The 226,732-nt window shown below is 31.4% G+C and overlaps 2 protein-coding genes across 3 annotated transcripts; one reads left to right on the forward strand and one right to left on the reverse strand.

Annotated features, from left to right (window-relative positions):
• The first annotated feature begins 73,397 nt into the window (after positions 1-73,397).
• On the forward strand, positions 73,398-75,059 carry LOC134694141 (uncharacterized). The gene has a single exon (XM_063555137.1). It carries the CDS (start codon positions 73,398-73,400, stop codon positions 75,057-75,059), a length of 1,662 nt encoding a protein of 553 aa, XP_063411207.1.
• Positions 75,060-79,624: 4,565 nt separating this feature from the next.
• On the reverse strand, positions 79,625-201,651 carry LOC134695435 (kalirin-like). 2 transcript variants are annotated; one of them, XM_063556683.1, is made up of 40 exons: positions 201,533-201,651; positions 200,712-200,894; positions 198,674-198,795; positions 198,264-198,330; positions 197,385-197,488; positions 196,838-196,907; positions 196,120-196,209; positions 190,789-190,923; positions 189,302-189,562; positions 188,559-188,660; positions 187,752-187,930; positions 185,612-185,738; positions 167,143-167,380; positions 165,745-165,811; positions 165,153-165,261; positions 120,736-120,927; positions 112,115-112,192; positions 111,131-111,252; positions 107,937-108,003; positions 107,096-107,199; positions 106,287-106,356; positions 105,309-105,488; positions 104,638-104,766; positions 103,682-103,879; positions 102,949-103,126; positions 101,947-101,992; positions 98,826-99,330; positions 90,726-90,946; positions 89,642-89,789; positions 89,206-89,421; positions 88,351-88,447; positions 87,328-87,453; positions 86,846-87,013; positions 86,265-86,349; positions 85,385-85,585; positions 83,941-84,079; positions 82,591-82,766; positions 81,594-81,773; positions 80,052-80,187; positions 79,625-79,847 (listed from the first exon to the last, which is right to left on the reverse strand). In XM_063556683.1, the coding sequence occupies exons 2-40, from the start codon at positions 200,844-200,846 to the stop codon at positions 79,827-79,829; spliced, it is 5,589 nt and encodes a 1,862-aa protein (XP_063412753.1). In that variant the 5' UTR covers positions 200,847-200,894; positions 201,533-201,651; the 3' UTR covers positions 79,625-79,826. The 2 variants fall into 2 exon arrangements, with proteins under 2 accessions (XP_063412753.1, XP_063412752.1); XM_063556682.1 differs by having other exon boundaries at positions 79,626-79,847; positions 120,733-120,927.
• Between the last annotated feature and the right edge of the window lie 25,081 nt (positions 201,652-226,732).

Genomic DNA, 226,732 nt, shown 5'->3' on the forward strand with positions numbered 1-226,732 from the left:
ATTTATGAGTTTGGCTGTCCCTCTGGTATCTTTCTTCCCTCTTTTAATGCATTCATAAAACAAGTTGAAAGCAAAGGAACTTTAAATAGCTTTATTGAATATTTACATAAATAATAAACTTAAATGAAGCCAGTCGTACAAACTTTAAAATAACTTTTACTCATAATGCATACCAGAACTTTATATTATATACAATATCATATTGTGTATATATATGTTGTGTACAAGTTGTAATGTTGTACAAATTATAATTAACTGAGCATTGATACAAAAAACATTATAAGACCACAAAAAACTTTTTATAGATATGAATATGGTATCATGAGAAAAATAAAATTTGAATTTAAACCATTCAGGTATCCTCATGTCCAGTTGGATGACATGTAGAATAGCACCAAATGTTAGGTTGAAATATATAAATTTGAATTTAAAACATTAAACTAGTACATTTTAGAAGATAAAACTGTATAACCAGTTATATGAAAGTATGTGTCAAAAAACTTATAACTTGTACAAAAACTCTGTACAAATTATAATTTGTACAAACTTACATCTTGTACACAACATATACAATGCAAAATATTCTAAAATCAAACCACATCACTTTTTGTTCTCTTTTAAACTCATACTTATTGAACTTTACAAGTACAATATCATTCAACCATTTAATTGGGTTTTGAAGAAAACGAACTCAGTACAATCACTGTTGCCGAACCCTTCAACTCATCAGTTAAAAATGTGCATCTTTAAAATCATATACATATTTATAAACAGTTCGTTTATGTGTCTGTGTGTGTTACATTTTAGTGTTGCGTATCTGTTCTGTCGTAGTTCTTCTTATATTTGATGCGTTTCCCTCAGTTTTATTTTGTAACCCGTATTTTTTTCTCAATTGATTTATGAATTGTGAATTTCTAATAAGTAGTTTTTGAGTAATGAAATTTTCAAATTTTGTTACTAATCAAGTCAGTCTTTTTTAGTGAAATTTTGAGAAAAATGGGTGAGGGGTACAAAAAAGGATTTTAACAGAAACATAAACATCCCATATTACTTTTTCTTTTCAAATTTCACAAATATTTATTTTGTTCAATCATAGGAAGTTGAAAAAGTATGTATTTTGTTCTTTAAACAGAGAAAAATCACAAATTTACAAAATTGACAAAATGGTAAATTTGACACGAAAAAGCATCAAAATATGATAAAACTTTCTTATATTAACACCTACCTATAGTTTTTTTAATTGGTTTTTGTTTCAGATTGGTCCCTTTCAACTTTATTGAGAGTATGATAAAAAGTTTAATTGTGGACTGTGATTTTGTTTCCGGTAATAGCCCAAAAATGGGTAAAAATTGATGAAAAATGGAAAAATCATCCAAATTGGGTACTTTCAGAAGGCCGTAGCAAAAAAAGAAGCGCACCACAATATGATTTTTTCTTCACCAATTATTTTGTTACAGTCATATAAACCCAAAAATCAGGTTTAGAAAAAAAGTTTAATTCAAGAAATGTGTTGGCTCCTCAGAGGTGTACATCCTTAAATGAATAACGAGTTGTCTCAATATTTTCTAGAGTAAAACATAGATTTGCGTTGTTTTGTTTCGAAATAAATAAATAAAGAAATAAATAATCTTTATTTCAAGAGGATGATCCCATTAGTTAAAACTAATCTTCCTGAGAGTCCTCAAAATAATAATAACATAGTTATAAGTACAAACAGTATAATAAAGTTATATTATACACAATATACAATTGTATTGAAATAATAATGAAAATGCATATTAATTTGCACAATTGATGAAAAATTTGTAACATTTTGTTTTAAAAGATACAAGTGTATCACTCATTTTGATTTCATTTGGTAAACTGTTCCATATTTGAGAACCTGAATATGTAAATGTTTTCTTTAAAAAATTTGTTTTTGGTTTTGGAAGATTCAATAGTTTTTCATCAGCTGAACGTAAGTTATAGTTTTGATTATTAGTAAAATGAAAATTTTCTTCTAAATAGTTAGGAACCATGCCATTAACTGATTTAAATACAAGTATTGCCTTTTGGTATTGAATTCGTTTTTCCACATTTAACCAGTGTAAACTTTTAACAATAAACTGGATGATGTCATTATGTCAGCTTCTACTATAACCCTAGAAGATTTCTTTAATAATTTATTAAGTTTATTTATTCCACTTTCACAACAACTTCCCCATATATTGCAACAATAATCAAATAATGGCAGAATATAAGCATTAAAATAGATAATACGTATATGCATAGGTAAATATTTTCTTATCTTTTGTAATAAGTTGATTCTATTTGATATAGTAATTGACATTTTATCTATTTGCTGATTCCAATTTAAGTTTTTGTCAATATATAAACCAAGTAGTTTTTCACAATCTACATTTTCTATTTGTTCATTTGAAATATTTATATCTAAACTGTTTCCAGTTAAACAAAGCCTTTGTTTTGAACCAATAATCATTGATTTACACTTTTTGGCATTTAATTTCATACAATTTTGCAAACACCAGTTTTCAATAACACGAATATCATTTTGAAGGTTAGAAGCTATCTGAATTACATCATTACCTCTACAATGTAATGTAGAATCATCTGCATATAAATCTATTAATGAATGTTCTATATTAAGTGGTAAATCATTGATATATAAAATAAATAACAGAGGGCCCAGGATAGAACCTTGTGGTACACCAGTTTTTATGCATTTAGTATTAGACATGACGTTATTGACCTTAACTTGTTGACTTCGTTCAAACAAGTATGACTTAAACCAGTCTAGTGTACTATTTGAAACATTAAAATATTCAAGTTTTTTCAATAAAATTATATGATTAACCAGATCAAAAGCTTTCTTTAAATCTAAAAATATAACTCCGTTTATCTCTCCATTATCTATATTTGCTAACCATTCATCTACTAATTTAGTAAGTGCAGTAGTACACGAATGCTTAGGTCTGAAACCTGACTGTGTAGTATTAAGAAGGTCATTGCTATTTAAAAATATATACAAACTATTAGCTATATGTCGTTCTATGATTTTAGAGAGACAAGGCAAAACTGCTATTGGTCTATAATTATCAGGATTACAGGCATCGCCACTTTTAAAAATTTAACAAATACTCCTTTTCATCTCATTGAATCGATTGGAGATGTTGATGAAGCAGCTATTTATTGGTACAATCTATTTCTAAGCACTCTAGAGAAACATGCTCCTAAGAAAATTAAAAGGGTAAAAAATATCCAACAACCAGAGTGGTGGACTTCTGATATAAATAGCGCTAGACACCAAAGAGTTCTTGAGAATAAATCAATTGAGAAAAAAATACGGGTTACAAAATAAAACTGAGGGGTTTTTGTTTCAGATTGGTCCCTTTCAACTTTATTGAGAGTATGATAAAAAGTTTAATTGTGGACTGTGATTTTGTTTCCGGTAATAGCCCAAAAATGGGTAAAAATTGATGAAAAATGGAAAAATCATCCAAATTGGGTACTTTCAGAAGGCCGTAGCAAAAAAAGAAGCGCACCACAATATGATTTTTTCTTCACCAATTATTTTGTTACAGTCATATAAACCCAAAAATCAGGTTTAGAAAAAAAGTTTAATTCAAGAAATGTGTTGGCTCCTCAGAGGTGTACATCCTTAAATGAATAACGAGTTGTCTCAATATTTTCTAGAGTAAAACATAGATTTGCGTTGTTTTGTTTCGAAATAAATAAATAAAGAAATAAATAATCTTTATTTCAAGAGGATGATCCCATTAGTTAAAACTAATCTTCCTGAGAGTCCTCAAAATAATAATAACATAGTTATAAGTACAAACAGTATAATAAAGTTATATTATACACAATATACAATTGTATTGAAATAATAATGAAAATGCATATTAATTTGCACAATTGATGAAAAATTTGTAACATTTTGTTTTAAAAGATACAAGTGTATCACTCATTTTGATTTCATTTGGTAAACTGTTCCATATTTGAGAACCTGAATATGTAAATGTTTTCTTTAAAAAATTTGTTTTTGGTTTTGGAAGATTCAATAGTTTTTCATCAGCTGAACGTAAGTTATAGTTTTGATTATTAGTAAAATGAAAATTTTCTTCTAAATAGTTAGGAACCATGCCATTAACTGATTTAAATACAAGTATTGCCTTTTGGTATTGAATTCGTTTTTCCACATTTAACCAGTGTAAACTTTTAACAATAAACTGGATGATGTCATTATGTCAGCTTCTACTATAACCCTAGAAGATTTCTTTAATAATTTATTAAGTTTATTTATTCCACTTTCACAACAACTTCCCCATATATTGCAACAATAATCAAATAATGGCAGAATATAAGCATTAAAATAGATAATACGTATATGCATAGGTAAATATTTTCTTATCTTTTGTAATAAGTTGATTCTATTTGATATAGTAATTGACATTTTATCTATTTGCTGATTCCAATTTAAGTTTTTGTCAATATATAAACCAAGTAGTTTTTCACAATCTACATTTTCTATTTGTTCATTTGAAATATTTATATCTAAACTGTTTCCAGTTAAACAAAGCCTTTGTTTTGAACCAATAATCATTGATTTACACTTTTTGGCATTTAATTTCATACAATTTTGCAAACACCAGTTTTCAATAACATGAATATCATTTTGAAGGTTAGAAGCTATCTGAATTACATCATTACCTCTACAATGTAATGTAGAATCATCTGCATATAAATCTATTAATGAATGTTCTATATTAAGTGGTAAATCATTGATATATAAAATAAATAACAGAGGGCCCAGGATAGAACCTTGTGGTACACCAGTTTTTATGCATTTAGTATTAGACATGACGTTATTGACCTTAACTTGTTGACTTCGTTCAAACAAGTATGACTTAAACCAGTCTAGTGTACTATTTGAAACATTAAAATATTCAAGTTTTTTCAATAAAATTATATGATTAACCAGATCAAAAGCTTTCTTTAAATCTAAAAATATAACTCCGTTTATCTCTCCATTATCTATATTTGCTAACCATTCATCTACTAATTTAGTAAGTGCAGTAGTACACGAATGCTTAGGTCTGAAACCTGACTGTGTAGTATTAAGAAGGTCATTGCTATTTAAAAATATATACAAACTATTAGCTATATGTCGTTCTATGATTTTAGAGAGACAAGGCAAAACTGCTATTGGTCTATAATTATCAGGATTACAGGCATCGCCACTTTTAAAAATTGGGCATACTCTTGCAGTTTTAAAAATACTTGGAAATTTACCACATTTGATACTTAGATTAAATATATATGTCAAAGCTGGTGCTATGACATCGCTGCACATACTCAAAATATTTGGTCCGACATCATCTAAACCAGTTGCTTTCGACTTGTCAAGTTTTTTTAAATACATATTTACATCTAAAATACTCATTTCTGGTATAATGAATTTTTCACTACCCCTTTGTAACTTTGATTTTACAAATTTATTGAGTGCATCAAAATTGGCACCATCATCACTATTACATAATTTGTTATCAACTAAACCTTCAGCAATATTTGTGAAATGCAAATTAAATGTATTTGCTATATCAACATCATTTTGAATTACATTATTTTTATATTCTAAATGCGTGATATTATTATGTATTTTTTTAGGATTAAGACTTTTGACATACTTCCAAATAGTTTTACTATCTTTACAATTTGAAATAGCATTTTGAAAATATTTTTTCTTTGCCTGTTCTACTAAAAATGTAACCTTATTACGGCAAATCTTATAATTATATATATCATTAATTCTGTGAAAATGATCTCTTTGGTGTCTAGCGCTATTTATATCAGAAGTCCACCACTCTGGTTGTTGGATATTTTTTACCCTTTTAATTTTCTTAGGAGCATGTTTCTCTAGAGTGCTTAGAAATAGATTGTACCAATAAATAGCTGCTTCATCAACATCTCCAATCGATTCAATGAGATGAAAAGGAGTATTTGTTAAATTTTCAATAAATTTATTTTTATCAAATTGTTTAAATGATCTATATTCTATGGACAAGTGCTCCATTTTTGATATTTTTGGGTTAAGTTTTCTTGTTACCCCAAAAATATCAAAAATATGAAGCGTGAAATCGAAAGTATGAATTGAAAAGAATTTTTAATATGGTAGATGTTTTCATGTGTAAATAGTAAGGGGAAAAAACCATCGAGTACGATCACTCACTAGAAAAGTCAGTAAGTTAAATGACTAGACATATAGTTGCACATTTTTATCAGGCAGAGGTAGAGGTTGATTTAGAGGGGGTCGGGCCCCCTTTCTGTGGAAACAAAATTGGTTGATTATGTAGAGAATAACTTGCATAAAATTGATGGACCCGCCACTGGTCTGAGGAGCAAAGTATGTGCTTATACTGGGAACCAGTACACGGATGTAGCCAACAACCATCGGACTCGAACATAGGAAGCTAATGTATTGACTTTCAACAGCCTTGGAAGTGTCATTTGGTTGATACTCGAGGGTTGATATCTCAATATCACTTTAAGGGGATCGGAATGTGACCGAAAACAAGTAAACGAATATATAAACAAACCTAAATAAGTAAAAGTAGTTCGATCCATCATAGGTATTACATTTTAAACTTTTAATCAACATTTCCTTTATATAAATTTTCTCAAACATTTGAAACAGTTGAGTTATGACAGTTTAAACAATTGATAAACGTGTGACTAGCTTCCGATAAGGAATTTTAAGGGGTTTAAAGCATTAAGAAGATTACAATTGGACAAAATAAAAATTTATCCACTAGACAATACAAAATATACATAAATATTTATTTAAAGAATTAAGAAAATTCAGTTTTTATAAACGATGTAGTTGATCAGCTGTGGGGCCTGTAAAAATAAAGTAAAATCTTATCGAAGCGTGAAATTTAATCAAAATGTATTTATTTGCCGACTGTATGCTTTGTGTATCAATTTTATAGAATTTTAATTCAATTATAGTTCATTTAATGCCCCTCCCTTGTCGGTTGGGTAATCTAAAGGGAAAAATCAGTAGGAGCAAAGCAAATGATGAACAAATACATTACAAATAAATTTAAAAAAAATATAGGTGAAGGTTAACTTCTGTGGTAAACGGAGGACGAAAAACTAATTATGTCCTCGTTTATCTTGTGTTCATTGATCTGACCCATACAAGAGAAGTTTGCTCATTATTTATTTTGACAACTCAAAGTTATTTGTCAGTATTCATACTCTTTTATTTTAGCAATAAAAAAGACATTCTTTTCTCTTCAAAAGAATTTAAAGAAGACCTGTTATCTAATTCATCGTGTAACACAACCTTTTGTTTAGAGACTAAATATAAACTTTTGTTTAAAGACTATCAGAACAATAACATGGTATAGTGTTTTCTTTTCTTTTGACAAACAAGATCACAATTGAAAGACGACAAATGATCACAAACGAAGGAGAAAGTTTGAAAATAAACGATCTTTGCCACCAAGTCAAATTCCTTTCATATGTGTTAGTCTAATCAAAGTTTTTGTATGTAATATCTTTAAAAATCAACCTAAGTCACGCTAATTTCACTGAAGGTGGTCAATAACAATACAAATTAGGAACGCAATAGATTTGATGAAATTGAAGATAAAAGTTGAACAATACATCTGGGTATAGTATTGTTCTTTTTAAAAAAAGGCAAAGGTTATTTACTTTCAATAAACAAGGTCCAAATCTTTTGTTTTCGGATCTTCAAAAAGCAATATCTTAACCGTATTTCATTTAAAAGTAAATTTGTTTTAACATGTATAAGCAACTATAAATACAACTTAAAACAAAGGGATCTGACGTCGGACAAGTTACTCATCTTAAAAATATTCTTTTTAAAAATGTATATTAAAAGGCCATAGGGGACATTACAATATTAAATTTACTTTTCCTCTTTTACAAAGCATGAAGAACCACGTAAATACATGATGTGAATCTAGTGAAAAGTAGGACAGGTTATGAATATTATGGAATAGCTTTAGGCTACTTCAGATCTATGACAGTCAAGTCTATCTGACAACAGCCCTAGGGCCTTAATATTTCATTTACATCATAAATCACCATACCAAGTCATGTATATGTCTTTATTGCTAGACTTAACTTGTTTTTGTCTTTATACAACACAAAACATAAAGTTGCTTATGTAGTTCATTTCCAAAATCGTAGAAATTTCATTCCAGTGTCGAAGACACCTGTGAATGATACAAGAAGCGGTTGTAGGCAGCTCAAACAAAAATTCTAGATAAAAAAAAACAGTACAGGAATATTTTAAGCTTTACATATATAGAAAGAAAAATAAACGCAGGTCTTGATATTTTGCTGTTGCTGAGTTTGTTTTAACTTTCTGCTTGTTTTTTTGTCGTTCGCTTTAACAAAATTTACTACTAGTCAGTTTTTACTTGATGATACAAACATGCTGCAAATCATACCAACTGTCTTCTTACTAATTTGTACACAACTGTCTTCTTACTAATTTGTACACAACTAATTCTTTTTGGAATAGAATAGAGAATGGAAACGGAGAATCTATAAAATAGACAACAACCTTGTTAAAGAGCAGGAAACAAACATACGAATACAACAATGGGTATTTAGTGAAGCCTGATCATCCCACGACTGAATGCAGGCTTTAGCTTGCTCATCTTCAATAATGTATACTTGTTCAGCCAAAATTAATGTCACACTAAATTTCGACTAGATTTAATGACTGGCGGCTAATATTAACCTCAAGTTTTCGAATTTGAAAGCATTATACATATGACGTGGCTCTGTACTTATAAATCCCGTCATTGTGTCATTGTGCTGTTGTAAATTTTCTATTGTTGCCTTTCATTTTTGCTAATGTGATTTGTCACATGTCTTTTTGTGATTCTTTGTTACATATTTGTTTATCTTTAAAGTGATACAATGTTGACTGCCGTTCCCCTATTTCTTTATATTTTGACATAATAGGTCTGTATGTTTTGTTCACACATCGTTCTCAATTTAATATAATTAGAACTTACATGTTTATTTAATTGTTTTGGTAAGATAATACACAATTGACTGCTTTACCTGTATTTTTAACATTTTTACCTATTATGTCTGTTTGTTTTGTTCACACATCGCTGTCAGTATAACATTTGACTATCATACAAGTGAGAGGTTTAGCTAGCTACATTTATAAAACCAGATTAAACCCACCATTTCTACCTAAAAAAATGATGTACCAAGTCAGAAATATGACAGTTGTTATCATTTCGTTTGATGTTTTTGAGCTTTTGGTTTTGAAATTTTATTAGTGACTTTTCTGATTTGAATTTTCATCTGAGTTGATTAGTTTTGTGATTTTACTTTTTACAACACGTATGATCTGGGATTGACTTTAAACTGATGAAAAATTCTAACTTTTCTGTAATCTATCATTTATTCGGGATTCATTGATATGGCTTAAGTAAAATGAAATACTTGACTGTACATAAAGTTATGGAGAAACATGCGTATAATATAAGATGAATTCATGTTTTTTCATGAATAAGTCACATCAGTGGTCTCGAGGTCAATAAACGACATACCCTAACAATCAGTTCTCAATTTGACGCAATAACATAACTATTGTGACATAAGAAATGTACTGGATAGATCACGAAAGTCGTTTAAAGATTGATAATAGTGTCATATACATTTTTGTATAAATGTATCCATATCTTATCAAAATAAACAGTAAATATTTGCATTTGAAACAAATATAGTTAATTTTCATCAATAATGAAAGTACAAAGATTGTAAATGTTATTGATAGTCTCAACTGTAGAAAGGTTCAACAACGAAAACGTAAGTATATAAATTCAAGTTTTTCAATGGAAACTAAAGGGATGCAATATATATGAAAGATCCATTTCCTCACAGAGTGGAATGTAACTTTTGTTTAATCTATATATATATTAATGGAAATTAAGTTATATAATTTTATTGTAACTGCATATGGGTATTATTTTCTTTCACTGTAATTTAAAAAGAGTTTTAAAAAATAGTTAACATTGTGTAGTTTCTGACAATTCATTCCACAAGAACAAATGATACATGGTGCACCGGACAGCAACTGAATATAGATTATCGTTTGGTATCTCAACGAGATTGATTTTCTCGCTTGAGCTGGTACGGCGAAAGTGAGAAAGCTATTGAGTTGAAATGACCAATGATAATCTGTCATTTTACCTATGAAGACGTTGTTTATTTTCTTGACAACGGCACGTGTTCACTTAGTTTCAAGCGATAATTTTCATATCACTCAACTCCGTTTTCATATGACTCGACTCCGCTGAGACAGGAAATTATCACTCAGCAAGATCAAAGGAAACATTCGTAAAATAGCGATAATATCAGATACACGCATTGTTATGTCAATGTTGTTTACATCTTTGTCTTTTAGACGCCACTTATATATATTTAGTTATACACATACTAAATGGCATAGAGATTTTCCTTCCCATGTACCTTTTCAATTTATAAATCCTCACTTTTCATATGGGCTGTACTGGACAAAGTTATCAATTGACTTTTAAGTTAAAATGGTTAATTGAAATTACGATTATACATTTAGGCAGTATCAATTTCATGTCAAAATGGCAGAGAATAAAATTTATACTGTTAATCCAACGGAATGTGCCAATATCTTAGAATGATATAAAAAGATGCTTAGTTAAAATATGGTTGCTTATTGGGAAAAGATATTCTTTTATTACAACATATTACAGTGATGTTTATTTGTTCCAGATAATAAAAGATCTTGACGCTAAAACTCACTTGCAAGAACTGAAAATCCATCAAATTAAGCCAATAAATTTTGACAGAATTGAAATTCTCGCGTGACAAAACAGCCTAACCTGCATACGTTTTTTCCATCATTAGTTACGATAATGGAAGAAAAAACATCAGCATTAGAATCCGCTGCATTTGATCGTTTACAATATGGTCAGGATATCGTTAGATCGCAGGTTGACCAGAATAAAATGCCCCTCGTTTCTTCTTTTTTGACAGATATATTTGGGAAGAATGTTTTAATATATAAAGGGTGTTTCATTCCAATTGGAAGACTTCTTCTGTCCCCCTTGATTGGGAACAAGCTTTGCATTTGCAATCTGGACGGAACAAAGAGAGAGACAGTTCAATTAGATTACGTTCCGCATAGTATGGCCCTTTACGACAACAATCTAGCTCTTGTTACATCTTTTAATGGACGTTTTATACAAACTGTAAATTTAGCAACATTAAAACCGGGAACGAATGTATATTTCGATACAAGTTGTGGAGCCATCACCAGTTCAAACGGGCGGATATGCTTATCGACGTCTCAAAACAGTTTTATAATAACTAATCTCTATGGTGACGTTTTAAAAAAGACAACAACAAAACTGGACCTATTTGATATTTCTATCAATAGAGCTGGTGACTGTTATTTCACAGGAGACGTCAACAATGTGTACATTTTACCATTAGATAGTGAAAGGCCAATTCTATATAGCGAGATGAGTGGTGCACGTAGAATTACAACAGGTGATCACAATTGTATAAACGTGTCACGAAGAGATTCAAATGAAATCATTAGAATATCTAATTCCAATGACGAATATAAAATTGATAATCTGTTGAATGCGGATGACGGAATCGAGTTGCCGACTGCACTTTCTTACAACCATGAAACAAAGCAGCTGATGATAATAAACAATGCATGGACATCTGTTCATATATATAATACTTGAGAAAAGACCTTATCGTTTTCCTATTTGTATGTTGGTTTTTTTTTGGCAGTTCAATAATCCAAAATGATCGACTTTCATCATTTTCCATCTGTTGCCGTCGTAGTTTCGATGAAGCACATTTCTATTTGAAACATTTATCTAATCTAGAGGGGAAAACCTTTCATCAATTGATATGTGTATATATTTCAATAGTCAAAACTGGATCCGCCCGCTCTGATTTTCAACCGAGAAGGATAGCTGCATATGTTAGTTACGCCTTTGCTCTCTTTTTGCGTATATGATGACATGCACATACTTAAAGATATGCATTGGTAAAAATATACCACAGTATAATTTAAGACAATGAAGACAACGAAAAGCGAACGTGTGCTTTGAGATTTGTCTCATTGGCATTTATACCACATACTCATATATCTAATTAATAGAATTTTACGTAATGTACTGATTTCAAGTTCTATAATAGTTGATATTGTATCTATCCCGTGTTTGTAATTTTGAAATAAATAAATGCGAACGTTGAACTTTGGCAGAAGTTTTATGTATTGATCCAGTATCGGGAGTTCGTTTGTTTGTAATATATCTAAAAAAATACTTTAAAACATGAATATCTAATGAATAGTGTTTGCTTAATATTTGACTTGGTAGAATAAAATACTCGACAGAAAACTCGTGGCCCAAGTTAGCTTATTTGATGTTCAGGCTAATTGAATAATGAATCGATTTATTAGGAAAAGTAGCAATCCAAACTGATTTGGATCTGAGTTGAACGCACCTTGCCGAATTCAGTAAGAACTTACTAAAACAGTGTTGAGAACTAAGTTTTTTCTGCAAAACAATAAATATTCGGTCACCTAAACTCCCATTTAGTAGTTGATGTATAGACATCCAGTCTATTGGTTCATTTAAAGCACTTATTCTTCTAACTCTTGGCTCAATTCCAATCACAGGATAGCTTATTCCGACATCACGATATGAAATATAACTAAAGGAAAAATGCAGTATTCCATTATCTATTCCCTCAATTTCCCCTGCAATTTAAATTTGGTTCCACTTGCTCATATGGGAGTAAATTTATCCTGGCCTGGATCAAATATTGATTGTGGAATCAAGGCAATCGACCCCAAAAAATCACTCTGTCAGATTTGCGGTAAATAGTATTTTCTGTATTTGTAAGGAAACCATGAATCTTAATTTATCAAGACCGGTTTAGTGAAAATCCTATATAATAGTCTTGACCTCATGAGATAAGTGATAGGCATGATTAGTTATTACATAAACTAAAGTTATTCGAAGTTGTCTATAGTTTACGAATCAGCAGTTCGTTATAATATTAATAAACCCACCCTCCCTTTTTGAGTTTTATTATATATTCATCTAACGTTATCAGGATATGGGTAATTAGTCGAATCTTAACATGAAATTGTGGTAGAATAAAAATAATAATTAAAATAATAACAAATGTCAAAATGTTAGAGCGTTGATAAAAATCTTTATTTGGGTTAGTTGATACAAATATATGATCTGTATTGTGTCTGTTGTTAAGCCATAATCTGATATCAGGTATCCAGCTGTTCGAATATAGGCGAGGTACTGGCCAATACTCGTCCCGGGAGGTGTCGTCACTGACCCCCTCCGTTACATAATTAATTACTTCGATGTGTCATTTGTATGACAGAGATACATCTCTTTGCACTATTTTTCAATTCAAAAAGGTCAATCGAATTAATGCGTTAAGTGTCTACTTGAAACGGTTCATAATTTTATCTTTACGTATAGCTACTAGTATTTGATTTAATTTCAGATCACATTTTTTAATTTGATAGATTTTACTATTTATTTTTGGTTTCTTAACATTAATCAATATCTATGTTTGGTCATTGCTTTAAAACATTCAAAATTGTTATATTTCTATAAAAAAAACTTTCATGACTAAGAAAAAAATAGTAACATTTAGTTGCTAGGGTTGATGAAGCAGTTCACTATAAGAATGCTGATAGTGCGTTGCCTTATACTAATTCCGGAATAGTTTACTCTTAATGTCACATCGTGCAATGCAATAGAATATGTTAATAGTAGTATGTACACTTATAGATTGAGGTCAATTTAACACCAGTAGTCATTTAGCTGTCAAAAATACAATTTCTAGCCTACAACAGCAGTGATCCTATTACTTGTAACAACACGTATAACGACCTTAATCATCTTTCATTTATTATTTTATATTGTGTATACATGTCAGAATTCAAAATAAGCAGATATTAGTTCATTCTCTGTAGACAAATACTTTTATGCTGTGAAACACACTCTTAACACAAACACTCACAAGATACACAAATGCTCAAACACAAAAAATATAAACAGTAAACGATAAACCCCGTTCTATAACAGTAACTTCGAAATTATGTCAAATGCTTTAGTGCAAAATAATGATAGGAACCTATATAAAACATTTAATTTTTTTTTTAAAACGGACCATATATGAAAACCCAATTTTATATTATTTCCCCTTAATGATAAAATGTTGAGGAATTAACCAGAGTTATCTGATATTTATTAAGAAGGGGTTAGCAAACAATTTTTGATTAAAGATCAATTAACGTTAAAATAATTTCCCCCCAATGATTTATGTTACTTTATTCAATCATAATGACCAAATTACCAAAATCTACTAATTTTATTTGATATCATGAATTCTAAAAAATAGATAAACATGCTAGTTTAGATTTAATATGTATATGTCCTCTTTTATAGATATATTTTAATTGTAAATACTTTTGTATAATTTGATTGGTAGTGCGTGTCTGTATATATATAAAATAATTAATATTCGTTTGAGCTTGGCGAATTAGAACAAAGGATAGAAGCTCCTATTTCAACATGTTCAAATAATGTGAGATCAATTTTGGAGTTAACAGTGAACTTTAACGTATAACTACCTTAATTATCTACTTTTTTGTTAAATAGAAAACTTTAAATTTAAATTTCAATCGATTGAATAAAGTGGCGTGTTTATAATTAAAATTATACATTTTTCCCTCACAGTCGCCGTTTATAATACATTATATAGACGTTGTGGATTTATCTCTAAAACACACTAGGAGTTTAACATACATAAAGTGATACCAGGTAACAGTTAAAATTATTTGAAAGTTTAATACACTTAGAAAATTCTAGAACATGAGCATAAAATCATACAAAATTAGCAAACCTTTGAAAAAGGGGAAGGTTTGAGAGCAAGACACAACATTTTGGTAAAATAAAACACCCTTGTTTGTAAAAGAGAGGCGAAAGACAACAGAAAGACATTCAAACTTAAAAGTAAAGAATAAACTGACAACGCCATGTCATAAAACGTAAGAGACTAATGTAAACATGATAAAGATTTTAAACCGATAATGATTTTACCTAAGATTTTACTTATTTAATGAATGGCTATTATCTATTTTGAATTTATTGAACCATAAAACTAATTTTTTACTCTTCACATTTAATAATCCGCGAAGCGGATTATGTAAAATGTGAAGAGTCAAAAATTAGTTTTTATGGTTCAATAAAATCAAAATAGATTATTGCCATTCATTATAAATAAATTTCTATCAAAAATACGGCTCAAAGAACTTTTTATATTGTTTATATTAACAATAACAACGTACACACATGTTGGCGTATGAATACACAACGTTAGAGTGGGCGTGTCGCCATCAAAATTTACAACATTGAAATTAAAACTAATAATTTTAACCAATCAGAAGACATTAAAAACACCAAATTTATTTATTAGAATGTGTTAATGCTTTTATCGATTAAATGTTAAGTTTTGCCATATACTTGGAATTTTGATCGTTATAGTTACCTGAGATATGCTATAAAAATGATTAAATTTGTTCTGCCATTTTTCTCCGATGGACCACTTTTATTTCGTGTTGTATTCATAGGGTTCTGCAAATGTATGTTGATTTTCTGTACAGAGTGCATATTTTGATTTTACGGCAAATCTAATTGATACAGCTTGAATAGAGTGCATTTCTTTCTAACACAAACGATAAAAAGGTTTGGCGAGCACTCATTTCGATCATTTGTTTTTAACACACGTTTGCAAAGTTTGCATTAACTTTGACAAACCATACACTCGGTGATAATGCGTCTACCGTTTGTCGTTCGTCGTTTGTAAGTCCAAACTCTGCATTTATTTCTAAAATGATCATTGAATTAATTATCTACACACATGTTTCCCACAAAAAAGATCTATTCTGACAAAAGAAAATTGGTATGTTCCTGATTGCCAAAACTCAAAACAATGTCACAAATAATAAAATGTAGGTATTGTCCTCCTTTTTCATTGCTGCTATTTTCAATAAAAAGGCTTTATAAATCACTATCTTCATACATTCATCTAATGAAGACGATGAACTAAAAAAATTTATATAAACATAGAAGAGCGATTACCTATCTGTCTTAAACCTCTTTTACATAAGTCATTTTCCTGCGCAATAATTTTGATACGCAACGACATGTGAATGCATTTCGACAGTTCAAACAAGGTCAGTCAACACTGATTAAACGATGCATTTTTTCTACTTTTGTAACGTCAGAAAAGTGCTTCGGACGCATTGAAACGTGTTGTTTTCATTTTTTTCTTATAAACTATTACAAACGGCATACAACGTTTGCAAAACTTTGGTTAAAAAGAATTGCACTCGAAGTTTACAAGTGAGGTTTGTGATAATAAGTTTAAGATGAACTACTAATGAAGTGTCAAGGATGTTAAGGATGTTGCATTATCAAAGTTGTCCTCAACATGCATGACATATTTGAATATAAAACTTTGAATTTAAGTTCAATTTAATGGGACATGTGATGTTTGGTATACATTTGTATTGGCATTGGTACATCTCATTTCCAAGGATCTGATAATTCATCCATTATTCTTTCTGTGTAATTGACAGAATCGTATGATTTAAGGTACTAAAACGCACCATCGCAAAAGCAGATGCAGATATTTCGTTGGTTGATAAAATAGTTTAGCTGAAAAGAAAGTTAAATCGAGCTTTGTCAGATTCCTGTTAGCAAGACTTGGAAATTTCGTCTTTATCTTAATCAAATTGCCAACATAACATCTAAAGTTAATTTAATATGAGGGTCTGAATGGACTTTACATCAGTCGACGAACTATAGGAGTGAATGCCCTTGACTTGAAGGACAATGTATACTCTTTTTATATGTTTTGCGGATATTTGAGTGGATACAGACTGAAACTGTTAACACCTAATGGTCATTACCAAATACCAAATTAGAAAAATGTGTTCAACTAATAATTCAACATTCCTTATAGGATATTTTTTAATCACTTTTGTTTTTGGTTTTTCATATTTGAGACCACCAGTTGGTACCTTTTAAGGGTAACTTTCCCTTTAGTGTTAACTATTAAACTGTATCTATTATACTATGAATATCAAGAACTGCGGAAGCTTTAATAGATTTAGGGCATACGATACAGTCAGAGGGATGATAAGGTTAAAAGTTATTTTCGCGACGCCAAACTGTGATATGAATCGAAAAAAAATGCATTTTCCGACTGTTTTTTTTTTTTTTTAATTCAAACTAATTTAGCTTTAAAACAAGTACATACACACCTAATTTTAAAAATGGCATTAGGTTTGTTTCCTTACGAAAATTATTGCTTACAATTTTAAAGAAAAAAGTCAATGATGATTTTTCCTTCAAATTGATATGTATAGCGCATTAATTGCGTTTTTATTTCCTAAATTACTGAATTTTTGTTAAAAAATAATTATTCCAAAAGAATTGTTATACATTTTTATGGCCAATATCTACGAGATATACAAAAAATATGAAGTATGATTTGTTTGTTCAATCATTGATCAAAGTGAAATATTAATATAATTATTCGGTTTTAGCAGTCAGAATGTTTCAGTTTTGTCGAAATAAGCGAAGAAACATTGATGATGAATTAGTCACTTGCAAGTGAATAATTCGACCTCATTGAATCTGTATTCATGTGAACTTCAATTTAACCCCTTAGCTAGAAATGGATAACGCATTAATTGTCCGGGCAAAGTTATTTAAAGGAAAAGAATGTCAACCTGGAAAGTGAAACATAGGTAAATTATTTGAGTGACTGATTCAATCCACACAAAAATCATTCTTATACAGGTAAAAACTATGAAAAACATATATTTTCAATTTTCAAAATTAAATTAAACAGTCAATTAAAAAAACTAATTGCACGAGTTGCCTGATCTATTTATATCTATATTCATGTTTATATCGCTCAAATAGTCATCGGCGGTGTTCGCGGGTTAGCTCAATAGTTAATTAGATGGCGCCTAGACTAACATACACATGAAACGAAGCTATATATTATCGAGCTCACGACCTGTAAACTGTTTATTTAAGACTTTCAATAGTTTTAATACATGTTTCACATTGGTATAAATCAAATATGATAATTTAAGTGAAATCGGTAAACGTGAATTTGACAGCTAGTTTCCTTTAAGGTCATATATTTATGGAAGGGAGATTTTCATAATTTTGTTCTTTAAAAATCGACTATTATAAAAAAAAAAAATAAAAAAAAAGCGAAATTTTTAGTAAATGTCTAAAATTTCTACCCTTTTTTCTTTTAATGTAGCACATGAAGGTATCTTTTTTACAAATGTTTTATTTCATATTTAAATTGTTAAGTGAAAAATAGCCTGTGTGCAAATTTTTGTATAAAATCATCTTTTTTGGATCAAAAATGTATCGTATGCCCTTTTAAAAGAGAAACAGTTAATAGCAAAATTGACCAGCAAAAATAAGACGTATTATGACTAAAATCAGTTGACAGCGGAAAGTAATAAATGTCCTTTTTCACCGATTTAGTGTTATTTCCATTATATTTTTAAAAAAAAAAGTGACAGATAGAAATTTAATACTTTAAACTTAGAACAAAATGTTTCTGTGTAGAAAGTAACTAACTGGCTTAAACTCTAAACCAATCAATATGAACGAGATCATTTATCTATTAATAACATAAAAGTCAGATGGTTTTTTTCATGTGAATCCATCAACTAACCGATACATAATATTCAACATCCCTTATTGTAACAATTCCAACAATAGCTAAAAGGCATTAAAATCAAATATCTTAAATAGAAAGCACATATAAATATATATGGCATTTGAACTAATTTTGCAGAGATCTAACATTTAAATCTTACTGACAAAGTGTCCAGTTCAAATTTTTTTAATTTAGCCAGTGCTCTGGGGTCATCCTAAATGGAATCCATCTTGAAGGTATGATTGCAATTGATGTGTTGGGATTCTCTAAACTTAGGACCATGAGAAATCACCTTTCGGAGATTTTCATGTTGAATTATGTTAATATGACCAGAAGTAACATGGCCAGATGTAATTATAAGGCGAGTTGGAACTGACACATCTCAGAGGTTTTTTAATGTCTTTTTCTAAACCAATCTCCTGTAATGCTTGTTGTCGATGCAACTGCTGGTGGACGCTTCGTTCCAGAGTATATCACCAGCCATGAAGTTAGTACTTCGGTGTTGACATAAATATCAATTATATGGTCATTTTAGTAAATTGCCTGTTGACAAAACTTTGAAGTTTTCGTAACACTAAGAATTTTCTTATCCAAGGAATATTAATAGTTAACTTAAGCCGTATTTGGCAAAACTGTTTTCGAATTTTGGGTCCTGAATGCTTTTCAACTTTATACTTGTTTGGCTTTATAACTATTTAGATCTGAGCGTCACTTGTGAGTCTTATGAAGATGAAAAGCGCGTCTGACCTATTTAGTTATAATTCTGGTACCGTTGATAACTATTTAGATCACTGGGTAAATGCCACTGCTGGTGGACGTTTTGTCACCAACCCGGTAGTCAGCACTTAGTTGTTGATATGAATATCAATAATATGGTCATTTTAGAAGATTTCCTGTTAACAAAACTTTTAAAAAATTTGTAAAACTAATGATTTTCTTATCCAATGAATATATTACCTAAATCGTATTTGGCACAAATCTTTGGAATTTTGGGTCCTCAATGCTTTTCAACTTTGTTCTTGTTTAACTTTATGACTATATAGATCTAAGCGTCACTGGCGAGTCTTACGCCGACATCACACATTGGCGTATAGACCGACGTGCACCAGACGTATATAGAAAATTGACCTAGTCCGTAAACGTTGGGTGCACGCAAGAGGAACGCTAAACAATCGTTAAACCCGCGTTGCATGAGTTTAAAGTACGTCGAAATGCAAAGGTATACGCTTGGTGAACGCTATAACTCAAGGAAATTCTTACAGGTATGCCACAGAAAAAAAATCATCTAGCTCTAGCGTTTTCCATGCGTATATTTGCTCGCTACACGCACGTAATACAAGCTACAAGCGCCTTGGCAAACGCTACAGATACGTTTAAGGCACGGTGTATACGACTGTTACTTTGATTTTTACTTATGCGGGGCGTGTTTGTAACAGACACCGGGCGTAGTTTCAGCGCACCGTGAACGTATAAAACGCATCCATGGCGTTTCGAAAGCATGATTTGACATTCAACGAAACTTGCTCTGGCATTCATATTGGCATATAATTCCGTGAATTTACAAGAATATGTCCATCCAGAAGAAGTACAAGGCACAACAAAGTAGCACTCCACAGTTACAAAATAAAGTTAAAATTGAACCACCAAATGTTTAATCATCTTCTCTTCCTAGCTTTCTAATACATAAGCTTATCTGTTCGTGTCAAACATGTGCACTTGTATGTAATCAATATCTTCCATAGATTTTCAAAAGTAAAGACGGGAAAAATAATTTCTTGTTTGTGTAAATACACATTCTGCATTTATTTATCATAAAATATTGCAAAAAGGGCATTGAAATATCAGAGATTCACCAAAATTAAGTTTAAACGAGAAGTGTAACGCCCTTGAGTGATACCTTTTCTGAAACTGTAAACATTTATCTACCAAATGATCAAATAAAAATTAGATGACTTTCGTCTCATTTTTTCGTACAATTTAATCTCAAAGTTCGTGTGACAAAAAGTTGAAAAGAAATTTTACAATAATTACCGGACCGACGTCTTGTATGGATTAAAAAAAAACGGACTGTCATACTGAAACAGCGCGTTATACATAAAGAACACAATCTTGGTAAAGTCTTCCTGTAAACGCACTATGAAGGCGATATAAATCCTCAGCTATCCAAAAATCGATTTTATTGTACATTAGCTCTCATACATACGCCCAAAACACGCTCAAAGCTCGTTATGCACACGATACAGATGTGATTGACAAGTTGGGTGCGTCCAAAATTACTAGCGTTTTGGCAGCGTACATGGTTTTTGACCAAGTCCGGCGTACGTCGGTGCTATACGCTGATGTGTGAGGCCGGTATAATGAAGACGAAACGCGCGTCTTGCGTATTAAGTTAAAATCCTGTACCTTTGATAACTGTTGACACCACTTGGTCGATGCAACTGATGAGCTGGTGGACGTTTTGTCCCCGAGTTATCACCAGCCAAGTAGTCAGCACTTCGGTAGTGACATGCATATCAATTATATAGTCATTTTAATAAATTTCATGTTGACAAAACTTTAAAGTTTTCGTAAAACTAAGAATGTTCTTATCCAAGGAATACTGATAGATTACCGTAGACGTATTTGGCCCAACTTTTTGGAATTTTTTGTCTTCAATGCTCTTCAACATTATACTTTATTTAGCTTTTTTAACATTTGTTTATACGAGCGACACTGGTAAGTCTTTTGTGGACGAAACGTGCGTCTGGCGTTAATATAAAATTTCAATCCTGGTATCTATGATGAATTTATTTGCCCTGTTGTTCAGATCAGAAGTACCTGCTCCTGCGTTACAAAACCAGTGTTTGCCAAAAAGTAAACATGTTATGAGGGAACAGACATAGAAACCAGAAGTCATGATACTAATTGTGCAAAAACCAAAGAAATTTAATTTAGTTTTATATTTCTTTCTCTGCGATAAGTGTTTTATTTCAGAACAACCATACAATGCAATAGAAAATTTGAAAATGTTATTCTGGTGTTTAAAGAAATTTGAAAATGTTATTCTGGTGTTTCAAGAAATTTTGCATGTCTGTATATGTACAAATTAATCGTGCATGTATAATTGACTTTAAAACATATGAGGTAACAAGTCAAAATGTAGAACAAAAATGTGTTAATTGAAATTTTAAGCAATCCAAACATGTCCTAAAGCTAACTCTGGTCATTGGTTTTGGAAATCATACCCCTGAATTAGTAACAGAAGGAGTAAAGAAACAAATTCTAAACGTTTGAGGCAAATTAGTGACTGTTTTTTCATACTCCCCCCCCCCTTTTCCTCTACAGAAAAAGACAATAACTTTTGTATAGGAGTATGGATCTCAATGAAATTGTACCACAAGATTCCATACTTTATAACAAAGGATGGGAATGATTTTTTGGAGTTATGGCTCAAAAGGGACAAAGCACAATGGTGTCCAGACAGTTTCCAGACAATAACTTAAGTTAGAGATAGAAGATAGAGATTTATTTTAGGTTTTATAACCCTAACCGTTTAAGAATAAGGGGCTGAAAAGGAGTAAAAAAACCTTTATTAATACTTTAAAGAATTTAAGAATTGGCAAATTCAATCAGGTTTGATTCAAAGTCTAAAGTGTTTTTAAATATGAATTTAATCTTATCATTTGTATGGTTAGTAGTTCGGTGTGACGTCCATTCGCAGTAACATACTACATTATTGTTGAGATGTCAGCTGACGCCTACCTCCGAATGCGTTATTGTTGAGGCGTCAGCTGAAGCCTCAGTCCGAATGCAGGATTTGTTCGCTGTGTTGATATTGGCCTGGTTTTGGTTTCTTTGACACTTTCCTCTTTCCCTTCTTTATTCTATTGTATCATTTTTTTAATCAAATAAAAAATTCAAGTTACTCCTTCGACGAAAAAGGGAAGATATTATCAATGTTGTCCATTCGTTTGATGTGTTTTATCATGGTATTTGGCCATTTGGTTAGGGATTTTACGTTTTGAATTTTCCTCGGAGTTCAGTATTTTTGTGATTTGACTTTATGATTGTTTGCGCTTTAAATATTAAAAACAAAATTTAAACAATTGAGGCAAAACATCATTTTGTCACCGCGCCCTGGTGGGTTAAACGCTGTAAAATTGCTAGCTTAGCGTTCAACCTGTATGGCGGTAAAAGTATGTAGTTCTGTATATTGATTAAATTGTGCGAGCAATCAGACATAACTGGCTGACAACAAATAAAATCAAGCAGCAAAATTTGGACAAAGAGGAGCGAGGGGACATTAATAGATAAATAATAATAATAATAAAAAAGGACAAACAACAGCTTACAAGGACATTACAACACAGAAAACTGAAGATTGATTACACGAACCCGAAAGGTTCTACCAATCAAGGTTTAATCCATCATTTACTACATGAGAAAATGCTTGTTCAAAGACAGGAATATGACAGTTGATATCCATTCTTTTAATGTTGATTTACTAATCGGACTTGAACCAGATCTTTGTCGTTTACAAGAGCGACTGTAAGTAATTGCTGGGGTCATCATTATGCATCTGCACCTTCCATTCGGATGTCCCCTCTGCAGATCATTTATATAACTTTGTATTGTAATTTCGATTTTTCTCTGCTAATGGATAGTTTGTCCCGTATCAATGACACCTGATTACCTTCTCGGTTTGCCTGTTTCATCGCAGGATAAAACCCATAAGGCTCACCTGATATTTAACTGTGAAAAATTCAGTATCAGAAAAAAAGTCCTTTATTCTGTATATATATTATATATTATATTATATTCATATGCATTTTCCTCTATTGAAGATTGATTTTGATTGCATATACTATTATTTGATTGGATTGGGAGTGCCTGCATTTATAATAACAGACTTTAGTTAGAAGAATATTGAATTTTATATATTTATATATGATATGTCAATATATAAATATTGAAGGCTACCACACCTGAACATACCTATCCTTAGTATGTGTTGTTTTATCAATCAAATAATCTACATTCGTCTGAGCTTGACGAAAAAGAATATAACGGGTATAAACTATTATTTCAAATACTGTGAGATTTTTTTAACCGTGTACTGTGTGCACAATGAACTTTACCTTTAACTACCTTGACTATCATATTCTTTTGTTAAATGCAAAATTAAAAATCTAAATTTCCATCAAAAGAATATAAATAGCGTTGGTATAACTATAGTTGGAACATTTCCCTCTTATAGTAGCCATTTCAAATACATTACATTATAGACGATGTGAATTTATCTCTATAACAGACTAGGAGTTAAACATAAAGTGTAACAGACAGAATTATTTATTGGAAACATGATATAAAGAAACATAGGCATATAATCCAGTATTGAAAAGCTATGGAAAAAGGGAGAAGCGTTGTGGAGAAAGACAAAATACTTTGATAACATTAAAACGCACTTGTGAATAAGAGGCGTAGGACAACAAAGGAACATTCAAACTCAAAAGTCGACAATAAACTGAAAACATCATGGCAAAAAAAAAAACATAGTTGTTTTAAACAAAGAACCAATTTTTCATTTTCTCAATATTTTGTTATAACTTATTTGTTAATGCTTTTTTTCGAATGATTTTTCGACATTATTTGACATTGGAAAAATTCTTTACTTCCAATATGTACTGAAAATTTGTTAATCATGTTTATTTTTCTTTGGGAGAAAATAATTAGATTAATATTGAAAATATAAACGAAATCCGATTAAAAACCTACTCTTGAGTCTGCTAACAAGGATCTGACAGTTCCCGCAATATACTTTCTTTTTTATTTTAGAAATGATCTACTAAATCTTCGCAATGTTTCATCATGAAACGAACCTTCACAAATTCGGATGTCAATATTTCATTACAGGATTTTTGGGTAGGCTGAAAAGAAAATTAAATGAAGCTTTGTAAGATTGTAAACGAAGCATGAATACTGCTTTTTTATTTAACCAGATTGTCAAAATATTTTCTGAAGTTAATTCAATGTGAGAGTCTAGATAGGGTAAACAGAATTTTGGCCGAAAAAAAAAGAAAAAAAAAAGTAAAAAATTCAATTAAGAAAAGTGAATATTTTGAGATATCATATTTTTGTGTTTATAATGATTAACTCATAGGTCTTTGCACCGGACAAACATTTATTCTAAGCCCATGTTGGGATGACACCGATTATGTTCGTCTCAAATATTTCATAATGGTATGATACTTAACTCCTAACTGGAGGGATTGTGCTTGATTTTCATATAACGAAAACATAATATTTCAATCAGTTTGATTGAGGGGTGGGACTGGCATGTCAGTAACTTTGGTAATTTGTTTGTCATTGTCATTTTGATTTGTTTATTTTTTTACCCATTCTTACGTCGGATTAAGACTTCTTTTAAACCAAAATTTTAGTGTCGAATTGATACATGTTTTTTTTCTCCATAAGCTACAGGAACAGGGAGAGGGTTGCGATCTTACTAAACCCCGTCGCATTTTTGCACCTGTTTCATGTCAGGATCCTCTAACTTAGTTTAACTGGGCTTTTTTAATTTTAGTTAACATTCATATTTTGGAATTTAGAATGGCCTCCATTTTCATTGAGCTAGTAACTAGTACACATTTTTGTTACGGAGACAACTGATGTCCGCCTCTGGTTGCAGGATACTCTTGTTGTGTTTAAGACCTATTGGTGGCCTTCGGCTGTTTTTTCACTATTTGGTCGGGTTGCATTCCCAAATTCAATCGCAAATTTAATTTTTGGTCGAAAAGAAAAAAAATATATATGTGAGGAAGAATACTCAACTATCAGTATGCTTGATTTTTTCATTGATTATATATATGTTTTCAATTTTGAGGTAGAATTTTCTAGTAGATTGTCGTCATTCCAATGGGAACCAACTGTGAACCTCTTCTGGCCGAATTTTCTTTTATATTCATAAAAGTAGGCGTTCCTGCAGGTATAGAAACACTTATTTTGGCCCGACAAAGAGAAACATGCACGAAAGTAATACATACTTAGTATTTTAAACAAATTAGTTTCTACTCATTGCTGTAGCTTTGTCAATAAGTATAATATTTTCATAAAATTGGTTTGAAATAACTTGTGATTACTATAAAACCCTTGTTAAAAATCATCTTGTAAACAGTGAAAACAATATAGGAAATTGAATAAGGAGAGCTTGTTTGCCCTGTTGTTCAGATCAGAAGCACTTGTTCTTGACATACCAAACTTTTGGTAACTAGCGAGCTCTTATAATATGCAATTCAAATTATGTCGAAATTTTAAACATAAGTCAGGATAACGTTCAGTTTTGACATGAAAACACTGTCAATTTATTTGAACATTGGACAGCATAATAATGAATGCTTGAAATTGGTGAATTTAACATAGGATGCCATTGGGCTATAGATAGGTTTTTTTAAAATCTAAATTAAGAGCATACCTTTTGCAGAAAAAATTCTTAATTATGATGACGGGTAAAATTTACTAGCACTAAACATAAAAAAGTGGGTATGTGATAACTGTCTAAAATGTTGTAATTAATAGATTTCAACTTAGCATTTAAATGGTCTGCTTGCAGATATTTCAAGGATATACCTCAAGAATGTCGGTAACACTGTCTCAAACATTCCAAGCGCCTCAATTGTAAGTATTATTTTACTTAATTTGTTAAGTTTTGAAAACTTAAAGCCACTGTAATCATACCGATCGATGGATGCTTGCGTCGTAAGGGGTAAATATTTATATATATATATATAGAATTACCGTCCGAAGTCTCATTTTGATCGACTTAATTAAGGACTGTATTTCTTAGTGAACTATTTATAAAATTGAGAATGGAAATGAGGAATGTGTCAACAACCCGACCATAGAACAGACAGCAACAGAAAATCACCAACAGGTTTTCAATGCAGCGAGAAATTCCCGCATCCGGAGGTGAACTTCAGCTGGCCCCTAAACAAATATATATACTAGTTCAGTGATAATGAACGCCATACTAAACTCCAAATTATACACAAGAAACTTAAATTAAAAATAATACAAAATTAACAAAGGCCAGAGGCTCCTGACTTGGGACATGAGTCCAAGTCTGATGTCAGGAGATGTAACAAAAAGAAACTAAACAAAATGACCATTATACATAAATAACAACAAACTACTATACATAGCTAGCAGTTAACTGACATGGCAGCTCCATACTTCAATTAAACTGATTGAAAGATTACATCTTCATCATATGAATTTCAGGTACCATTCCTCCCGTAAGCGGTTTAGTATCATAACATCATAACATATATGAGAAGAACATAACCCGTGTCACGCATACAACTGGTTTTTAAATAGCTGCGTTTAGTTCCTATGCAAAGACCCTATAAGTGAATCAATATTAAAGTCAAAATATGCAATCTTTAATGACCTGACAACAATATCGTAACTATTTCCCTTCTTAATATGTCTATTTAAAGGTTTTGTTGGCTTATGAGGTGAATACTAACATTGTTGTGCTTTATGAAGAATATTTCCATAAAAGAATAATTTATCTTATTAATTATCATGGGTTTTGTTGTATTATCAAACCAGTGATAAATGGCAAAATAAATATAGGGTAGGGGCATTAAGGGTCATTTTTGGCCCATTATAGAATCATGTTAATATTTACATATGTGTATCATGGTAACATGTACTGATGATATATACCCCAGTTTAAAAGGTGGTTGCCATGGTAACGGAGGTAGATACGATTTTAAGGATAGGCCTAAAAAACGTTGAAATACCTTGAAATCATCATAATCATAATTCATGTGATCAGTAAAGTAGGTTTGCATGCTGTGCACTTATTGTAAAATAATATTCTATCTATTAACATGAAACTATTTATTTTGATTTGGTTGCTATGGTAACCGCAAATGTAATTTTTTGCAATTTTAATTTTTTCATACGGCCATTTTGAATGAATTTTCAATTTTTATATAAATATTTGATATTGATGCATAAAATAATTTTTATGTATTCAAATTAAAGAAGACAATAAAGGTAATTTGTTTATCAGAAATATCACCATGACAACCAAATTCTATTCAAGTATTCTTAAAACAAGTTTAATATGTCTTCATCATGTACAATAAAGTCATTCATTTTTTTCTATTACTTTGGCGAGATGTTTTGTTAGCTCAAGGGCTTCATTGATGTGGACAAATTTCAAAGTCATATAATGTGTAATGCAAAAGTAAGACTACAACAATGCAATGAAATACGATGACCTATAGTTGCATAAAATGTCTCTATCATTTGTTGAACTCTGGTGGATAACTATCTTATTGACAACCATACCACATCTCACTATTCTGAAGAAAAAAAATCACAGAACTTATCAATCTTTTTATTTCAGCCTATATACATTTAAAACAAACTTAGCTGAGCTTAATAACATTTGAACTATATTTCTGAAGAAGTTGGAAATATATGTTGTTATACTGGTGGAATTAATGTCACTGCTTCTTCACAGGAAAGATTTTTATGAATTGTGTACCATTATGTTTAGTTAAAAAAAAAAACAGATTTTTTTTATCATGACAAATATTTGTATACAGTCGTTTAAAAAAATACTGTTCACATGTTAATGTCCCTTAAGTTCGCGGAAGTTGAAAAAAAAGAATTAACAAATCTTTCTGTGACTTTACTAATACAAAAGAAAAGGACAAGTATATCGCATATACATGTAGTTGAGTCAATCTACTATTGTTCAAATTAATTATCTAAATAAACATTTGGTTATTTCTAAGTCAAGTTAACTCCAATTAGATAAGTCTTAAAATGTGTTTTTTTGTTGTATTTCTTTTCCACAACACAATCTGCATTTATTACACGTGACACCTTCAATTACTTCTTGCGGACGGATAAATAATTTATTTACAAGATATTTCCTGATTTCTTTATTTTTTTCACCACTTAAATTTCTCCTTTCAGCCGTTTTTGTACGTTTACAACAGACAACACATGGATAACACTTAAGAGGAGGCATGCTGAAAGTAGAAATTAAAAAAGACTTTTTTACAAGTGCAGTGCACGGGGGGAGAAAAATATAGTCATACGTTCGTTTTTATTGAGGCATAATTTATGTATATATATATATATATATATATAAGGACGTCTGAGTCAGTGACAACCCTACAACAGATGTATCCATCGGATCGCCATCAATGATGGTGATACATGGCTGTGTACATAATATATATATAATCTATTTAGGATTATCGGGGAAATTATTTTGATTTGCTATTTTTTTATGCTTCGTCCTATATCTTTTGTATGTCCATTAATACGTTGGTGTACCTGGTTGCTGGTTGGTGTATATATGTATGGTCACCAAAAAGTCTACCGTGAATTCCGATCTGTCATTTTTTGTAAGATATTTTTTGCAACGGGGCACCCGAATACTTGTGCGGGATGTTTAAATACGCAACCACGTCCGGACGAAATCGGGACGACGCCTCGTTTTATCACATGCTAAAGAGACCCGGTATCGTACTCTCAACGTTAGATTTTAGTCAAACATAATTCTGAGACAACAATCCCGCATTGTGCTATTTCGCTATTAAAAAGCCTTCCGTTTATTCCATCTTCCCTCCATCGACCGTGACTAATTGAAGAACCTATTTTGAATTCCTGCGGCCTACTTTGAACAACCTTTAATATACCTGCCGTGGTGTTTTTTTTTATTGGAATATACATGAAATATTTCCTGCGGGACATGAAGCAGGCAGCAATCATTCATTTACTTTTTGCTAAATCATCAAACTTCTCTATCTTTTAACTTAATAAATATAAAAAGTTTTAGCCTTAATTTAAGACATTTTTGTGCATGGAACCGACCTCGAGTTGCCCTTTGAACATGAAGGGTTCCATTTCTTTTTTTATCTTAATCTCAGATTTGTTTTGAATTGTAAAATAACGCTATTTTGAGAAAGTCTCTATTTTGATATTTAAATATATATATAAGGCTCTTAAGGCCTACTATAAACTTAGAAAGGATTTTATCAATTTGTCTCCTGGAATAAAATCTTGTGTTCATATTTTTGATCATACCCTTAAACCCATTCTGTTATATAATTCAGAGGTATGGGGAGGTTATAATGTTTCTTGTAATAAATTACAGTCTTCCTTATTTAATCTTGAAAGTATTTTTAAAAATCTTAAGTGTGAGAATCTCCATCTTAAATTTTCTAAGTTTATACTTGGTGTACACAAAAGGAGTGTCAATTTTGCTGTATTATCAGAACTGGGGCGTTTCCCCTTACATTATGATATTGTAAAGTCAATTGTAAAATACTGGTATAGATTTGAAAATCTTACAACTGAATTCAGTCTATTGAAAGATGCTTATAAATGCAGCCAAGAGCTTCACAAATCTAACATAACTTCTTGGTACTCATTTGCTAAGAAAGTATTAGAAGTTTTTGAAATTAAACAAGAAGTAAAACATTTCGGACAATAAAAATTTTTGAACATATCTAGCAAATTAATTCACACTAAATATATTAGCAATTGGTATGCTAGCCAAAATAAAGCTTCTGATGGAAAACTGTTTAATTATGTGAAATTTAAGCAGAATTTTGGTTATGAAAATTATCTTTCTTTAATTAAGGACTTTGATTTAAGAAGATCTATATGCAAATTACGTATTTCTGCTCATACGCTTCAAATTGAAGTTGAACGTTTTTCAAATATTCCACGAAATGAAAGAATTTGCAAAAAATGCTCCTCTGGCTGTGTTGAAGATGAAATCCATTTTTTAACTTACTGTGAAAATTTTAAATCAGATAGAGATGCTCTCTTTGACTTTGTTTGCCAAAGAATTCCAAATTTTTCTATACTGGATAATCAGCATAAATTTATTTATTTATTAAACTGTGAAGACAATCAGGTCATTAATGCTGTTGGTAAATTTATCAAAGTGAATATGAGTTAGTAATTGTATTGTTACTGTATGTAAAATAATGTTTGTATCTATGTATCTATCAAATTAATATTCTTTTTCCTTATTCATGTATGCTCTGTATGCCCCTTGTGGGCCCTTAATTGGAAATAAAATATGTTCTGTTCTATATTGATCAATTAGTCCTGCTTCATTTTGAAAGGGAAACAATATTTGCATATATTCTTTTTGGTGATTGCAATTATGTTTTAATTTGTATAATTTTTAAACATACTATATTGTCAAAATATACAAACAAATACCAAGATAAGTTATATATAGATTGTAATTTTTGAAAATAATAAAATAATAATATTTTTTATAATATTCTTTTCGTTAAGATCGATAGGGGAGATAATCGTCATTTGTTTACCGTCTATTTAAAGAACAAAAACAGGACGGTTTTTATGGCAATAAATAAAACCAAAGTATATTTTATATAATACTTGTTTTGTTACTTTGCATACACAAGTGACAGAATGGATCTTTTGGGGGTATAAATGAAAATGTAAGTCGTGGAATCTCATTCACACTGGAGTTGATGTGTTCTGAACTTGTGTACTCGGATCTGTTCTAAAGCTTTGAACATGTTGAACACATATTGATCGTGGTTTCCTTTTTAATTTGAAAGAAATAATTTAAAAACATAGATAATCGACCGTGAATTGTCTCCATAGCAAAATAATTGAAACAGTAAAACGGTATAACTTGTAAAACTTTCGAGGCACCAGTTCTATAAAAGATCTATAAAATTTAACGTGAGATAAATATAGAAAGGGGGATTCCGCGATTTTAACTTTTATTTCAATGTAAAAAAAAACAAGTTTTTATGACTGTGCTTACCTGATTATGTGGTTTGTACTTCATTTTTTAAACAATATACTCATTGTTAATGAAAGAAATATTTTCTCAACACAATCTGACTGCTATCGTCTGCTCTCATGGAACTTTTCAAAAACTCTATGGAGTACGTATTCCGATCCCGCATTCGATCTCGTTTACCACCGACATGCGGACGCAGTGACATAATTATGCAGCAATGCATGTGATTATATTCTTACTACAAATATTTTCAGACTAATTTCCGGGTCATTTTTATTAAATTCATACTGTTTCTATGTTAAGAAATAGGTTAACCTGTTCGTGAATTGACGACAACGTTTAACAAGTGCAATTGTCCTTGCATGCGCACATAGTTTATTAAATGTAAATTTGACAAATTTTCATAAATTTTGCGGGAAAACGTCTTAAATAGGCACGAAAACGTAGTTATTGTGACGTCATTGACGCAAAATTTTGAAAAAATAATATCAAAACTTAATTTCCGAAAAAAAATAGGCCAAAAAGGGGTCCTAATGCCCCTACTCCGGGTGATTGTCTGAAGTTATTTTATTATTTATGTACTTGGAATGCCGGGTTTGAAAAGACAAATTTTTGTCCTAATTTGCATGAACTATTACTCGACATTCTCCAAAAGTACGACTTATGTCTTAATTTTTCTTGCAAATTCTGATTTATATTAAATTTGTATGAAATTTCCTCGACATTGTTAATATGGTCTCAACATTTTTTATCAAATTCTTGACATTGAATCTATTTTGAAATTTCTCGACAGATTCTCGACATTCTTGATTTTTTTCAGTATGGCTTGACATATTCTGAACATTTTGAACTGTGTTTTAAATTTACTTTACAATTCTGAGTTTTACAAATAACGACCAATATACCTAAAATGAGTTTATCTTTATTTCTCTTCATATAATATAAAGTTGTTTTAAGTTACACGTATTATAACAAAAACCAAAAACGATAGTTGGGCATGTAAATATAAAATAATTAAAAATTTGGGAATATAAATATTTTTATAAATACAAATATATACAAATATGGTTATGAAATGTAAAGTGTTAACAAGATAACTCAGGTATTCCAAATAAGTCATACACACCCAAGGGTTCACACGATTGTCATATGGAAAATAACAGCTTTACCGGTATTCAGCCATGCACCTTATCAATTGACTGACCATGCCACAAAAATTAAAAAAGTTTGTCGTTAGATCAAAATGAAAATCTTCATTTAAGGTAGCACAATACGAAGATTCCAATCTCCAGCCTTTAAAATGTTGTTTATTTTTTAAGACTGCATAAAACTTAATAAAAGCGGTAAATTCAGATAAATAAAAGATTAATCATTTAAATGAATGAAATATTTTTGTTATGTAATCAAGTATTATGCAATTAATGGCAAAATCTTGCTCAGCTCACTTGAATGAATTTATCTCTTTCATCTCTATAACTATACAGGAAATTTTAACGAAATAGTAATCACCATATAAAAGAAGACAATGTGTGATTGGGTGTAAAATTTGATCTTTACATTCTATCCAAAATCAGAGACTTTTTTTAGTATATTATGGCTCTATAGAAACAACATATGATAAAATCAACTCTCCCGGGGTATCCATGAAGAAGCTAATTTCAATTGAAAGTATTATTTCTTGTAATTTGTTTTAGACACAGTTAAAAAGGCACTAGCTGTAAAATCTCATATTTCATCTATAACAATGTAAAAAATTTATCCAAACTATTAAAAGTCTAAAATAAATAATAAACACGACACGAGCGTGAAAATACGTAGCTTCATTTCGTGTGTATTTTAGTCCAGACGCCATCTAATCAATAATCGAGTTGACATTTCAAATGATGCGATGACCATATAAGTGATGTAAACATAAATATAGATATAAATAGATGAAGCAAACTCGCGCTGTTGGGTTATTCTTGGTCTATTTAATTTCATTTATAGATGAAAATTAAATGTTTATCATCGTTTTTACCTGTATAAGAATGATTTTTTGTGGATGGAATCAGTCAAACTAACGATTTACCTTTGTTTCACTTTCAATGTTGACATTCTTTTTCTTCAGATAACGTTACACATACAATTCACGTGTTATCCATCTCAAGCTAACGGGTTAAATTGAAGCCCACATGAATAAGTATTCAATGAGGTCGAAGTATTCACTTGCAAGTGAATAATTCAAAATCAATGTTTTTTTAGCTTATTTTCACAAAATTGAACCAAAGGCTAAATATTATTTCACTATTTGCATTTCATTATTGATTGAGCAAATAAAAAAAAAAGATATTAGATGTTTTTATATCTCCGTAGCTAGTGCCCCTGTAAAAATCATAACTGATTACATAATTGTCTTATAATACTTATATTGCATTTTTTTGAAAGAGTTATCTGTTAGCTATCCATAAATATCACTTTTATAAATTTTCAAGCATTAAAAGAAAGTTATAGCATTTTAAAACTGGGGAATTGGAGGTATAAAATCTTTGTATTGTGCTACCTCAACTAAAATGTTTAGAATTAAAAGTAGATGTTTTTCGTCAAAATAATTTAATATTAAAACGAATTGAATAATTTTCCAAAGTTAAAAAGAACATTATTATCCACTCAAGAAATAATAGAAAACTTTATTCATGAAAGGTCCCATCAATGATTTCTATGAAATGGATCTTACGAAGACATGCATAATTAAGATCTAAACATGTCTGTGTCCTATGTTTTCTTGAGAAACAATCAAGAGGAAAGTATAATAAATATTTAGTTTTGATATAAAATTATGAAGAAAAAATTGTTTGGTTGTTCTAAAAAGGTTATTAAGTTTATGAATCGAAATGGGAACAAATTCTTAGTGTCAAAAGAAAAAAATCAAGGTCCCCCAATTTTGCCACACACACGAACAAGAGAAATGGTGGGTTTAAAAGAGGCACACATTCACATTTTAAAAGGTAAACGGACAGAAAGCCACAGGACATAAAGTCACAAATATGATAGGACAGAAAGTCACAGGACAAAAAGTCAAAAATGATTTTTGGACAATTGTTTAAATATATTCTGAAATATTTTCTTTTTATTTCATATATTCATTTTTAAGTGAACGAAATTGCTCATAAACTAAATGAATTTGTATTAAATATTAATCATGCAAAGGATATATTTTTGGCAACATGAAGCCATTTAAGTACAAAGACACTTTGACACTTTGTTTTCATAACAATTATGTGATCATTATTTATTTTTATTAAATACATTGTAATAACAAAGTTGCTTTATGTATAAAACCTCAAGAAAAAATCCAAAATAAATATTTTAAAAATGAAAGTTTTCTTGTTCAAAGAAAAATAACCTCAAAAATGAATTGTGACTTTTTGTCTATGACTAAAGCTGCCTCAGCTCACCAAATTTTGTTAAGAAAATTTGACAGTCAATTTGACGACCTGGGAAAATCTCAAATGCCGTGTGTCAGTATCAACGACATATATTCTAAGTGAAAAGCATTTGATAAAACGTTTAATAAAAAAAAAATCAAAATTACTACATTGGGATCATTTGGGATACTCCTACTAAGGGCACTTTAAGGGTAGTTTAATTTACAAATCATTGATTCTTCTAAGTTTAGTTTAGCGATAATAAACAAGCAACAAAAGTAAGTGTTCAAACAGTGAGGTATGTGTCTATACACAATCCAGGCGAAAGTTATACTGTTGAGATAGTGTCAAGACATCTTTTAGACCGCCAAGAATGTGTCGAGATATATTCACACAGCTTTCAGACTGTCAAGAATGTGTAAAGACATATTCAGACTTAATATGTCAAGAACATGTCATCCTGATTGAGATAAATTTAAGACAATCAAGAATTGGTTGAGACTTATCAAGACTACATGTACATGTATTATCAGATGATACAGAAAGGTTTGAGAAATTTTCTGTAATACTGTTAAGACACTTGTCAAGAAAAATCAAGAACATTTTATGAAAAATTTATACTATGTTAATAATTTTTATAAACAATTCAGTCAAAAAAAGAATGCCGAGTAAAAATTCATGCAAATTCAGACAAAAACTGGTGTTATCAGACTATTTGACTTTCGTAGTGCGGGGATTAAAAAACAGATACTCATATAATGAATTTTATTTCAAGTACATAAAATTTTATAAAACATCACGCTTGAATCACGCTTGAAATCTTATTAATGAAAACGACTGTTATTGCGAGATTGTCTGTTTGTGAACATTACTAACTTGTATGTATTAATATTTAGCAATAACAGTATGCATTCAAAATTTCAAGATTTTGTTTGTTGCACTTTGGTGTGCCTATTAATCCTTTGTTTTCCTCTTATAGTTGATGTGTTTCCATCTGTTTTGTTTTGTAACCCGGATTTTTGTTTTTTTTTCTCAATCGATTAATGACTTTGAACACCAGTATCCAACTGAAGTCTTTCGTCAGTTCGTACATTTTACTTTAAACATTGTTTAACACGTCAAAAAAAGTGAAAAAAATTAAAACAAAAACAAAGTTTTGTTCTAATTTATTCTCATAAAATGTTTTAACATTAAAATTTATCACACATTATGGCCCTTTCAAACAGTGATCAACTTAAACAATATACAAAAAAACTTTCGAAATGGAATAGAGTGTGAACAAATTTACGCTCTTATTGAAGAGATAGAAAAAGGTGAAGCAATTATGAACAAAAATAAAACGAACCTGATGGTTGATAGCATGTGTGACTATTTTTATTATTCTGCTACGGCAACTTTTTGGGTAATTAAAACTAGCAGTTTAAAGAAATGTTAAAACAAGCCTGTAAAATTGGAGTAAGGTTGGTTTGATTTTGATTTTAAACTAGCTCTCCAAAAGTATCACAAACTCAAAATGAAATTTAAGAACAACAGCTCAGAAGAAAACCGCTAAATTATGAATACTTCGGAAAAAAATTACTGTAAATTCAGAAATTATTGCGTGCATTTATTATTGCCATTTTGTCATTTTACAAATGCGATTTTAATTTTTACGATTTTGAGTCATGCTTAATTCAGTTAAAATATTACAAAATGCGAGTTTTAAATATTGCGTTTACAACTCAGTCGCATTATTCGCAATAATAAAAACCTCGCAATAATTTCTGAATTTACAGTACACAAAAACTTTAGATAAAGCAATTATTGCACATAGAAAGAAAATGGCAAACACATAACAGATTGATATTTAACTCAAAAGTACGGAAGCCGAAAGGGGACATACAAAAAATTAAAAAAAATTTTTTTTTAAGGTAACACGATACCAAATGGCATATCTCTCGATTTCCAAACTTTTTGGCACACGTGTTCTTTGAATCAAGTTACATCGGAATATGTAATAAAAAATGGGGGTCACCATTTTCGTTTTCTTGGTATTTTCATAAGAAAACGTCAATTTTGGCGACAAATTTACTTAGGTATATAGGGGAAATGCCTATTTTTCGGCTAACTTTTTTTAGATTTTCCAATGGATGGCTATGTTCTGATATACGGAGAAAAACAAAAAACTAACATAACATCCAGGCTTGCATACTGAATATATACACGTATAGAAACTTATATGTCACCATCCTTGTTTTTGAGATAAATGGCTTCAAAGTTGATTGATACCCTTAGAATTTGGCCGAAAACGTGTGACGTTATTGAATACAGAATGTAACGTTATTCTTACTCAGGGAAATGGAAAACAAAATATGTGTCGGAATCTGAATGGTGTTTATTTTATTTTCATTTCCCCTGTCGGGTGTCGTAAATTTCCTAGTATTGCAATATGAAATATTTCGTCCCGCTCATAGAAATTTCACTCAAATGAATTAACATTAATTTTGTCTGATTTTCACACCAAACGAACATATTGTAATTCAGTGGTTATGGTTTGTTTATGTGTAGCCGTTTCCCCGCCGTTATTGAAATTCTTGGTTAATATTTGTATATTCCGAAGGCATACTGAATGTTTTACAGAGGGGACCAAACTAGTTTATGTGTTACATATTTGTTTTTCGTTCATTGTTTTATATAAATAAGGCCGTTAGTTTTTTCGTTTGAATTGTTTTACATTGTCATTTTGGGGCCTGTTATAGCTGACTATGCGGTATAGGCTTTTTTCATTATTAAAGGCCGTACGATGACCTATAGTTGTTAACTTCTGTGTCATTTAGGTCTCTTGTGGAGTGTTGTCTCATTTGCAGTCATACCACATCTTCTTTTTTTATTTATATATACTTGAAACTTGCTTGAACTGGTTGGTTCCACGTGAATCTTATAATAGAATAGTTCATGAATAGATCACCGGAAGTAGGTACACGTTAAATTCACGTAATTTTTTTTAAATTAGATTAATCAAATAATATCTTAATTCTAAAATTTAATTAAAATCATGAAAAATACCTTTATATTATTGTAAAGCTCACGTGGAAATAACATGAACAATATGACGCTTGATTCATTTGAATAACTGAGTTTTTAACTCCATCCTTTAAGACACTGATGGTGGTATCATCGCTTGGCATCCATGTAGAAAAAGAGTTCTTTAAAAATTTGATCCAGTTAACAGTTTTATAATTGCTCGGGGTTTTTTTTATGGTTGTTTAACGTTCAGTGGCAAATAGTTCATGCATGTTCGGGACGATACAATACAATTTTGAAAACAGTTGTTTATAAAAGACACATGTGATGCATCATTCAAAAAAAGGTTGAACATTCTGTTAGTTGTGAAAATTATTACTCGATCATATTCTTAATTTGCTACATACATAAGTATAGCGTACACTGACTCACTGTGTGGTGTAAATGTGTCAGTTGGTGGATCAGCAAGCAAGACAAACATTGCAAACTGTACGCAACATTTCACAAAATGTCTGTCATTTGTGGAAAATTATTTACAAAACAAATCTTGAGATCAGATATGCATTCTTTATAAGTAAAACAAACTGCGAAATATAAAGGTTCCAGCTTGAAATTCAACATTTGTGAGATGGAACCTGGAGTCTGAACTCTACGTGCCTTTTATATTTTATCAAAATGACTAAATAAGCAAACTGTCATGAACAAAAAATAAAGAAAATCTAGAAGATATGCCCAGCTTTAATATAAGTTGTAACACCATGTACATAAGTATAACCCGAAGCAAAAAAACTGTAGTGCTAAATAATTAGCCGTATACACCCTAACGTGACGGTACCCAAATTGCACCTATTTTGACAGTTTTTTCACCTACGTTTTTTTATGATCAGGAAAAAAATGTCCATACTGTGTTTATTATGTAGCCCTATCCTTCTTTGTCATATAGGTACACCAACTTAATTTTTAGTCCATATTGAGTCATTAAAAAATGGGTTTGAATCAACCTCCAAACTATCCATGATTCTGTAATGAGGAGTACCCAAATTGCATCCATGCTTAAATTTACATCATCAAAAGTCTAATAACCGAGCTTTTGTTTAATTTCTTCAAATATTTTGAACAATTGGATATTTGTCCATGCTAACTATACATATTTTACGAAATGGATACTTATAATATATTGTATTTGCCAATTTTAAAAAGATGACGTTTTGATGACGTCGCATGGTGACGTTTTCGTACATTTTGTTTTTTTCAGTAAATAGTCCATCTGTTGATAAATACTGTGAACGTTTTGTGTATAACTAAATATGTTTACCTATGTTGAAAGACGGGCATAGTATCAAATCATAAAAATACAACTTGTTTAGTCTCTAGGAAATCTTGTAAGATTTTTATTGCTATTTTTTTTCTAAATAGGTGCAATTTGGGTACTCGGTGCAATTTGGGTACCCTTACGTTATATATACCAAGTGCGGGATTGACGATTGAACGGACACAAGTGACACAATATGATGATACGTGCCTGTTAGGATTTTGGTGACAAAACATCATTTTTGAATATCTAGTTCAAATAAAGGAATAGTTATTTGGAAATCTAAAATGTAGTAGCAATGTAAGCTAACTAACATTTCCGTAATTTTATCTTTGGTGGAAAGTTGATAAATTGGCAATTTTACCGCATCACCTTATTTCATTATGGTTTGAATTTTCTACCGAAGAATAAAAGTTTTAAGACTTGAACAAATATGTACTAGAGACTGAAATGTTAGTGTGATACTTATACTACAAATACTTTGATGTTTTGATGTCGTTAAGTAGATATAGGAAGATGTGGTGTTAGTGCCAATGAGACAACTCTCCATTCAAATAACAGTTTAAAAAAGTAAACCATAGGTCAATGTTCGGTCTTCAACACTGAGCCTTGACTCCAGATGTTGCTTTCTAAAACGCAAGTGGATACACGGAGCTGTCTTTAATCAGATTTTAACTGGACCTGAATTGATTTTAATTTCATTTATGCCGAATCAAGTTCTCATGTATTTCTCAGTCTACGTTAACTTTCTCAGGATTCATTCCGAATTTTCTGTCTGTCCCGTGTATATTTCGTCTATAGGATTACAAAGCTAGCACTTTATTTTATGAATGTTTCAGAAACTATATCGGATTCACTCTCTACAGACCAATGAATATCAGAGACTGTTTATACTTGGAACACAGGAAAAGTTTTTCGGCAAAATAATAAAGTTCAACAACTTTTTTACATTCCATACTAACAAACTATTTTCTGTATAGGTTTCAAAGTCTGATTGTACAATGTATTGTTTTTTTTCGCCTAAGAATTCTCATCCAGATGATAACCTTTTTCTATTTTGCCCAAGCAGTGTATTTGACGACCATTTTAACACGAATTAATAGTTGCACAATTCCTGTTTTTACACATCATCCCACTGCATCATCCTAAGTTTCTATAGATTAGAATTCTACGTTCAAAAGAAAATTTCATGGGGATACGGCGTGCATCATGAATAAGTATTTATTGCAAAAATAAACCAAGAATAAAATAAAGATAAATCGTGCAGATGCTTAAATTGATATTCAAGAAACATAATATTTAAAAGTAAACGGTAATACATTGTTAAAGGTTAACAATGAGCAGAAGAATTGCAGGAAAACGATAAAGCAATCTATGTTAAATAGGTTAACTATTACGTATTGCATCAAAACTCTTGGCACTCTGCATCTAGAAAAGTTTCCGTTAAAAATGTCACATAGTTATCAATTTTTTTTCTTTATTATTTAAGATCACTTTGTAATTGCAGAACGTGCTGCATTGGCTTGTATACATGTGTGAACGTTATTCGATAACGTCAGGAACGATAACTCGTGGCGTAACGTCATTCGGTATCGTGTTACCTTAATTCGAGATCACGATAAAACATTACCGTTTTACCGAGATCTCGATAAAAAATATATCGTTATCTCGATAAAACGAAATTGTTATATCGAGATCTGGGATAATTATACCTTTATCTCGATTAATTAAATCGTTATCTCGATTTATTATATCGTGATCTCGATTATAATATCGTTATCTCTATTAATTTTATCGACATCTCGGATTATTATATCGTAAACTCGATTTATTATATCGAGATCTCGGATAATTATATCGTAAATTCGATTTATTACATCGTTATCTCGGATTTTTAAATCGATATCTCTGTTAAATATATCAAAATCTCGATAAAAATATAGCTTTATCTTGATAAAACGAAACCTCTATTTCTAAACTCGTCATTTTGAGGTAACTAACAAATATTCAAATAAATACCAGAAAAAAATTAAAAGATATCTTAAAAATGTTTAAATTACTTCATTCATTTATTTAGTTTCGGAGAATAAACTAGTAGATTTCCAAAACTATTTTAATCAGAAATTCCTTGGTTCAATATATAAACGACCTGGACCCAGTTGTTCATCTCTCGGTTAAATTTTAACCAAGGGTTAAATTTCATAACCCTGGGTTAAATTTTAACCCTTGGTTATTTTCTGTTTTTCATCCTGTGGTTATATTAAACCTTCTGTTAAATCCTTGGTTAAAGCAGATATATTTAACCCACCTTTAGGGGTTGGGTTAAATATTTAACCAAGGGTTAAAATTTTCTAAAAAGAAGCACACCAACTTATTTTCAAAATTCAAAGTCCTATATTTAGAAAACCGTGAGAATTTCGGGATGAAAGAAATCTCACCAACTTAACAGACTCTCAGTGTATACTAATATATTCTTTATGCAACTTTTCTCTCTCAGTTTAATCATTTATCTTTAACTTCTTTGGGAGTTCATGATCAGCATTGAGGTTTTTTTTAGGATTATTTCTATTGCTCAGAGTGGATAAATTTTTCTATCCGCTGGATAAATTAAGTCGGTACTTTTAGGCTGGTAAAAAGTTTCAGATAATTTATTGTTTATAACTTGTCCACCTAAATATATTTCATAAATGATATTGTGAACCCCATGATAATTTGTTCTCAGTGTAAATTTTCAACCCCTCCCCCCACCCCCGTAAACAAATCTTCACTTTACTTCAATCGTAACTATGTAGAATACAGTAAACACCCACTTGTACCAAGTTGTGTTTTTTTTATTTTCTAATTATGAAGTCAACAACTCATACCTATAATGAGATACAGTGTCAATGTAAAAATCTGTGTCATTGTTGAGGGGGGGGGGGGGCAGAACCTTTAACGGGACTCCGGGATCAGGTGTTTTTAAGCTCGGGATTTCGGGATTGACCCTTCGGGATCCGCGAATTCTTTTTATCTAATTTCGGGATGTCGAGATTGATTTTATTTAAATTCGGTACCTCGGGATTTCGTGTTTTTAAACCCGTGATTTCGAGATCAGGAGTCAGGACCCCTCCTACCCTCCCTCATTTTTATTGACATTGAAAGCAGTGTCCGGCTTCCAAGTACGCTGTTCTTAATTCGCACATTGAGATTATCAGTCGAGAAATAAGAAAACAATACTTTATCAACATATAGTGGTAGTTGTCCATTACAATTAAAATACAGGTACCAGTGATGGTGATAGATCTAGAGTTGTACATGTATATTATTTATATGAATCCATAGTTTCAATGTAATTACACGTTGCCATGCGTTCTATCAGGTTCGCGTTATTGTGAGGTATAAAATAAGTGCTTCAACTCTGTACCCAATACCTGTTTTGTTCTAAGGTTAAGATTTAAAACAAATCTATAAGTATAGATTCTAAAAAAACTATGATATTTCACTTTGCCAATGTTGATTTTGACCAAATTATAACACTTATTTTAAATTTAGTACGTGTTTTGATACGAAATATGTAGATAGTAGTAGCAGATCCAACTAATATTAATTTCGCTCTTGCTCTAAGTATGTTCCCCTTTTAAAACAGTTATACTGAGACCTTCTTTTTTTTTTTTAAATTATAGCTATAATTTACTTTTAGTTGGATGAAATGGAGCCAATGAATATTTCCCATATAAATATACTAGTTTCTTGTGTATAATTCGGAGTTTAGTATGACGTCCATTATCACTGTACTAGTATACATATTTTTTAAGGGGCCAGCTGAAGGACGATTACGGGTGCGGGAATTTCTCGCTACATTGAAGACCGTTGGTGGCCTTTGGCTGTTGTCTGCTCTCGGTTTGTCGCTTTGACACATTCCCCATTCCCTTTCTCAATTTTAGTATAAGTGAATATAAAAAGACGATGAGGTATACAACTTTCCACTAGAGACCAAATGACACATAAAATTACAGCTTTATGTCATCATACGCTCTTCAACAATGAGCAAAGTCCATATTACATAGTCAGCTATAAATCGCTCCGAAATATCAAATGTAAAATGAATTTAACAGCGTTGTTGACCCAGACGCCCGAAACAGCATACCTACAAGGCCGTAAGTAGGCTTTTTATTTTAGTGAGGCAGAATAATTGAGGCGAGCGAAGCGAGGTGATTTTTTTTCCAGGGTATGGAATGAATGGTGAAAAATTCTGCATTCTGAGAATTTCTAGAGAGCTTGACAATGTTCAAGATTTGAACACTTTTTATATAAACTTTTCATGTTTTAAGACATTTACTAACACTGGATCAACACTAAATTTTTAACAACTTTATTTGAATTTATGTGTCAGATAAACATCCAAATAAAAATTTGAGTCTGCCGCCAGAACAAAGAACAAACATCTACTCAGTAAAAATTGTTATTCAAATTGGACATTGCCAGTTTTTCTATGGCCGGTTTCGTGAAATCTTTTCAGAATATTTGGTCTGCTGACATCCTTATCGCGATGAACATGGAGCATTGCAAGACCGACCGCAAAATACATCGTCTCTCATGCATACCCTTTCCTTAGTTTTAACAGTCTTCCCAGGACAGAAAAAAGAATGCTCATAGCAGAGGCTTGTCAATAAAAGCAAAAGAACACGTCGTACATTTGTGTAAAATTCCCGAAAAGAGGAATTAAGCTTTCCCATATTCATCATCATACATTCGCTGTTACGAAATATTAAAGCTTGCTTTCATGCTGACAAAGAGTAAACACACTAGGGATAGAATAAGAGGTCCGTGTTTTCAAATTATTTCTGTTATTAGTCAGTGGTAACATATTTAAGATCCAGAATCATAAAATTAGGGGTGGTGGTCCGATCCCGAATATAAAGTCTTGAAATTCTGTAGTCCCGAATTAGAAAAGACAAAATCCTGTTTTAAAGGTTCTTCCGTTCCTTAATAATGTCAAATTGGAATACAGGATTTTCAATTTTTGAGTTTGAAAAAACATGGACAAAAACTAATCCATGCAGGTTTCATATGATTTTTATTTTGTTTTTTTGTTTGTTAAGAGAACAAAAGAAAGTTGGTAAATCAGAGAAATAAATTGGTAGAAAGGGCTGCTCCTGTGCGATGCCCTAGTATACTTCTCAGTCTATTTATAGTTTTTGGATTAGTTCCAAAGGTTATTTAATACTAAAACTCTTTACCTCTGTCAAGTTGTAATCACAAGCAACATTAGTAGAGTTAACTAGAAATATCCCTTACTCACGTTCAGTATCGCTTTTCCTTTTTCTGCAAGAGCCTGTTTTTAACCAAAGACCCATGATGAGTAATTACCGTTACTAGGTTAATTTAATTGAGACTAATCACCCATTTACCAGGAAGAATAGTTAAAAAGGAATAGAAAGGTTGAGGGAGAACAACAGAAGGCTATGTTTCATATTTAATTACCAAAAAAAAAAACAAATAAAAAAAAAATAAATAGTGTCGATATTTTAGTGAGGCAATAGCTTCACTTGCCTAAATGGTAGTTGCGGCCTTGACCTATGTCTCACTTTTTGACTTTGTCAAGGCGAGACAATAAAAAAAATCATGCATCTAAGACTAAATAAATGTTTTTTTAACAGACATGCTGCTGGTCATAATTACTTTATGCTGAAAATACGATTGCAAAAAATGATTCCTGTTGAATACATACGGAAGCCGGTTAGTGTCAGGGTGGAGTTTTATATTTAAGCCGTTATAACGACTTAGCTAAGTTTTTATAACGAATAAGCTAAGTTTTTATAACGAATTAGCTAACTTGTTTAAACAACTTACTAGCTTACTTGTTTAAACGACTTGGCTAACTTGCTCGTATACTTACAGCACATAATAAACATGTAAAGTCATAGAAAGATTAAAATGAAACTTGCGAAAGGTAAAGAGAAGTTCCCGTTACTTTTGACCGAAAGTATTCTTTCAAATATTTAATTGTTCAATTTTTGGTAAGCATTCAATTATAAACAGGATTTCTTACATAAAAGTGTTCTGTTTTTGCTGATTATTGACTTAGTATAATAATCCGTACTTTTTTGTAGCCAACCCCACGGTATTGGTTTTTCACGCTTTTCAAGGTCGACCGATGCCTATAATTGCTTACATCCACTTCATTTGAACTTAAGGTGTACAGTTGTCTCTTTGTCAATCATTCCCTTGTCTCTTTATTTTTGTAGGAATAAGGGGCATTGATTTTTAGGATTATGGTCCTTACCATGAGGAATATTGAATAGACCAAAACGGGACAACAGCTACTTATATTTTGTATGAATTTCTCATTTCATGACTTTTTTCAACAGAGTCTTGAAGTCTTTTTTATTTTTAATATGCTAAACTGTAAATTCAAATGTTGGTGTTTGGGCTCGTTTTTCAAGCACCTGTCCACACTGAGGACCGATCGATCCAAAATTAAACTTCATTTGGTTTCATAAAAAAAATGAATTACCGGGGTTCTTTAACATGTTTGATATGCCAAATCTAGCCGTGTATTTAAATTATCAATCCCCCAAATACTTGTGATTTCACCTTTTAACGACAGATGAACCAAGATCAAGACGATTTCAGTCATTAAGGGAGATCAGTTATTAAACTGTACACTTTTTTGCTCGGACAACTAGAACATTGTGTTCCTGAGAAGAACATTCGAATTTATTTCATAATATCTATTTTGTCTAATTCCTCATATATTCAGACAGTTAATAATCAAACGAATATGTTCCCTGTGTTCATAGTACCAATGCATATTATCCAGAACATAACCACATTTATAAAATACCTTTAATTATGTGGGCCAATATCACGTCCAACTAGGAATTAACGTTTTATTTCCGGTAGTCCCCCTTTTAACATAACGGTTAGTCTAAATGGTTATGTCGTCTTGAAGGAAGGCGTCACAATTTTGTTAAATAAAATAGCCTTTCAAGATATCAAAATTATTTGCAGAATACATTACTTTCAATGAATGTCGTTTCATTTTTATAAATTTCCTGTATACAAAACTTTGAAATTTTTGAAAAACTAAGGATTTTCTTATCCCATAGATTACCTTAACCGTATTTGGCACAACTTTTTGGAATTTTGGATCCTCAATGCTCTTCAACTTTGTACTTGTTTGGGTTTATAAATATTTTTGATTTGAGCGTCACTGATGAGTCTTATGTAGACGAAACGCGCGTCTGGCGTACTAAATTATAATCCTGGTACCTTTGATAACTATTTTTAAAATGATTTCTTTATTCTTAAACAATATTCAAAAGAGACCAAGTTTTTTTCCTAAATCCCCCCCCCCCTTTTTCCCCGCTAAAAAATATAAAATTAAAAATTGCAGTCCCCTCCCCTGAAAACTAATTTTAAGCAAATAAAGATATGTACATCTATTCATCATACATTTATTTACCAAACCAAAAAATGAATGATGATCAACATACGAAATAATGCTGAGCTGAACTTAATCTGTGATGATAATTTTCTTCCGGGTTTAGAGTTTCTATTATAAGACATACACGCGGTCGTGTTAGAGAGCACCATTTTTTCTTCTTTGTAAGATTACGTCACATGTACGACTAAAGCCAAAGGTACAAGATGATGTTATGTGTATTCTTTGTGTATGCTATGGGATTATTTACTTGGGATGAGTAAAAAGTAGCTGTTTACCCAAATATCAATTTTGTCTGAGGTGACTGATTCTGCCATATTGATTTATTGCTGCCAGGAAATAATACATAGGAAAAATGCATTATGGGAACATAAATCCTCAGTTAAAATTTAACCCTTGGTTATATTTTTTTTAACCGACGGTTAGATAACCAAGGGTTAAAATCATGTTGAACAACAGAATTTTAACCCTTGGTTATGTAACCATCGGTTAAATGATTTAACCCTGGGTTATATTTAACAGAGGGTTAAATGTAACCAAGTGATGAACAACCGGCTCCTGAATACCAAAATATATATATAAATCTTTTTTTATTTTCACGTTACGTTTGCTGTTCTTCATCCCATATTTATAGATATAACATGTCCATTGTGCCGCAATGACCATTAGAGGTGTTACGGATGATCTAATTGCCAAAATACGCGTGAAAATAAGAAAATGAGAACAAGCCAATTTTTAATAATGAATTGGACTGCTATGACCTCTTTAGTCCCTAATTTCATACAAACCTTTAACCTCATTCGAAAGCTTATTTAAGAGTACAAAAAACATATGGTCAATATGTTCCGCAACGCCTATTAGAGAAGTAACACAGACCATTCGGTCCCTTTATACACTACATGTACTTCAACGCTTATAGAAAGTGGAATAAAATGATATATTAATAAGCTTTTGAATAAAGTATAATGTATATTTGGAATTAGGGGCTGAAAGGTCGCAACAGTCTATTCGAATATTCAAAATATCTATTCCATTATTCAAAATTGGCTATAATTTCTTAATTTTCAAGCGTATTTTGGCATTTATGTACTCGGTAACCCCTCTAATGGTCATTTCGGCACATATTATTTATAACTATTCTGTTCCTTTATCATTAAGCATCAAATGGTGTATAAAGTGTTCCTTAATGTGTGGCTGACGAAGAAGTTCATTCCATTATTCAAAATAAACTATTTCATAATTTTCACCCGTATTTTTATTTTTAGGTCCTTTGTTACTCCTCCAATATGCGTTGCGGAAATATTGACGCTATACCTTTTGTTCCTCTAATAATATGCATTTGAAAGAGGTATAATGTATATCTGTAATTAAGGGCTGAAGGGTCGCAGCAGTCCATTCCTTTATTCAAAATATCCATTCAATTATTCAAAATTAGTATTTTGGCATTTAAGTCCTCCGTAACCGCTCTAATGGTCATTGCGACACAAATATTCAAACTAAAATCAGAAAAAAAATATAGAAGCACTCTTCAAAGGGGCACTAGCTGTCAATTTCATGGTCACCGATTTGACTCAAATTCTCATATTTGATTTATAACAATGTAAAACATTTATCCACACTATCAAAAGTCTAAAATAAACAGTTTACAGAGCATTGGGTAGATAAAATATAGTTTTGTTTCGTGTGTATTTTAGTTCAGACGCCATCTGATTTACTATCGATTTGACCTAAGATGACCATATAAGCGATGTAAACATAAATAAAGATATGAATAGATTAAACCAACACGTGCAATTTGATTTTTATAGGTCTGTTTGATTTTATTTTATAGAGTAAACATATATGTTTCTCATTGCTTTTAACCGTATAAGAATGATTTTATGTGCATCGCATTGGTAATCAAATGATTTACCGTAGTTTCACTTTCATTGTTGACATTCTTTTTCTTTAAACAACCAGTACACGTACAATGCATGCGTTGTCAATCTCTAGCTAGGAGTTAAATTGAAGTTCACATGAATACGAATTTAAAGAGGTCGACTCATTTACTTGCACAAACGTCAAAATCATTGAATCGCGTAGTGGAATTAACTATTTTTAGATTCTCATAAATTCTACCTATAACTTTTGGACTAGTTTAAATCTCGGTCTATTTCTGTAATTTGTTCTTACATACTTTTGATTTTTTTACTCTGTATGCTTACATTGCCTATGTAAATTTTAAAACTGTTTGTATGCACATTGAACGACAAATGTATGTGACGTATACAAATTTTATGACGTCAGACACTCAAGTCAATCCATGTGTTCGTAGATAGATGTTTTTGTGTTCTGTTAAATTGTCCCTTTTAAAATTGTTATGCGATGATGACTGATGTACCCATATTCTGACTATTTTATTAATTGTGACTGTTTATTTAACGCATCATGTAAATATAACGGAATTTGATGAGACTGTTATTAAAGAGAAAGGGTTAGCGCTATAGAACCAGGTTTAATCCAACATTTTCTACATTTGAAAATGCCTGTACCAAGTCAGGAATATGACAGTTCTTGTCTATTCGTTTTTGATGCGTTTTGTTATTTGATTTTGCCATGTGATTATGGACTTTCCGTATTGATTTTCCTCTGAGTTCCGTATTTTTGTGATTTTACTTTTTGCAAGTGAAAACCTAATTATCAATGTTTATTAGCGTAATATGACAAAATTGAACCTTTTTGGCTGCAAAAGCGAATTGTTATTTCACTATTTCACTTTCATTATTGATTGAACAAAAAACATCTAACTTTAGATTTTGTATATATCTCGTAGCTAGTGTCCCTTTTAATTTTTTAACTTAATTCATCCATTTATTTAGTTTCGGAGAATAAACTGGTGGATTTTCCTAACTATTTTTAACAGAAATTCCTTGGTTTAATGTATGGACGACCTGCATACCAAAACATATATATAAGTAGTTTAATACTCAACTCTATCTATTTTTATTTTCACGTTACATTTGCTGGTCTTCAACCCATATTTATAGTATAACATGTCCATTGTGCCGCAATGACCATTAGTGGGGTTACGGAGGACCTATAAATGCCAAAATACGTGTGAAAATTAAGAAATAGCTTGTTTTGAATAATGGAATGGATATTTTGAAACATGGAATAGACTGTTGCGACCCTTCAGCCCCGAATTCCAAATATACATTATACCTCATTCGAAGGCTTATTAATATACCATTTTATCTGACTTTCTATAAGCTTTCAAGTAGTGTATAAAGGGGCCGAAAGGTCTGTGTTACTCCTCTAATATGCGTTGCGGAACATTATTGACTATATATCTTTTGTTGTCTAAGCTTTTGAATGAGGTATAAGGTATTTATGTAATTAGGGGCTGAATGGTAGCACCAGTCTATTCCATTTTTCAAAATATCCATTCCATTTTTCAAAATTAGCTATTTCTTAATGTTCACGCGTATTTTGACATGTAGGTTCTCTGTTAATCCTCCAATATGCGTTGCGGAACATATTGCTTATATGACCTATAAAATGTCTTTTGATCTCTATAAATAAGCTTTCGAATGAGGTATAAGGTATGTATGTAACTAGGGGCTAAAGAGTGGCAGCAGTCCATTCCATTATTCAAAATATCCATTCCATTATTTAAAATTGGCTATTTCTAAATTTTCACGCAGATTTTGGCAGTTAGGTCCTCCGTAACCCCTATCATGGTCAATGCGGCACATATTATTTATAAACATTTTGTTCCTCTTTTAATAAGCTTTCAAATGGTGTTTAAAAATTTCCTTAATTAGGGTCTGACGGGTCGCAGAAGTTCATTCCATTATTCAAAATAAGCTGTTTCATAATGTTTACTCGTATTTCTGTTTTTAGTTCTTCGTTACTCCTCTAATATGCATAGCGTGACATATTGACTATATGTCTTTTGTTCTCTATAAATAAGCTTTCGAATGAGGTATAAAGTATGTATGTAATTAGGGGCTTAAGGGTCGCAGCAGTCCATTCCATTATTTAAAATTGGCTATTTTCATAGTTTTCACGCGTATTTTTTGCGTTTATGTCCTCCGTTACCCCATTATGGTCATTGCGGCACAATGGACATGTTATATCTATATATAGGGGATGACGAACAGCAAAGGTAACGTGAAAATAAAAAAAAATAACGTTGAGTATCTTTATATTTATATATATGTTTTGGTATTCATGTTGTCCATACATTGAACCAAGGAATTTCGGTTAATAATAGTTAGGGAAATCCACTAGTTTATTCTCCGAAACTAAATAAATGAAGGAATTAAGTTAAAATTTTTAAAGAGCGCTTTGAATTTTTTTTCTTCTGATATTTATTTGAATAATTGTTAGATAACATAAAAATTACTAATTCAGAAATACAGTTTCGTTTTATCGAGATAACAATATATTTAACCGAGATAGCGATTAAATAATCCGAGATCTCGTTTTAATAAATCGAGATAATGATATAATAATCCGAGATCTCGATATAACAATTTCGTTATACCGAGATAACGATATATTGTTTTTCGAGATCTCGGTAAAACGGTTATGTTTCATCGTGATCTCGAATTAAAAAAACATATTTTCTAATTTTTGTGTGTCCGTAATAGGGTTATTCAACAATCGAAAAATTTATTTGTGATTCATACATTATTTGAAATTGTAAAGTTAAAAATAAAAAAAACTATTTTGGGCAATTGTTGATTTCGAAAAGACATTTGTGAAATTGCAATTCTGAAAAACAATTCTTTAGTTTATAATTTGCAATATTTCAAAATAAATGTAAAAAAAGTCTTCGATAATTGATAATCTGAAAAAAAGCCGTAAGCGTATGAATATTCGAACGGAGTTTACAAGGTTTCGTAAATTCTCAATTAAGCCATTTAATACTAGTATATATTCATATTTTATTGATTTTTGTATGAAATGGATTTGTTTCCCAAAATATGCACATTTTTAAGTCATTTGTGCTATTATAAAACTCTTTGTGGTACATTGTATACAAAGGATGTCCTTTGCGGTGTTTTAGAGACCAGCATACAAGAAGCACTTTAATACGGTGTAATTACCTCAGTCCATGTGTTTCAAAGGTAAAAAGACAGCCTTATATTTCTCAAACTCATGTATTACTTTAGTGAATTGAAAAGGCCTTGCGATTTGAGTTAAACAGGATGTTGCATTTTTGAATGAATGTTATTTAGAATTTAATACTCTCTGACCAGGTTTAATCTTTTTAAATGAGTTGTCCCCCGAGCAGGAGGTATTACTTTATACTTCACCCCTTACCAGCAAACTTTTATTATTTTTTTTGATTTTTTATCCCTTTTTTATATACATTTTATATACTATATCCCAAATTATAGATATATTTTTAATTCAAGGATAAACAATTTATTGATTTTGTTTGATGTTGTTATTCATCAAAAAGATAATTATATAATTAGTGAATGTAACCACGAAATCTATGTAATTTTTATTAAGGAACTTAGGAAATTTAAGTATAAAAAAACATGCCAAACAAGAAACACCCTAATAAGGTTCGATTACCCTCGGTAAGGTGTGGGGTTTTTTGTAACAAAACTTTAAAAACTTTGAAAATTAATGTAATTGAATTATTAGTTCATTATAAAAGATAATTTAATTTGACTATCTCTATTTGATAAATCTAAGAAGCATGTATGGATAAAAAATCTTTTTTTTTTTTTTATATATATATATCTTAATTGTATTGTGGCAGTTAAGGTTCAGAATGGTCAAATATTGTTCATACCTTTGATCGAGTATGGTTTAGACTGAAAACATAGGTCAATAATGGATTTAGACTGGGTTTAGATTGTTCCAAACTGGTCGAGTAATAGTTCAGACTATTTTCAACGGAAAATATAAGGGTCAAGCAAAAATCAGTACAGTTGAGTACAGAAATAGGCAATTTCAGTCTTTTCTGATTCGTAGTGATGGAAGTATAGTGGAAGATAGTTTTGGATTAGATATCTCATAAGTAAATTTGATACTTTGATGTCTGTTGTTGTTGGTGTGAGTGAGTAATGAATCTAAATCCTCGCCAAATTATTCCATTTTATTTCCACACAATCTATAAATATAAATCAGGAAAGAGAATTTTCGATTGTATATTCAATGAGTTTTTTTCTAATTTGCCTATGAATATATCGGCATATGATGGAACCATTGTAGTTCCAATAGCAATTTCATAATCTCCATCAAAGACGAAGTTGTTGTTTTTTAGTACCAGCGTAAGCTTTTGTCACCACGCATTCAGTAGGTTGATATTTTACTGGTCGAGAATCAAAACTACTTTACATGCATCGATGTCATGTGCATGTGTTATATTCGTGTAGAGGGAGGTGACGTCCATGGAGACAATTGTCGTGTCGAAGGGTACAGATTTAAGTCATGCATTTTTCTAAAATAATCTTTTTTGACTTTGATGTGAGATTGTATGTCTTCAACATGTTGACAAGATAAGACAAGACAATTTATTTCAACTTAGGCACACGTATGGTGCAACAAGAGGAAAACAATTATACATTAACAATTACAAATATACTTATACATTTACAAGCAAGACATACAATGAATAAATAAGTGATATCATACAATAAAATTAAAATATACCATATTTGGTTGATTTGTTTGCAACGCAGATAAAAAGTTATTCTAACATGATATGAATTATGAAAATATTTTTGTAATATGTCTTAGCTTAAACAGTATTTATTAATGAAAAATGTCAAGATAAATATTACAATGTTACATAAAGTTCAAATATGGGATTCTTTTATAAATCCGTCTCCTTAAAAAAAAAACATCTATTTAACAACAATATTACGTTCCAACAGTATATTCAGTTTATGGTAGCATATGATAAAATTAATAAATACACACACACACACACACACGCCAAAAAAAAATACAACAAACAGAATAAATAAAAAAAATGTGGAAAAAAAAGGAAAAAAACACGAAAACAGTCAACTCTTATTTACTTTTCTAGACAGTCACTGGAACCAACACACACGTCCGACTATAGTCAATTACGCCGGGCAATCCACTCGATTTCACATCATATAAAAAAAGTCTATATATATAATATATATAAAGTGCCTAGAAAATCCACCTAACGATATTAGAGTAGATTTGATTCGTAACTTCCTCCCCGGAGCCGGGGCTGGAACCTGTACTTTTTTTCTAACTTCCACGACAACACCGCCTAGCATTGCGCAGAGACCTTATCCCCTCCTCTAACTCTAGCTTATATATACATATACTAGATTAACTTTCAAAAGTTTTGATATGTCTTAGAAACATACGAAAAGGGAAGTCAACGAATTCTGATTTTTTTGCGTCTGGGGAACGTTCGTTGAAACAATAGATCTCCTTAGGTTATTGGCCTCATGAATTTTTCGTAAAAAAGCAAATTTGCCCCGTTTTGGATTTTCTGGTTTCAAAGATTCAAGAGTGTTTTCATCGATGAAACCATCTGTGGACAATACTAGTACTTCAATTTTAACAAAGCTCTTAGCAAATTCATAAATTTCATATTTAATCTTATTTACTTTATTTCAGACCAATTTTTCTAGTGGTTGCGAAGTCATACTGGAATGGAAGATTCCGTATAATAGCATTCGATGGTCAACAACTTTTCGATATGAATGTATCACATGAGTATGTAACGCCTGGTAATGCTTATAGATTCCAACTTGTCAATTCTTGGGATCCTACCAATGTTGCAGCACAGTCTCTAGCTGTACAAGGAGCACCAATTAAGGTTGACATGGTATTAAACGACATGTTTGCTGCGTTGAAAAATATTGCTAGTTTATCATTCCTGAGTATTTATCCTAACATAGTCATTCAAGAATACAAGCCGTTTATGAATGTCGGAAATATATTTCAACCCCCAAGAGCCTTCCTTGTCCAAGGAAACATGATAAAGAAGCAGAGAATGAATGATTGTACAACAAGGTGCATTATCAATACAGATGCTGGGGAAATAGACATCCGATACACTGGAGACGGTCCAGACAGCTACATAGGACTACCCGAGTACTATGATGAAAACCTTGTTTTGCGCCACTATACACTCATACTAGTTGTTGCAGACCCACTCTCTAATCATTCGTGGAGTGGAACAAGAAATTATTTTCTTGTGGTTGCAATTTATTAAGATTTTCGTGTTACAACAGATTTAAAAAAAATTCAATACATACGTTTAGCTACAATACATTTGAAAAGTGTTTGAAATGTCTTTTACTAAATGATAATGCCTTTTTAACTACACAAAATTGTATATTAAGTAAACAATATTTGCCTTCATTAATTGAAAGAATATATACCTATTGATCCGTAATCTTCTTCATTTCTTGAAATCTGAACAATTAAAAGGAGAATATAATTTGATTTTGAACCTTTTGTATATTCTTGAAATAACCTATGAAAGAAGCTTTGCAGCCCAAGGTTAAATTTCTAAAATAGTATTTTTATACCTACTTTAAATAAAGTTAACAGAGAAAGGCGTTTGTCGATCTCTCAAAGTATGACTTCTCTATTCAAAAAGGTGGATCATGTATTATAATTGTAAAACTATCAACCTATTTCTTTATTTTAAAAATGTAGATTAAGAATTATTGCCTTTTCTACTTAAAAACATCCTACCAATAGTTATCAAAGGTACCAGGGTTATAATTTAGTACGCCAGACGCGCGTTTCGTCTACATAAGACTCATCAGTGACGCTCATATCAAAATATTTATAAAGCCAAACAAGTACATAGTTGAAGAGCATTGAGGATCAAAAATTCCAAAAAGTTGTGCCAAATACGGCGAAGGTAATCTATGCCTGGGATAAGAAAATCCTTAGTTTTTAAAAAACTCAAAGTTTGGTAAACAGGAAATTTATAAAAATGACCACATTATTGATATTCATGTCAACAACGAAGTGTTGACTACTGGGTTGGTGATACCCTCGGGGAGGAAACGTCCACCGGCAGTGGCTTCGACCCAGTGGTGTAAATAGTTATCAAAGGTACCAGGATTATAATTTAGTACGCCAGACGCGCGTTTCGTCAACATTTATCAATGAAGACTAAACAGGGTATATCAAACACAGAATTATCGGTATTAATTTGAGAGAGATTCAAGACATTATTGAAATTTCCGGAACATATTAGAATAAGAGGTAAACTTCATCTAAGCTTTTGTCCTTTTTTGGTCAGAAAGATCTTTAATTTATTTGATTCTTATACATTGTTGGCTTTCAAATATTCGGCTTTGAGCATACCTGGTGTAGCTCAGAATTGCGCATAATGTGTAATTTATAACGTATCGGTTTATTTTTTGTTTGTTAATTACAATGTATTTTTTGCTTACTTTTTGAAAAATCGAGTAATTTATAAACTGGATAAACTATGGCGGCAGTAGGTTACTAATGTTCAAAACTACGAACTTGGTAAGACAAACCATATGCATTGTAACAAACAGAAACTAAGAAAAGCGCTTAGAGAGCAAGAAAAAAACATCATACCTAGTTGTAAATGTGTGTTATTATTCATATATGCATATATTGACTTTTTATCAAAACGTCGGAGGAATGAGTCAACGATGAAAATATAGGAAAGTAGGGATTACATGGAAACCCCGTTTGAAGCATTTGGAATATATTTTGGTCATAAAAGAGGAAAATGTGAAAACGTAAACTAGGAGAAATTCAATTGATAAAGTGGATGATGCTTTCATCTGAGTGGGGTAGGAAATTTTTATTTTTTTTATTTGATCACATTTTGGTAATTGACTGTACAATTTGTGAGATATATAGAAAACAATAGACAAAGCAGATAAGTCTTACAAACACTATGATAAAGAAAAAGAAGCGGGGATTACAAGATTACAATGATGTATGACACAGTTATTTGGTTTCTCTTTAAAACATGTTAAAGCGTCTTATTAAACTAATTACTAATAGTTTATAATTTCTCCTATTCATTTCAAACAGGAAATTGGTTCCTTTTAAAATATTTCAATAATAAAAAGTAAATAAAAAATGAAGTGTAACTTTATATTTGTCAATGATACTACAGGTGACACGGGCGCTTTATCATCGCATTTAAGTTTGCAGACCTACATTAATATAAAAAAAAAGCCGAAAGAGTTGGCTTTAAATGTGGCTTCAAATGTTCAATTTTGATGAAAATTCAACAACAAGTATCTATCCTAGCCATAAATCAGTAAGATAATATGATCACATTGAGGATCAAATGATTAAACTGACCTGGTGGTACACCCTTCACTCTCGGATGATCTGCTAAGGTATCATGTTGACTTTGTTTAATTGTTAAATAATCAATGTAATCAATGTAATCACTTGTATGAAACTGAACTTAATTGTACTGCTCAAATTATTGGGCGTCATAATTGACAATAATAAAACTTTGTATTTGTATTGACTTTGTTTTTGTTAATTCTAATGCACCGGGTGAGCCATCCTCTTCACTGTTTTTCATACATTGTGAAGCAGCATTTTCTTTAAATTAGTTTGAAAAGTGAAACTGTACTGTCATTGGGTGATAGGAATTGGACGCGTTAAAATTTTCTAAATTAACGAAAATATTTACATTGTTTTTTATCATCTTTATTTTGTCAGAAAAGAGAGTCGAAAGATACTGATATCTAAAGCTCGTCATTCGCAAAAAAACGACACTGTCATGACAAACACGAATAAAGAGCTGCATCATCACCACATAATACGCCCGTCGCTTTTTCTAAGAATTAAGATCCATGGCGTGTCTGTATAAATGTATCAGAAAAATAAACGGATGTTATTTTAATAGTCACACAGACAGACGGTCGGATAGACAAGCGGACGGACGGGTGACAGACCGTCGGACAAACAGACAGAAGGGCGGACTATGATATACAATACTATATCTCGTAAAGACCATTAAAGAACGACCGATACACAAACAGTACAAAAAACTTAACTGAGAAAGCTGAAGACTGAGCAAAGTGAACATAGATGGATTTTGTTTAAGCTTCAGTAAACAAAACCCATTAAAGATACCAGCCATATAATAATATGTCAGTCGCGCGTTTCGTGTATAAAGCAAAGATTAAGATTATCAACAATTTTTAGCTCACCTGGGCCAAGTGAGCTTTTCTCATCAATTGGCGTCCGTCGTCCGTCGTCGTTAACTTTTACAAAAATCTTTTCCTCTGAAACTACAGGTTCAAATTTAACCAAACTTGGCCACAATCATCATTGTGAATCTACTTTAAACACTGTGTGAGGTGACCCGACCATCCAACCAATAACTCTGAAACCAAATCATTAAGAGCAAATCTGAAATGGGGGTTTAATTGTTTATCAAATCAATATATATCTGCCCTGAAATTTTCAGAGGAATTGGACAACTGGTTGTTGGGTTGCTGCCCCCAATTGGTAATTTGAATAAAAAATTGCCGTTTTTGGTTATTATCTTGAATACTATTATAGATAGAGATAAACTGTAAACAGCCAAAATGTTCAGCAAAGTAAAATCTACAAATAAGTTAACATTACAAAATGGTCAGTTGACCCCTTAAAAAGTCTCTTTATAGTCAATTTTTAACAATTTTTATTAATTTGTTAAATTTTTACAAAATGATTACCTCTTTCCTTTTAAAATTGTTATACGATGATGACTGATGTACCCATAGTTTGACTATTTTATTTATTGTGTCTGTTTAGTTAACACATCAATGTAAATACAACGGAATTCGATGAGACTGTCATCAAAGTTAGAGGGTTAGCGCTATAGAACCAGGTTTAATCCACCATTTTCTACAATTGAAAATGCCTGTTCCAAGTCAGGAATGTGACAGTTCTTGTCCATTCGTTTTTTATGCGTATTGTTATATAATTTTGCCATGTGATAATAGACTTTCCGAATTGATTTTCCTCTAAGTTCAGTATTTTTGTGATTTTACCTTTTTCTGTTACTAATGGACAAAGTTCATTATAGATTGATATAATTGTAAGTAGAAAGAACGTTCAGTAAAGTAAGAACTTCAAACACATCACCATCACCAAAATACAATTCTGTCATGAATCCGTCTGTGTTATTTGTTTAATATGCACATAGACCAAGGTGAGCCACGCAGACTCTTAAGCGCCTCTAGATTTAATTTTTGTTGCATTGTGGTCATATCCGTGTCAAGAAGGAAGGATACACAGAAATTTAAGGTACCATTAGTTCAATTGAATAGAGACAAATATAGGGTACACATAAGAATGTACAGAAATGCAAGAGATCAAACAAAAAATATTAGGAACAATTAACCTAACCTGACGAACTTGTCTACTTTCATAACAGAAGTCAGTAATATATATAACGTCTCTTACGAAAAAAGTGCAGCGAATTTTACGTTTTGTAGCAATGGCGTAGTTTGCTAATTTTCGTCATATGATTTTGAATGTACCTCTAGTATTTTTTTGCCCCTCTTTTGTGATGACAGAATTCCCTATTTGGTATGTGGTTTTTCATTTCAAGGTCTGGTTGATTAAAACACTACTTTTTTGAATTTTGGATCCTCAATGCTCTTCAACTTTGTAATTGTTTGGCTTTATAAATATTTTGATATGAGCGTCACTGATGAGTCTTCAGGCTAGAAGGCGTACGTATTAACAAGGGTACAATAGTTATCAAATGTACCAAGCTTATAATTTGACACACTTGACGCGCGTTTCGACTATATAATACTCATCACTGAAGTCCATTTCAAAATGGTTTGAAAGCTAAACAAATTTACAATTGAAGTGCAATGAGGACCAAATATTCCACAGATATGAGTCAATTACGGGTAAGGTTATCTATGCCTTGGATAAAACAATCCTTTGTGTTTTGAATAATTCATGAATACGTAGGCAAACAGTGAATTTATAAAATTGATCATACAATTGATATTCATGTCAACACCGATTTGCTACTGGGCTGGTGATACCATTGGAGACAAAATGTCCACATGTGACCAGCAGAAGAATCGACCATGTGGTGTAAATAGTTATCACATGTATCAGGCTTATATTTTGATAAACTCATCATAGATACCAGGATTAAAATGTTGTTTGCTCGAAATGCATTTCGCATAAGATGACTATTTATCATGTACAACATACACAAGGCCTAGTTATTGTTGATATGAATGCATCATTGGCTAGAGGTATAGGGAGGGTTGAGATCTCATAAACATGTTTCACCCCGCCGCATTTTTGCGCCTGTTCTATGTCAAGAGCCTCTGGCCTTTGTTTGTCTTGTATTATTTTAGTTTCTTGTGTACGATTTGGAAATTAGTATGGCGTTCAATATCACTGAACTAGTATATATTTGTTTAGAGGCCAGCTGAAGGACGCCTCCGGGTGCGGGAATTTCTCGCTACATTAAAGCACAGTTAGTGACCTTCTGCTGTTGTTTTTATCTATGATCGGGTTGTTGTCTTTTTGACACATTCCCCATTTCCATTCTCAATTTTATCAATACAAAATGAAAGATAAGATAACAGAAAATTAGAATAAGAAAATACCAAGGTCCAAGGAAAGTACCTTATCAAATGGCTAAGCCAAGAGCTCAAACACATCAAACGATTGGAAAACAACTTATTATTCCCGACTTGGGTTGAACCCTCACAAAAACATGTTTACTCTCGGCACATTTTGTATGTGCCTATCCAAAGTCAGGAGCCTGTAGTTCAGTGGTTGTCGATGTATCATGCGTAATCAATGCATCACTGGTAAATTGTTGTGTCAGGGATTTCGATACCATAAATTACTTAAAACTTTTACTAAATTCTTTCATAGATACAAAGATTTGATAAGTAAATTTGGCTATACCTGTAGAAAGCTTATTAAAAATGGTATTTCACATCCTAAATTTTATGGTAATATTGTACTTAAAGCGAGGAAATCACTATGTGATCCTGGTAAACTCATCGAACCTTTAAACAAACTTATAAGTAAGGGTTATCGTACCAATATTGTAATTAGATCTCTGAATGTAGTTCACATTGGCACTAATATTGATTTTGTCATTAGCAAATTAAAACATAACTAAATTTCATTATCTTTTGAGGCGAGATGTGTAGAGACACAGACCCCTTAACTTTTATTTCTATAGAAGTCGCTCTTCACTATACTACTACCTGTCGATACATTTATTTTTTGGCATTGCACAAATCATGTTTTCTTTGACTATTAATGACGTTAAAATACTGATCCCTGTGATGTGTTTTAGTCGATTTTAGTCTCTGATGCATGATTTTTTTACTATTAATTGGTTTTGGCTTTTAACTAGCTGTCAGTAACTGCGAGTACTCTCAAATCGTATTTTCTTGTTAATTCGACCTGTTGATACTGTTTATAATGCTTTTGTGTTATTTTTTATTTATATGGATCTTGTCTGTACACCAGCTTTGATTATTTGTAATATCTTCAATTTTTCACTTATTCTTACAACATTTGTATAAACTTCAAGATTATAAAAAAACGGGGTTTTTCTAAAGTGAACATTGATTGGTTAAATATTTCTCAGTGTGTTTGAATTTGTTTGTTAGTTTGTTGGTCATGAATGTTTGTCTCTAATATTTTATTAACTGTGCATTTGTATTCAGATATCGCAGATCAAATTTATTCGTTCATTGTGTAATCATACGTTTTTTGATTGAGTTAAGTCTGCCAATTGATATTTTATCGTATGTTTTTCTATGTTGTGATGTTATGCTATTGTTTCAGAAAAAGGGAGAAGGTTTGGATCCATTAAAACGTTTGATCCCGCTGCAAATGTTTGCACCTGTCCTAAGTGTTTCTCGTTTCTCGTTTTGTTTATATAGATTAGACCGTTGGTTTTCCCGTTTGAATGGTTTTACACTAGTAATTTTGGGGCCCTTTATAGCTTGTTGTTCGGTGTGAGCCAAGGCTCCGTGTCGTAGGCCGTACTTAAACCTATAATGGTTTACTTTTTAAATTGTTATTTGGATGGAGAGTTGTCTCATTGGCACTCACACCACATCTTCCTATATCTATTGTTATACTGGTATTTGCTTTCGTTAATTGTTTCTTTAATAAATGAAACCCTTAGTTTTCTATTGAGTTGTTTTATAGTTTTCATGTTGGGGCTTTATAGAGCCTACTATACTTTATTGGGTCTTCTCATTGCTGAAGGCCGTACTGTTACCTATAATTGCTAAGATTAACTGTATTTGAACTTTGGTGGATATTTATCTCATTGGTAATCATACCATATCTCCTTATTTCTTTATTGTACCATGGAATTTCCTTATGTAGAAAATGATGGATTAAACCTGGTTTTATAGATTACAGTATTCTTATTGATCAAACTATAATGTCACCTAAATAAGACGCAGAAGTAGTTTACAGATTTTTATACTTTATAGATCGATTTAGAAGATATTTTAAAGAAAACAGTCAACCATTGCCCTCCTTTTGAAATAATGTAATACATTTTGTATTCTTTACCATAATGAGTCAAAAGATGTTCTACAAGGATCTCCAGTCCCTCAACGATCATTTGATACCTAAATTACCAAAATGTATTTACACCTATATGTAAAACATATATGTGACCAGCCACGACATATCCAGGCTTATGGAGGTAGAACGTCATTGTGATAAAAACGCCGTAAACTATATGTGACTAGCCACTTCCAGGCTTAGGAGGGTACATTGTCAAAATTTGGCTTTTTGTATATTTATGTAGAATATTCAGAAACAAAACTCTCTGTCATGTTATTATGACATATTTGTTGTAATAGCAATGAAAAGAGTCATTTCGAATACCGGTATGAAAATGAGACTGTTCTATGACAACTTTTATTTATTGAATGCACTAATATATAAAATACAAATTATTGTATTTATTGGCTCTTAGTGATGTTCAATAGCGTATTTGAATGAAATTTCAAAGAATTAAATTTACTACAATACAAACAATTCTAAGTTCTATTTTAGAACATGTAATTTAATCTTGTTGAAAACAAGTTAGTTTAAAAGGAGTAGGTCCGGTATTAAAGGACTCATTTTGGCCTCAAATTTCAATTTCATCTGACGAAAGATTTTGACCACTTTTTAAACACTTAAGGTAGCACAATACAAAGATTCTATAACTCCAACTACCAAGTTTTAAAATGCTGTAACTTTCTTAATAATGCTTGAAAATTTATAAAAGTGGTAGTTTTGGATAGCTAACAGATTACTCTTTCAAATAAATGCAATGTTAGCATTATGCAACAATTATGTAACCAATTATAATGTTAACGGTGTCTAAAATATTTTTTACCAAATTTCCACTTTCAAATGAAATTAGCTTCTGCATAGGTATCGCTAGAGGCTTGATTTTATTATATGTTGTTCCTATGGCCATTATCTACAAAAGGGTGTCTCAGATTTCAGATAGAATGTATAGAACAAATTTTACACCTAATTAAACATTATCTTCTTTTATGCGGTTAGGATGTTTCACTAATTGGAGATTTTTGAGAGAATAGAATACCATAGAGACAATCTGAGACACCCTTTTGAAGCCCATGATGTGTTGATTAAGATTTCTTTAAAATTGTCTGTATAGTTAAAGAGATGAAAGAGCTAAATTCATTCAAGTGACCTTACCCAGATTTTGCCACTAATTCCATAATAATTGATTACATAATGATTGCATAATAAAAATATTACATTCATTTAAAAGATTAATCTTTTATCTATCTATATGTACCTCTTTTATTATTTTCTATGCATTCATAAGAAAGTTACAGCATTTCAAATGTTAGTGATTGGAAGTAAAAAAATCTTTGTATTGTGCTACCTTAAGTGTCTATTTCACTTGATTCAATTAGTTTATGTGAAAGATTTAAACTGAATCATTCATTAAAAACAATCCGATTCAAGCTCAAATATGAAAAATCTCTCAGATATGCCAAAAAACGTCCCTATTCAGTTGGTTTTTGTCAAAAATGAAAGCGGCCGCATCCGTGTTCATTCACAACCTTTATATATGGTATGTATTATCATAAAATACAACTTACATTTCAATATTAAGGATGAACACGAATGCGGCCACTTTCGTTTTGCACGGAACGGAAACCGTCTAAATTTAACTAAAATGATAGAATTTTGAAGATTTCAGTAATTTAGCATGACTTAATGGTGCTACAACCCGATATATGTGCATTGTATTGTCAAAAACAGCCCATATTATGTAGCAGAAGCATTCAACTGTCCAATAAATAACTAAAAGTTTACATTTTAACAATTTTGTAAAACTGTTATATTTTGGGGCCAAAAAAGGGTCTTACCGGACCTACTCCTTTGTCAAAGTAAGCTTTAAGAATTCCTTTTTTTAATTTCGATTTATTATGAATGTCTCTAAACATAGTATGCGACGCATAACAGGTTATAAGTAAGTGTTCTCATATATGCATTTAATACGGTGCATTTATTATGGATATTTTTCAGACTTCATTTATGAAAGAAAATCTTTAGAGAATTTTTGTTTTGTTTGTAGCTCAATTTAGAACATGTTATTTAAATTTGTTGGAATGAAGTTAGTTTGAAAGTTGTCAAAGTAAGCTTTAAGAATTCTTTTTTTTAATTTAGATTTATTATGTATGTCTCTTAACATAGTATGCGAAGCGTAACAATTAATAAGTAGGTGTTCCCTCATAAGCATTCGATACGGTGCATTTATCATGGATATATTTCAGACTTCATTTATGAAAAAAATCTATAGAGCAGAAATTTGATTTTTTTTTAATATCAATTGAAAATGTAACAAATTAAACTCCGTGTAGTGATGTTGTTAATTTTGAATATTATTTAATTTAAAATGTAGATTCAAATATTTTTCACTTAAAACGATAAAGTAAAAGTTCTTCAAAACTTATATATGATGTATAGTTCGGCGTCCACTAAAAAGATGCCAATGAATGTGTTTATCTCTTCTTCACAAATACGTTTTTGATTGAATCTCGATATTTATCATGTTTATAATTTTTCTAACAATGGCAACCAATATTTGTTGAATAGAATTATTATGTAGTTAAAAAAAGTTAACAATGACGTTCTACCTCCATATGCCTGAAAATGTCATGGCGGGTCACAAATAGTTTACCAGTATATTTTTGGGGACTGGGGCCGTTTTGTTGGTGTAACATTTAATAAAGTCTATTTTAATTATTTGGCAAAGAAAATTTAGAATGGAAATAGGGAATGTGTCAAAGCGACAACAACCCGACCATAGAGCTGACAACAGCCGAAGGACACCAAAGGGTCTTCAATGTAGCGTGAAACCCCCGGAGGCGTTCTTCAGCTTGCCCCTTAAAATTGCTGCTCCAATGCGATTCTACTTTACGACAAAAATCAATTGTGTGCAATATTAATGCATTCATAAAACAAGTTTTAGGCAAAGGAACTTGAAATAGCGTTATTGAATATTTACATAAATAATAAACTTAAATGAAGCTAGTCGTACAAACTTTCAAATAACTTTTACTCATAATGCATACTAGAATTTTATATTATATACAAATCCATGTTGTGTATATATACAATGCAAATCATTCAATAATGAAAACACATATTCTCCTATAAACCAATACTTATTGAACTCTGGAAGTACAATAACGGTCAACCATTTAATATGGTATTGAAGAAGATGAACTCAATACAATCACTATTACCGAATTATTCAACTAACAAGTTTAAAAATTAAGAAAAAATTGCATCTTTAAAATCAAATACATATATCTAACATTAAGAGATTGGGCCTCTGGCTTATAGTCGACAGACTCAGTCAATACTCTGTCAGAATTTATTCTTTAACATGCTACAACTATAAAAGTAATGAAAATTTTTTGACAGTAACATTGTTATCAAGCCACTTTGTTTTGGCTTTTAGAACTTGGAATTTCAGTTAGCGCGGTTTCGTCAAACAATATATGCTCATTAATGGCATTGCGTGGTTAGTTAGATATATAAGGGCGTCATATCTAAGGCATGTATTCACCAAAATCATTTTTTGGTTTGAGATTTTGTTCTCTGTTGGTAACCAATCAAAATCTTTAAACAGTAGTGCTGATGCTGAATATAGCATTCCTTTTCCACAGTTTTTTTTTTTATTATTAATACTTAATTAAAGCACACAATAGTATCTCAAATACTACAACTATAATCTATCTTTAGAAAATTACAATACTTATAAAACACTATCTGAAACCAATATATAAAAATCTCAAAAGGTAAATGAGTCTGAATAATTATGATTAATATATTGGATAATTATAATGGACTGTCCATATAAAAAAGAGTTCATTTTAACAAATTTAGATGTTTTATTTGATGAAATATAAAAAGAACGTTCACACAGGACTTAGTTTATTAAATCTGCATGCATTTGTTCAATCAATTCCTGAATATTTTCATATAACCAACAATTCCTGTTAAATGCAATTTAGAAGAAAATAGTTGAAAACATTTGAAACACCTCATAGTTCTGTTGAATGATTGATTACCTTCATTTGAATAATAATAAGACAGTTTGTTACGCTTGGTTGCGTGAAAAGGGGACATAAATCAGTATAGATAGTAAACCAATTGGTTTAGGGTTTTTAAATTACTTCGATAAGTTTTCTGCGAACATGTGTGGATATTTACATGTAAATATTCGTTCAAACATTTGCTAGTTTAAGTTTGGTTAAATACTGTATGTTTGATCGCCTGTACAATCCATTATCATTTAAAGATATTAATATTGTGTATGGATCACAAATTAAAGTAAGTATTGTTTTTATTTACTAATCATGAAGTTGATAAAAATATAAAAATAAGCACTACGAATTTCATCTAAAATTTGAATCCTGGTTGTATAATTGATTTATGCCAGAATGTTTTCATTGCAAGATGCTCTTGTTAGTTAAGATGTACACTACTTTTGGTGTCAATCTTGATGAACAGGAGATGCAGGCAATATTGCGGTGAAATAGAACCCCAAATACTAATACCTTAAAGTATCTGCAGGTAATGTTTCTATCTGCATTAACATGTCTGTCATCTGCCAAATTTTGTTCTAGTGTTCTAGTCATGACTGAAATTTACTGGACGAAGTCAAAAGTAATATGCTGAATAAGTACACTGTTAATACTTGGTGCGCACGGCTGTAGCTTAGTAAATGGAGAAATATGTATAACTTTAGTATTAAAACCAACTGTTACCACTTTAGATCCCTTGTTGAATTTCAATAAAATAGGATAGCATATTTGCCTTATTCTCAGCTCACAAGAGATCTAGCATGCAACCAATCTTCCGAAAACTAAAGGGCTCTAAAATGTATTTAATGTATGTTGACATTTTCCGCACAGGCTGTGATAAAATTAAGTGTTGAAATTAACTGATTGTTACTTAATGTTTCTTCAAGGCAACCAAGGTACAAATGCTTGAAAAAATAACACTGAAAGAAATGTGACTGGGTAGTACTTTATTTCGAATTTTGAATCAAATATTGAAAATGAATTTAATTTAATTTAAGAATGTGATTTGGGTTAAAACCGAATTACTCCTATTTCTTAAATAAAGTGATAATCATGTTGAGATCATATTACCCTGAACTATTAAATATATACTCGAGAAAATTTTCCAAATTCTTTAACTTATATTATTGTGTGTTACATTGTACTATCTATATATTTTTCTATAGCAATCGCCAATCCAGATAATTGTGTGGACATGTTGAATGTATTAATTGTTTCTATGACCCTGTATGGCTGATAGAATTTACTGATACGATTGTTAGAATTAGTTGTTTTTAAAGGTATTGATTTCATTGACGAATATAATAGTACGACTATGGAGCTTTAAATCAATCAGTGGGATATACGTCGTAATGTTTAAGATTAAAAACGCATCAATAATGGCCTTTTATTTATGAGAAAGAAAAATTAAAAACACTAAAATACTTCAATCTGTCATTCAATCAATCTATTGAATAATTTGATATAATGTTTTCCCTAACTACACACTATCGACAGTTTCTGATAAGGTATTAAACACGGTCTTTTCATTTTTATATTTCGTATGCGTTATAAAAAAAATATAACCTGCCGTCCTCCTTTCCAGAACATTTTATCACGTTCCAAACAAAAAAAATCCAATCGTCGTATTCATACACATTGAACACCAAATGTATGGACTCCTTGACACGATATACCTCATATGACGTTAACGTTTTCAAATTTAATGGATATATATTTGACGTGACTCTGTACGTATACCTCCCCTTATTGTGTTATTGTTCTATGGTGAAATGTTTGTCTTCCTGTCTTTCATTTTTACTAATGTGCTTTGTCTATATGCTTTTTAGTGTTTATTAATGATATATGACGTGTCTCTGTACTTATACATCCTGTAATTTTGTTATTATGCTATGGTCAATTTTTGTATTCTTGTCTTTCATTTTTGCTAATGTTTCCTACTTGCATGCCTTTTTGTGTTTCTTTGACACATATGTGTTTGTTTTTTGTAGTGATTAAGATTATAACACAATGTTGACTGCTATATCCTTAATTTTGACATTTTTAATTCACCTATTTTATTTTATGGTATGGTTTGTTCACACATCGTTTTCAATATAATCGAATTTCATGCGACTGTCATACAAGTGAGTGGTTTATAAAACTATAAAACCTTTACATAAGAAAATACCTGTACCAAGTCAGGAAAATGACAGTTGTTGTTCATTCGTTTTGAGTGTTTGAGCTTTTAATTTTGCAATTTAATTAGGTACTTTCCGTTTTAAATTTTCCTCGGAGTTCAGTATTTTTGTGACTTTACTTTAGTATGTTTCTACATTTCCGACTTTTGTTGCAACGGACTACATTTTGTTTTCATCGAGGTTTCCTATGCATTATCTTGAATAGACTTTTGTACTTGTAAAAAGACAAATGTAAGAAAGAAAGAAATGTGGAATGTTGAGAAGATTTTGATCAATATGGTTGGTGTATTTAATGATAGTTAAATAGTTACCAAAGGTACCAGGATTATAATTTAGTACGCCAGACGCGCGTTTCGTCTACATAAGACTCATCAGTGACGCTCATATAAAAAAATTTTAAAAAAAAGCCAAACAAGTACAAAGTTGAAGAGCATTGAGGATCCCAAATTCCAAAAAGTTGTGCCAAATACGGCTAAGGTAATCTATGCCTGGGATAAGAACATCCTTAGTTTTTCGAAAATTCAATGTTTTGTAAACAGGACATTAATAAAAATTACCACATTATTGATATTCATGTCAAAACCGAAGTGTTGACTACTGGGCTGGTGATACCCTCGGGGACGATACGTCCACCAGCAGTGGCAGCGACAAAGTGGTGTAAATAGTTATCAAAGGTACCAGGATTATAATTTAGTACGCCAGACGCGCGTTTCGTCTACATAAGACTCATCAGTGACGCTCATATCAAAATGTTTAAAAAAAAAAAAAAAACAAACAAGTACAAAGTTGAAAAGCATTGAGAATCCCAAATTCCAAAAAGTTGTGCCAAATACGGCTAAGGTAATCTATGCCTGGGATATGAAAATCCTTAGTTTTTCGAAAATTCAATGTTTTGTAAACAGGACATTAATAAAAATTACCACATTATTGATATTCATGTCAAAACCGAAGTGTTGACTACTGGGCTGGTGATACCCTCGGGGACGAAACGTCCACCAGCAGTGGCATCGACCAAGTGGTGTAAATAGTTATCAAAGGTACCAGGATTATAATTTAGTACGCCAGACGCGCGTTTCGTCTACATAAGACTCATCAGTGACGCTCATATCAAAATAATTATAAAAAAAAAGCCAAACAAGTACAAAGTTGAAGAGCATTGAGGATCCAAAATTCCAAAAAGTTGTGCCAAATACGGCTTAGGTAATTTATTCCTGGGATAAGAAAATCCTTAGTTTTTCGAAAAATTTAAAGTTTTGTAAACAGGAAATTTATTTAAAAAATGACCACATTATTGATATTCATGTCAACACCAAAGTGTTAACTACTGAGCTGGTGATACCTTTGGGGACGAAACGTCCACCAGCAGTGGCATCGACCCAGTGGTGTAAATAGTTATCAAAAGATATCTTCTTTCAGCCTTGTGTTAATATGAAAGAAAGATATAAAACAAACTGAACGAAGCTCTATATTGTACATATACACAGAAAGTTAGAAAACAAACCTTTAAAAGCGTTATCCAATATCAACATATTTTGATGTATTAAAAGAACTCCGAGTGTTTATATATTATTAAAAGAACAATGTATTGTCTCAACATATAGTTATATAAGCCGTTTTGGAGTACAAAATGAAAACAATTAGTATACTGTTATCTTGATTTCATTTGAAATAGAGGGTATTTTAATTTTGGAAAGAACATAGTTGTTGGATTTATACAAATTGATTTCTGCATATTGAAATTGCCTTATTTAACTTGTTTCCTGCGCTCACGCGACAAAAAGATTCATAGTGTGACTCGCAGCTGATATTTGGAATATAAATATGCAGACAACCTAATTATCGGTACAAATCGAGACAACGTTTTGTTTTATGTTTGTTAATCTTAAGATAAGTATTGTTCCATCTTCCAAAATCAAAATCATAAGTGATGATTCACCTTGTTTTTATATTATTTGCAAAGTTCCCAAATAAGGAAATATTCCTGCATTTTCCTTGACAAAGCAAACGACATGTTTTAACTGTTATAATGAATCCAGTATAGGAGCACCACAGCATTATACAAATTAGGGCAGATTAATTGTTTCTATCCACCATTTCGTACTGCTCAACGTATACGTATACTTTGTGAAGTCTTTGTTTCAGGTAATGTCAATAATTTTGAATGAACTTTCCAACTAGTTTTAGCACGCCGTCACACATGATTCTCATGAAGACGTAAAGCGAGTACGGTATATTAAAGCATAAGCCTAATTTGTTTTACAACTTTAACAAAACATTCTATATTTAATTCGTTGATCTGTACCAAGAAAAATAAAGTTATGAAACAATCGTTTCTGCTTCAGGTAATATAAATATGTATTTCAACTGATTGGGCGGAGCTTTCGTTTAAATTTTCATAAGTTCCGAGACCACAATGGTCTTCTCTTGATTTTCGTTGTCCACGAATAAAGTTCCTAGTGTGAACAGTGTGTTACATGCCATTCTTTTTTTTTGAAAAACCTTTCAAATGTATTTCTCCATGTTTAATGCCTCAGGTAGCAAGTCGGAGGATGAGATGACACTGTCAAAAAATTTGGGTCATGAATTTTAAAGTCAATAAGTGATTTGGTCCAGTTGAAAAAGGTTAAAAATTAGCACTTCGGAAGTTGTCAAAAGAATTCAAGAACAAGATACGGAAATTGTAACAAATCATTAGAATTATAAATGACAAACTGGATTCTCTCTGATGTTAACCTGCCGGCAATACTGATCATACCGTTGTAATATAACTCATATTTAATGCTTCCTCAACAAATGTACAATGCAATATAAAGTTAATGAATATGTTTTTCTGTATACCTTTGTTCAACTTAAGGTGATACAAGAATAAAATAATATACACTAAAAGACCCCCCCCCCCCTTTAACATAAAATTTTCCATATTTTGAGTTAGAGCTGATGAAGTTTTCTATAATTTTGATAATTTGTCAGAAAAGTTGTACAACACACTGTACAAATTTTATTGAGAAAGCGCAGGTGGACTTTTTTAATTTTCATTTATTGTCTAAAAGAAATGCACTACGAAATAATTGTGGTCTCGGTCTATAAGTACAGTCTATTTGAAGATGTGTGTGATAAGGATGATTGTCGTTTAAATTATCATTGATTTCAAATCACCCACCAGTGTCATCAAACGAATTAGTGTATGACCTGGACACTTCATTGATGAGCTTATCCCAAAACACCTATCTACAAAGGGACTGGTCTATGATGAGCGAACCGTTTAAACTCATCCCAGTCAAGTGAAATACATCAAGCAATACTTGAAAGTGTGAAATTCTTAGAATCTTCTTATCCAAGGCATAGATAACAATGGCCGTATTTAGCACAACATGTTTTGAATTTGGGATCCTTAATGCTCTTCAGCTTTGTACTTGTTTGGCTTTATAAATATTTTGCTCTGAGCGTCACTGATGTGTCTCATGTAGATGAAACGTGCTTCTCCGAAAAAAAACACGGACGCCTTCCTTTTCAAATAAAAGGTAGTATTTTCCACACGTTAACTCTGATTGTACATTATTATTTCATGGTGTGTTAATGACCTAATACAATATATATGGGGTCAGTAAATTCCATATGGGGTGAGAGCGAATTAAGCTCGAATCCCTATATGGAATTTACTGACCCCATATATATCGTATTAGGTCACTAGCAATCCGTGTAACGAATTTATCTTACCGACCAACTTCACATGTGTTACTTTGACTAGCGGCCTAGTATCAAAGTGATCAAGTCTTCAATACTTAGTATTAAGATCCTATTTTCATTTATCTAAATGCAAACAAAAAACAAAAAAAAACCTTTTTAGCTTTAAATTGAATTTAAGGAAGTTAGTTTAATCGTTCATTACATGTATCAATTTCTTCGTCTGTTGAATCCTTTTAGATTTCATTTTTTGTTTTGAAAGGGAGGTAACTCCGTTATGCCAAAAATAACAACTTGTAGGTTACAATACACCATTAGATTGTATGGCCGCAGCAATTTTATGAGCATAACATGGTATTCAGAATTAAGAGTATGGCTAATCCTGATTGGTTGATATGTGTGCCCGTTATTTTTTTATTATTAGATACTTCGTGCATTCTGCATTATATCATAGGCCAAACAAATTATTTTCCTTATATTTTTTGGACCGAAAAATAATGTCCGAATAATTTTTATGTAATTCTAGCAAGGTTTCGTTAAAAAAATCAACTTTCTAAAGTCTGTATCTCAAAAAAGGCTATCATTGTCTCCTACGGGGAAATTAATTGTTTATTTCAATCTGCAAGTTTTTGTTCTATTTTATGAATTTATTTCAACCATTCAACATCAGTTTCTTTGTCTGTGAATCCTTTCAGATTTTTCCTCACTGTGTTGTTTTTATTAAGGGTTGTGGTATATTTTTTGTTTTGAAAGGAAAGTAACTCCTTACTAACCCCATATGATAACTTACCATGTATGGTAACTAACCCTATATATTTTAAGGACACCCTATATCAAATATACATAGTCACCACCTGTAGTCCTTTGACCAATCATATCTTTATAAATCTATAGGAGGTAAGATAAATATAAATATATTGAGAGGGTAATGATTTCGTGAAATGTCGTGTTATGTATATATGTTTAAGACGATAACAAGTATAAAAGTTGTAAAATCTTAATCGCAGAAAAACTTCTACTATGTCAAAAAAAACTTACATACAAACTTATATCTATTTACATTGACAGATTGTTATAAAGGACATCATGATAAATGTAGATACTGTTGATTATCTTACAGCATGGCAGATAATAAAATGTGTGCAGGTTGCCTTAGAGATGCAGAAAACAACAGTGCAACATCATGGTGCAGCGATTGTAGTGAACCGGTCTGTTTGACATGCAGCAAATTCCATAAGAAATTAGCACCACCCCATCAAATTGTTCCAATCAAGAATGTCCAAAGCAAATGTTCGGAGATCCTCGATTTGTCACAAAATTGCAGCATTCATCATGATACGAGAGTTAGTCTATATTGCTGTCAGCACGATCAAATTATTTGCGAAACTTGTGCGTCTGTATCTCATCAAAGATGCAAGTCTATCATTTCAGTAGATAAGGCTTCGAAAGGTGTAAGAGAAGGCGCGGCCATTTTAGATCTCGAGAAAAGGCTTGGTAACTTGATGAAGGTATTAGAGAAGATACTGAGCATCCAGGTAAATAATGAAGACGATATGAAAAGAAGCAAGGACGAAATCGAAATCAATATATCTGAGGTAAAGACAGCAATAATAGAACACCTAAACTATTTAGAAGCTAAGCAAATTAAGGACTTAAATGAGAAATATTCAAAATGTCAAACATTAATAGCTTATAACACACAAGATGCTCAATCCACGTTAAAGTCCGCTACTACATGGAAAAAAGACTTAGGCTCCTTTCATCCTCATGCAAGTGAAACACAACTGTTTCAGGCAGTAAAATATCTTGATGCTAAAACTTACGAACTAGAAGGGAAAGTCCGTCAAATTCAGAGTACAAGTTTGTGTAAACTGCAATTTTGTGCACTACAAACTTTGACAAACATGAAAACAATTTTTCCATGTTTAGGTATAGTCTTGGTACAGAAAGCACCAGCACCCGAAACTACTGACTTATACATCGACCAGCAAGGGCAGGCTATTGCTAGGTCGGATGATAACAAGAAACAAATATCTCCCGTTTCCTCTTTTCAGACGGACATATTTGGCAAAGATGTAACGATATTCAAAGGGTGTTTTATTCCTGATGGGAGATTGCTTCTTTCGTCCATGAGTACAAACCAGCTTTTTATATGCAATCTAGACGGAACAGACGCTCAATCAATCGATTTAATTTATACCCCGCATAGTGTAGCCCTATATGACAACAGTCAAGCTCTTGTCACATCACGGGGAGGATGTTATATACAAACTATAAATTTGACAACATTAAAACCTGAAAAAAAGATATATATCGGGAGAAGTTGTGAAGCAGTCACTAGTTTAGATGGGAAGATATGCTTATCTACCTCTGGAAACAGTCTAACAATGATCAGTCTCAACGGTGTTGTCCTAAAAAAGACAGTGACAAAATTTAATCCATACAATATTTCTATTAATACAGCTGGTGATATTTATTGTACAGGACAATTCGGTCACGTGTATGTCTTACTAGCCAACAACGAAGAGCCAGTTATATATAACGAGATGAGCGGTGGAAATGGCATTGCTGTAGGTGATCACAATAGTATCTTTGTTGCCCAATACGATTTAAACCTAATCAACAAAATATCAAGTAACGGGGAGGTAAATAGCGTTGAAAATATCTTGAATGAAGATGATGGAATAATATTACCTACTGCTCTCTCTTATGACAATGAAACAAGGCATCTAATGGTTGTCAATGATAGCAGGAACTCTATTCTCGTTTTTAAAACATGGTGATGGAATCCTGGCAATTTTCGAAACTGCTCATATTAAGTCTTTCAATCAATTACTGTCAGTGGAACAGTATATTAAAATAAAAATATATTAAGAGTTACTGAAAACACCATATTTTCTCTGGTTTTCTTTTTTGGAGGTTAGACAATTAAAGGAAATAGTATTGAACCGATGATCAAATATCTGCTTACATTCATATTAATCGGTTGTCTTCGACATTTTATAAGATATTTACTATATTGTTTACAATATTTATATCTATATTTGACGTTCTTCTAAAGCTTTGAATACAAAGTCATGTTGTAATTCCAATAGACATGGGCTGCACGATTTACTTCACAAAAAAGTTGCATGTTCGAATGAATAACAAGAATGAACAAATTGGATTCAAAAGCACATAGTCCTTTCAATGTGATATGCTTAACATTATTAGCATATTAAAAAAAAAATATTCAAAAACTTTTGTCGTATGCAATTATTTAACACATAAACTATTAATAAACTCATCATAGATACCAGGAATACGATTTAATATTTACGCTAGAGGCAATATTAAGACCCTATTCGTTTGCATCATTAATTTTTGCAGTACCTAGTATGCGTTTATTCTCTACCTTTGTCTGAAATATTGGACGGTGAGCGAGACCAACAATTATGGTACGTCCCACCAGTGTTGTTATGCATAAGCTTATATTGCTGTCAGGACATTTTAAGGAAATGATGGTCGAATCTGGTTTGATAGCTATCCCAACTTCCCATTTAAATGATAATGTCTCCTTATAAAGACAAAAGAGTTGTTTGCCGATGTTTATTCTTAATGAATAGATTCAGAAGACACTATAACATTAACGGAAAGCTTAATACTAAACTTTATGATAAAAGAGATGATTTTCCATTTCCTATGATAGTTAATTATCGATTTTTAGATGGTGACGTTCCCTTGTCACCATCTTAAGGCGTTTATATATTTCAACTTGTACGATTCGCTCGTGTATGTAACAATGTTTTAGATTTTAACGTGAGAAATTTATGTATTACTGAAAAGTTATTACACCAGGGTTTTCGATATCACAAACTTGTCAAAACATTTACTAAATTTTATCATCGGTATAAGTACATCATTCGTACATATAGCTCTATATGCAGACTTCTTATACGTTCAGGTATTTCACATCCAATTTTTTTATAAAAATATTCTTTATAAAGCACAAAAATGTCAGTATTCACCGCAGAAACTAACAAAACCTTTAAATATACTTATTAAGAAGGGATATAGTTACGGTACTGTTGTCAGGTCTTTAAGATTGCATATGTTTGGCGTTAATATTGATTCACTTATAGGGTCTCTGCATCAAAACTAAACTCATTTATTCCAAAACCAGTTGTGTGCATGACACGGGTTATGTTCTTCTCATATATGTTATGATGGTATGATACTAAACCCCTAACGGGAAGGATTGTGCCTGATGTTCATATGATGAAATCATAATCTTTCAATCAATTTCATTGAAGTCTGGAGCTGGCATGTCAGTTAACTACTAGTTGTCTGTTGTTATTTGTGTATAATTGTCATTTTGTTTATTTTCTTTGGTTTGCATCTTCTGACATCAGACTCGACTTCTGTTGAATTGAATTTTAAATGTGCGTATTGTTATGCGTTTATTTTTCACATTGACTAGAGATATAGGGGGAGGATTGAGATCTCATCAACATGTTTAACCCCGCTGCATTTTGCGCCTGTCCGAAGTCAGGAGCCTCTGGCCTTTGTTAGTCTTGTATTATTTTAATTTTTGGTTCTTGTGTACAATTTGGAAATAAGTATGGCGTTCATTATCATTGAACTAGTATATATTTGTTTAGGGGCAAGCGTAAGGACGCCTCCGGGTGCGGGAATTTCTCGTTACATTGAAGAACTGTTGGTGACCTTCTGCTGTTGTGTTTTCTATGGTCGAGTTGTTGTCTCTTTGACACATTCCCCATTTCCTTTCTCAATTTTATATTATGAAAAACGAACAAAAGTTATGAAATGTCAAGAAGATGATGGAGGGTGCGTCCAAAGGGAAACGTCACCTGCTAGGTATGTTAAACCTTATATGAATCAGGTATTCAACGGAAGAACAAAACCACTGAGGTGCAACAACAAAAAATGCCAATGCAACATAAATGTACTGAGAAAAGAAATACTTGATACCAACTGCAATATGCCTGACTTGGTACAAGACATTTTAAGAAAAAAAAGGTGGTTGAACCTGGCTTTATAGCAAGCCATACTTCCCATTTAAATGACAATGTCTCCTAATGAAGACTAAAGAGTAGTTTGCCGTTGTGTATTCCTTATGAATAGATTCAGAAGATACATATTATGGAAAACGAAAAAAAGATGTGAAATGTCTAGAAGATGAGTGACCGGGTGAATCCACAGGAAAACTTCTCCTGCTGGGTATGTAAAACCTTATATAAATCAGATATTCAACCGGAAAATATATGATCTAAAAACGTAAATAATGTTTTCACAGTTTGTTCGAACACTAAAAATTATTCATGCCCCACCAATCTTATCCTAATTAATTGTACATGCCACAATTTTCTTTCTAACAAACACCACAAAAAGATATATATTTATCCTATTATTTTATACTACTAGCTTTCCCCAAATTTAATTTGATGTATTTTTGTCTGTCAAGTACTAGTGGTTCGTCAGATTCTCGAACTTAATCAAGATAAGGTGATATAATATTCATTAATGTACACTACCTTTAATATGTAATGCTTTTTACACATCAGCCTAGGCTGGTTACAGGAAATTTGGATATACCTCAAACAGTTATTTTATATCTTTGAAACAGTGAATAAATGCTCTCTTTTTAAGATTTATTCATACATTCTGTATTATTTGAAATTATCTAACAAAAGATATTCTACAAGGAGCTTTAGTGCCTCGCCGTTCATTTGATACAAACATAAACAAAATCTTTTCTTCATACAAGTAGTTTGTTATTAACACCTATGAGTAGGAGACATTTTATTTTAATATATACTACTTTCAAGTATGTTCACTTTAAATAGGGCCCGCTTCTGGGCTGTTACATCTACAAAGTCTTCATGAAACAAGTTGAAAGCAACTTTAAATAGCTTTATTAAATATTTACATAAATAATAAACTTAAATGAAGCCAGTCGTACCAACTTTCAAATAACTTTCACTCATAATGCATCCCCAAACTTTATATTATATACAATTACATGTTGTGTATATATACAATGAAAAACATTCTAAAATGAAAACACATGTTCTCCTTTCATTAGTTTTCAAAGAAGAATTCATCACAATCACTTGTGGCGAATCTTAACAAGTTACGAATTCAAAATTTGGAAAATAATGTGCATCCTATACATATATATTTATATAAAAACCATAGGGGTCAGGCCTCTGCATTCTAATCGACAGAATCAGTCAATACTATGTCTAATTGTTTTCTTTGTCGTGCTACAATTGTATTAGTAATGAAACTTATTTGACAGTATTGTCCAAATGAAATGAGGTTGTTGGATGATTATCCGATTGATATTCTTTATGATTTGTTTCATGTATTGGTTAAGAGAGATAATTTTGTTTAAATTACCAATGCATTAAAAACAGATTCATCAATTCTGATAAAAGCATCTCTGTGATACAGAATTCAATTAATCCATGTCCTTTATGTAATATTTTGTTTTCTGAAAATGGTTACCTCCTATAAACAATAGTTAAATGTATGAAATGATAATGCTGCTTATATTTTTAATTAGTTGATCTGCATCGGAGTCATGAAAACACTATATATGCAAAATTTATACCTTAAGAAATTCAATAAAAATTGCATGCAACAGGTCTATAAATGTACAGAAATTATGAAAAATAACCTCATCAACATACAAGGCTTACAAATGATATGTTACTGCTATGAATGAATAAAATTGAAACGGAAGTCATCGCAGTCAAATTTTAGAATGCAATTAGTCGAATTATATAAAATGGATTTTATTTGTAAATAGTTAAAAAGGCTAAATAAGCGTTACGTTGTGACGACGTCTCACTTCAATGGATATCACCCAGTACCTATGCAATATTTTCATATTATAAAAACAAAAATGTCACAACAGTAATGTGTCATTTTTAAACAAAGTATTATATTGTGGAATCGTGATGACACAAAACAAACAAATCTTATTTGGATCTTTCTGAGAGAAAAAAAAACAAGTATCAGGTTTATCCCTACTATCTAAAATTGAAACATAGAAACACATATGTTTACTTATCTTGAATGTATCGAAAGAACAATCATTACATGCTTTAAATGGAAACTAGTTGTATAAAAATCAGGCGTAGTTAACATATCAAATATTAATTTAGGACGTTTTCAAATTAAATAAAGCAACATTGCCAAGCAGCTTTTAACTGCAAATATTTCAGAACATAATTCATCTAGCTTAGAATACTTCATGATCAATGTATGAAAATGTTTGCATTTCTTAAATAAATATTAAAATCAACTTTTGTTTTTGATGACTAAAGTAGTAACTTTGTTGGTGTGTCCCAATTCATGTTATAATATACAGGCGATATACGTAATGTGAAGAGTGGTCTATTGGTATACCAACATCTGCTATGAACTGTTTACTCAATCTATCACTAGAGCAATATGAAGTATAATCAAACACAGTTCCACTTGTTCATCTACGAGGTATATATAAGTTTCTTCTGTAAGGAGGTAAAAGCAAGTCATTGCTGTCATGAATATAGTTCGGTGCTCTGAAATGAAAAAGGCAAAAGATATGACCAGTGTGCAATAAAACCATAATGCCAATAAAATTTAGTAAATGAGAATAATATTTGAAATACGACTTTTACATAAGAAAATATTAAAACATATGAAACATTGTGTCTGCTTAATAAGAAAAATCATTGATTTTGAAAAAGATTTTTTTTTTTTTTATTTCTACAAGTTCTTACTACCTGCAGTTTTTTCCTTTCTATAAAATCTTTCAATCTGTCTGTTGGAATGGATTTATGTCTAGGCTGAGATGAGGCATTGCTGCAGTACTTCTGTATCCATGAGGATTCGAGGCATTTGTGTGCCGTAGGACGATTACTAAATAAAACACAAGAATTAATGTATATTTAAAAGTATTTCAATTGAAAAATTTCGTCAATATAAAATGTGAATAATTCAAGGAATTACAAAATATAAGACATTGTTTTTTTCATTCAATGATGGCACTATTTATGAAAATGAGATGTGATAGTTTTTGGTAAGCATTCCCGTAATCTTATGTGTCATTGATCTTGTATACTGTTAATAAACTCGTATGTAAATTTCGCATAAGTGCCCACCAATTACGAGTAGAAAAAGAGCGACATAAGAACAAACCTATAGAAAGGTCACAGAGGACTTGTAATTTTTGTTTTCATAATGATATCGAAGATGAGTTTCATTTTTTAAATTAACTGTCCCTTGTATAATCAATGTCGGGAATCACTGTTTGCACAAGCTCATGAACACTGTCAAAATTTTAATAACTTAGACTGCAAATCAAAATGTTTATGATTAATGACCACTGAAGATCAACATATACTTAAAAAGTTAAGCATTTTTCTTATCCAGAGTTTTGAATTGAGATCCACAAATTATGTTAATGGCTAAATCTTTTTAGTTTATCCATATATATATTTTAAATTCAAAAATTAAATTTATGTGCACATTTCTCTATGTGTATGCATATTTCTTCTATTAATATGTAAATGCTTATATATGCATAAACAAACTGCAGTCAAACTCTAAGGTGCTTATCATATCCTTGCAATTGTCAAAAAATATAAATATATACATTAATATCTAGTAGTTGGTTGCTGTGTGTACATGGGATAAAAATACCCTAATAACTAATCAGTTGGGGCTGCATTTCATTTTTATGCAACTCAAAACACCATATCTGTTTAAAGGGGAATAATCCTTACAGAAATTGATTGTCTCCCATATTACTTTCTAATCCATGTGCATGCAATAACTGTTCAGTGTTCTATTGTCATGTATTTCATTTTATTATTTCATTGTTATAACAAATCATTGTAATCATTGTATGAAATTTAAAACCCGCAAGGGTCCATAATTGGATTAATTAAGTATTCTTATTCTTATTTTTATTCTTAAAGGCATATTTAAATTTCAACAGTGATATCCTTAACTTTACCACTTCGAACCCTTTGTTGAACTGCTTCCTTTTATAGAGCAGCAATCATCTTTCATGGTTGTAAAGCTTTGTTCGTAGCCCCACTTAAACTGTCAAAAGATTTTTAATTCAATGTATGATGAATTACCAGTGTTATCCTTAATTTTCAGTTTGATTTGAAAGATGATGTCATCAAAATCATCAAAATTTTAATTATCAAAATAGCGAAAGACAAAATAAAAAAATAAAAGAAGTTCCTTTTCATTCTTTCTGTGATTCTTCTGGAATACTTTAAGCCTTTGTACTCACTAAATCAAACTATACTCACTCAACATCTTCAACCAAAATGTCCAATATAAAAGTTTGTGCCTCCTTAGAAATAATTTCAAAAAATTCGTCTGGAAAGCTATAATCTACTCTGATGATGTTAGAACATGTTTCCTCTTGGCTATCGTCAAGAAAGGGGGATAATCCACTCAGGAGAGCATAAGTCACAACACCTATACTCCTAAAAATGAAAACACCAAAATATTTAATTTTACATTTTCCTTTTTTTGGAGGTTGAGAGGAATTATTTTCGTTACATGTGTTTAACCGTATTGTATAAACGAAGATCCTAGTAAACCACATGACATACGATTAGATTACGAGTGCTCACTATACGTGTTTTTCTAATACTGCAAAGGGGTAATAATTTTCAAAGGCTTTATATACTCTAATTTTGCGATTACGATAAAATTGCAAAGAATTCCATCAGATGAACGTTTGCTTTTAGAAAGAATAAGATTAAAAGACTAAAATACCGTGAAATAAAGACCACAAAATTTAAAGTTTTTTTTAAAACAAACAAAACATTAAAGTTATCTCCATCACGTATGCATGAAAAAATATAAACGTTAAAAAGCACAAAAACTACAACAATTTTGATTTTATATGTATAACATTATCCCTTTTAACACATCTATATTTTGCTGTCATAGTTGTCTTCGCGTATGTAAATCCCAAATTAAGTAATGAATGAAGCCAGAAGACCCACTCTTTTATATTTTTTTATGCAATATACACAAAAATATATTATGAATCATATAAGGGGTAGATATCTCTTGATCTTATAACATTAAAAACGTCTATTTATAATTTTATTAGGACAACAATTCTTTTTTCTTTGACTTTATCGCTCTTATTTAAGAAAAAAGTTGAGAAATGTATACTTTCAGACATAAAGTCCTCAGAATAGATAAATTATAAATAAAATATATGAAATTCAATAAAAAAATGTATGTAAAAAAATTCAATTTGATTCTTAACATAACAAAAGCTCTCACCATATATCCGTCAGCAAACCAACTGGAGTTCCTTTAATTACTTCTGGGGCTAGAAATTCCGGACATTCTCGAAACGGATGCACATAAAAATTATTGTATATGTGTCTAGCATCAGTAAAATCACAGAGTTTTAAACGAGTTTCTCCCATTACCATTTCAACCAAGAGGTTTTCAGGCTGAAAATAAAACAAAATCGTATATAGATATTGGAAGAAGTGTCAATGTGATAACTCTCAATCCAAGTCTAAATTCACAAAAAGATAAACCATTATAAGTCAAGGTATGGTCTGCAACACAGAGCCTTGGTTCACACTGAACAGCATCTATAAATGGTCCCCAAAACAAAACTAGTGTAAAACCATTCAAACAGGAAAACTAACGGTCTAAACTATATAAAAAATGAGAATAAGTAACACTTATGAACCACATAAACAAACGACAACTACTGAACATCAAATTCCTGACTTAGGACCGGTGCAAATAATTGCAGTGGGATTCAACTTGTTTATGGTACCAAACCTTCTCCCTCATCTGAAACATCGCAACATGCATTCAATTTTTTTGGAGTTATGTACAACCTAAAATAAAGACGCGGGAAATACAATGACATGATTTTTACGATATCCTCACTTCACCATAAAAAGTTAAAAAACAAACAGTTAAAGGAATTTTTAAAGAATTCAGGTAACAAACGCAGCTGTCTACTCTAATCATAGCTCTTCATCTTTTATATAAGCTTTGGATTTCAAATATTTTGGCCACGAGCATCACTGAAGAGACATGTATTGTCGAAATGCGCATCTGGTGCAAGAAAATTGGTACCGTTAATTTTATTCAACTAAAACTGTTCTGATGCAGATAATTTTTTTTTCAAAATTGTATGAGCCTAGTCAAGCTTTTTTTTTCATTGGGTAAACATTTTCATAGAATTCGTGATTATCATGTACTGAGATTTAAATTCTAACGATAGGCATAATTTTCACAAAATTTCTTAATTACAGAAAAAATAGTAAAATAACAAAATTACCGAACTCCATTGAAAATTTTAAACGGAAAGTCCATAAGCATATGGCAAACTCAAAAGCACCACTGATCATTGATTTGTTTTCAAAACTGCAAAAAATCAATTATATTGATATAAGAGGGGCGAAAGATACCAAAGGGACAGTCAAACTCATAGATTGAAAATAAACTGTCCAGGCCATGGTTAAAAAATAAAAAGACAAACAGACAAATAATAGGACACAAGACACAACATAGAAAACAAACGACCAAGCAACACAAACCGTACCAAAAAATTGGGGATTACCCAGGTGTTCTGGTAGGGTAAGCAGTCATAGTTGTAATTACCTTGATGTCCAGGTGAGCAATCCTACAATTGTGTAAGTACTGGGTTACTGTTAACAACTGTAATATAAATCCTGCTGCTTCATGTTCATCAAAACAAGGTCTTCTACATATAAAATCAAACAAACGACCTAATGGTAACCTGGAATATAAGATAAAATAGTTACAGGATGTGTAATAAGAAATCAAAGTAACGACACACTATTCACTCTTATTTTACAGAAAACGTAATTGGAAATCAAAGTAATGACACACTTTTCACTCATCACTTGTTTTCTTTTTTCTATTATTTACGTGTCTTTCGTTTCGATTTCGTATAACGTTATTGTTTAAAAAAATATTTATGTACATGTAGAGAAAATTGTTTTAGCGTACTTATTTCACTCAAAGTTTAATCAAACAAACTATAAGAATCTTTATACAAAGTCCATGGCTTTGTAGCGGGGTTGCTTCCCCTCCCTAGTGCAGGTAGAACATATAAAGCCAGTCTTAATCAACTGAGTTAAGGAATCGATTCTTTGGCTCAGTGGGTTAACGCACTGACTGTCACGCAGGCGACCGGGGTTCGAATCCCAGTGGTGACGGTATAAATTTGTAGAGTAGATACATGCTCTCCGGTTACATTTGGCACCCGACTAAAAAATCCACGATGATTATCTGGAGTATAGCCAGGGATTGTTTTATATATAAAGAAAGGATGATTCTTGTTGTGGGGGAATAGTGTAGCGGGGTTGCTTTCCCTCCTTAGTACAGGTAGAACATATAAAGCCAGTCTCAATCAACTGATCTAGGGAATCGATTCTTTGGCTCAGTGGGTTAACGCACTGACTGTCACGCAGGCGACCGTGGTTCGAATCCCGGTGATGACGATATAAATTTGTAGAGTAGAAACATGCGCTCCAGTTACAGCTTTATAGCTTTATTTTAGGTAAGACTTCGTTGTGGAAATTGGTAAACATTTGATCAAATTATAAATGATGTTCAGCTCAGTATTATTTGTTATCACATATGACATATGACAATGTTCATCCGTTTCTGTGTGTGTTGCGTTTCGGTGTGGTGTCGTTGTTCTCCTTTTATATTTTATGCGTTTCCCTCGGTTTTAGTTTGTAACCCTGATTTTGTTTGTTGTCCATGGATTTATGAGTTTTGAACAGCGGTATACTACTGTTGCCTTTATTCATACTTCAATTAAATCTGATTTATCTTAAGTTAACTATGAATAATATCATTTGGCGTCCACAGTTACCTTTAAACAAGAATTTATTTCAGCGTGTCACCAAAATAGTACAGTTTTTTTTATTTAATAGAGTATTCTGTTATAAATATCAAATAGTTTTGCTGTCGAAAACAATCTTAAAAGAAAAAGGTCAATGGTCAAATATATAATATTAAAATAACCCTTGAAACTTTGTATTTGTATTTTCCAATTATACTAACTACTTACAAAGGCATAATGATGATATATGAAGTTGGTGTTGTATAGACATCAAAAACCGAAATCAGGTTATCATGTTGTAATGCCTGCAGAGTGTTGTACTCTGTTTCTACATGATCAATGTCTGTAATGCGTTTGTGTATACATTTGGCAGCCATTTCCCTATTCGTGCAATTTTGTGAGACCTTTTTTACAGTTGAAAATCTTCCCCTGAAATCAATAAAAAAAAATAGAATATCGATTAGTAAGTCAGCGTAAAACATAAACAGATTCCATATAAAATGTAGTGCCAAAATCATATTCTTTAGAGAACAAAACATGCACAAAAAGTGAACTTTTTAAAATAAATCTACCAGTGTTAAAGTGGTTTTTTTTTTTATTATTAAAAACTCTTTCTTTAAACAGGTTATGCGTGCTTCAAGACAATTTTCGAAAAAAAAAATCTCTATAGTCTTTTCTCTTTGTTGACGGTCATACCGTAGTCTAACTAACTACATCTTTGTCTGTTTGTCTCTGTTTGTTGTCCTATTTTTAGGCGAATATAAAATTTGAATGTAATTTATCAAAGACAGCAAGTTTATAATTAAGTATACTAGGCGTACTCATCATCAAGAAAAGACTCACTAGTGACGCTCTAATTAAAAGGTGCAAGACCACATCTATTAAGTATTGGAAAAGTATTCAAAACGAAATAAAAAAAAACCTAAAATTTTGCAAAATCTGTATTCGCAATTAATTGTTCTCATTATGTCACATAATAAAGGCAACAGTAGTATACCGCTGTTTGAAATTCATCAATCGATATTAAAAAGCATGAACTACGTTCTTTCTGTTACTATAACCTTGAAATATCATGTCTTTATTAAACAGGAGAAACATATTTTCCTACCTAGCAATTTCTTCTATTTCTGTAAAATCTTTGTTGTATGTTGATTTCCATGGTGTATTTGTTTCACTTGCTCTTTCATTTAGTTCTGAAATTACAGCCCAATTTACAAATAGTTCAATGAAAATTAAAAAAACAAAAAAAACAAACAAACAACACTACCGTTTCGATTTCCTATTTGTTTTTCAAGATAAATAGATGAATTTCCTAATGTATCGTTTTTATCTGCTTTCGTACAGGATGGATGATCCTCACTAAACAATATCTCCATACATTTGTAAAAAAAAAATGATATAAATCATTTTTTAAATTTTGTATCTGTTACAGTTTGCTGAATTCCAAAGTTTGACAACACGAACACGAACCCCTAAAAGTACCTTTGGAAAAAAAATGAAAAAAAATATATTTATAAATTCGTCTTCCTAAATATAAGAAAAAATAAGATTGAATTTAGAATGAAATAATTATGTGTGTTATAATAAGTTGTAACAAGTGACTTTGTATTACAAAACAGTCTGAAGGAAAAACAAAATTGGATAAAAGCAAAAAAAAACATGAAGGGAAAATAAAAAGTCTGTTCTTACCCCCTTCTGACGGAATGGTAATAAATTGAGATGGCGGACTAGGCTCACTCATACTGATATTATTATTTGAGCTGACCCGGAACTGGTATGTCAACCCAGGACTCAAATCACTTATAAACTGAGATGTGTTAGGAACATAAGGAATTGCAGCCTGCCACACGTCAGTTCCTGAAAGACAAAATATTTATGTTTTCCATATTGTTATTGATTTTCTATTTGCTGATGTTATTTACAATAAATAATGTGTATGTGCTTTTTTTGTATCATGTTAACCAAGAATAGCATTTGATTTTCTAGTCTTTTACCACGTATAAAATATAAATCAAAAACTTTTACACTTTAGATATCAGTCCCGACTATAGAAATACAAATATTTTGGCATATTGAATGTTTTACATGCATGTTTCAACATTTGCATGTAAGTCTAAAAAGTATTGAGAGTGAAATAAGAAATAATTTCCTAACTAGATTGATTTACTTACCATTTTCTTTCAGTTCGATAGTGTATCCATGTATTTGAGAATTGCTGCTATGGCCTACCCATTCTAAATGTACAGACGTTCCCACTTGACTACGTATCACAGGTCTTGATGGAGGAAATGGACGGTCTACAATGACGAATAAATGTAATGATGAAATAGTTCTAAACAGCATTTACTTATGTATATGTTTGGTTGCATTGACAGAAATACTTCCTTTCTTTTATTCCAGCTTGAGATATTTTAACTGAATTCTTACCAATACGACAGGTGATGAAAGCATAACACGGTACGTATACCAAGTCAAGATAATAACAGTTGTCATCCATTCGTTTGATGTGTTTGAGCTTTTGATTTTACTATTTGAATACAGACACTCTGTTTAAAATTTTCCTCGGAATTCGGTATTTTTGTTATTCTACCTATAACCTTAACGTATCCGGTTTTGCTCATTTTGTAGTTCATGGAATATGTTTGGTTTTTAGATTTACATTGGTTATAAAAAAAAGAAGATGTGGTAGTATATTCCTGAACATAGGTGAACAACAGTACTGTTGACTGTGTCTGATGGTTTTGATTTTGGAGTATTTTGTCTTCAGAAACGAATCTATCAGTAAATGAAGTAACCATGAGTATTCAAAGCATAAACAAATGTCAAAGGCGACGTAAAATAGGAATTGTCTTAATAAAACAACCAAGTTTCTAATTACAATAACTGTTTTTTTTTTTAAATATATGCATTGCTATATCTCCTTGGATTAAAAATTGGAAAACAATCTCAATTCCAGATAAAAAGAATCTACAATGCAAAATTATTCTTCATATCGCCTGTAGTTTTCACAAGTTACATTGTTTGAAAAACAATGACTTGTATATTTAACACAAAAGAAGACGATTATACCGAGAAACCCAATAGTAGTTTGGTAAGTTTTCTCCTATCACTAGTTCATATACTCGCATTGGAATTGGTGGAAAAGCCTTAAAGATCCTTTGATATGTTTGAGTGTCTAAAAGTATATATTTTACCTAAGACCGTTAACGTTGCTTTAGTTATCACAGAACCTAGTTCACTTGTCGCTATACAAGCATATTCTCCACTGTCTGCAGGAGTAGCATTGTGTATCTAAAAAAATAATGTAGGTTATCTTAAACATTTAGAAAGAACATGGATAATATTATAATATTTTGTTTTTGTATATGTGTCGAGTTTTTTTCCATCATTTTTATATTAAAGAATTTGTCTGTTCTTGTTTATATGTGTTTTAGTTTAAGTAAGCCTAGACATTGACGATCATGTTCTGAGGACAAAATTCAATACTAGTACACACAATTAAAGAATTGAATGAATGGCATTCTGTGTAACACAAATTGAGTAGGGATCCCACAGTGTTCCTGCTTTACCAGATAGTTATGGAAGAGAATATTTTGGTTTAACATCTTTATAAGAGCAGGTTAGACAAGAACAACCACTGCTATTGACAATAATGTGATGTCGTCGCGTTCTGAAACAAGCCTTACGAGATTATAATCACAGTATATGTTGGTATTCGTTCGTTTCCAAAACACTAGAATAAGGTCACAAAGTAGTAACTTATGTTGTAAAATTTTTGAAACAGTCCATTTATTATAAGTTTATCAGGATTGTCATATTAATAAAGTCCTAAACATTATTTATTTGAAAGTTATGAACACGTTGGATATGTTTCCATAATGTTCATCATTACTACCCTTTAAAGCAATCAGCAACAGAGTGTTCGCACTTTTGTTCAGCATTGAAATATGAAAAAGGATGAAATTTTTCACTTATTCTTTCTATTCACAAAAAAATTCTTCAACCTAACGAAAACTACAATTTGACGCAAAATAAACAGTTATACACACCTTTAATGTCGCAAATCCATCTTCACCAAAAAATAAGTTGATGCGATTATTATTGGTGAGATTGAGACTATCATTCAGTCTCCATGATATATTTGGTCGTGGTCTTCCACATATTCTACAGGTGAGGACAGCTGTGTCCGTTGCTTTGACAACGGCACTGGCCAATGGTTGATGAACAGAAGGTGTCATTTCATATTGAAGGTCATGGTGTGAAATCTTAAATAAAAAACCTTATATTGCATATATCGTAAATAATGACAGATATCTAGAGGGGTCTAAGAACACAATATGTTCATTAAATAAAAATTCCCTTGTTGGGTAGTACTAAAAAAATCTAAATGTGTTTATATATACAAAAACCGTTCACATTTCAAACGTTTGACCTTCAAATTTATAACAAAATTTTGGCATTTCAGTATTGTATAGCAATGCTTACTTTTCTTCGATATTCATCGTGTGCTTCTTTCCATGGTAACGGAAGTGTTCTACTCCTCCTGTCTAGACTATAGAACTGAACCTCAGAATTTTTCCTTTCTGGTCTCAAACCTTGCATTCGGAGCTTGAATAACTGCCATGAACTTTTCCTATTAGTAAATGAAAGCATATACTACAATGAACACCAATTAACAAATTATTGATGCCCATAAATGTCATGAATTGTTTTTATGTTTGCAATATGTTGTTATACCAACTCGTTGTCCCTAATTTAAAATCAAAACAAGTTGAAGTGACAGTAGAATAGTTGGCGGTACTAGTATATGGCTTGTGTTTTAGCTGGTAGACACAATTTATATAACTTAATATTGGTTCGCAATGACGACATCTGAAAGAAAACCTTGCAGTCAATCCTGTTTTGTATTAAATGATGATAAACATGGAAGGATACATTTTAAGGGTGCCACATGTGGAGCAGGATCTGCTTACCCTTCCGGAGCACCTGAGATCACCGCTAGTTTTTGGTGTGGTTCGTGTTGTTTATTCATTAGTTTTCTATGTTGTGTCATGTGTACTATTGTTTTTCTGTTTGTCTTATTAATTTTTAGCCATGGCGTTGTCAGTTTGTTTTAGATTTATGAGTTTGACTGTCCCTTTGGTATCTTTCGTCCCTCTTTTAAGAATCTTATAAAATGTACTGTTATGATGAAACTATGCGTTACAAGAATGTGTCATCAGTACACGAATGCACCACTCGCACTTTCATTTTCTATGTTCAGTGGACCGTGACATTGGGATAAAAACTCTAATTTGGCATTAAAATTAGAAAGATCATATCATAGGGAACATGTGTACTACGTTTGAAGTTGATTGGACTTCAACTTCATCAAAAACTACCTTGACCAAAAACTTTAACCTGAATCGGGAGAGACGGACGAACGGACAAACGGACACACAGACCAGAAAACATAATGCCCTCTACTATCGTAGGTGGGACATAAAAACAATAATTCACCTATTGGTCTTTAAAAAAAAGTAAATAATAGACAAAATCAGTTAATGTAATGTTTTATTTATTTTCTTACCTTAAACTACCCTCACCGTCACGTGGTCCAATAACATATCCGGGCACCCAACCTTCTGCTGCTGGTGACGTAGCATTAGCGGGACGATGAACCAAAAACATGTTGTACTGGTTGGAATAGATGATTTGTATAATTTCACCTTTGGATACGGATATCTCGTCTTCCTTGAAAGCCATGTAATCACACACTACAGTTCCTACATGAATTGTACCGTCAGCAAGCTGAAAGATAATGATTAACAACTTCAATGTACAACATTCAATCATAGGGAATTCGACAAAATACATGAGCAGCGTTCTCATCTTCATCTAGAAGACTACTCAGACAAAAAACATGTTATAACACTTTTTAAACAAAATTTGAAAAACGTCAGAATAGCCGATTTAAAGAGATTAATTATCAGACAGAATAGAGTTTAAAATAAATCAAATATATATTCTAAAACTTCCCGTATTGCACGTATATGAAGAAAGCTTATTTCAGAAATGCGTACCGTGCGAAATAGAATCTGAATCCTCCGTGAACCAGTATAACTACGTATACTGTTTGGCTGATTGTCTACGAGGATACCTGCCAACAAGACAGTAACTTGAATGTGCTTTTTAAATTTGATATACGATATATTTGTGCTTGTTGTTAAATATTTGTTTGTTTTGTCCTAATTGCGATTGTGACACGGTGATAACTGCTGTACTCCTATTTTGAAAATTTAATATATTATGTCTGTTTTGATCACGAAGCGTTGTAAATATAATGAAATTGGATGTGACTGGCAAGTGAGAGGTTTAGCGCTATAAAACCAGGTTCATCACAATTTTCTACTTTTGAAAATGCCTGTACAAAGTCAGGAATATGACAGTTGTTGTCCATTCGTTTGATGTGTTTTATCATCTGATTTTGCTATTTGATTTGGGACTTTCCGTTTTGAACTCTTTTTTGTGATTTTATTTTGTGATCCTTTATTTAAAAGACAAAACATTTTGTCTGCAAATATTATACTGATGAACTAATCCTGGTATCTATAATGAGTGTAAATGTAACTGTGCTAAAGCTAAAAAAAAATTGCAGGGCAAAATTGACGGTTTATTGTTCTTCTGTTGCACTCAAAAGTTGTATATTTTTGGCCTTAAACTATATACATAGGAGGGCTTTCGTTATGTTTTTTTTAAGAGTGAATAAATTTGCAAAGTTTTTCTATCCAAAATCAGTTTCGAGGCACTCTCTGTAGTGAATTTACAACCAAAACATGATACTTTGATTAACTTTTCGTTAATTGTATATAAAAATTTGTCAGTTTGAATAGTTATCATTACATTTTATGTCTATTTTCCATCTCTCTTAGATAGTCGATATAAGGGTTTTGGAAAGTACTTGCATTATATATTGAGAAACAAGAACAAGAAACGACATATAGCCTTCCTCATTTTCAAGTACTCCTTCATCTTTTGTTTTCAGCATTGTTGTTGAAGGTTAATCAAGGAGCGCTACAAATGCACCAAATTGGTTTGCAAAGTGTAATTTTCATATCCAATTCCCTCATCATGTTCATACAAATTTATTACAAGAAATGTATGTGTTATTCTGTATAGGCGCTTGTGCTTTCGAACTTCTCTATTTTTGCTTATCTTTATATCCTCTTGTGCTTTGAATTTATCTGTCTATTTGTTTGGAAATTCTGTATAGGCTATATCTTTTGCTTTGAATATTTTACTTTTCTGTAAATATATCCTAAGATTCAAATTGTTCTGTGGCGCTTCTGTATAGGCTCTGTTTTTAAGTATATTTTTTTTATATGTGTGGCAATGTGTATAGGCTCTCGTGCTTCCAATTGTTATCAAATGTACCAGGATTATAATTCAATATCGTCTGTATATGCTCTTGTGATCGGAAACCTCGATTGTTTCATATAATGTGAATAGCACCGTATAGGTTTTTGTGCCTTTGACTTTTTACATTCATTGGTATTCTAAAGGGTCTTGTACATTAAAAAAAAAGCTATGCTTAAGTTTTTCTGCTTTCAAAGATTATTTTTATCGTTTCTTCTGTATAGGCTCTTGTTTTGTAATCTTTTTCTTTGTTTTGCTGTTCTGTTTATGCACTTGTGGTTTGCAAACTTTTTAATTTTTGGGACCTTCTGTATAGGCTGTTGTGCTTTCAAACATTTTCTTTTTGGCTCTACTAGTTATAGGCTCTTGTTTTGCTATTCTTTGTATGCTTTTGTGCTTTCAAACAATTTCTTTTTGGCTGGTCTATTTCAGCTCTTGAACTTATAATATATTTTAGTGTATAGGATATTTGGCTTTCAAACTTTGCTTTGTTTGGCTACTAGTATTCTATATAGGTATTTTTTTTTAATGTTTTCTTAGTTTTTCGCATGAACAATTCTTAAAATTGCATATAAAGCAATATTAATGAAATCATGGTATCTTATCATTTTGATATGTACATTTAAATTTATTGCAAACGAGTTATGTTGAAATCTGTCTCATGTTATGTTGAAATCTGTATCATGTTATGTTTAAATCATTACATACCTGCAAACATTTTAAAATCTCTATGTTTTTTTTAGGGTACATGCAAGGCGACAGTAGCTTACCAGTGTTCAAATCTTGTAAATCCGTAAAAAGACAAAGAAGACCAATCAAGGTAACAAAACAAAAAGTGAAGAAATCTCCAAACGGAATGAGATTAGGTGCATTAACAGGGTAGGTGTCTATTGCTATGCATGCCAAGAAACTAATGCATATTTGATAAATGTTGTAAGTGCATATAATTAAATACTAAAGTTAAGAATGATCAAATCACATTATAACTCCATTAAAAGCCAATTATGGTGTATCATGAAAAACTACAAGTGTCTAGAGGAGAGTTCAGATGACAAACTGTTGCAATAATTCAATTCAAAAAGTATAAGGTCAAATGGATATAACTGCAACAAAAGTTAACTGATAAATATTTCTTGTGGATGTGCACATCTAGATAGATTGTCCTAACTATATTCAAAGTTTCATGAAATTATGTTCTGTGGTTTTAGAAGAATTGTGATGACAAGAAGAGGACTAATGGAGCTGAATAGAAACATCTGCATTCAAGTTTTACTAACTTAGATTCAGTTGTACATTCTTTAATGTAAACACATGAAAAAAACTTAATATATAACCACGAGGACAATATGTTATACCTTGAAGATAGGGGATAGTGATATATGTATGTATTAAGAAATTATTTGCAATCCTGATTGTGACAGTTACATTATAAGTTTGATGTGAGTCTTTCTCCTGCTGATAAATGGCACCAATATTAGGCTAACATATATAGTCTGTGAGATCAGGCTTTTTTAATGGTTTTATATATCACAAGATTCAAGATTGAAACTTCCATTATCTGTACTGTCTTGCACTTCCATCTTTATTTTTCTATACTGAAGAATTCTGTAGCACTTACAGATATTTTTGGTTATTACAAGGCTAATATAAAAAAGAAGATGTGGTATGATTGCCAATGAGACAACTATCCACAAAAGACCAAAACGACACAAACATTAACAACTATAGGTCACCGTACTGCCTTCAACAATGAGCAAAGCACATACTGCATAGTCAGCTATAAAACTACAAGTAAGACAAAAACCTTCAATAGAAACACTTGTTTATTGTCTCGGTTTTTTGACAAGCTATAAATAGCAGTTTGTGAACACTACATATTTTTTACATATCAGATGAACACAGTTTTTAAACTCATACATAACATACCATATTTTTGTCAGTGGCATTGACTAGTTTCCTTATTTCTTCAGATTTTTTCAACCAAAAAGCCTGTTTTATATCTGACTCTAGGTGAAGAAAATCTTTTAATATAAAATTGAAGTTGGCAATCTAGCTGTGTTTTTGCTTTTTCTAAATTAAAATTCTTTTGATCAAAGTTATGAATTCTTTACACAAATTATGTAGATTGACATAATTGTATCTATTGTTTATTAAACAAGTTATCATATTTAAGACCAAAATATGAACAGAATGCAATCATAAAATGTCTAAAGTTTAACATACATCAATTTTGAGATGAACTCCTGGACCAGTTGTGAATGTGTATCATTTTTGACAGCAAATTATTTATCTAAGTCAGTAGTTAATGAACCAGTTGATAACTGAATAAAATTAATTCAAATAAAAAATTATGTAATGTTTGAGTAAAATTTGCTGAATATTAGATTTTATATCAATTATGTCTCAATGTATTTCTTCTGCATGATATGGCCTGAAACTACAGAATAATTTTTTTTCAGAAAAAAATAAAAAAATAAGTTATTCAGTATTAAAACATATGGTAAGATTTCTTATTTTGAAAAAATATCAAAGGAAAGATAACTCTAACTAACCATAATCATGACAACTCCACTGACAACAATATGGTAAGTTGAAATCTTACACACTGTTCTCCTGTTAACAGTTTATTTTTAACACACTCCTATACATAAAATACACATACATACACCTTGTACACACATACACACAAATAAATACACAATAATTTCTACATAACTTTCTAGATCACCTACAATGTCAGAGTCTTTATACAAAGTTTTAAATATCACATTTAGTTTTTTTAAAATGTTAAAATTATTGTAAAAAAGATTTTTCTAACAGTCTTTACAAACAAATGTACATAAACAAACAACCACATGATTATAGGAGGTCTGTACTCAGATAGTTATATACTCAGAAATGTCTGTTTCCTTATAACATCAACCCAAAATCTACTGTTTTGAAAGAAAAAATTGGGGTAACCAGTCATAAACTTAGAAAATGTCATGACAACATAATATACTCAGAAACCCCAAGTTTAAATTATTACATCACCCCAAAATAGAATAAAATAAAACATGTTTTGGGTTGAGAGCTAACCAGTCATAAATGCCATGAGAACGTTACATCATATTCTAATAAATCAACTGGCTTACTTTTTAAAACATTTCTGTTACAGAAATAAAGATTTCAACCTTGCTCCAAATCAATACCATAAAACATGTTATGAAATAATGTTTTTAAACAGCATTTTCATTTTTTTTTCTATAAATAGCCTCCATAAAAAAGAGAGTACTTTATCACTTTTTTGTTTTGCATTTCTTCAAAATCAAAACTGTTGCTTGAACTGACTGAGGGGTGATGAAATAAGATGCAAACATGGGTTTCTGAGTAAGATAATCCAATAAAATGGATTTTTTAAAACTATGTTTTGCTATAACTTCTTTTGTCATGGATTTTTAAAGAGATAATCTCTTAAATGTGATCATTATGAATGTGATCCAAGTGTTTTATAATATAGATATGCCAATGTTCAGTGTGGCAGAGAAATATTTAGAAAGAAAAAAATCAACTTCCAACTAGATTTTTAAGTTCAATCATTACCTTAAAACACTATACAAGTTTGAAATCACATTAATTTCTTACCTAAGATATTTGCTTAAGGGATGTGAGGAACAATTTAGACAAACATAGAAATCATAAAATATGAGAGTCTGAATGGGAAGTCCCAAAATTTTGCACTGTTTAATTTTTCTGATCTTTTTTATTTGATGGCTTTTTTTTTCTTGATTCTTGTTCGACATACTTTTAGGTAGTATTAATCCACAGTTCTCTATTCTGTAAACCCCATCCAGGCCCTCATTTTGTTCTACAGATTTTGTAAGCACATAAACATTGCTAGTTCACTTCAAAAGCAAAAAGAAAGAAAAAAAATACTGAAAACACAGAGGAATTTTTTGATTGAGCATTTTTAAAACAAAATATGAAAACTGATAAATTAATTATAAAATCATGAAAACTAGAAATAATACTACCCTGGGCTGAAACAGTTTATTGGTTTAATTCATTTATATTTCCTTAGTATACCAGAATATATTTGGAAAGATAACATTGAACAAGCTTTACAAAAAAGTGGATCTTTCTTTTCACATCCTGGAAATTTCAAATGGCCTGTTCAAATAAAAATTCTTATATCTATCCCTATATTCATTGTATTGCAACTTGTTAAATGTATTTAGATTTAAGTAAAATTACTTGCAAAAGTTGAACATGATGAAACCAAAATTGCCTATAAACTTATTTGTGAAATCATGTCTCACCTATTTTTAAAATCTGAACCATTTGCAAGAAAATATACATATAAAGTTGCAGATTATTACCATAAATAATTATTTATCTGAATAAATCTAGTTAATCTCTGAGTGAATATAAAATTTCAATTGTTACACCATTTTGTCTGTCCTAACTAAATCCTACCTATATTCTCATAAAGCATCATACCTTGTCATCATCAAATCTAATTTAAATAAATAAATGGAATGTACATTTATTACTGTATTGTGGATTCATTATAATTCGTTGGATACCAAATTTTGTGGATTTCGTGGTTACCTGGGAACCATAAATTTCAATGTTTTATGAATTACAAATGTTATTTAGAAATGTATGTTGACTTTGGCAAAACCAAGAAATTAAATATCCACGAAAACGAAAAGTTTACTCAATCCACGAAAATTGGTAACCACGAAAATAAATGAATCCACAGTAATTGTTGGCATATAGTCCCAATTTTAGGTGTTACCAGTTAACTTCTGTATGAATTATTATCTTGTAAATACATGTAAGATATGCCCTTCTTTATATTTTAAAGGGGTACCCAATACTTAGACTGAAATAGATTTGGCTTGTTTAATTTTCATAAATTTTAGACAAAATATTTACTTTGACCTGTTGACAAAAATATAAAAAAGTAAAGAAATTTGAACCACACAATTAATAGGAATAATTTCTTCAAAACTTTTTTTTCTATAGCCTCATTTATTTTTCAGGTACAAGGCAACCTTTGGAGGCTATGATGGTACACATGTCCCTGGTATTTTAACTGACAGCGAAAAATTCATGTAACATTCTATATCTCTCTTTGAATACTTCTTTTAAAAGCATTTTTGTCATGTTACCTAAAACACTGGTTGCCTTGGCAACAGCTCCAAATATGTGATATTTCTAAAGTTCTACATACATGCTACTATAATGAAGAGGATTTGGACAGTGGTACAATGAATCACCAGAATAATTCTATACAGTGTTAAATGGTAACAGGTTTGTTAAATATTGGTGTTGCTCTTGCAATCATGCCTTGTAATTTTATTTCCATTTACAAAATATAAAACGATCTATAAAATCGGAAGAGTTATTTTTTACAGCTTTTTCCCCCTTTTATCTTAGCAATAAAATGTTTTGTTGACTTAAAAAAGAAGTATTTCCCTAGCATTTCATGAATTTCTTCAGGGATTATTTAGACTGCACTGTATAACTGTTAAAATTTCTTTCATTTTCGTGGTTACATTTTGTGTACAAAATACATTTTTTTTCTCTTTCAGATGTTTCGTTATTCAGAAACTAATAACCAATCCCAAACAATGATAAAATCCATGATTGAAGTACATTCAACAGAAAACTGGAGGTTCACAAAAAAGAACATTAAAAGTATCCTACAACAAATTTCGTGACATGGTCTATGTTTGGATGCTTGGAATGTTTTAAAACAGACAATTTCTGAAAGATGAGTTGAAAAAAAATTCTATTGCACATAACTTGCACAAAGATTGAACAAAAAAGACTTGCCGGGAACATTTTACCTTCATGTTGATAAAACCAAAAATATTTTGCAAAAAAATAAAATTGCTTCTTATCACTCTGTATAATAATTTGAAAAAAAGGCAAAAAAAATAAAATTGGCAGTTAGTTATCCTTTCAGATTTCTGAAGGAAAAAAAAAATCAAAAAAATCAGTTCTCTTAAAAAATGGAAGTGGATATATGAGGTCAGATGTTCAATTTTATTTTATCAATTTACAAATAATTTCCACAGGAAATTTTTAACCATGTGACAAAAACTGAACATGCCTTGTTAAACATTGACAATAATATCATCTTGCATTGTTAAATTCCACGATGCAGAGTATAACTATATATATCCTGTGTCATAATCACTAAAATGTTTTAAGTCAGCACTGCATTTCCATCTACGCTTTAAACACACACTGACGATCATGATCACGATGCTGTCAGACTTACCGATTCATCTTCGTTATTGTCCGACGATGTGTTATGATTCGTGGCGCCATCTGCTGGGCCACCATTATTTATAGAAATCTGAATCTCATCATCATGTAATAAATCGGGAACTTTATTTGTCTCTGACTTTGATGTAGATGGCGCATCACTTTTTGATTTCTTCAGCGAAGTTTTAAATCCTTCAAAAATGTTTTTCTTTGGTTTTGGGGACACTTCACCCATAAAAGAGGGACTGTTACAAGACGACGTCATAGTCAATTTGGTTAATTTTTCCTGGTCAAATTCTTTGTCTGTTTCCGTAGGAGAATTTGGACATGACAATTTTGAACTATCATCATGCTCAACATTGGCTTTGCCTGGATAGGGCACAGATCTACATCGAGTATATTTTGAGTCCTGTAGTGAACCAGGTGGAGTCTGAGAACGATCTTTTTTAGGATGTGATTGTGACTGAGTTTTCCTGAGTAAACCTTCTCTTGGTGTATGACTTAATTCTGGTGTTGACCTACAAAGAAAACAGAAAATTTACTGCTAACTATTTTAATGGTAAATTTGTCAACATAAATATAATAAGAATTTATAGAACCATTAAAATTAATGAAAGTCTCTTCAAAACTTTTTAAAATCCCAAACCATCTCTCAGTTTGGGAAAATACACATTTCATTCACTGACTTTGTGTTTTGGGTAAAATCCTTGCCACATTTTTGCACCTGTCCCAAATCAGGAGCCTCTGGCCCTTGTTAGTCCTGTATAGTTTTTAATTTTAGTTCATTTTTGTTTACAGGTCAGCTGTGTTACTGGGTGTATTGCTGCATTGAAAACCCATTGGTGGCCTTTGGTTTTTTCTGCTCCTTGGTCAGGTTGTCTCTTTGACTTATTCCCCATAACCATTTTCAATTTTATTTTACAGTAGCAAGTCTCTGAAACATATATACTTCATGTACTACAAACCTGAGCACTCATGATTTAGAAAGGGTTTAAGTAAATATTAATGAAGTAAGTTTTCAGGAGGATTAAGTTACATATACATATATATTTAGAAGCTTTAAAAGTCAAATTGTCTATAGGAAGATATATAAATGAAGATATGTAAGCAAGTTGCTTGCGCTTCTGATCTGTACTTTTAAGCTTAAATATGCATATAATACATATTGTGATTTAATTTGGAACAAAAGAGATGAAGTCTAAGGAAAGATCATGATATAAATAACTCACAATAAATTAGAATATGTCGCACACTCACATGGGGGATGTGTCTGCTAACTTCCATAGATGTTTTGTGTGTGGGTTAGAGTGTGTTGCCTTTTGTATTTTTTGTATTTTTTTTATTCAACTTCCAAACATTACTGATGTCTTTTTAAGACAAAACCCCATGTCTTGCATATTTTTTTTTAATCCTGATGACTTTATTCTCTCTGACGTTTACCCAATATTTCCTTTTACAAATTTAAATAGTTACAATAAAATTGAGAAAGGAAATGGTGAATATGTCAAAGCGACAACCACCCGACCATAGAGCAAACAACAGCCGAAGGCAATGTATGGACAAGATTATTTTACTGTACACCACTGATTAAGAATGTATGAATATTATATATTTATAAGTTACTTATTAGTTATAAGTGTTACTTAATTTTACAATCTATGTATATAACCCCTTGCTATTAATAATAAAAAAATAATATTTATAATAATATTCTACAACCCAATATATACAGGTTAAGAGATAAGTATTTTTTTCATTCTTATTTCCAATCAATTTCTATAATTGAATTCAGATCTAGTAAATGTATGGCAAATACAGCATTTTCCCAGTTCATAAAGAGACAAACCTAAAATGGTGAAAGTGATGCCACCCAACTTCAAACTTGATCTGTGCTTGGTGTCATTAAGCATTATATATTAAAAGATTTTAAATCATTTGGTTAAGGCAAACTATAGTTAGAGTGGAGAAACAGTAAACTTAGCATGTTTTCCATTTAGAAATTACAGGGACACCATCAGGCATCCTAATTCAAACTAGATCTGTTTTTGGTAGAATTAAGCATAATGTATAAGTTTCATAACATTTAGTTAAGGTAAACTAAAGTTAGAGAATGGAAACTGATTTAGGGGCGTACAGACTAACAAGTGTAGAACTTAATGCTTTCAGCCATGATGTGAAGCATAAAAAAAATAAAATTTGAATTTTAAGCTGTTAATATAATTGTTAATAGCTCTATATCAGCTTTATCCTGATTATTTATTGACTCTATGTTTCATTAATTTTTGTTTCTACATAAAACATTTTTTATTTTTATTATTTTACCTCTTACATATTGATAAAATTAAAATAGAATTGATCAATTAGGAGATAATTGGTTAACACATCAATAGCTTCACATGTAAAAATGATCTCTTTGATACATAAATGATTTTACAATTGAAGACTTATTTGCATAAGCAAAAGAAGCATAATAGCAAGAATAAAGAATTTTCTTAGTGTATGTAATATAAGGGAGGTAATTCTAGCAAGATTTTAAGTTAGCGTATTATATAGCTGTAGTCATAGTGATAAGTATATATATATTTAATATAAACAAACCATATGTTAACTTTTACTGAAAATAAATAAGCAATAAAGAAAAATTAAAAATTAAAACATAGAAATGTTGATAAAAGCAAAACTTAAAATATTTCTTTCTTTTGAAATTGAATCAGAAACTTTCTTTTCAGAACAAATTTGTCATAAACCATCATTCTTGAAACCAAAACCTATGGTACCATCAATTATAATAATTTCACACTTAAGAAAGTAAAACTAAGAAATATGTATTTACCCAAAAAGATTAACTTAAAGGTAGATCTTGATATGTGTAACATCTGTTCTGAGATTTTGTTCTACTATCAATTCATTTATTTTCATAGCTATCAATTTTGTGTATATTTAATTTTGTGGTTTTGCCAATTTTAGCATGCAAAACCAATTGAAAATTTGTAATTAGTTGAACATTTGAATTCGTGGTTCAACTGTACCCACAAAACCCATGGAAATTGGTATCCAACAAATAATAATTAATCCACAGTAATTAACAGAAAACAACCTATAAAACTTGACAATTTTGATTGATGGATACTTACGTTTCTTTCCTGACTTTATTTTGGTATTCTATAGGTGATTGAAGTGCTACAAAAGAATTAGATATACTGTCAGAGAGAAAATTATACAATGACAATCTGATTGTTGTGTGTTACTCATGCTTTCTTCACTAAAATAGCTCAGAATGTAAGGATCTCATGTTTTCCTGAAATTTTCATGACTTTTCATGAAGCACTGTTAAGCATTAGAGTTTTAATTAAAACTGTTGAATGTTATATTTGTTATTCTCGTGGGATTTTGTCTGATGCTTGGTCCGTTTCTGTGTGTCTTACATTTTAGTGTTGTGTCGTTGTTCTCCTCTTATATTTAATGCCTTTCCCTCAGTTTTAGTTTGTTACCCCAATTTTGTTTTGGTCCATGGATTTATGAGTTTTGAACAGCGGTATACTACTGTTGTCTTTATTTAATTAAAACTGATCAATGTTTAAATTAATTTAACCATGGAAAATGAGTTGTATATTTTTGGTCATTGCAAGGTCCCTTACAGCTTTCTATACAGTATTCAGATTAATTCCATTGTTGAATGTGCCATAGTACCCTGAAATAGTGAACAACTGCATCCTTTGGTATCTGATGAATAGGTTTCTTATAGGCAATAATATCAGATTTCATCATTTTCATATAGGTATATTTATATTGTAAAACCACATATAAGTAGAAGATAAAAACTTTCCACATGTTCCTTGAATTGTCCCTTGATTTAGAGTCAGAACATCAAATATATTTTGGCCCATGGCTACACTATCTAATTTCATTTTTTGTCTATTTTAGGAAGAAGATATAAGGAAGCAGATATTAGAATGAAAATTGTCTTTTCAATTTTTAATTTTCATTGTTCTTATAAAAAAAATATATTATAGTGAATGTATCGACATTTCAGAAAAAAAATATAATCTTGTGTTAACATTTTTTTTTCACAAAGACTTAAGACAGATGAAGTCTGTAATCAATTCTGAAATGGTAATAGAAAATCCTAATCCTACCTCTGAGAAAATCCCCTTGCATATCTAGTAATGACGTAATCTGTTCTGTCCATGTGTGTTTGATGGCATCACTTGGTGCCTGTATCACAAATTTACAGTCTGAACCCGGAGTTTTGTTTATCAACATAAACCGTAACGGTTCACCTTCCACTTGTTTGGTTAACGCCATATTGTTTACCTGAAATGTACAAATATTTGAGTGATGACAAAATTAAAAAAAAAAAAAATAGAATTGAGATACTTATGTTTAATAAAAGGCAATTTTCAAATCTTGAAAAATTTACTTAATTTTTTATCTTAAAATATAAATTGATTCATTTCTATGATTGACCTTCGATCCATTAGTATATCACAAGAAGATTTATGATGCTCAGTATAATCAATTTCATACTGTCTTTTCAGCTTGACGCACTTGCTAGCAAATGATGTTAAAAAGGGGCATAACTTGAGTGATTAATAAATTGTCGCTACCCCAAATTCCAACTTGATTTGTGTTTTGTGGTAATAAGCATTGCAAACAAAAATTGGATTTCTGAACATACTTACAGACAAGGGTGTCTTTTTATTGTATATGTACGTTATAATTTCTGGTTTTAAACATAACTAGAATTTGAAGAGCCTATGTAGTTCACCTTAATCCATGTGCACATTAAACAAAGGACACTCTACAACCCTTTTGGGCCAGGTGAGCTAAAAATATAATAAATCTACAATTGCAACATTATAAGCTTACCTTAATACTATTTTTATACACATAATTTGCATTTGAAAGATCTCCTCGTTTTTTCTCTGACATTTCACTGAATAATATAATTTGTTCAAACAAAAAAACACGTCTTTCTTTAAATTTTGGTTGTGACTGTCCCTGTGATATTTCCGATACTAATAACGTATCCTGAAGTAACAGTTTTCCTTGAGCAGTTATCTTTCCCTGAAAGTAAAACAAATACAATAAGTTTCTACCCTTCATCTAGATGTTTCAGGGGAGAATAAATTGATAAATTATAGTCAGGAAGACAAGATATCCAGCACAATCAAACTATTATAAGGTTTTTGTGAAAATTTTAATTTCCAAATATCAAATTTTCTAGCAGGACATGCAACCCTTCCAGACAACCCATTGTCATCCAACAGCTAGGGAGATTTCAAGACAGTCTTTATAGCTCAAAGTCTTGGTTCTAAGTGCTCTTCTCTCAAATGTATTCTACATGTTTGTATGACAATTGTCCTTTTAATTAGTTTTTCATTCTTTGTGAATTGTCCTCTCTGATGTAAATACCATGTTTTCCCTAAATTCTGTTGTTTTCATTGTTGTTTGCTTTATGTCCAATGTCAAATATTTGATGCATATTTAGGGAGATATTTTTTACTGCTTTAAATTTTTTTTATGTATCTTCTATCAATGAACATTTGTCTTTACACTTTATCTTGACTTCCTAGTAAAATTACCAAAAACTACATTTATCTTATTTTCTACAATATTCTATGTTTAAGACAATTTCTTTGCATGTCTCTTTTGAAATATTATTCCATTTTGTCAGATCATGCATTCACTATGATATACAGCTATAATGGTTATAATTTTGACCAGAATTGTACTAGAAACGGCATATGTATTTATGTGTAAAAGCAGTCGACATGTATGAACTATAGTATTGTTGGCTATGTCTTAATGGTTCTTTTTCTTACATCAAATCCTTGCAGTCGTCCAACTTGCATCATGTCATTGGCCGCCTTAGGAACAACACACATGACAGCTAATGCCTTCTTCAAGCTCTTTGTGTCCTCTCCTGCACGATCAGTATATTTCTGTATATCCTACAAACATAAACAAATTTAAATAAGTAATTTACAGAAGTTGTACTGAAACTATAATTTTTTGAAGCAGTGTGAAGTGAAAAGCACTAATACATTTTTTAAATCAAGTTACAGAAATAAAACTCTATTTTGAGGAACATGTGTAAGATGTATTAGCTTGCTGAAAAGCTTAATATGCAAAAGATCTAAAACCATACCATAGCCTAGATTTTTTGTTGTTAATCCTTTATGTTGTTATGTTGCTGTCTAATTGAAATATGCCCTAAATTCCTTTTACTCATAATCTTCTGTGTCTTTTAATAATGGTTTTAATATTAATTCGTTAAAAATAAATGAATAGATAAAGCCATGATAATTTTTTTTTCTATTTTCCATTTTGGCATTTCTTACTATTCTTAATATGTCCTTCACTGATATAAATGTGGAAAAGAATACCCTACACTGGTTTAGTCAGAGAAGGAAATTAAGCACTTTTAGACAAGAAATAGAAAATTCAAGACCTCTTTCACTTGATCAAATAAACAGTTGTAAATTCTACGTACCCTGAGTAGAAGTTGATACTTCATAATCCTCTGCACTGGCTTAATCAGAAGGTCAGGTAACATTAACCTATGACCTAATTTCTGTCGAATGTCTTCAAACACTTCTATATATTCAGCGACAATGTACTCAGATTTTGGTTTATTTTCACAATATTTAACATACATGTGTAAACGACGTTCCTGAAAATATATAAAAAATCATTTTTTTATGTTAGATAAAATTTCCTGATCTATTATCAAGCTGTTTTGCAACAATTGTGCATTTATTTTATAGAAAATCAACAATTTATAAACAATCTATTTTGCTAAGATTGTGCATAGAGTATATAGAAATTTAGCTATTTTGCCTCCATAATGTGACAAGAAATTACTGAAGCTTGAAGCCTTACTTACAATTGCCTATATTTCACAATTTTATTATTTCGTGTTTTTAGAATTTCATATATATTCAAGGCCAATAACTGCATTCAGTTTTTTTCTCTTTCCTATCTGATATTTTCTTTCAAATTTATATAAACTTGATTATCTTTTTGAGCATCTAAAACTTTGTCATAGGAAAAACTATTTTGATTGTGTATTAAGCACATGAATGGCAATAGTAATTGAAATTCCAAGAACATATACCCATCAAAAGAAAATACAGAAACTATTTCCAAAATCATCACATTAAAAGGAACAATATTGTGTACTTGGGTATATTCAAAACATGCATTAATACAATATGTTTTGAAACTCATTTAAAGAATAAGTACAAGTTAATATTTTATGACAAACAATTCTTATAAAAAAAACAAAATTTCATCATGTTTTTCAGCTTTTTTTCTATATATCTGGTAAAAAATATCCTCTAAAACCTTTCATTACAATAACTTTCATTAATTACTTTCATTTCTGTTCAGTAACCTAAGCTTTACTTTCATTTCTGTTCAGTATCCTAAGCTTTACTTTCATTTTCTCAGTATCCTAAGCTTTACTTACATATCGTGTGAATAAACTGCCAAGCTGATCAACATCCCATACTGCCTTTTCTATCTCAGGTGAAAAGTTCCTACAACAAAACATTCAAGTGAATATAGGGATATCATAGAACTATTTTGTTCAACAGCTAACAAACAAACAAAACATAAAGTGACATGTAGTTGTTAATTTCAGTGTCATTCAGTCTCTGATGGAGTGTTGTGTCATTTCCAAATACCAAATAGCGGATTATTTTTCGCGGGTGTAAAATTTCGCAATTTTCATTGAATAAGGTACATGAAATATTTTGGTGGTTTATATTTTGCTGAATTCAAAACTTTTATCAATACCTTTGCATGCACACTTTAAAATTGGAGGAAATTCTTAATTGAGATTTTGTTCTATCTGCAAAAATTAGTGAAAATAACACGCTATTCGGTATACCACATCTTCTTATTTTCATAATAACCACTGAAAACTGATCAAAGTGTCACAAATTAATGGTGTGTTGTTGTTTTTTTTGGCAGTAATGATTTATTCCTACTGTTGATTCATTTATTTTTGTGTTTATCAATTTTGAAATTTTTCGTGGATTGAGGAAAAATTGCATTTTTCCTGCATATTTGATTTCATGTTTTTTGCCAATATCTACTTTCAAAGCCTATAGAAAATTTGTTATCCGTTGAATATTTGAATTTGTGGTTCACCAGTATCCACAAATCCATGAAAATTGGTATCCAATGAATAATAATGAATCCATCGATATGATTTCTGGAAAAGCAGGGTAACCTCCCTTAGCAATCAGCCCTCAATATACATAAATATCTTACTCTCGATGCCAGTCATATATCTGATGTATATTTCCAAATACTATTTTATCTTTTCCTTGTAAATCTTCCGGCATCCCATGCTCCTTCAGATATTCCATATAACCCTGGAATTACAGGATATAATTTAGAAATTGTGTTCTTAAACTTTAAATCTATATACATTGTATCAACTTTCTAAAAGTTAGCATGCACAGTATATTGAATATGTCTAAGGGACGACATCAAAAGTTCAATGAAGGATAAAAAACTTAATTCACATAGTATTTTCACTGACCCCCACAGCCCCCCTAAACTTAATTTTGGAAAAATTGATTGACCAATAGGGATATATGTAAAATTGATTTTAGAATAACAAAACTTGCAGCAATGTTGACCCCCACCACCAAACTATCTGATTTAAGTTTTTTTTATCCTACATCGATATTTTGATGTCGTCCCTAATAAATGTGGTGCATTCAACTTTTGCAGTTCTAACAATCTTTAAAAATGTGGATAATTGGGGTCAAAACGCTAAATTGGCATTTAAATTGGAAAGATGATATCATAGGGAACATATGTGTATTAAGTTTCAAGTTGATTGGCCCTCAACTTCATCATAAACTGTCTTTACCAAAAACTTTTACCTAAAGTGGGACAGACAGACTGATTGAAGAACCAATGAATGTATGGATGCACAAACTGGACAACAAAATGTGCCTCTGCTATTTTACATGGGGCATAAAAAATATAAATTCCTCTCTTGAAATTTTTTGGTAAATGAGACTGAGAATCTAAGAAGAAAGTTTATGTTGTCCAAGACTTCCTTGTACATTTGAGATTTATATTTCAATAATAAGTTTACCTCTACTATCAGTCCTAAATCTTTGACATAGTCTTTTTCTGTATCTAGTAATTCTTGCATCACATAACTGAAATGTACAAAATAAACTTTTAAAACAAGAAAAGCAAGGGATTTTAAAATAACTATTGCTGCTAAAATTTTGTAAGTGGATATAATTAAGGTCTTTCCCCTACGTGAGGAAAGACCTTATTGTTTTTCTAATGTTTTTTCTTTTTCTTTTTTTTCTTCCAACATTTGTTTGACAAGGCCTCCTCCCCTTTCTGTTGAAGTTATCAAGACCAAATATGGACCATCGATAGACCTCATCATGAACTTTTACAAGATGAACTTTTGTAGGATTTCATCATCCCCTTTAGAAGTTATCTCCCTTTTATTGATTTTTTTCAACATGGCCCCCCTTAAATGTTTTAAAAGATATCATGACCTTATTTGGACAATAGCTAGATCTTATCATGATATGTTACCATATGAGGCTGCTAAGGATTTCATCATCCCTTATGAGAGTTATGTCCCCTTGAAGCAATTTCTTTCTTTTACATTTTTAGCAAAAAGTATTCAAGACAGAATCGATTTGAAAATGGTAACATGTACAAGAACAGATGGCAATGTTATTGAACATATACAATCATTTTGTTATTAACCCTTATAAGGAGTTATTCCCCTTGAAAAATTGTGAACAGTTTTAGAATTTTTTTATTTTCAGAACCGGAAGTCGTAGAGACTTGGGACCTGCACCAATAATCTGTAATTCATGTGACCTTGAATATGCACCCAAGGTCAAAGGTCACTGAGTGCAAAAAAAAATTACGCTGCAATTTCAAGCTTACATATTAGGAAAACGATAAGACTTTGCTGCATACATACAGCGTATAAAATGTTCCTCTCGACGAGCTCTACATTTTATATTATTAACCGAAAAATGTCCGACCGTCTGTTCAAAAGTTACAACGGGATGATTCTTAAAAATCTAGTATTTTGTGTATATCTTTTTTAAGGTAACAGATATCAACCTACTATATACTGCAAAGATGATCAGTAATTCAAGACCTTCAATTTGAGGTCAATGTTACGTCATGATGCAATTTCACCTTGACCTTCACATTATACTATGACCTTGACATTGTGATCTCTGAAAGGTCAAGTGGTCCTGAGTTGAATGGTGATAGTCCCATGTCTCTATGACTTCCGGTTCTCAAGTTTGGTATTGCATCATATATTTGATGATTAATTGTGACCTTGGTGAACTTTGAAATTGTCCCAATTCTTTTTCTATAATGTTGTCCTTCAACTGTAGATCATTTATCATTTAACAGATTTGAGATATCTATTGTCGTTATAGAGATACTGCAGTTTAAAGTTTTGCGAGCGGAGGCATGTATTTCTGAATCAACAAGAGCTTACCACTTAAAATGTTTAAGAAATTGAAGAGGTTGACATAGTTATATGTTTGACCAAATACCAAAAACATTCCATGGAAAAATACACCAAAAAATCATTTTGAAATTTTCAAGTTTTGCATTGACTTTGTAAGTTTCATAACTTCTATTTATATAGTTGATATTGCATCATTATTTGTACTTTGTCAAATGGGGTCATCTGATATATCAAATTGAAGGTCTAAATAAACTCTACCTAAAAATGAAAATTTTGAACCCCCTTTTCATCCCAGTGGGCAGGGTGGGTTCATTTAGTGCAAACATTCAAATTTCTCAGATGGTAAGGTTGTCGCATATCAAATGAAAGAACATAAAGCGTACATTTCAAATTTCAAATTGACGTCTCCCAAAAATGGGTTGGATGGGGTCATTGAGTGCAAAATATAAATTTTCTTTAAAGATAGGGTTGTTGTATATCAAATGAAAGGTCATGATGTGTACATTTAAAATATCAAATTCCCGACCTCAAAAAATTAGTTGGATAGGGTTATTAAGTGCAAAAATCAAACTTTCTAGAAAATGGCGTTGTCGCATATCAAATGAAAGCTCATCTACTCTGTATTACATATATCATACTTCCGATCTCAAAACTGTAGGCGGATGAGGTCATTAAGTGTTAAAAGCGAAAAGTTTGAAAAGGTATGCTTGTCGTATATCAAACGAAAGGTCGTACAAAGTACATAACGAAAACATCACTTTTACAGGAAAGACCTTTCAATTGTTTTACAAACAATTGAGATACTAGTTCTTACTGAAATTATTTCTACAATTTTTTTTTTTTAATTGATAATTTTTCTACTTGATGAGTTGTAAATAATAACAAATATGACTAAACAATTTGAATCTAACGGCTCTAGTAAATTAATATGAATTTTTTTTAACATTCTAAATTTTTAGTTTTTGGTAAGAATTTAGTTTGTATTATGTTAAATCATTTTTTTCTCTCAATTATCATACAGTATTGTGTATTCATATCAATTTTAATCAGATAATATTAAAAGATGACATTACCAAGACCAGAAGATAACAATATATGTCTTCAATATCACGTTTCTTAAAATGCATTAAAAATGACTTAATGCATTTTCAACCATCAATATATAATTTTATCGTAGCAATTTAGTCTACTTACACAGGGTATATTACAATGTAAAACAAAATATGAACTATCATGTTAATTATTCTAATCCCAGGATTATACAACCTGGCCCCTGTGAGTGACAGAGAGGTCAAAGTAGTGGGTCTTTAAAGTAGATCAAGCTCATCAGCACTGCAGTAGGTCTGATATAGATATGTCATAAATTACACAAATTTTCACATTAGGGGGAAAACGGGCATATTTATACATGTACTATTTGACTCCATGTCTAATAAGTTCCATAAATGGTTAACTACATGCAATACTAAAGAATGTTACTTGTCAAGGCTTGCAGCTTCCTTTATGATCTCAAAATTTCTTCTAGCAGTAAACAGGGGTGGAGGGGGGATATCTAATATTTACTTTCATATCCTATGCCAATCTCCCACTTTCCTCCCACGAACTCTCAGACATTAATATATTCAGTTTTTTTCTTCTAAAATATTTCTATTGTTACTCCCCTCTTTCCCCAGTTCCTGCCCCTTCATTTCCATTTTCCTTAATCCCTGTCCATCCCCTCAGTAAAACTGATAAAAAAGATGGTAAACATATCAAAATTTTTTCCATTGAATTTTTCTTTTTAAATGGAAAGTTTCATTTATTATATGCTTCTTTCTTACCTTCTTTTCTCTCTATACATTTCCTTTTTCTCTTCTGTCAGCTCGGATACCGGATCATCAGCAGTTTCACCTCCTGATTCTGAGGATAGTTGATGGTCAAATGGATTGTCATGGTTAGGGTCCTATAAAACGGAAAACAAAATCATCTATACTGTAATCAAAAAGAATTCCTGTATTTTATTGTGTGTCATTTTATGTTGCAAAGTAATACTGTTTCATGTTAGGGTGAAGGATGGCACCTGTTTAAACGTTTAAACCTGCTGTATTTAAATGCACCAATCTTAAGGATGTACTTAGGTGAGGTTTTGGAATTTGTGTCAAATGATCGGACTCCTTGGTGTTTTTCCATACAATACAATGTAAACTATTTTGCCCCATAACACCCATTTATTTTTTTCATATCAGACTTAATAGCTGAGCTCATGAAATGTCATTTACCAAAATTTTAGAAGATTATTAATTTTCTTTCTTTTGTTTTGAGACCTAATAATATCAATGGAAATATAAGGTAAAAGTCAGAGTCAGCCTTTTCCCGCCATTTTTTAAATCTCATATATCTCGAAAAGGCCATGACCTATCAATATTTTTAGCTTATTTTTATCCTTAACTGATGCTTCACCAGCTTATAGTATTGATTTTAACTTCTTAATTTTTTAATTTTCACCTAACCTCACCTAAGTATATCCTTAAGTCGCATGTTGTTCAGTGGTTGCTGTTTGTTGGTTTGGTTCATTAGTGTTTCTTGTTTCCTCATTTTTTTATATAGATTATACACCGTTGGTTTTCCTGTTATTCATTAATAATTTTGGGGCCATAAATAGCCTACTGTTCAGTGTGAGCCAAGGCTCTGTGTTGAAGACATACTTTGACCTATATTTTTTTAAAACTTTTTACACATTATGACTTTATAGCTTTCATTGGCACTCATACAACATCTCTTTATTACAAAATCAGATAGCTGGTCCCCTTATAATGATAACCTACCCCAACTCTTTGGTTGACCATATCTTCAAGATCTTTCACAGCATTCTCTGTATCTGGTTGTATTGTCAATGTTGATGCCTGTAAAAAGAGAAAAGAAGGATAAATATTACAATTTCCAAACTCCTGAGGATTATAGGAGAAAGTTCAAAAATACTTACAACATTAAGGTACGAAACAGGATCCATAGTCCATACACATTTAAATTAAACAAATGAAGCCACAATAAGCTTTCTTCAAACTGGAGGGCAACTTAGATATTTGAAAGGGTCAAAGAATAGTTATTCCTGGTTGCACCAGGAGTAATACTTGAAATATTTATATTACATAACTGATAAATATTAATTTTCCTGCCAGAACTTGCATGGTTAAATTAAGATGTAACATTGTATTAAATCAGTTATGTAGCTTAGAAACTGTCAGTTGAATATTACTGACACAAATTTCATAAAATGGCACTGCATGATGGGTGTTATAAATTTGAAATTCCAAGAATCTTTCAAGTAAAATTTTAAAAAGTGTGGAAATCAAATCTATTTTGAAGTGTTTCTAGACATCAGGAAGAACATATACTTCTCAGTAAGATATACCAAAATAATTTAAAGGATGGAATAAAATCTTGCAATTTGTTGGCTTTACAATGTTTATTTCAGAAGAGTATTGTACTCAATATGTTCTCTTTATGATAAACCAGAGTGCTCAATTATTCTTGTCTTTCTTAAATTGCGATACAACATATCATTTCTAGAAGTACAAATGTACCACAATGTATTTCAGTAGTATAAATGTACAATACCTCCTAATTGTGAAACCCCTGTTCAATTATTCAAATAAAAATCATGCCTTTATTCAATATCAATGGTAAAACAATATTTTTAAGATCTGCAATACAACTTGTAATTTCTAGCAGTACCAAAATGTATCTCAGAAGTATAAATGTACTCAATATCTCCTCTTTGTGAAACCCCTGTTCAATTATTTGAATAAAAATCATGCCTTTATTCAATCTCAATGTAAAAACAGTATTTTTAAGAACTGGCAGATCCAAATGTATATCAGTAGTATAAATGTACTCAATACTTCCTCTTTATGAAACCCCTGTTCAATTATTCAAATGAAAATCATTCCTTTATTCAATCACAAATGGAGAAGCAGACGGCACATTGATCTACAGAACCCCTACAAATAAGCTGCTGTTATATATTTTTGATGTACATGGTGTAAAAAATCTAACATAACTAATGTGTAAAAATCAATACGATATCTACAGAACTTTGTCCTGTTGTAATCAATATCAACTGTGTCTATTGTTACAGAAGTCAACATTTCTTTCTCAAAAATATCAGATCTAACTGTTTGGTGCAAGATGGAAGAATTCAAATGGGGGATTTGGTGTAAAATGGAAGAATTTAAATGGGGGATGCTTTCTCCAAAATATCAGATCCAACTGTTTTGGTGTAAGATGAAAGAATTCAAATGGGGGATTTGGTGTAAGATGGAAGAATTTAAATGGGGGATGCTTTCTCCAAAATATCAGATCCAACTGTTTTGGTGTAAGATGGAAGAATTTAAATGGAGGATGCTTTCACCAAAAAATCAGATTCAACTGTTTTGGTGTAAGATGGAAGAATTTAAATAGGGGATGCTTTCTCAAAAATTTCAGATCTAACTGTTTTGGTGTAAGATGGAAGAATTTAAATGGGGGATGCTTTCGCAAAAATATCAGATTCAACTGTTTTGGTGTAAGATGGAAGAATTTAAATGGGGGATGCCTTCTCAAAAATATCAGATCTAACTGTTTTGGTGTAAGATGGAAGAATTTAAATGGGGGATGCTTTCGCAAAAAAATCAGATTCAACTGTTTTGGTGTTAGATGGAAGAATTTAAATGGGGGATGCTTTCAAAAAAATATCAGATCCAACTGTTTTGGTGTAAGATGGAAGAATTTAAATGGGGGATGCTTTCTAAAAATATCAGATCTAACTGTTTTAGTGTTAGATGGAAGAATTTAAATGGGGGATGCTTTCCCAAAAAAATCAGATTAGATGGAAGAATTTAAATGGGGATGCTTTCTTAAAAATATCAGATCTAACTATTTTGGTGACTAAGATGGAAGAATTTAAATGGGGATGCTTTCTAAAAAAATATCAGATCTAACTATTTTGGTGTGATATGGAAGAATTTAAATGGGGGATGCTTTCTAAAAAATATCAGATCTAACTATTTTGGTGTGATATGGAAGAATTTAAATGGGGATGCTTTCTCAAAAATATCAGATCCAACTGTTTTGGTGCAAGATGGAAGAATTCAAATGGGAGTACGGTTGATTGTATGTTCTAAAAGTTGATCTTTTTTTATCCTTGATATCAATGTAATACCTAACAATACAACCTGGTATATGTTACAGAAGACAAAATATTTGATGTCCAGTGAAACAGAGAAAGTCTAGAGGGTCACCTAACATGATACTAAGTCACAAAATGTAATCAAATGTGCATCTACTATCTAAGGTAAAAGGAGTCAATAATTCTTTATCAACAATACCACAATCTGGTTATGGAGAAAAGGGAGATTTAGCCTACTAAATTTTATGAAGTTTCTTACTCAAAATCTACATTAATTGTGTCATGACTCAGGCTCATCCCTACTTATAGATTAAGTCAAATACTGATTTTAAAGGAGATAGACCATAATAAGGTGAAGATCCTCCCCCTGAATTTACTTTTAAAACTGACTTGTCAAAGGCTAACAGAACTGGTGTCTCTTGTTGAATTTGATATACATTTAGAAAAAAAAAATTAATTCATAAAGCTTTAAAGTTACAAACTTTGACCTCAGAGTTAAAAAAAAAATCAGTATATAACATGTAACATTATCTTTAAATTCTGATTACTACATGCTTGTACATATTATGACAACCAAGTTTAGGTTAGCTCTAGTATATAAGTATTTTAATTTATGTTACTACGTTTTTTGATTGAGCTGAGCCTTCCAATTTATATTTTATAGAGTGTCTTTCTATATATATGTTGTGATATCATACTATTGTTTCCCAAAAAGGAGAAGGTGTTTGGTACCATTAAAATATTTAATTCCGCTGCAATTATTTGCACCTGACCTAAGTCAGCAATTTGATGTTCAGTGGTTTATAAGTGTTCCTTGTTTTTATTTAGAATAGACCGTTGGTTTTCCCATTTGAATGGTTTTACACTAGTAATTTTTTGGGCCCTTTATATATCAATTATGAACTTGAAAAGCATCAATATAAAGACACTGTAAACAATTCAGTTTTGTTGAGCTTTTAGAATATAAAATAAGAAAATGTGATATGATTGCCAATGAGACAAGCTCTCAAAAAATACCATATGCCACAGAAATGACATATATGTAAAGTCACTGTTGACTGACTGTAAAATCTTCACTAAATTGAAAGTGGATGCTGATGGGTGTACAATCCAAGGCTTCCAAAACGGTCATATATGCCGGTCATTTGTATAATGTCCGGTAAAAGACCGGCTGGGCAAAGCATGAAACGGTCATCTACATTTTAGTTTCAAAGGCTTTTTCGGTCATTTTAACATATAAATTCAGGATCTTTTTGACCCAACATTTTGCCTTTAACAGCCATACATTTCCGGTCATAAAAGTGACATGATGATTAATTACTATCAAAACAACCCCTACTTCAATACTTTCTCATTTTAATCAAGGCTAATTAGTTGTTGGACAGCTGAAAACTACCTGTTCAGGTGACAGGTAAACTATTTGTAGTACCGGACATCGTATAAATTAATCGGTCCATTCCCAATTATTTTCGTACATTTCAGCAGCTTGTATCTAATTGATTTAAAATATATAATAAATACATTTATAAACATGATTTGATAAATCATTTAAAAAGGTTTTAAATGAAAAATCGTCGGCACTACGTTGTATGAACAAGAACACGTGTGCGCATGTGCACAGGTAGGAAATTCAATTTTGCATCCTACATTTCTTCAAAAATGCTAAAAGTATCATTGATACCTGCTAGGATACCTGTATCTAACGTTCATTTCAAGTATTTTGTTGAAGAAATAACTTGGAAAGAGCTTCTTCGCTCAATAGTTCTATGTTAACGTACACGGATTTTACGTATCCGTTTCTGGTCCATGTTTTACCATTGTCAAGTCAACATCCGGTTTTGAAAAATGTGACTTTAAAAACGAAAATAAAGTTCTAGACAACTTCATTTTGCACAAATAAAGAGTCTAATGCAGATTTGAGCACGTTGATGTGCACACTGTGAATGATGCAATGCCAATTTTAACAGTTTATGTCAGAACATCAAATTCATATCAAAGTAAAGTTTAATTTCGATTTTAATTTAATGTCAATAATTGGGATGGCCATCTGATTACCATAATTGCCTTTTGTGACTTTGTCCTAGGAATTAAAATTCGGATCAGATATAAAATGTCCGGCTGGCTCAGAAAAATTTTGGAAGCCCTGGTACAATCTTCAATAAATTGTAAAGTCGATGTTGACGGGGTGTAAAATCTTCAGTAAATTGTAAGGTCAATGTTGACAGGGTGTATCAATAATTAGAATGTGACATGAAAACAGTTACCACAAGTAATAAACAATGATATACATTGATAGATAAAAGTAGTTTTACAGAATAATAGCTGGATGTTATCCAGGAAGGTTTATAAACAATGGCATTCTATCAAAGTTATGAGGTGATGCTACATTAAGAAATTCAATTAGAAAATAGAAAGCAACCAGAGGCTGACTGGTCTTACAATGTACTATACTTGAATTGTTAGACAAGTCTGGGTTATGAGTTTTTTTCACATTTGAGTTAATGAAAATTTGAATATGGACACATTAAAATAGCAGGAAAGGTTGTTAAATATTTTGCGACTTTTTGGTTCATTTGGAAACTATTGTACAATGAACAGATATACAAATAATGTTTTGCTTTATTTGTACTTGTACAAATAAAGTCTCCTGTTATTCCACTTCCATGTTTAGCAAGCAGTAAATATGAATATTTCTGTTTCCTAACCAGTTCATTTTGGGTCCTCTTTGATTTATTTGAGAAATTAGAGACAATGATTTAGATTTTAATACCTAAATTCAAGTTTTGGGAGTTATTTCAGAATAACCAAATATATGCACATTGTCAGAAAATATAAAATTTATTTGTACTTGCTACAAAACAGGAGAAACTGTTTCTTAAGCTCATACAAAATTTTTTCATATTTTCCAACAACAAACATATATTGTATTAATTTATTGTGTCATAATAAAGAAAAAGTGTTTTATGTTGATGAATAGACATGAAGTGAAAAAGAATTAATTTTGACAAGCTTTTCTTAAGGTGGTACTTAACACTACAGGGAGATAACTCTGTAAAATCTGCAGAACGTTTTAATGATGTTGTGTTCTTAAAGCAATAATAAGCTTCTCAATGATCAAAATATGTGTGTGACAAACTGCTATATAACCAGTGTAATTTTTCTGATAAAACGGTTGGTTCAAATTTTTTGAAATTTTTATATTTTTGTTAAAGGGTCAAAGTAAATACTTTGCCAAAGTTTTAGGAAAATTAAACAAGCCAAATTAATTTTAGTGAAAGTGTTGGGTACCACCTTAAGCATTGATATTTACACAAAAAAATATTTGACATCAATACAGATTTTGGAGGTAATTGATATATGAATTTTAACCAGATTTCTGTATAGGAAACAAAGAGTTCAGTGTTCAAAACACTCAATGACCAAGTAAGATTTGTATACATTTACTGGTTAATGTGGAATCATCTTTTTTGTAGACATATTCCCTGTATTTTTTTTTTTAAATTTAATTTTTGTGAATTAAAAAAAATACCAAATGTTTTCAGAAGACTTGTGCATCAATTTGTATTAAGCCTATACACAATCTTTTAAAGATCAACAACCTAATTTAAATATGTGACAATTTAAGGACAAATTCTTATTTTCCCCTCAAAAAGAGTGAGTTTTAAAGTTCATATCATAATGTATTTCCTACTTCTTCATAAAAACCTACAACTTCCTACTTTCAAATTTGTTACTTGTCTAAACAGTATATATAAAGTCAAACAATTTAAACAATTTCGGTAACTTGCATAAAGCAATTAAAATAGCAGTTTTTAAATATTTTCAAAAACCAATTAAAAATGTCTTTAAAAAATATATAATCATACTGTTTGAGAACCCAATACAAGTCTAAATTGTTAATTAAATAATACAATCTGTTTTTATGTAACGAATAAAAAATTAAAGGAAAATGATTTACCTGAAATCGTTTAATTAATTCGGCTACCACTGACATACTTGTTATTATTTATCAACAATATAATATTCTGTAGAATATCATAACCTATATATTATGTCCACGGTATGAGGTCTATAAATAAGTCATAACTTTATCTTCAAAGGGGCCCATAAAGGGGAAAGAAAAACCATACACAATTTTGAAATTTATAAAGTATTTCTTTTTAGAATCTTATTTTTTTGCTTTATATTTTCTTAACTAATATTTATCAATCTTTATACAAAAAAAGAGGTTATACTTTTAATATATTTTGAGCAACTACTCTGAACCCTGTGGGTAACCTCACTGAGTTAATAATGATAACCTATGTGTAATTTCCTGATAAAAGATCCTGATTATTTGCATCAAAACAGTAACTTCTTTATAACTTGGTCAAACAATACCTATTGAGTGATAGTGACAACCATTTACTAAGCTCTTATCTACAGGAAGTCAGACTAAACAATAAGAAAAAAGGGGGAGGTTTTCCTTTAAGGAAGGAAGGAAGGCAATCAAAAACCTAACAGACAAAACTAGGGGAATGTTTCCTTTTTAACAATGAGAAACAATGTGAAAAAAATGCTGATTTGCTGGAGGGTAAAACCTTTAGAAAAAACAAAGGCCATGGAAGTATAAGATACAAAAGGCTGATTCAAAGGGGGGGCCGTCTCCTTTTCTGGGAAAAATTTGGTGGACTTAACAGGAAATCACTGAAGCATGATCAGAGCAGGTTGCCTCTTAAGCAGTCATTCGGTCCCCAATAATGAAAATTTCTGGATCCTCCACTGGATACATTAAATTTGCACCAATGATAGTTTTCAATGGTTTAGGAGGGAGGAGGGGATCTTTCTGCAATTTGACCATATGTTATGATAGGCATGATAAATGCAGGGTATCTTATGTTTTTTGACAACATCTTGCTGTAAGTATCTATATGGATGTAAGAGAAATGGTAATCCTTTGATGGATGAGATTATATAAATGTTTTAACACAAAAGTATAGACAAACCAGTAACAGAAGTTGGTACACAATAATTATGAAAAATCTTAGTTTATCCTGTTTCCATTAATCTTAGCTTTGTTTTGACATAATTAAGAGTAATGTTGATATATTTTGGCACCCTGTACATGTCTTATCATAATAAGTTTCAAGATAGAAAACCCTACAAATTTGCTAGTCTAAACTTTTTTTTCTAAAAGTCTATAAAATTAAAATTCAATTATTATGGCCTAATAATATGTCATGGGCCTCTTCATTCATAAACTATACTATACTAATGATACAATCTCCTTCTGATCTGACACACGCTGGTGTCTAATTTGACACTTAACTATTTTTTCTCCTTTTATGAACTTGAAATGGATCTCATTAAAATTTAAGTTCAACAATATGACAATATTAAAATACAGATAATTCTGTCTTTTAAATTGTTTTCTTTTTTATGAATTTTTCAGAGTGTCATAATTTTATTAATCAACCAGAAATTTATCTTTTTTTTTTTTGTTAAAAGAGACTGTAATCTATCTGCAATTATCTGTTAATCATCTTTCAAGTTCAAATTATGGGTTAGACTTTAGAAATGTGACTAATTTTATCTTAAAAGGCTTGTATACAAAGTCTAGAGAAAAAGTCAACAAATACCGGATAAAACTTACTAATTTAACATAATGATCAAGAGATAGGTGGTAGAAGATATTTTATTAGGGGTTAAAAAAGGGGGGTTGGTAGTTCAGACCAATTTTTTTACTTTTTTAAGCCCTTTGCCATAATGGAATTAATATCTATAAACATTTTATTTCCAATCCTGAAAATCAGCACTCGTTCACAAGAAGAAATCTGGTATAATTTAATTTCAGAAACGTAGAAGCATGCATTTAAAGACCTAAAATACAAGGTACTGTCTTTTTATCAGAGAGATGAATTAAGTTACATGTTTTAACAAAGCTCAAGCAGTCATTATGTTTTTTAAATTTTTTTTAAATGGATCTTAGATCCCATATTTCAGTACATCACATGTAGCATTTGAAGACTGTTCATTATTTTTTTTTTTTTTTTTTGCCATGATTTGTTGATCTGTGTTTGACAGAGTTCGTTGATATCTTTCACCTCTATTTTAATGCAATACATGAGCTAACATTAACACTTACCACTTTTTTAATGCAATACATGAGCTAACAACACTTACCACTTTTTTAATGCAATACATGAGCTAACAACACTTACCACTTTTTTAATGCAATACATGAGCTAACAACACTTACCACTTTTTTAATGCAATACATGAGCTAACAACACTTACCACTTTTTTAGATAAATCTTCAGAGGAGTCTTCTTTGGAAGCAGCTTTGAATATGTGGTCCTGGATTTTCATTGGTGGGGGGACTGTTGGCAAGTCTATGTCATCTGCATCATCCTCTGCCACTTCTAATGGCTTCTTTTGTGCTACCACGGTAACTTGATTGTGTTGGGGCTGTGCATGAGCTTCCTGTTGATCCTGAAAAAAAAATAAAATATTTAAGTTCTGATACTCTAATGAAGCTTTGATTTTCTAACTAAGTTTTATCAAAAATAGAAAATAGATCAAAATGCAAGCACTCTTTGTTTCACAATCACAAGCTCTAAATAAAATCACTAAAATATATAATGGTAATTCATTCTAAATATGACATGCTGCCCTCATCTTTTTTTTTCTAGACAAAGCCTCTGTTTAGGCAATAAATAATAAAGTCTAGGTTAAAATACTTCATTAGTTTTATATACAATTCATTGATTTCTGCAATATTTGATAATTTAGGAACATATGTGGTTGTTTTCTGAGTCTTGACCTCATGGATTTAAAAGCATACATTTCTTCTTTGTAATATATGCTCAGTCCCTTTGTTCATTTAAAGAAAGCATCAAACTTTATGTATGAAACAAAATGCAAAAGGATTTTTTCAGACAAATAATTTATGAATGTATTGCAAATACATATGAAAGAACATCATTTCCCAACAAGCAGCAAAACACCCTTATTTACTATGTAAAACCCCAGAAACAACAATGAATTAAATATAGAATCACAGCGGTTCCTTACATTCAGCAATATTAGGTTATGATATAGTTAATAATCACCCTATATGGATTTAATGATCACCCATTAGGGATTTAAATTCACTCTCAACACTTAAAAGCCCTGTACTGATATGGAAAACTATTAAAATTTAATATCAAACTTGATATTGCTTCATTCAGCTGTCAGAAAGAATAGAACATTTGTTGGTTAGGTTCCAGTAAGTATGGAAAGATCATTAGCCTATATAAATGCTATACTATGTGAAACAGTAGATATATTAAGAACTGGAAACCCCTGGAACTACAAAAATAGGTGAATTTCAGTTTGTTGGGTAAAAGAATGTAGAACTCTGTTTAAAATCATCAGCTGTAGGAAAATAGGGGTTAGAAATGTAGGACATAAATTGCTATCTCTGAATAAATGCACTCAATTTGCAAACAAATAGACATCACAAAATCAGTTTAAAGGGCAGTGCTCCTACCTCTTTTGTAACCAGATATTTGTCCTTTTTATGCCAGCACGGACAAACTATACCAAGTAAATGTAGCATCTCAGGATCAATGTTATTCAGATGTTTAGAAACATTATCCTTTTAACTGTCATGACAACAAAGAGGTCTTCATAATGTTAAAAATCACCTTCAATTTCTTTTTGGAAAAAAGTTTCAATATTTTCAAGAAAATTTCTTAGATATAATAAACACTTTTAACGATTTAAACAGAGCTACAATTCTTATATTCAAATGTCATCTATTTCAATGCAAATGAATTTGAAAGTTAATTTCAAACTTCAAGTCCATTTTCTAGTACTGGCATAGGTATATTCATCCCAGACCAGGATATAATTCATTACTCCAAAGTCTATGCAAAAACTAAACAAGATTTTCAAATTCTAATAAAGAATTCCACACAATCTCTCTACATCCATGAAAATAACATATATCCATTATCTATGGAGTAACTATATCTCCATATCATGGACAAATTTTGGAACTTTAAATAAAAATCCAGCGATTCAAACCAAATTCTGGTAAATTACACTACATATTCCTGGTAAAGGCATTAACACCACATTTTAAATATATGCATATACAATGAAATTATTGTTTTCTATTAGAAAATTCTTTGCGATTATCAATTTCACTTTTTGACTTTGAGCAATTGAAAACTTATAATCCTTTCAAGAGCACTTTTCATAAAACATTCCCTAGTTTAAATTTCCAACAGCAAATTTCTATGTTGGCCATTTATGTCAACCTCAATTTTAACAACACACTACATTACAATGACCGTTACACATACATGTACTACAAGTAGTTATAAGTCAATTTAGGTCATATCCTTCTGTGTCGACAGTATCTACTCCTAATAATTGCATTCCTGCTTTATCAGTGTACAACCAACTTAAAGTGTTAGGCTAGATATGTTTATTGAAAGTACTCCATCCTCAATTAAAGATGTTAAAACATATACATCACTTGAAGCTACTTCCCTTGTAACAAAATAAAATGTGAAGTTTAAAATCTTAGTTGAAGATTTGTAGGTATCAAGTATAAATATTTTTTCCTTACAAACACTTTCTTCACATCTATGATATGTCAAATAAAATCAAAACACTTTTGAAACGTAAAAAAAAAAAAATTTCATTGAGGAATTATCAATCACATTTTTAATAAAAGTTTTATTCCATAGATCCATTGTATAATACAAATACTATATATATGCAAACAATTCTTTAAATCACAAAGCATGGTATTGTTTATATCCAAAATATCTGTCCAATATTAAATACTCCTATGTGTTCCATGAACCCTATTTCACACACAATTAATTTTAATAAGATCTTAATATAATTATAGTAATGCATATAAAGTCACTGCAGTTTGGATTTCTGCCACTCAATCATATTTCAGATTAAAATGTACATTTAAACCCTTGTTTAAATAGGTTATTTTCAATATTCATAAATCAAAGATTTCGTAGTATGACAATGGCTAGTCTCCAAAATGAATATTAGAAACAAAGTCCATTAGTTACATGGACCTATGGACATCTAGTCCAAAAACATTGTATAAGTTGAACACATGAATGTTTTTTACCACCAGAGTGCAAAGTACAAGCTATAGTTAATTATGCTTGCTATGATTTGTCACAGAAATATGTCAAATATCTGGGTTGATATTAATTATGAGTAATTATTAGTCTATTAAGTGACGGATGACTGGCATGAAACATAAACAACTTCTTGTTAGAAACTGTTTACTCTTTTGTCTTTAATTCTTTCATAGAATTATCTTCCCTTGTATTAATAATTTTCAATTTTTCATTTATGTCATAATTATTTTTTTATACAATTCTCATAATATTTGTTTTAAACTAATTGCAGTGGGTCTTGAAAATATATTTTTGGGACATTTCTGGAATAAAAATAGAACATTCATAAAAGAAGCTCTAATGTAATGGCAACCAATCTTGAGACAGATACGAAAATATAGGAACATTTTATTTTGTGAGGTTAGAAATTTAAATTTTCAAGAGATCTTTTTTTTTTTACCTAATTATCCATTCTAATTTGATTTGCAGCCTCCAAATAATAAGATTTTTACTATTGAGTTCAAAATTTGTAATTTGTTTATTTCTATCCAAATTCAATATTTTTCTGTTTATAATTTTGAAACAGAAATTATTTTTGTAGCATACAATTTTACAACATTTCTATATAAATCTAGTTAACACTAGACAAATATGTAGTTATTTAAGTCAAGCTTTTGAAGCTCGTAATAATAATCTAATGTCAGTTGGTCTACCATAAGTATAATACTATGTAATACTGTGATATTATATATATAATTGGTACTTCAAATGTTTTCTTTATGTTGTATTTGCATAAATTGTCATGTTTAATGTGTTTATATCTTGGAATACGCATTGTATCATATGTGCTTTGTCCAATAAAATATTTGAAAAAAAATATAATTATAAAACATATTACTATTTATTTATAAAATGTATGTCTATTTAATTATAAAATATATTTCTATTTAATTATAAAATAACCACACCCCTAACCCTAATTACATTTCTCCTTTAATTTTTTTAATTTTTTTTTGCATCTGGTGAATTTGCATACAAGCAAAATAAAAAAAATAGTTGATTCAAATAGAAAACAACAAGTAATTAGTTGTATTATTTTCTCCTTAAAGAGCAATAAGAGAAGATATTTATGGAAATGAAATAAATGATATTGAAAATCTAAATGATATATTGATTTTTTATATGGATGTGATTTCAGATTCTTCTATGTATCAGCTAATGGTAAATTATAAACTAGATGGATATAAGCTCAACCAATTCATCAAAGGGATACCATATATTGGAATTACAGGGGACAATGAGGAACAAATAAAATTAAGAGTTACTGGACAGGAATCTTACGAGTTCCAGACTACAATTAGAAATTACAAGAACTTTGAGAACATTTCTTAGTAAAAAGGTTTTTTCACTAGAACCCTATTTTTTCCCTTCCGATCTGGTGATTTTATATCACACTGAGAGTACAGGAACAAATGCACTTTAAATTATCAAAGCAGTCTTAATTTTCATGACTGAATGACCATTTCATAAATATATAGCAAAAGACCTGTTTTTGAGAACAAATGTAAATTATTGAGATCTTTTTAAGCCAAATATATAAATTTTAAAATAAATCAAGTTTGTTAACTGATATTCTGTAAAAAAAAAAAACATACCTGCAGACTCCAAACAAAACTCCATTGTGAGCAGAATTTTTTCATCCTCCCCAAAAAATAAATCCAAAACTAAAGACCATAGATACTAATTATTACATTTGTGTAATCCTTCGTTTTTGTCCTTGACGACAATGACGAGAATATATAAATATATATATATGTCTTGTATAAATATATATGTCTCAAAAATCCAATAATCTGTCACTGGTTATTATTTCTATCAAAGGATTTATCTGTAATTCTGTGATTCTGAATCAATTTGATGTACAGAAAACTTGGAATCTGGTGAAAGGAGATATTTAACAGATGTCTGAGGCAAATGAAAGGATAATTATCATATTACATGTACAACAGGAACAAATGATCGGAGGGGAAGTTGGCTTATCTATATGTAACTACATGTAGGAATTTCCGGAAAATCATCAACAATGAAATTTCATGACAATTTATGATAAAAATTTTCCCCTTCACTGTATAACTTTGCTTTAATAATTGTTATAAAAACAAACTTTGCTTATCGTGTGTACTACATGTATGAGTATATCTGAATAAATCATTCACTATGATATTTCTTGACAAAATGTTCAATTTATAGTAATTTATGTTTTTCCTTTCTATTACTTTGCTTATGGTTAAAATAAAAACAACCATTGCATTTCTATTTGTACTTCATGTATGAATATCTGGATAACTCACTCACATGTAATTTCTTGATAAAATTTTTATAATAATATTTATGCAAAAGACATCAGAAATGAGTTTAAAGGTTCCATTATGGCTTATATATAGTATACAGGTAAAGCCCAACTCGGGGTAATGGATTTTCTCGCTGCATTGACTCGTAACCTATTGGGAATCGAACCAGTAACACAAAGGTTCCTGGTTCGATTCCAGTTCAGGATGAAAATTTCAGGAACTCAATTTTCGGCTCTCCCTTGACACCATTTGCGAGTATGGTCTTGAGGAAACAATGATAGTCCGTTGGAAGGGGACGATAAATGGCTGGCCCGTGTTAAGAGAGAGCCATATCTCTTGCATGTTAAAGACACCCTTGTAGATTTCGAAAAAGAGTAGGCTAGTGCCGCTACAAGGCAGCACTCGCACCCGCAAAGTGGAGAGGGATTAATATAAGTTGTAAAACTTGTTTCCCAATCCACTACAAATAATTATGTTTAAATTAAATTAAAAAAATAACCTATTGGTTGCTATTTGCTCATTGGTTGGGTTGTTGTCTATTTGACATATTGCCTAATTCCATTCTCAGTTTTATTTCACAATTCACTAGTAAATATAATGGTTTACTTTTATAAATTGTTATTTGGATGGAGAGTTGTCTCATTGGCACTCACACCACATTTTCCTATATCTATCTAGGTCAAATAGTCCTTCCAATTTGAAGAACCACACATAATTATCAGTACTTTAAGATGAACTACTTGAACTGGACAATTAACTTCCTGGTTCATCTTCAATACAAAACACTTTTTCATCTGATAGAATAACAAAATAGTCATTGACAGGAATTGAAATAAATTACTACAATATACGGCTCTAAGTGAACATATTTCATATAGTCCTCAGAGAGCTGCTAGGGGGAAACTGGGGAAGGGGGTTAATCTTGACCCTAGAGCTTAAGCAGTTTTAATATATTTTCAAAAAACAGAAATTAAAATCTTGAACAAGCAGTCTCAATTGTTTATGTTGTTTTAACAAGTTGTTTTTTCTGCAGCTGTCTTATTTTCTCTACTTGCCCGATTGAGTCTGGCTTTAATAGAGTGCACCTGATTCCAACACTAAATAATACAATCCCAGCACAATGCACTGATAATATTCCTGGTTCATTGATCAAAACAGTCAGATTATACTGATAAAATGGGTTAGATGAAATATTAATAAACTTCCTATCAAAATGGATCAGCAACTATGCAACAGGGGGCAGTAAGAAATGTGTTTGAACTGGTTCCAGAAACAATTTGTTTTGTCTTTCCGATTCACCTGGATCAAATTCTGATAATAGGATTATTGAATAATGCCCATAACAGATAACAATAGAACAATTATAGATATATATTGTTTTCATATTAAAGATGGAAAACTTCAAGTCGACTTGCTGTCTACAACATTAAGATCTGTTTAAGAGTTAATATACAGAACTGTAATTGCACTTAATGTTAGGCGGCACACACTTCCTAAGGTCAGATTAACCTTAATATTACTTAATAGTTCTTTGTATATCATAGGCCCTTTAGGATTTTTTTCTCTCTATATGTTTTAACTATTTCCAAGGAATAACAGTCCACAAGAAACAAAAATGACACAGAAATTAACAACTATAGGTCACCGTATGGCCTTCAACAATAAGTAAAGCCCATACTGCAAAGTCAGCTATAAAAAGCCCTGAAATGACAATGTAAAACAATTCAAACGAGAAAACTAACAGCCTTATTTATATAAAAAATAAACGAAAAACAAATATGTAACACATAAACAAACGACAACCACTGAATTACCGACTCCTGACTTGGGACAGGCACATAATGTGGCAGATTTAAACATGTTAGTGGGATCCCAACCCTCTCTCTAACATTGGACAGTGGTATAACAGTACAACATAAGAACGAATCTGTACAACCTCACAACACCCTAGATTGTTTAATTGATTATATTTTTAAAGTAGTCAGTTGTTATTGGTTGAGAAAGCCAGAGTGTTCAGAGAGAATTTATAATGGACCTTTTGCAGGGAATACCAACAATCCTAGTCAATCCTGATTTCAGTCAATCACATGAGTCTGATGTGTGGTTCTAACTCACAACTTCACTGCTAACCAGCTTAATCGACATTATATGTAGATGAACTACCAAAAGAAATTTCAATCTTCCATTAAGCCCCCCTTCTTAAGTAAGTTGATAAGACACACCATGCGCTTCTTCAGCAGAGCAAAACTGTTCTATCTCTGATAACAATGTTTCACCAAATGTAATGACCATTTAAAAAGATTTTTAAACTTGAAGAAAATCTGTCACAAAATTGAGAATGACAACAACCCAACCAAGGAGTAGAAATTAACAGCCGAAAGCCACCAACATGTCTGTTTAGTCTTGGAGGCTTTTATGCTATCGTGTGACACACATGTGATAAATGGCTACCACCATAATTAAGTTTCTCACAGCAAGATGTTTATGAATTGACCCTTAGAGGTGTTCTTTCAACTTTCCTAACAGGTACTAACCTAACAATCTAATTAATGAAATTGAAACCAATCAGTCAGTTGCTATCAGTAATACCAAGACATGTGAAAACAGACACCTGTTGGTTAGACTTAAAGATAGTAAACACATGTTCATGTTTACAAACATGCACTTTTGATCAAGGTCAAAAAGCATGTTTCATTCACAAAGAAGTGTTTCATATGTTTCTCATTTAAGCAAATTGTATTTTTGAAGATTGATAACATCTAAAAATGTAACATTTTATGATTTTTTAGTTTTGGAGGCTTAATCAAACCTCAATGTAGGCCAATTTAAAAACAGGGCCCAAGATTCAGAGCTCTTTGGATTGTATTGGTGTCCCTAGGAATTTCTGCACAGTCATGGAAGAATGTTAAATATATAAATGTCATTTTATAAATTTACAAAATCTTGAATATGTCTTAACTAATACATTTGTATTCAAAATAAGCTATATTATTGAACAGATACTTTGAGCTTTCTTTAAGACATGAACATTTCATATTCATTCAACAGAAGCAGCACTTTTTGCATACTGTTATTCTTTCAATAGCTTGTGGAACAATCTAAGTATTTACTCTTGTGTTTTCTACACCACGACAAAACCGTCCCTGGTAGGGAAAGACTTGGGTAAAGGGAAGGTAACTCTTTCACTCAGTTATGTGTTTGTTACTTAGTAAACTCAGGTGATGTTTTCTAAAGTAATAGTAAAATAGTACTTTGGGACTGAGAAGCTTACAAATAACATGTATTTATCTGCCATAATATTGTTAAGGGTACTTAAAGTGGCATTAAAACACTATCAATCAATCAATCAATAAAATTATTGACTCAAACCAGTATTTTTTTTTAGAGTTGTGTCCCTTTACTCCAAATCTATCACATCTTTAATACTCTTACTCATAAAATATCACCTCTCTTGACTTACAGCAGACTTTTTAAAAAGCCATCATATTTCCTAGCCAGTCTGCAAAGGATTTAACCCACAATATGTAACATTTATGGGCATTTTATTATTTAAAATTTGGCATTCAGAAAACTTAATGAAGGTTATTCAAAAACATGTGTTATGCGCATTAAATTGATTTACTTATATAAAGTTATGTAACTTTTAAATCTTAAGATGATTGTTAGCATGTTTTAGACAATTCATGTTTATATAGCAGAAATAAAGTCATTACTTTTGACATAAGCCCATTGTAATAAGTTATAAAAAATACATGTTATATTGCACATGTCAAAAGAAACATATTATGTCAATGTGTTATAGCAATTATAGTGTTTGATACATGTAATTCTCCTAAATAATAATGCAAAGGAATCCAACTGCACATTCACCAAAAATAACATTCGTTTTCAAGGGCATAAACTTCCTTCTGGGGTTTGGAATATAGACAACTCTGTCTTAAAGTTCAACAAGTGAGTCAACATATGAAGTCTGCAATGGGCCATTCCAGTTAATATCTGATAAAGGGGGATGGATGATCCTTTCTGAGGGGTATACAATTTATACATCTTAGGGGTGAAATTTTGGTTTTTTTCATCTGACACGTACACTTATACACAAAAATCTTCTGAGGGTCTTGCAGCAGTAAATAATTAAGAATAATTATATCTTAGGGGTTACTGAAATGCCTATGTCAGATCTTAGGGGTGCTTTGGAATGTAGACAGTATTGTGTCATGCATTATCTGGTATTGTATTTAAATTTCTGATGGGTACAATCCTTGCAGTAAAAAATTCCCATAAAAACCCATCCACCCATTATGTACAGAAACTATACATCTGATAGGTCTTAATATTTAGATCTGATAGGTAGTTTTTCATGATGTTTTTTTCTGATAGGTATAAAAAAAAATCTCACCATCCATCCCCACCTGTCAGAAATTAACTGGAATGGCCCAATGTAAGAGTGTCTAATCCATATAACCACATCACATTTTATAGACTGTCATAAAATACAAATTAATGTAATATTTTGGCAATGTTATCAATTTAATTCAGATGTAGATGGAATAAATGATAAGTACAATCATCTTGCCAGCAGACGGGCGATGCTATAAAGCCAGCAGCAGACTATTGGGGCGAACCTATCAAGTCAAGTGATAGATGGGAAATGTTCTGTTTGTCTGGTATACAAAATAAGTCAAACATAGTTCATATGCTCTGGATTAAAAACTGTCATGTGATCACTTATATAAGCAGTATCCTTTTAAAACAAATTACATGAGAGAATATAAAAAAGAAGATGTGGTATGATTGCCAATGAGACAACTATTCACAAAAGACCAAAATGACACAGACATTAACAACTATATTGCCTTCAACAATGAGCAAAGCCCATTACCACATAGTCATTTATAAAAGGCCCAGATAAGACAATGTAAAAACAATTCAAACGAGAAAACTAACGGCCTTATTTATATAAAAAAATGAACGAGAGAAGGTCATTTTCAAATTCTTAATGAACATAGATAAAATTTATTATTAATGACAAACTAAAAATAGTACTAGAAACACAATTAACATCGTGATAGCTACAAAGATCAATTATGAAGGTCAGAAGTGACCTCACCCAAAGTCAGTCACATCAATAAATTGATTGCAATAATTATGTCATGATAGGTTGACCGCTAGATTGTCTTTTCTGGCTACATGGTTTTGTAGGATCACTACTGTCTCATTAGAATATATCCTATATCCCCATTTCTCATCAGAATATATTTCCCATTGCATTCAAGTTAATAACATTTGTGGATATACTGCATTTTTATTTTTGGTCACAAGTACTAATTTCAGTGGCAGATCTAGAAATGTTCATAAGTGAGAAGAGGGGGGGGGGTGCCCGCTCCCATCACGCTTCAGTGATTCCCTTTCTTAAATCAACCAAATTCCAAAATTGTTGATTTCTGACATGGATACTTCATTTTATGAACAGTTTAAAAAATGTATATAGACCATAGGAAATTTGTATTCAGATGAACCCTTTGATTTGTAATATGACAACCTTTTTAATTTGTATCAGATGACCTCTTTAATTTGTGGTTTAGCTGTACCAATACAGTATGATCGACCAATCAGAATCAATATGGTTCCAACACCAAATCAAATTGATGCCAATATATTGCACCAAGCTGACACCACATGTTCATATGTAAATATCTTGAAGGATCTTACCAGATCAATACAAAAAGATCAATGCTATGCTCACTTGGTGTATATCTATTTCTATAATGTAGGGAGAAAATTGAGAAATAAGAGGGAATGTCTGAAATCTAGGATCTAGCTATCCTATGAATAACAATTGATATTCTATGATCAATACTTACATACATATGTTGCACAAAACACCTGATGGTAAAATATGTAAACAACAACAAGCCATTTATATATTACCAGTACTCAAAATATAGCTGCAAGAGAGTCATGGGTCTATGGTAAACAAAGTCAAATATATCTACTTGTTTTAGCTGTGATAGTCATGCAAAGTTACTTTTATCAAAATAACTCTGTCCTTGAACTCAATTGTTCTAATTGATTGATTGATTGATTGATGTTGGTTTATTGCAACTGTCAATAATGAATATAAAATTAAGGAGATGTGGTATGATTGCTGATGAGACACTGTTACTATATTTAATCCAAGTTAAAATGAAGTCAACACTATTGGCTACAAATTTATACTGGTTCAGGAATCAAGAGTCCATTTTGTTCTGAATATCCATGAGATATTTAAGGAATGTAACATAAACCAACACCTAAGATTGTTTACTGAAAACTGACCTTTGACCATTAAATGTTCTATCTATAATTACTTTCACCCAATATATATAAAGCACTTCATGAACTTTTATCAATTTAGAAATAGACTTCCTTTGAGAGCATCATCTTTTCACTAAATGAACAAAGTATGCACAAAACGCAACTAAATTTGAAATTTTCCCCAAATATGACATTTTTACTTTTTGGATTACAGCAAAATTGATCTTTAACTCATTAACCAAAGTCATATGGCCACCTGTATTATTTTCATATTGTGTTCACCTCTAAATTCCAAATATTATGTTCTGTCGGTGACACCTGTTTTCTGGTTGGCTTTAGTTGGTAAACTTAATATTAGGCAAAATTTATTCTTTATAATAGAGTAAAATATATTTATTTATACCATTTGATATCAGCAAATTCATGGCAAGGAATTAGCTCTAATCCAAGACATTCCCTTACTTGCATGAAACTGAGAGATCTAAGGCTGACTAAAAAGAGACCTAGCTAGTTCAAGCAAAGCAAATGTGACATATAGTTCTAATTCAAGACATCCCATACTTGTTAGAAACTAGAAGCAAAGATGATCAGAAGGTAAAACAAATCTGTTCTTTCTCAAGGGTAATACAAATACTCTATTTTCATCTCCCCCCCCCCCCACTGTGTCTATGAATATCTAGCGCCACCTGGAGGTATGGTATCATATCTCTATGAGATACAGATCAATAAAACACATATATTATATAAATCATTAGATAGATAAATATTGTTAACTTCTAAGGGGATAATCAGCTCCTGTATATCTGATAGATAATCAACGCTTACAGGTTTATCTATTTGTAGATAATTCATTATTAAGTATTTGCTTAAATAGCAAACTCTAAGATTTTACAAGGTTTACAAGAGCCTTTCAACATAAGAAGTAAGGATAATTTTAACTAGAAAACTGTGTTGTATGAATTATAAACAAGTTCTATTTTTGTGATGCAAATCAACAAAGATTAATCAAATCAACAAACATAAGCTCAGAAAATTGGAAATACATGATGAAATTTAGTAAATTGCTTGGGAGACTTAGTTGTAAGAATTTATATATCTTACTGTTGAAAATCTTGAAAACTGCATGTTGTTCAAGGGAAAACTACATAAAACTGCCAAAATGTATTCATGCTGATCAGCTAGATACCTGTTAAACTTACTCTTGCTTATTCAGATTCAACACAACTAGTAACAACAACCAAAACTTATTCTTGATGGATCAACACATTTTTACTAGTATAAACTGCCAAAATTTAATCCTGCTAGATTAACACAACTAGTAACACCTGATAAAACCTATACCTGTTCGATCAACATAGTTTGTTACAACACCTGCCAAAACTTTTTCCTGTTGGATCAACATAACTTAGTAATAACACCTTCCAAATGTTATTCTTGTTGGAACAACACAACAAGTAACACCTGCCAAAGTTTATTCCTGTCGGACCAACACAACTAATAACACCTGCCAAAAGTTATTCCTGTCAAATCAACACAACTAGTAACACCTGCCAAAAGTTTTTCCTGTTGGACCAACACAACTAGTAACACCTGCCAAAGTTTATTCCTGTCGGACCAACACAACTAATAACACCTGCCTAAAGTTATTTCTGTCGAACCAACACAACTAATAACACCTGCCTAAAGTTATTTCTGTCGAATCAACACAACTAGTAACACCTGCCAAAGTTTATTCCTGTCGGACCAACACAACTAATAACACCTGCCTAAAGTTATTTCTGTCGAACCAACACAACTAATAACACCTGCCTAAAGTTATTTCTGTTGGACCAACACAACTAGTAACACCTGCCAAAGTTTATTCCTGTCGGACCAACACAACTAGTAACACCTGCCAAAGTTTATTCCTGTTGGACCAACACAACTAATAACACCTGCCTAAAGTTATTTCTGTTGGACCAACACAACTAGTAACACCTGCCAAAGTTTATTCCTGTTGGACCAACACAACTAATAACACCTGCCTAAAGTTATTTCTGTCGAATCAACACAACTAGGTAACATCTGCCAAAAGTTATTCCTGTTGGAACAAAACAACTAGTAACACCTGCCAAAAGTTATTCCTGTTGGAACAACACAACTAGTAACACCTGCCAAAAGTTATTTGTGTTGGATCAACACAGCTAGTAACACCTGCCAAAAAATATTTATGCTGACCAGATGCAAGTTAATCAAAAAAAATAAAAACAACTGATAATACTTTTCATCTTGACTAAAAACTACCAAGATCAGTAAAAGTTTTTCCTGTTTAACTCAAAGAAGATTAAAATCTCAAGCAACGTGTGTTCTTTCTGAAAAAGCAAAACCAGCTGGCAAACATACACTCAAGCTAACAAAATCTTTGAAACTCCAGCTGAAACATGATACTTTTATTGCTGTTTTCATTTTGCTGTGCTCCTTAAAAAAATAAAGCTTGTACATCCTAAACAAAGGGAGCATATTTCTCAGGAAGTAGTGCTGGCTAGAGAACTTTAAGTTAAACATATTACTTCAAAAACAGAATGAGATGCAAGTAATGATGATACATCTAGGATTTGATGTTCCAACTGCAAAAGTTTTTTTTATAAAAAGATATATTAATTACTAAGCAGATCATAAAACCAATTTTACTATAAAGAAAGATCATGAAGACTAAATTAAACATTTCACTACAAGCTACAAAGAACAGAACCACAAATCCTAAATCACTGAACTTGTAATAAAAGTCTTTACCACCCATGGAATTCAAGAAACAACTCTTTGTAATACAAACTATATCTAAACAGACCTCAATTACTGCTAAAACCTACTTACGCAACACAAATGCATAAACCACATGCTTTCTGTTTGAAGGCTTCAAAAAGCCATGACACATGCCTGTGTGCAAAGTATATGTTTTAAATTAACTTTGACTGACATGTTAATTACGTTTAATTTTCCAGGGGAAGTGATTAAGAAATTATGGAAACATTTTTACAAGGTTCCTAAAGGCATAAATCTGTCATAACCCTGTATATTTGTGTTTTTTAGACAATGTTTTTACCACTATTTCTGTTTTTATAGTGTTAAAACAGGTGCTTGTATGCCGTTATGCAATTACTGCAATTAAATCTAAATGAGTTTCCATTAGCTTTAAAGATAACAATATGTTCACTAAAATCAAATTTACCATATGTTATGTTTTATTTCTTCATGCTACTTATATTTATCAAAAGGTTAAGGACTTTCTCCATAGATATGAATAAAAGGGCTTATGTCAATTTGAGACAGAAACCCCATGACACAAATAACCAGATGTCACATTAAAAGGTCAAGGATATTAAGTAATGGGAAAGTAACCCTGAATGACACAAATTAAATAACATTATTTAGAAGTGTCAATAACACAGTAATCCAATGACACAAATAACCAGAAGTTTTATTTAAAGGTCAAGGATATTGAGTGTCAACAAGACAGTAACCAAATGACACAAATAACCAGAAAACACATTTAAAGGTCAAGGATATTGAGTGTCAACAAGACAGTAACCTAATGACACAAATAACCAGAAGTCACATTTAAAGGTCAAGGATATTGAGTGTCAATAAGACAGTAACCTAATGACACAAATAACCAGAAGTCACATTTAAAGGTCAAGGATATTGAGTTTCAACAAGACAGTAACCTAATGACACAAATAAACAGAAAACACATTTAAAGGTCAAGGATATTGAGTGTCAACAAGACAGTAACCTAATGACACAAATAAACAGAAAACACATTTAAAGGTCAAGGATATCGAGTGTCAACAAGACAGTAACCTAATGATACAATTAACCAGAAGTCACATTTAAAGGTCAAGGATATTGAGTTTCAACAAGACAGTTACCCAATGACACAAATAAAAGAAAATGTCTAATGTTCAAATTAGGGTCTAATTAACACAGTGAAGTGAATATAAATGAAAAAGATATACATTAAAAGTCAACAACAGTGAAATAAAAATAAATTAAATTTATTTAGAATGTAACAGTTTAACTCTCTCATAAGAGGCCTACTGTCTCAGTTTTCCCATAAATCAAATTATGCAAACTAGTCTTTTATTTCATGCACCGGGCAGCCAGGCCCCTTAATATTCGTGTCCAAAAGTGTATTAGTCTAACAGTTCAACACTTTAATTAGATACCTACTTTAAGTCCTCCCTTCCATATTTCAAATTGTAATGTGTTCTGTTTCAGCCTATTTATTTTTACAAGAAACATATCTAGGGCAATCTCATATAAACTGCATGTAAGACTCTCTGACATATATATCTGAGTTAAGTAATCAAAATAAACAGTAAACAGGGTTTAGATGAGGTAATTAGTTGTATATCTGTCTCTGAAGTTACTTAATTTAAACATTTTATGTTTCTGCAGTTGAAATTAGCTTATACTGAAATCTAAATGTGTCAATTCTGATACCATGTTATGTAATAGGCTGTTCAGGAGATTCTCACATCAAATTTAGTTTTAAAGAAATTAAAATTTAATTGGAAAATCTAAGCCAAGCTAGTGCATCAAACCTCAAGTTTTAATGTATGGATAGGAAAAGGGGGTTCTTAGGATCATGCAGAGCACAGTTATATATTTCTATCACAAGAAAGGGTGTACTCAGGCAAAGTGCAATATCTTGACTAGACTGGATAAATCAGTATTAATAACTGCTGTGTATTCAATACATTAGTCATGCTTCTGAAAGACGTTTTTAAAAAACCGAAGTTCAGTAAACAAAAAACTTTGTAAAATGGCCATTCTAAATAGAAGTCTTCTATTCTTTTATGCTGCTTATAAATATCCCAATCTCAATTGTAAAATGAAATTGCACCAAGATTCTAATATCACAGTCCAAGCCACACACCTTGAGTTTTATTAGATTTGACCATCATATCAGAGGACCAACAGGTCAAAATCAAAGCAGCAGGCAAAACCCTCTATCACTGGCACAGATAACATCCAAGTATGTGTGGAAGTCAAGTCAAGTGTGTTTTGGTCAATAGCAAATGATCAACAATAACAAATTATCTATGACTTAAAGACAGTATAGTTATTATTTTTGATTCTTCAAATATTATTCCTGCATATATTTATCTATTGTATGTCAGTTAAAACAGAAATTTGTCTTCACAGTAACTTGCACAATCCAACATATCATAAGTGCAAAAATGTTCCCTTAATTATTTAATATCACAGACTTTAGCCTTAAAAAATCTCAAAAAACATATTGTTGAAAAAGTCTCTATTAAAATCTATCAAGCTTAAAGATAACACATATTCTATTACCTTCTAAACATTGTCAAAGAATAACCTAAAGAGCAATGAAGAAGAAATCAAACACACCCTGTACACTGTTGTAATTTCAGCAATTAAAATGACATTACAACATTATTGTTACACTCACTCTGCATAACTGAGGTTCATAGATTATAATAGCATCATTTATTGCTTTCTCTTCAACCTGGACAGCTACATACTTTTTTCAAAATCTTACATGATATAAAATCAATCAAAATCATTTTTTTTTTCAATAATAAAATAACCATCACAGTTATTTTTTTTATAACTATTTTGATTTCTTATCTTTCTTTACCAATCTCAGTTCAAAATTTTGGCACATAAGATTAATGGCCCTTAGATCATCACCTCTGAGAATTGATAAATAATGACCTTCACCTTTTGTTTGTTGAACATCATCATTCATGTTTTCACAGTAGTATTACAGTCAACTTGTGATAATAAAAAAGTTAAGAACAGAGAAGGAATTACTTACTTTGGTCATAAAATTTCAATATTTTTTAATTTTTTTTAAAAACTGGAATGGGCGATGCAAGGGTTAAGAACTACTGTGGATTCATTATGATTAGTTGGATACAATTTTTCGTGGGTTTCGTGGGTACATGTTAACCACGAATTCAAATGTTCAACTGTTACAAATTTTCACAAGGCTTTTTATGTTGATACTGGCAAAACCATGAAATCAAGTACCCACGAAAATGCAAGTTTTCCTCAATCCACGAAAATTGATACCCACGAAAATAAATGAATCCACAGTACATGGAATTATCTGTAGATCAGTTGAGCAAAAACTATCCACAGCCAAAAAAAATGCTACACACTTTATTTCAAGTACACCTTTTCACCTTTTTCTATTGAATAAACAAAACAATTAATCAAAAAGTCCTGACTGTAAACAAGGGATAGACATGATTCCCCTCCCACATAAAACAGTTAACATTATAGTTTGAACTCAATCCTCAGACAATCAGTGAACATTTCACCCAAGATTGCCTCATCAATTACAGATGACCTTGAAACAGTTTGACCTTTGTCCTCAGACAATCCTAATATTGACTAACAGATCAATGAGATAACAAGAGAATCAATGGCTTCCATCAAAATAAACATCTACACCATTAATTGATCAATTTTTATTTCCCAACGGACATTTCCAATGTAACAAAATCCAAGGCGGTTCAGTTGTTCCTTTGACCGTAATAATTATGTTTCCCTCCCCTTTTGAACACATAAAAAGAGGCCAGAAAGCAATTAAGGATGAGTGTGTGTGTCAACTGTTGAAAACTGTTTTGCATTTTAAATTCCCTTTCTTTTCCTTCTTTGGAGTGAACTTCAAAAGTTATAAATCTAGCATTATAAATTGGTACAGCAAAATAAATTGAAAATCAACAGAAATAAAAGAAAAGTGTGTTACCAGTGCAGTGTTCAGCGCTTTTACATGTTGTCCAGAAGACCTAAGGCAACACAATAATACCCCAAAACATGATGAATTAATTCCATTGGAGGAGTTTTCAGGATGATCCTCCACAAAAAAAACTTCTTGTGACAAAGATATTGCCCTGTAACTTTTTGAAGTATTACAAGTGAACTATATATTACTTCAATCTTAATATTTGTTATTGTTGATCAAACGCATGGAAATACCAACATAAATAATATATTTATATTAGCTAATCTTGTTAAAAGATGACTTAAAGGAAAACAACATGCATAATGGTTTTAAGTGACTTTTGTCATGTACACAGAATTAAAGTACATGTAGCTGTTTTCTCAAATTTATATCAACAAAATGAACATTTAACGTAAAGTTGAACCTAAAATCTCAAGCTAAAATTTACAAATGAACTTGTTTGTTAAAGACTATAGGAAAAATAGTGATTAATTGAGGTACTTCTGGCATTCGTTAGTAGGAAGAAGCTGTCAAGAGGCAGTTAAGAGGGGGGATTCGGTTGATCATGTTGGGAATCATTGAAGAATGACCGGAGTCTGCTCCATCTTAGGCAATCAGGGGGCCCCACTTATGAAAATTTCCTGATCTGCCACTGGCTGTAAGTCTTATAGGAAAGTATATCCATCAGAAAATGCAAAACAGTGTGAACATCCCACATGTATAGTGTTTTGTGGATTCATGGTTTAATTTAACAGTTCAAGTCTTCGTTCTGTCTGTCATTTTTCTTTATATATCAATATAATTAGCCATATGGTTGTAGAAAATCTTGTTCTAACTGTTGAAATGATCATTAATATTACAAAATTCAGGCCAATTATCAAAAGTAACTTTTTTTTAAAATATAAAACATATTACAGTGCTGCTTTTAGATCCAAAATTTAATTAAATATAAAAAAAGAAGATGTGGTATGATTGCCAATGAGACCATTCACCAAGAGATTAAGAAATTTTCCTTCCTGTACATTTAGGCAAGCTTCAGAAATAATTGATGAACTCGATGGAGAGCAAATATTCGTCAAGTATCGACATCCTCTAGTATAAATACACACAGATTATAGGGCACTTTATATCAAAGTGGCTAGTACTTAGCAACTAATAACACAGACTCGAGAGAGTGTAAATATATAGCTTGTCTGAAGTATTGGTCAATACTGAGCAAAGCACAACAAGGTACAGGAAGTGAAACCAGTCTAAATTGAACATGGTAGAAGAAGATATGTCTTAGTTTAGACACGTACATGATTGATATACCTAACAGAGGCAGATTATTTTTTTGGGGGGAGGGGATTCACTGGTCTCCCTCTTATGAACATATCTGAATCTACCACTGCTGGAATTCTTAAATCATAACCTATTATGCAAACTAAACACCTATACAATTCAAACAAAATCTTCCGTAATATTTTGAAGGTGAGTGAAAAGGGCCAGGGAATTCTGGAGTTCAGAACTTTTAAAAAAAAATATTATGTTGCAAATCAAAAATAAAAATTTGAAAAAGCTCTTGATAATGGGGATAAAGATGAATTGGTAAAGATAAAGGTTACAATATTTCACTCTAATTTGTTATTGGAACAGAATTTTATCATTATCACAACAGTAATTATTCCACAGTTCATGGGCCACACAGAAATAAAACCTCATTATGAATAAAGATTACAAAAATATACATATATATATGACTGTATCTTAGGAGTATGGAATGTATGCCACACATCTTCCCCCAGATTGTGAATGGAGCTTTTATTTGGTGAAAAGCGCATCAGAGGTTATACTGTAAATTCAGAAACTATTGCAATGTTTTTATTATTGCAAAAAATGCAACTGTTATGATTGCAATAATTTAAACTTGCATTTAGAAATTCATTATATGAATTTAAAACAGGATTTGTCTCAATGTCGCAAAAATTAAAATCGTATTTCAGTCCAAATTGACAATAAATGTAATAAATGCATTTAATACACACAATAGTTTCTGAATTTACAGTATTCAAAGGTTTATCAAGGTGAAGTTTAATTACTTACATAGGTAGCTTAATGAACTTTCTATATAGACATAAAAAAGGAAAATAGAAAGAGAGAAAAATATAAACAAATCATTAAATAATTCTTTATGGAAACAGATATATGAAATTCACCCTCTTCAAAGTTAATACATACATTGAACCTTTTGCAGGTAAAAACATCTTTGTTTTTATTTGTTTATCTCAATGCATCTCTGATCATCCATCAAGACCTGGATTGCTGATAATAATCTACCTCAATGGTTATTAATTACCCGTTTAATTACTATCAGTCACTTTTAATCAAAGAAAGAGCAGAGAGATCTACTGTCTGGTCAAGTGAAGGATTATTTTTGGCACAGTATTATTATTTTGCAGAACTTTTACTTAGGAAGAATTTATGGCTCTGATTGTCAATCTCTATATCCTTATTGATTTTAAAAATATTGTAAATGAAACTTTTGATTATAATTGTAAGCCCTGAGTAAGTTACATGCCTCTTTCACACTTTCTTTTCTTAATTTGGGTTGATTTAGTTACAAGATTTTAAGAACGGAAAAATATACAGACATGATAAAAAAGTGCTTATTTTTCATTCTTTTCCAAAATTTTATTTTGCCAGATTTCTCTATAATATAAAAGACAACTCCTTTGAATTTGGAGCTTTTAGAGGTCAGAACCTACCATCATATGTTCAGTCTACAGATTTTAGTTTAGTTCTTAAATAATATATCACCTAGCAATATAAAAAGTTACTGTATTTAGTCAGAAATGAGCTAGGCATCTAGTCGTGACACCCAACATTATTTTTTACTGTATTTGAGGACAAAAATATGGAATTGATGGCAAATCTTTTGTACTCTCTATCAAAATGATCTTCACAACTTTAAATATTTTATGAACCCTAGTTTGTTGTTTTAAACTGTATGTTATTGCTAGATGTGGCTTTTATATTCTTTTGTGTTCTTAGACCAAAGTTCTTCAATTTCAAAATTCAATTCAGTTTGTGGTTGTAGAACATGCATTATTCAAAACGTAAGAACATATATTATTTTGTACATAAATAAGGTCAGTAGTTTTCTTGTTTCAATTGTTTTATATTTGTCTCTTCTGGGCCTTAAACAGTTAACTCCTAATGCGGGATGGGTTTTACTCATTGTTGAAGGCAGCACAGTGACCTATAGTTTTAATTTCTGTGTCATTTCGTCTGTGATGGAAAAATTGTCTCATTGTCAATCATACCACATCTACTTATTTTTATATTCAATTCTGTTTACATTTAAAAGGCTGTATGTTCCCCCAGATATCTCATGTTTTTCTGCATTTGTTTAGTTGATGTCTAATGAATGTAGAACGTAAACCCTCCTAATTCATTCAAACAAAGCAGGGCATTTTGTGAAATCATATTATAGTTTGCACCAAAACATTTATTATAATTAGCAGAAATAATAAAGGCCAGTTTAGCTTAAAAAGCTAACATGTGAAGAGAGTCAGTTTGTATGGACAAATTCTTAATTTAAAGCCTAGATATCTATCTTATCCCTTAGCCTGATGTTGGGTTTTTGCTCTGTGTAATTTATGAATGCCAAAATCGGTCAATAACTAGTAGATACAAATAACAGCTGACGAAACAGAGCTTTTCCAAGATGGAAAAATCTGTATTGATTCGGGAAAATATCTTATTTACAAAAAACAACATCATCTTTTTTATCTTCTTATTTTAAACCCAGATCAATCAAATTGAATACTGATGTAAGCTGGCTAGAATTAGGAGAAAAACACAATATATCATACATTATTATAAACTGTCATTCATAAAAAAAAACAAGCACAAACGACCTTCATAAAACCTCAGACATACAACAAAAGACGTCAAATTTCAATTGATAATATTGATTTGACATATCGCTCGAGTTAATTAGAAAATAATTCATCAAATAATTTCCCAATAAGCCATTTACATTTAACAATAAAACTTTTCTCTTATTTATCTAAAGCAGGATAATTAAAACAAGCTCTTACCGAGGCTGGAGGATGATTATTCCCATTGGAAGAATCTGAATCGCTCCCTGACCCATCCTTCTGTCCAGGGAGGGACACAGCATCCCCCATAATCAACTAGTTAATATCCCCAAAATCAATTCGGAAACACATCAGAACCAAAATCTTCTATAATGGTAGAGAAGTATCTTGATCTGTTCTGCTACTAATAATATTGCTACTAACTATAGTCTGTTTCAGAATAAGTATACTGGATGCAAAAAGGAACTGGATATGTAAATCAATTTCACAGTCCTACACACTAAAATCATATCTATAAGTTTTATCAAAAATAATAATTTGATATTTTCAAAGTTTAATTCATCTTGATTTAAATCATTCTAATTTTATAAGAGTTTAATGAGTATCATTATTATCTTAAACATGGCTCCATGCTGGAGTTTTAGATTTTTTTTATTAATATATCTTAAACTTTTAATAAGAAATATTGCACTTAATATGCAATTAAACCTGTTTTACAATAATTAACAGGTACTGATTTAAATGCAGATCTAGTTATAGTCTTTTTCTGAAAAGGTCACTGGAACAGAACATAAGCCAAGGAAGGCATCTTGTAATAACTAAGAAAGTGACAAAATCAATTAGTAATGATTAAATTATTATTCTATAATTTACAGATGATAATATCAAAATTAGAGGGGCACATGAGGTGTATTAAATTTTAAGAGAAATGGGGAATATATAGTCAGATTAAAAAAACTAAAGGCTTAATGACAAATTTCCATCAATATAAAGAAATAACAAGAATGTGTCCATAGTACACGGATGCCCCACTCGCATTATCATTTTCTATGTTCAGTGGACCGTGAAATTGGGGTCAAAAGTCTAATTTGGCAATTAAATTAGAAAGATCATATCATAGGGAACATGTGTACTAAGTTTGAGGTTGATTGGACTTCAACTTCATCAAAAACTACCTTGACCAAAAACTTTAACCTGAACGAACGGACGAAAGGACGGACGGAAGGACGAACGCACAGACCAGAAAACATAATGCCCCTCTACTATCGTAGGTGGGGCATAAAAATATAATCATTAAGAGTATTATTATTATTTTTATATTAAATACCATTTTTTACCCTAATAATTCAGTTGATTAAATTGTTTAAGCAATTGACAATATTTAACCACCCTCTCTGGAATCACAAAAATGTGAACTTTCTGCATGTTTGCATAATAACAAACCCGTAATAAATCATTGGGTGCCTGTGTAATTGACAAAAACACAATTTCTTACCAGTAATTTATTACAATTTCTACAAATCTGTATTAACAGAGATATTTCTTCTAACCTATATCTGAGAGCATAACGCCCCTAACCCATGTCAAATCTTAACTATTTTGCTATAAATAAAGTCTCTGAGAATCTGCAAAACTACTCTTGGTAATAACTTATCTCAGAGTGTTTCATTGCACTCTAAAGTGGAATGGTTTTGTTTCCTCAAAGTACAGAGAACTGATTTAATAGACTTAAACCTCTTTCAAACCAGAGGTGTCCTGTAAGTTAGTATGTATCAAGACTGTTTCATCATACTTTAATTATAAAAGACAAGTTAAACATACATGGATTGACTTCTAAGCTTGTAATTAGAAATTTGCAAAGAGTAGGTTTTCCAGAAAAAAAAAAACCAATTTAACTATTGCTCCTGTTTGAAGGTTACTTAAGAGATAACTGTATTGTATTTGAAGCTTTAAGGACGTCCATCGGTAGTTTTACTGTCGCAAATTTAGGTTACCTGGCGATGCGGACGGAGACAGGTAAATGGGTATTTGGGACAGTAAAACTACCAATGGATGTCGGAAAAGCTTCAAATACAATACAGTTATCTCTATTCTAATGCAAAACAAGTTAATAATTAAATTTCAATCATTATTTCAGTGTAAAATCTTCATAAAAGAAAATTCCGCGAAAAGATGTTATCTTTTTTGGTCCCTACACTAGGTGACATCATAGGTATGCTTCCGGCGTCAAACATAAACACTGGGTGTTTTCTGGCTTCTTTGCCGCTTCAGAATGTAATAAAATTTGTTAAAAAGAAGATTTTTAGGCACAACAAGTGAGTTTTTTGTTTATTCTTGTAGAAATAACATGCCGTTACATTCCGAAATTTAAAATGTCGGCTTCCTTAGTTACAGACAAGGAGATAGAGAATTTTACGCTTGCTGTCATCCAATCAGAACAATTGTTACAAATTAATTGCATTAGAATTAGGTATTATATATGACACTTTCAATAGATTTTTATGCAGCAACGGCATAAATTTTAACAACAAAAGGTTTACCAAGATCTCAATGATAAACACACTGCAAATGTTCTACTAATATACAGGTATAATAAAAAATAAAATTTTATAGACCAGGCGTGGTTCTTGGAAGTAAGAAATCATCCAATCCACTAAAGCATGTAATCACGCTATTTACAGCATGTATATTTTGAGAGTTACCTGATATTAACTTCAACAACAATTATGTTATTTTGTATAAAATTAATATACTAAAAATATAATATAAAATTGAATTTAAGTGGCCCAGAGCCAAGTACTATTACATTTGAACAAAGAGCTTATAGGGAGAGAAATCCTTGAGCTGAATTTACATGAAGTGCATACTAACATGAACAGAATTGGAAACCTTGGAAAACAATGACTCTAAATTATTTCTACAGTGAAAAAAATATTAGTGTATTGTAGACTAAGGTCTGTCCCACCCATCTGGACACATACATTCTGATTCAATGCTGATGTGGTTCATAAATGTTTCTTTTTCTCGTTTTTTTTAAAGATAATAGACCATTGGTTTTCCCGTTTGAATGGTTTTTCACATGTCATTTTTGGGGTCCTGTATAGCTTGCTGTTTGGTGAGAACCAAGGCTCTATGCTGAAGACTCACTGTACTTTGACCATAATAATAATGGTTTACTTTTACAAATTGTGACTTAGATGAGAGAATTGTCTCATAGGCATCATGACACATCTTCTTATAATGTATTGAAAATTATAAGTCTTTGTTCTTAATTTTTCAAAATAATTTACAACAGAAAATTGCAATTAAAATACTAGTATGTCCCAAACTCAAAATAAATTGTAATGTATCATAACAAAAATTAAGAGAAGGTCAAGAGTTGTTCTGTCTCAGAATGAATATTTTTTTCTATTATGAGCACTTAAATTAGAAAAAGAAAAGTTTTTCCAAGAGTTCAATGACTAATTCTGTGACCATAAAGTATCAGTGTTTTAAATGTTACCCTTCAATTGAAACAACTGGTTCAAGAGTAAAAACAAAACAATAACATCAAAGTAATGTAAAAATTTAACAGGAACACTTCATTTCTATTGAAAATGTAGCCTTTTTGATGAGTAATTCTACATATGACACACATACAAATGATTAATTTTCATGAATATGATAATTATAAACAAGGGCTAGATAGCTGATGTCAAGTTTTGGCATGTGGCCCCTCTTGTAGACAAAAGAGGTTACTACACATTACCACAGATTAGCTTAACTTTCTGTAGAATGTTGGTCTGAGAAAGCCTTCTATATTTCTGAAGTACAGAATTGACATTAAGTTAAATATAAGATTAAACTCTATATAAGAGTACAAGGGAAAAAAGCTGTGGATTTTCTATAAAATTTCCATATGTTAGCAAAAAAAAATGTGGATAGACAAGTAGATTGATGGACAAAATTAAAAACATACTCCCATCCCCATCCCCACCACCTCTTTTCCCCCTGCTCTCTCTTCTGTAATATTAGCTGTGAGGGTTGACAAAATTTGAATTTTCCACAGAATGAAAATCAGTAACATTTCAGCTTCATACCTTGGAATTATCTGCACTACACCACTTCATCAATGCCTGCATCTCTTCAAAGTTAACTGTTATTACATAAGTCAATACACTTGATTGAGTCTATCTTTCATGTTTATTTTTCTATCTTAATATTCAATTATTTGTATAATATAAATAAATCTTCTGATAGAAGAGTAACGAAAATAGAAGGTCTTATTAATTTTATAATAGCAGTATGTATAATACTCTACAATAAGTATGATAGCCTGACTAGAGGACAAATTTTATACTTATTTTACAAGATGAAATAAAAAAGTATTATGATTTGAATAAGAGCTGGCAAAATACTCCAAAAAGATAACTAACAAGGTATTTGCCCAACAACTGTGAATAAAGGTTACACAAAATAGCTAGTGTATGATAAAGGCAACACAGAATAGCAGGTGTATAAAGTCACATGGAATAGCTGGTGTATGAAGGTAACACAGAATAGCTGGTGTATACAATCACATGGAATAGCTGGTTTATGAAGGTAACACAGAATAGCTGGTGTATAAAGTCACATGGAATAGCTGGTTTGTGAAGGTAACACAGAATAGCTGGTGTATAAAGTCAGATGGAATAGCTGGTGTATGAAGGTAACACAGAATAGCTATTGTATAAAGTCACATTGAATAGCTGGTGTATGAAGGTAATACAAAATAGCTGGTGTATGAAGTCACAAAGAATTAAGCCAGTGTATGAAGGTAATTATAGAATAGCTGTAATAGTGAATAGTGAATAACGTCTTAAAAATAGCAAGTGCATGAAGTCAAAACACAGAAAAGCTTGTGAATGAAAGTACCACTGAATAGCTGGTGTATAAATTCAAACAGATTAGCTTTTGAATGAAGGTAACACAGAATAGCTGGTGTATGAAAGGTAAAACAGGAATAGCTGGTGTATGAAGGTAAAACCAGAATAGCTGGTGTATGAAGGTAAAACCAGAATAGCTGGTGTATGAAGGTAACACATGATAGCTGGTGTATGAAGGTAACACAGAATAGCTGGTGTATGAAGGTAATATATAATAGCTGGTGTATGAAGGTAACACAGAATAGCTGGTGTATAAATTCAAACAGAAAAGCTTGTGTATGAACGTAACACAAAATAGCTTGTGTATGAAGATAACACAGAATAGCTGGTGTATAAACGTTACACAGAATAGCTGGTGTGTAAAGATAACACAGAACAGCTGGTGTATGAAGGTAACACAGAATAGCTGGTGTGTGAAGATAACACAGAATAGATGGTATATGAAAGGTAAAACAAGAATAGCCGGTGTATGAAGGTAACCCAGAATAGCTGGTGTATGAAGGTAACACAGAATATCTGGTATATGAAAGGTAAAACAAGAATAGCTGGTGGTGTATGAAGGTAACACAGAATAGCTGGTGTATGAAGGTAACACAGAATATCTGGTATATGAAAGGTAAAACAAGAACAGCTGGTGTGTGAAGATAACACATAACAGCTGGTGTATGAAGGTAACACAGAATAGCCGGTGTATAAGGTAACACAAAATAGCTGGTGTGTAAAGATAACACAGAACAGCTGGTGTATGAAGGTAACACAGAATAGCTGGTGTGTGAAGATAACACAGAATAGCTGGTGTATGAAAGGTAAAAAAAGAATAGCTGGTGTATGAAGGTAACACAGAATAGCCAGTGTATGAAGGTAACACAGAATAGCTGGTGTATGAAAGGTAAAACAAGAATAGCTGGTGTATGAAAGGTAAAACAAGAATAGCTGGTGTGTGAAGATAACACAGAATAGCTGGTGTATGAAAGGTAAAACAAGAATAGCTGGTGTATGAAGGTTACACAGAATAGCCGGTGTATGAAGATAACACAGAATAGCTGGTGTATGAAAGGTAAAACAAGAATAGCTGGTGTATGAAGGTAACACAGAATAGCCGGTTTATGAAGGTAACAAAGAATAGCTGGTGTATGAAAGGTAAAACAAGAATAGCTGGTGTATGAAAGGTAAAACAAGAATACCTGGTGTGTGAAGATAACACAGAATAGCTGGTGTGTGAAGATAGCACAGAATTGCTGGTGTATGAAAGGTAAAACAAGAATAGCTGGTGTATGAAGGTAACACAGAATAGCCGGTGTATGAAGGTAACACAGAATAGGTGGTGTATGAAAGGTAAAACAAGAATAGCTGGTGTATGAAAGGTAAAACAAGTATAGCTGGTGTATGAAGGTAACACAGAACAGCTGGTGTGTGAAGATAACACAGAATAGCTGCTGTATGAAAGGTAAAACAAGAATAGCTGGTGTATGAAGGTAACACAGAATAGCTGGTGTATGAAAGGTAAAACAAGAATAGCTGATGTATGAAGGTAACACAGAATAGCCGGTGTATGAAAGGTAAAACAAGAATAGCTGATGTATGAAGGTAACACAGAATAGCCGGTTTATGAAGGTAACACAGAATAGCTGGTGTATGAAAGGTAAAACAAGAATAGCTGGTGTATGAAAGGTAAAACAAGAATAGCTGGTGTATGAAGGTAACACAGAACAGCTGGTGTGTGAAGATAACACAGAATAGATGGTGTATGAAAGGTAAAACAAGAATAGCTGGTGTATGAAGGTAACACAGAATAGCCGGTGTATGAAGGTAACACAGAATAGCTGGTGTATGAAAGGTAAAACAAGAATAGCTGGTGTATGAAGGTTACACTAAATAGCTGGTGTATAAAGATTACACTAAATAGCTTGTGTACAAAAATATATGAAGGTTACACTGAATATATAGCTGGTGTATGAAGGAGAGAAGAAAATATTTGTAAATAGTGTACATTCAATAGATTGACTTTAAGGGCAACTAATGGTTCAGCTGCAACTATTGCATACATATCCAAGACAGTCCCATGTTCTTACAAATTATGCAAATATGAAACCTGATTGGGGATGTATTAGACTAACAAGCTGTGTCAGATTAATTACATGTTGGTTGACACCTGTAGTTCAAATCAAAGTTTGCAGGTTGAACAGGAGGACATATAGCATTCTGCTGGTGAGCTACTCAGTCTAAATCATATTAGCACCAATTTAGCGCTAATGGAGGAATTAAGCAGCAAATGTCAATTCTATATTCTGTTCAATCTGACCAAGTATCAAACCTATGACCTCCAAAACATGAGGATAGACTAAGCACTAAAAATAAACTTGACATATTATATGAAATGTAGGAAGATTTGATGGAATTAATTTAGCAAAATTAGAACAATATTTTATTATAGATTTATAACAGCTGTAAAAATAAAGATACACATATAAGAAGGAAAGACATCATTATTTGAAGAACTGTTGGGCTTACACTGGTCACAAAGTGACCAAAGGGAGATCATACTTTTAGGATGTTTGTATATATATACCACTGAATGTATCCAACAATTTTTGAGGTTTTTGTTTATAATGGTTAAATTGTACACAACCAACTTCCGTGTGGTATCAAAAGAAAATAGAAATATATAGAAATCTGTAAAAATCATTATTTTATAAACAAGACGTTCATTCACACTGATCATCAAAACATCTCCGAGGTGTCATGCAAAAAAATGCTTGTGACATGCCTTTTTATTCCCATCAGATTTGCTAAATAAATTTAAGGTATGCTTCTGTGTCCACATTAGTGCATTATTGAAGAATTTTTGAATGGAATCCTATCAAATCATAAAAAAGTTTCAGGCTAATTGAAGAAGTGTAAAAACTATTAAACCGTTAATTGTATTTTACGAGGTAACCTCATAGAAAAATCTTTTCATCTTCAGAAAATCATTTGTAAGTTTACTTAAGATGTTTTGCAGCTGAAATTAAAATGTCATTTCTCATTTAACATTCTTCATAATGAATTCCCAGAATGTTTAAGTCAATTAAAAAAATGCAAATACTTAAATATTTTAGTTTCAACAATTTTATTTAGACTTAGGTTCCAGCAAATTAAAACTTTGTTTGCACTTTTAACCTTAGATTAAGATCAGCATGCATTAGTTTTATTGCTGAGATTACGTACATGTTAAAAATCTAAAATTAAACTCGAGTCTTGAGTGAAAATTATTATAACTCACTCAAGAATAAGCATGAAATCTTATATTCAACATTTCATATCCAGGAAATAAGACCTTATAACAGAAATATCCCTTTTATCTAAGGTCAAAGAGTACATATATTGCGTACAGTACATCATAAGTCAGTGTTGGTTCATGTCTGTAAAATTTTTCATAAAAGTTTTGTTATAAATTTGGAGTTTTTCCAAACTTTGCATTAATAAATTGGCCCTTCTATCTCCTATCCTTCAAAAAATGTTTGCCATACTATAGAAATTAAATTTCTCCCTATACAGGTACGAAAAAATTGAGAATGGAAATGGGGACTGATTGTCAAAAAGACAACAGCTCTGCAAAAGAGCAGAAAACAATCAAAGTCCACCAATGGGTCTTCAATGCACTGAGTGAGCTGTGAAAGTTAGATCCCAGAGGTATTCTTCAGCTGACCCTACTGCAGAAATTATATTTCTTCCTATAAACTTTAAATGTGCAATCCCCCATTTTATCAAAGCCAGAGCTAGATCTGGAAGAAATCTTTCCTTTATCCAACAGAGGATATCCATCAACAGATAGATTCTGTTTTGGAACCCTCTGATAGGTAAGTCATCTGTTTGGCAACTCTTTAATAGTATGTAGCGTTTTGTTTGTTGACTTTACAAATTAAATAGCAAGAATATCTTTTCAAAGATCACTGAATCCTAATTATTATCAGTAATTATGTCAGAAAAACAAGATTTTATCTATAGTCTGTTTCTCATTTTAAACATGCAGTGTTCTATTCTTGTCCTATTTATTATCATTTAACTATGAGAGACTTCAAAACAATACTGAATACATGTAGGTAAGTGCTGCTAATATTTACAGCTTAGAGAGTGGCAAAAATTAAACTGTAATAGTAAAAATATTGTTTCTACATGTATTGCTTTTATTCTTATTTTTTTGGTTTAACCCAAGTAGATATATATACTTTAAAAAATCTCATTTCTAAAATTGCAAATAGCTCCTGCTTTCAAGCAGACAAACTTAGGTGAAAGGAAGCTATTAAATTCATCTGTAAGTTTGTGTCAACCATTATCATCTATTAAGGGAAGAAACTAGTCCCTTACTAAAAGAGACACTAAATTTGGCAAAAACTTTACATAATGCAGGTATTTATTCTTGGTACTCCTATGTAAATCATGTCAGAAGTCAAAATGATTTAGAAATTGTTAACCAAAATAAAGATAAAAATAATAGGCTAATATACAAACAAAATCTAGAAAACTCCTATGAAAATTTACATAATGATAAAATATTAAATTTACAAGAGAATAGCAAACTCCAACTTTTTAAAAAAATAAAGAAAAGCTATAACTTTGAACCATACCTACTTTCTCAAAACTTTGAATATAGACAACTAATTTCTAAATTTCGAATAAGTGACCACTGCTTAATATTAATAGAAACTGGAAGATACAGGAATATTCCCAGAGATTTAAGACTATGTACACATTGTGATGTACTAGATGAAGAGTTTCATTTCTTTTTTTAAATGTAAAATAAATGAACAATTAAGAAAAGAATTTTTAAATGAAAATAAATATAATAACTTAAATGATATAGATAAATTAAAACATATCCTCAATCCTGAAACAAAACAGGACACTTGCAAATTAGGCTCCTTTTTAAAAAAGTCACTAAGACTGAGGGCAGGGAGTCCTTGATATAATTTGAATCTCTTATATATTGATTTAAAAAAAAAAGACAAATTATAGTTCAAAGTGTCTCCATTGTTTATTTTCATTGTTTTATGTAAACTGTATATTATGTATAATGTTTTAAGCCAATGGTCCATATGGGCGTAAAGTGCTTTTCAATAAAGAATTATAATTAATATGAACTAAGCTTCTAGGTTTATTTATAATCTTTTTCAGGTAAATGCTTAAAATTCATTGATGAAACTTGACTTTTACAAACACATCACTGATTCAAAGAGTCATCTCCCTGAACCAAGGTTGTACCCCTTCAATTGAGTGGTACCATCAAATGAAGATCTTCAGTATGACATTGACTTAAACAGGGTCACCACGAATAAAGATTATCAAAATCACAAAATCAGCAAAAAATCAAATCTGGGCGAAATTGCAAACTATGCAAAAATTGTTCCTGAATTAAGCTATAAAGTACATGTAACCCAACTTTTGTAAAGGGATTATTCTTTTGTAACAGACAAAAAATCAGAAAAAAATCTCCAATAAAATACTAGCTACAGAAATCTCTGGAGGCTTTGAAACCCCAACAGTCTGTCTCTATATCAGACATTGTTGGCATGTTGAAGCCAAAACAGATCTTTCTCTTGGACAATAAAACTGTCTTATGTTGTCTTATATCCAGACATGTAGATGTTAGTGCTTATAGTTCTCGTACTTTTAGAACATATTACACAATAACATGAATTAGTCACTATAAAAATCCTCTGTAAACTTTTATCAGCACAAAATAACTTAAATAAGGTAATTTAGAGATAAAACTTCCAAAATTTGTTTAAATAGGGATCAACACATGTAAAGAAACTGCAAATCATTTAGACAATTTAGAAAATCTTCACATGCAGGAATACTATTAAGAGGAACAGGTCATGAACAATATTTAAGTGGTTAATTTACCCAATATGGAAAGGATTACATTTTGGGTAATTGCCTTAAATTGGTATGGTGAATCTAACAATCATTATTTGAGTCTAAATCCTATGTTTTTTCCCAATGTAACAGATACACTGGTAAGTCTTTTGTAGACAAAACGTGTCTCTGAAGTTTTTTTCCCTCATTGTTGAAGGCTGAATAAAGTCATCAACAATCAGGTTACATGTGTACTTATTAGAGAAAAGTGTGTAAGAGGAGCGAATTTAATATTGAGGTTCAAAATTCTAAATGATTTACAACAGTTACAGACCAGACCAGAATAATCTGACATAAAACAGGTTTTCACTTAATTGAGGTGTCACAGGTTTAACATGTTAATGAGGCAGTAACCCAATGACATTCATAACAAAATGACATTCAAAGGGCAACCTAATTCTTCAAGAACAAATTACAAAAGGAGGGACAACAAATTGTTTTCATTACCAATATAAAATGACCAGATCGGCAGTAAAACACATTTTTTCTACGTTGGTTGAATGTATAATTGTGTCGTAACTACAATCCTCTTCCCTTTCATGAATGTGACCTACCGAATTAGACTTTTAACCAGATTTGTTATACCCTTCAAGAGCACCTGAGATCACCCCTAGTTTTTGGTGGGATTTGTGTTGCTTATTCTTTAGTTTTCTATGTTGTGTCATGTGCACTATTGTTTGTCTGTTTGTCCTTTTCATTTTTAGCCATGGCAATCCATTCCATAGATATCAAGAATCTATGACTTTTAGCTGTTGAGACAAATGTGACCAAATTTTCTGGTCTGCAATGTTTGATATATGAAAGATGCAACTTTTCCTAATCCAGGAAGTAGAATATAGAAGAAAATAAAATGTGTAACAGACAGACAGACAGATGCAGGTCAGTATACTACCCCTTTTTAGACTGTAAATATAATAATCCTTTGTAGCAGGGAGAATCATAACTATTAAATTCAACAAACTACTGCAGTATATAGTACTGCTAGTAGTAGCTGCCACCACGACTGGTACACTCATCGTAACCTAGGAGTCTACTCCTGTATTAGGAAGAAGAAACTAACCTGAATGTCATCATTTTGTCGTGGGCTGTAGGGTCTATTTTCCTCTGGATATTCCTCCACTTCCATGGACAAACATGAACAAAACTTTAACGTTAATTTTCCTTTTACTTTCCTATGTTTCCCCATCATTACCACTTACACTTTTTACCACTGTAATAGTTTTTAGTAATATCCTTTTTTATCTAGTCGGAAAGTAGCTGGATTGCTTGTAGCAAACCCTCCAATTCAAATTTTATTCCAGTTATCAGTACCCAGTATATTGAGCTGGACTACATGTCGCAAATATTTTAATCCAAGTCAAGTTTTAAAACAACTGTCATAAAAATCTTATTCAATTCCACAGAATACACTTTCAATATATAAACAGAAATATGCTTTTTACACTTTATATACTATGCATATTTCCTGAAATCACCTATGTTATATTTTCCACGATGATGAAATACAAATAGTTTTCTGTGAACTACTATTCCAATAAATGGTTATAATGAATTGAATTATATCAATTCATATAATATATACACCAATAATTAGGTGATAATTTGAATCAATTTTATCATTAATACCATGAATCAGTGTCTGCCGCCATTTTTTGACAATGTTCGCCAATTTTCAACATCTCTCCACAATTGTTAAGTTCCATAAATCCGAATATATGAGAAAAATGACTGTCTAGTGATCAGTACATCAAATGACATGTTTATATTTCACCTGCATGTTTAACATATATTTGCATGTATTAACAATAAATTAATGTCAAACTAACAGTTCAAAGTGTGAAAATTTCAATAGAAAGGTGATGAAAAGGAACAACAGAAGAAATACTACTAGGAAAACAACTTTTGTAGCCCTTCTCAGTATGATTTCGGACGAATGTTCTTTTACGTCAAAGATTTTCCAAAATCATACGATAGTTCCGAAACAAACAACAGATTTCGTAACTACAATTGAAATGTCTGGTTGGGTCGAAATCCTGTTTACACATTCACGCCAATCTTATCCTCCGAAATGAACAACTATTCAATTTTTAATCAATTTCTAATCCCAGGAATCGTTAGATGTTCCTATCTTATCTGATTCCTATAACTTCAAACTAATCAACACAAATGTACATATCTTGTCCACTTTAAAACTCTGCTGATAAAAACATGCATGTATTGCTTGTCCACTTTAGAAAGGTTAATATCACTAGTCAATTCTGACATATATTGGTAGGATCACTATAAATATAAGTAAAATATGTTCGTCATCTGTCACAGGTCAATGTTTGGTATATAGATAAAAATCCTATAATCCGTACTATTAACAGGTCTGATATCAAATATGGAATTTTGGCAAGAGTATTTATATATATAGATTATATGTATGCAAATTAATACGTTTAACAGTTAATAATTGTCCTATAATCAGCTAATAGAAAATTCTTTATAGAGTTGTCTGGACTTAAAATAAGTTAATATCACTTATAAAAAAGTTTATCCCAAATATTAACAGGTCTGATATCAAATATGGATTTTTTGCAAGGACATATATATATATATAGTTTAGTGGTATGCAATTTAAATATAACAGTTAATAATTATATTATCATTCAATTATTCTATAAGCAGCTGATAGAAAATCGTTTATGGAGTTGTCTGGATTTAGAATTATAAGTTGATCACTTAACAGTTTTTAATTTGTTTGTTAAAACTTAAACAATTTTCCTTTGAACTTTTTTATTGCTTTGAATGCATTTATCATAAATTGATTTTAATAATCTGTAATTATTTCTGTTATGAAAAAAAATAGTACCTTTAAATCTTATCATATGCATTAAATCTGAAGAGACTTGAAAAACAATGCAAGATTCAGTCCTTTTTATTATAACTTTTTGACTTAATTCAGTATTCGTTATAAAGTATAAATAATCAAATAACTTCCTAATTAAAACTCTTAAGAAATGGTCGACTGTGACTTCCCCCTTAACTTCTGCCAAAAAAATAGCTGTGGAAAACGAAAGTGAATTTCACAATCACTTCACAATGTAATCTTTGAGTTTCTACCGAGTGCATCAATCATTCTATTAACGATTCACCACAGAAATCAATGAGGAAAACTGGAAACTACCACAAACAAATCATTTCTTACATCTGAATCTCCAATAATTCCAAAATAACTCACAGAGAAATTCTCCCTTTTAAGTCAACTACTGATACTATTCCTTGTTATGTTTTAGTCCAAAAAAGAAATAGGAAATATTCTCACAACTCCCTTTTTCTCGAGCCCTTTTTAAGTCAACTGCTAATATTCCTTGTTAGTTTAACTATAACTTCGGAATTCTTCACCAACAATTACTTTTCTTAGGTGTAATAGTCGTTATACGCTCTTCAAATTAGTTACTACTACTTCAACATACAACCATTCATAATTTAGAACAAAATCTCATTTTCCACTGCAAACTTGTGAACAGTGTAGTCAGCTTATAATAGTAACATCAAATATCCAACATCAGAGCCAAAAACATTTTCAGTACAATGACATGAGTTTTGAATTACCCATACAGCACTTAGTATAATAATCTATTTTTCTTGAACTCATAGGTTTTTACAAGTTCAGTAAGATTTGAAAACTATCCAAACAGATGCCGGTTTACATCTCCTTGTTAATCATATTTGTATTTTTTCATATAAGGCAAATTAACACTTTTTTGTGTCAAATATCAACAAACAACTATATCCTTCCACTAAATGTATCAAATGTTTTCTTCAAATACATTTCATGTAATGTATCTAAGCGTAAACATCTTTATACAAACAATTACCATATTCAACAAATACTTCCTAACAAGGCTCCATCCACACGATACATAAACGAATCATAAACTCTGTCTTTAATAGTTCAAGTACCAATTATTTCTCTCCCTCTCACAATGGGACTTCTGTTTCGGTCATTTTATCCGTAAATTACCCTCACCAGGTTGAATGGTAAATTACAAAGTATATATATGGTATGTATATAGATTTAAACTCTATTCAGCTGCTACATTGTTCAAACACTCCATGATCAGCTGATGAGCCAGGTCTATTATTAAATGTCCCCAGTCTTTTTAATATTTAATTCAACATCTTCTTCAATCGGCAGTTACCCTGATGAAGCAAAATTTAATCAATAGCCATCCTTTAGGTATGTCCTAAATTTGTTTTTCTATCAGTCGATATCCAACAAATTATATATTTATAGAAACTGACTACGATAATTAACCCTTATTGATTGGCCTATAGACACATTTTTATGTTTTCAAAAATTGTGATTTGATATTTTTACATCGATGACAGTGGATCTAATTTTAGTATTTTATTTCAAGCCTTTTAACCTATTTTTGAAATCTAGATCAATACCTAGAATCCAATACAGAATTAAAGACTTGCAATTAAAAATTCCAACTTGTCTACGGCTTTGTGGTTTATTCTTCCATTTGATCAAACACAAAACAATTTTTAAATTAAAATTTCAAATAGCATATATTTAACACTTAATATGTGCAATTGATTTTCTGCAAGGTGTTGTCCTATATCAGAAAGACTTCCATTTGAAATCAACTAGTTGAGGGAATAAGAAAAGTGCACATGTATTAAAGGGGGGGGTCAATTTTAAGTCTTCAAAGTCTTTAAAGATTTCCAAACAAATCTGTTCTTCTTTAAAGACCTCAGTAAAACATCATAAAAAAATTCACACATATAATTTGTCCAACTTTCTGCACTTATAAGAAACATTAAACTATTAGCTAACACTGGCTGAAGCTGTTGTAAATTTTACCTTTTGGGTAAATTACAAACATGTAGTACACACACAGCTGTTGTCATGACCTACAGTGGGATATTACAACAATAAAAGTATTACAAGGACACTCAATGCATTTTTTTCCTTTCATAATAATTATCGGTCAATTAAAGGATAAAATGTTACAATAAAGTACTAACAATGCATGTATTAATACACCATGAAAATTTCAAAAATGGAGATTGAAGGCTGTAAAACTGACTATTTAAAAAAGTCAGACTATATCTACCAAATTGTTACAAATGGAAAACAACAACCATAATTCCTGACATGGCATTTATTTCAAAGAAAACAGTGGGTTAAAACAGGTTTTACAGCTACTTTAAACCTGAACCACTTTAAGACCAGTTAGTGATAAAACTGTGTGAGCAACTCAAACATAAAACTTATCCGAGAAAGAAGAGGTCCATCAATATAATATGATGTCACATGAGTTTTAAATACTAAATTTTAGGAAGCTCTAACTTACAGTTCAGAGAAAAATTCCAAAAAAGTTACACATTGCCATGGAGTGTAAGAATATCTTTGCATTTTGTGAACAATGATGTAAGAACCCATCACAACCCTTTAAAGCATGCTCAAAGGAAATTTGGTACATGGTCTGTACAAGTATCTCACAGTGGTTATCAGGAAGATGAAAGGCACTGAATATTAAAATACCAAATTTAGAAATGTCTAATAAGTAGTTCCTGATAAAAATGTCACAAATAAAACTAACAACAACAATGCAACACAAGGGAAAACAACCAAATGACAAACAACAGACCACCAAAAACAACACAGATTACCAAGGACTTTGAAGCAGTATCCCTCCCTCCTTCAGAGTGGGGGTATAATAATAATGTCTGCATTAATGTTAACAGAGACAAACACTTAGAACAGTACTATTTCTAGGTCATATCCTTTTTTCTTACAATAGACAAACAGACAAAAGTACAATTTGTTTGTTACCCCCTTAAACTGTTATCACACTTCAGACAAACAATAGTTTCTGCATGTATGTCAATAGACAATAGTAAAGCTTGTAGGTCAAGGTCAAAGATACCAGTTGTCCTTGAAATCAAACCTTCAATAAGTAATGATGTAATGTTCATGTATAATGATAATGCTTTTCTCCATTCCTCCATTGTTGTCCATTCTTTTGATGTGTTTTGCCATTTGATGAGGGACTTTCCATTTTGAATATACCTCAGAGTTCAGTATTTTTTTTATTTTACTTTTTTCTGTATTATGTAAAATATTAAAATCTGAATGATGTCTTACTTATCAATATGACAGATGTCAACAAAACTATAAATCCAAGCTGTTGCAATATCATCATATCATGTTTGGAGGTTAAAATTGTCTGGTTATTTCCCTTAAAAGCATGTTATTTTAAATTCAACTTCCCCAATATTAACATTTTGAGCAACGTGATACAAGACTAACAAGAGAGACAAAAAGATCATATCATATGAAATGTGTACTAAGTTTCAAGTTGTTTGGACTTCAAAAACTACCTTGACCAAAAAACTTTCACCTACCAATTGGGACCGACAGACAGACGAACAGATGCACAGACAGAAAAACATTATGCCCGTAGGTCAGGGTATGAAAATTCCTTATTCAAACTAGAGACCAATAAATCAATCTCAGCAATTCAAATTTAGAGAAATCTTTGACCACTTAAAATAATACTGTTAAGCTGAAATGTAATTAATAGGTCAACTGCCATTCAATGATGACTATTTCCGCATACCACTTTACGGGATCTAATGAATGGAGTCCAGAAATACTGTGAATTGCTAATGTTTGCTAATATGCAGTAGTAATCACATAACAATCCTCTATTTAAAGTCTAACTTATTTTTGGTATTATATATTGTCACTCAATTATCCCTCCCAGCATATATAGCCACAATTATCCCTCCTAGCATATAGCCACAATTATCACGATAAGTTGCAAACGAAAAAGGGTCGAAGGGTGGGTGGATAGACAAAAAATGGGTAACAGTTTTGTGAAATCAATTCCTCCTACCCCTTTTAAACTGTATCCCTAAATATTGACAGGAATATTTAAGTCACACTTGTAACTCTATACACATGTTCGAGGGGGATAGGAGGGGTCCTGATCCCGAAATCCTGAGGTCCTGAATTTAAATAAAGTAAATCCCGACGTCCCGAAATCCGAAAAAAAGGATACCCGGATCCTGAAAGGGTCAATCCTGAAATCCCGAGCTTAATAACACCTGATCCTGGAGTCCTGATAAAGGTCCTATCCCCCCTCATGCTCAAGTATGAGTATCTCAAAATGTTGAATAGAAAGCAATTTGGTATCTGGAAAAAACAACATTAAAAGTCAAGAGCCTCCGGCCTTTGTTAGTCTTGTATTATTTTAATTTTAGTTTCTTGTGTACAATTTGGAAATTAGTATGGTGTTCATTATCACTGAACTAGTATATATTTGTTTAGGGGCCAGCTGAAGGATGTCTCTGGGTGCGGGAATTTTGCGCTTTATTGAAGACCTGTTGGTGACCTGCTGCTGTTGTTTTTTTCTATGGTTGGGTTGTTGTCTCTTTGACACATTCCCCATTTCCATTCTCAATTTTATAAAAATCAAGGATTGATTCATCAGGTGCTATAGAAAGGTTACCAATTCGTGCTCAACAGGAAGTACATTCAAATAAACCCAACAATACCAACCAAAAGACAACAAAAACAATGTGTTTGGTTTAAATGAGAATTGAGGTGACCTATTTAAATGTAAGTACCTTGACATTTTGTTAAAGTCTGTTTGATTCATGTATCTGACTTAAAGAACCTTTCAATCCAGCATCAAACCATGCTAAAGGGAACAAGCCTCTGTAATGTATTCATGTTTGCAATCTTTTAATATTTCATAAAACTGCTATTTCATGATGTTTACATGTATTTTATTACATCATAAATGGCAGAAATTGTTTTCTAAGTATTTTTACAACTGCTAAACGGCATGACACAGACATAAAAATTGTTGTCAACAAAAGTTAAGGCAACATTTTGTAGGTTTTAGTACCAAGAAAATACATGTTCAGGTGGTATTTTATGACCCAGTAAATTGATAGTATCAACAGGAATATAAACAACCTGTCAATATTTTTCACGATTTTTGTTTGAAATTTAAAGAAAGAATGGGTATATTCTTTTAATTGTATGAAATATGACCTTTCAAAACCAGGCTGATCTAGTACTTTGACCACAATTTACATTCACATTGTTACAAGAGACTCAGTCCAACCATTGCAACATATAGCGAAAACAGATACATTCAATTCATTAAATACTTGTTCTGGTACCAATCACCAATATGCACATCATAACATATATATCCAAAACACAAAAGTTTCCTTACTCTTTTTTCTACTGCTCTCTCTATCTAAAGAGTAAACTCCATCCAAATTCAGGAATACAAAAGTGCACACACCTCAAGGCACATTACAAGAGTTGTCACTAACCACACAGAATAAAAACAAACCACAACAAAATGTTTTTTGTAATGAATGACAAAATTAGTAATATTGTTATGTATGGTAACATGTTTTTAACAGGCGAGAAATGTGTGGGAAATAGATCATCTCTGTGGTGGTAAGACAGGAACAGGAAACCAGAGCTGACAGTGCCAGTCAAATACATTATGATTGGTTACCAAAAAAACAGGAACAAATCTATCAAAAAAACTATTCAAATGGCAAGATATGTTTCTAAGTGAACTGTACAAAAAGAGAACTGCCAATGTCAATGTACAGAGACCAACAGGTTTATAATTTTTATATATATCACATTATGAATGATTACATAAGAAAAACATAAGCTTAATTTCTAATAAACCAAATTCCCAAACCTCAAAACCAATATATTCATATCTCTAAATGTCTGTAAAAACTCTTAGTTCTGTGTTAATAGAGCTTTTAACTGTAAACAAATAAAACACTCAAATCAAAGTGTTTATTCAAAAAATGTACATAAATCTGAAAAACACATTCATCTCACAACATGCTTAAGAGCCTTATATAATAGTTATCATCTTTATGTAATAACAAAATCACTATACAATTGACACACCTTGCCTGCATTTTTATCTAAAATGAAATTAATTAAGAAATTTCTTCGCTGATCCTAAAACACCTACTACTTGCAAGACTTCTATGATAACAAAAATTACAAATAAATTCCAAGAAGTCGTAAAACATTTTGATTAAAGCATATCGAAAACAAAATCTCTGCGGTAGACTACTTATTATGCTCCCAAGGCTCCACCCATGCAATCAGAATGTCAAAACATTTCCTAGAAACAACAAAGTGACTTAATACATCTTTCCTATTAAAAACTACTTTACTACTGTTATCTGCTCTTTGGTTGGGTTGTTGTCTCTGACATATTCCACATTTCCATTCTCAATTTTACATTCCTAGAACAATCAAGGTGACTTAATATATCTATTGATAATATATATTGCAATTTACTCAAAAAATCCTCGTTAGATAGTTTCATACATGTGTGTCAAATCAGAAAAAGACATAAACTCTCTCAGCAGACGACAGCATTACACAGCAGAGGACAATGTTACGTCAGTGAAATTAACAACAAAATGTGTTAATTTACATAAATGCACATTCCATTGTCATTTGACTAATTTACTGTTAATTAGTTGTTTTCAGGTGAGATGCTTACTACAAAATGTTTACACATTTGCAGGATGGTTCTTAAAACATTATGACTTGAAATATTGGCAGAACCTTTTTGAACACTGTGTAATAATTACCAGTGAGTACTTAGAAATAGGTAGATTTGTTACAAGTCTCTTTCATTTATTTTGTTCTTGCTAATTTATATGTTAACTGACAACTTCCATGATATGCTCAGATACTGAATGCTTTCGCTATACATGTCAATATAATAATAATCTCTAAGTTATAGCAATAAATTTGTTAAAGGGGCAAATTAAAAGAAGAATATTAGTATAGGACATGTAGCAAGTCTAGAAAATAGGCAATGATAAAAATGTATGGAACTTGATAAGAAAACATACATTTTGTATAACAGTAGAAACAAAATTGAGAATGGAAATGGGGAATGTGTCAAAGAGACAACAATCCCACAAAAAGGCAGAAACTATACATCTGTTTACTAATTACTTTGCCAAAGTCAGGTTCAATTCTAATACATATCAAGATCTAATTAAAATGTAAGAATAAAAAGAGTGTTTGGTATATACAGAAGTATGAGACAGAAACTGAATACACAAAAAAAAAAAAAAAAATCCAAATGACATCTTTATAGGAATATATAGTCTTCAATAAAAGAAACAAATTGTCCTGTCTAAAGGCCAACCTTTTAATTCTCAACCAGTCACAAAAATATGAATTAGTCCAAATTGTGCACATATATATTTATTTTCATTCTTAGTCTTATTTCAGATTTCATTCTGGTTTAACATTATGATTGTTGGCAGTTGTTTCCACAGCTGACACTTTTTCAGTAGTATTTGTTGACATACATTTCTGTTTCATAAGATTTATCATTCTGCCCTTTGAACAACAGAGTCAATTTGGGAATTCCCCCACATGCTTCAAGAATAATCTGCATAATATTTGTAAAACAATGTAGTGAAACTAAGAAACATAACATGCCAACTATTTGGTCTTCTTTGATATCTTGTGAAATTCTACAAATTGTAAACAATTAAGTGCAAACACTTAATACTAGAAGCCCAAATTCGGCACTAAATCATTTCATAACCGGTGTGAAAAGACATTTGTTTTAAATGATCTAAATACCATAAATGTAAACAAATACATAATCAGCTACATTTTCTCTATAATTCTTAGAATATGACATTTTACATTTCTAGAGAGGGAAATTATTCAGACAAAATTGTTTATGTTTTTTACACAATGCCTTTTTTTTGGAAGTATCCTAATATCTCTTTGTGGATAGATAAAAGCCTTATTGAATATTTCTAATCAGTTTTTTCTTGGTTAAGAAAATTGCCATTCAGCCTCTGCATATCTTTCTTAATCTTCTCCATGTATTGTCTTGCAAGTAAACAAGAGTTGTCTCCTCATATTTTCTATTTGTATGATTAGAATTATCTCCCTTTTGCCATTTAACAAAATGTACCTGAGAAATTTTCCAACAGATTTGATGGAGATAGAAAATGGGCATTAAAGTTTAGCATCAAAAGGTTCATGCATAAAGTATAAATTTTCTATTAAACTTGAAGATTACACATGGTATCTTTTTCATTAATATTCTACAAAATTTGTTAGACTGAAATTTTAACTCAATCCTTTTAAATATACAAATTCCTGTTAGATTAAATACTTTGCAATTATAAAGAATTCAAGATTATAAGGCATCAATTGTAATAATTGTTAAAACAACACATAACTTGTATCTTAAAATAAAATTTCCATTCCACAAATTTTATATTCAAGGACTGTATGTGAAAATTGACTTCCACCCCATGGATGAAATAAACATCTTATTTTGTGCAGGAAAACTATATAAGTAACTTTGAACCACCTGTAATGACGTAGAAACTTGATAGTCAGAATGTTTTTGGTAGACACCATTGTACATATCAGCTACAACATGCATGAGAAAGCAAAAACTTACTGGTCTGGTCCCCAATGTTCCCATGATCACTCTTTTCTCTATCTCCTCAAACATGGCAGGTTTTTCAAACTTCGTCTGACTTTTCTTCCTTCCAGGAGCTAACCATTTCCTATATCAAACAAACTTATTTATATATTACAATGCTACAAATTTAAATTCTATGTGCAATATAAATGTCCAGCTTAGAATTACATTCTTCAGCTAAAATTCAGGTATATATTTACAATATTTCTAAAATTACATGCATAAACATTGTGCTCATAGTCTTATTTTTCTGATTTCAAAATCTTTTTTCTATTCTTTTATTTATCTTTGATGTCATTTTTTTGTTTGTCTTTTGTTTGTGTTTGTTTGCTGTTAAAGATAAAAGAGTTGCTTTTTATTTTTTTTGTTTATCATTTTTCTACATATGCTTCAGTAAATTCTTCACATAATTTTCTTTCACAACATTTGAACATAGTCTGACAGTATTTTTTGAAAATTCAAATGCTTTAATATATGAGTGTCCAATATAACGAATATACTTTTTAATGTGGTCATATGATAAGCTTATGTTTTGTTTGTTATTTCCATGGTGATTACGATACATTACCTAAAACTACTCTTCCTTTTATTGGCTGGTGATTCTTCTCTACCGGCTTGATCATCTCCATAGGCTTCTGAAATATTGAAACAGAACTATGTAATATGTGAGCATACACAACCTTTACAATCTGTGAGGATATCCCAACTCCACACACAATCTTCATATCAGAAATTCTAGTTACAGGTTCAGAACAAACAAACAGAGGTCATTATACACCTTAGCATAAGAGTTCAGTATAAAATTTTGATGGGCTGCACTTAATTAACAACAGGACTAGTTGCTGTGTATCATAATTATTTTCGTTCATTATTTTGTATATAATTTTCTTGTTTTACATTCATTAATCAGAATGGGTTTTGTTCATTGTTGAAGGCTGTACAAGGACCTTTAAATGTTAATTTTTGTGTCATTCCTTCTCCCTAGGAGAGTTGTCGCATTGGCAATTATACCACATCTTCTTATTTTCATATTATCCAATAAATTTATGGATGGCCAATGTTAGTTGCTGGGTAAAAATGATATTGAAACAAAAATGTGTCCATAGTACATGGATGCCCCACTTGCACTATCATTTTCTATGTTTTAATAAGGAACCTGTGTACTAAGCTTCAGGTTGATTGGACTTCAACTTCATCAAAAACTACCTTGACCAAAAACTTAAACCTGAAGCAGGACAGACAGACAGCTAGGCGGACAAACGAACAGAAAACATAATGCCTCTAGGTGGGGCATGAAAATCAAATAACAGCCAACTTTAGGAAATCAAATGCAAGGCTAGTAATTTCAATTTGAATTGAAACCACGTCAGCATTACCCTTGATGTTGAAGTGTACACATCCCCATTCCTTCTAAAATATTAACTACTTATAAAATGACTTTAATCTTCTTTAATTAATGTCTTTTACACAAAGGAAATAATTCAATATCAAGGTTATCCAATTATGCTAACATACATTATTGTATATTTTAAGCTCAACAATAATGCCTGAAATTACGGTATTGAAACATATGCTAACACTTTTCGTTATATCATTACCACTTCAAGCAAATATTTTGTCATTTCCTTGCTACTTCAACACAGTGTTCTTAGTTGAGTGTAATTTTGTTCAACAAACCTCATTTTAAAGTAGAAAGTAGCAAAATATGTCTCGGTGGAGTAATAGGAGTTTTATATGTCTTATTGACCATCACAAGGTAACCAATTGTAGAGCAGGCATTTCTTACCTTTCAATAGCACACAAATAAAACTTTTGTATAATTTGTATTCATATTACTAACTTGACTTCCTCTCAGGAATAACACAGCATTAGCACATTTCAAGTTTCAACTCTTGATGAACAACAGTACCTTTTGATACATGATCGTTTATGATGTAATGATGACAACTATAAAGTTATAACCTACCCTCAATGTCCATACTGTTTCTGTTTCCTGGTCCACGTAGCATTGGTATGGGTTTTAATGATGCTATGGGTACCAGCCCCTGACAGGGTTCACCATCTTCACAGTTGATTGCACGCACCATGCACCAGTTGGGTTCACCTGGTGTAGGGTCAATAACCTCAACCTGTTGACCTTTGAGCACTGTGATTTCTGAGTTGTTGGCAGCAGAATAATTCTCAATCACAACTGTAACATCAGGCTGAAAAGAAAAAAGTAAAAAAATAGATATAGGAAGATGTGGTGTGAGTGCCAATGAGACAACTCTCCATCCAAATAATAATTTAAAAAAAAGTAAACCATTATAGATCAATGAACGGCCTTCAAAGCGGAGCCTTGGCTCACACTGAACAACAAGCTATAAAGGGCCCCAAAATTACTAGTGTAAAACCATTCAAACGGGAAAACCAACGGTCTAATATATTATGATGTTTAAGGTATTCAAAACACATTGACTGCTGATGGTCATGATTTCAAGTCTCAATCTTTGAAATATAACATGCTACATTTGGTCTTCTTTTACTATAGCATTCCCTATTCTTTTGGGTTTGCTTTAGTAAGGGTTAGAATTTATGGTTATGCTAAGACATGCTTAGGTGTTTGATTCGGGTTAGGTAAATTTTGTACTTAAGATTGTTCTTTACTTTCATCCGTTTCTATATAGTGATCACATATGGTCAACCAAGGTACAGATTCCTTAATTTCAAGTTTCAAAAGCTACAGTTTGAGATTCAATGATAAACAATACATTTTCTAGAAAAAATTGGAATCCGTGGCAAAAGAAGTTCTGCATTTCAATGTCTGTTTCTAGAGCTATTATTTGAAAATCTATCTCTCCCTTATTTACTCTTTGATGCCCAACATTTTTTGAAATGACATCAACACAGGCACACACTGAAGCAAATATATTGAATTAAACAATACAGAAAAAAATAAGTCAAATGAATTTTGTTATAAATTGATCTTTTCATGTTTTATCTGATTCGTTTGCAACATTCTTTTATAGTCAATATAGGCAACAGTAGCAGACCAATATCCAGTAACCAAAGCATAGGCGGATCCATCCGGTCCCCACCCCCTCTTCATGGCAAAATTTGGTTGATTATATAGGAAATCATTGAAGCATAACTGGAGTAGGGCCCCTTTGGTCAGTTAGCAGGCCCTCCTTAGGAAAAGTTCTAGATCCGCCATCGCAAAGAAGATTCTGTACAAATATTTAGAAGTTATAATTATAATCCATAAATATATAACTGCCCTTGAAATTAATATCAATTTCATGTATTTTTGTACTTTAATCAAAACCAAGATAACAGAATGAATACATTTATTACATATTAATATCTTATCAAAATCACAGCTTGAGTTATCAGATACTGCTGCAAAACATACAATCTATTACATTCAACAAGATATTTTTGATTTTACGATAAGATGAAACTTTTTATACCTCTAGATATAAATATGCTTTATTTTTTATCTAATATTTTTTTTATCAATAGTAAATGTCTGTTTAATCTGATTACACCCAATGGCATTACTAGAATTACATAAACAACATGGCATATTTTTCGTTTCACACCATTTATCATACAACTGTTTACACACTATCCTCATATGCAGGCTCATTTTAGACCACATATATGTGGTATTTCTTTGGAAGCTTTCTTGCTACTATTTCTTTCAAAAGTTTACAATTGAAGTGGTTTCATACATGTGGTTGAAAGTGAAAGCAGTTATTTGGCCAAAGTGAAAGTAGGGTTGAAATTGGTCTTTCACATTTATTCAAGGTTCAACTTTTTCTTTATTCTCAGTGCACTCAAAAGAGAAAGTAGCATTGGATAGTCACTCAGCGTGGACAAATATAATAATGGTCTATAAGAAGTAAAATATATTTATTTTTACACCTGTGCTAATTTTTTTAATTCAATTTGGCTTTTAAAAAAATAAATGCATTATAACCAATGGATTCAGTCCTGCAACTTGTCACTATTGCTTATAGAAAATTTAAAAAAAAAGTATCAATTTTATCAAATATGCAACATTATGGTTCAGAATTAAAAGATTATGATTTTTTGTAGTTAATCTAATTACGCCCAGTTTAAAATGTGTAGGTTTGAAGTGATTATATTTTTTGCCATTTTTCATTTATAAACACATGAAAACACATCAACAAATCAGCAAAATTGCAGTTTTCTATAAAATAAACTATGGGATTAGATTAAATATATTACAGTTTTAATTTCATTATGAAACTATTAAAATACATAATTAAATTACCCTGTTAACAGGATTTGGAGATCTATATTAGATTAAAGAAAATTAAAAGGATTTACTGTTGATATTTTACGCCTTTTCAGCATAAAATAGCAATATTGAGGACAATATTTTGAAGGAAAGTAAGGGGAAATGTTACAGTAAATGTTTCCTCTTGATGTGTGCATTCCAATTTTAACACAAAGGCTTAAAAGATTTCTTGCTGAGCCAGAAAATCATTAATTTGGATTAAAAAAGGAGGGTTCAACTATAATTATCTTCTGTTGATGCACCACTGCAATATGTTCTGCATCAAGCTCGTAAAAAGAGAAACAGCCCAAAATTCTCTTATTCAGCCAGATACAATGCACATCAAAACTAAACACAAGAATTTAGCAAAGAAACTTTTAAGATGCTTCTGCAAAATTTATAACAATTCTACATATAATTTTTTTCAGATGATTACCAAATATTTCTGCTTACAAAATACTTTTATGAACTTGAGTTTGCGAAAACTCATTCTGATTGGCCAGTTCCAATTCATTGTCTGTAGAAGTGTTTATATGTATATTAAAGTTTTCATTGTGAATATATCCATGGTTTTAAATTGCTGTGTAGAAGGACACATTGAAAGAGAAGTAAAATTTGTAAATTGAAATCCCTGGAATTATTGTGACTTTTAAAAATATCAGTTCATTTACTAGAGAAATTAATTTCACTACCAAATTGGTTTTCACAACTTCCATAAAGTGAGCTGATCGTCTCTTATTTCATGATAAAGCTATATCTCCAAAATTGGATCATAAGCATATAATCTGATAAATTGTACATGAAACAGGTGAAAATAAAACATCCAACAATTTGAACTTGATAAGAATAATCCCTTAAACATAACTATTTTGAATTAACATTAATCCGAACAATTCCGAAAAAAAATATCTACCTAGGCAGAGTGCTCAGTGCTCTCTGAGTAAAGTATTTCCAGAAAAATAATGTATCCTAAAATACAAAGCTAAATAAGCTGTGATTTACGTGTCCTTAATAATAAAACAAGAGAGTATATTTATACTGTCATTTAATTTATACAATAATTTTACAGTCCCCAGATATGGTTGCCCATTCCAGAGTACAAGAATGGTCTAACTCTCAACTAATCATTGCTCAAATTCGGCACATGACACTTTGTGAATCATTGCTCTTAAAAAAGGAATTGCACCAAGGACAAGGAACAAAAACATTAAATTTCTTGTATAGCATAACCGCTTTACCAACTTATTTTGATTTTCCTGTTTGAGCTTGCCCATAGAACAAGCTTGTTAACTTGGTAACTACAATTAATAAATGCCATTACAGCTTTGAGAACCAAAAAGAAACATCCTTTCTAATCAAATATTTCTACTAATAGTTTCAGCACTTTCTTTGTAATAGTATCTGAAAACTATTTTCATCACTTATACAAACAGCTGCTTTTTACCACCAAAGTTTAGAACAATAATTTGCCATGTTTACTAAAAACAGGAAGTACTCAAAGTCTCATGATTTTAACAAAATTAATACCTTCTGACTTTAATAACTTGTAAACTGACATAAATGTCTCATTAGAACCTGTCTGACTCTTTATTTTACTTGTGACTGGTTTACTAGATACGAAAATTTATGTGCACTAATACCAAACTAATTTTTTGTAACTTACCAATACTTTTGTTATATAACAAGCAATCTGAGAACAATGCATGGCAAACTAAAGTTAGAGAACAGAAACCAATTTTGGGAGGTATGTACGTCCATATACAGGGACAAGGGTAAATCTTATTAGTTTGTCTTCAAAATCGAAAGAAACATGTGAGAAATTGATCAATTTGAGTCATTAAAATCATTTCATTTTCATACTGTTACCTTTCCTTAACTGCTCTTGAACGATTTTAGGAAAATGGTAAGCAAATATGCGAAGTAAATGCGATTCAACAGTCAAAACAAGTACGTTGATGATATGACTAAGAGCAATAATCAGCTGGTAATTGTTTTGGGAAAAAGGGCACCAACTTTAAAGTTATCACAAAATGACCGAAATTAGGTGAATAAATTCAGGATCCTTGATCATAAGTACTCCATATAAGCCTGTTTTTTATAAGATATCTTGCTCTCATTTTTATTAACCAATCAATTTGATTTTAACACCTCTCATCAATAAAATCAACCAATCAATTTAATTTTAACACCTCTCATCAATAAAATCAACCAATCAATTTGATTTTAACACCTCTCATCAATAAAATCAACCAATCAATTTAATTTTAACACCTCTCATCAATAAAATCAACCAATCAATTTGATTTTAACACCTACCATCAATAAAATGTAACTTCAAAAGCAGAACTATTCTTGCTATCACACTTAATATACTGACAAGAATTTATATGCATGTACCAGAAATGTACATGCCTAATTTCATAAGAAGTAGAATATCAAATTTTTATTTATCTTTCCTCTGTGCATCCTAATGTTTATTCCATAATTATTCTACTTTTGTTCTTCAAGTGCAAAACCATCATTATTTACATAGCCTATATCTTTTCTGCCAAAATAAAAATTGGCAGTTTTATTTTGTGTTATACTTTTGGTATTTTCAATCAATTCATAATTACCTTTATTAATGTTTTAAATTCATTTCTATCATCATTCATATTCAGTTTCTAATATAAATTTAAAATATGATTTTTTTTTGTTCAATCATTAATGAAAGTGAAATAGTGAAATAATAATTCACTTTTAGTGGCAAATATGGTTCAATATTGTCAAAATAAGCTAAGAAACATTGATGATGAATTATTCACTGGCAAGTAAATAATTCTACCTCATTGAATCTGTATTCATGTGAACTTCAATTTAACCCCTTAGCTACAGATTGATAACACATGCATTGCGTGTTCTGAGTATAATTTAAAGAAAATTAAAGAATGCAGTCATTATCAAAAGTGATCGAAAAAAGGTTAATATTGATTGACTGATTCTGAGGACTGATTCGATTCACAAACATCATTCTCAGACAGGTAAAAATAATGACTAACATATATATATTTCTAATATAAATTAAGAAATTAAACAGACCTAGCCTCTACTTCCTATTTACATGTATATCTATATTATGATTATATCACTTAAATGACCATCAAAGGTTTTTGGAGGTCAACTCTATAGTTAATAAATGGTGTTGAGACTAATATACACACCAAACAAAGTTACATATTCTCTAGCCCATTCCCTGTAAATTGTTTATTTTAGACTTTTTATACTTTGGATAAATGTTTTCATTGTTATAAATCAAATATGAGAATTTGAGTCAAATCAGTTAACATGAATTTGACAGCTAGTGCCCCTTCAATAATATTTTGGTTTTTAAAAAATACAAAATATGTGTTAAGTGCACACGTACTTAGTAAATTGAAACATTGAGTGGGATGAAGAAAATTTTTAAGCACATGTAACAATTTAATGCTCAAATGCCAAAAACATGAAACTTCATAAAAGTTGTCTATTCAGTAGTAGCAGAATCTTATCTTGAATTTATTTTCCATTTTTTAAATCTATTCAACCATCTAATTGGTTTTTTTTATAAGTTACATTCAGCATGGAATTCATTACCTTAGTTTTACTGACAGATTTATTGACTTATCATTTAAAATAGATTAGAATCTAATGTTTATCATTTTTATTGCATTGTCTTTCCAAATATAAATCTCAAAGAACAATACACATATTCATTTCTTTAAATATCATAAGTCTGGCAAAGATTTGGCCATCATTGTAACATGGTAAACAAATAATGATTACATAGAAATATTACAAGTAGCCTTTAAGTGCCAAACATTAACCCTCAAATCATAAAACATGATAAAATATTACTTTTCAGTGTTTTTTCTGGCAAAAGCGCATTTTCACAAATTGAATTCGTTAAAAAACATGTGCCAAGTTATTTTGCAGTATATTTTCAATCTGTGATTGTTATTTTCAGCGGAATTATCCATCCCTGCCCTTCTGAGCTTCGTCCTCCATGGAGTCACTGATGAGGAAATTGTTGGTAATGTGAGGGGTAAACTTCGACCAAATCATTCTCTCTTTAATATTCTGTCCTAGGAATAATTTTATGTCATTTTACAAATAATTCAAGGAACCCTCAGACAATGAATGGGTTGTAATTCTTTCAGAAACGATATTGTATATGATCATTGTTATATGTTACATTATGTCTTATGTGGACAAAACATGCGCCTGGCGTATTATTTAATCATAATCCTGGTACCTTTGATTAAACTATTTACAAAAGTATTGCCATTATCAGTAAAGGTGAGGAAGATTCTAAAAGTACTTTACTTCTTTGCAGTTACCTCTTGTAACTCCTGACAGTATGTATTCGCTAAAAACTAGGAGTCGGTTTCAAAAAGAAACTTACGACTATGATTGAATGTACTATGTTAATGACTTAAGATCAATCTAAGTTTGAGTTTTTTTGTGAAATCAACTCCAGCACCTTAAGAGAAAGTCTTTGATCCAATATCTATCTATGTCTATATCTGTGACAAAACATAGAAAATAGCCAGAGCCAACCATGATGGACCCCTTCACTGCAAATACATTGCAGAAGTTCATATCCAGATATAACAGCTGTAAAGCAACTGCAATCATTGCACAATATATTACAAAAAATCTGTAGCAATATTGCAATGGGTTGATCATTTCCTTAACAAAATATAAACAGTCATGAGCTGAACATGTTTCAAATATTGTAATTAATCTTATGTAACATCAGGACATAACTTATTAATCAAAGAAAATATACAAACACTCTTCAATGTTATATTTTGTGAAAATCAGATGCTTTTAATGTGAGTTATTCCTAATCGTTTAAATCTGCCAGTAAAATTTGGCTTCAATAATCCATATGTTTATAAATTATATGCATCTATATTTAAACAGTATACTAGAACAATATATGATCTGCTATGATTAAAAGGAGATGTGTGTATATGTCAATGTCAGGCAGCCAATTACAAAATGCCTTGAAAATGTCCCCCTTTCTAAGGAGCCTGACAATGGAGGACTCTTGCTCATTACATTTTTTAGTTTCATCTTGAGCAAATAGGTCAAATGTAGGTCAATAACAACTTTAACAACAGGTCAAATTTCAACTGTGTAGCATAGACTGGCAGTTCATGTGGCTGTTATGGAGACTGTGAGATTGATCTCTGATTAGCAAGGAAGCATTTGCTGCTTTTCCACTAAGCACCAGAAGCTTGACATAGTAAACCTGTCTGTCGGATAGTGAATAAGTGTCAAGTGATTTAGTGAAACTAATTTCTATTGACTGTTTATTGACCTTCAGCATGTTAAAACTTCAGCTTGTAGCTCAAAATAGTATCAGGCAGGGTTCATATTCATGTCACAATATCATGTTCTAGTTTTGAATAGGTATGTAATATTTGCTGCTGAACATTAAATAGCAATAGTCTGGTTCTTGCTCAATGCAACATCCATCACAGGAATTACATGTTTAAACTTGCTGTAAAGCCAATTTTTAGACCAGGCCAAAAACTATCTCTTTGATGAAGTAAGATAAACTATTCATTAATTTATTTTGAACTTGTCTAATTAGCTTCGTTACTGGGAGATAAGTCAGCTAAAAAGGGTTCAAAAATGAATAGGAATGAACCAAGCAATGTAAAAACATCTGTCAAATTTGCTAATAATATCTTTATCCTTGGGGGCGCTGAACTCTTTATGGGTGATCTCTATTAATACAAACATTGCAGTTAACTGAGATTAGCCTCATTATAACTGCATTAACATATGCAAGCTTTATAGACCTGAATCAGTTCCTAGTGCAAGTGCAAAGATATACGACAGGTGCATTTTTATATAAACTGTCCTTGATGCATGAGATCATATCTGATAATGCAATTTGTTTTTTTCTTAAAACCGGTCAGTGCTTTCTCGGGTCAGTACCATTTGGTCAATAGCCAGTGCATTGATATTGGAATGATGTTGAGGATTCATCTTATTTGTAAATTTTCAGTTCAGAAAATAAAATATATTATGGTTCTTTAACCAAGGTTGCAACTTTAGCAGGAAAAGTTGACCTCTAAGACCTTTTGGATGTTCCTTAAAGATCCTTTGGTGTTTAGGCTCTTATAATTTTATATATTTTAGTGTTTTTCGTCATGAGACTACCTGATTTAAAGGTTGCTAAAGAAAACTGTAATGTGTTGAGTTGAAATCCCATAATTTTTTGAGTATTTATTTTACTCCAATTTTAATTTTACATTAACAGAAAAAAAAGTTGGATAATTACCATTCAATAAGGTTTTTCATAATACATCTATACATGTCAGGCCCGTAGCCAGGAATTTCGAAGGAGGGAGGGGGGGGGGGGGGGTCTTTTGACTCACAAACTCGACTTTAACAGTCGCAATTCGAACAGAACATCGACTTTAACAGTGCTTATTTGTTTTCAAGAGGGGTTTGTATGAACCCCCTGGCTACGGATATGATTTTCATCATCCTTTAACCCATATTAGACCTCAGTCTAGGTCCTCAACCAAATATGGTTTTCTTGGAAGGATACAAAAGCCTCTGAGCAGGTATTGAAAATATCGGACTATAATTATTAAGTGTTGGAACCTTTAATAGGTTCTGTCTATCAACATATCTCAATTACCAGGTGTACAGCCTTATCACACTTTAGTGTTATCAAATGGACTATTTTAATTGTCAACCCCAATTACTGTTCTGTGAGAAAATCAGTGTCTTATGAATATTTTACAAGTGATAGTCATTAGCATCATAGTAAATTAAACAAAACAAAATCTTTGACAATTTTATCACTATTTCTACACAATTCTTTTAACTACAAACGAAAGTGAAACCAACGCCTGGTAATTCTGTAGTAAGGTAGAGTCTATAAAGTGGATTTATTTTTTTTACTTTTCATTATATAATATGTTAGCTAGAAATAGTTTTTACTCACAATAAACTAACTAAATTTGTTATAAATAAATTACCAATGTTAAGTTGAAAAATAACACACAATTCTCCCTTTTCTTTTCCAATTGTTTTGCCATGTTCATGGGAAAAGGGGAAAATTTCGTGATCTAATATAAGACATCCTTGATTCTGGTGAAAGTTAAATTAACCTTGATGTTCAAAAAATTACATAAACATTTACAGCTATTGCTATCTTTTTTCTTTCATTTTCCCACTTAACCCTTTAACCTTTTTTACTCACCCTTTTCCTCGATTTAGCATTTTTCCAGGCCGACAGTCGAACCAGCATCATACCAAATGATGGCATATTAAATGCCATTGTACTTCAATTAGAATCACTAAATCTTCACGACAAAAAAGTAGAAATCTTCCATTTTAATACACATCCTTATATTTTTTAAAATAACCTATTAATCCTGATTAATCTGTTAAAAAGTCGGTCAGCAATAGTAACTACTTTTTAAATTTCACACAAATATATAAAACTTCTGATTTTCATATTTGCATATTTGAAATCCAACAAATAACTGAAAAGTTTTATGTCACCATTTTTTTTTTATAGTTTAACTTCCAAAAATATTAATATTTTTCATTTATAAACTTTCTTCACTTCGAGAGTTTAACATTTTAAACAGATGAATATGTAGAAAAATCCAGAAAAATTTGTTGATTTTATTTCCATAATTTGGCAATTAACTAATCGTTCTAATTAATCCTCCGGTAAAAAAATCAATCCCATAATTCAACAGTTTCATCAAATGTCAACTTTCATTATCTTTCCTGTCATCTAAAACACTTAGACGATCTTTTATATATCACACTTTAGCTTGTGATAACATGGGAGCATTTCTTCTGATTTATAGACAAATTCACAACAGTGTGTTGATCTCGACACATCAAAGCGCTGAGTACTCAGCTTGTCATATGAATTATGAATTATTTAACACTTCAAATCAATTAAGAACATCAGGCAACTTCTGCTTGTATTAAAAAGCCGAGACAACACAATTTTATGCTACCAGTTTCTATTCCCTTCCGTGTTAAATTTTACACTGCATCCATAATGCAACTGTCGGTATCTAGAGAGTATGTTCTATCTAATTTGTCCTGTCGTGTAAATTGAGTTGATAATCCGCAACAGTAATTAACCCTGACATAATCTAGAGACAAAATCGCTGTACTTTTCTATATAGGAGAGATGTTTTGATGTTATTTCTACTACTTTGAACTGGTCAAACATCGGTGGAAATTAGATTGGATATAAAAATCACAAAATAAACAGCCAATTTTCTAGTAATGAAAAGTACAGAGATATGCCTAACTGACATTTACATGGCTGGATTAGCTTTTTACTTTCTGATCAAACAACAAAAATGGAAACTCGCCACTAATTTCCGTAATTACACCAACGGATCTAAGAAAATGTAATTTTTCACAATACACACTGCCTGTCTGAAGACTAAGAAATTTTTCAACCTCATAAAATAAATCAAATTAAAGTTTTAAGACATTCATTTGAAGAATAATCTACTGTCTTTACATCTCTTAACAATCAATTTTCAAAGTTTTTTGTAATCTTTCTTTTTCTCTTTCCATTTTGAATAAACTAAGCGTAATCTATCTTTTATCCATTCCTCTTTAAATATCAAAGTAACTTAGAAGAATATAAAAATATTTAATTGTACTCTTATTTAAGGCATCATGATGTTTTACAAGAATTCCATCTTGATACTGATTGGTAAATTCTAACCCATAACATTTGTAATGTAAAGAAAACATCTGAAAAAGTTTTAACCAATTTGTTTTCTGGCTACGCCCTCCTGCAGGCAAGGGATTCAATTGAATATCAAAGCTAATCCCTCACCATATATATAGGAAATATTTATGTAACAGACAATTTGTATGTTTCCTCAAAGCAAACATTTACAGCTTGTATTAATGAAAACATTCTTAACTTTTTTAACAAGTGCAGTTTATTTGATTGAGATGAAGAAAAATGAATTGTTTTCATTACTCTGCCAGTTTTCTTGTAAATGAAGAAATGCTTTTCTCTGCTTGTTAAAGAAAATATCTAAATCGAAATAAAGGCTCTGACATAATGATAAACCTTGACTTTATTCTTATATACAGAAAACACATCTGAAGCATGTATATTTCTCATCTTGATCAAATCGGCTGACTCTAACACTGAAATTAAAATTGGCTTTAATTGCTCAATTGAGGCACTTAACTTAACCCAGTTTACTTCTGGTTTCCCACCTGCATATTTTTAATTGCTTTTCATGAAAATAAAATTGAACTTATGTAAAATTAAGAAGATTTGGTTTGATTCAGGCTTTCAGACAACCCATCATCAGAAGTGAACTAATATTTACAACTTGCAAGTCCTTTATGAATTAGCAAATACAGAGTGAAATAGAAACTAAGGTCCACGGAATGACAGACGAGTGCTTTTCAAACATTCTGCATGTCATAAGAAATACCCTGTCAACAACCTTGCATATACTATTGGTATCTCTAACAAGACTAAACTTTATAGAGGCATTAATTTTCTGAATGTCAATTAACTTTTAATAACCATAATAAAGTCAGAAGAAATAAAAATCAAGACACAACACTGCATAAGAATGCTGATATTATTTATTTCATTTGACATTCTTGTCAGAGAAAGCTTCAATTCAAATCTCATAGAAAAAAACTTTTTTTGGATGATAAATATTTACAGTTTAAGATTAGAGATAGAGCAATTAGTCAATCTTAAAGCTGCTTAAAATGTTCTAATTATTTACACCATGACATTAAGGGTATTTTGCATTTAAATGAAGCAGACATATCTATTCCAAAAAATTGTGAGAAGACAATAATGATGTATAGCTGTTGAAGATCCAGTAGCAGATTAATGCATGAAAAATGGTGCAAGTATTTAGTAATTCCCATCCAACTCTGGTCCTCCTCCATAGGCTTGGATCCATGATTTGATGTTAAGGTCTGTGGTTGTGGTAGGTAGTGAACCTGAGTTGGAGGAGATTATTGGTATATAAAGGTGCTGGCATAAAACATGAAATAATCAGACATGTTTGAAACTTTATTGGAGGTTGTTTGACATCTGTCATATATGAACAAATATTTACATATTCACAACAAAAACCATGGAAACATTTTATCAGAAAAAAGTTTTTTTTTAAATAGGTTTATTATGATTGCATGGCAGGTTGAGTCAAACATCTAGAGTTGGTTTCACAAATAAACTGACAACTAGGCATGAACATTTCAGTATTCTTACCATCACTCTTAGTCATACATTTTTTTTGTGAACCGGACTCCAAATTTGGTAGAAAATGCCAGACTGAAGTATATTTCCCAGACATGTTTAACACTCTTAGGTATCTCACGTTTCATAATGATTACTGTATATTTCTAAAGATAGAATCAGACAAAATAAATTTTTCAATAAAGTTATAATTTATCATATTCATACAGTAAAGTAATTTTCCTCTACAGATGAAATTTTATTAATACTAGTACAGCAGGTAAAATCATAAATTTTCTTGCTGGGTATAAAAACCATAAAACACATCTGTCTTCTGCAAGAAAATAGCTTGCCAAAACACTGATTTTAACATATGTAAATAAACGTTTCATTGATTCTAAGTGATGATGTATAGCCAGATTATTTGTTGCAAGGAATGAGGTTAAGAAAAGTGGTTAAAAACTGGTTCCATCTGATGGCAAAAAAGCAGACAAATTAAAAAGATGGACGCTTTCTATCTTTATCTTGCAGGAAAAATTTTAAGGAAAGGGAGGTTGCTATGGGATAATTTTAAACACTTGGTCACTGAATCAGTTTTTAAGCTTAAAGCCATATGATACCTTTTTTTCTTTGCTCGTTGCTTCTGCATTTAAGCTTGACTAAGTTTGACTATGCTTATCGAAATACCTCTAGAGATTTACTGCTTGAGTGTAACTGAACTAAACTCATGCCAGAATAGATACCCGTATGTAATATACCTTTTTGGTCATCAGACATATCTCTTTATTTTTACAAGGAGTGAATTATCTTTCAATTAAGATATTGCAGCTGTAAGCTTTTCTGAGATAAGATTGGAAAAACAAAAACATTAAATTCTAATGCAATTATTTTGTAACAATTGTTCTGATTGGATGACAGCAAGCGTTAAATTCTCTATCTCCTTGTCTGTAACTAAGGAAGCCGACATTTTGAATTTCAAAATGTATTGACATGTTATTGCTACAATAATAAACAAAACACTCACTTGTTGCGCCTAAAAATCTTCTTTTTATCAAATTTTATTACATTTTGAAGCGGCACAGAAGCCAGAAAACGCCCGGTAATTATGTTTGAAGCCGGAAGAATACCTATGACGTCACCTAGTGTAGGGACCAAAGAAGATAACATCTTTTCGCGGAATTTTCTTTAATGAAGATTTTACACTTAAATAATGATTGAAATTTAATTATGAACTCGTTTTGCATTAGAATAGAGATAACTGTATTGTATTTGAAGCTTTGCGGACGTCCATCGGTAGTTTTACTGTCGCAAATACCTGTTTACCTGTCTCCGCTCCGCGTCGCCAGGTAAACTAAATTTGCGACAGTAAAACTACCGATGGACGTCCTTAAAACTTCAAATACAATACAGTTATCTCTTAATTACAAGTAAACAAAATTAATGTCAAACTTCCTTTTGATTCTTAATGAACCCAGTAGCAATCTTAGGTCAACTTTATAGATATAAGAAGATGTGGTATGAGTGCCAATGAGACAACTCTCCATCCATCTAAGTCAAACATGAGAAAGCTCTCTCAAAGGCAAACAACCCTTAATTGAAAAATATAAAGGAATACATGTACATTTATGCATGTACTCACAAAAACACAACTAAACAGCAATCTAAGAACATTCAACAATTCTCAAATGAGTGATTTTCCCAAAGGAAGAATATCTTGTAAGTTACAACTAAATAGCAAAAATAAATGAACCATAAGAAGACAAACAAATTAAAACATTTACAACTTATGAAGAGAGAACATGCAAAGTGTACATATTCTATCTTTAGAATTTAGTGCGAAGTTTATGTATGTTTTTGTTCAAGCTGATTGAAAGCTATTACTTCAAAGTCATTCTAATAGCATTCCATTTAAATTTGAATTAGCTTCACATTTTGTTGGGGGAAAAAAACCCAAAACTCTTCAGTTAACAAAAATCGTTTAAGAATGATAAACATTTGAATAAGGTCAAGGTCAATTACTTACTTTAAAATTATTTGTAATGCAGAATGCACCTAATTATAAATACCATTAAAACAGACTTGATTTGTTTTTCAGTATCACTTATTCCTCGATGATTATTGCAACTATTCCAATATAATTATTTCAATACAGCACTTAAATGGGGCTATTACAGAGTTCGTGAAAAGTGGCATAGGACTGACACAATTTTAGTTTTTTTCAATAGAATTAATTGTGAGAACCAGCAGATTTTCTTCAAGGACCACTAAGGAAAAAAGATTTCGCGATCTCTGGGCTATTATACAATTAATGGTTTGATATGCCATGTCTTTTTTTGTTGATTTGCTTTTTATTTATTGATTTATTTACTTTACGTGTTTTTAACACCACTTTTGAGCAACCCTTTTGGGCTATTTCATTATGGCCAATTTTTATTGGTGGAGGAAGCTGTAGTGACCAGAATGACAGGTTCCTGACTTGCCCTGACAGTCACATACCCAAAGTAGCAGCTAAAAATGTTTAAGAAAACCTGTACAATTTCAGTTATAGTATGTATTAATGTGATTACTGATAAAAGCCAAAAACCTTATGCCATTATTTCTACTGTAAACATTTTCTCTCTCTCTCTTAGAAATAATGATGGGAAGGTATCATTCTTAACATTATTTATCCAACTGTCAAATTTTCTATATAAAAAAACATTATTGGTCTACATCCAAGTATCTCTCAGTTCAAATACAGGATTAAAGCATTTGATATTAATATCTGAGACAGATTACAAATATGAACCAGACAAGAACAAACTACATCTTTGTTTTCTAACACCTAGTTTGTTTTGTTTATTGTAGACTTCAGGACTGTCTGTCTACAAGTGAAACTGATTTTTTTAAGATAAAAGCTGTCCTTAGAAACCTTGATTTCAAAAGGTGAATTCTTTTAGGGTCACAGAAATTGAAATTGACAGCTTGCAAGAAAAATTGTGAAAACAAGAAAGTTTTATTTACAAATAAAACATCAGTTATAGCCAAACACTGTGTTCAAAAGCCAAATCAACATGAAAATCTCTTCATGCAAATAAATGTTTGAGAAATTGTAATCATAAATGGAATATTAAATTCAAACTGGTTGCTGTGTGATCAAGAGCTCTTAAAAAAAATTACTGCCGTTTGTCATATGAAATTCACAAAAAGCTAATACAAATAGCACACCAAACTGCAATTTCTAGACATTGCTAAATGTTGATAGCCTCCCACCTGTGCATTGAAGACTGACATAGGTATTGGGTATTGTCAAATGTATTCATACATTTATTGTTACAACAGACAAAATGATCCAACGAGGGTACAGTGGGACACCCAGTAGTAGTCATTAATTGATTAAACAAGCATCATCAAACTATTAATTACTGGTATGATTCCAAACTCCTCTCAACTTAACCTTGTACAGTGAAACCTGGCAAAACTAAACCTCTTCAAACTTAAGATTTTGTTCCCTTTTAGCCGATGTTTTCGTTTTTTCAGGTTCACAATACATACAATTTGATATGACGGTGCTTAAGAACATGTTTGGTTTATACAGGTTTCAGTTTAGCCAGGGGTTGATGTCATAAAACTTTGTTCAATGCATGGAGCACAAAAATCATGCTGGAAACATGAAATCAAACATTTGGATGGTTGATTTTGGCTTATGAGTTTGAAAAACTGACTCAAAAGTTTAATGACTTCAAGGTTAGGTTTCACTGTAATATGTCTTTTCTATAACAAACAGACAAGTATCAGAAGTTATCCAGACAATATCAGTTCTGAAGCAGGTAAACAAACAGACGTATTGTCAGACCTTGGCTGTCTAAATAATACACCTTTGGCATGGAGCTGCCTGATTCTGTCATCGGTGCTATCTATATCAAATCTTGTTCATGCATTATATACATACTTTATAAAAGACATCTGGTTACTTCAGAATTTAGATTCACTTTAGCAGATGCACCAATAATTATTGCATTATTTAAAATTAGAATGGGTGTAATTCAATAATAGTTTTTCAGGGAGACAGTAAGACATTGTTATATTTGTTAAGATCATGAAGATACCTCATGGCACAAGGTTACCTTGAATTCCAAGGCCATTGACACTAGAAACATGTTGGAAAGGATCCCATTTTACACAATTAATGAACATTAATTTGACTGTTATAAAATTAATCAAAACTCATAACTCTTAAATTGAAGATCAAGTTCAAAAAGTCATTCAGGAAAAAATATTTCACTGCGATATTTTTTTAAATACTCATAGCCAAAGCAGATAACAGTATTGCTATGTTAGTCCACTATTTCAACCAAAGACAAAACTGTCTTGTCACACAACCAAAAGTGAGAGCAAAAATTAAATTTATAAATCCATTACTTCTCTCCAATGGTATAGTTATGTCAAAATCCATATTTGGATGGGAAGAACCCAACAATCCTTAAGGGAAATCTACAATTCTAAAAATAAAACTATCTGATTGTTGTCATCATTTGTTTGATATCCAACAAATAATTTTCAAGGGAGACAATTAAATAAACAGCAGACTTACGACACACACACCCCTAAATTCCTGAAAAAAATTGAAATCAAAAGTACTCCACATGCTCATGTGAAGGAATTTAAATACAGCATAAAATCACTGTGATAAAATAGCTTTTAATTGAAGTGGGAGTTAATATATCTATAAAATATTATAAAATGCTGGTAAAATTCATTGATGAATTCAGCAATTAATTATTTTCCTCATATACCATCAGCAAGCAAATAGAAATGAGAAACTTTCAGTTTCTTGCCAAATATTGAAATCAATGATAAATGTGCATAAGCTCATATACAGACAGACATATTCTTCTTCTCTACAAAATTTCTTTTGAACCAATCTATTATTGTAAATAATAATTTTTTTCTGGCACATAGATTTAAGTTTGACAATGTACTCATGTACTCAGAAATTATCAAAATCACTCACCTTCAAATATGTACCAGATGGCACTTCAATTTGGATTTACTAAATGGTGATTTTTCTAGTAAGATAGCATGAACACTTAAATCAGAGTAAAGGAGTAGGTCAGGTAAGGGCCGATTTTGACCTCAAATTTCATGTTCATCTGACGAAAGATTTTGACCACTTTTTAAACACTTAACTGTCTATTTTATTTGAATCAATTAGTTTATGTGAAAGATTTTAACTGATTTAGTCATAAAACACGCATTCGATTCAAGCTGAAATATGAAAAATCTACCAAATATACCGAAAAATGTCAATTCACAGATGGTTTGTGTCAAAAATGAAAGTGTCCGCATCCATGTTCATCCTCAACCTCTATATATGTTATGTATTATCATAAAATACAACTTGCATTTCAATATTAAGGATGAACACGAATGTGGCCACTTTCGTTTTACAGGAAAACCGTCTAAAATTTATCTAAAATGCTAGAATTGTGAAGATTTCAGTAATTTAGCATGACTTAATGGTGCTAGTACCCGATATATGTGCATTGTATTATCAAAATCAGCCAAAATTTATGTAACAGAAGTATACTTCTGTCCAATGAATAACTAAAAGTTAACATTTTAACAATTTTGTAAAACTGCTATATTTTGGGGGCAAAAAGGGGTCTTACTGGACCTACTCCTTTAAATGAATGGCAGCGTTAAATAACAAGTGCCCCCAACTGTTTGTCAATAGATGTGCAGTAATTGGCAAAAATTAAGCTTTCTGCTGCTAGTCTTTTCTTCACTTCTGGAAGACAAAAGCAAACATTTTTTTTATTTAAAAAACCCTGAAAACTATAGAAGTCATGAATAGATCATACTTAAGTAAATGGTTTCACAATAATGAATATGTTGTGAAATGTCTCCTACCTTAGGACCACCACTACTACTGCTGTCTGAGGCTGAGGTTCCTGTGGTTGTAATGGATATAAGGGACGTCAGAGAACCCCTTCTTTCTATTGGTAGGTCATCCAGTGATGTATCACCATCCAGGTCCCTAGAACAAAATAGAATGAATAAAGTTCATGACTAAACAGGAACATAATATTATCAAACTTTATCCACTCTTGATCTGGTTTTGAACTAACCAACATAATATTGTTTCGTTATAAATTAGTTAATTAGTTTTCTTAATTTAATTAATTCATATTTTTCATGGTGAGGCCTTTTACAGTTGACAATTTTTGTTGTTGTTGAAGGTCATAAAGTTTCTTATAATTGCATACATCCACTCTTTCTTTGAAATTCTGTGATTGTTTCATTCGCAGGGGGTAGGAGGGGTCCTGATCCCGAAATCCAGGGTTAAAAACATGTAATCCTAAGGTCCAGAAATTCGAGAGAAAAAAATTCCCTGTTCCTGAAAGGGTCAATCTTGAAAACCCGAGCTTAAAAACACCCTATCCTAGAGTCCAAATAAAGGTCCTATCCCCCCCTCTGTAATGTTGTTCAGAACTAGAATTAAGGCATAAGATGGACAAGAGAGACAAGAGATGAAAATAGTTAGCAGATGATAATAATATCCGATTATAACAGATTTGCATATGAGAAGCTGTCAAAAACAGATAATATAGTTTCAAATTAGCTTTCCTTTATTTCTTTAACTCTTAACTCATTTGATTTTACATGTCTTGTCAAAGCTAATGCCAAGTTTAAATGTTAATTCAGTAAGAGCTTTGAAAAGTATATGATCAGTTTCAATTTTAATTTCAGAGTGAAGGGACATAACTCAAAATTGCCAACACTTTTTTTCTCTACCTGTTTTAGCAATTTGCAACATTTCAAAAGAGCTAAAAGCATCAATAACTTAATGAATCTGAGTGCAAATGTATTTATTTATGAAAAAGACATTAGTAATACATGTCATTGTTGGGTAAAGTAGGTGCAAAGACATTTTTCTTGTTGATCAACTCATATTTCCAAAACTGACAAACAATTTGTCATAATTTCAAGGTTTCCAAATTGATGGTGTCCTAACTTAGTGTAGTGTGTGAATGCCCTCTAACAGAAAATAAATTTAACAGGTACTGTTCCAATAAAACGTTATTTCTACAAAGCTTTGACACTAATTTTTACATGCACTGGTTAAATAACAAATTAGGTAATCTAATAAAATCAGAAAATTGAGTTGATAGATTTTAATCTTATCAAGATTTATTAGCTAGTAAGCACGATAAATTAAATGCATATTCAGGATGAGAACATGTTACAGCTTATTTCCTACAGCATGTAGAGCACGACTTTAGTTAGCTTCCTTGCTTTGTTTTTATATTGTACAATCATTAGGATAACATCGAAATTAAATTCAAATATTAAATATACAGGTTAAACTATGCCTATATATATATGGTTTAAAGATGTCAATCTTATTCACAAAGCTTGTATAAGCAATTATACAAACAAAGCAAGCAAACCAACCAAAGTTTTGCTTAACATGCATTAGGAAATTAGCTGTAATGTAATAGGCATATGAACCCTGCTTTGTACTAGATTCTGAGGTAGAAGTCTGAAGTGCTTGTTCAAAGAGTAACAATTATTTTGAAATGTCATTGTATCTGGCCATATTATTGTGACTCTGGTCTGACTACTCTTTGCACTTGTTCCTTAGTTCAAAGAAAAGTTCTAACAGTAACAATTATTTTGAAATGTCACTGTATCTGGCCACATTATTGTGACTCTGGTCTGACTACTCTTTGCACTTGTTCCTTAGTTCAAAGAAAAGTTCTAACAGTAACATATTATGAAATGTCACTGTATGTGGCCACATTATTCTGGCTCTGGTCTGACTTCTCTTTGGTCTTGTTCCTTAATTCTAAGAATACCCCTTATCTGTTATTTTATAATTAAGGTGGTACCCAACACTTTCACTCAAATTAATTTGGCTCGTTTAATTTTCATAAAGTTTTGACAAAGTATTTACTTTCACCCTTTAACAAAAATAAAATAATTAAAACATTTACCTGATTTTACAGAGTTATCTCCCTGTAGTGTTAGGTACCACCTTAAGTCTTACCTTCTAACATCTCCAAGTAATGACATTTTGGTTGAAGTATGGAAAGCCTTTGATGCTTGTGTAGGTTTGAACAATGTTGGTGGTTTGTCTCGTAACGCCTCGTGCATGTATGTCATACGTTCCTGCATCAACTCTCGCAGCTTCTTAACCCAGTTTTGCTTGGTGTCTAAATTGTTAGACTAAAAAAGAAGTTAACTAAAATGTACTCTTTGAACAATGTTGAAGCGAAATAAATTGGGTGCTTGCCCTGTATTTTCATACTATAAGATTAAATAGGATTTGTTTTAATGACGTACTTAGGTGATCTTAAGGAATTTGGTCAAATGTTCAGACCCCTTGGATTTTTTTCAATGATACAGGTTAAAATATTTTGCCCAATAACATCCATTTCTCTTCTTATGTAAGACGTCAATAGCTCAAAAAAGTCATTTACCAAAATTTAAACAGATTCTAGATTTATTTTTCCTTGATTTGAGACCCTAATAATACCAATGCAAATGTAAGGTAAAAATCAGAATTAGTCTACCTTAAAAAAGCTTAATCTCTATAAAAATGGCTCCATCTTCTTCTAACAACATGATCTCAATGAGACATTTGATACTATTTTTATTATTACTGGCTTATTTATAATGGTCCTGTCAAGCCATGCAAATTCAAATTCGGAAAGCATTATTTGAATAGAAATGTAATTGAAATTAAATTCATCTAAAATATGGATTATAATTGTATCCTCTAGATAATGTTCTATGAACACTCTTTTTCACAAGAAAACACTAAAAAAATCAGTCAAAAAGTCTTTGATTTTACCTTCAATATAATACGATAATCTGAGATCGGGGCTCTGCCCGTCCACAAGGCAAACTTTGTCTCATCTCCTTCAATATGTTCAGTGATGTTCAAATCTGGAATCTGTTGAGAAAAAGGCATTTGAACAAAACTTTTTGTGATGCATGTTTTTTGGTACATTTAACTATGGTAAAACTTTCCTCTTTAAATTTCAATCAACATTTCCCCAAAAATGGGTAATTATAAACGTCATCTGTGTGTGAAACTTCTTACTAGTTGAATTGTGAATCAATAGCCAATTTAGAGTGTTCACTTGTTAGCATCTTTTTATAGAATGGCAAATTAATTCATCATTTTTTTTCTCTAAGAAAAGTTTAAATCTATAAAATATGTATATATAATATATCATATTAGGGCTAGTTATAGATATAATTAATTGACAGTGCTTTGTAAGCCTTTGCAGGCTGCCTGATTGACTTTGTATTAATGTATGTTAAAAAGTTATGTCAGGTTGCACTATATATAAAATATGACATATATTCTTTTTATATATTAGGTTTTCTTATGATTCTCTGTTTACAAATTCTTTAAAACTTTTAACAAATCACTGATATAATCTTCAAATAAATTTAACCAATTTTATTTGTTTCATTGAAGAAAACTGATTAGATGAATAATCTTTCTAACATCCAGTGGCAAATATTTCATGCATTTTTAGGACAATATTGAAGAAAACAAAATCATTTCAAGCTGTAAATTCTTACCATTAACTTAAATTTAAACATATATTTAGCTTTGCCATTACTGTCTTTCACTTCTTTTGCAAATATGAGACACATGTCAAACAAGAATAGATGGCGCTCTCTTCCTTTCCTGATCAGCTGTTTAGGATCCCAGACAAGAAACTGATCTTGTAGGAACACCTCGCCTAGGGCCTCAAGGTTATCCTCTAGCCCCTCTAACATACTAAGGTGCATGGCATCATTGGCTTTCTTTGGCACACACATCATCACTTCTAACCCATCCTGAAATAAAGAATAAAATCTTAGTACTGATTTCAAACTTAATTTCAACCCCATCATAAAATTAGAAGCACTTGTAACCCACCACATTCTTTATGTGTCTGTCCCAAGTCAGAAGCCTGTGATCAATTAGTTGTTGTTAGTAGCTGTCTGCTTTTTTTATTTACGGTATATTTGCATTTTTATTTTTTATTTATGAATTATGAAGAGGATTTTTCTCAATATCGCCACAAATTTATAGTATATTTTTAATAAAATCAAAATCAAAAATCGCAATAATAAATACACCCAATAATTTCTGATTTTAAGGTATTTATTAATAATTAATGATTTTCTCTAGTTTGAAATTTTTTTCTTCATTTACCTTAGGTAGCACTCCACAGTTAGAAAATAAAATTAAAAATGAGCCCCAAAATGTTTTATCATCTCCTATTCCTGGATTTCTAATACATTAACCTAACTGTTTGTGTTGTACATGTGCATATGTATGTAATCAGTATCTTACATAGATTCAATTTTCAAAAGTTAAAAGGATGAAAATTAATTTCTTTTATGTGTATCCATGGTAACATTCTGCATTTATTTACCATAAAATATTGCAAAAAGGGGGGTGAACATGTCACATTTCCCCCTAAAATTTGGATCAAACTAGAATTTCAATGCCTCTGAGTGATACCTTTCTAGAAACTGTTTTATTAAATCTTCCTAATGATCAAATAAAAAATGGGTGTCTTTCGCCTCACTTTTTCGTAAAATCCAATCACAAAGTTTGTGCGATAAAAAGTTGGAAAAAAACATTGCAATAATTGCCGGACCAATGTATGGTATGGACATGCAAATACGGATTGTCATACAGAAAACAGCCTATATTACATACATTACATAACCTTGATATTCATATAAACACAATACAAAGGCTATTCTAATACTCAGCTATCCAAAAATGAATTTTATTGCACACTAGCTCTCATATTTGAAAAATCCACAGGGGCCAAAATGCGAAACTACACACCTAACTGTGGAGTGCTACCTTAGCACTACTGATTTCAATATGGAACAAACTTTTGAGGAGTTCTTAATCAATCAAAATTAAAATGACTAGTAGACTGCAAATTTGATGACACCTGGAAGATGTTTGCTGTAACAAGTTTTATGTGAATTATGCTCATCTATTCAGCACATGACTGTTACTGAGTTATAAAACCTTCCTATAAATAATAATATATTACCTTAATTTCCCCCATATGTCCCTCACAACATGCCAATAAATCTTTCAGCAGTAATTGGTACTTGGTTATACGTTGGACTGGTTTTATAAGATATGAAGCCAGGGGTTCAGCAAGACTAGCTTTCTGTTGTAACTCCTGAAAAGTAAGAACAAAATTATCATGCATGTCATAAGAAAACAAAAGCATTCACACAATATCTAATGAACCTGTCTTTATTATGCTATTAGATATATTATTTAACAAGAATGTGTCCATAGTACACGGATGCCCCATTCCCATTATCATTTTCTATGTTCAGTGGACCGTGACATTTAGATAAAAAAAAAAATGTCATTTAAATTAGAAAGAATATAACCTAAGGAACATGTGTACAAAATTTCAAGTTGATTGGACTTCAACTAAATCAATCAAAGCGCGAAAGCGCTGTAAAGGCAGTTAATTACAGGTTGTGTGTATTTCTAGTCCAGTTATATCATTATCTTCCATAGAACAGAGGTGGTTTGTAGAATTTAAGATTTAGAGTTCTTTTGTACCTAGTTCACCTATATCTAGTCTACTGTTTACAGTATATTTTCTGTGCCTCGCCATGAAATGCATTTTTAGCCATGGCCTTGTCAGTTTGCTTTAAATTTATGAGTTTGACTGTCCCTTTGGTGTCTTTCGTCCCTCTTCTTTAGACATATAAGAACTTTTCCTTTTCAATATAAATAGACTATTTTTAATTATTGATTGTATACACATATTTTATGACTCCCATAAAAAATAGTTCACAAAGATTGACTAGTCTCTGTACTGTGTGTATAGCAAGGACATCAAGTAACATAATGGTAAATGTACATAGTAACATGTCAACTTTTTTGATGACCATACCTGTCAACTGTCAGTATTTGCAGAGTATTTCCCCCATCGAGCTAAAGGCTCCCAAATGGAAATTTTGTGAGAGCAATTTTGTCGACTATTTTAAGGAAAACAATTAATTCAACAATGGCTATGAGCTTGTTAATGCACGAAGAAGCCAAAAACCACATTGGAATATATTTGAAGGGAATCCATGACAAATCGCCCCACTTTTTCACTAACTCGCCTCACTTTAAAAACAAGAGTGCACACACTGAAATGTCTCACCTTCTTTACTAATCATTGATATTCTGTTGATAGTCCTAATAAAAAAGCGTTATTACAACTGTCACATAATCTTAACATAAACCAAGAAAACTAAACATTGACCTTTGAACCATGAAAATGAGGTCAAGGTCAGATAAACCATCCCAGGTAGGCATGTACAGCTTACAATTCTTCCATACAACAAATAATATTGACTAATTGCTTATAGTTTAAGAAAAACAGACCAAAACACAAAAGCTTAACACTGAGCAATGAACCGTAAAAAATGAGATCAAGGTCAAATAAAACCTGTGCGACTGACATGTAAATCATGAAATATTTCCATACACCAAATATAGTTGACCTATTGCATAAAGTATTAGAAAAAAAGGCCAAAACTCAAGAACTTAACTTTAACCACTGAACCATGAACATGAGGTCAAGGTCATATGACACCTGCCAGTTGGACATGTACACCTTACAGTGGTTCCATACACCGAATATACTAGACCTATTGCTTAAATTATAGTATCTCAGATATGGACTTGACCACCAAAACTTAACCTTGTTCGCTGATCCATGAAATGAGGTCGAGGTCAAGTGAAAACTTGCAAGGTACGCACATACCAAATATAGTTATCCAATTACTTACATGTATAATAAGAGAGAATTTAACATTACAAAAAATTTTAACTTTTTTTTCAAGTAGTCACTGAACCATGAAAATGAGGTCAAGGACATTGGACATGTGACTGACGGAATCTTCGTAACATGAGGCAACCATATACAAAGTATGAAGCATCCAGGACTCCCACCTTCTAAAATATAAAGCTTTTAAGAACTGAGCTAACATCGCCGCAGCCGTATCACTATCCCTGTCGAGCTTTCTGCGACAAAAGTCGCAGACTCGACAAAAAAACTGCCCCAACCTGGATTACCAAATCACCCCACTTGTGAACTGTGTTAAATCCCTTTAATATTACTCCTGCCAACTGGTCCCATCTAATGGAAATGGGTGAAATCTAGATAAATATATTATTAACCAGGATGAATTAAGTAATGCCAACTCGCCCCACTTATGGAAAAAGATGTTATTCCATTGAATATAAGTTAAATTCCTTATATTGCATTTTGATACATTTAACTGGTTACTTTTCAATTGTTATGCAAATAACTAAGCTTCAAAACTTAGTTATTCTTCAACAATCAGTTTTTTTTTAGAATTATAATCTCAGTATATATCAATAATAGTAATTAAATTAATTTTCGGTTTGTTTGTATTCTGTGTAGATTAGTTTTCATTAAAGTGGTGCGAGTTTTTATTTTTAATTGTATATATATTAATCTAAATATTACTGTTTTTTTATAAGTAGGGCGAGTTGGCAGGAGTAATATTAAACATGATTTGACCAATTTCACATGTGGGGCGATTTGATAAATCAATTTGTGGCGTTTTTTTTAAAAGTGGGGCGATTAGCCAGTGGGGCAACTTGTCCTGCTTCCATGTGAAGGCCCCCTTGAAGGTTTTGTATGACTATATGGACCATCTTTCACGTAAAACCCCCATGTGCATTTTGAAAAGTTGGCAGATATGTTTCTAACTCCAGGCAAAATCTACCGGTATGAATGAAAAAGAAAATTTCAATTAAGGCTATGTGGCCATAACAGCTGTCTCATTAGCATTTTAACCACTTCCCATATTTGCAATGAAAACAATAGAAGAAAATTATTTAACGCAAAAACAAAACTTGCTTGTAAATATGAAATTCTCTTTTATACGGTATGAGTTTTTCTCATTGTTTGAGATTGTACAGTAGTACCTGTAACTGCTTATATAAATACCTATTTCTTATTCACTTTTGCTTGATAAACTCACTAAATATCAAATACATTGTACCACATCTCCTTATTTTTATAAGCATTCCAATAACATGAACAATTGTAATTCAATTCTATATACCAAAGCAAAATGAACTGCACCACTTTCATTCACTAGTATGCATCTTTTGGCAAAATACAAGTTCTTAAATGACACAATATATATTTATTGATAAAAGAATATATTTATTGATAAAAGAATAAAATTTAGTATACAACTCTTTAACAAGTATAAAAAAAACACAGCTGTGTCATAACTTGTGAAATCTGTGCTGAAAACATAGACATTGGTTTTTGAGTAATTCCATATGTGAAGCTCAACATTAGCTTGTCAGTTGGTGGTGGACAGTTAAATATATAGTTCCTTTCTGTAGGCTAGGATGGATGACTTTTCAGGAAAACCAATTTCACAAATCAAAACTTTCCTCTAGATTTCTCCTACAATATTCATCCAGTTTAGTTCTTTTGTTTTAATTGGACACCGTCCTGATTTTTAATTTTGCAAACCATTCAGTCTCTTGCTTGCAAATGGTGCATGAAAATAGGATGGGTATGGCAGTAGACAAGTCTCTTTAAAGTGGGTTTGTGCCCTGAAAAAAAAGTTTTATAACCAGGGTCGCGGGAAATGCTATGCCCGACTCGTACATTTGAACAACCGGACAAGTAATTATTTTTGTCTTGGTTGCCCGTGGACAAGTAAAAAAATACACAAGACAAAGTTCCAATCCAACAAAAACATAAAATTAATTTCAAAACGTATAGAGATGTTTAATTTATGTAAGAGAAACAAATGTTCAGCAAGTAAAAACATCAATGTTCATGACGATAAATATTACATGATACCGGAAATAGATCGATTACCAAAATAAATAAAATAAGTATGCGAACCCGAGTCGCGTAACATTGCATTGGCTTTGTCCATTGACCCGGGATTTATCCGTCATTTGCCGGAAGTGTCATTTTGGCGGAAAATCATGTACACACATACACACGAAGATTGGCTGGTACCCGATCGTAATGTTATTGTTACACATCACATATATCAAATAGCTAATACCCGGAACGTAGTACCGGAAACCAGGATAAAACGTGGACAACATACATAACTAGAACCGAAATTGAAAACGCTTTACGGTTTCTCGTTCATAAACCGAATTCCGCTTTGAATTATAGAAGATGCAATATGAATCATGTTCAGTCCACTTTTCATTGTTATATCAACGTCTGAACTAATTAAAGAATCTTTAGATGTCAGATAACACTTGAAATTGACCCGACCTCTTTCCACACGGAATACACATAATGATAGTTTGTAGTCAGGTTGACTGCTTATAATGCAAAATACACACTAATAACAAGTTCTAAAAAACGAACAATACACACTGATCGTTTCTTTAGTCCCCAATGTAAATGAAAGAAACAAAAACCATATTATACCACAAAAAGAAGAGGAGAAATTCGAACATTTCCGGATCTATTTCTGGCCAAAAGACCCCCTGCAAAGATTGCGTATGAAAAGATGAACCTCATGACTTAAAAGTCAGGCCTTAAAGCACTGCCTTTAAAAACTACCATGACCAAAAAATTTAACCTGAAACTGGACAGACGAACAAACGAACAGACAAACAGACAGACGAACGAAAGGACAAACAGACGGAGGAACAGACAGACAGACATACAGACAGACAAACAGACAGACAAACAGACAGACAGACGATTAGACGGACGAACAGACCCACAGACCAGAAACCATAATGCCCCTCTACTATCTTAGGTGGGGCATAAAAATATTTTGAAAAATAAATTTAAATACTTTGGATTTGTTATTATTTTATTATTTCATGGGTTTTGAGGGTTGTAAGTTAAACAGGATTTCAAATGTAGAAAGAATTACACTTTTTCTTCAGGCTTTGTATGCAGAGATTGGGAACATATCTACAAAAGTGCAATTATGCTCAACCCATAGAAATTGATGGAAATAAATGAATCCACAGTATACAATTATATTGACTTCAAGGATACTTATGTGACAAGTGACTGTAAATACAGAATTGCCAGTATCCACTTTCTTTCTATATATTCGAAACCTAAAATTGTTTCAAAAATATCAAAAGAGATGTATTTTTCAAATTTATACATTTTGTATTTCATAAATTATCAAATTCAATTTGAAAAGTCATTGACAAAAAATGTGTGTATGCCCCACTATTGTATCTTTTGTAGACAAAACAAACAATTGACGTATCAAATTAAAAGCCTGGTACCTTTGATAGCTATTTAAATATTTCTGAACTCCAAGTTCCAGAATTTGAATTTCAATCATTTTATCTATAATTGAGTTTACAATACCTCAAAGTATCCCCCTGCATACTCCACTAAGGTCTGGTTTGAATCTGGTTTGTTTCTACAGTACGTTACATATATGGAAAATTTGCTGGCCTGAAATAATCAAACAATACATCAATGGGCATATAAAAGATAGATAAATCAAGAAATATACATTACAGATATTCCAGAAAACAAGACGTTTAGTAAAATGTACTCAAAGTTAACTATGTTTGAACTTTACAAAGCAAATTTAAAAAACATTGAATATCTTCAAGTGATTGTGAATTCAACACACTCCAAAAACCAACCATGAGAGGGCTGTAGAGCCAGTCAAGGTCATTAAAAACTTCCACCATCATTTTAAACTTGTAAAGTTTTAGAAAGAATCCTCTAAACCTTCTTTGCAGACTTACAAGATTTGATCATTCACTTTGTGTTAAATTTTCATTTGTTTCCATTTTCTTTTTAAATTCTAGCAAGAGTTATCCCACCTTTACTACAACTTGAATTATATCATTACTTCTATCAATTTTCTTTGCAACACTAGTTAAAATTATAGTGTATAAAAAACTGATCATAGAAAAATGTACAAATAAATTTTTATATCTTGCTACGAGTCTGTACAAGTCCATGTTAAAATAAAGTTGATTTAAAGTACTTTTTCATGAAATCACAAAAGACTAATTATTTTCTGTAGATAATATTAATATATGTGCGTTCATTATTATAATAAACTTACCCATGTGACAAAACAATGGCCAACATCTTCTGGTATAGTTTCATATTTCTCTAACTCTTTCAAAAATATTCTACAAACAGAAACATGAAATGAAAAACACACAGAGAAATGAGGGTGGATGGAAGAAAAGATAAAGACAATGTTTTTATTGCATAAACAGGGTGAAATTGAAAATAAGTATATGTGATAATTTCTACTTAAAACTAAATATACAGTATAATGATCATCTTATAAATATATTTACACTTTTGTTTTTTAGCTGAACTTTTGTCTCGGAATTTAACTCAAGATCTGTTTCCAAATAACCTTAAGCTTATGGTGCCAAGCAACAATCACTTTTCAATAATGATTTTAAATATTTTAAATTGTAATGTCAAAATTTACTGCAACTTGTGTGAATTTAATCAAAAGCATACAAATTTGTATACAATTGTAAATTCATCTTTGTTGAGACTAAATGTTGAACTGTAGATCTTGATTTTCCATGCTCTAAAATTAGCCGTTATATCTTTTAATTTCTGTTATTTGTTTCATGTGTACAACTTACTTGTTATGGAATTCATATATCTCTTCAATATTACCAAAGACCACCTTCTGTCTACTCCATATACCTGGTGGACAGCTCTGTTCTGACATGGCATTTATATAACACTAAAAAGTGATAACAGCTTTATTAATCAAGTATAACAAAAATATTAAACTCCAAAGTAAATTACAACATGGGAAAAACAGACAACATCAAACATGAGACTTCATTAACCAACATAACTATTTGAAAAATAAACCCATATTCCTGACTAAGTACATCTTGTTGTACAGGCATTTTACTTAGGAAATGTTGGGTCAACCTGGTTTAATAAATACTAAACATCTCACTTGTACAACAAGTTGTTTATAGTTCTGTTATATTAACAAAATTAGGCAGGCAACCAAAACAGACATAATTGTTTGAAGTGACAATAATTGAAATCCAGAAGAATTGAGACATATACTAGACAAACTAATAAATTATTTTGACATTAAAAGATACAGTTATTTTTTCAATTTCAGACTTCCAAGTTTTTATAAGGATTTACTAATTATGCCAAGGGAGGATGTGCACTAAGGGTAATTTTTGTTCTTCTAAAAAAGTTGAAATATCACAAAAATATTTTGACTATATAATTGAAATCATTGCTCAAAGTTTAAACAGTGTGGCCTTTCTAAGATTTTAAATTCAACCAATGGCATTGTTTTCATTTTCACGTTCTTTTTTTTTAACAAAAAGTGATTGATTGGTGATTTTTTAACACAGCAGAAAAAAGGTGAAGACTTTATATATCAGATTATACACAAAAACAAATAAATAAATATACCAGATTTTATCTTACAAAAGATTACAATCTTAACATGATGTCTGCAGTAACTTCTAATTCATAGTACTTACTTTTACACAAGTTTCTAAATCTTTTACATAGGTTCTCTCTGTCTGTAGTAACTCGGCCATTATAAATCTGAAAGTTTTAAGTAAAATCTTTGTGATTGTCAATCATCATGAAAAACATCATTTTTTAGAAGTAGGAAATGTTTCAATAAGATATTAAGCCTAGTATGTTTATCAAGCCATGACGAAATGTAATAATTCCCTTCAATGGGACTTTGAACCTAGCCAAGCTTTCTAAGATCTGATTTTGAAAAACATATGTGTTTCTAGATACTAATGATAGAAAGAGGAGAAGATACTTATGCTTTGTATTGTGTTATATTTCTAGGAACTAGCTCTCATTTTATGGCATGAACAATTTTTTTCCATATGAAGTATAACCGTCTTAGAAATAATTCAAATCAATCTCTTACTCTCTTCGTCTGGCAGATTTTCTTTTTTCTTCTGTCAATTCTTTAGGTGTATGATGTAATACTTTATCTTCAATAGATGAATCACTATGTCTTTGATCATCTTTCTTTTCTTCTTTTTGAACCTGAATAAATATTCAAATATTTACATAAAATGAAATCAGAATGTAGAAATTTGTTGTTATTCAATTAAATTCCTTCTTACCTCCCTTTGACCAATCAATATTTAAAAAAAAATCCACTTCAATGTTTAACACATACCTGCCAACTTTCACGATTTAGGCGTGTACTTCACGATTTTTACCCTTTGTCACGATTACACGATCGTGTTCCTGAAAAACCCTCTAAAACACGATTTGGTGAAAATCTACACGAAAAATATTGTTGTTCCCGATTTTAAACTGTGTACAATGGAGGAAATCGTGTTTAGCCAATCAAATTGTGTGTTTCTCATGATCAAATCAATCAGCCAATCAAAAACGTTTTCTCTCAAGATTGTTTTAACATGCTAGATATTGAACTTGTGTTGTATTCCTCTGTTGCTCAGAATTGTAAAAACGTGAACATGTCAAATGATTTTTCAATTGCAAGGAGGTTCTTACACAGAATAAGAATAAAAGCATGGCTGATTGACAAAGACAATGATGCAGTACTACCATGAATATAATAAATAGTAGTGTATTTACTAATTTAATGACATTACATGTACACTTGGTGTAACATAATTTTATTTATGTATAAGTATTCAATCATTTAAAGTATAATGAACTATTGATTATTTTTCACTTGGACCCCCAACCCCACCCACATCAACATGAGGAATCCCTTAAATGAGGGACTACCCTTAAATTAGTCAAGGGGCCACTCTTGTAAAAATAAAATAGAAAAATGTAAATTTATTAACTTGAAAATGGGAAATTCTGACATTATATTTGGAACAGATTCTTAAATGAAGAGTCCTATTATTTTGAATAATAAGATGATATAAGTCCAAGAACATAACAAAATTCTTGGACATGTGTTGACCATATTATACCAGATAGATCATAAAATGTATAGTTCTTTGGGAAAAGTTTCTTCAAATAATATGAATGTGTGCTCAATTGCACTTAAAAAGTGGTTTTTACTGTCCTAACATTTAGGGGGGATCCCTATGTGTTGTTCCCTACCTGATAAAGGTCCTTCCTTGTGTATAATTTTAAATTTGAAAAGTCAACAACTATTATGTATCCTTACACATGAAAATAATTCCTGGTCTTACAGCTACATGTTCATATTTTCTGCTGATATAATAACTAGAATCATGCAAATAAACTTAAGAAAAAGGGATGTAAGCTCATCTTACAAATCATGCAAATATGACACTTTTTTTAGACTATAAAACAGCACGCGCAAAATAGTCGTCGCAAAGAATTTTAACCTTTGAAATTGTTGTCGCGCGCTAAAACCCCCATGGACATTTTCAAAAGTTGGCAGGTATGTTAACAAGCAACCAGTGTCAATGTTTTGGCTCTATTGTATGATTTCTTTAGGATCACCATACCAATGGCAACTGTTTGTACATTCAAAAAATAAGTAAGTTTTCACTACATTCTGACCAGGGTGACCGTTGAGAAAGTTTTCCCCCCATTGAGACTTTTTCTTTTTAATAATAGCTTTCTCTATTTACATCTTGTTTGTGCCTTATTTCTTTGACTGTTTACTTTCCATGTAAATATCAATGCATAGAAAAGAGATTGAAATGCAGTAAATTTTAAAACATGAACACCATACCTGCCAACTGTCACTATTTGCGGGGGATTTCCCCCATGGAGGCTCCCAAATTGAAATTTTGAAAGAGCAATTTTGTCCACAATTAAAACAAAACAATTAAATTTACACTGACTATAGGCTTATAAAAGTATGAAGAAGCCAAAAAACAACATTATAATGTATTTGTAGGACCCCATGAAGGTTTTTTAGGACTATGTCAGCCATCTTGCACGCAAAACCCCCATGGCCATTTTGAAAAGTTGGCAGGTATGTGAACACTACCACTAACCTCTTCCTTAACACCAAGTTTAGCCTCTAGTTTATGTCTGTATTTGTCCAGTCGTACAGAGAAATCTTTGTACCTCTTGTCCACAGCATCACACCACTGTCGTATACTATTGGCATGGATGTTACCTTTAGCCATAAAACTGTCAGCCAATGATAGCAGCAGGCGAACACTCTCTCTTGTTTCCTACAATGAACAAATACATATAAAGTTAGATTTATATTCATCTTTATACATTTGATAAACAATTCATAGTATAAAGATTGAGATCGTGTTTTCTTAAATTGAATTTATTAGCTTCAAATTGAAGAGCCAAATAAATTCACCATTCACCATTCTATCTTCAAAATCCATATTGGGGTCTGAGACAAATTTTGACAAATATGGGATAACTTAAAATTTAATTTTCAGAAACTTCTATTCACAGTAGAAATTTAAAACTTTACTGAACACTAAATGAGTACTAATGTATCTAGTAGTCAAATTTTGAAGCTCATGGCAATATTCCTACTTTTGTAAATCTTCAATACTACTTCATATCATTATTGTAGCAAGCTAATTTTTTTGTGTTACATATCCAGTTTCCTTTATTCTGTTCTTTCTTTCAGTATGTGCCTTCACCTCACGTAATCTAATAAATACCATTTCTGTACTGTCTCTGTTCAGTCTAATTCATTATTTTTGTTTCAGTCATATTATTTTGAACAAACTTTTTATAAGGTCATAAAAAGGATACAATATGGGTAAGTTTGTTCAGGAATATAATTTCAATATTCTTTAATACAAATATACAACAATTTTTTTCAGAAGTAGTTGTAAAATACCTTGGCACGACTGCGGAAGTCATAATACTCTTTCCGTAAAGCTTCAGTCTCCTGCTGACTGTTACCCACATGTTGATGAGTAGCCAGGTAGGCTTCACCATAATCCTTAATCCAGTCTAAAGCCTAAAATTAAAGGCAAAAATATACTTTTAAAAGTTGTATTTATTTATGAAGTACCGTTTGTTGAAAGAAGACATATATGCTATACTCAGAACCTTTTTAAGCTAACAAAAATGAACAGTTAACAACTTGAACTTTGAAATTTCAATCCAGTATTTTCAAAGTTGAACTTAAAAATAATCAATAAAAGTCTTCTCCTTACTTTATCACATGTATGTCTTTCATATATTCATTCTTTATCCAATTTTAAGTCCTCGATCATACCTATCATACTACACACTTTAAATTAAAGGATTCATAAATGTTATTTTCTACCATTTTACATTCCTCCCAAAAATATTGTCTACATGAATTTCAAGTTTACCTTCAATGCTCCCGTTTTATACAATTAACCTTAAATCATGTGGGATACCAATCACTTTTGATCTGTGATTTCAAATATTTTTTCTCGAAATGGAAATTTTTAAAGGGATAAAGATTTTCTTCCTATAATGGGAGGGTAAATTAATGTATTCACAAATTGATGGAGGCTGAATGCAATGTAATATGAAGAATGATTTAACTTTTTTTTTAAAGGCTTTTCTAGCTAACAAACACAATGAAATTGAATAAATTTTCATTTATCAAGGCATATGAACAATATCCTAAAATTATTACAAGATCTTTCTCTTATATGTTCAGCAATGGTCAAAATATTATTTGTGACTTTTTGTCCTGTGACTTTATGTCCATTTACCCTTTTATTCTGTAAAGGTCTGAGATTTAAAAATAGAAAATGCAAATTGGTCCAATTTCTTTTCAATCAGATATGTTACCGAATACTGCCAACAATATAATTTTTCATTTAAATTTTGTTTCTCAAAGGACCATATTTTTAAGATTTATTACTTTACTTAAATCTATGTTTGTTCTATTCAAATTTAACATACATCATACCTGCTAACTGTCACTATTTGAGGGGGATTTCCCCTATCGAGGCTCTCAAATGTAAATTTTGAAAGAGCAATTTTGTCAACAATTTAAATAAAACAATAAATTTGTCAATGGCTATAGGCTTGTAATAGTATGAAGAAGCCAAAAAACAACATTGAAATATATTTAAAGGCCCCCTTGATGGTTTTGTAGAACTATAGGATCCATCTTGCACGAAAAACTCCCATGGCCATTTTGAAAAGTTAGCAGGTATGATACTTAAATTTATGGAGAGGAATCCATTTTTGACATATTTAAAACATATGTTAAAAGAACTTTTATTGTACATCAATGAGTCAGCAATTAAAATGACATCAATAAATCTTATGGTTTTATGATATAGCACTGCAAAACCAGATGCTCCGCAGGGCGCAGCTTTATACAACCTCAGAGGTTGAACCCTGAAGGGTTGGGGAAAGTATGGACACAACAGTCAAGCTGGATTCAGCTCTAAATTTGGATTGTGATTAAATAGTTGACACAACATAGGTTTTTGACACAGAATGAATGTGGTCTAATGAACTTTAAAAAAAATTTGCCTTTGAGCAATTCACTATGCTGTTGAATATAAATCCTCTCAAAAAAATGTTTGAAGAAATTTTCTTTTTATTTATGAAATCTGAAATGAGAAAAATTTACCCCCCCACCCCCAATTTTGTTTTCACATCCCCCTTTCCCTTATTCCAAAACTGATCTCAAATCAAATTTCTAATGGAGTTTGTAACAATAACTGCTCATTTAAATACATCATAAAAAACAAGTGAAACTGCGAGCTACTGCTCACTGATGATACCCCTGCAGCAAGTGGATAATATTAATAGTGTAAAAATATGCAAGTGTTCGGTAAACAGGAAGTTGTCGAGTGATGAATCTGGATAATATTAATAGTGTAAAAATATGCAAGTGTTCGGTAAACAGGAAGTTGTCGAGTGATGAATCCTAAAACGCATCACACGGTATAGCTGACTTATATAAATCCTGAAACCAAATTTCCTGAGAAAAATGTGACGAAAATTTTCAACTTGGCTATCATGTGTAAAATCATACAAGTGTTCGGTAAACAAGAAGTTGTCGAGTGATGAATCTGTAAACGCATCACACAGTGTAGCTGACTTATATAAATCCTGAAACCAAATTTCAGAAATCCTTGTATTGTAGTTCCTGAGAAAAATGTGACGAAAATTTTCAACTTGGCTATCATGTGTAAAATCATACAAGTGTTCGGTAAACAGGAAGTTGTCAAGTGATGAATCTGAAAACGCATCACATGGTATAGCTGACTTATATCAATCCTGAAACCAAATTTCAGAAATCCTTGTATTGTAGTTCCTGAGAAAAATGTGACGAAAATTTTTCAACTTGGCTATCATGTGTAAAATCATACAAGTGTTCGGTAAACAGGAAGTTGTCGAGTGATGAATCTGAAAACACATCACAGGGTATAGCTGACTTATATAAATCCTGAAACCAAATTTCTGAAATCCTTGTATTGTAGTTCCTGAGAAAAATGTGACGAAAATTTTTCAACTTGGCTATCATGTGTAAAATCATACAAGTGTTCTGTAAACAGGAAGTTGTCGAGTGATGAATCTGAAAACGCATCACACGGTATAGCTGACTTATATAAATCCTGAAACCAAATTTCAGAAATCCTTGTATTGTAGTTCCTGAGAAAAATGTGACGAAAATTTTCAACTTGGCTATCATGTGTAAAATCAAACAAGTGTTCGGTAAACAGGAAGTTGTCAAGTGATAAATCTGAAAACACATCACACGGTATGGCTAACATTATATAAATAACACATAGCTGAGAGGGTGATAGAGCAGATTGGTACCCCGAGAAAACATTGTCAACCGCGGCGAAGCCAAGGTTGACAATGCTTTTTCAAGGGGTACCAATCTGCTCTATCACCCTCTCAGCTATGTGTTATTTAATTTATTATACTGAACGTCCTACCATTTTTTGTCTTTTTCAGATTAATTTTATTTCAAAAGGATTTGCTATGACGTCACGTACATAACAACGTTACGAGTGTTAGAAATAAACAACAAGATGTTTTTTTTTTATTTTGACAGTTAAATAATAAAATTTGATCCAAAACGTAAAACTTAAGCATTGTATTCAACTACTTGATGTAAATTCAATCCATTGTCCTTTGAATTGTCGATTTTTGATTGGTTTAGACGAGAGGGTAACATTCAAAAAAATTGTCACCCTCTCAGCTATGTGATAGAGTAAAATGACACCCTCGTATTAGCCAATCAAAATATGGCATTTTAACGTAAAGTATAATAAATATAAATGTTGATACCAAATTACAGAAAGGGTAGATGTGTAGTTCCTGAGAAAAATGTGACGAAAGTTTCATGGGACGGACTGACGGACTGATGGACTGACGGACGGACTGACGGACTGACAGACAGAGGTAAAACAGTATACCCCCCCTTTTTTAAAGCGGGGGTATAATTAAAATGTAAAAAAAAAGTGCTTGTTATCACTGAATGGTAAAGATTGTTTTAATTTATCAGTTGGTAGTTAGAGTAAAAAAACATTGTATATTTTATAAAACAATGATTTAAGTTGATTCAACTACTATTATAGACAAAGAAAGATAACTCAAATTTTTAAAGAATATTGAAAATATCTTGCTTTTGCACAAATATCTATTCTGGACAAAGAAAGATAACTCTAATTGAAAATTGATTGCTATTGCACAATATTGTGCAATTAGATATTTCTTGCTCATGTGCAATACTGTCAATTGAAGATTTCTTGCTATTGAACAATACTGTGCAATTGAAAATTTCTTGCTATTGCACAATACTGTACAATTGAAGATTTCTTGCTATCGCTAAATATTGTGCAATTGAAAAATTCTTGCTATTGCACAATACTTAATATAATAATTTTGAATCCTGATTTGGACCAACTTGAAAACTTTGCCCCTAATCAAAAATCTAAGTACATGTTTAGACACAGCAAATCAAAGAAGCCCAAGAATTCAATTTTTGTTTAAATAAAACTTAGTTTGATTTTGGACCCTTTGGACCCTAATGAAGACCAATTTGAAAATGGGACCAAAAATTAAGAATCTACATACACAGTTAGATTCGGCATATCAAAGAACCCCAATTATTCAATTTTTGATGAAATCAAACAAAAAAGTTTAATTTTGGACCCTTTGGGCCCCTTATTCCCAAACTGTTGGGACCAAAACTCCCAAAATCAATACCAACCTTCCTTTTATGGTCATAAACCTAGTGTTTAAATTTCATAGATTTCTATTTACTTATACTAAAGTTATGGTGCAAAAACCAAGAAGAATGCTTATTTGCACCCCTTTTTGGCCCCTAATTCCTAAACTGTTAGGACCAAAACTCCCAAAATCAATACCAACCTTCCTTTCGTGGTCATTAACCTTGTGTTTAAATTTCATAGATTTCTATTCACTTGTACTAAAGTTATGGTGCAAAAACCAAGAAAAATGCTTATTTGGACCCCTTTTTGGCTAATTCCAAAATTGTTAGAGCCAAAACTCTCAAAACCAATCCCAACCTTCCTTTTGTGGTCATAAACCTTGTGTCAAAATTTCATAGATTTCTATTTTCTTTTACTAAAGTTACTGTGCGAAAAACAAGAAAATAGATATAGGAAGATGTGGTGTGAGTGCCAATGCAAGAAAATGCTTATTTGGGCCCTTTTTGGCCCCTAATTTCTAAAATGTTGGGATCATAACTCCCAAAATCAATACCAACCTTCCTTTTGTGGTATTATACCTTGTGTTTAAATTTGATAGATTCACTTTTACTAAAGTAAAAGTGTGAAAACTAAAAGTTTTCGGACGACGATACCGACAACATCATAGACAACGACGCCAACGTGATAGCAATATACCACGAAAATTTTTCAAATTTTGCAGTAGTATAAAAAACCATAAAGATACACTTTGTCACACTGACCTGTTTAGCACTCTGTTCAAATAATACATATTGATGGCACTGTTCTAACTTCTTTTTCTTTACAGTCCAGTATTCTAGGACCAAGTTTTCTTGTTGTAAAAGCTGGTCTAGGGTAGCTAAATTAAACAGAAACAAACCAATTAAGGGAAAATAATACAAATTCAAGATTAACATACCTGGACAATTGACATACATAATGCAGTCAAATATTCTTGTTAGAGGGTTCATAATGAGTAAGAATGGGATATCGCTTGATATCAACTTAAGATATATTAAATTTTACAAGCCTTTGCGAGTTTATTATTTCTTTTCAAATTAAATAACGAGAGTTGATATCAAGCAATATCTAATTTTTACAAGTCATCAAACCTATTTCTCTTATGGTAAAACACTCTCAATGTGTAAAATATGAATTTCATGAAATCTTGACCTAAGTCTTTTCAAATTCCAGTATGATATCATATGTCCTTTTCCACTGTCAAACTTTAAAATCAGACATCTTTGAACTTTTTGTATGCTTCAATTTGACAAAAAGTAGACCTGAATCCTGGTCCATGTAAACAGTAAAACTGGGGGTTTAAATGTAGTAATATTTCCAAATATAGTTGACCTGTATTGCATATAGTATTAGAAAAATTTGTAAGGGTTCCGCGGAACCTAGTGTCTCGCCTACTTTTGCTGTAAATCGCAGGCTCAACAAACTAGAGGCTCTAAAGAGCCTGTGTCGCTCACCTTGGTCTATGTGAATATTAAACAAAGGAAGCAGATGGATTCATGACAAAATTGTGTTTTGGTGATGGTGATGTGTTTGTACATCTTACTTTACTAAACAGTCTTGCTGCTTAAAATTATCTCTATCTATAATGAACTTGGCCCAGTAGTTTCTGTGGAAAATGTTAATAAAAATTTACAAATTTTATGAAAATTGTTAAAAATTGACTATAAACTCAAGAGAAAACAAAAACGGGATCGATCGGGATCCCAATGCAATCCCGGTGAAATTGTCGGGATAAGCCAGGATAAGCATCTGGAGGTGGGATCCCATTCGGGATAAATATCTGAAACTGGGATCCCATTCGGGATAACGGTCTGAAGCTGGGATTCCAGTCTAGATGAAACAGGATAAATATCAGACACTGGGATCCCAATCGGAACTGTTTAAAGCCGGGATCCCAATCTGGAAAACTGTCTGATGCTGGGATCTCAGTCTAGTTAAAACGGGAAATTGTATCAACCATAATTAATTTATGTTGTTGAAAATATGCAAGTGTTTTTTTTTGTGTATACATCAATATGTCTCTAATAACATCAAGTATAGGTTATTGACGTTTGTGTACTGGTAAAAACGTCATCAAAATTTGTTTACGCTGAATCATGGACAGGACGAAGATAAAGATGTTTTCAGATAAGTGCATTAATAATTTAATTTAACATGTGTATATGTGCATATAATGATTATAAAAATAATTTATTGAGGAACTATGATTTGTATGGTTTTATCTGAGCAAATCAACATCAGAAAGTCTGAAAGCATAAACTGAAAATATATTTATTTTTAACATATATATACAATGCATAAACTTGTTAACTTGTCAAATAACAGGCATAAATAGTAGGTATGTCAAAATTTAATTCAGTTGTGTGTATGTTTATTTGGTGAAAATAATAAGTCGCTAGTTATTTATCGTCTGGGGATAAAAAAGGGGGAAGGTAATTAATTTGCCAAAAAATTAAAATAACCTTCCATTAAGACTTCATAATTATTTGGACTAGCTTCCAATCTACTGTATTCTATAAACATTAACATGCAATAATATTTCTATTGAATTTGTTGCTTCAAAACGTATTGAACAAATGATTCTTTGTGGATTTTTTTGACACTTTTAGGGGATATACTGATTTTTTTAAATGGAGCTGCCAACGAAACAGATTGCATGCAGATATTCTAGTTACCATAATTTACTCAGCAATTTTAGTTGGAAGTACAGAGACAGCAAATTAATTAACAGAAAGGAAAACATGACATGTATCCTTTTGTATAAATAACCCAGGAATCCCAGTGGCAGTGCCATTTGAATTGGTGCATGTATATCCTGCTGGTATTTATTTTTGGGATCCCGCTTTTTTTCCGGGAATCCCAGTATATTTCAACTGGGATTTACATCGGGATCCCGCTTCTTTTCGCTGTCTATAATCAAATCAATATCTTCAAAAAGTGCAGAAAACTTATTATTTGAGTGAAATTAAATTCTAAGTTCAAGGACCATAACTCTGCACTAAATCATCAGACCAGAACAAAATTTGAATTTGTAACTTGTCAATAAAAACAAAAACACCAAATATCAAAACAATATCTTCAATAATGTAGAAAAAATGTGTGGAAAACTGATTAGCCAGACTGACGGTTAAACAATCATGCAGACAGAAGAAGGGCAAGTTGTCTACAGTCCCCTTCGACTTAACAATAATAGGTCAAAGTTTTGCTTTCAACACAGAGTCTTGGCTCACATAGAACAGCAAGACATAGGGCTTTCCCTTGAATTGAAGTAGTAGGCAAAATTACAATTATAATTGGTTGTAACATGTGTTAGGCAAAGCCAAGGGCCCACCAAGCTGTAAGCTTGGTGCTTTATGGCAGGTGGTCTGGTCTGGGTGCCGCTCAAGGCCCCCAGAAGCTTTTGCATAATTAGAGCAAAATCCTGCATCCTCACAATCTCTGGCACCTATTTTCATCTTTCAAGCGACCATTTTTTATGTGTGAAATCAAAGTAAAAAAAAAAAGATTTTTTTTTTTTTTCATGTAAAGTTTTTTTTTTTTTTTTTCTTTACCATGCAATTATGCTTAAAATTCATTTGCTTTTAAAAGAGTTTTATTTATATAAAAATCTGATTTGTAAGAAATCATGATCGATTGATTTTGCATATTAACTACATGCATTTGTAAACAAATGACCCCCCTTTTTTCTCTAAAATAAACTTGAGAATGGAAATGGGGAATGTGTCAAAGAGACAACAACCCAACCAAATAAAAAACAACAGCAGAAGGTCACCAACAGGTCTTCAATGTAGCTAGAAATTCCTGCACCAGGAGGCGTCCTTCAGCTGGCCCCTAAATAAATATATACTAGTCCAGTGATAATGAACACCTGTTACGCATATTTAAATCATACAATTATTTCTCAAGCATTGACACAAAATTGATATAGCCTCTGAATTTCTCTTTTTTTGCAAACTTTTTACGGTAAAGTCGACAATATTCTACTTTCATTTTTCACCTTGATTCTCTGACCACCACGTTGCGTTTGAAAAATTAGTATTATCTTCAAAAAATATTGTTTGTAAAAAACGGCGGAAATCTGCTGTCTACAGGCTACTTTCAAAAGCCCTGGGCCGCTTCAAGCTATAAAGGGCCCCATAATTACTCAGTGTAAAACAATTCAAACAGAAAACCATTAGGGTCTAAACTGTTTACCAAGAAATGTAATGGATGGAATAGGACGGAATCTCATAATGTCAAACACTAAACTTTTAGTCTGATGATCATTTTATATTGACAATGATAAGCAGATATCTTTTTTTCTGGCCTATTGCTTAACACAAAAAAAAATCAGGTAAATTTTAAAACCTAATCAAGTGAGGCCAACAGATTGAATAAGTTCTAGTAATAAAATTGTTGACACAAACTCAATCAGATAGGTATTCAAACCAGGTAAACCAATAGAAATCATTTCTAAAAAAAAATCATGCCTTTTGCTGAACGCAAAAGATCAATATATTTGTACAAGTTAGCCTATCATTTAGACTATATAATCTAGAATAAGATCATTTTTCATTTATGGATAGAATATTACAAGTATTCAGTCTTCATGTTGAATTCCAATTTAAGGTAAGCCTATAAGCCTTATTCTTTATTAAATTATATTGTTTGAAATTAAAGTAGAAGTGGAATATGTATAGACATATCATATAACGGTGTAACCAAACAGCTAATAAACCCATCTTCTTCTTAAATTCAACACAAGCTGAAACGAATTTCCTGAGTAAAAATATAGCCTTAACCAAAAATTCTTGAAAATATCTTTTATCATTTAAATGGTGATGACTATTTCCACTTTCACAGCCATGAAATTGATTTTTACCCTATTCAAAGAAAGGTACACAAGTAAAACTGCGAGCTTAACTGCTCACTGATGATACCCTGCAAAAATATTTCAGTAAACAGGAAGATGTTGAGTGATGAATCTGAAAACCCATCACATGGTAAAGCTGACTTATATAAATCCTGAAACCAAATTTCAGAAATCCTTGTACATTTGTACTGTAGTTCCTGAGAAAAATGGGACAAAAATATTCAACTTGGATATCATGAGTAAAATGATACAATTGTTCAGTAAACAGGAAAAGATGTTGAGTGACGAATCTGAAAAAGCATCACACTGTATATCTGACTTATATAAACCCTGAAACCAAATTTCAGAAATCCTTGTCAAATTTTTTTTGAGAAAATGTGACAAAACTTTTCAACTTGGCTATCATGTATAAAATGGTTATGTGTTTGGTTGAGTGATGAATCTGAAAACACATCACAGGGTATAACTGATCTATTTAAACCCAGACACCAAATTTCAGAAATCCTTGTCAAGTAGTTCCAAAGAGAAATGAGATGAAAATATTCATTGGACTGGCAGGCAGACTGATGGATGGAATAACAGTTTAAACAGTATACCCCAACTTTTTTTTACAGTGGGGGTACAATAAGGGCCCAAGAGTTAGACAAGAGAAATCTACCAACCTCTTTTTGTATAATGCCATAGCACAGATTACAACTTCACCATCAGATTTTAACAGTTCATTATTCAAATAATAAATTGCTTCCATGAGCACAGCTCTATACAACCACAGAGGTCCAACACTGAACAGTTGGGGCAAAAATGGACACAATATAAGCACTTGATATAGGTCTGAATTTGGAATGTAATCAAATATTTGACACATAGTTCATTTTGGACACAGAATAACTGAGCATTGGTTATTGATTTGAATTCATATTATTTTTTTTTGCTTTTGTGCTAAATAATATGCTGTTGTGAAATGACCCACTACCCCCTCCCCTAAATGTCATTTTTTGGCTTAAACAAAATTAACAGCTGCACCATGAATGCATGATACACCTTTTGTAGTGTATGAGTTTTATGCAGTATTCTAAATAGTTTCTGAGATACTACACGACATGTGAAACTAGAGGCTCTTTAGTGTCGCTCACCTTGGTCTATGTGAATATTAAACAAAGGAAGCAGATGGATTCATGACAAAATTGTGATTTGGTGATGGTGATTTGTTTATACGTCTTACTTTACTGAACATTCCTGCTGCTTACAATTATCTCTATCAATAATGAACTTGGCCCAGTAGTTTCAGTGGAAAATGTAAGTAAAAATTTACAAATCTTATGAAAATTGTTAAAAATTTACTATAAAGGGCAATAACTCCTAAAAGTATCAACTGACCATTTCAGTCATGTTGTCACTTATTTGTAAATCTTACTTTGCTGAACATTATTGCTGTTTACAGTTTATCTCTATCTATAATAATATTCAAGATAATAACCAAAAATTACCAATTCAGGGGCAGCAACCCAACAATGGGTTGTCTGATTCATCTGCAAATCTCAGGGCAGGTCTTCAAGGCACAAAACTTTGCTCAGTGCTCGGAGCACAAAAATCATGCTCGAAACATGAAATCCAGCAATTTGATTGGTTGGTTTTCGAATCTGAGTACAAAAATCTTGCTCGAAAGTTTTATGACCGTGAGGCCAGATAGAATTTGAATCCAATAACTATTTTAATCCATGTCAGATTTGCTCTAAATGCTTTGGCTTTTTGAGTTAAAAGCCCAAAAACTGCATTTTAACCCTATGTTCTATTTTTAGCCATGGTTGGAAGGCTGGTTCACTGGACACATTTTTTAAACTACATACCCCAAAGATGATTGTGTTTAAGTTTGGATTAATGTAGCCAAGTAGTTTCAGAGGAGAAGATTTTTGTAAAAGATTACTCAGATTTACGAAAAATGGTTAAAAATTGACTATAAAGGGCAATAACTCCTTAAGGGGTCAACTGACCATTTTGGTCATGTTGACTTATTTGTAAATCTTACTTTGCTGAACATTATTGCTGTTTACAGTTTATCTCCATCTATAATAATATTCAAGATAATAACCAAAAACAGTAAAATTTCCTTGAAATTACCAATTTAGGGGCAGCAACCCAACAATGGGTTGTCTGATTCATCTGAAAATTTCAGGGCAGATAGATCTTGACCTGATAAACAAATTTACTCCATGTCAGATTTCCCCTAAATGCTTTGGTTTTTGAGTTATGAGCCAAAAACTGCATTTTACCCCTATGTTCTATTTTTAGCCATGGCGGCCATCTTGGTTGGTTGGCCGGGTAAAAAAACACAAATTTTAAACTAGATACATCAATGATGATTGTGGCCAAGTTTGGTTTAATTTGGCCCAGTAGTTTCAGAGAAGAAGATTTTTGTAAAAGTTAATGACGGACGACAGACGAAGGACGACGGACGCCAGACGACGGACGCCAAGTGATGAGAAAAGCTCACTGAAAATGTTTATTTTGACCCCTTTTTTAGCCCCTTAATCCTAAACCATAACCCCCATAATTAATCCAAACCTTCTACCTGTAGTATTAAACATTGTGGTACAATTTCAGATCAATTGAAATACTTATACACAAAATTTTAATATCCTGAAAGTAGAAAAATGCTTGTTTTGGGCCCCTTTTAAGAGCCCCTTATTCCATAACAGTTGGAATTGATCCCCAAAATCAATTCTAACCTTCCTTTTGTGGTATTGAACCTTCTTATTAAATTTCATAAAGATCCATTAACTAAAGATGTTTGTTCAGACACCAAATGTGTCTTCGGACAACGCAGACGACAATGATGATGTAGACAACTACAACATCATACCATTATACGATCCAAAAAAAATTTTTTTCAGTGTATTAACAAAGGACAAGGTATGATAAGAGGCATTTTTGGCCCCCTTTTCAAATGACTTCATATTTGATCCATCATTAGTCTATGCATAGTTACTTAAAAAAATGTTGAACATTTTGTGTTTATGTGATTATTTGGTTGCCTAGCAACAGATTTTATAAAACGAACTATAATATCCATCTTTATTGTAATTTCCCAAGGAAAAGACTTCTGAATCTATTTAAATGAATGGTAATGTGTTAACAAACACTTGAATATTTACTATTGTTGGGTCTATCATTTTAAAAAGTTCTGAAAGTAACTTAGCAACCACAATGTTGCCAAGTAACCACACCCAAGTACTTTTTTATCCAATGCTATCCATAAAAAAAAATTGAAAAATTCAAATGTTTTCATACAACTCATATTAAGTCGACTCCTATATTGATATATTTAGTAACAATGTTTACATGGAAAAAACATTTGATTTTGTATCTATATAATCTGTCTAATCAACCTGAGTTTTCCATAGCAACGCAAAGTTAGTTTTAAGTTAACAGTTGAAGAACATTAAAAAGATGTTTAGTATTACTGAGTGTAATTTTTCAGCTTGAAACATGGAACTAAAGTTATTTATGAGTACCTTTAGTGCAGATGTGCAATTCTAATTAAATTCTTAATTCAGTGTTTCCATGGTTAAACATGGACGTTTCCATGATATAATATCTTGCTTAGCAACCATCGCAAATCATGCAGATAAAATAATTTTTATGCATATCTACGAATGTATTTTCATTTAAAAGAGAGACAGCAGATACATATATCTGTTTTTAGTTTTGCATACTGTATAATGATCTAAGATTACTTGCTGCTCAAAACAGCCTTATGACATGTACCCCCCCCCCCCTTTCCTGTTTTCACTATGTTTATTTTTTCTCTATTGTTAATTCAAAAACAAAATCAATTGTGCTAGATCTGTATGAATAGACAATGTTATTTATGACTATAAGGTTTCAATTAATTTCTGTTATATTTTCTTTGCCCAAAGATTAAATGATTTAACTTAAATAAATGGAGAATGTGTCCATTGACATAGGGACTCAGTTGATTCCCTCACTTTCATATAAAGTTATATAGAGACATATCTCAAGAACTTAAGAAGTGACGCTACTAAAATTTGAACTTAAATTGAGTTTTGTGGCAATAATCATTATATATGCATTTTATAACATTGAATTGAGACAAACTCAAGTTAGAGATCGGAAACCAAAGCAATCAGCATTTTTTTTTTCATTTGTAAAGGAGATTAACCCTAGAACAGAAAAAAAATCACCAAAATTTATACTGGGTCTCTGTTTTTGTGGCAATAAGGATTATTTACAAGTTTCATAACATTTTGTTGAAGCAAACTAAAGTTAGAGAACAGAAACGAACAATTCAGCAAGTTTTCCTTTTGTTAAGGAGCATAACTCTAGTATCAAATGGCGCCAGCAAAAGCAAACTTGACCTGTGTTTTGTGGTGATAAGTATTGTATATAAGTTTCTTAACATTTGGTTGAGGCAAACTAAAGTTAAGAGATCAAATCCAATTTTGGAACGTACAGACAGACGGACCTATGTATGTACGTATGTATAGACGGACAAGGGAACAACTTAATGCTAGCTCCGGTACAGAGAGGACGTATGCATGCTTTTTACTACAAACGTGGAGCACAAAAAATAGTTTAGAATTATAAGAGTAGAAATTATTGATGTGTAAACTTGGCTGCTGATTTACAAAATTTACATAAACGTCCATTTTTGTTTAACCCTTTAGTTGTAAAATAAATTTTATGCAGTAAAAAGTAGTACCATTCATATTATTATTTTGAACATTGAGTAAACTGGTGCATACTGTACACTGATTGTTAAATTGATCTACATGTTGATATTTTTCAACTGGGACCGTCAGGACAGAAGTTCTTAACAGTTTTATTTTTAATCTAATACATAAGATGAATATATTATGAAAAAATAGAATAATAACATATCTATCTTTGAGCAATTCGAAAAATGATAGGAGTGGTTTTAGTCATCATTTTGTTCAATGCTTGTATTATAAATAAGAAGGTGTGGTATGGTGGACAATAGGACAACTCTCCACTCAAAAGATCAAAATGACACAGAAATTAACAACTGTACGGCCTTCAACATTAGCAAAGCCCATACCGCATTGTCAGTTATAAAAAGCTCAGAATTAACAATGTTGAACGATTCAAGCGCGATAACCAACGGCCTAATATATGTAGAAAAAAATTAACCAAAAAACAAAATAAACACATAAGCAAATGATAACCACTAAATTACAGGAGTCGGTTTCACAAAAAAAATTACGACTAAGAATGATTGTAAGGTATACTGAATTGTTCATGACTCACGATCAATCTTAGTCGTAAGTTGTTTTTTGTGATACTGACTCCATGCTCCTGACTTGGGACAGGCACATACACAGAGAATGTGGCAGGTTTAACATGTTAGCGGGATCTGAAACCTCACCCTTACCTTGGACAGTGGTGTACCAGTAAAACATGAGGAAATAACTATAAAAATCAGTTAAAAAAAGGCTAACATCAATAAAAATACAAATATTACAAATAAGTGGACGTGGCTGGGTACTTGCACATTCCAAAAACAAATAGACACTGAATCGTTTTGTTCCTCATTATCTTATAGGTACAAGATGTGCTTCTCTTGAGAAAGGAAATGTCTTATCTACAAAAAAATTAAGCATGCCTCTGTAATGTATCTTTGGATTTTGAAAATCAAGTTTTGTTGAGAATATTTATATATAGTGTCATATTTGACTTTGTATTTTTTCAAAGGTTTATAATATTTGCATACACTTAATTAAAGTTTCAAAATTATATCTAATCCTTGCAGTATTTCATTTTAATACATGTTATCTATTTGAAATTCTTATAGTTAATTTTACCTTCCCGGCATTGAAGTTTTGTAACTCAAGATCACCTGAGCTAAAAGAAGACTTTCGAGCAGATTCTGAAATGCAAGTTTGATCCAGTAGTTGGATCGCATATTATTGACGTTTGCGTAAAAACAAGGAATTTTCAGTGTACTGAGAATTATTGAATTTGAACATGAGTGGACGCTAGTACCACAAATATATTTAAAACAGTGAATTATTTCCTTACAACAAACAACACATTGAAATATCTTCGTGGTACCCGCTCATAGTTAAAATTTGCCCAAACGGATGGAAAAACTTTGCATTTTCATAAAATTTACGTTTTTCATGAGAAAGAGAGAGGTATTTAATATTTTTTTCACGCAGAAAAAGAAAAGTTATATTGATTTTTTGTTAGATGATACACTATTCTCTTTAGAAATAGTCAAATTGGCAAATACCCCTTGTAAGCATGATATAATTGTTTAATTCCACCGAATGTTCCACCTCAGAAAGTTTATTATAATCAGGTATAATATGAAATTTCGACTTCAATGTATAATTTTTGTATACACTGCAGCTGTGCTAAATGTGCAGTCAAATTGCATTGACCGTATAATCATTTTTTTATGTAGTCACTGACTGTATTTTTATCTCCCTTTTTATGATAATAAGCTGCTTCTCAGCTGACTACTTCACTTTGTTCATCAGTTTCAGTGAAGTGTAATACAAGTGGATTCCAGTTTTATGCGACCGATTGACAATTCCTTTCCGTTGAGTTTTATTTATGACGTCATTTTCAAAATTTTTACGTCATTCGGTTCAAATTCAATAACGATGCTTTTTATCCTAAATATTTCATCTGAAACCATATATTTAGCATGACCATGAATTTGTCTTATTAGAATAAAAATAATTCATTGAGTTATTTTTAGACATGGTATTCCCTATCTGCCATGGTATTTGCTAGGGTATTTCCCATCTGCCATGGTATTTGCTAGCAAATACCCCGGAACATGGAATACCCTAATGGCAAATACCCCGGCAGAGAAAAGAAAATCACAATATATAGAAATTGGTGAAAAATACCGTTTCTCATCCAATCAAAATACAGCATTATTACATAAGGTGGAATTATGTTAAAAATTTTGTACCTGTGATTCGTAGTTTACTTATGTATGGAGTTTTTCTTCCAGTTAACATTACTTATAGTCTGCAGTTAAAGATTTAAACATTTATAAGATTCATAAACTATCCTGGATTTTTACCAAACTTTGACAGAAGCTTTTTACAATGGAAAAGACAGTATCGAGAGAAATATTTTTATTAAAAATTTTCCTCATTTTTGTTGAGCCTGCAATTAACAGCAAAAGTAGATGAAACAATGATTCTAATATTATAATCATGACAACATAATAATTAGAAACTTATTAATGTAACTTTCTTAATAACTTCATTATAAAATCAAAATCAACCATGTGTCAATATTCAATTTCAGAAGAATGAACTACTTGACCTACAAGTTTAAACCACGTTAAAATTGACACCAGCTGAAAAATAACAAAATGATTTTAGATTTTAAAAGAATGCCTTACAAAAACCAATTTTCTGAAAACATATTAGATGAATATCAGAATGTCTGGGATGTCTCACCATCTATCAATAATGAAAAACTTAGATCATGTGAACAGAAGTTAATTAAACTTGATAAAATAGAACTGGAATACTATTTGCAGCATTTTGTTAGAAAAACATTGTGTAGAACGTATAGACGTAATCATTTTAACAATCAAATTAAAAAAAAGTATGCACCATGTGTGCTTCTTCACTTGATCCATGTATTCTGCATACCTGGTCAGGAAGAGAAAATGAAAGTAGTCCAGTTTGAGCTAAATGTAGTGCTGTATACAATGACAGAAGAAGAGAGATGTGATATATTTGAAAGATACATAAGCCAACAACTAAAAGTAAAGTCAAGCTTAACAGAAATTGATTTGTTAACTAGCCAGATAGAATCACATCATGAATTCCTGATGAAACTCTGCTACTGGGATACATTTTGTGCTAAAAATGACAAAGAAGGCTATAAAGTGTTTCTTAAAAAAAATTCAGATTTTTTAGTATCAAAAATTGAAGGAATGCCAACAAATTGTAATCGGGGATTTATGAGGCATATAAAATTGCACCTTATTGCCTGCAATATACTCCTGTGTCTTTTAAAATGGGATTTATGTGAAACAAAAATTCCTGTAACCCTTCAATACTATTGGGAAACACAACATCCTTTCTCATTTGCCTCTGAAGGTTATACACCAACACACTACACAATCCCATACAGAGCAAAATATATGCTGCAAAAAATATTAACAACTCTCTCTGAAGAAGAAATATTTACAGCATTCAACAACTACATTGGCCAAATGTATTCACTGGAATCAGAAATAACAGAAGTTGACTTTTGTACTGGTAAGATATATCCATTTTTTGAATTTCAGTTGAAACTTTGTTACTGTGAGAAACTGTTCAATGAGAAAGATTACAAAAGATATAAGGACTTTTTCAGAAGAAATGCTGATTTCTTAGTTAAACAAATTGAAAAAGTGGTAAATGGGTATGAAACAAAAACAAAATATATTTCCTGCAAGATATTGCTTGGTCTTTTGAAATGGAACATATGTAATCAGAAAACAATTTCAATCCCATTGACCTTCCAAGACTGTGAAATAAAGACATGCAGCTCATTTACATCAGCAGCTGAACATACAACTAAATACACTTCCAAAGCAAATACAATAAAGACTATACTACAAAAATTGTTGGCAGTGCTTTCTGAAGAAGAAATATTTACAGCATTCAATAACTACCTTGATCAAATGTATACAATGAACTCAGAAATAACAGAAGATGATTTTTGTACTGGTAAAATAGAGCCATACAATGAATTTCTGTTAAAACTGTGTTACTGTGAGAAACTGTGCAGTAAAAATGATGACACTTTAAAGGAATTTCTCAGTAAAAATGCTGATTTGTTTGTATCACAGATTGAAGAAGTTGTTCGTGGAAATAAAACAAAAATAAAATTTATTTCTTGCAAGATACTGTTATGTTTTTTAAACTTGCACATCTGTTATCTGAAAACAACATTCATCCCATCAAAAATCCAGAACAGTGAAATACAACAGTCATGCTCATTCCAACCAGAAGCAGAAAACACAACAAACAACGCATGTACAATGTACAGGGTGAGATGCATACTGGAAAACTTATTATCAACTCAGACAGACCATGATATCTCTGAAGTATTCAATGACTACATTGAACAAATGTTTGCACTAAAATCAGAAATAACTCCAGATGGCTTGTGTATTGGGGTAGCAGTATCACATCATGAATTTAAGTTGAAACTTTTTTACTGGGAGACAATTTGCAGGAAAAAGGAATTTGGAGCTTATAAAAAATTCATCCAAATGTATCCTGAGTTTTTAGTTTCATATATAGAAAAAAAAATTGTATTGTGCCAAAAAACAGAATCAAAACATTTGCTTTGCATGACATTACTAAGTATTTTGAACTTGAGCATTTGTACTTTGAAAACAGCCCCACTCTTGGTTCAAAAAGAAGAAATGCAGGCTTCATTTCAATCTGAAGAAGATAACACAACAAAACATGCATATACAATATACAAGGTGAGATGCATACTGCAAAACTTATTATCAACTCTGGCAGAGGATGAGATCTCTGAAGTATTCAATGATTACATTGATCAAATGTATGCAATGACATCAAAAATAACTCCAGATGGCTTGTGTATTGGGGTAGCAGTATCACATCATGAATTTAAGTTGAAACTTTGTTACTGGGAGACAATTTGCAGGAAAAAGGATTTTGGAGCTTATAAAAAGTTCATTCAACTGTATCCTGAGTTTTTAGTATCCTATATAGAAGAAGTGGTTCAGAAGAATGAAACAGGCATAGGAATTTCTTCATGCAAAACACTATTGTGTATATTGAACTGGAACGTTTTTCCTCAGAAAACATCAACCCCATTGAATTTTCAAGACTGCACATTAACATCAGGAGTTAAAAAAGCTACTAAATACCCATACACAGCTGACAAAGTAAGGAGTATACTACAAAAAATATTATCAACCCTCTCTGAAGATGAAATATTTTCAGCATTTAATGACTACCTTGATCAAATGAAAACAATGAACTCAGAAATAACAGAAGATGACTTATGCAATGGTAAGATAGAGCCTTATCATGGATCTATGCTGAAACTTTGTTACTGTGATAAACTGTGGGATACAATTGATTGTTTTGAACCTTATAGGGAATTTCTGAGAAAAAATGCTGATTTATTAGTAGTTCAGATAGAAAGAGTGGTTCATGGTAACAACACAGAAATAAAACTTGCTTCCTGCAAGATACTTCTGTGCCTCTTGAACTGGAACATCTGTACTTTGAAAACAGCCATACTCTTGATTCAAAATGCAGAAATACAGACCTCTTCTTCAACTGCCATAGTATCTGACACACCATCAAAATACTCATTCACTGCAGAAACAATAAGGAATGTACTACAACAATTATTATCAACTTTTTCTGAAGAAGAAATATTAACCTTATTCAACAACTACATTGACTTATTATATGCAATGAACTCAGAAATAACAGATGATGGCTTGTGTACAGGTAAGATAGAGCCTTATCATGAATTTATGTTGAAACTTTGTTACTGTGAGAAACTGTGGGAAGCAATTGATTGTTTTGAACCTTATCAGGAATTTCTGAGAAAAAATGCTGATTTATTAGTAGTTCAGATAGAAAGAGTGGTTCATGGTAACAACACAGAAATAAAACTTGCTTCCTGCAAGATACTTCTGTGCCTCTTGAACTGGAACATCTGTGATCTGGAATCAACATTCATTCGATCAGAAATCCATACCAATGAAATACAACAGTCATGTACAAAGTACAATGTGAGATGCATACTGCAAAACTTATTATCAACTCTGGCAGAGGATGAGATCTCTGAAGTATTCAATGATTACATTGATCAAATGTATGCAATGACATCAAAAATAACTCCAGATGGCTTGTGTATTGGGGTAGCAGTATCACATCATGAATTTAAGTTGAAACTTTGTTACTGGGAGACAATTTGCAGGAAAAAGGATTTTGGAGCTTATAAAAAGTTCATTCAACTGTATCCTGAGTTTTTAGTATCCTATATAGAAGAAGTGGTTCAGAAGAATGAAACAGGCATAGGAATTTCTTCATGCAAAACACTATTGTGTATATTGAACTGGAACGTTTTTCCTCAGAAAACATCAACCCCATTGAATTTTCAAGACTGCACATTAACATCAGGAGTTAAAAAAGCTACTAAATACCCATACACAGCTGACAAAGTAAGGAGTATACTACAAAAAATATTATCAACCCTCTCTGAAGATGAAATATTTTCAGCATTTAATGACTACCTTGATCAAATGAAAACAATGAACTCAGAAATAACAGAAGATGACTTATGCAATGGTAAGATAGGGCCTTATCATGGATCTATGCTGAAACTTTGTTACTGTGATAAACTGTGGGATACAATTGATTGTTTTGAACCTTATAGGGAATTTCTGAGAAAAAATGCTGATTTATTAGTAGTTCAGATAGAAAGAGTGGTTCATGGTAACAACACAGAAATAAAACTTGCTTCCTGCAAGATACTTCTGTGCCTCTTGAACTGGAACATCTGTGATCTGGAATCAACATTCATTCGATCAGAAATCCATACCAATGAAATACAACAGTCATGTACAAAGTACAATGTGAGATGCATACTGCAAAACTTATTATCAACTCTGGCAGAGGATGAGATCTCTGAAGTATTCAATGATTACATTGATCAAATGTATGCAATGACATCAAAAATAACTCCAGATGGCTTGTGTATTGGTGAAAAAGTATCACATCATGAATTCCAGTTGAAACTTTGTTACTGGCTGACAATTTGCAAGAAAAAAGATTATGAAGCTATTAAAAAATTCATCCAACTGTGTCCTGACGTTTTGGTATCACATATAGAAGAACATGTTCAGCAGTTTGAACCAAAAACAAAACTTTATATCTGTAAGACACTTCTGTGTATTTTGAACTGGCATATTTGTACTTTGAAAAAGGCCCAATTCTTGGTTCAAAACACAGAGATACAGGCATCTCAATCATTTGCCATTGTAGATGATTTAACAATAAAAACAATAGGGAGAATACTAAAAATAGTATTATCAACTCTCTCTGAGGAAGAAATATTTACAGCATTCAATGAATACCTAGACAAGATCCTTACAAGGAAATCAGAAATAACGGAGGATGACTTTTGTACTGGAAAGATAGAGCCATATCATGAATTTATGATGAAACTTTGTTACTGTGAGAAATTGTGCAATGAGCATGATGATGATGAAACTTATAGGAAATTTCTGAGAAAAAATGCTGATTTTTTAGCTACCAAAATTGAAGAAGTAGTTGGTGGGAATAACACAAAAACAAAATTTATTGCCTGCAAGGTTCTGTTGTGTCTTGTAAAATGGGATCTATGCCATCAGAAAACAGCATATACACCTCTTAATAATATTCTAAGTCAGATGCTTACTAAAAAAGAAGACTGTCAAGCTTTCATGAATGAAAATGCTCTGTTCTTTGTATCAATGGTACGGACAGTGATAAAAAGACATAATATTCCATTACTGATTAACTTATGTGATGTTCTAATTTGTATTTCTCACATTGAACTTCACTTTTATGAGGTAACAGGTGCAGTTAACAAATTAATCAGGTACTACATGAATCAAGTTGGAACAAATGAAAGGACCCTACAATCAATTCTCTTGTTAGGCTACAGATTTTTGAAGCACTTGAATGATAACCAGAAGATAGATACTGCTAGGAAAAAAAAACTTGGTTTTCCAAAATTCTGTAAGCTACTTGAAGAATTATCTACTGATTCCAGGAAGGAAAGGAAGGCTTTAGATTTGCTTATTGAAGCCTTTAAAGATAATACAAACCCTTGTCATGGCAATCAAAATAAATACTGTAATTATTTACGAGATTTTACAAAGGTACAAGATGCAATAAAACAGGAGGATTCATGTAAAGCTATGCAGTTTTCATATGACAGTATTATTCAAAAATATTCTCCTTTTCTGCCAAAAAATTTTGGATACCGGTTTGTATCTTCGTTGAATAGATTCTACTCCCCTGTCAGATCGGAAGATATTTTCTCTAAGCCATTATGTCAGAATTTATTCGTGGATATTTTTGCATGGATCATGATGGTTTGTATACTAGTAGTATGGACTTCACCTGGACACCGCAGTTCAGCAAAACTGGAGAAGTATCTAGCTCTAAAACATCACTATGCTATGGCAAGTCTTTACCTGCTATGGTGTTCAGGAGATATTGAAGTTCATCCAGGGCCTCGTACTGGGAAAAAAACATTGGTTCATGATTCCTCTATAAAGAGAACTTGGATTCAAAATGTATATAAAATGCTTGATACTAAATTATCAAATGGTGTGCAGTCAAAATACAGAGAAAAAAAAGGGAGAATAAGTGACAAAGAGCACAGGGAGCTTTTCAAAGATTTGTTAAAAGTCTGCTATGAAGAAAAAGTGCTTGTACCACAGCAGTACCTAGCTGAAATAAATGCTTGGGAAACCATGGAATATAAACTTTTACATAAACTTTTTATTTATCGATGTGAAATTGAGACAATTATAGCATCACTCCAAGATTTTCTTACTTGTGGAGGCAGCACCAATGATCTCACTGATATCAATGTAAGTATTATTACTGAACTTAAAACAAATGAAATAGCAATGTTCCTTGGGCAAGATCAAAGGCCTAAAGACATATCACAAATGGTGGCACATATTACACGCCATATAGCTGGTATTTCAATCAAATGTGCACATGGGAAAGACCCTGATACAAAATGTGATGGACTTTGGGACCTACCTTTGAAAAATTGGCCAAAAGATATTATACTTTTTGATCCAAACAACAGAGGGAAATACAGTGAAGAAAAAACTGGAAAAAAACTCATCCCTGATCAGGAACTGGTTGATATGCTACTTAGACTCCCACAGGTTACTATTCCTCAAAAATACAAAGATATCATAGAGGCCTTTAAAGCCATGAGGAAGAGCAAAACAAAGCAGCACAAAGAACAACTCTGTAGTACTTTTAAAAGATCTACAAGCTTAGAAAAAATAAATTATGCACTCAAAAACCTCTGCAAGAATGGAATATTAACAGAAGAAATGCATGACATTCTTACAAAATGGTGGACAACTGGCGTTGTTGAAGCTGGAGATAACCAAACACAGTCACTAGAAAATATGGATGTTTCTAAGAAAGTAGAAAGACCTCATATATTAATAAATATACACACAAATTCTATAACTTTTACTGTAAAACCAACAATTCCAAATTGTTCACAAGTGAGTTACGAGTTTCCAGTCAAATATGAACTTGTTCCACTAAAAACAATGAAATTATTACCAACGTCTGAAGAAAATTCTGGTGACAATCAAACAGATTCAATTATTCCACAAGCAACAATGAATATTTCAAATTCTACTACTACTTTTGATCCCAACAGTCAAGCAATGTTTAGAAGTGACATCAAACTTCAATGCAAAACATCAACTCAAGATACTGCTTCTAGCTCAATGACTCATCAGAACCAAACAACCTCTTCATCATTCCAATTCAGCAAATCGACTCAAAATATAGCCATTTATGGGCAACCAGGCCCCATATTATGTACTCATAATCAATTAACTACCAATTCAGATGATCTTGGGCATTTGCATTTGAGTGCAATAATAGACTCTAAAAATCTTGCTTTCCAAAATCTAGTCTCTCCAACAAGTGATATGGGCTCCTCCTATTCAATATCTTCAGTAAATTCAGAGTCTGGAAATGAAGAAAGGGACCAAAACAATACTTTAAGTGAAGGTCAAGATCTATTTACTGATTCAGGCTACAGTTCAGATAGTAGTAACAACTGTGTTTTAAAAACAAGCTTGAAGGTATGCATTATTATTAAAAGGATTGTGTAAAGTTTACTGAATTGAAATGTTCACACTTTTCAGATTTTCTTGTTTTCATTTGAAGATTTTTTATAATTTATGTAAGATACCACAGTTAAATTATATTTAACACTGCCAAATTTCAGCAATTGATTATCTTAAGAATCCAGGGGTAATAATCAGTCAAATATTTTTTTTGTTATTTTTGTTATAAAAAGGATGGAGATGAGAAAAGGAACATTCAAAACTAAAAAGAAAAATATCAACAAGCAGAGATCAAATAAAACAGTCAATCATCTCATGGTGGCTTCTATAAATTGTTTAAGGGATGACCCCAACTTCATCATTTTATTTATTATGAACTTGTAGAAATGGAACTCATACAAATGTTGTGTCTTATTGTCAATTTGTGTAACCACTTGCAAACTTATTAAAATTTTCAGAAAAGAAAATGCATAGAAAAGGACAGAATTGAGATGAAAAAAAGAAAAATACCATCACCGAAACAAGACAAAAAGGTACAATTTATCAATATTAAGAACGTTATATTTTTGGGGTACAAGTGAACAATAAACACACAACTGATATAGGTAATTGGCTAAAATGCCGATTTCGTATTAACCATACAAAAGAAGGTATGAAAAAGGGCACATTTTAAGTATACACACATAAGAAATGTATCCAGGAAAACAAATATAAAATTTTCTTTCTGCTTACAGCAATCAGATCCCACCAACCACAGAAAGGACGACTCTTCAATGGACAATTCAACCATATTCAATACAAACATGGAACTCTTGCAGGACTGCTTACAAATTGACTTAGATTCATTTGTTTTTGATGATCAAACTTTTGATATGAAACTGAATGCTCTTGATTATGAAGACAAAAACCCACAAATATGTGACAAAGACGGAAATCTTATGAATGGTGAAATGCAAATGTCTAACGAAAATACAAACATCAGTGCTTACAAAACCAGTGTTAGTACTATACTTGAAAAGTTTGTACAAGACATGATTAACAAAGAACATGAAAAAATGTCACAAATGAAAACATCTTTGTCAGAAGTGTAAATATTTGGTTTTGCTGAATTATAATTTTGTATTGTCT

This window comes from Mytilus trossulus, chromosome 13, assembly GCF_036588685.1.
Source record: "Mytilus trossulus isolate FHL-02 chromosome 13, PNRI_Mtr1.1.1.hap1, whole genome shotgun sequence".
In the NCBI taxonomy this organism is placed as follows: domain Eukaryota; kingdom Metazoa; phylum Mollusca; class Bivalvia; order Mytilida; family Mytilidae; genus Mytilus; species Mytilus trossulus.

Bases quoted from the DNA above. Each gene is read 5' to 3' on its own strand.
- LOC134694141 (XM_063555137.1), top strand. From the start codon at position 73,398: ATGGCAGATAATAAAATGTGTGCAGGTTGCCTTAGAGATGCAGAAAAC.
- LOC134695435 (XM_063556682.1), bottom strand. From the start codon at position 200,846: ATGGCTAAAGGTAACATCCATGCCAATAGTATACGACAGTGGTGTGAT. The intron at 197,489-198,263 runs GTAAGTACTATG...ATCACTTTTTAG, and splicing joins ATTTAGAAACTTGTGTAAAA to TGTTATATAAATGCCATGTC. The intron at 165,812-167,142 runs GTAGGTTATAAC...TCAATATTTCAG, and splicing joins AAACAGTATGGACATTGAGG to AAGCCTATGGAGATGATCAA.